Source organism: Liolophura sinensis, chromosome 6, assembly GCF_032854445.1.
Source record: "Liolophura sinensis isolate JHLJ2023 chromosome 6, CUHK_Ljap_v2, whole genome shotgun sequence".
NCBI lineage: Eukaryota > Metazoa > Mollusca > Polyplacophora > Chitonida > Chitonidae > Liolophura > Liolophura sinensis.
Window position 1 is genome coordinate 5687206 of NC_088300.1, and position 247899 is coordinate 5935104.

At 39.0% G+C, this 247899-nt stretch overlaps 9 protein-coding genes across 11 annotated transcripts; 4 read left to right on the forward strand and 5 right to left on the reverse strand.

Moving 5' to 3' along the window:
* Positions 1 to 2849: 2849 nt before the first annotated feature.
* LOC135469247 (serine/threonine-protein phosphatase 2A 56 kDa regulatory subunit epsilon isoform-like) lies at positions 2850 to 54232 on the forward strand. The gene is given in 13 exon segments (XM_064747844.1): positions 2850 to 3345; positions 28885 to 29081; positions 34868 to 34969; positions 35519 to 35611; positions 39055 to 39185; positions 42111 to 42170; positions 44215 to 44291; positions 44294 to 44322; positions 46615 to 46668; positions 47101 to 47151; positions 47629 to 47748; positions 49883 to 50112; positions 50337 to 54232. Coding segments are annotated over 13 exon segments (1374 nt in total). The 5' UTR covers positions 2850 to 3203; the 3' UTR covers positions 50425 to 54232.
* A 4969-nt stretch (positions 54233 to 59201) lies between these two features.
* Positions 59202 to 72569, reverse strand: LOC135467635 (dihydroxyacetone phosphate acyltransferase-like). The gene is made up of 14 exons (XM_064745422.1): positions 72453 to 72569; positions 70854 to 71050; positions 70500 to 70676; positions 69846 to 69975; positions 69318 to 69521; positions 68837 to 68988; positions 68242 to 68372; positions 67716 to 67936; positions 66631 to 66903; positions 62246 to 62325; positions 61890 to 62030; positions 61181 to 61392; positions 60704 to 60765; positions 59202 to 60356 (listed from the first exon to the last, which is right to left on the reverse strand). The coding sequence occupies exons 1-14, from the start codon at positions 72487 to 72489 to the stop codon at positions 60274 to 60276; spliced, it is 2100 nt and encodes a 699-aa protein (XP_064601492.1). The 5' UTR covers positions 72490 to 72569; the 3' UTR covers positions 59202 to 60273.
* An 18168-nt stretch (positions 72570 to 90737) lies between these two features.
* Positions 90738 to 108328, forward strand: LOC135467560 (uncharacterized). Its single transcript, XM_064745333.1, is given in 16 exon segments — positions 90738 to 90856; positions 91497 to 91613; positions 92771 to 94050; positions 94417 to 94547; positions 95412 to 95538; positions 95945 to 96044; positions 96389 to 96537; positions 100662 to 100920; positions 101786 to 101893; positions 102938 to 103019; positions 103297 to 103404; positions 104753 to 104884; positions 106919 to 107008; positions 107263 to 107435; positions 107682 to 107771; positions 107773 to 108328. Coding segments are annotated over 16 exon segments (3075 nt in total). The 5' UTR covers positions 90738 to 90781; the 3' UTR covers positions 107827 to 108328.
* Positions 108329 to 114768: 6440 nt separating this feature from the next.
* On the forward strand, positions 114769 to 140181 carry LOC135466396 (WD repeat-containing protein 26-like). The gene is given in 15 exon segments (XM_064743843.1): positions 114769 to 115160; positions 117052 to 117151; positions 126869 to 126925; positions 127875 to 128011; positions 128573 to 128670; positions 129443 to 129599; positions 130193 to 130331; positions 130825 to 130965; positions 131632 to 131751; positions 132827 to 132854; positions 132857 to 132971; positions 133376 to 133454; positions 134731 to 134860; positions 135240 to 135413; positions 137612 to 140181. Coding segments are annotated over 15 exon segments (1716 nt in total). The 5' UTR covers positions 114769 to 114957; the 3' UTR covers positions 137650 to 140181.
* A 3313-nt stretch (positions 140182 to 143494) lies between these two features.
* LOC135468115 (protein cornichon homolog 4-like) lies at positions 143495 to 151103 on the forward strand. Its single transcript, XM_064746185.1, has 5 exons — positions 143495 to 143572; positions 144738 to 144806; positions 145153 to 145265; positions 146334 to 146474; positions 149175 to 151103. Exons 1-5 carry the CDS (start codon positions 143498 to 143500, stop codon positions 149209 to 149211), a joined length of 435 nt encoding a protein of 144 aa, XP_064602255.1. The 5' UTR covers positions 143495 to 143497; the 3' UTR covers positions 149212 to 151103.
* A 1660-nt stretch (positions 151104 to 152763) lies between these two features.
* LOC135468988 (uncharacterized) lies at positions 152764 to 169166 on the reverse strand. Its single transcript, XM_064747501.1, has 12 exons — positions 168684 to 169166; positions 164514 to 164677; positions 163016 to 163153; positions 161643 to 161665; positions 161194 to 161225; positions 160461 to 160518; positions 159825 to 159921; positions 159169 to 159283; positions 158452 to 158494; positions 158096 to 158166; positions 154936 to 155044; positions 152764 to 154084 (listed from the first exon to the last, which is right to left on the reverse strand). The coding sequence occupies exons 1-12, from the start codon at positions 168851 to 168853 to the stop codon at positions 153884 to 153886; spliced, it is 1221 nt and encodes a 406-aa protein (XP_064603571.1). The 5' UTR covers positions 168854 to 169166; the 3' UTR covers positions 152764 to 153883.
* A 2051-nt stretch (positions 169167 to 171217) lies between these two features.
* On the reverse strand, positions 171218 to 205833 carry LOC135468561 (uncharacterized). Of its 3 annotated transcripts, none has more exons than XM_064746892.1 (12): positions 205547 to 205833; positions 184918 to 185093; positions 182791 to 182928; positions 177997 to 178019; positions 177645 to 177676; positions 176830 to 176887; positions 176196 to 176292; positions 175523 to 175637; positions 175123 to 175165; positions 174288 to 174358; positions 173089 to 173197; positions 171218 to 171788 (listed from the first exon to the last, which is right to left on the reverse strand). In XM_064746892.1, the coding sequence occupies exons 1-12, from the start codon at positions 205690 to 205692 to the stop codon at positions 171567 to 171569; spliced, it is 1230 nt and encodes a 409-aa protein (XP_064602962.1). In that variant the 5' UTR covers positions 205693 to 205833; the 3' UTR covers positions 171218 to 171566. The 3 variants fall into 3 exon arrangements, with proteins under 3 accessions (XP_064602962.1, XP_064602961.1, XP_064602960.1); XM_064746891.1 differs by lacking the exon at positions 205547 to 205833 and adding an exon at positions 198524 to 198847; XM_064746890.1 differs by lacking the exon at positions 205547 to 205833 and adding an exon at positions 195674 to 196183.
* Positions 205834 to 208904: 3071 nt separating this feature from the next.
* Positions 208905 to 218309, reverse strand: LOC135468515 (cyclin-K-like). Its single transcript, XM_064746803.1, has 10 exons — positions 218276 to 218309; positions 216717 to 216875; positions 216272 to 216353; positions 215925 to 216056; positions 214077 to 214182; positions 213484 to 213541; positions 212453 to 212628; positions 211452 to 211564; positions 210734 to 210773; positions 208905 to 210324 (listed from the first exon to the last, which is right to left on the reverse strand). The coding sequence occupies exons 2-10, from the start codon at positions 216851 to 216853 to the stop codon at positions 209432 to 209434; spliced, it is 1737 nt and encodes a 578-aa protein (XP_064602873.1). The 5' UTR covers positions 216854 to 216875; positions 218276 to 218309; the 3' UTR covers positions 208905 to 209431.
* A 3044-nt stretch (positions 218310 to 221353) lies between these two features.
* On the reverse strand, positions 221354 to 228383 carry LOC135466215 (uncharacterized). The gene is made up of 9 exons (XM_064743618.1): positions 228260 to 228383; positions 226404 to 226491; positions 225663 to 225826; positions 225178 to 225305; positions 224709 to 224890; positions 223512 to 223604; positions 223111 to 223253; positions 221877 to 222868; positions 221354 to 221521 (listed from the first exon to the last, which is right to left on the reverse strand). The coding sequence occupies exons 1-9, from the start codon at positions 228381 to 228383 to the stop codon at positions 221354 to 221356; spliced, it is 2082 nt and encodes a 693-aa protein (XP_064599688.1).
* Between the last annotated feature and the right edge of the window lie 19516 nt (positions 228384 to 247899).

The window sequence follows — 247899 nt, forward strand, 5'->3', positions numbered from 1 at the left end:
GTTTTATACAGTTGGTTGACTGATGACAGTTTACATTACAGATGGTAATTATTATTGATGCAATTTGATTAATAATAGTGGGTGGCCATTTCAAGACTGTATGTACATATGGAAAACTGATTAATTGTGCAGTTTTATAAAAGTTTATTTATTTAATAAGTGTTTTGGGTTTTTAAGACCACCCGTTTCCCTATAAATTTTCATTGTTTTGCAGCTTCCACATTCTCATTGGTCGGTTGTCTCTATGCACAATTACTGTTTCATTTTTGAAATTATATGAATATATAACCTGGTGATCTATTATCACTGGTTAATGCGGAATAAGAAACATTACGATGGAGGCATGGAGGATCGACCCATGCACATGCATAAGTGACTCTTTAGCATCACAGCTGGCTGATTTTCAGACATAATGATGGCCTCTATAACTCACCCCCATCATGCAGCCAGTCACACAATCAACACAATTATATGTGAATCCATCCTGTCTATTGGATGTGATGTTATACTTTCATTGCATGTGGTCGTGATTAGCTTTCATATTTCGCATGCGATTTTGTACGTACATTAACTAGAACAAAAACCTCATTACAGGTGGTAACAGAAACCATTAGCTGGGTCCTTTAATTAACTGTAAAAAAATGTCCGTTTGTACACATGGAATCGGGCTACACATTTCATGACATTCCATTTTATTCACCAAATAGATATAACAGGAGTATACAGATACATATATTAGCTTTTGACGGGACTAAAGTTCCGAAGAACTTGTTCCATCCCAAATTCAGTTAACTTTAATACTGACCTGCACTTATACAATGGGAATAATTCTGATATGAAACAATAGAGTAGGGTAAAAAACGTTAACAAGTAAATGTTCTGTCAGTTTAGATTTAAATAGTGGAGTAGGCCTGCAGTATATAGACCTTAGACACAAGGATAATTTGATCCACTCTCGCGGACATTTAATTTTTGATGTGTGAATTGATGATGTGGAGCAATAAATTGGTTCGTGAAGACTGCAGTTTAGGGTTCTAATTTGGCAATTGTGCATATCAGATTGTCGTGTAAAAATGCTTCTAAAATTGACAGGCACTTGTTCCGGATGATGAATAAATTTACGAGCATTGACGATACAACTGAATTGATTTTACTTTAAAATATTCAAAATTTGTTATTTAAGCACTACCAAAAAATACTCAGCCGGTATATAGATCAGTGACTTTTGATTCTGAAAAATTCACTTGTCAAAATACTTTATTATGTTCTCTGAAGTCATACAGTTTATGCAGAATCATGCGTACAGCTTCTACAAGAGATGCGTTTTTCTGGAGATGTGAGCGCTATGTGCAAATTAAGTCGTGGATATGCAACCAATAAACTCAGGTTTCATTTGCCTTCTTATGCCGAAGACACCAGACTTGACACCCAGCCCAATCAAATTATACTGAGACCAGGCCAACCAGTCCTGTTTCCTTGGTCTCATCCATTGGAGATTAGAGCTAAGCGAGGCAGCAGGAAGTACAATTTCTTAAAATCTTTGGTATGACCACCCGATTTATATGTAGGAGGCTGTGAGTTCTGATTAAGTAGACCTATATAGAGGTAGCCCTGTTGATAACAAACATTTTTTTTTGTTCGCCCCCTGTCAGTTTGATTCTGATCATGACATTTTATCAGCACTTCACCCCATGAACGTTCAACGTCGTAAGGCTTACAACTCAAAATAGAGAAAAAAAATGAGCTTCCGATTATGTCAATGAAAGAAATTCGTGTGCAAACGAAATTTTTTTATTGGTAAACCTTAGTAATTCCAATTAAATTATTTGTTAGTTTTAATACTGCTTGATTTCCGCCTAACAAACGAGCCGTGCTAACAATCTTACTAAATCCATCCATAACGATAATGTCTATGCAAATTAAAACATAGTTATCCCCCTTTGTCCGTCAGTAGGCATATTCACAAAAGGCAGAGCGAGTGTTGTAATCAAAGAACAAAATGAAATGTCACAACCATGTTACAGTGATGTCATTGAAAATTATGATTTTTTCCAACCTCTGATTTTATAAATCGTATGCAATTTAATAACATTGCACAATTTGAATGTTGCAGACCCCCCCCCCATCCCAACACACACACAAAATAAATAGGCCCTAAATAAATAAAATAAAAGATGGTAAAGGGTAGGGTATGACCAAATAAAACACAAGCGATGTGTAAAGACGGGTCTCTAGGCCCGTGTGTCGGTATTTTATTTTATTTATTTATTTAACAACTGTTTTACATGTGGCTACGCTTGTGACCAGTTTTGTGGGTGAAAGAAATCGTATCGTGATGTTCGGGGTAAACCAACCACCCACTAACGAACATTTCCACCCCATGGTAGCCGCCTTTCTCTGTAATAAAATAATATAACTTGTACTTGATACTCAGCTGATAGGTATGCAAATAACATAAATAAGGCCGGTAAATGTCGAATATTTAAACACATATGACTGTATATACTAAATTTGAATGAAAACTCCAGGTACATGAATAGTTGCATCGTAGGCTGATAAGCATTGAGTTGATTACATCGGTTGTTATACTTTAATTACTTATCTGTCGTAAGCTGTGTCATTTGTCTAATACTGGTGTAACAATTATTTTGAGTACTCCAGGTTTAACTTCGGATATATATCCTCAATGAAAACGAAAACCTTCTCCACTTAAAGTACGTAATAACTGTTAGATTCCTTAATATACAACATGTTCAGCTGGGCAGCTAAGGCTTTTGTGCAGTAGAGGTCACCGAGGTCAACTTCGTCGTTTCTCGTCAGAAACCACGTGCCGAGAAGTGTGTACTGGAAGAGGGTTAGCAACCTTGGTTTGGAGTCTTGAGAGAGGTACCAAAGGAAATATCGCTCATATTTCGTTGGTTTGGAATAATTCAGCTGTCCAACGTGTTCAGTGGTATTCGCACAGTGTTGAAAAATATATCAGCTGCTAATGGGGACTAGAAATCCCCGACAAACCGACACACGGTGGCTGAGGTTGCAGCGATTACTGAAGTAAAAACGTATCCACGGTCATGAAATTTTACATGGTGATCCTTGATTTTGAATGATATGCTCGTAGATCCACTCGGAGATTTCGGAGAGTTAATAATTACCCTAGGAAGTACATTCAGGCGGGGTGACTGGAATCACAAGCAGACCACAACATGACATCGAAAGTGGTCGACAGAATCGATCCCTTCACTAACAAAGTGTCCATCAAATCGAAAAAGCAGAAGAGATCGCAGGGGTCGTCTCATTATAGAACTAAAAATGCCCCTGAATTAAAGCAGTTACCGCATCTGAAAGGTAAGACTTTCTTGTCCTTCGTGTCTATTCATTAGTCTTGTATTTGTTATTCAATTGATGTTTCCAAAGGCCGACATTATCATTTTAGTGGTTCAATGTTGAGACAGCCGTTATGGAAGCCGGAGGACGACCCCCTGTATAAGTTCAGCTGATACTATTGCCTTTGCCTGGAATTTACCAGCCTTGGAGCTTATGCTGTATGAATACAGTAGTGATCATCCGGTCTTCGTCTGTTTCGTAAGCAGCAGCATCAGAAGCAAAGCTAAAACCAAAATCAGTGTGCGAGGGTGACATTAACTATTCAAACATAAACTGTAGAGAAAAGGATGTAAAATCTATTAAAAGTGAGTACTTTGACTTGTTCTTCTACTAGCTGTAGTAATGAAGAAGAGACTGAAACTTGATGCCGCACCATGTTAAGGCGCATCTCTTTCACATACTTCCCATACCAAGTGTATTCTATTTGTTTATCACCAAAACCCAAGTTTTCTTTTACAAAATGGTTTATGAAGGCAGTTAGAGGGTGTGGACAGACTATAATGCCAAGTGATAGATGAAGTAAGATGATGAATCTGCTGTACCACAACACTGTTGGACCATACTAAAAATACATCTCCTGCTCAACATACAGACACTGGTACTTTTAGTACAGGCACACGATCTAGTTGTAGTGAACCTCTGGCCTATCTAGTTCAAGCCCATCTTCAACTCAAAGCACATGAGTGTGCATGCTACTTTACCTCATCGTTTCAGCTCAGCCTGTCTGCTTTACTGGCTCCCCTTTTTAGGTCAAACTCATACTGGAGAGTTGATATTGTGGTTAGCCTTAGTCATGCGTGGATCATACATTTATGTATTTACCGTTTTAACCTTTTGTATAAAATAAAGAAATGTATAAGACAGGTAATTACACATTTTATTTTATCACACTTCGTACATATTAGGGAGAAGAATTGTGAACACGTTTAGTTAAACATCTTTCATGTAATGGTTGTCAAAATAGCCTTTATAAGCAGAGTGAAGCCACATGAACTTGTCTACAGCATATACATTTATAATTCTCAAACGGCTGTACTGATTGTTGCATGTGTATCTGGAATGCCTGTCTATCACGTTTTGGGCGTGTAAGTGATGTATATTGTAACATTATGTTGGCTCAGGTACTGTATGCAGTAGACATTACACCCACAAGTAAGACACTTCACCAGGATGAGTGACCTAAATATTTCTCTCTCTGGACAGATATAAATAGACAGTGGTAAACACAATCTTGTTCTGGGACTTGACATTTTCATCTGGTACAGGTTAGGCTTTCTCACAGTGTGTCCAGTGTTTGACATGGCTTTGTTCATTGATTTATTTGTACTACATTGAAATTGACACTTACAACATTCATCATTAATATGTAATGTGAAACTCCATGCTATTGAAGCCTAATACCTGAAAGGTCCAGGAAACTGTCTAATTTCTGATGATGTGTTATTTATGAAGCTGACCCAAGTACAATTCATTAAGCATCTTGGAACTTCATATTACAGTGATCAGCATTGAAAGGTTTTGTGTTGTTTCTCTCAATGTACTTTTAAGAATGCTTGCACAGGTAGAGCATCAGTTGTGTAAGCTCATTTCATTGTAGTTAAGTTTAGAATAAAGTAATATGACACATTACATTGTACATATATGTGCATAAAATTATATCTTGCTTCAGTGATCACATTATCTGTGTGCATGCAATTGATGGTACATTTAATCACTTATACTTTTTATGCCATTAATTGGGGATGCAAAGTTCCTCGTTGGATTATTGGTGGAGAAATATGATATGTGGAATATCTGAGCTTTATGGTATTTCTATGTTGTAAGCTTGTGTACTGCAATGGATTTTCCGATCACAACATGTATGTGTATTGGTAGTGACCATCTTGTGAGATAACATTGATCCATTATGATATACATATACATGTAGTTCCTACAATGTCAAAAGTAAAAGTTCTCCAGGCCTCACTGTCACATGTATGTAGAGTAAAGGTAAATATTACAATGGATCATCAACTTTTTATTATACAATGTGTTGTATATTTTTGGAAGGTTAGTCTTTCAGCTCTTGTGGAAAAGTTGAGACATGCTTGGAAAAAAACAGAATTAACAATACTGGGTTGTAAAATTGCATGGAATGTAAAAGCTTGTACATTTACTAATGCAAAGACAGGTATTTATAAATTTTTTTAGAGGCATTAAACTTTACACAATAAAACTTTTGATGATCCGCACCAAAGGTAGCTTGTACTCAGGTAAATGTGTATATCTTACCTGTATTCAGGACCTTGTGTATATACATGTATTTGTACATTACTTCCAATACAGTGTCAGCCAGAGAACACATTCACCAGGTCATGTCAGCATCACGATACCTGTAAGACAAAACGCCTTGTCTTTGGCTTACTGCCAGACCAGGGCTCCACAGTAAATTTCAATGATTTACTCTGGCAATAACAAGCATTTTACAATCTGTGCCATTCTGGTTAATCACATACATGTACTGTACTTAGACTTAGTCTGCATTCTCTTACACATGCTTTTAGCTTCTACTGGAAGCGGGCAAAGGTGTATCGTTCATTCTTTCTGTGTCAGCCAGAGAACACACTAACCAGTCATTATTCTATATTTTGTTTATCATAATGGAGAAGGACAAATTGTGATCCATTAAAGAAATAAAAACATTTTGTGAACGTAAAAGAAGATAAGGTAAATGATCTTAAAAAGTGTAGAGGCAGATAAATGTCATGAAGTATTAGATTTAGGGCTGAAATTTACATATCTGCCAGACTTCCAAAGAAACCGTAACATATGACTTGATATTTGCAAAATGTATTACATGTACACATATTTCAAGATGGTGATAGATTTATAAGCAGTTAGAGAATTTCTTTGACAGGTTTTGCCTGTGACTGACTGCATACTTTGACCATATGTGGTGATGGTGTGTGTGTTCATTACTTCTGGATCTTTTAGTGAGGCAGCATTAAAATATGTCTGATTATCTTGTTGGAATTGCCCTGCCACAGTGAGAAGATGTTGCAAAATGGGCATACATGTAGCATTTTACCTGTGGGGAAGCTAGTAAATATATTTGTACAGTAGTAGTTTAGATTGAATGGTTGTTGTGCTGCTGATATTTCGTTCATTTTTTCATAGCTCTGTGTTTTTTCTTATTTACTTGCTTCATTGATACCTACATGTATGAATATCAGTATGCATTTCTGTGAGAATACAGTGTGCACAGTACAACATAGGCGTGCAACTGACCTGAAATACACTCATCTTGTCCAAATAGAAGTTATAATGTCAAGCCAGGCAGCAGCGTAAAACAAGATCTACATGTACATCACATCATGTTTGGAGACGTGAATTTGGGACTTGCATATTTCCCTGATCACTCTTCATTTATCATTCATCTGTACATGCATACATGTACTCCAGTATTCAGTCTCATTCCTACATTATAATATGTACACAGTCTTTGTAAAGCTTACAAGTGTAATTGTATGTACATGTGCATGTATATTTGAACTGGATATAATGAAATTTGACTTCCTCGCTGGTCGTACAAGGGAGGATCTGCCGGGTATCTGCAAATGGTTTTGGGCTTCCCTAGGCTCTATTTGGTTTCCTCCCACCATAGTGCTGGTTTTCGTCCTATAATTGAAATACATGTATTCTTAAGAATGACGTAAATCACCAATCAAAGAAAAAAAAAAGCAATGGAAACTTGAATAAGTTGCATCAAAGCTAAACTTGGCTCAAGGCAATTTAACCTCAAGAACATTAAAAGGTAATTTAATCTCTTGTAAACATGTATTTTCATGTCATGGAAAGTCATACATGTTGCACCCAATAATTGTCATGTCTGTTATGTTTTAAAATACATGTATGTATATTACACTAAAAAGAATGATTGACAAAATCGCTATTGATAGAATCTGACCCAAACACACAAGTGCTTTGATGATTTCACTTCAAAACTTTACAGGTTTACGTTATCTGGATGGTGGTAGTTCTTGGGCTTGGAAGACTATTGAACACTGTACAAGTGCATGGAATTAAGACATCTGATACGCTCTATCTGCCTAAACATGCATATACATACACAAAACATGCATATCCGATCAGCAGGCTTGAAACCCTCTGTTTTGTTGTGTTACAAACATGTGCAAACACATAGGTGATTTTGTAACCTTTAGGTTCCAAGACAGGCATTAGTCAGCAGAAGTCAAGTATGTTTCGAAGTAATCCATTTTGATTTCATGAATTTCTTTTTGTGCGTAGTAATATATTCTGGGATATAAAAGCATACAGTACATTGGGGTGTGTTTTAAAAGGCTTTCAAACTGCCTCTTGAAATGTATTTACACATACCTGATATGTAATTGCATATATCTTTTTCACTGAGAATTTCACTGAGCTATAGTAAAGCACCGAAACTGGTCCTGAAACTTTGCTGATTATTTTAGAGAATCGAGATTTTATTTTAATATGATATCATAATATCATAAACCCTGCATGTCGAGTGTACTTTGTGTAGTGCAATGCTATTACCACTTACAGAATTCCATTATTTCATCACCACGTATTAAATTTCAAAAATGTTGACAGTGTCTTGGAAGTACATGTAGTCCAAGATGACCTGTATACATGTACATGAAGTGATATTTCTGATCTGGACCATGGATTAGGAATATTGTTATTATGTCTGTCATTTAAAATGGACCCATGAAGCGGCTGATGTTCATGTGTGATACATATCATTGTGTTTTATGTTAGGGATTCATTCATGTCGAGAAAAAAAAAAAAGTACAGGTATGTAAGTGACCTACAGTGTAGCTGTCATGACCCAATTACATGTACATGTAGGCATGTTTCGTTGGTGATAATTGTACTTTGAGATTTGTCTTTAAATGAAGATTATATTAATTTATGTAGAAATTAACATGCAGTACTCAAACTAGTACCATATACCATGTAGTTACTGACTTTAATCGTAGATTAAATTGAAGTATCACAGTCCAGAGCAATGTTCTTCCAACAATGAATTTACCGCTTTGGCAGTGTCAGGAATTCTGTAAAATATTCCCCTGTAAGTTGGTTTCTTTTGCTCTTAGCTCACTTTCTCCTCCAACTTCCCACGACTTCTTAAATGAATGATTACATGTACATAGTGGATCTGCTATATCAGTATATCTGTATCTTAGTTTATTACTTGTGCTAACCATTGCGACTGCTGAACACTGTGAATGCCCACCAGATGCAGAGTGATTGTCCCTTTCACATTTGCATGTGGAAGCTTTGGTAGCATACATGTTTAGTGTTGTGGCTGTGATGATGCATATGTCTTCGTGTACATACAAGTTGAAATACAGTAACCTGTACAGTTTCTGCTGGTGACTAGTCAAAATCAATAGGATTTTGCTCTTGATCTTTTCAGTGGGGGATTTACATGTATGTATTGATTAAAATACAGGAATCCGCAAGAATCCAAAGCATCTGTCGATAGGGAAGTATTTGATTTGTAGAAACATGGAAATGGTTTCTGGGGCAGTGGGATACATGGGATATCTGGAGTAAGCATTTGGTTAAGGGAGGAAGATCAGCCCATTGCTGACTGGGACAGGCTAAAGGTGGCTGGTGAAACCACATTCCACAGCTGGCCACTGGTCAAGGCACACTCAGTAACTGACCAGTCTGATCTGCATCTACAGTGTGGTTTGGTTTGGTTTGGCTCAGCCTGAGACTGGCAGTGTAGTAGCACCACATGGCTGAATGGTGTCTAACTGCCTACCACATGGCCCTGGCGTAAGCTGGCATGGCAAGGTTGAATATTTTATTGATCTGGATTTCAGAACAATTGAGAGTCGACCAGATATACACCTTCTGCTTTGCCTGTTAGCAGTGTGCACGGTCTGAGGGACAGACTGGTAACAGTGGTCTTTATATAATATCTTCCTGTACTATCCGGTGGCCTGGGGGTATTTGGAGACAGATCTCCTACCCACAGCAGTCTTGGGCAATCCTCCAGCTCATCTCCAATCTCTAGTATCTCACAGGCTGGTGATGGATAGTAACAACTAGGGATTAAGACCAGGCGTATTCCTTGGCACACCTTAACACTGCCTGCACATGTAGCCATGGGTATTCGTGCTCATTACTGACAAGTAGTACTAGAGTTACAATATTGTGCCACCTATCGTGCATCCACAACATGCACACAGTGGTATTGTTTAGTGCACCAATTGCGTGTACATTTACACGTAGCTCTGGTATACAGTGATTATGCGCTGCACCTCAGACATGGATGCATCTATACTCTACACTGAACACAACAGTGGCTGCTCAAAAAAAAGATAGAGATGTACTGTTTCGGTGTTGGAAGGAAAGAACATGCAGCTAATTAATGGATACAAGTAAATTTCTGTTTTGATTGGTTCACCTGAATTGTTAATATAAAAAATACTTTGAATGTATGTGAGCATTTGACTGCTTAAAACCACTTTCATAACATGTATAGGTTGTGTTGCATTGCTGCGAATATCAGTTAAATTACATGAAAGTGTATCATATAAACATATAGTCAAATTCATGTGAGTCAGGGTACAACTTTCAACTTGAAAAAGGTTTTAGACTCTCTGCAGTAGGTTGACATACATGTAAATGAGACAGTCACACTCTAGGAAGGAAAACTGTAAGGTGTTGGTAACATGCATACACATGCACATTTCAGAGAGTGGATTACTTATTTCAGTGCAGGCTAGTATAGGGTACAGGTAACATGTAACACTATGAAAAAGACCACAGTGATGAACTTGTTCAGTTGATTTTGAGTTTCTTGACTGTAGCACTTGAACAAACAAAATAGCAAAACTAATAGCAATACAGTTGTTTCTAATCTTCTGTTTTGTGTATTTTCTGTGTAGATGCATTTTGTGCAAATTGTTAGTGTGAAAAAGTAGTGCGGTGGAAAAATACCTGTGTGAACAAACAGAGGGTGAATGACAAGAAAAACGACATGAACTGAACATGAGCTTGTTTATGATCTGACCCAAAAAATATCAAGGATTGTTAAACCTCAAGCAGTCTAAAGAAAGAAATCAGTCCAAACAAATGGTTCACTTTAGGTTCCTCAGAAGGCTTCCTAGCATTTTTACAAGTAAGAATTATCAGTATGTTTTGTATTTTGACTCATTCAAAGAGCAGATAAGTGAAGTATCATGAAACTTTGGCCAGATATGTGATTTAGGATAAATAAAATGGGGAATTCAATATAACCTGCCTAAGAGCCTACAACCAGATCGCTTATGCAGGAAATGTTCTCTGAGTACTGATACAAGCTGTACAATTTATCTAACATGTGTATACAGGTGTGAAGGTTTATTAAGGATAAGGAAACAGATTGTTTTGGGTTTTTTTTTGTTTGGAAGCAATCTGCAGCTTTTGTTCTTCATATACATTAATTGTTTTGGACCAAAACTTGAAGTGAAATGGCCAGCTGCCTTGATATCTGACTTTCATCTAAGTGTATATGTATGGCTGTCAGAGCATGCTAACTGAAAGAAAGCGTTATTGTAGATTGTAGATTTAGCTCAGAATGTGCTTTATTTATTCATAACAGAATTATTTGATTCAATTGGAGTTTAATTATGTTTGGCTTCAAGTAAATTTTTGGCCATAATCAGGGTCACTGAATCTTGACTTCTATAGATACTTTGTGGTTGGACCGTTCTCTGTAGTGTGAGGGCTCTTATATTTTATGTACATGTATGTCATCAAGGACATGTATGATATTTATAACTGTACTGTGCACGTATTGTCACTGATATTAATAGAACCAGACAGAGGCCCAGGTCTTATTGTTGGAGTATAAGAGGCTGTAACTTACATGTAAATACACAGGCATTCAGCATACATCTAGGTCTGATTTCTTACCCTGACCTTTCATAATGAGTGCCATCAAAAGATTTGCTAAAATTATGATCAGCAGTTAATTGACAAGGTGTGGTCTTAAGAGTTTGTGCATATGTGTATATGTGTGTGGATTCAGTAAAGAGTACTTTTTGATGGTTTGAATGGATGTATACATGTAGCATGTGAATCAGTTTAAATGTGTTTGTAATTCTATTAATAATTTGGATGTTATTTCTTGTTTATTTTATGTCACATTTGTAGGCAATGGAGTTGGAACTGTGTGCTTGGAATAAGCTTCTGTATTGAGTTATTCCCCTTTTATTCTGATCCGATTTACCATTTGATTGATATTGATTTAATCACCCCAATAGGGGTTTGTGGGCTTATGCATGGAGGGAAGACAACAGAACGCAGCGGTGGGTATTGATCTGGCCAGTGCCATAGATAGGTCAGGATGTACGCCGCAACCCAGGGAAAACCAGACGCCAATATGTGGCTGACACCTAGCATAATCACCAAACATAGCAGCAGAATTGCTAGTCCAACTAAGCACATCAAGCTGATCAGACATGTAAATACACGCTGTCTGAGAGTAGTCATCTGTACTGTCTTAAGAAGTCTGCAAGTATGTCATCATACATGTACATAGAAGTACAAAAAATGCAAACTTAGCTTTCCTACAGACTGAAGTATTGTTAATGAACCATGCCACTTTAATTTATTAAACAGTAGGCCTTTTCTGACTGCCAGATTTGGAATGTGGTATCAGTGAACATCACCTAGCCTAAAGGGACCTACATGCAGCCTGATGTGACCCAGTTGTGGATGCCTGTACATGTACACTGTGGGTGGGATCTTCTCTCTAGCAAATTCCACGCCTACTAAAGGTCAGGGGTCAAGTATGGTTGTCATTGACACAATCAAGTACATGTACATGTGCATGTAAACATACATGTATGATGACTGCTCTCACCTACAGTGGCCATCCCCACAGAATAGAATTAAGGGGATCAGGTATATGTAAGCCATCTCACATGCATGCGTATAGAACATCCTTTAAATTTACAGCAAAGCTGCATTCTTCTGCTGTTGCGACGTGATATAACTTTATAATACATGTACATGTATATATTAATGTCTTACGTCATTTGATGTCAGTCAGCAGCTGTACATATACAGTCAATCTGTAATCAGCGTCCATCTGCCGTAAGCGGCCACTCTCTGCCGCGACCAAACAATTTTCCATGTTAAACGACCTGTAATATGCGGGCACCTGTCCAACGCGTCCAGCGGCCAATATATTTTGCCACCAAATTCTATATCAGCCTGTCCTGAGCGGCCGAGACTTTCAACAGTAATGATGATTGCAGCATCGGACATTCAAAAATTTCAAAATGGCGACCACCCGACTTCAATAGATTTTGTAAGTTACAACCTGCCACTTTGTGATGAGAAATGAAGTGTGAACATTACTGGTCAATAGCAGTGAATTCTATTGTTCTTTAATCAGGCCTAGCTGGTTATTGTCTGGACATCCCTGCACTGTGGCAGTGGATTTGCTCCATGCTGAGGTCCGCACTGTGAATGTCATAAACAGCGGGCAGATTCGAATATAATCTGACCTCCTGTGGTTCCTTCCATGAATGGTTTCTTTGACAAATTATCTGGCTTACTTGGCCATTATGTTTGCAGGCAAATGGTGCTGTGTTTTCATTTGGCGTGGCCAAAATATTGCCTGTACCGAACACATGGAAAAATTCATCTTCCTTCACTTGTACATGTTGTTGTTGTTGTTTCACCAGTAATGGCAAATATGATTGAAAATCTCAGCAGTCTGCCATTTACAGTCCAAAACTTTCTTAGAATAGTCATTTATAGCTACGTAGGCCAAACTAGCACGTTTAGGGCTTGACAGTGACGGGAAGAAAGTTCTCCTGTCATGCGTGCCCTCACCTCTTTCTGTAATCGGCTGTTAAATGCGTGAAATCCATAGGTCTACCCCACAAAAATTATTGAGTTATTATTTTACTACAATTGTTATATTTCTATAAAATTTATGTAGCTGTCCAAATTAGTGTTTTAACAATTATGTATAAGATTATTATGTAGGCCTACATGTGTAGATTTCCTGAAACTTAATTCAGTTGTGATTTGGCTTGGTCTTCACAACCTGACTTATGTGGCCAACTGTCATATGCAGCCACTTTTTACGTGTCCCTTCACTGGCCGCATACAACACGTTTGACTGTACGTATAAACCTGCGAATGGTCGTGGGTTTCCCCTGGGCCTCAAGTAATTTAAGTCTCTTTGAGTTAGGCATCTGTGCACGTAGATTATCTCTTATCTTTGTCCATGCCATTAAGTATGTTCAATAACAAATATTTGTTCCTTTTATTGTCAGCGACACATTTACTTGTTCAGAAAATTTTTGGTATAATGTGGAAGTCAATGTGGACGAGTTTTGGAATGTACAGTGCAAATGTAGGGCACGGGTAACATTCATGTACACGTAATAACTCCATGCCAAAAATACATGGACATATATTTATGCTGTTTGAATTTCTTTATTTGAATTTCAAGAAATACATAAATGTATGTACATTTAGGTAGGTGAACAGGTCTATTAAACACACTGTGTACATGTAATATGATACACATACTCTTATGTATAAATAAGGTTAATAAGGTTACTATTAAGTTATCTTTCATTCGCTGATGATTTGAGTTGGTGTAGTCATTTTATCATGGTAGTGTGCCACATGTACATGGGACTGCCTTTATGACACACCTGTATTCTTGTCACCTGAAGGTTTACATAGGCCTATGCACAGGTTATGCATGTAACCTGGGTTAGCTGGTAGCTGTACATGTACATGTATGACCCAGTCATGCTTTTAGTCATGCTTTAGTCAAGACGAGTCGCCTAGTCAGGGCTATACTCTTGTGCATGTACAGGTGGGTATATCCAAATTTATCCGCTACCGGTACAAGTACTTAACATTTCAGTCGGTCACTGGCCCACAACAGTAATTATATATACATATATGCAATTTTATGTAAATATGCACAATGATATATTAACCTAATAATTTAAAGGTACAAATAGTTTGCAAGATCAAGCTGTCCAAGGTAATCTAAACTCTAATAGAGCTTCATTTTCTGCACGTTTTGTCTCGTAGAACAAAATTGAAAATATAAAGAAGGTGTAACATGAAAACTTCCTTAGTTTAGTTCATGTACATCAGACTTTCTTAGAGTTTATCTACATGTGAAAAAATATTGACGGCAGTAAGTTAGGCCTTGTGGCCTTTAAAAAAAACACATCACACTGTAGTGTAGATAATTAATGATAAATTATTATCCAGAATTCTTTACATGAATTGAATGATCTCAGTCCTTCCTAGAATCTACACGTGTTTAGAGTAAGAAGGTGTTTTTTGCCTTTTTGTTCTGTGAAAGGACAGGGAAGGAAAGGTAGAGAATTTTGTCAGTGCTTCGCATGGCAATTTACTGCTTCATAAGATAAGCCCTGTGTTACCTTTGCATCATTCAGAATAATACACATATCTTACTTACATGTAACTTAGCGCACAACTTCAATACTGCTGCATAGAAGTGTTGTGTTTGACCTTTGTTAGATGAACGTATACATGTAATTGGAAGTTTCCTCTTGGTTATGCTGCCATAAGCAGTGCACGGACCAGAAGTAATATGCTTGTCATGACATACTGAAAGGACCATATTGAACAGTTTATCGTTAAATTTTTTTTTTCTACATGTACATCTTCACTTCCTTACTTCATACAGAAATACTAGTTTACTAGTTTACTATTGAGAGTTTGATCCAGTATAACATTTAAACCTAGTAAAAACCAAGTACATGTAAAAGTATTTCAAGGGAAATTCTTTATATACTATATAATGTAATAAGATTAGTGATGTATGAGGAACTATATAGTTTGTTGGTTTGTGTTCTTCCAGTAACCAAACTCTGAGTTCTCTTCTATTCTGACCATCTGCTATAGTCTAGTGGATTGTGTCAAAAGATAAGATTGGGGCACGGTCTAAATCCTTCCTGTGCTGCCTGTTTAATCAGCCAGGCAGTGGCAGAAACTGTTCTAATCATAGTCAAATTGTTGGGTGCTATCCCACAGGTTTCCATGACGATACACTGCTCCTGCAGTCGACTCTCTAACTTTCTCTCCTGAGCACATGCAAGCACTATGTACAGGGTGTTATAAATACATATAGCGCTGTGTGCTGGTGCTGAGGGAGTCGGTGCCGGTGTCAGCTCGGTGTAGGCTGGATCGGATATACAACACATGTACCTGAACCAGTGATGAGAAAACCTTTTGTGGATTTTCACCAGTAAATATCTAACATCAACTAGCACTGCTTGGGGCTTCCTTTTAGTACTGTTCCATGTTTTAAAGATCAGTATTTCTTAGTTTAACAACTCAACTGTACATGTAAATAGCCTCAGCAACGTTTAGCGAATCTAGTGTACATGTAGTACTCACTGAAATACAAAGCACCCTCTCAAAACAAACTAGCACTTGTAGGTACATGTATTTGTCGCTTTATTTCCTATTTTTGTCTTACACCTGCATGTTTCTTGAGTTTCCCAGTTAAGAAATGAACAATTATTTAACAGTATGTGTTTCAAACAACTGAGTTTTTCTTTCTCTATGTATCAAAATATTGATCAACTTGTAACTCTGAGGATGACCTGAGGAGTTTTATTTTAGTGGTAATGTTCAGTCCACTATTTGTTGATTCTTGCACCAAAAGCTGTCATTTCAGGAGGTTAAGCAAGCAAATTTGACACTTTTAGTGGTCTTTATAATACTTCAGAATGTACTTGTGATTAATGTGGTAAGACATGCATGCCACAAAGTTCAACAGTTACACCTTACTTGTAGGTAAAAATGTGTTCCAGTGTAATGAACATTTGTACAAACATGCATGAATTGATTTCATGCAATCACGTTGCTACTTCAGATACTACTCCCGCAAGAGCTGATGTGTGACTGCAAACAAATTCTTGAGTTTCACTTGGGGTATTACAATAGGCTGCGATTGATCAGTAGATCGCAGTAAATCATGGAGGTCAGAGGTAGTTGTACAGTAGCTCTGGTGTGACTGGGGCTTGTTATGGTGTATACATTGTTCATGCACATGTACTTTTAGTTACATTTTTGTACATGGTGACTGAGTGACAGGATATGGAAATATATGGTGTCAGGAATCGGCATATTGGGCAAGGCTGAGTACCCATGTAATGAATTGGTCCTGCGCAGAAGACCGATGTATTGGTAAATTGCTTCAGCAATGTGACCATTGTTTTCACAATCGAACAAAGGGAGATAACCTACTCAACAGACACATTTGATGTCGTCTGCAGGATACTGGTATATGCACGTCCTGCACGTGACTCTTGTTGTCCAATGATGCAGAATAAATAGATGTTCAATGCATGTTTGTTTTGGTCCACGCAGGCTATGCCATAAATGTATGTATACATACAAAGGGCATAACTAATCACTAGATCTCCCAAGATTGCCTTGGATAGGAAATTTTCTGGATTCTCCTGCCTTAGCTGTACTTGGGACTTGGTGACCCAAGGCTCTGTTATGTGATCTAACATGAAGCTAGCTGGAGACTGGTGCTTGTTGCAGACTAGGAAAGTTTGTCAGTAACTAGACAAAGGGTCTGAGATTTAGCTCTCCATAGTAATTTGTGTAACTCCAGCTACATGTACAAGGTGCAGTTTCAATCCCAGCCTTGGGCAGAGATCCTCCTGTGCGTTTATAAGCAATCAATAGCGTTTCTTATGGAGTCATTTGCCCAGCATTAAGGTCCTTGAAGATAATTTTTCTTCCACCATATGAAGTGAAAATCTTTGTCATGTGTGGGTAAGTTGATCAGTATATTGTCATTGAATGGCAGTTTTCCCCTGGTAATGGTAATATGTTGCATCAGTCCATGCATGCACACAAATGGTATTTTAGGTACATATAATTGATTATCCACAACATGCCTCCTGTACATGACTGTGGTATAACAGCTTCTATAAAATGTCCAGCCTGTACAAAAACCTCACAAGGATTTTTGTCCTGAGTTGCAATCATTTCTTCTTTGCTCTCAGAAAGTGTTAGTGATCTGTAAGGGTTCAGCGTACAGAGCTGGTATAGGGCCATAAATCTTTACCTAAACGCTGCCATTATTGGCCCAATAGCCTTCGCCCAACTAATAACACATTCTTATTGTGCAGTATGGGGCTTGCTAAGTTTGCATTTCTCTTGCCTGCTCCCTTGCCACTTCAGCCTTGATAAAGGCAGGTCATGCCCTCCTTGGCTGGTAGTGTAAGCCTTAGCCTAATGCAAGGTCACCTATTCATTCATGGACTTCATTTGGAGTCTGCACTGCTGTCACTACTTAACATACATACACAAAGCATAACATTTAATTACATGTTTGTTATCTTAATGTTTCTACGTGTATCTCTTGAAGCATACATGTATATGATGTACGTGTACCTTCACAAATTGGACCTTAAATATTTTTACCCAGTCATGTGGCACAATCAGGAAGAAGGAACTGTAGTTTTGATGGTGACCTCTAATTTTGTTCAAATGTATTGCTGAATGTGTCACAAGTCATGATAGTTGTATTTTTCTAAATCATACATGTTTATACGTGTGTGTTGAGGTGATCGGTGGAGAAGGATATTATTGTACATGTACACATTAAAGAGAGTTACAGCAGTTTACCTTTTGGCCTTTGTTCGTATTTTGCAGAACAGAGCTTAACTTAGTTTAGGGTTTGCCCAACTGGAGAAAAAAAGTAGAAATATATACTTGCATCAATAACAGACTATGTGTAGCTGTGCATGAGTTGTTCTCTATTGTGTGAGTTTCTTACCAGATCAACAAGCTGTAACATGTAGATGTAGTTGATGTAGACGTACATGTATATGTAGTTACAATATGACCACCAGAAATCTCAGACCTACATGTACATACATGTACATTCCATGATTGCAGTTGGTCTAGCATGATTAGTGTGAGTGAAATCTCTGTTAACTTTTAGCTGTTGTTTGTAACATGAACTAACATCTTTTTACATTTTTTTCACATTTTGCTTTTATTTTCTATGATTCATTTATGCAAATGAATAGATGGAAATAAACTCATTAATGTGAATGGTTTGTAACTTCCTCAAAATGCCATGGGTTGTTTCGCTTGTATTTTGGAAAAGCCATGACATCAAAGTGGAAATGGTTTATGTATTCATCTCCATTAACAGCATCACCAAAACTATGACATTTTTTAAAAACATTAATGATAGGACATTTCAAGAACAAAGAGAGCTTTAGAAGTGATGGACATTTGATTTTTCTTTACAGTACTACATTTACAGTTGTAAAGATTTATATTAAAAGTTCTTCCCAGTGACAACTTCCACATTCTTATATAATATCAGAAGCCTGTGGACAACAATTCAAATTGAAAGCTTGCAATTCAACTTTAAACTGCATCATTTGATATATTAAGCAGCATACGTACATGTACTTACCATACATTTGGGGCTTCTTTGGATGAGGTGATTAGCACGTCACTTAGGCGCAATGACCCAGGAGCCTCTCACCAAAGCAGTCGCTGTGAGTTCAAGTCCAGCTTATTCTGGCTTCTTCACCAGCCGTACGTGGGAAGGTCTCTCGGCAACCTGTGGATAGTTGTGGATATCCCCCAGGCTCTGCCCAGTTTCCTCCCATCATTTCCTCCCACCGGCATAAAACACCAATCAAATAAGTAAATAAATAAATATTATACATTTACATGTACATGTTATTGTAAATTTACAAAATGGAAATGTATTGTTGATTCTGCTTTTCTGATTCTCCAAATAATTTGCTGTATGCACTCACACAGTGTACATGTTAGTTTCATTTTATTTTCAAAGTTTTATTATATAGATAAGCAAAGAGATGATAACTGCAGATACACAGTACATATATGAATGTCGGTGCTGAAATGTGAGGTGATCATTACTTTCTACGAAAACTCTACCTCTACTTGTTATGTCAGTTCATTTGGTGCACAGATATTTGATTTTGGAGTCAAAGATGAACAGTTCTAACATATAAGTAAATGCATGTTCATTTAACATCTATAGTGTATGGTTAATAATTTGGCATGAGACCATTTGCTGATTGTGACACAGGAAGAGCACACTACAATTGTGATTACCGGTAATTACTGTAACACCACAAGCCCTCTGTTCGTCATGGGTGTGATGTAGCCATATGTTTAGTGCAGGTCAGTTAGTCATTAGAAGCATTCATGTACACTGTGTGTAAGCAATAGGATCTAAATTTGCTTCATGCTGTAAAACCTTGGTGATTCTTTATATGAGCTTTTCAGTGTTGATTGTGTGTTGTGTTTTGAGACAAATGTATAACATGTTTATAGATCAGTGTTCTGTGTGGGCCATTGTGTTCTTCAATATGATTTAGTAAAATGAAATGGGCAAAGATCAGATGAAAAGCTTATCCAATAAATTACGTTAATGTTTGACTGCATAGCGTCCCAGTTTTCCCTCTTGCAATAGCAATGCTGTCATTGAGTAGAATTTGATTCTACATGTAATGTAAATTATAGCTCCCATTGAATTACCATGTTGCTGTACTATTTGATACATGTATTTTGGTTACAGGTGTACAGTTTGACAGGTTTTGTTTTATTTCGTATTGGCATCATTGCTCATGTCTGTTTACACGTACTTATACGCAGCATATAAACTTACCTTACAGTATTTGTTGTCAAACACCAGTATTAATCAAATGTGGTGTATGCTTATGTATTGATTGGCAATGGTTCATGATGTTCCAGACACTGTACAGTGTTTTATGGATTCAGGGCAGTATTAATCGATTACATACAGGATGATTGTGAGCATTTAAGCTCTACAGCTCATCCAAGTTTTCCTACACTGATTCTGTATATTTGTATACTGATACAAAATAACGGTTCTAAATCAGCTTGTGCATGAATCTACCCACAAAAGTACATGTACATCAGCGAGAGTTGTGGATATTGGTGATCTGATCATTGAGAAGTTGCTCAGTGAATGGTATCACACAGTGTGTTGGGACTAACCTCAACATTTTATCTAGTGAAAGATAATAACAAAATTTATATGAAGAAAGCATAACATGTACTGTACATGTGAGATCCTGGCCAGTTGTGGGAATGTGGTTTGTGAACTTGATGATTCCTGTAGTGTTAACTTAGGCTGATATAGTGGGGTTAATCCATTATCAGACCTGTACATAATCCCTTCTGGTCCGTCTGCTGTCAAGGAGCCTATGGACAGGCAGCCATCATCTTAATGTCTTCATATACCTGACTCTGATCCCTGTCTTACTGCCTGTAATTGACTTCTCTACTACTACAGTGTTTAGCACTAAATCTGTCTGTTCATTTGCAGGTGACTCATGGGTATTGTTTTCAGAGAGCACATTGTAAGAGCTGTAGTTTGTGTGTTAGCATACTTTAGTGCTCTTTCATACTCAGTTATTATAATGTACATGTATATGAATAAGTTACTGTACTTGTGCACCTGTGATTTTCAGATGATAACTTTAAGAAAGAATAACTGAGGGCTTACAGTTTGAATGGTTACACAGTAATGTGTGTCATTGCATGATTATCTGTTGGAATACGTGTACATGTCACAAGTTAAATCTTTTAAAATGATGTGCGTGTAGCATACATATGTACATTTTATTCTGCTTCACCAGTGCACATCTTGATCTGAGCAGGCCTCATGTAGTTCAGAAAGGAATTACTTATACTGAAATACATGGTTGCATTCAAAGGTCCATCTGCGTTTTCGATATGACAAACAATTGGTGGGCCTGAAAGGTGTTTGCTATGGAAGGAAAACAGGTTTGTCAAACCACAGGCGAGAATTGCCCGTACCAGAATTGCCCGTACCAGAATGAATCTTTACAACTCGCAAATGTTACATTTGTTTGAATGCTACAGTTTATTGGCTGGATTATGTATAAAAATACACCGTCGGTTTTGTTTGTCCTTTCAGTGTGTTTCAGTATCACTAAGTGTGCACTGCCTACATGTGTATGCTTGATCATATGCTACTGACATGTACAGGTATATACACATGTAGTTGTGATTCTGAACTAAAGTTGCCAGATTGTCAATTGAGATGCTTGTATTCCCAGTAGGTACCACACTAATAAATACTTTAGTTCAGTAAAGAAACTGATTACAGGAAATTTTTCATGACTACTGATAATACACAAACAGGTATTAAATTTATTAGATTGCTTTATGATTAGTTACAAGCTTTCTTCTGGTGGATGTGATTGTTGGTGACAGTTTCTGGGGAGGACTATCAAGCAACCCACCCCCCAATGTCGTGCAGGTAATCACATGCGTCATGTACAACAGTATCTGTACAGTAGGGCCCTGACCGGCTCATTTGCTGATGCCATGTTCCCATTATATACAGACTTGAATTCAACCCTGGCTGGATTGTCTGAGGCTTTAAAGTAAAAGAAAGCTAAAACGTGGAGCAAGGTTCACTATACAGACAACTGAAAACTATGTGTAAAAATACTTTCATTTATTTTTTCAGATTTTTTAAGAGTATTGAAAGGCATTCAGATATTTGAATAGTAGGGTGGGCTTTATGAGCCATACTGACGATATCTAGGAACTAGCATCACGTTACCTTTTTTCCTAATGTTCACCAGAAGGAAGGAATTTTGGGGAATCTTTTATCAGTAATATTTTGGCTCATGAGTAAAAATAGTTATTTCAACATTCATTGTTGTGATTAGAGTTGGTAAAACTTCCTATGACTTGAGTGGTCCTAACCTCTGACGGTATGGTCCGTAAAGTCCACATTAGACTTCAAACGGCTGAACGTCTTTAACCCTCTTCACAAAAACCTGAAAAAGTAAATGAAAATATATTCATGCATAGTTTTAAGTGGTCTATTTAGTAATGCCTGCTTAGATTTTTAGAGGTCAATATTAGCTCTAGGACAAATTTATGTGTCAAAAATTCAAGTTGCAGTACGAAATACTTAGCATTGTGGCAAGGTTTAAAGTTTTTGACTCAGAATTGTGTTTGTGGAATCAGCCCCAGGTGTTACATGCAGCCACAAGACCAATCAAGTAAATGAATAAACGTATGTATAACACATTCTGTGGCACAAGCACAGTTGTACATCCACCTGCACTGTAGTACATGTACGTCATGTATTGACATAATGGCACATGAAGATGTATATTTTTGATTCCGTGGTGTTCACAAATTGGATATTTTAGGTCTAAGAGATTAGACAGATGTTTTTGCTGGTATTTACTTAATTAATCATATATGACATAGTTGTCAGTGTACATAGTTTAGAGGATGATATTAATACTGAAGATGAATTCCTGGGAAAGGCAGTGGCCATGTTATTGAATAAGTCCACTGATGGACTAGGGTACATGTACAGTACTGTACATGTAGGCTGGCTTGTAATCTTTATTAAAGATGAGCTGATGGGGATAATCCGATATATGTGACATTATTCTACCAGCGTGGCTTCCCACTATTCACTTAGTGTATTAATTCTCCAAAGATCTCTCAATGTTATTAGACTAATAAATACATGTACACAGGGATGGCGTCTGGTGACTGTGACTGGATGATGATTATTAGAAGGTGATTAATACAGCTTCATTAGTCTTCAGTGTATAGTTACACACACCTGGTTGTTGTGAGCTTTGAACCTTTCTCCTCGGAGTTACTCTTTCCTGATGATGTAAGTAGACAGTGGTTGTCAGCATACAGGTATGAAGGGATTTTCATCCAAGACCTTAATTGGTGTTAGGAATTCTTAGAATTTAACTCTAGCTGGACCAAGGCTGGATGTAATTACTAGTCAGTGAATCAGTCACGTATTTATCAATTTTGTGATAGTGTTCATGGAATACATTGATTCAGTATACTTGGGTGTATTTACAATGTGCCGTCCTTAAAGGCTCTTGGAAATGATACGGTATTCTTGCATTTACATGAGAAATATACTATATCAAACTTATACTCTTCTTAAGACATGATGTTGGTTCAGAATTGCATATACAGTAAGTAGATGGTCTCTTATGACTCAATTGTTTTTTGAAGCTATTAATTGTGGCAGCTAACTGTAGATCTTTGACTAGTGAGATCACATGCTTTCCATGCATGCGCACTTAACCTGGCTGTCATCCTATATTGTTAGTGAAATTAATGCTCTTCTGTTCCTGAGTACAGAACAAGATACACTAGTATAAGTTAGTAAATCAAGAATGGAAAATACAAGGAGAGAAACATCATGTACACATGAAACCACCAAGCCAGCTTGTGTAATGCTGATGTACTGCCTGGAGAAATCTTTCATTTGTGTGAGGATACAGTGTGTCTGCTCAGAGATTGCATGTGTGTATGTTTGATCAGCTGATGGGAGGTAGCCTGGGTCTCCGAGACCTAGCCAATCCTTGCCAATGAGAACATCATGCTGTATTACTGTACAGATCACAGCTGGAATTATTACCAGGGTTTAATGCTGGAATGAAAGATGACCATTGTTCTGTTATATATAAGACAAGTGTCTGCACTGAAGTGGCTCTGCAGCTCTATTCGCCAATTATATTTACTCTTACTTGATGACAAGCTAGCATAAGGCAGCACCAGCAATGGACAAGCCTTGGCCAACTGTACGTGTGTATAACTGAGGCTTGTACAATGTATGGTTGGAGAAGGCTGCCCTCACAGCTATATACATGTACACCTAGACGTTGTCAGCTATTAATAGCTGCAGGAAATCATGCACTCAGCATAAAGCCTGAAATATAGGAGTTGCTATGTTATTTTAGTATGGCCTATCTGCTTGGGCATATTGCCTGATGCTGAGACCAGGGCAGAGAAACTTTCTTATGCAGACTCACTGTGATCGCACACATCTCATACTGTACAATCCCTCATAAAACACCATATAACATGGACAGGTTACCAGGGACATTTCCTGTAGCGTTACAGTGTATGTCAGAGTAAGGATCTGGATTTATTTCCTATTGCTGTATCTGGTAAAGCTAACACTGTATTTGACACACTTCAATGGGCATATTGGATATACTGTTGATAAACAATAAAGATAAGTAAAGGGAGGTAACTCTTGATAGTTGTAATTCAGTGGTGTCTCAACAAGTAATCAGAATCCACCTATTTAATACAAGGACTCCTAGTACATGCACTGTATGCACATGTACGGTATACAGGTGTTATTGTGGCTGAACAGTTATTGAGCAGATTCCTTGTGGTATGTGTTGTTGCATGCTTACATATTCAAAGTTGAAGCATATTTTTAGTTGACTAATTTCCAGGAACAGTACATGACATAGACTGATTTATTTTGTAATCAACTCCCATGAAGCTTAGTACAGAGATGTTTGTGTGTTTGAGAGCTCTTTATAGGTTTTAACTTGGTTCCATTTGGAGAAAAAGATTCTTGTTGAAAACTCATGCAAAGTGGCTCGAACTGTTTTATAGATACAATCCAGTTATGTGAATCTCTGGCCATGGAATAGAAGGATGTGTATTAAGAATTTTTTAGAGAATCTGTTTGCCTGAGGCCAAATAAAACTGTAAATGTATTATACATATATGTACATGTGTGTGAGTCATGTCTCTTGTATGAAATACATTGTACATCTAAGTGATTAAAATGGCACCCATGTACATGTAAGCTTGCTTGGGGGTGAGGCAACAGGTTAGCTATCACTAACAATAGGAGATGCTAGGTTGTAGGTAAATAACTGACCCAAACACAAAATCAGAGTGATATATATATACATATCAGTGATACGTATTGCTGCCATCTGGGTGAGCAGCCAGGCTGACTGTCCAAGATGGTGACTAACTCCTCACTCTCACTTCACTTTAGGGCTGGACTTAGGGCAGCCCCAGCGAGGACCTTAGAGAAAGCATTTAATTACCCAGCTGTGGGTGTCTACTCAGCACGTGACTTAACTAAGATTTGTGTATTCAAAACATTGGAAACACTGCATTTAAAGACAGTCTAAAAGGTACATGTAAGAACATTTAACTGCTACTTATTCTACTATTTATACTCTAGAGGTATGCAAAATATGAAAAGCCTACTACCTCTACTTTTATAACTAAACATCATTTAATTGCTATGAAACCACACTCATTTAATTTTACTGTAAATTCTCAATAACTTTTTAAATATCATCCCACCTGCAAGCTAGTAACCATGATGACTAAGTACAACTTAATATGAACAGTCATATGCAAAATCCCTACCTAATATCAATCACTAATGATGAAGGGGCCTCCGTGGCTCAGTTGGTTAGCCCGCTAGCACAGCGCAATGACCCAGGAGCCTCTCACCAAAGCAATGACTGTCAAGTCCAGCTCATGCTGGCTTCCTCTCCGGCCGTACATGGGAAGGTCAGCAGCAACTTGCGGATGGTCATGGGTTTCCCCCGGGCACTGCCCCGTTTCTTCCCACCATAATGCTGGCCGCTGTCGTATAAGTGAAATATTCTTGAGTATGGCATAAAACACCAATCAAATAAATAAATAAATGAATACACTAATGATGAATTTCTTCCCCAAAGTCTTTAAACCTAACACATCAGTGTTGCCAAAAAGGCGGGAAGCCAAATTCTAATTACAGCCTTACTACCTACAGGTACGTGTGTGAGTATGGCAAAGTGTTGAGAGCTGTGCAATGTATATTATGTTACACACAGGTTAGGTAAAAATGCTGTAAAAAGTGTCCCACCCTTAAACCTGACTACTGTTGTACAAGTGCAAACTTCTCGAGTATGCATGACATTTAACACTAATCAGTTAAATAAATAAACAAATAATGGTAAGTATGAAGTGGCACCAACATGTACAGCAGTGAAGGACACCCATGTACAACATACATTTATGTGTTGTAATTGGTTCAGACTTTCTTTGATGGCTTACAAAAGAAACTTGTGTACGGGAGAGCCTGTTACCTGATTCGTACCAGCTCTTTGTCTATCACAATGACACTTATTCTCTATTACTTTTGTATCCTTGGGGACAATTCATCAAATGTACCTGTTATACTTACGCGGATTTTATTACCTGTGTGAGCTTTGATGTCTGGTGCACATGTATACATATACATGCTCATGTAGGAGCGCTCCTATCACATGAAATCATGGATATCTGTCCAAACCGGAGAAAATATTGCCATGTCTTCAAATGCTATTGATTATTCAGATTGTGTGATTCCCTTGATAGGACTTGACTTGGCTCCTCATTGATTACTGCTGACATTACTCCATCAAAACACAACTGTGCACCAGAATGGTTACGTAAATAATGCTTCAATAAAAGAGAGACTGTGATAAGGAGAAGGTCAAAATGTTAGGCTGCTGCAGACCTGGCTGTCCATTAATGAGATCATGCATGAATGCCTGTGATATATGGAGCTGTGTAGGGAAGGAAAAAATCATAAACCATAAAAACATTGATTTGATTTATATTAGTATCACCCTAATTCCTGAACCTTTTCCACTACCTATGCGATCAATATTTTGAAAAATCCTGAGATAACTATAGGGTGCAGAGAAATAATTTGTACATTTTTCTGAAGCTTGCATCTTTAGTGATACAAACATAAAATAATTATATGTATAAATTCCACTGAAAAACCTCTTTAGATGTCGTTAAGGTTGAAGATTTACAGTGTGTGAAAAGGTCATTCCATGACAAATAAATGTAATTTATATCATATGATTCATTTGAAAAAATATTTGAAGTATGAAAAGATGTGATGCAACTACATGTACTGCTTGAAATTGTGAAGCTTAGTCATACGGTAGATGTCCATGAAAAGATTTTTACAACACAGATTTATTAGTAACTACTTTTACAGAAAACATACACCAGTATATAAACCCACTCTAGAGATTTTGTATTGCTAGGAAAGATATTCTGTAGAGTTATGTAATAAAATAATGTACATGTAGATACAGAATGAATGAATGAATGAATTTTTTAATGCAGTGTTAATAATTGATCGGTTAGCCAACAAAATGGCAGCAAGACATGGACAGCTATTTGGTTTGTGTGGAGCTGGAGCAAGAGAAGATTTTTTTTATTGTGACCATCAGTTGAAGATTTGGTCTAGTTTTTGAGGGATGGAGGTGGGGATCGAATGTAAAATCCAGTAGATGCTGTTGTGTCTTTGGCCTGGCTGCTGCTAGTGGCAGTGTTTGCCAGCCTTCACCAGTCTGTGTTTCAAGTGGCAGGCATTCCTAGGATCTGGCGAAGTCATTGGTGGAGAATTATCAGCCTGCTATTTTCTTCTCATTGATAACTTCTCCAGCCTCCTGGACTGTTTCTGTGCCTGCACTAGCCTGGCTTTCAGCTCCTCCCTGCTCACACATCTCTGCCATCGTGTTTGACGCTGCCAGTAAAAATGTGCTGGGTAGGGACCATATACATGTGCATAACGCCAGTTTCCTGTGTAAGGTCAAAGGGATAGTTACACTGCAACTACAGGTACATAATCTGAACTAGAACTGTAACATGTTTGTGGAGTTGTCTCGTGAAGAAATCTTATGGCCATTAAATAAAAAATTGCTTGAATTACTTGCAAATAACTAAAGAGATGATCATACATTGTACATGTACAGTAGATGCCATGGACTTGTATATGAATGTTCAATCATGATTTGTAATACTGGAAGCAGGATGCTCTCACATTGTCAACCAAGAATAAAAGTTTAATGGTATAATTGATATTCATACAAATGTTTAATGAATGTTACAACAAATAACACTGGTAACTTGTTTACAGTGTAACCGTTAAAGAAGTGGTTGGATGCCCAAAAAGAAGGTTTTGTCTAAGAATGAGTCCTTCAAACATTTCAGATAACTTTTTTTTAACTGTAAAGGTGCAACTGTAAGGGTGCTGTCATATATATTTGAAGTACATGTATTTGTGATTTTAACTTGTTTTCTTGCATATCTGAATGTGCATGCATTCTTCTCTAGTATAGAAGTGAAGAGTGGTTTATTTTATATGAGTATGCTCATGTGAAATGTGGGTAGTTATAATATAACTTCCATATAAATGTGTCAATTTTTTCAAGTAACACATTAATGATTTTGCTTGATCCTGATCGATTCATCCACTTAAGAGGGCTACTTTAATAAAAGTTTGTTGAGAAGTTTTATTAATTTCTTGCTGTCATTGGAAGTGTCAGTTTAAGGCCTTTATATTGCTTTCGAAAAAGTACCTTTTTATAGTCCAAATCTTAGGTGAAAGAGTATTTCATGTCACTGTCCAGCTAAAAAGGAGTTTTCAAATGAAGTTCAGTTATGGATGATGTGTAAGTATGACTACATGTGTGTACACTTACGTGTGTAGATAGGTTGTCTTTTAACAGTGTTGACAAGTGTTAAGTGTTGAGCAAAATTTTGATATGCTTATTTGATTTCTTTTTTCAGACACACCAAACACAGAACAGCAAAGTTTGTTTATCAAAAAGCTCCAACAATGTTGTGTTGTGTTCGATTTTATGGACCCAGTGTCAGATCTCAAGAGCAAAGAAATAAAGCGGGCATGTTTGAACGAATTGGTGGACTACATCACAGCCACAAGGGGGGTGTTGACGGAGCCCACATATCCAGAAGTTGTGCGCATGGTAAGTTCATAAGTGGTACACCCTCCACCAGGAAGAAAAATTTGTGAATCAAACACACATGTAATGGGATAATCAAAATCAAAGAACAAGCTAGAAAAACATGCACAGTTTTGTTTAGTTTGAACTGTGATATCTTGGTTATCTTATATGTACATCACAAAAATAAAAAGTAACATTATTTTTGGCTCTTTATTGATACATGCATACATTTGTTTAGTGTTGTTTTTTCTTTTAAAAGTATTTAGTTGAGACCAGTGTACTAACTCTGCCAATAATTTTGTGATTTTATGGCGCTTATTTATATATGTGTAATTGTTTGTAGTTCTATGGCTTCCATGTGACCATGTTGACAAGTTATGATGTGCTAGTTATTAAGTGGTGTATGGTACATGTAGGCGAGACAATTGGGGTGCTTGTGGGTGGGTGGGAGTTTTCTGCAAATAGAACCGTAAACCATAATGTAATCATAGGACAGAACCTCGAAGGCCCATCCAATCAATCAGCCAATCAGCTGTAGGGCATACTCTTGTTTAATGGAGGCTGTGTTAAATGCTGTTCTCACGATGTCCCTACTGTTAATGAGAGGCAGCCATTTGGCCATGCTGACAGGCTAAAGCTTGCTGCGGAGAGCTCTCGTTGCCATTGTGCTGGGCTGAGGAGTAGTGCCGTTGTCATCATAAGTAACCCAGCCCAAGGCTTATAAGGGGCTAGCTGACCCGGCATCCATCATTTACTCCTTATTTCTCCCCCCAGACAACACTACCAGTAAATTACACATTGAGGGCTTCTCAGTGATACAGATTTATGAACAAACTGTAGACATACATGGTACATGTATAAATGTAACAAATACAGATAAGCCTACCATGCTCAACCTTCCTAAATGTATTATGCAAACATAGCTAAACAGATTTTGTTCTAGATGTATGTGGTACAAGAACATGTGCCATTAAGAAATTGTTATCTATCCTTGTTGTCTTACATGTTTTGTTCATGTGGTAATATGACTGCTTTTTCTAGGCAACGGTTATATGTTTACAGCATGTCTGTCAGTCTGTCACTCTAGTTTTCCTATTTTGAGTATGGTTCATCATATTGAATTAAAATGTACTACATGGCTTCACCATAACAAGCTACAAATTGGATTAAAGTTTTGGACCCCAAGACCAATTTTGACAAAATTGTATCCAGTTTGGTACAAATTTGGACAGTTTTCCAGGCTTTTTTCAGATTGGTTCATCATATTGAATTGGAACTTGGCACTTGACTTTTTGCTTCACCATAGCATATTTGAACATGAGCAGTTTTCCAGACCTTGTTTCTCAGTGGCTCATTGCATTGAAATGAACCTTGGTACATGGCTCCGCTATAACAAGTTACAGATCAAGTTGAGTTTCAGACTCCTGTGTCCAATTTGGAAAAAATTACGGCCATTTTGAATGTTTTTTCCCAAATTGTTCATTGTTTGTGAATTTAAACTTGATAGAAGTGACATGACAAGTTGCAGGTTATGTTTTGAGTGTAAATTTTTAATAATGATATGGCCATTTTAGTTCTGTTAGTTCTGGACATGTATTATCACAGTAGTAGGGGACATATTGCTTTTGCAGTTTTTCCTAAATGCTTGTTCAAAAACTTGACACCAGCTTACATATATATGTAGGTCAGCGTGTTAGTATTAAATGGAGCAAGGATACAGAAACCATGCTCTGAAATGTTTGAATCTTGCGGGTACATTTGGATGTGTTGATGGTGTCAGATGTTGCATTGTGCTAGTGACATAACTGAAGGCTTGTATAGATTGTATGTAAATTTATAGCATCGTCTTAGGTACATTTAACTCTACTTTTACATGTTGCTAGTTCGATGAAGAGCCTTCCTTTTCATACCATGTGTTTAGTTGGCTTGATGGTTTGTTTCCAAATGCCAGGTTTGTGATAAAAGACAATGTTGCCAGCAGTACATGATGATTGAGATGTACATATATACATATCATATACATATAAGCTGGATAGATTAAAGGTCTGCAAACTAGGCCTGTTTGATCAGTAGAATCAGTGTGAAGAAAGACTTATTACATGTACAAGTAGCCAGAGTTGGATGGTGCGAGTATTCTGTCTGTGAAGGGTTACATGTGTATGAACCTTAGTTAATGAATCTAGACAACAATCAGCCGTATTAGTGAGCATGGAATCCCAACTAATTATGCACATGGGTATAATTTGTTTAACTTTGTCTTATAATCAGGACACCAGTGACCTATTCTATCGCCAACCTGTAGAGTGCATGAAGTACTAAGCATACCAGTCATGTATGTTGCACTTCAAGTGATGGGTGTGGTATTTTTTCTGATACTTGTACCATGCTCTAAGAAAGGAGTGGACAGGCTGAAAACATAGACAATACTCGTCTTAAAATTAAGTATAGAGAAATGAATGTGTCCTAAGTTGTATGTAAATGCCTGTTCCCCCTCAAAACTACACCTAGTGCACATGTAAATTTACAGCCCTGTCAAAATCAGAAGTAAATGTTCATTGTGGGTCATGTGGCATTCTCCATGATGTGTCAGTCTTCAGATACTGTAGACTATAACAAAAAACTGATGCCTAATATTTGCCATGAAGTAAACACGTGAAGAAGAGAAGAATTGAAAGTGGTCATTCTGGTTACTTCTGCAAGTTCTGCTACTGTGTGCACAAAATTATCCTAGTATAGGAACCAAAATGTCTAGCTTCAAAAATTGTCTACAGTGTATGACTGCCATCCTTTGAAATACTGAAAAATTAGTATTTTTTTATCCAGTCACTTTAAACACTCATCAGATTTTGTACTCAGTACTTTTTTCTTTAGCCCTACTTTCTCAGAGGTCTTGGCTTAATCTTTTATTGTGTTCATCAGCTGATTGAATGGGAACAGTATCCGTATGACTCTTGTTGGTCTCCATCTGTAATTTGTTTTTGTCTGCCTTGGTATAGCTGCTAGAATCAGTTTGGTCTCTTTGAGCTATATCTGGAGTTCATTTCACGCTACATTTAGAACAATTGCCCTTTTTTTAATCAACATGTGTAGGGTCCTAGTGAAATGTAATTTCCTCTAGTTGAAAATTTTGTTACAGAGTAAACTTGTAATTTCAGATCATTTAAATGCAGCATTATGATCAATACATTGGAGTAACACAGTATGGCAGTATAAAACTAGATTTCGTACACATTTCTCTGACAGTACATATTCTGAAGAATTTAATTGACCGTTTGAAATGAAAGTAAATGGATTGTTTTCATCAGAAAAATAACAAAAATCCGCTAAAAACCCCAGAAAACTCTCACGCCTGAAAGGTACTATGAAAACTGCACCATGTAGTTTTTGAATAATGTTTGTACATTTTCTTAAATAAATAAATTTATCGCCGAAAACATTCACATATTTTCGGATTTTATTGCCATTTCAAAAAGTTATAAATTTGTGACAATGTCCAGTGCCAGTGGAAGCCCTGTAAAATATTCTTGAACATTACATCAAAGAAGAATCGAAGTAAATAAATCACACATTCACACGTACGTCCTTTAAGACTCATCACCATTTGAAAGTGACTTTGTTTGCAGTGAAAATTCAGTGAGACGTAAGCATAACTACTGGGAGCTTCGCCACTTGATTTCACCAAGTCCTGTGCATTACGTTCCTATTTTAATGTTTTAGACATGAGGTAAATTCTGCCTGATGAACGATAACAAAGCATTTATAATATGACATGCAGAACTTCGAATTCCCAATTTTTTTGTTTGTTCAGGGCAAATTTATGTAAATTTAGTGTGAGATGACAGAGGTCAGTAGTTGGTTTCCTCCACCCTTAAAACCGACTCCCGTTGTGTAAGTGAAACATTACAACGTCATTTTTTCAAGTCCAACTCTTGCTGGTTTAGCTGCGACTTAAAGTCCAAAAGTTGTCAGATACCTGATGATGGGTGGTGGTTCACTGAGGACACTCCTGTTCCCTCTACCCATCAACCTGACTAACGTCACATACTTGGCTACAGTGCCCAAGTCCATGGAACTGTCAGTTGATAATTTTTACATGGAGCCGACACAGAATGGATTATGCTACTGGTGCCATTGTAGCTTGTCTAAACCAAGTATACTTTAAATTGCATGTTTCTCATGTGCCACTCGACTATTTGAATGTGACTTCAGGGATGCTGTGTTACTGATAGAAAATTACCATTTGTCCACAAACATATGTTTACAAAATGATGTTTTCCTGTTGTGGTGAGATTGAATGACCAATAGTTATACATCAGCCATCAGGTACTTATACAGCTGTGAAGGGAAACATTGCATTGTTTGAAAGAAACCACTGGGCTTTACAACTACATGTATGTGTGTCTGACTTACCTCCAGAGGTCCTGTAAAACTGCAGTTGAATAACCAGGATTTTGGGGTAAACTAGTTGAACAAGTGTCCATCATCTGAAGTGAATTCACACCTTGGACAATTAAACCATAGAGAAACCTTCCCTCCCCATGTCATTTTGAGTTTTGAATACAGAATTCTTTATTGTGTGAATTACATGTGAGTAATTGTACATGTATATATGGAAAGGAAGATAAACATCATTGTACTCAAGATGTATTGTGATAATGTCTGGTTTCCAAACCTACATGCATATCAATTACAGGTGCAGGTTAGCAGATTGGTGTACCGTTTGTTGGACCTCTGAAGGTGAAAGTAATCATTGAGGTCATGCAGTTATCATTCTTGAAGGGGACTATTTTCACTTTATTAGTATAAAGCCATCATGAAATTAGCAACTAGTGGCCTGTGAACAGAAGGTGTATAGTCAGATATAAGAACATGTACATGTAAAGAGTTGGCAATTCAGCCGTGCTGTGAGCACTTGACCAGGCATACAGCAGGCCTGTTAGGTGGTCATGTTATGTCAGTGTGTGTACATGTACATGGATCAGGAAAAGGGTGACTGTGCAATACAACAGCCAGAATACTCCAGAATTATTCACCTCTTCCAGTGGACGAGCGCATGGGTTAAAACTCCAAGTTATTGACAGACTTAACCACATGATGATATGTGACATGTACTGTAGATGTGCAAGCCATATTAAGGTATAAAGAGCCATATTTAAGTCACGTGAAAACAAATCAAATCTGTTGTGGAACTGGTATTTGGATAGTCTGTATGAGAAGGTCCTGGCAGACAGTGATTTGACCATTTGTCATGGTTATGGGAGGCAAATAATGGGCTAGCTGTATTGATGGGATGGTTAATAGCACTTGTACAACATTACCCATTTACTGTGATGGTCAGTTGATCAGATGGTAGGTAGCCATCACTGAGGCTAATCGAACTATCTGCTTTAGTGGAATAAGTGGGTTAACATCATGATTTAAGATCCCACTTCAGACTGACACATATGATCATGACATTGTTACTAAACATGGACATATCATGATTGAGGACAGATCTGAGTATTACCATTTTATCTCATTTTGTTCCCAGTGATCAAATGATTGATGTACATGTATGTATATGTACAATACAGGTTTGTGTACAGTACATTTTTTCAAGTAGTCAATATTAAGCAGTGATGTTTATTAAAGTTAAAAGAATGTTAGCGAGCGATCGTACTCTCTATCAGTTATGCATGAGATGGTGCAAATTAGAAGGAAATTATGCTAAAGGAAATGAAGAGGTTAAAATAGTGGATGCATACCATCGAACCGTTTAACTCCACTGTGTAGCTTCTATGTATGTTGTTTATTTTTTCTTCTTTCAGATTGCATGTAATATATTTCGGTCACTTCCACCTAATGATAACCCTGACTTTGACCCTGAGGAGGATGACCCCACGCTGGAGGCCTCATGGCCACATTTACAGGTCAGTCATGTCATACGTTCACCTTTACAGGTGTCAAGAATGTGAATGGCTCACATTACTTTTATGTCCTCATTCCCTGTATATTCAACCTTGAATTCTTAATTTTTGTCTTTTCATTTTGATGGCTCGGGCTCTATCATCTTGTCTTGAAAACATGTGATAATGCTAGATGTACTTTTTCACCTTGTGCGGCCTCCACTCTCGTGTACTCCCTGCATATGTACATGATCCAATGATTTCTGGACCTTGTCTTAGACAGGCGAAGATCTGCAGCAACCTGCAAATGGTCATGGGTTTCCTCCGGGCTCTGCCTGGTTTCCTCCCATCATAATGCTGGCCGCCGTGGCATAAGTGAAATATTCTGGAGTATGGCATAAAACACCAATCAAATAAATAAATCTTAGACTAGCATTTAAATATATTTGTTATACTTTAAAGGCTCTTGTACCTGCAGAGTGATGCTGGGAGCTTCATGTACATGTACATGTTAGGTTATAAATGTTCACAGTTTCTCCAGTCTTTATGATTAGAGTTTCTCCTTTTTTTCAGCTTGTTTATGAATTTTTCCTGAGGTTTTTAGAGTCGCCTGATTTTCAGCCCAGTCTGTCAAAAAAATACATAGACCAGAAGTTTGTCCTTCAGGTAAGTTTGTGCTAGTTGTACAAGTATCTCCTGACAGTTGGTGTGTTTTTTTTTTCTGTTGATGTCTGTGTTCTTGCTGGTGGAAGGATCTGTCTATCCTCCCCTCTATCACCGTACAGCACCCAGCCTCGCCTCTCACTGCAATCTTGCAGAGAAGTTGCATAAAAAAGAAAAATATACTTGTAGTTCAACAGATGATACATGCTATTTCACCCTGGGCATTCTGTTGGTTATATGCTCGTTATGTTGTTCAGGTTACATCATATATGATAGGGCTTGTTGACCAGCCTGATTATGACAAATTACGTATTCAGGTAACTTTAGTTTTCTTTTCTCAACTGACCAAAGCCACTCTCTGCTTTTCAGTGGTTAATAGTCTGCTGCACCTTCATTTGTATGAGGACGTGAATCAATGCAGTAGAGACAATGTGAAATCAGTGTGAAGATAGTTATCAAGTGTAAGAACACCTGCATGAATAATGGTCTATTGACAGATATTACATGTCAATCTTGATGACCGCTTATGACGTCTGAGGGAAGTGAGTTGAAGGCCCTTACACCAGCTGGCAGAATGACCCAGGTTCACTGGGACACCTATCTTATCGATTCCACAAGCAAGCCCTACATCAGCTCATTGGCTTTCTTTGTATTTTTGTGAAGAATTTCAAGTCTAGGAGGGTTCATTTTATCAGATAGGCTCTTGAGTGGTGGGCCAACTGAACAAATGTAATCAACAGCCTGGGACGTTCTTTCTGGGGCAGCACAACGTCAGTACATCTCAGCACAGGGGATGCATTGAGCAAGAAAACAGATTGTAATTGCCAGTAATTAACTCTTAGGCCCATGACGGAATTAGGCCTACAGGATAACTTATTCCTGGGAGGCATCTAAGCAGGAAATCAGAGTAACAAATGGTTCTGACAGAGTTTGTCTGCTCAGTGAATTAGCCTAGCTGATGGCAGCCTGGATGCCTGTTTTGTTGGCAGAGCTCTTCTACTCCAGCCACAGCAGGAGTGTTATATGGTAGTGCTTTAGCACTGTACACAGTACTCAAGAAGATACATGTAGCATGGTCAACGTTTTCTCAAATGATCCACTTAAAAATACTGCACAAGATTTATTTAAAGCATGGTGTTAGACTAATGTATCTGTTCAAACTGTATTGTCTCTATTCTGTCCACAAGTGTGCTCCTTCTGTACCAGCATTTGGCCACCAACCTATCCATTGTGAAAGCTTTCAGGGGCAATATTGTCATGTAACCAGTGTCAATGTTTCAGCCTTGTTGGGCACTGTTGTTATTAATGCCCATAGATGGGCTCCCTGCAGAAGCAGTTGGGCTATCACCTCCATTCACTACCTATACTTAAGAGGCCTGCGGTGAGCTAACACTGGAGGGCCGCTACGTAGTACCAGTAACTGCATTAGCTTCCTTACAGTCAAGCTTGATCAAGAGACATTCACCCGAAGGCGCGTTACAAAGGCTCCTGACACATATGTCTGCTGGTGATGTATGGCCACATGCACAACACAGGCACATCTGCATCTGTACATGTACAGTACATGTATGTAACATGTTCATTGTCCTCATGTACATGTACATGTATCTTGTATTTTGCTTTGTTGATAAGCAAGTTGCAAATAACATACATCATCAGCTGTGAAGTTGTCCAACTGGGCAGCATTACTAGCCCAGTAAATAAGACACCCACTCACATAAGGGTTTTGTGTAAATTTCTCATATGTTTACATGTATATTTATTTTGAAAACTGATTAAGTTTTCTTTACAGCTTAGCTAATTTCTAAAATACATACCATATGCATGTGTTCAAATGGAATAGAGGTATGTGTCTTTATAATAGGATGCCAGTTCTACCAATTTCTATTTCTTGGTGATGACTATGAGTACAAAAATACACACTGCTATACAATTTCTCCGTTTGATAATTAAGCATTGTATTATGTACATGTAGCTGTTGTGTCGTCTGTTGTTGAGAAGCTCGGTGAAGGTTTTGGTTAGCAGTGTTTCCTGTATGTTGACCTGTGCCAGCATTCACAAACTTAATTGCCATGAACCTCCACAGTGAAGGGGCTTCAGAGCGAGAATCAAGAAAATACAGTTTATTGGAAACCAGATGTTCTCTACCTGCCTTCAGTTTGCTGGCCTCACACTTTATTGAAGTTGTCTGCAGTGGATAATCTTGGATGGTTTCTCCATGATGACGGCCACATGTATGGATTCCACTTTTCCTCAAGCTCTGGTTTTCAAAATGTGTGCCAGTAGCTTGTCTACGCAGTGATGTTTTAAAATCCATGAGTTCAAATCTCACGGCCACAAGATTGATTCTTATCCTGCACTTTGGTAAAAAGCGGGGGATATTAGTTTAGGTCTGTCTGTCATGCTTTGGTTTTCGTGCAGTAATGCTGGCCTCCGGTATACATGGAGTCAGGTTTGGATAAAGTTCAAGGTTGTGTAACCTCGCATCTCAGCCTTTGACTGGAGGAGAACAGTTTACCCTGACTTGCGAAACACCTGACGGATCCCCCGACAATTTCAAATGTCAGCTTAGAACATTTACAGTCCTGTGTGCATTTTTGATGAAGATTAAAGCTCACCAACATGCAATTGTAGTAAACACCTGGTCTGCCCAAGGATGTAGTTTTATACGTTAATGTTAGGCTTTTACAAGGCACTGTGTTGTAAGTAACAGTTCCTTTTGACATTATCCCTGATGTCAGGATTTCCTTCAATAAGTCAGAGTTTTATTTCATATCAAATATCACTTATAGTATTATATTTGAGATATTTCCCGACCAGATGTCATGAAGTTGAAAAAGAAAAATTTAGTTTGATGATGTTTCCAACTGATCTCAGTAGAGTGACTTCATAATACATATGTAGTGAACTTAAAACATTTTAATACATTCCTACCTGCACAACATCATACAATACATCTAGAAATCCTGGTTTGATGGTGTATAAGTAACGTAAGTCATTTATTCTAGAGAGAACAATGTTGTCGAATATGTACCGGTACATGCCATTTGTAAGCGATGTTGAAGAATAATAGTATTTTTATTCATATTGATGAGCCACTTCTCAGCAATGTCTCTTTCACTGGTTAACTATGTTTAGAGCCACATTTACCCTGGTGTAATTTGTCTTTTCATATCATCAAATTTGACTAGTTAAGTGAAAGTGATTAGTTGCATTCACATGATGTGAAAATGGTAACAGTCGTATAATGTAGAATGGCACAAATCATATGAAATAGCATTTGTCCTTGTTTCTGTTGGCTGTTTGAACTCCAGGAGTCATTGCGACAAATTGCACTGTGGGAATGTGTTAACACATATATATGTGGTGGTAAGCACCAGTTATTGATTGACAAAGACTTTCCTTGCCCATTATTGATGTGTGGATTGTTGGTTATTTACTTTCAGCTACTGGATTTGTTCGACAGTGAAGATCCAAGGGAGAGAGATTTTCTAAAGACAGTTCTCCATAGAATCTATGGCAAGTTTTTAGGTCTCAGGGCTTTTATCAGGAAACAAATAAACAATATTTTCCTTAGGTAAGTCAAGTGATTTTCTTACTTGTTTCATTGTTCACTGTTTTAATATTTGTTTTGTATTGCTAGCGTCTGCATGTGTGTTAGTTGAAGATGGACATGTGTGAGTTTGTCCTATCAGTTGTAACCAGTGGTCATATTTGCTGTATCTACTGTGTCATGCCACAGCCCCGTTAGTGTAACCATTGGTCATGTTAACTGTATCTGTTGTCATTCTACTGTTCTGTCAGTGTAATCGTTGGTCATGTTCACTGTATCTACTGTGTCGTGTCACTGACCTGTCAGTGGTCATGTTCACTGTATCTACTGTGTCGTGTCATGGACCTGTCAGTGGTCATGTTCCCTGTATCTACTGTGTTGTGTCATGGACCTGTCCGTGGTCATGTTCACTTTATCTGTATGTCCTGTCACGGACCTGTCAGTGGTCATGTTCACTTTATCTGCATGTCCTGTCACGGACCTGTCAGTGGTCATGTTCACTGTATCTACTGTGTCATGTCAGGGACCTGTCAGTGGTGATGCTCACTGTATCTACTGTGTCGTGTCATGGACCTGTCAGTGGTCATGTTCACTTTATCTGCATGTCCTGTCATGGACCTGTCAGTGGTCATGTTCATTTTATCTGCATGTCCTGTCACGGACCTGTCAGTGGTCATGTTCACTGTATCTACTGTGTCGTGTGACGGACCTGTCAGTGGTGATGCTCACTGTATCTACTGTGTCATGTCATGGACCTGTCAGTGGTCATGTTCACTGTACCGGTATCTATGTGGCATGTCAGGGACTGTCAGTGGTCATGTTCACTGTACTGGTATCTGCGTGTCATGTCACGGACCTGTCAGTGGTCTTGTTCACTGTATCTACTGTGTCATGTTAGGGACCTGTCAGTGATCATGTTCACTGTATCTACTGTGTCGTGTCACGGACCTGTCAGTGGTCATGTTTACTGTATCTACTGTGTCGTGTCATGGACCTGTCAGTGGTCATGTTCTTTGTATTTACTGTGTCATGTCACGGACCTGTCAGTGGTCATGTTCACTGTTCCGGTGTCTATGTGTCATGTCAGGGACCTGTCAGTGATCATGTTCACTGTATCTACTGTGTCGTGTCACGGACCTGTCAGTGGTGATGCTCACTGTATCTACTGTGTCATGTCATGGACCTGTCAGTGGTCATGTTCACTGTATCTACTGTGTCGTGTCACAGACCTGTCAGTGGTCATGTTTACTGTATCTACTGTGTCGTGTCATGGACCTGTCAGTGGTCATGTTCACTGTATCTACTGTGTCGTGTCATGGACCTGTCAGTGGTCATGTTTACTGTATCTACTGTGTCGTGTCATGGACCTGTCAGTGGTCATGTTCACTGTATCTACTGTGTCGTGTCATGGACCTGTCAGTGGTCATGTTCCCTGTATCTACTGTGTTGTGTCATGGACCTGTCCGTGGTCATGTTCACTTTATCTGCATGTCCTGTCACGGACCTGTCAGTGGTCATGTTCACTGTATCTGCTGTGTCGTGTCACAGACCTGTCAGTGGTCATGTTTACTGTATCTGCTGTGTCGTGTCACAGACCTGTCAGTGGTCATGTTCACTGTACTGGTGTCTATGTGTCATGTCAGGGACCTGTCAGTGATCATGTTCACTGTATCTACTGTGTCGTGTCACAGACCTGTCAGTGGTCATGTTCACTGTACCGGTATTTACGTGTCATGTCATGGACCTGTCAGTGGTCATGTTCATTGTATCTACTGTGTCGTGTCACGGACCTATCAGTGGTCAGGGACCTGTCAGTGGTCATGTTCACTGTATCTACTGTGTCGTGTCACAGACCTGTCAGTGATCATGTTCAGTGTACTGGTGTCTAGTGTCCTGTCACGGACCTGTCAGTGGTCATGTTTACTGTATCTACTGTGTCGTGTCACGGACCTGTCAGTGGTCATGTTCACTGTATCTACTGTGTCGTGTCATGGACCTGTCAGTGGTCATGTTTACTGTATCTACTGTGTCGTGTCACGGACCTGTCAGTGGTCATGTTCACTGTATATACTGTGCCATGTCAGGGACCTGTCAGTGGTCCTGTTCACTGTATCTACTGTGTCGTGTCACGGACCTGTCAGTGGTCATGTTCACTGTATCTGCTGTGTCATGTCAGGGACCTGTCAGTGGTCATGTTCACTGTATCTACTGTGTCATGTCACGGACCTGTCAGTGGTCATGTTCACTGTATCTACTGTGTCGTGTCATGGACCTGTCAGTGGTCATGTTCACTGTACCGGTATTTACGTGTCATGTCATGGACCTGTCAGTGGTCATGTTCATTGTATCTACTGTGTCGTGTCACGGACCTATCAGTGGTCAGGGACCTGTCAGTGGTCATGTTCTTTGTATCTACTGTGTCGTGTCACGGACCTGTCAGTGATCATGTTCACTGTACCGGTATTTACGTGTCCTGTCATGGACCTGTCAGTGGTCATGTTCATTGTATCTACCATGTCACTCCAAGTTTCTGTCAGTGTAATTATTGATCATGTTCACTGTATCTACTGTGTCTGTTCTGTTCATTCAGTGTAACCAGTGGTCATGTTGACTGAGCTATTTTATCATGCATTTGTAAACTGTACCAAATAATCTTGTCAGCTGAAACAAGCTGTCTTGTTTGCTGTAACTACTGTGCTGTGCTACATCTTGTCAACTTAAAGCCCAGGTCATGTTAACTGTAGAGACTGTTTTATGCCACTGTTTATTAGATTTGAACTTTATTAACCTTTGCGACACTTGCGCCATTAATTCTTGATACTGTGTCTTTATTCCCAAACCCTGGATTGAGTAAAATGATATGAAATATGTAGCCATGAAAAACCTTGTTGTCCTTACGTTGCTTTTTTTGAACAGCATCATGTGAGTTTTCCTGTATGTCCTTTCCAGGTTCATATATGAAACAGAACAGTTCAATGGGGTTGGGGAATTACTGGAAATTTTAGGCAGGTGGGTATCCTGAAAATAGGTAATGTAAAAAGCAGTGTCAGAATTCTGTCCTTGGACATTTTTAACTGTATTTCAGGGTCAGGATCACTTCAGCTTTCTGCTCTCATGAGCCAACGCTAATGCTGTTCATATGTTTACCACATTGTAGGCTGTAGTTAATTATGGACGTAAGCCAGTGTAACATATACCCCATAATCTCAGTAGTGGACAAAATCCAGAGATTTTGTGTACAGAGCCAAGAAATCTATCAAATCATTAGTGGTGAGGTGCTAGCTTTCATTTCACCTTCTCACACTGTAGTCTCGAAGTGAAGCAGCTTGTGTGGCAGACAGGTCCATGCTATAGTACAATGTAGGTGTATTTTACCTGTATTCTCATTCCTGTCCTATACATGTGCATATAGCCCAAGTGGCTGGATTGATCCTATGGCTGGTGTGGCACTGTTACGTTTTCTTAGCCTGTTGCCATTGATTGGTAATGTTAGTCTGTATTGAAGGCAATATTAGAGTTTTTCTCCGAGAATTTTATTGATTTGAACATGCTCACGCACACTTTATTTTTCTGCATGGTTTCATTGTGAAAATTCTGCTGCATTAAAACCATTCAGATTTATATGAAAAGATGAGGTATATGGACACAATCCAATAATAAACTTCAACCTTACATGCATGTATATTGATTTAGGCTTTCCTACCTGTACATCCTGGTTAAAGTGTCTTGTAACAGGCTGGGTATGATATCCCAAGGTATGCCTCTTGCTTCCTCACATTACTATATATTTCCATGGAAAGGCGTGGTAGTGTTATTCTGAGAGCAATGTGTAATTTCCTAAGCAACACCGGGTTTTAACCTGATGTGGGTTAAGTGAATATATGTAGGTTGTAAATGTGGCCATGTGGAACTCTTGTTAACACCATTCAAAACAGATGTGGAAAAACAACTTCAAACAAGGTCTGATTTGTAGTCCCTCATTTTTCTAAAGAGTTTGAACATCAAAATTATATCAAAGAATTTGCATCTCAACCTGTTGGTAAAAGAAATGCCTGTGCTAGGTTTTCTATTGTACAAGGTTAGATGTGAACATTCTGTTGTCATGTACATTGTACATTGTAAGGTGCATTTAATCAGCGTTATTTTGAATGGCAAATGGAGACCAGAAGCTTGTTTCCTTATGCTGTTTCCTGTCAGTTTCATAAAATGAGGAGTTGAGCAGTACTGTGCACCTCTAGCATTATTTAAGATTATCTTTTTTTACCCTTATTTTCTCATCTCCAGGCTGTGTATGCTTTATCCAGTTATTTTAAGTTGTTTTATAATTGGAACCCACATGGTTTCTGTAACCTTTGGTCTAATAGACCAAAACAAGTGCCGAAGTGCCTGAAACATCAGTTTTGTTGAATTTGAGTCATATTAACATGACTACATTTGATCATTAACATATTTTTCTGAATATTTAAGAAAGCAACACCTATAGGGTTTCCTATTATTTTTGTTGAATATGAATATACAGATTGTGGTTTTTGTTTTCAAAGGATTGTTTTCTCAATAATTCTTTGATGGTATAGATATTCATCAGAAGCTTGCTTGTTTGTTTGTTGCCATAAGTTACTATCCCCTTCTATCAGCATAGATATATCATTTGTGATACAAACATTTGTCAGATGCCAAGGTCAAGCTATTTGATGTGAAATGTTTCTCTTGTGAATATGAACAAATACAAGTGAACACGTACCTCTACATCTTGTAATACCTTAAATGATCATAAATTTTGTCCATGACTAACTTGCCCATTTTTCCTGATTGTGAAAGTTCTACTGAGTTTAGAAAGTTGTTTTGAGGTTTGCTTTGAACATGGGATGATATATTTCTGGAAAATAGTAAGTTTCAGCACCAAAAATAATATTTTGTAACATTAATTTGCCTCTAAAAATGCACTTTTGTGGGCGAAATTTTTAGATAATTTAGAGTGTGTGGAGGTGTATTCATGTGGTGAAAATAACACGTCACCAGTTAAAAACCTTGTTTAACATTTTGTTGTCTTCAGCATCATTAATGGATTTGCTTTACCACTGAAGACTGAACATAAGCAGTTTCTTATCAAAGTTCTAATACCCCTTCACAAGCCCGGAGTCTCAGCCTATACCATGCACAGGTAAGAAAAATCTAGATTTTGTCATTGAGGACGCCAGTATGATGTGAAGTTAGAACTGACATATGGAGGGTAGCACTGTGATGCAAAATTGAATTGATATGTTGAGGACAACATTGTGTGATGAAATTAGAACGAACACATGGAGGGCTGCAATGTGATGCAAAAATGGAATGATATGTTGGGGACAACATTGTGTGATGAAATTAGAATGAACACATGGAGGGCTTGCAATGTGATGCAAAATTGGAATTGATATGTTGAGGACAACATTGTGTGATGAAATTAGAACGAACACATGGAGGGCTGCAATGTGATGCAAAAATGAATTGATATGTTGGGACAACATTGTGTGATGAAATTAGAAATGAACACATGAGGGTAGCACTGTGATGCAAAAATGGAATTGATATGTTGAGGACAACATTGTGTGATGAAATTAGAACGAACACATGGAGGGCTGCAATGTGATGCAAAAATGGAATTGATATGTTGGGGACAACATTGTGTGATGAAATTAGAACGAACACATGGAGGGTAGCACTGTGATGCAAAATTGGAATTGATATGTTGAGGACAGCACTGTGTGATGAAGTTAGAACTGACACATTGAGGGTTGTACTGTGTTATAAAGTGAGAATTGATCCATTGAAGACAGCACTGTTTAAGGAATTTAGAATTAACACATTGAGGACAGCGCTGTGATGTGAAGTCAGTGTGTTTTTTTGTGTCTGATTAACTGTACAAAAAAAAGTCATGAAAACTATATTTGGTCTTACTGCTGATGTAAATTTATTTGAAGGTAGTTTTCTCTTTTAAGAAATGCAAACTAATAGCTTCCTGAGAAAAGATTAACACGTAGACATGCAGCCTGTCATCAGGTATGGAAAGTACATGTAGGTTATTTTGTGTCTGAGACAAAGAACATTACATAGAAGATTATTTAAACAAGGTTATTTTCTAACATGTATAAATAATTCATTACCATGATCACTGACACGAAGTCAGTATCAGAATCATGCCAGTTTGTCACGTGATCTGTGTAATTCTGAACGTGTCATTGCACGAAGAAGGCAGTTTTGTAATTGCTTAGTCAGTAGCCACTACTGTGTTTCTTCAGCTGAGGATGCTTACAGCAGTGCAGTGGAGAATAGTTAAGCTCTTGTACAGTTAAATGGGTTATGGCTTGTCGCATGCAAATTCTTTTAAATGCGTCGGCTGATTAAAAGCTGGTCAATAAGATATTCTTCTCGCTTGTCTGATGCATAGTTGTTCAGTTGTGTATATATCTTGCAAGACTAAATAAATAATACCACAAACAGAGAATGCATTAACTCATATGACTCATTATAATCAGATGCTTGGTTTGGAAGAGTTGTCTCCCCGCAGAGATATTTATTTAAGACTGGAGCTATTGAATGTTATCGATACAGAAGAACTTTGGCTTAAGGATACTAGAAGCTCTCGAGTGAAATTTTGCCATTTTTTGTTTATTTCAGGTTTTGATCCTCTTTTTTTCTTATCATTCCTCTGAATTAAAGGTGAATTTTAAACGCCATAAATTTGCAAACGAGTTAATGACGAATTTTGTCACATATGAGGCTCATCAAGACATTTCAGATGGTAATTTTCTGCCTTTCTGTTTTTGAGATAGTCATGTGGTAGAATACTTCTATTTGGCTTATTTTTCAACATAATTTTTCACTCATCTAGCTGAATACTTAAGCTGAAGAAAAGGTGTTACACATTTTGATATCTTTTCTGGGTTTGAAGATATTAATAAAAGATCAAAATGTCCAAGACTTTGAACATTTTGAAAGTTTTAACTTTAAATGATCACTCAAAAAAATATCATGTGAATGTTGGAAATATTTGGAACTATTTTATAGTTTAAATGCTAAACTATGCTCTTGGATAAATCAAGTTCGAAATTGGCAAAAAAAATAGCATTTTAAAAACTTTTTCTTTACCATTTACTCTTTATTTTTACTAATATGAAAGTTGGATAAATTATGAAAGTATTTTTGAAATCAGCAATTTTCAGCAAAAAACTTACAGTGTGTAAGTATATATGTATGTATATATATACACACACACAGGCACACACACACGCACACATATGACTGTTCTGTCAATATTTTGCTCTATACGAGGCAAAATGCAGAATTTTGCTTGAAGCGCTCTAGTATCCCCAAGGTATTTTTTTTTATTTAAGAAGTAAGGAGTGGTAATGTTGTGAATGTTTGGAATAAAATTTGAATTAGAATTAAAACATGTTCTGTCTTCAATTTTCAGTTGGCCTATTGTGTGGTACAATTCTTAGAGAAGGATGCTACACTTACGGAAGAGGTATGTATCTCCAACTAATGTAGCAGTGGAGTATTTATTTTGCAGCTATGTCACATGACCCCTGTGGTTCATTTTAGACCTACATGTATGAGTGGCCAGACAGGTTATCTTCTGTGCTTACTATTGCCGGTACAGCCCCTTAAAAATGTGTAACTGTTTGATGACTAGATATGGAAACATGTGAAGATCACATTTGTTTGAAGCAGTTATAACTTTAATATGTTGTTGTCGTTGAATCCAAAAGTTTATAAAACAAATATTTGAGAGGTTTTGTCCAGTCTTTAACTGCTTGTCCATCTTGCCATTTTACCGTAAAGAGAATCAGACGTGATATACATCTGTTTCTTGGATAAAGATCACCCAGCATGAATTAATTGGAACATGGGTATTATTGCTACTAACCTTTATGTTTATTCCACGTTATGTTTGTAGGTCATTAAAGGGTTATTAAAGTTTTGGCCAAAGACATGCAGTCAGAAGGAGGTAAGCAAAATTGTGTGTCATCTCTTGGGTATGTATATGGTAATCAGTGCACTTGATGAATTAAATAGGCACAGCTCCGTGTGCTCGGAACCAAAGTGCTCAGAGTGAATATTGAAGCCTATAAGAAAATAGACATGCTCACATGGCTAAGATGAGGTGGTTGATGGACTCAACTTTGCCCATTATTACAGGCCTTATGGTATAAAGTGAATGATTGGCAGTTTACTATATTCAGTAAAATTACTTTGCTTACTTTGACATTGATTTAATTCTGTGTAGTAATGTAGCCAGTTAATTCATTTCTGTTACATTATATGCACCTATTGTTGATCATAACGGACCTATAAATTAACCATATTGTAGGTTATTTTAATAAGTCTGTGTACATATAGGATACATTCATATACATGTACTTAATGCGTGACTGTGTCAATATTATATATATTAGATATATAGACTATATTTTCTGTCTGTCAGGTGATGTTTTTAGGAGAGACAGAGGAGATCCTAGACGTCATAGAACCTCAACAGTTTCAGAAAGTTATGGAAGCCCTTTTCCGTCAGATATCGCGCTGTGTCTCCAGTCCTCATTTTCAGGTGAAATAAAAGTGTCGTGTACTGTAGTTTGCCAAAAATGTAGGCATATAAAGGGAAGAAGGTACTTTTTAAAGCGTAGATTAGAGGAAACCGGAAAAGATTGAAAACAGAAACTTTGATATGTACTGAGGTCAGGGACTCCTAGAAGTTGAGTTTTTTGGATCACCATAACCTGCAATATTTGCTGTTCGCTATAATGTATAATGCCAGTCATTGATATATCATGCTGATTGCGCACCACACACATGTACACTGCTCAAAGTATTCAACATACTGCAGAGATCAAGTCCAGCTCCTGCTGGCTTCCTCTCCTGAGCCGATAGGGGTGTTCCTGTGTCTTATTTACAGCTAGGGATCATGTTAAAAATTATTGAATATAGGTGACATAATAAAAGTGGTAAGTGAAAGACAGCACCTGACTAATGTTCATGTCCATTGAAAGTATCTAAAACAGGCATTTTTTTTTAGATTTTTTTCAACCGAGTAAAAGCTTTGACACAGACAGCTTCAGCATGTCTCCATTATAGAGAGCAAGGTGATTTCACTTTTACTCTAGCTCTCTAACGTCGAAGGTGAAAGCAGCTAAGCAGTAGCCCATGGCAGATAAAAGTTGTTTTTGAAGTTTAGGCATACTGGAAGAATATTTCTTCACTGCTTGAACTGTAGGAACAGTTCCATTTAGAAGGAACTCCAGCGACCGTGTTTAGATAGCCTAGATAGCAGATGCTCAGGTGGGGAAGAGTTGTGCTGGGGATTTTAACCCCTATTAAATGTTTACAAAATTACAATAGGATTGTTGTACAACTAGATTCATGCTCAATTCTGAAACAAATGGAAATAAATATATGTACCACTGATCTAGGCATTTGACTGTCGCTGGATTTTATGCTTCAGTTTTGTATCGGTGGCTTCTAAGATGAAAGCATTGCTGACCTAGTTATCGCGGATGTCACCTCGGCTTGAACACCGCGTTTCAGTAATTTTACTGTATTTTTTAAAGAGAAAAAAAAGTCCCTTGTATGTGAGAAAGACGAAGGAGCAAAATTTAAATTCTTCAGCTGTAATAAATTCCAAAAAAATGTATATATCATAATATTTAATCTGGGATTAATATAACATGAATTTTAAATGTTGTTCGTTGAGATGCTGTCTTCTCATTCCTACAAAGCTTGGACATCAATAATGAGTTTGGCACTGACTCTCATATTTGTTATTTAGAAAATGGTGATTAAATGCTAAAATGAACGACAAAAAATGTAGTTGGTGAGACGAATGCAATTTTGAGCCGAGACGGTATGCTACTGTCTGACATAAATTGTGATACCATTGTTGAATGTTACATGGCTTGTTAATCAACTAATTTTACATCTGTCGTGGGCCATAAATAATACAGACCTACTGCACAACACTTTGTGAAATGGCCCTCGGCTACCCTCTTTCTGTAGGATCTCAAAATGATGTTTTATGCAGTAGCTCTGTGTTATCATATATCACTTCATGGAGTGAATGGGTAAAGGCTACGTCACAGCTTAGGTCAGGCAATCTGATAGCAACGTGTTTGATTGGATAAAATTCTCAAGATGGCTGCCTCGACTCACACCAGCCATTTGTACAGTATTGTCATTTTGTTCTACATGTTATTAGGTGAAGTCTCATTAAAATGATAAAGTATGATACTGTTTAGAAAGTTTGAGTATCCTGCTTTCGATTGAAATATGTTTTAACCATGTGCTATCTTGTCCTTTAATAAATAACATACATATATGTTCTACATATATGTAAAAAAATGTTTGGCAAGGATTACAGTAGTAGGCATCAGCTGAGGTACAATTCTCATAATCAGAGACAAAAATTGTTTACCTTACTCAGCAAAAACCTTCCCTTGGATACATTTGAGTGAAACACCTCTGTGATGAAATGTACATGTACATGTATACATATTTGATAGAAGATACTATGTAATGTACATGGAGAACGTACAGGTAAACACAGTTACACATCTATTACTTGCTTAAAACCAGTTATCAAAATGTTATTTCTGTTGTCTCCATCTTTATTCCCATGTGATATATATTTGAAAGTGTGAACTTTGACAATAAGTGTCATGTTTTAAGTTTTCTGGTTTTGTCTCCAGGTGGCTGAGCGCGCCTTGTACTACTGGAACAACGAGTACATCATGAGTCTGATAGAGGAGAACTCCAATGTGATACTTCCCATCATGTTCCCAGCCCTCTACAAAATCTCCAAGGAACACTGGAACCAAACCATAGTGGCCCTGGTTTACAATGTGCTCAAAACATTCATGGAGATGAACAGCAAACTGTTCGATGAGCTAACAGCCAACTACAAGGCAGAGAGGCAGAAGTAAGTCACTTTGCCTGAAGTAGTACCTCCCAGGTCATTGCTAGTCCATTTCTGTACACATAAATTTGTATTTCAAAGGGTTTCAGTGCTCAGGTACTGGTGTAAAACATCAATCTAATAAATAACTCAATTTTTCTTTCACAGCAGTGAATAGTCACAACATTATGACTTGAACAAAATCGCCAGAAACAAATTGATTATTCTCAATTTTTCATGCTTCACAGGGAAAAGAAGAAAGAAAAGGATCGAGAAGAGCTGTGGAAAAAGTTAGAAAAATTGGAAGTCAACAACAAGACAAAGATCAAGTCCTAACAGAAAGGCCTTGTGAGAAGAAGGGCCATTCTGCTGTGAGTGCATGTGACAAGGGGGGTGCGAGGAATAGGAGGTGGCTGGCCAGGTCTGAGCACACTCTATCCTGGGGCAGAAGACCTGCCATGCCAGTTAACATTGTAACCACACCCTTGTTATGGTAAACTGTTCACTGTTGTCACTCACCTGACGCCTAGCGGACACTCACTCTGCCCTCACCCTCAGAGCCCTCCCAGATAACACAGTTCCTGACACCCACTAGTTTTCATTAAGGACATGTCTCTGGCCTTTTTTACATGCTATTGACAAAGATACAACAGTAAAGACGTGCAGTTCAAACTACTACCTCGGGGTACACTAACAATGTAATGAGACAGTTTTCTGTGTAGAGGGGACAGTCTAACTCTGTGTTACCTGGGATTCTTGAGCTTGCACATGACTGACCAGATATACATAAAAACCACACAAGAGCTGGCCTACACAAAGAAAAAGCAGACACCTTTTCTTTAATTATTTTTTGGAACTCTAATGGTTAAGAATGAAATAAGTATAACTAACTGGGAAAGTTTGCTAACTACTGACAAGGAAAAATTGTTAGCTTAGCGAATGTCCATCTTTCATCGTATTTGTGATATTGGTACTACTAATTAACCTGTTACTGTGGGAACCGGCTGCATGCTGCCCTCTCTGATAACTCACGCTTTGTGTCTGGGTGACTGACAGGCGTCAGTGACATGGAGTGTGAGAGGCAGGTGCTTCGTGATAATCACCTAGAGTTGCCCCCCTCCCCCCCCTTATATGTACATGTGTATAAACAAGTGAATATATGAGTGCCCTGTGAATGTAGGGGCTGGTGAAGGAGATGTGCTACACTTCTGATGATAGTGTAAAGTTGTTTGCTATTTGTACTTATTTATTCGTCTGATGCATAATTCTGTTGTTGCTGCTGGTGCCGTTCCGCCTGCTCCAGGATTATGGGAGATGGAGTGAGCAATCTGTCCTCACAGAATAGCAAAATAACTGTCTTCTTTTTCTCTTCATTTTGTCTGTCCCAAATAAGCATTTTTTTAACCTTTCGTCATTTATCCTGGCTAATTACGATAAACAAGAGTAAATGACTTAAGCTGCGGTCACAGTATGTTGGTGTTGTTTGGATTGAATATTTTCATTGAACACGCTTCCTGATCTATAATGGATGCAGTGAGAAGACAAACTAAACCTGATCTGGTGAAGTGTGACCTGATTCAGCTTAGAAACTAAAGCAAATTGAACTTGAAAAGACAATATTGTGACCATTGCACAAAAGTAGGACGCATTGACATCGGTATTAATTTGTGAATTCACAGCAGCTTTGGTCTTTATTTTTTATCTCGATGGGCAAGATTAAGTATCCTTTGTGGAGGTGTCAGTAAAAAGTAGTCACAAATGCCACAATATGGACACATTTCTGTCCCATCACAGGGATTTACAGTTACCTTATATTTTGAATTTTCCTTGGTGATTATTGAGAGAATACATTGTAAATGAACTTTTTATATTTAATACTGTATGTCTCTATTTTCTTTTTCTTTTTGTCTTTCTCTTCCTCCACCCATCCGCCCCCTCACCTGCGTTGATACTTTCCAGATTTTCTCTCGCAGTTTCTGAGTCATAATGTGTGTAATACTGGTGCCTGGGGTCTGTGGGTGGGAACTGTACATAACAGTGTCTGTCGGGCAGAAGCTTACTTGTCCATAATATACCCATATACTGGTGCATCTCTTCCAAGTGTAACATGGCCGTGTAAATACTTGTACAGCCAGGAAGCCATCTGATCACGTCTCTGATACGAGACAACCCAGTCATAATGTACTTGAGACACGTTGTCGTTGTAAGTGTAGTCTTTCCCACGTTTGCCCGTTACCTGTAGCTGTACGAAATCCCGGCTGTTTTTGCAGCGTCTCCGACACCTGTTGCTTAATCCTCTTGTTTCAACACTAATTGTGCATTTGTCTATACTTGCATTGTCATCTGCACTGCATGTGAAGACTGGCAAGTGTTGATGCAGTATGATGATGAATTTGATAACTATGTACATGTATCAAGCCATAACCACGCTGGTCGTGTTAGTCTGGTTTTTTTTCTTCTGTATTTTATTTGTTTATCTGTTTGTGTGTTGAGCCTGATGACACTGTCTTGTGTGGAGAGGTGAACAGTGTATTTATGACACTTCTGATTTGGCATGGACAAAGTCCAGGGTGGCAGATGGTGTGTTTCAACCACAGGTTCTTCGCGTGTGATTATGTAGGCAACAGTTTAACATTTCTCAGCAAAGGTCAGTGAAGTCTTTGGCATTTTTATTATTACTTTTTTTGTTCTCCTAATTATTATTTTTTTGAACATTTTGTACACATGCGTTACAAAGGTAGCATAATTACCCATGCAAATGGTGGGGAACTGATGGCTTGAACATAGCAGCATTACTGTCTTTATTACCAGAAGTCCTCTCATTCTCCACACTGTACAGTTAGTAATACAAGTCATGGCGGCTTAATAGTGACTAGCATGGACAGAGGACACCTACTGTACCTAGTAAATTTGACTCGGTTCTTCTCTTCTTCTTTTCTCAGTTGTCTTTTGTTTTTAACCGGATGAGAATGTTTTCAGAAATACATGCAAGTTTTGCAAATAAGAAATTTGTGAAATTAAAGGAAACGGCTATTCTGATGTCAGTTGTAAATGATTCATCAGTGCAGTGTACTTCATCGGGAGTAAAATCATTATTTTATCACAGGGACAACATTGTCATGAAGCCTGTAATTTGATGTTTGACTGCAGTTACAGTACACTAGAACAAACCATATTATTTTAACATCACTTTTCAAAGGTGATTCTATTAAGGTAAGCTACTTTAATAGAATAATAGTAAGCTGGTATCTTCTAATGACTTTCTGGATTTAGATGTTATTGTACGTTTGTTACATATTTTTTCTACTGGTGTTATGAGCAGATGTGTGTATGCAGATAAAAGGTGAGAAAGCTGTAACCGGTGTGTTTAAGAGATATATTGTTACCAAGAACACAACACAAGTATGTCACACAGTTCTCTCCCGTCTTAACTTGTTCATGGCCATGATATTTTGTGTAAATTCTTAAGTGTTGATTGGAAGTGGACTTTCTCTGTAACAAGGAAACAAGAAGTTTAACCTATATTGTAAAGTAATAGATCTGTGCTGTCGTCTTTGGGGAATGTCAGAGGATTAACATGAGGGTTTATCTGCAGGCGGTTATACTGGCTAAGCTGTGTCGGTATATATATTACAGGTGAAGCTTGATGTACCAATACCTGTAAACATGTGGTGCTTAATACATGTACTGCCTATAGTGGAAGAGTGGACGTCCCCGTAATAACCTGTGTACTCACTCAGTTGACAAGTCTCTAGGGCTATCTTACAAATGACATATATACAAAACTACTTGTGCAGCTGTGTCAAGCTTCATCTAGCACCAGTTATATAATATTTTTTTTTTCTGTTCTAATTTTTGAAATCTTGGTCATGAAATTTTGTTATGTTAATTATTATTATTAATGTATATATTGTTGTAAGATGCTGTTTTGGTAAGTCTAAAGGTCACCCCCTAGGCTCCAGGCTGTGTGATGACGCCAGACAACCGCTTGAAAAAAAACGTGCATGGTTTTGTATGTAAGCTTGGTTGATCAGACTGTACATACTGTGTGAAGTGCTATAATCATTCAGGCCTGTCTAGTTTTATTTTTTTGGTAGGTAGTCGAGCTTTACTGACCAATAAAGGCTGTTACTGACTAACGTGACCAGCTCTCCGTGTTTATTTCAATCAGAAAATATATAATCATAATATATATATATATATATATATATATATATATATATATATATTCTATGGGAGTTCAGCAGCAGTTTGTTAAAATGATGGTAACTGGAGAAATTTTTGATAAAAGAGCAGCACGATTTAGAATTGCTCGCAGTGAAATTGCTAGAGTTTCGAGCTGATCTGTAAGTGATCAACGATCTACTAGCTTTGTGGCCAGCATAAATGATCGCAGTACTCCCAAGTTAGATTGTTGTGTAACACCATACTCAAGAATTTTTCAGTTTAATAGAGGCGGCCATTTTTATAAGCAACGGAAGCCAGAGTGTCCAGAGTAAACCACCAAAGTTTGGCACATTACTGACAAGCTTCCCAACACGTGATGCACCAGATTTACATGACATATTGGTGGGAAGCATGCAAGTACCGCGGACCGTTTCTTCAATCCTGCCATCACATCCCTTTCACAAACTGTGAGTAGGGGAATCTCCATATTCCCTATTCAAGGCCAGGATTGACCCTATATCTTGTGTACCAGGGCCTGTCTTTCAGAGTGTAATCCATCTAACATAGCTGTCATGATAACATATTCTGTAAAGGTATGTCGCCATGGTAGACATATTTGGGGGAGCATTACACTGCTTCAGCTAACGGGCCCCTGGTTGTGAAAAGTCGCTTTTCATGCTCGGTGAACTACATCCTGCTCGCACTCAAAGGTTACACAACTATAACTGTGCCTGGTGAAAGCATTAGGGATTTTGGGTTGTTAAAAACATAAGATGTAGAGACATACATATATGCATTAACTGCCTTTACATGTTTAATGCAATGCTGATTTCTCACTCAGTCATTCCGCTGTTCACTGTCATCAGTAAGATGATGGTAAGAGACTTGGCTATTTAACAGCTGGGTTCAGACACATTTAAGCATCAGCACCCTAGTGTGGTGATAAGAACAGACAAGTAAAGGCCTGGTGCTGTCAGACTGGTGTACGGATACTGTAGCTTGGTAGTGTGTCCCGCCGGTGATTTCAGGATGCTGAGGTAGCACCATAAACAGATCCGAAATCACACTTGGTTGCTCAAAGGAAACCGATGTCCTAAAATACATGAATCTAGGGCATAGGATCATGGAGATCACAACAGCTTTAATGAAATAATGTATCCTATTATTATTAATATCTTCTCTTCTAAGGGTTAGACATCAGGAGGGGACCTCCGTGGCTAAGGTGGCTAGCATGTCAGCTCGGCGCAATGACCCAGGAGGCTCTCCCCAATGCGGCGGCAGTGAGTTAAAGTCCAGTTCTTGCTGGCTTCTTCGGCAGTACGTGGGAAGGTCTTCCATCAACTGCGGACAGTCGTGGGTTTCCTCTCACTATAATGCTGGCAACCGTCGGATAATAAGTGAAATATTTTTGAGTACAGCATAAAACACCAATCAAATAAATACATAAATGAAATAAATATCGGGATTTCCATGGCTGTGCTCATGAAAGCATGGTGTATGAATGGTGTCTGTGACTAATGCTGCTGGTCGTCGTCCTATAGGTGAAATATTCGAGTACAGCATAGAACACAAATCAAAACAATAAATCAAATATACATGTAATTAAAGCTACTAACTGAAACAAAGTTCATCATATAACAAAATATGAATGTATAGCTAGGTATTCATGTTTTCGCTCACTTCCCTTTTGAACAGGAAAACTCATGGCACTATGTGATGTAAAGACGTTTAAAAGACAGCCAGAATATGTGTTCAACAGGTTTTATTAGTAACAACATACCTCAAAATTTCATTGAGATCACAGTGATAGTAGTTGTGTTAAAGTAAAATAAAGCTAAAATATGAAGTCATGTTCATCATACGAACAACTGAAAACTGTAAATAGACTTTCAACTATTTTCTCAAATTTTTTGAGTAGCATTGGAAGGCGTTCAAATTTTGGAATGCTATGGTGGGTTTTATGAGCCATACTGACTGTATCTAGGATGTCATATTTTTTTTCCATGATTTTCCCCAGAAGAAAGGAATTTTGGAGAACATTATTTCGTTAAGGTTTTATTCAAGAGTATAAAAAATTATTCTAACATTCAGTGTTGTGATTAGAGTTGGAAAAACTTCCCGTGAGGTCAGAGTTTCTGAACTCTGATAATATGGTCCATAAAGCCCACCTTAGAATTCAAATGCTTGAATGCCTTTTTTAACTCTTTTCACAAAAATCTCAACAAATAAATGAAAGTATATTTGTGCATAGATTTAAGTGATCTATTTAGTGCTTTTTTTTATTTTTAGAGGTCTTTTCCTTTAAGTGTGCAAGCTAAACAGAAAATGGAAAGCTTAGAGTAGATGCTGTTGACCAAATGGTAAAAGCTGGAAAAGGAGATTAGTACTTGGTGATGACATACTGCCTTCGTAAAAGATTAATGAATTAATAAAGTTTGGCTTACAGCTCACAGAATATTCTTATTGTATTACGATTTCCACTCTCTGAGAATTAATTATTTTAATATAATCCATATACCCACTGTAAACCAAGAAAGAGTTGCACCTGTTATTGCCCTGTTCTCCTAAAGAACAAAAGGCTAATGGGCATAGACCATACGTAATGAGAATAGAACTTCTATATGTAAATGGAGCAGGCAACTGTTGGCTCCACAAACAGACAACTGCTCAAGCAGACTTTCAGCCAAGTTTTTCTAAACTAACTTTGATTATAAAACTGTTTTTTTTTTTAAAAAAACCTCTTAATACATCTAATTCAACTTCATGTTGTATTTTTTTTTTATATCACGTCATTGGTTTGTTTGGACATGGAAACAAAGAGCAAGTTACTTAGTTCTAATAGACTAGTATTAACTGTATTGTATGGGAATAGCATCCCATATAATAAACCCTGGCATGGTATCAATACAGAAAAGCATACATTCATAATATGGCCACATTTACACAAATTAGTGAACAGGTAGCTTGAGCAAGGCATGAACATCTACAAATATATTTCCTGTAAAATGTTAATAATTTATGAAATATATGATGGCTCTAAAATGAATGCAAACCTGTACATACATGTGTATGTACAATTTGTTAAACTTTTATAATGTTACGCAAAACTACGCTACATAAATTGTTCAAAAGCTTTTGTAAAATAAATAAATGATGGCATGCAAACTTTGTACAGGTGAGATGAGTGTCTGTAACCACTAAGCTGAACAGAATGTCTGTAAATACAAAGCTGAACAAAATGTCAACACTAAGCTGAACAGAATGGTGTAAACACTAAGCTGGACACAATGTCTGTTAAAACAGAAAGTCTGTAAACACTGAACTGAACAGCATTCTGTAAACACTCTGCTGAACATGACTTAGAAAAAACATAGATTATGAGTCAACAAAGTATAACATAATCTGGTACACTCCAGAGTGAACTTACCACCTGAAAATAAATTTGCTTAAGCAACAAAATCAAGCACTTCTCTGGGCATTTTTGCAGCAACAAACCAGGGCATGATGTTAATCATTGATGTCCTACTTCACCAGAAGACACTGTCCTAACACCCACCCACCAATGACCACCCTCTGGATCAGCTTGACAATAAGAATTTTTAGAACAAATGAATGAATATGTATTTACAACACATTGACAGTATTGCAGCTATATTGTTGCGAAGACTTTATAGACAAATACTTGACAAATATACAAATGCAAGTTTGCCAAGAAGAATCTTTGAGTAACAAAAGTCGCTCAGTATGACATAGTGAGGACACATCTGATACAACAGGGAGACAATGTACACTCAGGGCACTGGATGACAGGAAGCCTTCAGCAAATGAAACACATTAATGATTGCCTTCATGAATATGCCGTGCTTGTCAGTAATTACCATGGTAACTCTTTGACATCTTCATGAAATCTGTTAATATTTACACATACAGGTACATGCATGCAGGTATAAAACTATGCTTAAGTAGTACTTAAATAGTACTTGTATCTGAGCCAGTTGTTCAACAGTGTTTATAAGTCAAGTCAGACTTAAATTGGAATACCAGTCTTGTAGACCCTACAACTGAGTTTACAGTTGATTGTAAAAACAGGTTTATACGCTGCTTGCACAAATGAATAGGGGAGTTCTGAGTTCAAACTCTTATCAATAAAGGTAGAAAAAATCAAACTGTATCATGTGACCTGTCAAAAATGTTAGGCAACTATTTTTGATCACGTGTACTATGATGTGGGCATCTGAAAAAAGTTTCATAAACACTAGACGAATGATAGAGAAAACTCACAAGCTGAACGTTTGTGAACTTGAGAATTTCTTAATAAACAGAGGTGTAATTTGTGCTTCAAGAACCGGGTGAGATAGGTGACCTGTAAATAAAGGTCAATAAAGGTTGTGTAATATTTTCACATGGCACAGTAGGAATGTTTTTACCTTTGAGAACCAACCAGTTCCAACTCGAAACTCCCCTATTGTAAGGAGATTGTGAATTTTTGAAGTTACAATCGTGATCGTAAGCCACATTTGATTCGTTCATAAAGGTTGTCTGTGTAAATGGGCAATGTACTGGTCAATGACTTTTCTAGCCTTCTTTTTCAAAAGAGTTCTACATCATAATGATTAATTGAACAACAACATGTGAAAACATGTTGTGACATCTTTTTGAGACAATTACATTGCACATCTTTGCAAACAGAGTCGAAAAGTACTAACAGCATACCTAAGGCAAATATTTGTACTTAAAGGATACATGAAAAGGAAATATAAAACAAAGATTATGTTTCTATGCAAAATGAAGAAAATTATGCCCGAAATTTTTTTTTGGGGGGGGGGGGTATTTTTATACCTGTTAATTACCCCTCTATATTATGCATACTTTCCGATCAGATTTTTTCAGAAACTACATCATTGTTGATCTTACTCGGAATTCTGTCTGTTCCTAACACCCCCCCCCCCCCCCCCCAGTCATTACCCCAGCCCTGTTGGGTCTGTCCCCTACAGAGTTGTTTTCAAACAGGGATCAATTTCCGGAATGACAGCTAGGGCATTAAGAAAACTGTACTTTAAAGCCATTTTCACCCTCCAGAGACAAAGTTGAAAAATTCATTTGAACAGTTATATGTTATTACACATGATAATCTGCACATTAAGAAATAAAGCCAAAGTGTTTCCTGCATATCCTTCAGCATTAATTTTCAGGTGATTGTGAATATTTACAACTGAATCGACCAGATTGTAATTTCACATTGGAAGTTACAACTATTGAACCTCGTGCAAGGGGGTGTTAATTGTTGGCTAAGGCTAGGATCAGGATCCTAGTGATTTACAATCAACTTACGCTTACGATCCCTTTGTGCAAGCGGCCCCTGAACAACTAGGCCCCAGAACAACTAGGCCCCGACATTCAAATATGTGAAGCTGGCTGTTAAATATAAAATCTGACTTCATATATTTCCACACAATTACTCAGCACTTACATTTTCATGCTGAGTAACACATAATCAGAGACCACATATGAAAGGCTTTTGATGGGCATCGATTTGTAAATATTAATGAGACAAAAGATCATGAGATATACTGAGACCAGTATATGGGTCCTGCCATGCCATATTGTAGCATTTGTTCTACCTGCTCAGCATTAAACCTGTCCTCTTCTGACTTGATTTAAATCATGCTCTGGACTGAGTGTTGCAAACATCAGCTGATTGTTTTTCAGACCAATGGGCACTCACCTAAATGTCGTGCAAAGTTACACATATTCATAAATGGAAGAATAATACTACAGACATACACGTACATATAATGCCACCTGTTGCCCAATAAAATATAAAATAAAAGTTACTGCATTTTGTATTCATATTAACGATCCTGTCTCAATATACATGTAATATTTGCAAAAGATGGCCAATTAAATCTGTCGTAACGACATGTTTGGAGGAACTGATCCTCGCTTGATCATGCAATTAGCTGTAATAACACTAGAATGGTTGAACCCCTCTGTGAGGCCTCTGACTGCTGCTCCCTCTCAGAGTTTAGAGTTAATAGTCACAGTCTTTGTCTCCACGTTAATTCTGGCCACTCTCAGCGCTGGCACCTCCATCAGCTTGGCTGTAACAACATATACATCAACACATGAACAGTTACATCAACACATGAAGAGTTACCTCAACACATGAAACGTTACCTCAACACATGAAATGTTAGGTCAACACATGAAAAGTTAGGTCAATGCATGAAACGTTAGGTCAATGCATGAACAGTTACATCCTAGCATGAACAATAACGTAAATATATGAACAGTAACATCACCATATGAAACACCAACATCACGGTATGAACAGTTACATCAACACATAATCAGTAACATCCAAACATGAACATAAGACATGATGTCTTGACAGCACAGACCTACAGACAGGCAGAGAGCGACTTCCAGAATTGGAAAGCACACTCACCTATTTCTTCACTGACTTTGGACAGTGGTAGCATGTTTGGACAAACCAGGCTCTTCCCCTCCCTAAAAATAAACAGATACAATTACAACAAATTAAATGATACCCAGTGTCAATAAAAACCATTCTAGTAGGAATTACTTGGTTTCACTGGAAAAGTCGTAAGCAAATACAGATGTACTAACATTCTGAGGATTAAGGGGAGAAATTTTAACTGTTCTTTCAGGCTAACTGATCATCTCCAGAATAACATTTAATTTATATGTAAACACGGTGTAACAAAACATGCTGTAAAGGACTCAGAATTTCTCCCATAAGTAAGTCACTCATTTCTGAGAGTTTGTTTATCTTAGAATTAGTTCTTTTATGAGGTTTGTTTGACAGTTTCAGCACCATAAATAGTTTTTCATGACCTACATTATTACAGGAAATTGCTATAATTCAGTTTAATAAGAATGTCATCTCTTTAACATTACATACCGTGTCTCCTTGGCCAGTGCCCCGAGCTTAAGGAAAGACTTAATCCCGTTATTCATCATATCAAGGGAGAGAATCTCCTGATGCTTGACAATACCCTCCCGGAGTAGCCTGGCTGACAATGCCTGTGCCTCTTTACACAGTGTCTTGGCCTCTTTTGGGACGGGCTTACCATGGGGATCTCGAGTCATGGATAACAAACACTGACACAGCACCTGAGCATAGAAACAAGATGCACAGTGTTCAAACAAAGTCACACAGGAGAGGAAATGCTATTAAAACAGTAATGACAGCTGCTGAGTGTGACATTAAATAAAAATCCAGGTTTGCCACCTACAAGTTACATGGTTCAGTATAGTTGTTTATGATCCAATTAAGCAAATGATGGAAAATTCAAACTAAAGTAAACAGACTGGAGGTAACTCAGGGGTGTGGTATCGAGCAAAGTTTCCCACTGTAAAACATTAAGCAGCTCATGGTAGCTTCACATGGAACTACATGTATTTTCATACAAATATTTTTTCTGTTGTTGTATAGTATAATCTGTCTACAGAATCAACAACCCTTGTCTACATTTAAGAACTTCTTTGTTTCATATGTATTATTGTTTATAGTCCAGCAAAAAGGAAAAACAAAACTTAAAAGATCAGATGATATAAAACTCTTTACAATACATGCTTCAGTTTCATTATAGATAGGTCAGATTTCTCACCCAGTACCCCAAGAGAAATGGCTCATACATCTGGCTGAAGAATGTTGTGTATTTACTAATGGACTGCTTAATAATGAGATGACCTGTTTCCACAACAACCCCACAGGTGTGCGTCAGTGTAGCCAAGGCATTGTCAAAGTCCTGAAAATCATACCACAAGTTTACAACATTGGCAGCAAGGAGAAATAGAATCTGGCATCATAATGTAGTCATTCAATGCCCCAAATTATTTGATTTGAGAATATAAGATGCACATGTAATAAAACTGATAGGCTCTTTGAAATATTAACAAGATATTGTGTTATTGTAAAAAGCAAAACTGATGATGATACTTCTTCAGAGCAAACTTACATTACCTGTTTTGTGTTTCCAGGGTAAAATATAAAATCTTTTGACAACAGCTTTTCCAGGAAAACATACTTCTCAAATAATTCATCTGAAAAACAGAATTATTCAAATAACTGCTCTATGCTTAATACCAAAAAAGGAAAAGTGAAACTGCTCAATACATTGATGGTTGTGCGCAACCATTCTACATCAGCTCAGTCAGATCCATTCAGTGAGTTATCCTACTGATCGCTCCTCTTCCTCCCTCCTCGTGTTTGGGGCCCATAAAACAGCGGAATATGAATGATTGGCATTTGATCATTGAATGAACAACCCTGTCTCACAAATGAGGATAAAACCCCTGAAGCACGTGTATCCGACTTGTTGATAGACTTCCCTTTCATTACTGACCATGTGTCTACTTTGGTGGGAACATGACATAAATCTGACAGCTGAGTCTCAATGAGGAGGGGAGGGGGATGCACCCTTTTTGGATTCATTTAGAAAAGATGGTTTGTAACATATTACCACAGGTATTTCAAGAAAAAGTTGGTAGTGCATGTCCATTCTTGTATATATGTCATTAGATTAGCTAAAGCGGGCTTTATGCTTGCCAGACGACCTTGAGAGAATATCAATCCCTGAATATATGCCATTGGCTCTGAAAGACATCGCTAATTTGACAGAAAGTATATAAACAATGTTCGCCCAGAAAAAGAAGTTCAAGAAGCTAGATCCAACTGCCAATTTCCTCTGGCACCTGCAGGTCTGGGACATGAAAGGCTCTAGAAAGTCATTTCCAGACACAAGATCACACATATATTTTCTGTGTCCAAATAAATGTCCAAAGTAAAGAGAAGAATTGCCAGATTCTCATGGGTATTTATCTACCAAGCAGTCTACAGCTATGCTCCAAAGTTACGAATGATGCACGGTATGACATGGCCTCAGTACGTACATTGCAAGTACATTTACCTCAACATCCTTCCCTTGGAAACCTCACTCAGTTCATTCCAACTTTAAATAAACTGATGTATCTTGAGAAACTCCTCAGTTGAAAGTTAGCGAGACAAAATATGCAAAGTGCATATTGATTACAGAAATCAAGGCTGCATGCAGAACAATCGCTACAGGTACTGGCTTTAGAAATTATTACCATATAACGAACAACAAAAAGCACCATTAAAATTTTGTGGAAATTCACAGCTTGTATGTATCCCACTGACAAAGTATTTCCCAAATTATCCACAGGCCTTCACGTACATATAATGGTGAATGAACGATTACCTACTGTGATAAACTTTTGAACCAGGTTTTATTTTTAATGTGGCAATAAAAGTTCTTAATTCACGGGAAGTAGGGCTTGAGTATTAGTCTCCAACACAAACACGTGCTTCATCTAGATGGTAAGTTCAAGTTTCAGCCAGTCCATAAAACTATGAGAGGGGTGGCAACTACTCAATGAAAGAATCTCAAAGCACTGTTTATCTAACTTGGATTAGTCAATCACCCCTATGGTGTATGGAAGTCTCCAAGTGTCAGTTGAGGCTCATAGTATCAGTTGAGATCACCAAGTAAAATCACTAGGGGTTACAAATGCTCAGAAACTAACATTGTTATTATCAGATTTCTGTCAAAATTTCTTCTCCTTACTGCATTTGATGTTTGCAAAGTATTCAGTATTTTCTTTGCAGTAAATTGAAAAAACATACACCACATGTACAGTTCTAGTGCTATTTATCAGACTACATGTACGTACTTTTTGGCTGTCAACCCCAACTTTCAGCTGTCAAATGCAGGATCTGTAGACCTTCAATAATGTGGACCGAAATACAGGTGAAGGCAGGATTTCATCTTTCAAAGTACCAGTAATCGTACTCTTTGCTGGGACAGTACCAGTAATTACAAACATGTGCTTTGTCCATCTCGGTCTCGGGCTAGGCAATTTTTTTTTTTCTTTTACATCTTCACATTCATCACAACACTGAGTCTATCCCTGCCTCTTACAACTGTTCAATGGAAAAATGTGAATCTTTCAAAAACCAGCATTATATGTTTTTCGGCCTCTACCCCTCTTGCCAAGATGATGAGGCTCACTGAAGCATGATGGAGGTGTGGGCAGCTGTCACTGATCGACTACCGGTAATCCCCTCCTCCCCACAGAGAGTCTAGGACTTAAGACAACAGCCCTCGCAAGGCACTATGGTATACAGTTTCTGAAAATGTGTCGGTAAATTTTAAGGAGTTACTATAAATCTAATGTTTTACACCCTTTGATGCAAAACTCTCGTCCGATGATGTAAACACAACTGGTGAATCTATTGTAAAACGGAATGTTTTCGCTGACAAAAATGAACAGATATATCACATGCCCGCTGTAACAGTGTTAATTTTTCATTCCATCCTTGGGCAAAGCTATTGTGATGTCATGACATCAAAGAAAGGTTTAATGTGTATTCAGTATATGGTGGACGATTTGTAAATTACAAAATTACAACTTTGTATTTCATTCCTGCTGACGGCAATTACATCACAGAATGAATGAATGTTTGGAGTTTAACATTGCACAGCAATTTTTCAGTCATATGACGATGGGGAGTCATTAGGTGGGTGTTGTTAGATTGTGTCTTCTTGTGACAGGGAGAGTCCATGCCCCCAAAGTGCTGCCAGCACTGAAAGATCATGTAGAAGACACCAAACATGACACACAATGCCCCCAAAGTGCTGCCAACACTGAAGGATCATGTGGAAGACACCAAACATGACACACCATGCCCCCAAAGTGCTGCCAACACTGAAGGATCATGTGGAAGACACCAAACATGACACACCATGCCCCCAAAGTGCTGCCAACACTGAAGGATCATGTGGAAGACACCAAACATGACACACCATGCCCCCAAAGTGCTGCCAGCACTGAAAGATCATGTAGAAGACACCAAACATGATACACCATGCCCCCAAAGTGCTGCCGACACTGAAGGATCATGCAGAAGACACCAGACATGATAAGCCATCAGTGTATTAGTGAACGAGCCATGCAGCTGTGATTTTCAAGGCCAAGATGGCAAAATCACGACCTAATTTCGGGGACACGGCTTAAGTAATTGGACCCCCTCTTCCCACCACCACCGACAGTGTCCACAGATGGACCGAAATTACAGAAGTAACTGTCATTGTCCCTATTTCAGCCCAAGCATCCTTTCAACGGGTAATGCTAATCACGTAACCATCTGTGTCCAGCAAATTTTATGGTCAGTCCAGCAGAATCAGGTTAATGTGGCTGTCTCATTAAATCAAACTGTTAACCTTTAACTTCAAAACCCAGTAAAGAGCCTTGTCCGCTAAGCACATGCAATGCGGTGTGGTTATAACTACAAAAAGCTGGCACATGTTTCCATTTCATACAAGAAGCAGGCAGCTGTTTGAAATCAATTACGTACTATTTATTGTTTACTATTTGTGACTAAAATTAGCTTAGTGACAGACAAGTGTTTATCTCTGTGGGCCCGTTAAGCATCAGGGAGAAACTGAAAACGATTAATTTACACGTAAATTTTGTAGTAACAGACTCAAAACAGAGCACAACCCTGGTATTTCACTTGCATTCCTCGTCTGCCAATTCCTGGCTAGCACACAGCACCCTATCCAGTTCAAAATACTTCACAGATCATTTTCAACAGCCGAATTTGCCATCAATTCAATACTCATTCCAAGTGAAATCAGTGATTGTATAGACTGGTATCCCTTTTGTCTAGAAGCAATGGTTTGTCTGGTGTGAATGATGCTGCAGGTCACGCGCTATTTAGCATAACTTTGTGCGGATTTTCCAATGCTACATCCTATAGGTGTGAAACTGTTTGCATGACTGGAGTTTTCTGTATTTAACTGAAATATTACCAGCATTAAACGTTTCGGGGAGGGATAAAGAATTTAAATAATATTTCCTGCTATGGGTGTTTAGCAGTAATTTTATAGTCAATAAGGTGGAGGAGGTTAAACAAATTTAGGTCTCAGGCTACGCCTTCAATCTACAATAATAACCTGGATCACCTGGTAGAAAATAAAACTGCTGCTAGACACCCATAGCAGGAACATTATTTCTTAAATTTACTTTTTCTGTTTGGCCTATATCAGAGTGTTGTTGTGAATGTAAGTAATAAAGAAATGTTAACCTTTAGTATCTGAAATAAAAATTTTGTCGATAAATGAAGTTTTACTTAACTCTCAGCATCAGGCAATATGGGTTTGAATGTTAGTCCTTGATCTTATAAATGGGCTTGGAGGTTTGTCTAGAAGATATGGTGATATCCTACAACACTTGTACTTACCTACACCACTTTATGACCATTACTTGCCTCTAAAAATGTACTATTTAGGTAATTTTTAGGGTAAATGTAGTATTTGACTTTACCTAATGACATGGAGTCCTGGTTACTGGCATTGATGGGTATTGTTACCATGGCTACCCGAATGAAGACATGGGCCAGCTGATTCCGGTACAAAGATACCATGATCTGCTGAGCAGCAGATTCCATTAGCCGATCCTGTTGTGAAGCTGGCGCAGTTCTCCCCTCTGTTGTTTGTTCTGGCCGTAACAACTCCACAATCTGTTTCTCGTTTATAGTAACAAGATTTTTATGAAACTCAATGTTGGATTTTATCACTGTCTCAGCCACCTCCTGGCCTACAAAAAACAGAACAGTGAAATGTGTTAGTGTTTGCATTGAGAGTACAAAATCTGTTGGAAAACATTGAATAAACTGAATTTAACAGTCAACTTGAGCTTTCCATGACATGACTGCTGACACTAAGGCTGTACCAGAGGTCTGGTCTTATTCCACACAGCATTCTACAAAGGTGCTTACATGTTATAACATTGCAACCACATTGATTTATTTTTCATTCTTTGTGAACCAGGTTACAGAGGCTCACAGGGTCAATCATTCATTTGGCTGTAGGGACAAGGACAGATGGGTGCACAGGCACTAAGAATGTGATCTAATAAAACCATTCTGTGCTAATATTTCTGCTCCAAGTATTGTATAAAAATAAAATTTATCCTGATCAGTTTTGTGCTCAAGTAAACATATGCTGGAGAATTTTTGCAAAAAATCAATCAGCACTAACTGAACCAAATTTTTTGTAATATTTTTAGAATATCCCAAATAATTACTTATCACAAAATATCGGCCTCATTTGTGCAAGTGTTACCATTCAAGCTAAGTAACGTTCCTAAAATTTGTAAAGCCAGCTGCATTTTTATAATTTTAACAGTGATGTATGTACCAGTTTACTATTTACCGCAAGGCAATAATTTGAGCTATTCTTAACAAATAGAGAAACTCTGAATTGATCAACAAATATGGATCTTTTTCCAAAATCTCTGGCAATGCCTCTTTGAAACATGTCCTTATCATAAACTTTCACCATAGATGTATGACTAAATTTTTCTGGACACAATACAACCATCCTATGTCATCACATTTTACATCTTACCTGGCCAGTCAATGTAAGCTCCCAGGTTGGAGGCTTGTCTCTTCAGCCACTCCACTTCCTTCACTAACTGTTTGACCAGGATTCCTTCCTTGTTCTGCAGCAGGACCGCAGAGATGAGAGCCCAAGGGGAGATAACCATGTGCTTCAGCTGTGCCAACACAACATGGTGACCAAACTTGTGCACTAACTCCTGTTCATCTGCGGACAGACTGGCTATGTACCTGAGAAAACACATAAGTGTCATTTAGATATACCAGAGGCTTTCTGGTGGCAATTTTATACTTTATCACATCAAAAGAATCAAGGAATTCGTCAAAATAATATCCATGTAATTTCCATCAATGAAATCAAGATCGGTAAAAATGAATTGAAGATGGACAACAGATTAACTTTAGGCTCACCAGTTTGATTTTAAATAAGAGCCCGACCATTTAGTTATCTATTAATCAAAACAGAAACAGGACATTTGTGATAAGTTTGTCCTGGAGTCATGCACAAGTCATTATCGCCAAAGCGTTTGACAAACCTAGGAGCAAGACTGTGAGAAATTCTGTCAATCTTTCCAGCAGAAAACTGACGTATGGAAATGGGTTCTCCAAAGTGGACATGAATGCTGCCATAATCCTCTGACAACACGCTGCGTGCTTTCAGCAGACCCTGAAATGGAAGTGTTATAGTATGTCACGGGTTGTTAGGATCTTGGTGAATATAATCTCCATAACAATGTTAATACACATTGTAGATAATACTTCAATGTAACAAACATCTAGAGAACCCAGGTCCCCCATCCTTAGGGCAGTTTGGACATGCCAATTGGGTCAGGTAAGTGGGGGGAGAGGGGGTGGACAGTGTTCCAAAGGATGAAGTTGGTGACAATGCTATAGGAGTTGATTACACACAAAAGCACTTCTGCCTTCCACTGAAGTGGAATAATATGCATGTTAGGTGACAACAACTGATCATGCTTAAACTTCATATTCCAACACAACAGTTACTATTTTATACACTGTGTATCTCCACAACTTTCTGTTGGCTCGCAGATTAAAAAACACATGAGGCAAATTGAAAGACGGACTGACAGAATGATTGAATTCCATCATCAGTCTGGCAGTTCGCCTTACCGAGGTAGACTCCTTAGGCTTTGGCACTCCCAGTAACTCATAGGCATAGAGTCTCTCTTCCAAAACGCGGTCATAGCTCATACTGACAGGAATCACCATGATGTCTGGCACCAAGGCTTTGAAGTAAGGCTCCAGCGCTGCAGACAGCATACCTACACAAGCAAAACCCACACTGAGAACATGGCATTTCACCTGTGAGAATTTCTTGGCAGACATATGGTCCTCCATAAGTGTTCTATTTTAAACCATGAACTTAACCAACTGGTTTCCCATTTGCATTAGGTTTACTAATGACGGAAAACATGCACAAATTGAGGTATTATTAAAAGACATATCAAACATACCTCAAACACAAAAACTTATTTTATTTTTTATTTTTGGCATGACTTTCTTCATTTCCATTAAACCCATAGTCTTTGTTTTGAAGTAAAGCTTCTTTTCATGTATTCTTTAAATTACATTTACTTGAAGGAAAGGTTACCCAGTTTTGGTGAGTATGACTTTGATGTCCGACTCCTTGTGCCTTCCACAAAAAATTCCATAGGAAAGTCTCCATTACAGATTTGAGTCTGGACATACTCTGTGAAAACTGCCCAGTACAGCTGATCTCCTCCAAAAGTGCGCCGAATGTAAAATGCACCAGAGTTACGCAAAAGCCACCCGAAGAAGTTCATGCCCATAAAATCTGCTCAGAGAAACAAGGCCAGCACTAAATAACCATTCCCTAATTTCAGGCATGAACTCAAGTTAAAGTACTTGTTTTGTACACACTTTATTGTAAAAGCACCCTTTTTAAAATGAAATCATCATATTCTTACCATTTAAAGTCTACTTTTTATCTACTGCATAATCTAAAAATGTATTCAGTAGTACAGAAGACAACATTAAAGATGTCTTGTGTGAAAATGTGAAGGCTTTAGATAATATTAATATTTAATTCAAGCAGTTCTGCAATATATATCCTATAAAACTTGTTGCAGTGAGTTATCTCCCCTGATGCATAACTTACCCATAGCTGCAGCTATAACCGGTAATGGTAACTCATAGATGTACATTACATACGACATCATCAGGAAGTCCATGTAGCTTCTGTGAGTTGGCATCAACAATACTGGGTACTCCTGCATCAAGTGTCGTAACTGTAATACACAAATCGGCATGCTATTTGGGGAAACATATACTCATCCACTCATAAACTGGTTGTCAGCACCCATACAAGTCAATCATTTCTTAATACAACTTTAAATACCCAAAAAATAATTACCAAACATAATTTACAAAACTACCAAAGCAGTTACAGTGCTTCTAATGTCTGACCAGGACCATGACCACGTCACAACTTCTCAGAAGTCTCCTCATTAGGGCCTAGGACATCTCACACTAGGTTAATATGCTGCTGCTTGGTGTTGCATAAGTCAAAAGTTTTCGAGTAAAAAAAAAAACAAAAAAAAAAACAAACAAAAGACAAACAATCAAACTAATAAAATAAATACTAGGTTTCATGAACTGTCTTATTTTATAACATGAAGATGTAACATAAACTTGTAACGTCTAATTAATCAGCAGGTCTGCAGTTATGAAACAAATAAAATGTTAGAGACACAACAGAGAAGTTAAATTAATAAAAAAAAAAAATCCATGAATAGTTCACTTCAAAACATACCCTATAAATACCTCCCTCGTTGACATACACTCGTCTGTAAAGCTGTTTTAAAGCTTTGGTAAGCCCCAAGGCAAACCCTCTTACTGCACCCATATTTAAACTGTGCGCCATTTCGTCTAAAATTGTCTGCACTTCTGCCTTAACAACTAACTCTTCAACATCACGCTCCTTGGCAACCTGTCAACATAGACATCAACTGACTTCAAACATTTTTTTTAGCTGGTTGTCCAATACTCATTGCTTGTACGCGTACATGTCGTATTACAGGCTTTCGGAGAAGCTAAAAGTGACTTCATTGGTGAAAGACATGGAAAACATCAACTGACAAAGCATAAAACATAAAATGCACTGTACCTGTTCAACAGCATATTTAACTCTGTCACTGTTCAACACCTCTAGCTTTATGGCATCATTGGTTCGCTTCTCATTGTACTTGTAAGCAGGTGTTTCTCGAGTCCGTAATGAGAAGAGAATATCACTCTCTTTCCGCCGCGCCTCTAAAATGTCTTCATAAAAGTCCTTGTGCCGGGACGAGACCATCTTGGGATCATCTGAAAATAATTATTTATCAAGTAAATAGATGGCTTGCTTGTGCCTAATTCAATTAAATTAAAGGTTGAGGTCTATTTTCAACAATTTCTGATACTGCATTTACCTGCCTTGACGTGTAATTGTTCAATCAAAAAACTCGGTAAGTCTATCCCACAAGGTACTTTGTGGAATGAAGTTGGGTGTTAAATCCACTCCACACATTTCTGGTGTGCATTTAATTTGACTTTTATCACCACTCCTGTGAGTCGCAATGTTGTTGAAATCCGCACAAATATTTCCTTCTCCTTTGTCAAAATAACTTTGTGCAGTCATGGCAAGTTGGGTGTACTAAACTCTCGGAATTGTGCATCCAAAAATAAGGAAATCAACCTAACAAGACAAGATCATGCAACCATCTCAAACTTCAGCGATGATGTCATCACTGATCATGGATGTAGAACAAAAAGAACAATGCGCCCAGTCAGTCAAGCAAGAAAAATGAATTCAAATTGCTCTAGTCAAAGCTTGCGGCTATCATGTGTGCATCTTCTTCGCTATCTATGTTTTCTTCCCATGTCCTCCGATACAATCCCGATTGTGAGCACAATGCGATTTTGAAGAGAGAAATGTCCACACTTTTTCAGGTTTTCTGCATATAACTATTCTGAAATTGACAGAAATTTGCAGGATTGATTGAAAAAACCCATTTCTTGTCAATCGACACCAAAAATTGGCATGGAACTGTTTTTGAAGTGAATTTAACGGCCAACGTCGTTCAGCAAAGTGCGTTGTGGAATGGACCGAGCGCGTTTTTTAATTCAACGATTAAATGTTGAGGTAGGTAAGTATCAGAAATTATTGAAAATAGACCTCAACATTTAATTTAATTGAACTAACTTGTGCCATATGTGTTTCATTCTTTAAAGCAATCAATTTTACAAACTTTGGCTTGGTGATGCTCGAAGTCAACAGGTGTTCTGACAGCCTCGACATATTTGACAAGGGCAGGTCAATGCGTCAGCTCTTTGAATGAAGCGTAATCTGACGTTAGCTTGGGGTCAATGTGGCCGGACAAAATTTTGGCAAACCTAAATGTAACGAAAGAGCAATCTCCGACTAACAGCTTTGCAACTGGGTTGTTTCTTTCAACAAGTTATACTAATGACAAAATATATCTCGTGTATATTTGTTCAGGCTCTCAATGTCAATTGTCAGTATATCGCTTTCTTGATGTGGGTAAATCTACCCCTATCTACAATCACGATTTAATAGGTTGTGTACAACGGTGCTGTTAACAGAAACTTAGCAAGGCAAGGGACAGGGCGATGTTCACCAAGTCAGTGTACCTCTTCGGTTAGGGAGTAAGTATGTGCGCAATGTTTTTTTTTTTTTTTTTGGTCAGTATATCATCAGCATTTCTACCTTTCGTTATCCATGATCCCCTTGAACTGTCTGCCATGTTGGTGCAGATCCTGGGAGATTAATTCTTGTCAAACTTCGCTAAATCAGACCTCGACAGTTCAACACCAACAGTCTTGCCACCGGCCAAAGCTGGAATACGATTGGTCAAGCTGCGGTGGGATGAGTGCCGGTTTGCGGTACCGGCTTTGCGACAACCTAAAGATTACTTTTGAAATAAATTTACACACGCCTCTGCAGCCTCTCTTACTAGTTATAGGAGACAGAAAATGAGACATAGTGGTCATTTAATTTGTTCACTTTCTTTGAATGGAAATGGAAAGCAGAAACAATTACAAAAATAATGACTGTTCCCAAATACAGACTCGTACATAGATTTGTAAAACGTGATTAGTCTATAACACAGCCCCGAGACAAACGGACATTACTAAAACGTCAAGTCAGTGGCTGTTTAACACAAACATTTTATTTTTGGCATCAAAAGTGTCTTACGTTTTACAAAACACAGTGATATGTAGCCTAATCTGAATTAAGTTCCATCAAAATACTGCCTCATTTATTCGCAACTTCATCGACCCATCACTCCATATGGCTCTATCGTTTTGCATAATGTTGTTGAAAAAGCGATGGCCCAAGGCTACCAGCATGATATAATATTTTTTTCCTCCATAATACCAGTGTACATTCATATTTTAATGGAGAACCCAACGATTTTGTTTTTACACTAAATGTTTCCTACACACAATATATTAAAGGAGAACCCAACGATTTTGTTTTTACACTAAATGTTCCCTACACACAATATGTTAAAGGAGGAACCCAACGATTTTGTTTTCACACTAAATGTTCCCTACACACAATATGTTAAAGGAGGAACCCAAAGATTTTGTTTTTACACTAAATGTTCCCTACACACAATATGTTAAAGGAGAACCCAACGATTTTGTTTTCACATTAAATGTTCCCTACACACAATATGTTAAAGGAGAAGCCCAACGATTTTGTTTTCACACTAAATATTCCCCACACACAATATGTTAAAGGAGGAACCCAACGATTTTGTTTTCACACTAAATGTTCCCCACACACAATATGTTAAAGGAGGAACCCAAAGATTTTGTTTTCACACTAAATGTTCCCTACACACAATATGTTAAAGGAGGAACCCAAAGATTTTGTTTTTACACTAAATGTTCCCTACACACAATATGTTAAAGGAGGAACCCAACGATTTTGTTTTCACACTAAATGTTCCCTACACACAATATGTTAAAGGAGAACCCAACGATTTTGTTTTTACACTAAATGTTCCCTACACACAATATGTTAAAGGAGGAACCCAACGATTTTGTTTTCACACTAAATGTTCCCTACACACAATATGTTAAAGGAGGAACCCAAAGATTTTGTTTTTACACTAAATGTTCCCTACACACAATATGTTAAAGGAGGAACCCAACGATTTTGTTTTCACACTAAATGTTCCCTACACACAATATGTTAAAGGAGGAACCCAACGATTTTGTTTTTACACTAAATGTTCCCTACACACAGTATGTTAAAGGAGGAACCCGACGATTTTGTTTTCACATTAAATGTCCCCGACAGATAATATGTTAAAGGACAAGTCTGGTTGTTTGACACGAATTTGACATCCTGGAAATTGTGGTAATACCCGTGGCATTGTGGCGCGGTTTCGCAGTCCAAGGATTATAAGTTTTTAATAGCCAAAGTCCAGCGACAGGCCTGCCGACTTGCGACACCATGACCCATGCATTCGGGTAACAATCGAGCTAACATTTTATTTGTTAAACAAGTATCACCGCCAAAAGTAAAAAAGCTCGAATTATATTGAATGGAAACAGCGACTGGTAACACATAGAAATGCCAATTAAAATTTTGTCTGAGTTCTCGTTACGGGTTCCAAGGTACGGCATGCTGCGGGGTATCACCCGCACACAAGCTGTGGCCTGTGGCCAGTTCGTGTCACAGCCTGCCGTTTCAAACAAGCAAATAGCTGAATAACTTCTGCATTCTGGAGTGAAAATTTGGACATCTTTTCTTTTTCGTTTGGCTTTTTTTGGAGGGGAGGGAGGGGGAGAGATATAAGCCTCATCTATCGGCCTTTCATTTTAGTAAGTGGCTAAAATAGCAAGTCTCACACGACTATGATTGAGTCCTCCGTAATCAAACGGTGTTTTTGATGAGATCTGGTCCATATTTTCTCAGCCTGTGGCATTTTTAGTGAAAAAATGTTAATGTAACTTTGCAGTAAGCCTACACTGCGTTGGGGCAATTGCAAAGCCACGCTTGGGCATGGAATAATTTCAAAGTTAGTTGTAAAGGTGTAACAATTGTCTCCTGTGATCTGTGTTGTAGAAATAGAGAAGCCTCGCGTGACGGCAGGGAAATGTACCGCCGTGACGTCACACAGTCAACGGTGGCTCGATCGTAGTGGAGAAGATTTTCTTATGTTTGATCACCAAGTTCGGCAGTATTTCTTCTGTTTTCGATGTTTTAAACGATCGGAATGGGTTCAGGGAACATAAATGCACATATAAGCAGTTTTGAAGGCCCAGCGCTGGGGTTCTACTTTATTGCAGGTTTTTTTTTTCTATTTTTGTTCAAATTTTCAACTGAGGGCATTCTCTGGTTTGGTATATATTTATTTACATGATTGGTGATCCATGCTTAAGACTTTTTCACTTATATAATGGCAGCCAGGTTCTAGTTTTGTGAAGTTCATCTATAAACCTAACTCAAGCCTGGGATTATCTTAATCCCAACTGAAACGCATTTAAACAAGCATGAAACATGTCTTGGATCAGTGTAGATTTTAGTAAGCAGAGAGCTGTAGAGCACATGTGTAGTTCACACTTCTTGTTAACCATGTCATTTTAACCCAAATCGCGCTCTGCTGGACATTGCAGCAGTTATGTGTAATACATCAATGAGAAACTTTTCCCACCTGAAGGATTTCGGCCCTAGGCTATGTAGCATTCTCGTTATTCCTGCTTTTGCTGTCATCGATGTTCCATGGGAAATCGGGTTATGAGGCTAACTTGTACGGTAAGAGAACAATGGTGTGTAGGCCTACAGCTTACACAAGAGTCGCCATTATGCTGGAAACGTTTGCCATTGGCATTAAGCCTCATTTTAAATGTTAATATTAGCGTTTTTTTCCTCTCTCCATATAAGGGCCTATACATTTTCCCTATATGTTTATTTTTTTATTTTATTTTTTTCTTTTCATTTTTTTAAATTTCATTTTAAATACATATGAGTGAAATGTTTTTGAGTACCGGCACGGTGTAAAACTCCAATGAAATTAATAAACAAATCTCTCTGTTTTTTTTTGTTTTTTTTCTATACGTACAAGACCTTATCAACGCGAATAACTAAGTGTGGTGCATATTACCTAGGCTAAGAAAGGGAGGCTTCATAACTCAACAGTACTGTTGCAGCCAGTGCTACTCCGTCCACGACCAACAGTACTCGTCAGCCTACATCCACGAGGGGAACGGAAGTACATCCACCAGGAGAACGGACATTCATCAGGAGGACGTTGTAGTGCGCATGACCACACATATGGCGCGAAATGCAAAGTAGTGGGGTAGAGTTACACATTTGTGTTCAGTAAAAAGACATACGGATTATATCACTGTATATCTCATACCAATAACTTAAATAAACAAATAACTTATTTACTACAGTGCTTCTCCAAATTATCTAACTATCGACAACAGATGATGAGTAAGACAAGGTATGTTATCAATTATCGGTATAAATTATCGAACTATCGACGACAAATGATGAATAAGACAAGGTATTCTATATCATAAGGATACAACAGCCCAAGGCCTCTCCAGATCTGTTTTCCCGACATGGGGCTCATAGACCTATAGGACTATACAATATACAGGTACTTGGTATCGGTGGCAGGACGGTGGTTTTCCTCCGGCATCTAAAATGTGCCTAATTTACCTTCGTATAGGTATAAAGTACAATATCCACGAAGAGGACGGTGGCTAATTTACCTTCCTGCAGGTATAAAGTACAACATCCACGAGGAGGACGGTGGCTAGTTTACCTTCCTGGAGGTGTCAGGTACAACATCCAAGAGGTGGATGGTGACTAATTTACCTTCCTCCAGGTAAAAGGTACAACATCCACGAGGAGGACGGTGGCTAATTTACCTTCATATAGGTATAAAGTACAACATCCACGAGGAGGACGTTGGCTACTTTACCTTCCTATAGCTATAAAGTACAACATCCACGAGAAGGACGGTTGCTAGTTTACCTTCCTATAGGTATCAGGTAGAACCTCCACGAGGAGGACGGTGGCTACTTTACCTTACTGCAGGTATCAGGTACAACATCCATGAGGAGGACGGCGGCTAATTTAACATCCTGCCGGTATAAGGTACAACATACATGAGGAGGACGGTGGCTAATTTACCTTTCTACAGAAGTAAGGTACAACATCCACGAGGAGGACGGTTGCTAATTTAACTTCCTCCAGGTAAAAGGTACAACATCCACGAGGAGGACGTAGGCTACTTTACCTTCCTCCAGGTATTAGGAACATCATCTACGAGGAGGACGGTGGCTAATTTACCTTCCTATAGCTATAAAGTACAACATCCACGAGGCGGACGGTGACTAATTTACGATCCTTTAGGTGTAAAGTACAACATCCACGAAGAGGACGGTGGCTAAATTAACTTCCTGCAGGTGTAACGTTCAACATCCACGAGGAGGACGGTGGCTAGTTTACCTTCCTGGAGGTGTCAGGTACAACATCCAAGAAGCGGACGGTGGCTAATTTACCTTCCTCGAGGTATAAAATACAACATCCATGAGGAGGACGGTGACTAATTTATGTTCCTATAGGTATAAAGTACAAAAATCATGAGGAGGACGGTGGCTACTTTACCCTCCTCCAGGTAAAAGGTACAACATCCACGAGGAGGACGGTGGCTAATTTACCTTCCTCCAGGTATAAGGTACAACATCCACAAGGAGGGCGGTGGCTAATTTACATCCCTATATGTATAAAGTACAACATCCATGAGGAGGACGATGGCTAATTTACCTTCCTGCAGGTATAAAGTACAACATCCACGAGGAGGACGGTGGCTAGTTTACCTTTCTCCAGGTATCAAGAACAACATCCACGAGGAGGACGGTGGTTGCTTTACCTTCCTATAGGTATATAGTACAACATCCACGAGGAGGAAGGTGACTAATTTATGTTCCTATAGGCATAAGGTACAACAACCACGAAGCGGACGGTGACTAATTTATGTTCCTGCAGGTATAAAGTACAACATTCACGAGGAGGACGGTGGCTACTTTGCCTTCCTATAGCCATAAAGTACAACATCCACGAGGAGGACGGTGGCTAATTTATCTTCCTATAGATATAAAGTACAACATCCACGAGGAGGACGGTGGCTAATTTACATCCATATAGGTATAAGGTACAACATCCACGAGAAGGAGGGTGGCTAATTTACATCCATATAGGTTTAAAGTACAACATCCACGAGGAGGACGGTGGCTAACTTACCTTCCTATAGGTATAAGATACAACATCCACGAGGAGGACAGTGACTAGTTTAAGTTCCTATAGGTATCAGGTACAACATCCACGAGGAAGACGGTGACTAATTTGTGTTCCTACTGGTATAAAGTACAACATCCATGAGGAGGACGGTGGCTTATTTACATCCATATAGGTATAAGGTACAACATCCACGAGGAGGACGGTGGCTAGTTTACCTTCCTATAGGTATAAGATACAACATCCACGAGGAGGACGGTGACTAGTTTAAGTTCCTATAGGTATCAGGTACTACCTCCACGAGGCGGACGGTGACTAATTTATGTTCCCGCAGGTACAAAGTACAAAATCCATGAGGAAGACGGTGGATGCTTTACCTTCATATAGTTATAAAGTACAACATCCACGAAGAGGACGGTGGCTAATTTACCTGCCTATAGGTATAAAGTACAACATCCACAAGGAGGACGGTGGTTAATTTACATCCCTATATGTACAAAGTACAACATCCACGAGGAGGACGGTGGCTACTTTACCTTCCTGCAGGTATAAAGTACAAAATCCACGAGGAGGACGGTGGCTAATTTACCTTTCTCCAGGTATCAGGAACAACATCCACGAGGAGGACGGTGGTTGTTTTACCTTCCTATAGGTATATAGTATAACATCCACGAGGAAGACGGTGACTAATTTATGTTCCTATAGGCATAAGGTACAACAACCACGAAGAGGACGGTGACTAATTTATGTTCCTGCAGATATAAAGTACAACATCCACGAGGAGGACGGTGGCTACTTTGCCTTCCTATAGCTATAAAGTGCAACATCCACGAGGAGGACGGTGGCTAATTTATCTTCCTATAGGTATAAAGTACAACATCCACGAGGAGGACGGTGGCTAATTTACATCCATACAGGTATAAGGTACAACATCCACGAGGAGGACGGTGGCTAATTAACATCCCTATAGGTTTAAAGTACAACATCCATGAGGAGGCCGGTGGCTAACTTACCTTCCTATAGGTATAAGATACAACATCCACGAGGAGGACGGTGACTAGTTTAAGTTCCTATAGGTATTAGGTACAACATCCACGAGGCGGACGATGACTAATTTATGTTCCTACTGGTATAAAGTACAACATCCATGGGGAGGACAGTGGCTAATTTACCTCCCTGTAGGTATAAGGTACAACATCCACGAGGAGTACGGTGGCTACTTTGCCTTCTTATAGGTATAAAGTACAACATCCACGAGGAGGACGGTGACTAGTTTAAGTTCCTATAGGTATCAGGTACAACATCCACGAGGCGGACGGTGACTAATTTATGTTCCCGCAGGTATAAAGTACAAAATCCACGAGGAGGACGGTGGCTAATTTACCTTTCTCCAGGTATCAGGAACAACATCCACGAGGAGGACGGTGGTTGCTTTACCTTCCTATAGGTATATAGTATAACATCCACGAGGAGGACGGTGACTAATTTATGTTCCTATAGGCATAAGGTACAATAACCACGAAGCGGACGGTGACTAATTTATTTTCCTGCAGGTATAAAGTACAACTTCCACGAGGAGGACGGTGGCTAATTTACATCCATATAGGTATAAAGTACAACATCCACGAGGAGGACGGTGGCTAATTTACATCCCTATAGGTTTAAAGTACAACATCCATGAGGAGGACGGTGGCTGATTTACCTCTCTGTAGGTATAAGGTACAACATCCACGAGGAGGACGGTGACTAGTTTAAGTTCCTATAGGTATTAGGTGCAACATCCACGAGGCGGACGGTGACTAATTTATGTTCCTACTGGTATAAAGTACAACATCCATGAGGAGGACGGTGGCTAACTTACCTTCCTACAGGTATAAGATACAACATCCACGAGGAGGACGGTGACTAGTTTAAGTTCCTATAGGTAATCAGGTACAACATCCACGAGGCGGACGGTGACTAATTTATGTTCCTGCAGGTATAAAGTACAACATCCACGAGGAGGACGGTGGCTACTTTACCTTCCTATAGTCAAAAAGTACAACATCCACGAGGAGGACAGTGGGTAATTTATCTTCCTATAGGTATAAAGTACAACATTTACGAGGAGGACTGTGGCTAATTTACATCCCTATAGGTATAAGGTACAACATCCACGAGGAGGACGGTGGCTAATTAACATCCCTATAGGTTTAAAGTACAAAATCCATGAGGAGGACGGTGGCTAATTTAGATTCCTGCAGGTATAAAGTACAACATCCATAAGGAGGACGGTGGTTAATTGACGTTACTATAGGTATCAGGTACAAAATCCACGAGGAGGACGGTGACTACTTTACCATCCTTTTTCTCCGCAGATGGGAAAAGCCCAACACGAACGAGGACAAACCGAGTTTGCCTTTCTCTACATGTACGTAGATGAGAAAGTTTTCACAGAGCCTTAGAATATAATCCTCGAATCATCCAATGTGAGAAATCCAGTGACCACCAATTCCGCACAGTTGAATAAAAAAGTCAACAACCACATTCTAGTTTAAATATATGTATTTTAAGGAGCCCTGTCGCAGTGCCATAACCCACCGCCCATGGAGAGTTTGCCAACAGAATCTCTAATTCAACAAGTTCCTTTCCCTAAAAATGGTTACAGCATTGTATTCATCCGGTTTGCAAAAACCTTTACAAAAAAACTATTATAAACTGAAGAACGCTTTACTGAGATGTACGGAGAAAAGTTGTGTTTCATTACATATGCTGCAGTACCCTAGGCAAGTTTATCAGTGTATTAACTCTCTTGTACATTCTAAGATTCTATACATGTGTAAGTGAAGCAATGAATGGTATGGAGGTGGAATGGAAAATACATTATAGGTGTAGGCTATATGTACAAGGCATATAGCCATGATACAATGATAACAATGATATAAAATACACATTGTCAACTCATCAGTCATCTATTATTTACACACACAGCATGCCATTTACGACTCGGTACTGCTGATTAAGCTGTGTGCTCTTAATTGTTCACTTTTTTAAAGTGCCGTGTGTAACGATGAATGTTCAGTTTGACAGCATCTTCGTCTTGCTTCTGGTAAAGATATATGCAGTTTGTTGGATACAAGCAGTGCGACTACATCCCGAACCAAAGCTTCCTTACATCTCCTATTCCTGACTGTCCCTTCGTACCTACAAAGAAAAAAATGTGAACAGAATGCAATCCTGTTAAAGGCTTCCTATTCATTTGTAAAAGACTGAACTCTGGAAATGTATATAGATTGCTACTAATTAAACATATATGCCTGCACACTTTTTAGCAAGTCATGCGCGGAACAAAATTATGAAATTATAATGATAAATAATTAAACACACATCTACATGTAAATGACTACTTGATGGCTGCAATATTCTTAGTTACTTTCCTCCTTTTTTATGGCTTTAGCCTTGTCAAATGTTTATACACATTTGAACTGTCTGTATATAGATAACTTGAAAGCTGGAAAGCCATTCCGATACTACTCCATGCATAACTGAAGCCCAAATAGCCATATCTAATTATACCAAAAAATAAAAACAGACAGATAAAATACAAGGTAAATACAAACCCATCCACATTTAAAATCTTCTGAATTCGCTCGGTTCCTGGTAGCTGGACTAGCTTGTGTACAAATCCAGATGTGGCGGGGCGCCTGAAGCAATGTTTCACACAAGGATATAATCACACAGTGAAAGATAATCATGGCCTATTTCCAATGCACATATACAGACAAGGTATACAAAAGCATATGCAGATTGTTTCGTATAATTTAATCACGCTCCATGTAAGCAGCAATGAATCCGTCACTTTCTTCTTCACTCTTGGACCAAAATAAGTTGTGACAACAAACAAACAGAACATCCCAGATCTGTACTGTAACAAAAAACCCTTATAGGCATGATTATTTGAAACGTGCATGGAGCAGACCGGGATTACTGGCAACCACCCTACCTACATGTACCTATACGTACCGTTTGTCACTAAGCTTCAATTTGAAGAACTTTTTTTCCACATAGTTTTCGAGATATGTATAAGCCTAAAAGAGAAAATCTTATTAAGTACCATACGCATACCCATTCGAAACAACACCCAGAATGGCCATAATTTACTCACAAAACATTTACAAAATTCCAAAGTCCCGCAGCGTTGTTTTTGGTACGTAAAACATATATAAATATAGTAACAGGGCTTTTTCCATACAAAGGGTATTTTCAGTACATATAAATCAAGCTAAGCGAAAAAGTCAATATCAGTTTATAAACAATTTATACACTGAAATCACACTTTTACGTACCAAGTCCAGGACATAACCGAAACCAAAGCCCTTTAGAAATTCCCTTCTCGGATTTGTCAAGAAAATCTCCAGCTCAGAGCTCTCGGGCCTAGATAAACACATAATCATGTATACAGTTGTACGAGGAAGGGGTTAGGAGAAGCTATCAATATAACACAGTGAAACCCTCCAAAACATTCGTTTTAGATACATAATAATATATCCCGGGCGATGAAGTGCATGAGGATCTTTATGAAATCACATGCTACCATCAAGTGTGGCTGTATGATGTGAAACAATACATTAAACTATATGTCATGTAACAAATTAATTATTTGTATCGCAGCAACTATTCTTCAAATAGCAGCGAAATCTTTCGAGTTTGTGTGATATGAATGTACAGTGGTGCTGCACGCCACTATAGAAGAATAGGGAAATACAGAAATGATTATATGTTTAAAACTACTGTATATAGTCAAGTACAAGGGTCAGTTAAATACACTGTCTCTGTAAATTATAATTGCGCAGAAAAATGTGTAGGTATTCCTAAGCTAATTGTTGTTAACACCAGTCACTGTGTGAAACTCCAGAATGCGCCTACACATATGAGGAAATATAGAAAAATATCTAAAAGACAAAGAAAATAAATGAAGTGTACAGATTTAAGCTATACATACCACTTTGAGCCTCTGTCTGTCAACAAGCCTTCCACATACTGGTCTATCACATCAACCTGAAATATCAACATTATGCGGCATATATATACAATCCAAACATTGTGTTTAAGTCGGTTAAAAATCCAAAAATTGTCAGACACAGTTTAATGGTATTTTTCTACTGATGTTGAATACTTGGGGCTCAGACCCACCTGTTATTTCTAAACATTTTGAGTATATGCCTCAATGTCACCTGGGGCCTCCGTGGCTCAGTCGGTTAGCGCGCTAGCGCAGCGTAATGACCTAGGAGTCTCTCACCAATGCGGTCGCTGTGAGTTCAAGTCCAGCTCATGCTGGCTTCCTCTCCGGCCGTACGTGGGAAGGTCTGCCAGCAACCTGCGGATGGTCTTGGGTTTCTCCCGGGCTCTGCCCGGTTTCCTCCCACCATAATGCTGGCCGCCGTCATATAAGTGAAATATTCTTGAGTACGGCGTAAAACACCAATCAAATAAACAAATCAATGTCACCTGCATGACAACTGCTCCCTTATCCATACCTGTGAAATGACATCAGATACACAAATAAACATGTTGGAATCCTGCTCCTCATTGTTGAGTTCCTCGTCCGCAAATGGAATAATCCTGGACACTTGTAAGTCTTCTGACGAAAACCTACAGAAATCAAGACATCACAAAAGTTGTATCTTTCTTGAAAACATACGAGAAATGACTACAACACTCATCAAAATCGACGCCCACATCGTTACACATTCTAAAGCAAAACGTATTGGAAAGAATGTGTTCAAGACAAAGACCTTAACCCTAAGACATGCAACAATGTTCAGTCATGCCCAGCATTTGTCGCCCCAAGCACCACAATGCAGATATACACGAGTATAATATTCAATTCAGATTTGAAATGCATTTCCTTAATTTATTTCAATGGTGTTTTACGCCTCAAAAACAGCTCAATTTACAGCCCATGTGATGGCCGTCAGTTTTATGGACATATGTGCATGGACTGTAATATATAGCGCAGACTTAAAGCCTAATTAGATTGCTCGCACAGTGAAGCCTTTGGAAAGAAGTTTAAACCCGTGCAGAGCTGATCCAATTTCTTGTGTGAATATATACAGTGTAATTTGACAAATAGATTATGAATCTGGCTTTGCTTTTGTTCTAGCTTTGTTCTAGCTTAAAAAGTTTGACCACAATTTACCTACTGTTCATGCATTAGGCATAAAGAGCTAACCACGAATGTGGCTTTGTTTTGGTTCTAAAGAAGTTTTCGCTTTTAGGCACACTTTATTCTGATTTTTGAGACACGATGAGAAAAGCAGTGATGGTGCAATGTTGAAAGTTGGTCAGCAGGACAAATTGTGCTCTTCTCTCGTATCAAATTATTTCAGATGAATAGTTTCCCAGTGATTGGCATTAAAATTTTTGCCACCGTTCATGCATTATGTAAGAAAAACATCTGTTGGCTTTCGAGTTACGGTTAGCGCAACGGGAGCGTTCTTTACATTGTGTGGTATTAAAACATACACGCCAAATGACTAATCTGTTGGTCTAATAGAGAGAATATGTACACAAACACTACACAACTACTATTCACATGAGGCCATTGAGTAGAAGTTCAATTGCAGGCATAGATGATCTGATCTATTTGTGTTAGTTATTTTTTCCCTTGCAAATTAGACACTTGCATTTGCCCGACCGGAAGTTGATGGCATCTTTTTGTTTTACATCCATCGCCGGGGCCAATCACGAAAATAAGATCTGTAAGTTTAGATTTGCTTTGATACCTATTTTACTCTGCCTCATTAGTGGAAGAATATTTTAAATTGGCGTCACCTACAGAGCCGATTAATCTGCATATACGTCTGGATGACCACTAGGAGTATACATTTCGAAAAAAGATGTAGAAAAATAATTTAAGAACACATCATCTCATTGACAGGGAATGTATCTATTTTTTTTAACATGAAAAGTTAATCAAAAAGCTCGCCTATCATATAAAGCCGCAGACGATAACTGTATATGTACACAGTATTTTAGATGAATGAAACGTATTGATGCTTAATTTTACGTACCGTTTTGTCCCTCAACGCGTGCTTTCCAGTGTACAGCTCTCAAATGGTTCTCTACTTTCTTCTTCCTTGTTGGCTTGAACTTTGACGGTGGACATAACGGACAATGGAATGAAATATAGTCTCCTTTACAACAACCCTTGCAACTTTTTACACAACTTAACAATTCATCCACAGACTGAATCACGACAGGTTGGTGTGCTGTCATTGTTACATTGCAGCGTCCAGAAATAAACTCGTCGGAAAAGTGGAAAGCTTTTATAAAAGCTATGTACTACATTAGCCAAACTGCAAAGCTAACAAGTCACCCTGAGATAGTATTACTTCAGCAGACATGCGATGGGAAACTGTGTTTACAAACACACTGCCACCTCGGCTTTCCACGGTCCAGACACACGAAAGCTACCCATAAATTTGTTTTATTTAGACATTGTGGCAAGTGATGCACGGAGGTATAAAAGTGTAGAAAGAGCAGGCCTATATACTGAATGTTCTTAGAAACTCCACGTTTTTAACTTTAACTGAAAATGTTTTATCCTATAATCGAATTAGAAAATCATTTATACCTCTATCAACATCGAGTTTTTCCAAATATTGTATTGCTCTGGCGTCCGAAATCATAAACAAACTCGTACATGATAGAACTCGTTAATTTTTCTGGAAATAACTCTCCGCCGTCGAATTCCAAGTAAATTGGGATAAGGAGACATCAAGATCATTCATGTGAGACAACATGTCCATATGAACAAAATAAAATAGTCCTACTTAATTTCTAAGATAAAGATATTGGTCCGAAGTACATTTTAAATTCTTCAACCATAACAAAAGTTATCACGACACTGCAGATATGACTTTCAAGCACTATAGTAGGCCCAATGTGCTAGGTAGTACAAATGAAATGGTATTTGCTTGACATACTTCCTTTTCAGCCATTTCATGAGGATTTCATTCATTGTATGAATAAAATCAAAGCGCTATTCAAAAAGCCCGACCCCAATTCATATTGTATTATACATGGATCTTCCGCTGCTTGGTTGTCGGGCAGGGAAAGGCAAATTTTAATGCGAATTGAGTTACATAATTACATTGACGGTATATTTACATACACCTGTATTGTTGCATTCTTTTGCCTGTACACATATTTGTTAAGAAATATTTTGTGATGTGTGGATTTTTATGATTCTGATCATTTTATTTTTTAAAACTTAATAATAGTAGTAATAAATGCATCTTGCTTAGGTCAAAGAAAACAATTCTGGGTATGAGAAAGTTATAGCTGACAGATTTCCTTGACAAGGAGATAAGTCTGAATTCCTTTTTAAGTCTGAGGACTATACTGTCTTTCTAAAAATTCCACCGTGGTTTGCTGGGCTAGGATGTTATATACATTAGGTTGTGAATAAACAAACCATGTGTCCTAAAGAGAGTATGGCGTTAAACAATAATCAAATAAATAAATACATAAATAAAGCAAGTAACTTTATGGTAGCGCGACATATGAAAACCCTATAAGATGGAGACGCCTAATTTAGTTTCAAGTTAAATGTTTTCACTTAGAGAATTCCGGAGCAATAAAGCGGGCGATCACTTGTACACCAGTGAAATCTGATATATGTGGATGTAAGCTTCTGCGGTATAACAAAATAAACTCGGTCATGCATGAAAGTCAGAGGTCAGACACACAGAATTTAGACGCTTGAACCTTTCTCTGCCATAAGAGGAAATAATGTGTGGGGTGTGTTAAGAAGTAAACTCTGAAAAACTTACTTCATATCTTTGGCAAAATAAGCTTTCTTAAATATTCAATGTTTTTCGCACTTTACAAATTATGGTCTCAAGCTACATATGTGTATTTTTGGGGTTATAAATAAGGCTATACAACAGCAGCAAAGACCTTGTTTGTCCATATCAAGGAACTGAGGGTAACAATTCGCCAGGCTTTATATCTCTGCAAGTTTTTACCTACTAATTAAATGGCCATTGAACGTTAATTGACAACAAGAGCGCTGTGAACAGCTATGCACAGGCAGAGATCAAAAGGGATTACAACATTAAGCGTCAGAAGTTTACTGTACACAGAATAAAGCAATAATAATCATGTATATAAAACATTTCTAAGCAACAAATAACAACCTATGGTTAATTACCACACAAGTGTGATCAGGATAGCGAAAAGCTATGATATAACTTATAGGGCTTCCATTCAAATCGGGCTAATACTTAGTTTTAAAAAAGTTTCCTCAACACGTAACAAACCCTGGTATCCATCACCTTGCATACATACATTATATGTTATATATATTTCTCAGAAATAAACAAGGCAACAGTCCTCCGCATATAGATTTTAGCTGTACCAAAACGACATATAACTTATCTATTGTCCTCATAAGTGTGTGTCAGTCAATCAGTTAAATCTTTATTAGAAGTTAATTTGGTCATCGTCAATGTTGTACTGCATACCTGAAGGATGGAAAACTTTATACCTATAAAGGTTGAACTTTATACCTATAGGAAGGTAAATCAGCCACCGTCCTCCTCATGGATGCTGAACTTTATACCTATAGGAAGGTAAATTAGCCACCGTCCTTCTCATGGATGTTGTACTCTATAGCTGTAGGAAGGTAAACTGGTCACCGTCCTCCTCGTTTATGTTGAATTTTATACATGTAGGAAGGTTAATTAGCCACTGTCCTTCTCGTGGATGTTGTACTTTATAACTATAGGAAGATAAATTTTCCACCGTCCTCCTTGTGGATGTGGTATCTTATACGTATGGGAAAGCAACTTAACCACCGTCTTCCTCATGGATGTTGTACTTTATACCAGTAGGAATGTAAATTAGCCACCGTCCTCCTCATGGATGTTGTACTTTATACCTATAGGAAGGTAAATTAACTTCCGTCCTCCTCATGGATGTTGTACTTTATACCTATAGGAAGGTAAACTAGCAATCGTCCTCCTCATGGATGTTGCACTGTATAGTTATAAATCGATAAATCAGCCACCGTCCTCCTCGTGGATGTTGAACTTTATACATGTAGGAAGGTAAATTAGCCACTGTCCTTCTCGTGGATGTTGTACTTTATTCCTGTAGGAAGGTAAATTTTCCACCGTCCTCCTCATGGATGTTGTACTTTATACCTATAGGAAGGTAAATCAGCCACCGTCCTCCTCGTGGATGCTGTACTTTATACCTATAGGAAGGTAAATTAGCCACCGTCCTCCTCAAGGATGTTGTACTCTATACCTATAGGAAGGTAAACTGGTCACCGTCCTCCTCGTGGATGTTGAACTTTATACATGTAGGAAGGTAAATTAGCCACTGTCCTTCTCGTAGATGTTGTACTTTATTCCTGTAGGAAGGTAAATTTTCCACCGTCCTCCTCGTGGGTGTGGTACCTTATACCGGTAGGAAGTTAAATTAGCCAACATCCTCTTCGTGGATGTTGTACCTGACACCTCCAGGAAGGTAAACTAGCCAACGTCCACCCCGTGGATGTTGTACTTTACACCTGCAGGAAGGTAATTTAGCCACCGTCCTCCTCGTGGATGTTGTACCTGACACCTGCAGGAAGGTAAACTAGCCACCGTCCTCCTCATGGATGTTGTACCTAATACCTGCAGGAAGGTAAATTAGCCACCGTCCTCCTCGTGGATGTTGTACTTTATACCAGTAGGAAGGTAAACTAGTCACCGTCCTCCTCGTGGATGTTGAACTTTATACCTATAGGAAGGTAAACTAGTCACCGTCCTCCTCAAGGATGTTGTACTCTATAGCTAAAGGAAGGTAAACTGGTCACCGTCCTCCTCGTGGATGTTGAACTTTATACATGTAGGAAGGTAAATTAGCCACCGTCCTCCTCATGGATGTTGTACTTTATACCTATAGGAATGTAAATTACCTACCGCACTCTTCATGGATGTTGTACTCTATAGCTAAAGGAAGGTAAACTGGTCACCGTCCTCCTCGTGGATGTTAAACTTATTACATGTAGGAAGGTAAATTAGCCACCGTCCTCCTCGTGGATGTTGTACCTTATACCGGCAGGAAGTTATATTAGCCACTGTCCTCCTCATGGATGTTGTACCTTATACCGGCAGGAAGATATATTAGCCACCGTCCTCCTCATGGATGTTGTACCTGATACCTGCAGTAAAGTAAAGTAGCCACCATCCTCCTCGTGGAGGTTCTAACTGATACCTATAGGAAGGTAAACTAGCAACCGTCCTCTTCATTGATGTTGTACTTTATAGCTATAGGAAGGTAAATTAGCCACCGTCCTCCTCGTGGATGTTGTACTTTATACCTATATGAAGGTAAATTAGCCACCGTCCTCCTCGTGGATGTTGTACTTTATAAGTATATGAAGGTAAATTAGCCACCGTCCTCCTCGTGGATGTTGTACCTTATACTTATGGGAAAGCAAATTAGCCACCGTCCTCCTCGTGGATGTTGTACCTCATGCCTACATGGAGGTAAGTTAGCCACCGTCCTCCTCGTGGATGTTGTACCTTATACCTACATGGAGGTAAATTAGCCACTGTCCTCCTCATGGATGTTGTACTTTATACCAGTAGGAAGGTAAATTAGGCACAGTCCTCCTCGTGGATGTTGTACCTGACACCTCCAGAAAGGTAAACTAGCCAACGTTCTCCTCGTTTATGTTGTACTTTACACCTGAGGAAAGGTAAATTAGCCACCGTCCTCCTCGTGGATATTGTACCTAATACCTGCAGGAAGGTAAATTGGCCACCGCCCTCCTCATGGATGTTGTATTTTATACCTATAGTAAGGTAAATTAGCCTCCGTCTTCTTTGTAGATGTTGTACCTGATACCTGCAGGAAGGTAAACTGGTCACCGTCCTCCTCGTGGATGTTGTACTTTACACCTGCAGGAAGGTAAATTAGCCACTGTCCTTTTCGTGGATGTTGTACCTGATACCTGCAGTAAGGTAAAGTAGCCACCGTTCTCCTCGTGGAGGTTCTACCTGATACCTATAGGAAGGTAAACCAGCAACCGTCCTCCTCGTGGATGTTGTACTTTATAGCTATAGGAAGGTAAAGTAGCCACCGTCCTCCTCGTGGATGTTGTACTTTATACCTATATGAAGGTAAATTAGCCACCGTCCTCCTCGTGGATGTTGTACCTTTTATATGGAGGAAGGTAAATTAGCCACTGTCCTTCTCGTGGATGTTGTATCTTATACCTGTAGGAAGGTAAATTAGCCACCGTCCTCCTCGTGGATGTTATACTTTATACCTATGGGGAGGTGAACTAGGCAAGGTCCTCCTCGTGGATCTTTAATATTTTTTTTTCCAGTTAGTGATGGAGGATTATTAGGTTACTAATTAACAATGACACATTAGAGAAGGTCTTCAGGGTTACAGTAATGTCTGTGTCATCGGATAATAAGGGGTTTAAAGTGTTGAGAATTTATCTGCTCGGCTATAGGCCTATATAAATATACGGGCCTGTAGTCTCGTACCTTGCCCAATTATTCGTAAACGAACAAGTTACATGTTCCGTTCTGCTCATGGATGTCCGTTCTCCTCGTGGACGTTCTGCTCATGGATGGCGGCTGCCCAGTGCTACTCGTCCACGAGCCAGTGTTACTCTCATAATGTGTAATAACGGGAAAGGTACGAGGTCAACTGTTGCTGGCGTGTGAAGGCAAATATGATCAACTGTAGCAGTCGACAAATTTCACGTGTAAATGATGTGGAAATTGCAACTAAAGTTTGCTGTTTTTCCCCTAGTTTTCTTGTCGATCCTTGGGAAGAGACTAAATGTTAGTTGTTAATGTTAATGTCATCCCATTAAAAAAAAAACTCAAAAAAAAGAATTGTTGTGTATTGAACTATTGGTTTGGCTGCAGTTCTAAACCGGAGCCCCTATGTTGCTTTACACCAATCTTACATATACCTGTGTATTTGTACCTCACGTTGTAGAGATATTGATTACTTGCTGAGTAATTGCTTGTGAACAGCATGTATGCCGTTTTCTCAACGCTTATAGGTGAATAAATAATAAATATAGCCTTAGGATTAACAGGCCAGCACAGCGCAATGACTCTGGAACCTTTCAACAATGTGGTCGCTGTGAGTTCAAGTCCAGCTCCTGCTGGCTTCCTTTCCAATCGTACGTGGGAAGGTCTGGGAAGGTGGGAAATTAATCTTTTGGTCTTTCAGGTCAGAATGAGAAGCACTTTGTGCATGATTGTTTTTCACAAGGTCACATCTGCTTCCTTCATCAGATAATTCAGACGCACACTACTAGCATGATGGCTAATGATCTTGTGAAAACAGTCATGCACAAAGTGCTTTTTCTTGTGTTTATAGCAAACATGAAACAAATGCATAACCATATCCACTACACTTGTGTTACCATTTCTTTGTTAAGTTGATTCATGAAACTGTTTCATATTGCAGAAAGCTGCAACAGAACTACTAGAAAATGAAGACGAAAGATTCAGTAAAGAAAAGTTAGTGTGTCCAGCGAGGAAAGTAACAGAACGGTCAATAGCTAATCTTCGTTTCTTGCAAAAGGTAACTGTGAATATCAGTGTTTGCCCATACTCCTAACTGTACGTTCCGCTCTCTGCGCTCGGTTTACATTACTGCCACCACTAGACAAGCTTGACCTTTGGAGCCTGTGCGACACACCTAGGATTGTTTAGGCCTAGCCTCACCAGTTGTTTCGTCGAGAGGAACTATTTAATCAACATTCATCAATAAAATTGTTTCAGGTTTTGGTTAGAATCATGTTGTACATACTCAAAATAAAGAAATGCACGTGTATAAAATATCATTAAAAACAAAGGTTGAAACTGTTTTCTGAATTCACTCCCTGATTTTGGTGTTGTTCAAAATTTCTGTACAAAATTTGCTAGTGGTGGCAGTGATGTAAAGTGAATGTTGAGAGCGTAAGGAGTATGGTGTTTGCCTTGTGGTTAAAAGTACAATGTATGTCTGAAAATCAAACCCGTGAAACTTTCCGTTTAATCTATGGCTACTTTTCTCTTTTAGATGTTTGTGATGTTGATGCAGGCTGTGACATTTTTGATATTAGGTCATCAGTCATACATGTCAATTTAATGTTTCATTTTTTCTGTGGTTATTGGCCTGTGTGTTGCTGTCTTTTCGGTTATAGCTTGAAGTCAGGAAGTTTTGTCAGGTATCTGTTGATGAAGTTTTATACGGGGGCAATAGATCTAGGGTCAATCCTGGGTCAGGTCACACCTAAAACATTACACGAGGAAGTTGTAACATCCTTGCTTGGGCTTCGGCATGAAGGGGATAGTGCAATGACTAGTTGACACGTATCAGGATAATGGCTCGGGCGGGGCGGCTTACTTGCCTTCGGTAAGGCCTCTCAGTGAAGCAGCACTAGATAAAGTGGTGGAAATCTGTCCTGCAACAAGGAGGCACATTACATGCACTCTGAGGATTCCTTCATCATCATATGACTAAAAAATTGTTGAGAACTACATCACACCCTAAGCACTCACTGAGTCTGATAATTCTGCGTAGGACATGGCATGTGTTATCTTCACTGCCTAAAACTAATTGTTAACAATTAAGATGATATTGGATATACCAATCAGTTGAATGATTATTGTGAGTATTAATTGATAAGGGTAGAGGAAGTAGTAATGTACTGGTACTAGCATTGTGATCATGTTGCACACAGATTTTCTTCTCAGTTCCAGGATGTTCCTAAAGGGGAGATAACCCCTTGTGTCCTGCAGCTCGTGAAGAGTTCTCCATCAGAGGGCTGGCTGTGGTCAGTACTGGGTGATGTGTACTTGGCACAAGGAATGAACAGTCAAGCTAACACATGCTTCAAACAAGCTGTGAAGCTGTCAGGCAAAATAAGCCCCCAGGTAAAAGAATGGCACTTCATTGGCCCATTTGTCATAGGAAAAACAGAACTAGATGGCGATCCTGTTGAGTATTTTGGAGGAATCAGAAATATTTCAAGATTTAGATTGAAAAAAGGTGTTAAGTACTTCTCAGAATTAATCCCAGGTGGGGAAATAACGTGGAAAGTTTTTTCATCATCAGGTCACGAAAACAGTTTATCTGGGATAAAAATATCCTCGGAGGTGAACTGGAATGACTTGGTGAGCTCTCTCGGATCGATGGGTATAACTGAATGGCAAGGCTGGGTTGTTGGAGAATTCGCTGTCAACGAGAAAGATTTGAACATCGTAGTTCAGTGTTTAGGTGTACATACTGTGTACGTTGATGATTTTGTTTTGACTGGCGATGTGTATCACCGTGAGAAATTCTGGTTCAGTACCACACTGGGACGAGGTCTGCACACCCTCTATATCCGTCTCAGGACAAAGGTTCTCCAGAACTTCAAGTGTTCCCTGCGTCTTGCCCCGTCAAGTTTTGCTATGCTGTCGCCGTCATTTCTGCCTGACCTTCTGGATGGATATCTTTTCAGCTCATACCTCAGCCTTCCAGTCGCCAATCATCACCGCTCCAAGTGGCTCAGGGTCACCAAGGTGTCCAGGGAGAGACAATCTAGAGCTGATTCTATTCCACTTACAGCCATTCAGGCTGATGATGGACAGTTTGCTGTGGCTCCAGGTCAAACTCGTCCAGTCATTATCAAGTTGGTGTCAAAGTCAGCAGAGATCACTTCTGGTTGCCATGACATTGACCTTGTGCTAAAGGTGACAACTACAGAAGGTCAGCAAGACCTGCCCATTACTCTCAGGTGTCGCAAGTCCACAGAATCTTTCCTCTTCACATTTCTTGACCATGATGGCTCTGTACAGCACGGTGCTGCGATCCAGCCACTGGAAGAGTGTGACTTTAAAGACAGACAGACAGACAGCCCTTCATGTCCAGTACTTCTGACTCTGCACGGGACAACAGTGCCTCCCCAAAACCAGGCTGACAGTTACAAACACATGGTCAATAATGAGTTTGTGTTTGGGGTGAAGGGGGCATGGCTGCTGGCTCCTACTCGGTATCGGCATTTCCATAATCACAACAAAACTATGGTGCATTGTATACATAGCTGGATAATATAATGGATAATGTAATGAAATGTAAACTTTTTCTATGTTAACTTCTATGTTGACTGTTGTGTAATATTAGTATGTGCTGTTATATATCTGTGCATCAGAATGACAGAATTTTTTCAAAATTTTTATCAGAGCCAATTTAGATGCATGTGAAATCGTGTGTAATTCCATAGACGCTTACTTGTGTAAAATTCTGGAAACCTGTACTTTTATTACGTGTTTCATAAAAATTTGCATATCATAGACATGAAAATGTCTCACATGAGCAGACAGACGTGTGATTGACATGAGGTGTTTGTCATCCTCAGGCACGGCGCTCACAACTGGGAGGGGCCAGGAGCTTTGACAGCTATGACAGCTCTCCAGAGACTTTATGAACTCACCAATCACCATCACTGGATCAAACAGAAGGCATCTGTACACCATGTTATATTTGCTGGTGAGAAGTTTACAGGTGTAATGTATAATCATGTAGGACACCTCTGTGGCTGAGGAGTTAGCACGCCAGCACAATACAGTGGCTCAGGAGCCTCTCACTAGTGCGGTAGCTGTGAGTTCAAGTCCAGCTCAACACCCATTAAATAAATAAATAAATAGAATCACATGTATGACCTTCCCTGGCTCAGATGCTTAAAACGCTGGCTCTTTGCAACTATCAGGTCATTGACCGATACAGTTGCAAGTTAGAATCAGTCTTTCACTCTTTCAGGTGCGGCTTTTTGTGAAAAGGTTTGCTCTGGAAAACAGTGGTTATTTGGAGAGGAGCCTACCACAATCAGGGTTTCCTACGTCATTCATGTGAGTTAGACTTCTGTAAAGACGAACAGATCTCAACAAATTAGTTAAGGTGTTAAAGTCCAGCTGCTGTTGATTTGAGCAAAGCTTAGTGTCATCCATTTAGCTTTGTATAATGAGTCCATGCAGTGACAAACTGCCAGCAGTATGATGGAAGTTAATATATCACTCCACAAGGGGACATCACTCTGGTATTTTCCCTCATGAATTGCGCATTCTAGCTTTGGCTGGTTCTGTGGAAGTGTTAAACACTTTGGACAAATTGGAACATATAACAAGATAAAATGGCTTCTCTGCTGGTCTGTTCACTAATCAAGTAAAAACTTCTATCATCTTCTGACACATGAAGACTAATTACAGGGATGATCGACATATTCTTGAAGATGTAAAGAAAGACATTGAAAGGGATGTTAATCATTCATGCAGATGCTGGTAAACATTTCATCATCACCTTGAAAATCTGGATTTATTACCATTCTAAGGTTTCAGTGTAATTGTCTCCCTTTAGGTCATTCTATGGGGGGTCATGGAGCATGGCATGTGGCCACACATTTCCCTGACCGTGCCCTAGCTCTCATTCCATTGGCTGGTTGGATCAAGAAGGAGGAGTATGGAGACAGTAACCTTTTCTTTAAGTGAGTGCATACATAAACATGCATTAAACTGAGATTGTTTTAATGTACAACTGACAGTACATGAGCACATGATTGGCATCATATACATGCATATACTTGACTGACATATCTTAACTACAGTGATGATCTGCCATGAATAAGTGACTGACCTCTTATCATTTAAGGGAGCTGTTATTGGCCCAGTGGTTAAGGTTCATATCTGTCTGTCACATGTGTGAAAGTACGTCAGTGACTTGCCACAGGTTGGTGGTTTACCCTGGGGACTGCGGTTTCCACCAATTATAAAACTGAATCCCATCATGTAAGTGAAATGTTGCAGCTCTAAACAATGATTAAATAAATCTTTTGGTCTGGAACATTAAATGTATAACTGTTCTGAGTATTATACTGTATCTGTTTTGCTTAGACATGACATATCCACCAGTCACACAGATCCTGCAGTGAAGGCCATAATGGAGGCATGTATAGCGGAGAATGATGTGGATAGGCTTGTGTCTAATCTACAGGTAATAACCTATCTGAGTACACCTGTCTGTGTGCCTGTCTGTGTGTTTGACTCTGTCTAGTCGTCAGCTTGACTCCATTTCATATGGAGGCGTGTATAGCATAGAATAATGTGGACAGACTTTTGCCTGTTTGTCTCTGGGCCTTCAATGTGTTCACTTATTCTGTCCACTGGTCTTCAGCTGACTTATGTCTCTGTCAGAATAATTAAGAGAGAACTATGGTGATTTTGAATCATACACCAAACAATGAATCATTTTGCCGTTATTATTTGCACAAGTAAATATTCACTTGCTGATTGTATCTCATGAGCTAGTCATCTCATGATCTCTTGTTTTCTCATCAGGGGATCCCAGTGTTGACGCGGATAGGTGACCAGGATCGCACGGTGCACCCGTTTTTCTCTCGCAGGATGTTCCGACGACTCATGGAGGAGAAGATTGATGCCAGTTACACAGAGCTGAAAGGGAAGGAGCACTGGTGGTGGGACACCTGGTGAGGTTATCTCCCCTGTTCTGGTGTCTGTAAAACTATTAAATAACATAACTCTGTCAAACAACATCACGGCTAGAATTTAAGCAGGAAGTCTAACTGGCCAGCAGGACCAGTATACTCAGAGTTCTACTGGTCCGACCGTAAGTTTACTGGTCCTGAGAAAATGAAAAGGACACGCTTGATACCGCCATAACAAGCATCTTAATAAAACGGCTCATTTTTCTTTGGAAACGAATCATTGGGTGTTACAAGTGTAGGTCTTACTTGAAACCAAAAAATTCCTAATTTTACATTTACAAATTACCTGAGTACATAAGTACTGTATTTCAGCTTAAGTTTCATCTTTGGTATGTAAAATGGACAAACCTTAAAGTGACACTTTTGGTGCTAATCAAACTTTACCCCAAAACTCTTCAAGTGGCAAAGCAATTGTTTTGCTGTGAGCAATTAAAACAATGAGAAATCCATAACAAGGGCTAATATATTAGCAGTAACTGTAAGCATTATACTTCAATTATGACAGCAGACAGTGAGCTGCTGGTCATTCAGGTTTAACTGGATAACCCTACGGTGACTGGTCAGTCACGAAGTGTCACTTAATGGATGCCTTTATTTTCACTCTAAATATGCACAGTTACTACAAACAACATTTGTGCCACATTAGTCTACTTAAATGATTGTCTGTTAACCTTGCTTTCTTTTCAGGAGGCTTAGCTCTGTCTCTGTCTAAGTATCGCCACATTGCGACCTTGTTGTTGTTGATTTATTGCTGCGGTTAGAGACATACAAATTGATAATTTGTACTGGGTGTATGTACGTGATATGATATTCATGCTATGAGAGAGGCTGTTTTTTATCGACTGTACTTGCCTGCCAGTCAGATCACCTGTCCGACGCACCCGATACATCGCTCGTTTTTTTTTTTTTTTGGGGGGGGGGGGGGGAGGTTCTGCACTTGAAACTTCCGTTTCATAATGATGTCGACCAGAACTCTTCGTACATTGCTCGGGTGTTTCCGTCTACCAAACTATGAGCAGTGTGTAACAGAACCCCGTCATCGCATGACGAGAATGACTGCTGTTTTTCAGCAAGCCGCACTCCATGTATGAGCGACATTTATGCTGCCGATGTATTAAAAAAAAATTTCAGTGGCCTCGGACCACCAGACCAGCACTAATTTCGAGCCCTGAACATATAAACTCAATGTGGCTCTCCCAGATAATACTTCCAATAAAAGCAATTGGAGTTTTAGTCCAGCTACTTCCATTTTCTCTATAAATTGTTATGTTGCAATATCAGGTGTTTGATGAGATGCAATGTGCTTGCCATCTCTTAGCTCAGTGGTTTCTACATGACTTACGATCTGTTCGCTCACATACTCTTGGAGATAATCATGTACAGCATAGCATAACTCATGCAGTGTTCTAGACCAGTCCAGTCTGTCACCTGACTCAAGCTTCACAAGGGATTGGGAGTACCTGTAGATGGAGAATCATGTAAAGAGCGTGGAGTTATGCAATTTTCTAGACCAGTCCGGTCTGTCACCTGACTCAAGCTTCAGAAGGGATTGTAAGTACCTGTAGATGGAGAATGATATAAAGAGCGTGGAGTTATGCAATGTTCTAGACCAGTCCGATCTCTCACCTGACTCAAGCTTCACAAGGGATTGGGAGTACCTGTAGATGGAGAATGATATAAAGAGCATGGACATGCAATGTTCTAGACCAGTCCGGTCTGTCACCTGACTCAAGCTTCAGAAGGGATTGGGAGTACCTGTAGATGGAGAATGATATAAATAGCATGGACATGCAATGTTCTAGACCAGTCCGGTCTGTCACCTGACTCAAGCTTCAGAAGGGATTGGGAGTACCTGTAGATGGAGAATGATGTAAAGGGTGTGGAGTTATGCAATGTTCTAGACCAGTCCGGTCTGTCACCTGACTCAAGCTTCAGAAGGGATTGGGAGTACCTGTAGATGGAGAATGATATAAAGAGCGTGGAGTTATGCAATTTTCTAGACCAGTCCGGTCTGTCACCTGACTCAAACTTCAGAAGGGATTGTAAGTAGCTGTAGAAGGAGAATGATATAAAGAACATGGACATGCAATGTTCTAGACCAGTCCGATCTCTCACCTGACTCAAGCTTCAGAAGGGATTGTAAGTACCTGTAGATGGAGAATCATGTAAAGAGCGTGGAGTTATGCAATGTTCTAGACCAGTCCGATCTGTCACCTGACTCAAGCTTCAGAAGGGATTGAGAGTACCTGTAGATGGAGAATCATATAAAGAACATGGACATGCAATGTTCTAGACCAGTCCGATCTCTCACCTGACTCAAGCTTCAGAAGGGATTGTAAGTAGCTGTAGAAGGAGAATGATATAAAGAACATGGACATGCAATGTTCTAGACCAGTCCGATCTCTCACCTGACTCAAGCTTCAGAAGGGATTGTAAGTAGCTGTAGAAGGAGAATCATATAAAGAACATGGACATGCAATGTTCTAGACCAGTCCGGTCTGTCACCTGACTCAAGCTTCAGAAGGGATTGAGAGTACCTGTAGATGGAGAATCATATAAAGAACATGGACATGCAATGTTCTAGACCAGTCCGGTCTGTCACCTGACTCAAGCTTCAGAAGGGATTGTAAGTACCTGTAGAAGGAGAATCATATAAAGAACATGGACATGCAATGTTCTAGACCAGTCCGATCTGTCACCTGACTCAAGCTTCAGAAGGGATTGTAAGTAACTGTAGATGGAGAATCATATAAAGAACATGGACATGCAATGTTCTAGACCAGTCCGATCTGTCACCTGACTCAAGCTTCAGAAGGGATTGTAAGTACCTGTAGAAGGAGAATCATATAAAGAACATGGACATGCAATGTTCTAGACCAGTCCGATCTCTCACCTGACTCAAGCTTCAGAAGGGATTGTAAGTAGCTGTAGAAGGAGAATCATATAAAGAACATGGACATGCAATGTTCTAGACCACTCCGGTCTGTCACCTGACTCAAGCTTCAGAAGGGATTGAGAGTACCTGTAGATGGAGAATCATATAAAGAACATGGACATGCAATGTTCTAGACCAGTCCGATCTCTCACCTGACTCAAGCTTCAGAAGGGATTGTAAGTAGCTGTAGATGGAGAATGATATAAAGAGCATGGACATGCAATGTTCTAGACCAGTCCGATCTCTCACCTGACTCAAGCTTCAGAAGGGATTGAGAGTACCTGTAGATGGAGAATGATATAAAGAACATGGACATGCAATGTTCTAGACCAGTCCGATCTCTCACCTGACTCAAGCTTCAGAAGGGATTGTAAGTAGCTGTAGAAGGAGAATCATATAAAGAACATGGACATGCAATGTTCTAGACCAGTCCGGTCTGTCACCTGACTCAAGCTTCAGAAGGGATTGAGAGTACCTGTAGATGGAGAATGATATAAAGAACATGGACATGCAGTGTTCTAGACCAGTCCGATCTCTCACCTGACTCAAGCTTCAGAAGGGATTGTAAGTACCTGTAGATGGAGAATCATATAAAGAACATGGACATGCAATGTTCTAGACCAGTCCGGTCTGTCACCTGACTCAAGCTTCAGAAGGGATTGTAAGTACCTGTAGATGGAGAATCATGTAAAGAGCGTGGAGTTATGCAATGTTCTAGACCAGTCCGATCTCTCACCTGACTCAAGCTTCAGAAGGGATTGTAAGTAGCTGTAGAAGGAGAATCATATGAAGAACATGGACATGCAATGTTCTAGACCAGTCCGATCTGTCACCTGACTCAAGCTTCAGAAGGGATTGTAAGTAGCTGTAGAAGGAGAATCATATTAAGAGCGTGGCACTTTTCTCTCTATTTATACACTTCTTGTTACGTCATGGAATTTGTAAGATTCCCAAAGAAGTGTGGAGTTCACATGACAAAGCTCTCTTTGCTCTCCTCCATCTGTAAAGCTGACCACCACCGTCCATATATATATATATATATATATATGCGCGATATATATGGGTGTATCGCATGAAGCAATAGCAAAATAAATAAATGTTGCACAATATATTTCAAGTAAACATTTATAACAAATTGAAATGTTTGTGATAACTTCATTTTTGTCACCAGGGAAACAAATGATGGCGGTGCTGTGAATGATAGACAGCTGAGGGACTTCACTGAAAAACACTGTCGCGTTGGAGGGGCAGGTAACTCTTGTACTGCAGATGAAGGAGACTGTGGTGGAGATGCTGCTAGCCGATATACTGCCACATCAGACAAATTCCTGAACTTTACATATGCCACCTTCAATCCTGCATTTGGAGAAGGTAAAAGGGGTGTCCAGGTGCTTCAACAGGTCACTCCCTTCAGGAAAAGTCAGATAAAGGTGTGGACTTCAACACAGCACTATGATTTGTGGTGTAACAGTGGAAACATGATTTGTATGAAACCAAACTGTATCACTGTTACACATTGCTTTATGATTGGTTTGTGAAAGGATTTTGGCTTACAGGTTTCCTCTTCACCAAATCTGTTTCAAGGGAGCATGGCATGACTCGGTGAGTAAGATCTGGGACTCCTAACCAACAGAAAATTGCAAGTTCAATAACAGCCTTGGGCAGTTAATTGGTAGATTGTCCTGCCCAGGTTGTTCAGTACTCTCAGGGGTCCTGTCCAGGTTGTTCAGTACTCTCTGGTGTCCTGCCCAGGTTCTTCAGTACTCTCAGGGGCTCTGCCCAGGTTCTTCAGTACTTTCAGAGGTCCTGCTCAGGTTGTTCATTACTCTCAGGGGTCCTGCCCAGGTTGTTCAGTGCTCTCAGAGGTCATGTCCAGGTTGTTCATTACTCTCAGGGGTCCTGCCCAGGTTGTTCAGTGCTTTCAGAAGTCATGCCCAGGTTGTTCAGTACTCTCAGGGGTCCTGTCCAGGTTGTTCAGTGCTCTCAGGGGTACTTTTGGTATATATTGCATTCTATTCTTGTTAAAAGTACTGCATTATATCCCTGTTAAAAGTAAACTTACTTTATGGGACAGTTTATGAAAAGTGAATTAGATACATACATCACCCATTTGTACTCAGTGAGATGAAAGTGTGATAAATTGGTAATTCTAATTGGGATAAACTTTACTTAAGTGAATGTAACATTTACTGAATTGAAGAAAATTTGAAAACCTATTGGACAGGCACAAAATCAAGAATAAGACATCTTTTGGATTTTAGGTTTTTGGGTGTTATATTCTCAGTTTTGTTTCAGGTAGAAGTGAAAACTGAAGAGATTTCTGTGAGGACTGTGAATGTGGCGAAGTTTGACATCCGTGAGCCAATCAGTCAGCCTGTGCACTGGAGGCAGAGAACCATCACAGTAAGTTGCATCTTGTTTGACTGTGGAATTTCTCCTTATTCTGTAGAACTTGTCAGTCTTGTAACATGTAACATATCATTTACAACAGAGTTCCATTAGAGCTTTTTCAAAGTGTTCAAAGTGTTTACCCCTAATTCTTTTTTCAGGTTTGAAAGTAACAGCATTAAAACAAACTTAGTACAGGTGAAGTGAAGATACCTTCTCAAGTATACATAAAGGACAGCTGTGGACAATATTAATCCATCATTTATGATTTAGAAGGAAATATTTATGGATGTTAAATATTTGTTGAACTGTCTAACTTGGACATCTGACATAATAGCCTTCTAGTATTTAAATTAACTGGACACAACTACATGTGCTTGGATAACATTGGTTTAAAGGAGGAGCAAACATAAAAATTGCAGTTCAGATGAAAGAATGTAAAAAGTTAGTTGTAAATGTGGCCTTTCATGTTTTTTTTTTTCAAATTTTTCTCTCAGGAGAAAGGGTATTTGAAAATATTATTGTATGGTGAGTATTTGGGATCATGCACCTCTTGGCATATATCATCTTTGCGTGACAATGTTATAAATGGGTATGTAACATATGTTCAGGAAATATATTTGCACTAGGATATGGTTTTTCCAGCTGTGTTCAACAAATGCTTTCAACGTTGATTTTATCGTATTTATATTTTTAATATATTCATAATTATTGTCATAATTCAGATTAAATGCATGTGTTTGTATAAACAACAAATTCACTTTCAAATACATTTTTTTAGAAATTCATCACATCCACATTTAGAACATTATTATGCCAAGACGTTATACACCAAGAGGTGGTCCCAAATACCCACAATACAAAAATATTTTCAAATACCCTTTTCTCCTGAAAGAAAAATTCCAAAAAGAGGAGACCATATCTGCAGATAAGTTCTCAGGTTCCTTTGTCTGATTCTGAATCATTACTGTTTGGCACATGGTCTAACTGGCACAACTGGGTAAACCTATGTGGTAAGTCCAATGTATCATAATTATATTACACGTATCTCTGTATCAGATTGACGACAAGTTCTCTGTATCTGGAAAGGATTTGGTGGATGTCATTGAAGAGTCTGAAATTCATTTCTGCAGATTTGGAGGTGGGCATTAAAGATTTGGAAAAGAAATATCTTTTGTAAGAGTGTAGTAAATGTACCTGTAGCTTTATGTGGAAGGTGAAAACTTTATAAGTTTGCTAATAGTTTCATTTGAGAGTTGGAATACTTTTGTGTAGTCCGGTACATCTTATTATCATGTAGTTTTAAGAATATCACATGCTGCTTTTCAGTGGGCAATGTATTTAAAAATGTCTCAGTTTCTCCAAATTTCTTCTGCGATTATAGAGCAGTTAATGATTTAGTTCTATTCCTGTTTTAGGAAAATGGCAAATCTGTAGAGATTCCTTATTCTCCGCAAAGACACGAGGGCCCCATAACCTGGGACCTGCTAGGCGGATAGCAGAGAACCAGCTGGTCATCATTACAGGTGAGGCTGTGTAAAACTGGATGTCATTACAGGTGATGAGGGGCAAAAACTTGCCATTATTACAGGTGATGAAGTGGAGAGACTTTTTACCATAAAGGTGATGAGGTGCAGACTGGTTAGCATAAGGTGATGAGGTGCAAAAGCTTGTCATCATTATAGGGGATGAGGTGCAAAAGCTTGTCATCATTACAGGTGATAAGGTGCTTAAAGCTTGTCATCATTGCAGGTGATGAGGTGCAAAAACTTGCCATTATTACAGGTGATGAAGTGGAGAGACTTGTTACCATAGAGGTGATGAGGTGCAGACTGGTTACCATAAGGTGATGAGGTGCAAAAGCTTGTCATCATTACAGGTGATAAGGTGCTTAAAGCTTGTCATCATTACAGGTGAGGTGCAGAGACTAGTTACCATACCAGGTGACAAGGTGCAAAAACCATTTACCACACAGGTGATTACAATACAAGTGATGAGGTGCAGGGACTGATTACAATACAAATGATTAGGTGCAGAGAAGGGTTACCATTACAGGTGTTGTGATGTAAAACTAGTTACCATACCGGTAATGAGGTGCAGAGACTGATTACAATGCAAGTGATTAGGTGCAGAGACTTGTTACCAATACAGGTGTTGTGGTGCAAAACTAGTTACATATGAGGTGCAGAGACTGATTACAATACAAGTGATTAGGTGCAGAGACTGGTTACCATTACGGGTGACAAGGTGTAAAAACATGTCATCATAAATACAGGTAAGACTGTAAACTGGCTAACATTCAAGTGATGATGTGCAAAAACTTGTCATCATTACAGGTGATAAGATGCAAAAACTGGTTACCATTACAGGTGAGAAAGTGCAGTGGTGGTCTTCATTACAGGTGAGGGGTGTAAATACTGATCTACATTACAGGTGAGGTGGTATGAAAACTGGTCTTTATTACAGGGAAGGAGGGGCAAACTTGGTCCTCATTTAATATGGGTGAAGAAGTGCAAAAACCATTTAAGCTTACAAATGAGGAAGTCCAAAAGATGTTTTAATCATGTGAATTCATTGATCTCACATTGATTTCGCATTGACCTCAGTGGTCCTGGATCAGTGAGACTGCTTGTTTTTACTACCTGTCCAATAGTATAAAGGCTTAATGATGATGGGCTAATATACAGATATTGAATTTGGAATTGTTTTCAACTTATGTTCACATCAGCTGCATTTCATGTAATCAGAGTTTCCCATGACACTGTGCACACTTTTTCATTAGAGTTATCTGCATTGAGACAAGGGGAATTGTGACTGCAGTACTTCACTGAATCTCCTCATGTAGACTAACACCTGTATTTTACTCACCACCAGGTACCCAGGGCCCTGACATCCACACCACTAGGCTGCTGAATCAGGCTATATACATCGCCAACCTCTTCTACCTCACCTCAGATAGCTATGCACCCATACTGAGGGATGTGGACGCTGATATCACACAACTAGGTGAGATGTACGGCATCATTGTTCTTGTAAAGCATATTCATGTATAGATATACACACATATAGTGGTATAATGATGGCCTTAGGTTGGTGATACATGTGATATTAGACTACCTTAGTTCTTCAACTTTTTCAACCACCTCTGCAATCAATACTTTGAAACATTCTGAAAGAGCTGTGGGCTGTAGAGAAATGATTTTGCACAGTTTTATGAAGATAGCATCTTTAATGGGTCAAACAGATCACTTTTAGCATGATTTTCAAAATAATTCCTTGTGTAAATTCCCCTGAGAAAAAATCTTGAGTGGTTGAATAGGTTGAAGATTTTACAGTATTTCAATCATGTCAAAGGCATCATGTGTGTGTGATCTGAGAGGAAACCAGGTAGAGTCTGTTGGGCAAAACTAAAATAACAGTGGTTGTTAAAAACAGATCTGCTTTATGTTTGATATTGGGCCTTTGCTGGCTCGTAGGGTTAGATCTGGCTTGCTGCGTCTGTCTGGCTTGTTGTGACTGACTGGCTTGTTGTGACCATCTGGCTTTTTGTGACTGACTGGCTTGTTGTGACTGCCTAGCCAGCTGTGACTGTCTGGCTTGTTGTGACTGCCTGGCTAGCTGTGACTGCCTGGTTTGTTGTGACTGCCTTGCTAGCTGTGACTCTCTGGCTTGTTGTGACTGCCTGGCTAGCTGTGACTACCTGGTTTGTTGTGACTGCCTTGCTAGCTGTGACCATCTGGCTTTTTGTGACTGACTGGTTTGTTGTGACTGCCTAGCCAGCTGTGACTGTCTGGCTTGTTGTGTCTGCCTGCCTTGCTGTGACTGCCTGGTTTGTTGTAACTGCCTGGCTAGCTGTGACTGTCTGGCTTGTTGTGACTACCTGGCTAGCTGTGACTGCCTGGTTTGCTCTGACCATCTGGCGTTTTGTGACTGACTGGCTTGTTGCGACTGCCTAGCCAGCTGTGACTGTCTGGCCTGTTGTGACTGCCTGGCCAGCTGTGACTGCCCGACTTTGTGTGACTGCCTGGCTAGCTGTGACTGCCTGACTTGGTGTGACTGTCTGGCTAGCTGTGACTGCCCGACTTTGTGTGACTGCCTGGCTAGCTGTGACTGCCCGACTTGGTGTGACTGTCTGGCTAGCTGTGACTGCCCGACTTGGTGTGACTTATAATATCATGATTTTATAAATATGTTCCAGTCACATACAGTGGACTCTCTCAACACCCACGCCTTAATTAACCATCATCTTGTCAAAACAGACAGCATTTCGTGGTCTGTTTTCTGCTCCATTTGACAGTAATTTTAATTGCCTTCAGTAGACTCTTGTCTATTCTGAACACTGACAGTGGTTTGTAGTACAAACATTTGCAGTGAGTGTTAATCTGTCTTGTCTAATCCGACACAGCGTGTCGCACAACGTCCGATGGAGTCCGAGTTTGGCCTCAACTTGCCTGCTGGCCAGGTGACTGACGATCAGTGGGGATGGAGATAATTTGCTTATGTGAACTCTGGCCTACTTCAGCAGGTGGTGATCACCTGTCTTGATAATGTACCATACCTACTGTGGAGATCACATTTTAGTCATTCTGTGAGTGAAAGATGAGTCTGACACTAAGTAGCTCAGAGACTGAATAAAAATGCCTCAAACCACAGTTGCCGTCACAATTTTCCCCGCTACTGCCCTGACAACATCCGACCATGGCCAGTAGACCAGCAAAGCCTTGCCGTGTGGAAATGAACTTCAGTGATAAAGTACAATTTTTTGTAAAGTGATTATGCGTATGTGCTAAAGTAAAGTACAGATCAGCTTCTTTCCATAGTTTGTTGCTATGCATCATTATGCTGCCTAACAAATTTAAATGAACGTATATGTATGTACAATACACATGTTCTTGTTGTTGTAGTAGGCTACTTGCCCATGTTTAATACAAGGACACCTTGTCTAAACCAACATTTTTGTTCGGTCCTGAGTAAGGTCGGTTTACAGATAGTCTACTGTACATGTAGACTGAATCATGTGTCAAACGTTGTTGATTTCAGAGAGTGTGAATGTGATAGTATTGGGGAGTCCAGATGAGAACAGTCTTACCTCACACTTCCTGAAGACAGTCCCTATCCGGGTAGACACAGGTAAGCATCACATATAGCAGCAGTAATAGTCCAATGCTGTGCAGACAAACATCATTCTAGGGGGGATTTTCTTGGACTACATGTATAGCAATGTACTGCTTAAAAAAAGAGTAAATTGTCCCTTGAGTATTAATTAGATGAAGAACACGCTCAGTCATGCTCAACCAATTTACTTACTTTGTTTTGGTAAGTCATACATGTACGTACCTGGAAGAGTGTGGATTACCTACATGCAGTTTATTTTACTTTGACAGGTCATATGTACCTGGCAGATTGTGTTTTTGACAGCCCAAGGACAGGCTTAATGACCTTGACCTCTCATGGTGACCTTCACCTTGGTATGGTAATCATGGGACTTGATTTACAAGGAATGCAGGATGCTGTATCCTTGGCAACACCGACTATTCCACCAATGACAAGATCTCCGGTAAGATATGAATGCCATTGGCTAATATGAATAAAGTGTTTTGCAACCTCACCACTTTGGATTCCCAAACAAGAATGTAAAATGGTCAACTATAGAAGTTGTACGTGAGAGTGCCTTTGAATTAGTTTACAGTGTCATATTTTAAGTTCAGTGAATATTTAGTGACTTTAACTTCAGTTAAGCGTTAAATGATTGCAGACTTTGTGACCTACATCAGGGTAAACAGTTGTGTTGTATCTTTTCTAGTTTTCTAACCTGTTACCTGACTTTGTGATAACGGGTCCAGAGTTTGGAAGTAAAGGCCCTGGAGGGTTTGAGTGTGCCGGGTTTTGGGGCAAACTCCTGGGAGTATCGAGCTGACCTCGCCTCCTGTGTGTGTCATTCATCATAAGACTGAGATAAACCACCATGCACTCAGCCAGAGACTAACAGCACTAATCATGAGACTGACATCACAGAGACTAACAGCACTGATCATGAGACTGACATCACCAAGACCAGCAACACTCATCATGAGACTGATGTCACAGAGAGGAACAACACCCACCATGAGACTGACGTCACAGACAAAAAGCACACATCATAAACAGGCATCACAGTGACAAACAACACCCATCATGAGACTGACACCACCAAGACCAGCAACACTTATCATGAGACTGACATCACAAAGGCTAGCAAACACCCATCATAAAACTGACATCACAGAGGGCTAACAACACCCATCATAAGACTGACATCACAGAGGTTAACAACATCCATCATATGACTGACATCACAGAGGTTAACAACACCCATCATAAAACTGACATCACAGAGGCTAACAACACCCCATCATAAGACTGACATCACGTAGACGAACCACACCGTCATGAGACTGACATCACATAGACAAACCAACACCCGTCATAAGACTGGACATCACAGAGGTTAACAACATTCATCATATGACTGACATCACAGAGGTTAACAACACCCATCATAAGACTGACATCACAGAGGTTAACAACACCCATCATAAAACTGACATCACAGAGGTTAACAACACCCATCATAAGACTGACATCACAGAGGCTAACAACACCCATCATAAGACTGACATCACATAGACCAACCACACCCATCATATGACTGACATCACAGAGGTTAACAACACCCATCATAAGACTGACATCATATAGACCAACCACACCCGTCATAAGACTGATATCAAAGAGGCTAACAACACTCACCATGTACTATTTGTTCATTTGTAGAAAAATATGAATTTGTTAAATGTTTCAAAACAGCATTTGAAAACTGCATCATGTGACCCATGGAAAAGCCTATTTAATTAAAAGCTCATTTATATTAATCAAAGGTCTTTGGGAATTTTGACTTCGGATATTTTTTTACCGCTTGACAGACAAACGGTGATTTGGATGTTCACTTACTATATAGAAATTTCAAAGTTACATATAAACCTTTTTGTGTTGTATTTAGAAATTGACTTTTGATCAAATACATAAATTGTTCCTGTATGATTGTTTGACTTGATATAAATGGTTTTAGAATCCACATAAAAACATTGTCACCAATAAACAAAGAATTTGTCACTTCTCAAGCAGTTTGCTATGTATTTGCACATATGTGTATGAATAATATATATTTCATTTATTTAGATTCAAAGTTAATTCAGGCATTCTGTACATTTTGAAAGCACAACAGTCCCCCAACATCCAGCTCTGGCTTGTATCAGAACATACACAATGTGTAAGAGCTTAGTGTGCTGTAAATAGTCTAATAATTCATCTACAAATTACCTAGTTCTCCTAATTCTGAGAGTTCTATTCATCTGAGAAAGATGTATATGTATTTTCAAGGTAGGATGACTTACACGCAAAATGCAAGTTTTAGTGCCATATGTAATATTATTTGACCTTTGTCTGCCTCTGAAAGCTTCCGTTTTGGTTGAATATTTAGGTCAAATACATTGTCTATGATATGGATACTTGTAACTTTGATACAAAATTAAATTCTAAATTGCTTATTGTAAATTTTATTCCACAATGGTTGAAGTTCTTTCTGATACATTAATATATACGTAAATTGTGTTGCTTTGGGAGTTTCTGTTTTTACAATCGTGATTTTATCCATTAATCATCTTTACAAACTTGATAAAAATAATATATCTTACATAATTTGTAAATACATTGTAAAGACTTCATATCTATGTGGTATTCACTGACCTGTGTTACTTTTCCAAATACACTGACAGGTTTTCATGTAAAACCATTTTATAAATGATAAAAAATCTTTCTAAAGTGAGACATGCAGTCAGCTCTATGTATGTCCTGTTCACCTCTATCATCAGAAATTTACCTCTCACTATTCTGCAGCTTTGCAGCAATATTTGTATTTGTGTCTTTCATTCATGTGAATCTGTGTTTCATACATATTTGTATGCCTTTCATAGAGCTATCCTAATTCCTCTAAAATTTGGGAAAGATTTTAGAAGTGTTGAAAGTGGAATATTACATTTCTTTACCAGCCTTTTGGAAAAGTAAATACATGAGTATTAGATGTTCTAACCATGTGAAAAAAAAGAAAGGTACTCCTACTAGAATTACATACATATTGGCTAAAATGAGTCGACCAGGTGTCCCAAATATTAGAAGAAATGGGGTACTTTCAAAACTGCAATGCAATACAAATTTGCTGGTCTCTATTTGATGTTCATTCTTGTTTATTATTTTAACTTTCAAAATCACATATATGCATGTATGTATTATGTATACTTCTCTATTTTGGGTTAAACACAATAAATTTAATTTCGAAGCTTCAATTTGGTATAGTTATGTTAGTATTTTCATTGTTTCTGGTGTGTGTTACGAGTTGGCTTTCCTTTTAAATGTCATGTCCAAGTATTATGAAGTCCATTGAATGATCCCTGTCATATCACTAGAATCTCTACTTGGAGTTATCAATAACTTGAACTGTGAAAATTCTTAATCCATTAGAATCTTTTGCGACAAAGGTTTATGTACTTTGGCATTTTTAATGATGAAGATTTTTAATCCATTGCTCATTTACCATAAGGATGGAAACTTTGGAATGACCTTATCATTTGAGTCTCCTTTTAAATTTAGAAGCAGGGGCATTTGTCAGTAGTTGTCTGTCACTCATGGCTCACAGTTGGAAACAAATGACATAGGTCAGTAATTAAATTCTTTGTTTCATAATTTATTTATTTATTTCATTGGTGTTTTATGCCATACATAAGAATATTTCACATATACGACGGCGGCCAGCATTATGGTGGGTCGAAACCGGGCAGAGCCCGGGAAAAACCCATGACCATCCGCAGGTTGCTGGCAGACCTTCCCACGTACGGCCGAAGAGAAAGCCAGCATGAGCTAGACTTGAACTCATAGCGACCGCATTGGTGAGAGACTCCTGGGTCATTACGCTGCGCTAGCAGGCGAACCAACTTGTTCCACAATAGTTTGTTTTACCAACAGTGAAGAAACCTATATCTTTGAATTCGTGATTTGAGCCGAGCGCAATCTACCATAGCTCAGATATAGCTCAGGTCTACTATAATAATAGTTCTGTCTTCTAATTCTTGATGAAGTTTCATGAAATGAAGACATTCCATCCACTATCTTTATTCCAAGTTTTCAGAGACATCACAGATCAAAAGTTTAAGCTTTATAGATTAATGTGGTCTTCGTTCATGTTTGCCATATTTTAAATTGGTGTAAATTATCACTGACAACCCTTTACCAAAGACTGAAACCTGATAAATTCTGTACCTAGAATCCTTTATCATGCCTTAAAGGTTTGAAGTCAGTCCGGGGTTGTCGCCTAACAAACATTTCAAGAGAGACGTTTGTTCTAGGTGCATTTAAGTTCAATGATGGGAAGGTCTGAAAATGCTCCTGATAATGAAAATAATATAAATATGTGAGTCCACTGTTAACTGCCGTCTATATAGACAGAATGGTTAGCACTGGGCCTGTATTCGTGACAATGTAAAATTTGGTTGTTCTTAATATAGAGGACTGCAACACAGAGGATAAAACCAGAATAGCGACGACAGTGTGAAGTTCACAAATGTTCACATTTAATCAGTGAAATAAGGCCTCTTGTAAGTCAGGTTTTTATTCAGGCTTGGTGTAAATGTATAAACAGTAGCAATTTATATGCCGGTCAGTCTACCTTATATGCCAAATATGCACTCGTTGTTGTACATCTGGCATTAAAACGGCGGCGGTTTGAATCTAGCGTAACGGTAGCTAATCTTTCGTCACTGAAGATATTTGTCCTTACACACCAGTTTTGATGGCGCTTGTCCATTGAACAATAGACTCAAGTCCCCTCATACACCTTATGAATGCTTTCCGCCGACGAAGTGAAGGGCCTGTGTGTTTGGAACCATCAGGAATGCACTGGTTCGTTCTTGGTGTTCGGCCGAGTTTCCTCAAGTATATGCTACACACTGCTATTTTGGAGGGTCCGCCAAGTTTTCTCCTGCCCGATTAAATACACGTATACTTCTGACTATTCTGCCCATGGTGAACGTAATTAGATCTTATACTGAATATCGGGGGCTATTTCGGCTCCAAACATGCATATTATATGGGTTAAACAAGCATGCGTGTTGTCGTTGGTCATTGCTACAAACATATGAATACTGGCTATATGGCAGAGTTAAGATTTTTTCTTCATTTTGTTTTCGGGTTATACACCGTAAACCAAATTAGACCTAACAGTCTGAATAAAATTGCCCAGTTTTGATTGACACGAAGTCAGAATTTTTAACTAACACGAAGTCCACATGTAACGGTTCGAGTTTACTACATGGGGCCTACCTGCGTTAACACCTTTCCAGAAAGATCAGTAATGGAATCTGTCGCAATTTCCCTCTTGGAAATTGTTTGAACAAAACTATATAGGCCCTATTTATGTTACTCGATGGACATCCTGTCTGAAAAGCCAAAGCATATAGGCCTACAGGTATAGGTGTAACGTTAATGCATACCACGTTAAGTCCATATCTTCATTCTGATTCTTTTTTCAACATTCACACTGGTGGCGATTAAAAGTGTGATACAGTCATACATGATGTAGCACAAATAATAGCCAAGTCTGAGTTTTTCTCAAATAAAAGCAATGAACTCTGACCGAAGCCTGTCTGCCATATGAGATATATCTGTTGTAACTGTTAACCCTTTTGCGTGATTGCAAGATGTTCATTCAAGCATATTCTGAAGGCATTATTCTGTGTAAACCTATAAAATTATACTGAATTAGCCCTGAAACGGGCCAATACAACCACTGGAGTTTTCTTTCCAATATGGGACCGTCTGCGCAGTCAATCAATTGTACGTTGCTTAAATTTATTCATTTACTTTATTAAAGTTTTACGCCAAACCGGAAAACTCCAGAATAATTAGTAGAAATATAGCTTACGAAGTTTTGTGAAAGTGACCCTGCATTATTGTGCATGGGCGGAAACCGCGGACAAACTCGTTTGGAAACCCAAAACCATCCGTAGGTTGCTGGCAGACCTTCCCCACGTTAGGTCTCTTGAAGACCATATGTTTCTTTTCCACCAGTATAGGAAAATAGGGATTTAAATTTGCCAATAAATTGAACAAATGGGTTTTTTTTGTTTGTCTTTTTCCACTTTTCGTTTCGGTTTCCTCGGACTGCCCACGAAACTGCATGCATGACCGCCATTGTATAAGTGCAAATCATTGAGTGTACGTGGCGTTAAACAATGCAATAAATACATAAATATAAGCTTATACATTTGATGTTTATATAATAAATAATTCAGGGATACATGCAGTGTAAGTGGAATAGGATGCAACAAAAGGATTCGACAACGAAACGGTGATTAATATGTCGAAGTGACATATATAGGGCCTACACTGGCCTATATATGTTTATATGTGCAACTACTGGATACTTTAATCTTGATGAACTTCCATCATGTCCCATGTTCTAATCCAATATTCTGGATGCACGCATACATGCCTTGGTTTGCTGTGGATTTATACGCAAAGGCGATAACCAGATATGTATACCTGTTAATATTGGCTCTGCTCGTTTCTGAAGCTCTGCTCGGTTTCCTCCGTAAACAGTCGTCAAAGTGATCACAAATGTTACACACACACACGGTGCAGTTCCGGTTGGCATATAACCGCCGCTTTTGTCTTACATGTCTAACTGATGACATCTGAATACGTCTCGTATGTATTTTTGTGCCAAATGTGGTCATGGTACAGGACTTGCAGTAAAGCCTATACGGTCTACAATATATCCGTCGATAGCGGCGCTACATGAGGCCGATTCCACGAAGCCATTTCTGTCAAATCTGAAACTTTATTGCAATGCTTATTTTTTGACACGGAACAGCGTGGAAGTTGAAATTTTGACACACTTGTCTGAATATAACATGTATGAGGTGGTCAAACTTTTACCCCGTATTCACTCCAGCCTCCACCTCCCACCACAATCACTCACCTCTAATATCCTATTTTAAGTTGAGACTAAAATCAGAAAAGGCTTGACTGAATTGGCTCTTGGTTATGATAGGTCTTTATAGATATAGTAGCTACATGCAGCGTTGGACTATACACGAAGAAGGGCGGCCCGTATAAATATCGATATAATCTGTGTAGGCCTACAATACAGGCCTACGCTAACTGTTATAATGGTACACAGCTCCTTTTTACAGATTTCATTGAGTGTATCGTGGTTATAAAAGTAGCATATTACAATAAATATATTAAATTTGCAGGTGCAATTTAGAGGCTAATAGGTCGAATCTACACGTAGCTTACCTGCACAGCGTTCCACAATCTTAATTTTTTTTCCGTTTGAGTCATAATGAAAAAATTGGTTTGCACCAAGTAATACAACACAGTTTGGATTTGTTTAGCCGTAGGCCTATGAATTTACACAGGCTTACGCGGTGAAGGGGTGGGAAGAGAGACCAATAATATTTGGCCTAGGCTCTATATGCGTCCATAAAATGTGCGTTCCTCAGGGATCACACTCATAATCATAGGCCTACGCCTAGGTGGCCAACAGGTAGTTTTATGTAACTGCCTATATATATATATATACTCAAGTCGGTGCGGTATTTTTGGAATCTTTAAAAAAAACGGGATTATAACACATTCACCTTGCTTTTTGATAATGACAAGTTCACAGTCGGACAATATGGAGCAATTTTTCGCGTTTACAAAGCCTGACATTTTGACGTCTGCTCGAGGTCTAGGAATTTCCCATAATGCTTCAGCGAAATGACTTGTCGTGTGACGTCAGCTAGCAAAACAAATTGGTGTATCGGGACAAGGCAGCTAAAGCAGGCTGGAGTGTTTTGCATTAAAATTTCGCTGTGGATTTGTATGATTTTGGAAATACAAATCACAGCAAACCTGAAGCAAGCCTGGCCTCGTCGTCCGAATCGGAAGACGGTGGAGTTTCTCCGCCACCGCGTAAAAAGCAACGACTATCAGCTGGTACCATGCAGACTAATGGCTGCCCACAGCACAATGGAGAAGCCAGGCAGAGTCCCACGACTTCCCAGCAAAACGGGGCCTGTTCTGCAGCAGCTAATGGGACGATGAACGGAGAAACAGAAAAATCCACATCAACTAGACCAATGTCAAGAGTTGACCAAGACATAGTCCGGTTGATCGGCCAGCATTTGAGGGGACTGGGCTTGAAGTAAGACGTCAGGATCTGTTGTGAATGTGTTTCTATGCTGCCAGCTTGTCGCCCATTTCTGTTTATACGGCCATAAATAGATGCAACGTCACACTGTCACACACATCTCTCTAGGTTATCAGCTGATTTCACTTGACAGTTCTCTTATCTTCTCTTTTGCAACTCCATTTAACTTGCAGAGAAAATATATGCATGGAAATTTTAATACAGAAACTTAGTCATACAAATAATTCAGCAATCATCATCACAGCGAGTAACACTTTGGTAGAACATGTAGGATATATAGTTTTGTTATAATCTGTTGGATTGCTACCTGTTGTTAGAGAATTGTCAGGTTAACATTAGCGCTACAAAATCAGTGAAGTGAATGCATAACACTGCCATGTCTGCTTCATTTCTTCTGTTGTACCTGCATCTACTTTTAGTTTTGTAGACTCTCATCTTGCAATGCATTTATTTATGCACCGTTATCCATTTAAAGCTACTTTACAGTGTTGTAATGCAGGGACCTATTTAAACTGTATATGGTGCTGAATGCATACATGTCATGAATCGTCCTTGCTGGCTAACCATTTTATATCGCTCTAGTTTAGACCACTAACCCTTTGTGTGTGGATGTGTCTGATGTAATTGTTGGATTTGTTTATTTATTTGATTGGTGTTTAAGCTATACTCAAGAATATTTCACTTACAGCTGCAGCCAGCAATTTGAATTCACAGTGATCGCATTAATGAAATTCTTTTGGATTATTGTACTGCGCTAGCTTGCAAACCACCAAGCCACGGAGGCACCCTGGTGTAAATGGGAGTAATGACTACATTTGGGTTGGCTCATTGTTAAGGCCAGCTTCACTGATAAACAAATTGAACCCATGCCATAATAAAGAATACTTTGAATCATGCAAATATTCATAATTTCAGACACATAATTTTTTGTTTGTTGTTATGTATACAGTGCCATGTTGTGTTACAATGTTTCTAAATGGAATTCAACACATTTCACACCTTTAAGTCATATTGGATGACAGGCCTAAATTTTTGTTAGGGTTATCACTCTGAAGAGAACAAAATATTAAACATTTTAATCGTCACACACCTAAGCAATCAAAAGAATACAGATTATGCAAGAAAATCAGTGATTATGTCCATGATAACAAATGACGGAGATTGACGAGGAAATTCTCTCAATGTAAGTGTTAGTGATTGGCACAACTTTAAACACCAGCATTGCCCGACCACATAAATTCCTGTAGTCAGACTCCAACACAGACTTTCCATTGCAAATAGCACATTGACTGATACTGATTTCTACACTTGAATTGTGAACAGATTACTGTAAAACATAAATCAAACAATTACAAAATGTTGAACACTGGCCGTTTATAAACTTGGTCTCAAACAGATCCAGATTTTTCTGAAAATAAAAGGAAAAAAACAAAAAGAATGGCATGTAATAGGGATGAAAATAGTGCAGTCTATGACACATTTCTGTACACCTGGCTAGTTGAATGAATGAATGATTATGGCACCTGGCTAGTTGAAGTACGTTTCCCCATGCCAGTCTACCTGCAGGTCTTTACTGTGGTTATCTAAGCAAAATATTGGTGTTTGGTGTAAAGTGCATCAGTTGATGTAGGAACTGATAATATACACTTGGCTGGTTCTGTCCTCTTACAAGTCTTACCAAGGCACCTGCCTACAGAGCTGCAGTTAACAGTGCTGCAGTTCACAGAGTCATTGGAACAAGTTGCTAACATGACTCTGACTCAGTGTTTTGGATATGAAAACCTGATTTTTTAAATTGTTACTACCTTTCCAAATGTTCAGTAGTGGTATGTATGATGTTAGAGTTTAAAATTTGCTTTGCATGATGTAAAACTTTTGTTTGCAGCCGCACAGCAGAGCAGCTGATAGCTGAGTCAGGATGTATGCTAGAACACACTGCCGCCGCCAAATTCCGGGTCCACATCTTGGATGGAGACTGGGAAAAGGTAGGACACAAAAAATCACATAAATCTATAGTATCACTTACACCGGGAGAGTGATTAACAGTTGTAGACACAAAAGGTGTTTTAAAATATTCATACTCTTCTCAACTCAACCCAACTCTCTCTTCAAAGGTATTAACAGGAGAAAAAAACAAAACCAAAAAAAAACATATTGATTGGAATAACTTGCATACTTATGGCCCAGTTCACTTTTGTAATAATGAAGTATAATATGTCTGATGATATACATATACATTGTAAATCGGGGGCCTCCGTGGCTCAGTTGGTTAGTGCGCTAGTGCAGCGCCATGACCCAGGAGTCTCTCACCAATGCGGTTGCTGTGAGTTCAAGTCCAGCTCATGTCCACCCACCATAAAGCTGGTCACAGTCGTATAAGTGAAATATTCTTGAATACGGCATAAAACACCAATCAAATAAATAAATAAATACATTGTAAATCGCTGCATTATCACTGAAATAAGTTAAGGAGTGATCTGTGAGCTATGATTAGCACAGGTAATATTGCTCTGTTATGAGTGTAAAAAATATGTGAGTACATGTACTTTCATGTGCAGTCTGCGTTATGTGGCTAGGTTAAACGAAATGTGTAAACTCTGCTCTGATCTCTTGGCGTTTGAAAACCAAATGCATGTGTTGGTTGTACACAGAACATTGCCTTTGCAGCAGGCACATGGCAATTGTGCATCAAGATCACAAATACCCACATGTCTGTTTTCCTCTAGGAACAGTACATGTATATACATTTACAAGGTCTCTGAAGATAAGTACATGTACACAGAGATGTGGAAAAGTATGGGCACTTGTACACACATTATGTATATGTTTATTATATAAATGATGATATAACGAGATGTGTTTTTCTTTGTTACATGTATATGTGCACAGCTATATACCCTCTGTTGTTGAAATTCAGGCCTCATGCTGGTTTCCTCTCCTGCTGTAAGTGGGAAGTCTGCCAGCAACCTGCAGATGGTCGTGGGTTTACCCCAGGCTCTGCCCAGTTTCCTCCCACCATAATGCTGGCTGTCATTGTATATATGAAACATTTTTGAGTACAGCGTAAAACACCAATCAAATGAATAAATGAAATGAAATTTAGGCATATACCTGTTAAATATTTTGTACAGGTGCTCCTAGGGCAAATGTACATGTGCAATTTTATTGTGAATGCGATAAAGGTTGTATGCTTTTAGTTGGCTGCAGCAGTTACATGTGTGTACCTGTGCAGATATGTACCCTGCATCTGTGCTGTATGGGAGCAGTGCACAAGTACATGGCCTTGACACTGCACAGTCAGGCATTTGGGATGCTCTGAAATGTTGGAACACATAAGCAATGTACATGTTCACGCATTGTAATGTGTGTTGTTATTGATGTACTTCTCTTTCCTTTGGATTTGTTGAACTACATATTCATGTACATGTAGCTTTAGTCCCTGTTCGTGTGTATGAGTCATGGGTTAAATCAAAAGATTTCCATGTACATTGTAAGCTTGCATATAACAGACATACATATATGCTTAGGCCAAAATTAAAGTATTATATGTTTGATTTTATGCGACCGACCCTTTAAAAAAGCCCCACCAAAAGTTGTTTTTTTGTGGTTTTACATGTGTCAAATTTTTTATGTTATTTCTGTTTATTAGCTGGGTTTTTTTGCCGATTGTTTTAATTGTCATTCTTTGTCCAGGTGACGGATGCTCTTTCGAGATATGTTACTCATTTTATGAGATAATCATTCTAATATGTTCAAGGAAATTTTGTGAACATTGCAGCTGTCAAAGTCTTATGACAGCAAAAGGTAGATTCTTCCGTGAACCAATTCTTTTTGCCACGCCATACCTTAAAAACCCACCCAGTCTGTAGGAATTGAATATCTGAGAATTGTGTGGCTCTGACACAAAAATGTTTACAAACATTGACGACACGTGGACTCGGGCCTATACAGTGTGCTTCCAAGGGCAAGTTCCTCAAGTTGAGGTTCTATGTGTAACCTACATTCGTAGATCGTCTAGTGTATTTATTGTAAATTAAATTAATTCAGTCATCGACTGATATAACAGCAGTGACAGATTGAGACCTTACACCATAATATCAGCTGTAGCAATTTCAAAACGGAATATTTTTGTTTTAAATGCACATTATCAAAAAATCCCCAACAGATCCCCTTTTATGTGTGCACCCACGATTCTATTACTTTAATTTCACTTGTGTCAGAGGCCCCCACATGAGCCCCTTCTGTGGGTATGGAAAAATACCATTCGAGAGATCCCTAAATTTGAGAAAAGGTTAGTCTCAGCTATGGGGATACCTTTTCTGCTCATTAAAACTCTGTGTTGCAGAGCATGTAGCTGAGAATATGTTGGTATAATTTCCTAAACAGTCATTGACATCATCACAGCCAGATGCCAAGAAAACTTTGGTGGATAGAAAATGTATCTGTTTACTGATACATTGTTGTGAAGTGGATGTAGTAAATGGATGCAAGGAAGTTCACATAGGAAGACAATGATGATATTTTTCAGCCTTCGATCTTCATGTAACACAACATGATTTTGGCTCTCCTCTTCCTCTTAAATAAACTTTTAGACAGTGTAAATTGGGACCAAGCTGGTAATCTTGGCTGAGGCTCACTTGGGTGCTTACAGGCTTCAGACTTTAAGACAAGCATGAACATTGAATGATGTATTGGGTCTAATTGAGGAGGGAATAAATGTCTAATCCTTCACAAAGCTCAGTTAAAATTAGGAAATTTAGAAAAATGGATACAGATTTCTCAGAATAGATTTTATTATACTAGCTCGGAAAATTGTTGGACTGAAAAGAATCTAGTCATGAGGTTTGGCTTCACTCCATTAAAAGTATCAGCTGGACAGGATTTTGGTTATATTTTCACATGCTCGCCCCATCTTTACAGGACTCTCTTTTGTTATAAAGGGCTTGTAACATCAAACCAACAATATTTTAATTTTGGCCTTATATGTACACCTTGTTGATCATTACAAGAAAATGCAAAGACATACTATCAAGGTGAAGTGGAACCTTCTGTTTGTGTTTTTAGTGGAGTAATTTTGTGTGAAATAGAACCCTGACAAATTAGCTACATGAAAATCAGCATGTGCCGCCATTTAAGTAGAGTTTCTATATCATGTGGCTGATCACATGGACAGTGTTTATGATGCAGGTTACTTACACTTATCAGATTGTTAAATTCAAAACTTTGCTATTGAAATGTTTTTGTGAGGTCATATAGTTCTAGTGTTTTTAAAGCTGTTTGAGAAGGGTAACTGTGTAAGAGGAATTAATGGGCTGGAAACTGTTCTTTTGTGAGTGACCCACTTCTCTGGCAGTGCAAGCCAGGTGTTGTAGCTTAACACTTGCTCCCAAAGATAGGTCAGTCACTCTCTTGTCATTTCTCTTTACACCCTTTCTTCATTTTCTCTGCCTGTACATGTATTACTATGTGTACATGTTTCGGTGATTTTGTGAACAAAATATTACTTATAGAAATTTCTGTTGATGTCTACAGTATGTTCAGCAACTTAAACAAAGCCCTGGTTCATACTGAGTGCATGTACATACTAAGTATTGCTTAATAAGACTGCAGAAGTGTTGATAGATACACATGTACATGTATTTGCATGCACTCATGTATATAGGTAATATGGGTCATGGTATGTTTTGCATGTTTCGCAAGTTGAACCAAAGAGATTGTTACATCAAGGTCTACAGAAGATAATATGACAATCATGTATTGACGTGGATTTGAAATGTATAATGTAGCATACCTCACAATAATTTTTGGACCCCTCTTGGGAAGAGTGTTTGTAATGTATTCAGTAGTATTTTGTTTCATGATAACATACTATGTGATTATATATATATATATATATATATATATATATATATGTATATATATACATGCACATGCACATATGCATGTGTGCAATCTCTGAAAGGACATGTGTTCATGCCAGTTTCATTACAACTGATTACAGACTTAATGCTATCAATAAATGCCAGTACAGTTTGTTGATATGATGCACTGCAGTATATTCTACCTGCATAATGCTGATAAATATCACACTGCCCCTATCACACTGCTTGGTTTACCTTTCCATCTTCAAGGTACATTGTAGGTTATAACCTCAGTTTCCACAGCATGGGCTGCTTTTGAAGCTGAGCTCTTTTGGTCTTGATCTTGATCTTGTGTTTAGTGCAGTAGGGGATCTGCCTTATTTTGTCTTTGTGAAACAGCCAATCAAGTGATTTGGTTGTGTGTCAGATAAAGATAAAGTGGCCTAGGCCCTGTTAGTACATTCAATGTTTATTCATCCTCTTTTTTGAGACATACAGCTGTAATATAACTGGGTGTACAGTTACTGCAATACAACAGGAGAGGTTGCATTCAACCAGTTGGCTGTTATAACAAACTTCAGTTATACATGTATTTTGATCATCCTGTCCTTTGTAACATGATCTTTTATATAGCCAATCTAGTGCATTCCGTCACTGGTTTTATTTTGTGTTGCATTGTGTTTTGATAAGACTTGATAATACCTTATTATAAATGACAGCACACACACACTTACATATATGTATATCTATAAAGGAAAGATTATGTATATATTTTTGAAGAAATAGAGAAAGATCCCCTGGTGAGGAATTACATAGGAAAAAACATAATAAAATGCCTTCTCAACTTTCTACATTCTGTTATATTTCAACTGCAGTTTCAAACTTCATGTTATTTTCAAGGAATATATATATATATATATATATATATATATATATATATATATATATATATATATATACACACACAGTATACATGATTTATGGTAAGAGTATGAAATGAAGAATTTCTGATTACGGTACTCATACCAGGGCATTTTCTACCTGTGCACCAGGGAATGATATTTGGTCCCATCCCTAGTGATCTACTACCACAAATATGCAGTTGGGGACTGATGTCCCAAAGTACACACTTTTCAGAAGGGCACATCTCTCTAGTGTTAGATCAATTTAGGTTAAAGGGATGAAATCATAAGTGAACATAAAGTCAGCATATGTACATGCTGTATATACATGTACATAGAAAGAAGAAAAAGAGTGCACAGAAAAATATTTAGAAAGTTCTGTAAAGTTTTGAAAACCGAGAAAATGTAATTCAGCATTAGGGACATGGATATTGAGTAACACCAAAGACTTTAAAAATGGTACTTGTTGATGCCTCGCTTAGGCTCAGCACTGAGAGATTAGAGCAAGGAAACAGGACTGATTGGCGCGGTGTCAGTATAATGTGACTGGGTGGGGTGTCATGTCTGGTGTCTTCAGCATGATACTTCAGTGTCGGCAGCACTCTGGCAGCATGGGCTCGCCCTGACACAAGAAGACACAGTATACATACATTTATACACACATGATGACTGCTTGTCTTTATATGACTAAACATTGGTTAAGTACCATGTTAAACCCTAAGCATTCATTCATTCGTTGCAATAGCGTGTGATTCACTATCCCTGAATCTGTGTTTTGCTCTCAATATTTCGTAACAACATCCCTAAAGCCTGTTACATGCATATGTAGGTAGGTAATACAAGAACCTGAGAAAGACAAAACAAGCACATGACTCAGTCTTTTATGTATAGTTTAGTGCCTGTGCATGCACATGTGTGTGATATACATACATATACATGTCAAGACTATTACAGTGTACGTCCCTGCCTTTCAAGGTTGTCCCTGCCTTTCAAGGTTGCTGTTCCGTGTGAATTGGCAGGATAAAAAAAGTGCTGGACACAGATAGTATAATGTCTACTTAAACTGATCTTTCATGATGTTTCGCATGGCAATGAGGGTATTTTATCCGCGCTCATTTGCCTGTACAAAGTTTTATTATTTCTGTAAGAACATACTGTAACCTGTAGTGTAGCATACATTAACATATATGTATGTGTATTAAGCTCACTTCCTTATCTTTAACACAGCAGAGTGTTATATGATGTAGTAGCCAGTGCTGTACATGGGATTATGTGCATATAGCCCTGAATAGTCCACATTCACCATACATGTACTCGTGTACTTATATACTGTATGTATATAAGGTATATGAAAGTACACAGTATGAACGAAATTTCATCAAAATACATTTTCATGTGAACTATTTTCAGTGGTAACTGAAATATGCTGTTATTTACATTTATGAAAATATATTAGAACTACAATTAAAATGATCATTAATTGAACAAATAACATTAGTCCACCAGACTCAAGAAATGAGTTCATGATGCTGGGGATATAGAAAATTTAATATGCTGTTGATGAATAATTATAAAGCAAACACCAAGTTTGCTTGTGTGTGTATTTATTAAGCATGACATATATGTACATGTATTTTATGCTGTGAACTGCAGAAGATAAAGTAAATGCTAAAGAGGTGGTGTTGAAATTTAGTTGTTTGGTGTGTTTTAGTCATTAAAGCAAGCTATTGCTGTTGATGCTTGCACCACATCAGTCAGAAATGCATCTTAATAATTTGAAAAAATATTTTGTGCATATAATGTATATGCATTTCATTGTTGTAGTTTCAATTATCATCCCATTGTGCGTTGTATCCCTTTCGCATGCAGACAGTGTTGACTATGCAACAAATGGGTTTAGGAAGTATCATGTTGTAAGTGCCTAACTGTACCCAGGAGAATGCTTCGAAAGTTGTTTGGTGGTCACTGAAGATGTTCAAGTATACTTGTACAATACAGGCTTGCAATGAGATGTAGGCCAGCCGTACATTATCATACTGTATATATGTAGATGTGAGTAGTGTCCAGTGGGCAGCTGACCTGATTCCCTACTGACCCACAGCTGACAAAGATAATACCTAAAGAGATGTGTGTAACTTAATGCCATAACCCTTGACTGTTCTGCCTCTGCACTCATTCTAGTCTGTGTGCTTGTCTGACATCTGGGCAGAGCAGGCATCTAGAGTTAACATTGCCCCTTGGGGAATACCTAGCTCCTGCCTGCTGTTTTGACTGGCTACAAACCAGTCCCAAGCATATGTGTAAAACTGCATTGATTTTTTTTTTTTTACAATGCAGTGGCCATCTGGTCAGTTCACTGGTGAACCTACATGCGCTGCAGTTCATAGATATTCAACACATGCCAGAAATGGACATGGTTTATACAGGATGTCTGTGTGCCATATAAAGTACACTCTGTAGTTTGGCCACCAGATGTCACCCAAGTGTATATCTTCAACTAATGTAGAAGCTCATATCATGTTTGATATGCATCATAGTGTATACCTACATTTATATATTTACTTACCTTGGTTTTGGGAAAATAACTTCACATGTATGTGGATCTGCCAATACCCTTAAGAAGTAAAGAAGGAATTGGTAGTATTTTTGTGTGGTTTAAAGAGTTAGGTTTCAAATTGAGATGGATTAAGCCAGATTAAATAAAGCAAAGCCATTATTAAAGTTTTATTTGTCATATTTGTGGTAATAATATACACATATATCATTCATGATGGAAATGATGCTTTTAGTATTACATGGTTTCCAATGTCAATCAATTTGGACAATTAATAAGCATTTGTGTAATATCTTCTTATTAACCTAGATGCACACAGTTGATAACGAATTTGGTTGTTCTTCCATGTAGTACACACATTTAAGAATGAAAACATGATGTTTATCCATGTAAATCAGGTTAGATTTAAGATAGCAGATAACAAAACCTTATGTAATGTGAATATGTATGGGTAAATAAATATACCTGTCTACTCCGAGAAGTGTCTACATATAACTGAGTTTCTTATTCAACCTCTCGTTTTTGTTTTTTTTTTCTTCACAAAAGGGGCTTTTGTTTGTGAATGTTTGGGAACTCACGTATGCAAAATATATTAGTGGAAGACAAGCAAGGACACTGATAGTTTTTCTGTTGTTATTGAATTGTGAATGCTTTACCAAATAAATATGGAAGTGGCTGTATGTGCATGTCAGAAAGGTGTTGCATTACCATGTTTTCATTGTCGTTTTCCCCAATAATGGAACATTCAATATTTATGAAGACATGATCAATTTGCAAGTCCAGCCTTTATGCACTCTAATAAAGTGGTCTTGTAATTTGCAAGTTACCGTGTACTTCATCTGCTTTCCATGCTTATAGGTGAGATTGGCGTATTTTTACGCCAGCTTTCTGTTGGCTTAATTTACAACAGTAGATGTGCATATGAAAGCAAGAGATGGAATGCTACTGGGTTACATCTCTAGATTGAAAAATTAGGCCATCCTTAAGATGGTCTTGAATGGAATTAACCCAGACTACAAAGCAAGGGATGGGAATTTGTTCATTAGAAAATAGGGGAGTGATGAAAGAAATGCGCAAATTGATAAACAGTTGTCCAAATGGTCAATAAGAATTAAAGGGGAGTGTCTCTCTTCTACAGCATGCATGTATAAAGGTAGTGTCTCTCTGCTACAGCATGCATGTATAAAGGTAGTGTCTCTCTGCTACAGCATGCATGTATAAAGGTAGTGTCTCTCTGCTACAGCATGCATGTATAAAGGTAGTGTCTGTCTGCTACAGCATGCATGTATAAAGGTAGTGTCTCTCTGCTACAGCGTGCATGTATAAAGGTAGTGTCTCTCTGCTACAGCATGCATGTATAAAGGTAGTGTCTCTCTGCTACAGCGTGCATGTATAAAGGTAGTGTCTCTCTGCTACAGCGTGCATGTATAAAGGTAGTGTCTCTCTGCTACAGCATGCATGTATAAAGGTAGTGTCTCTCTGCTACAGCGTGCATGTATAAAGGTAGTGTCTCTCTGCTACAGCGTGCATGTATAAAGGTAGTGTCTCTCTGCTACAGCGTGCATGTATCTCCCTTAACTTGTACAGTACATGTACCGTAGATGTAATATTTGTTCTGGCTGGCCTTGGCTAGAGTAAAGTAAGCAAATTTTATAGTTTGCTTCTCCTGCTCCCGTATTTCTTCTTTTGTTAAAAGCCTGCATTACAGGTAAATAGCATTAATACACGGATCGATGGTATCCTGTTTTTTTTTTTTTTTTCCAATCAAATCACTTTTCTTTCTGAGAATTGACCATCCAGGACATCTTGGGATGTTTATAGGGTTCATGTTTTTGTGGTTCCATTTTACATGTACATATACAATTTGTTCTTGATTACTTCTTTCAGGGTGATTCATTTTTATAAATAGACACGGACCTATGAGTGTATTTCCTAGGAATTTTGTCACTCAGTGTTAATAAAAGAACTTTGGCAGGATGATTTAAAATCTTGCAGATGAATTATGTCAAAATTGACTGAAAAACATGTCCTATTTAAGACGTGTACGTTTTTGCCTTTATTGCACTTCCTATTCACAAATGTAATTGATGACATTATTATGCTACATGTTCATGTAGGTCTTGGCTGGATGTGAATAAGTTGTTGTAACCAGTTTAGTCGTTGTTATTACTGTACATGTACCTGTGGAATACATGTATTCAGGTTTATACACTCGTCCACTACACATGAACACAGGAGAGGCTCTGTCAATAATGTACAGTGTAAAACATGTGGAGTGATTTAACTCGTAGCTACCTGAGTTAGAGCCAGGATGGCACTATATTGAATTTATCAAGTTTCATATACCACTTAACTGATGTTTAATGTGTTGGATTCTGTTCACAGGCAGATTCAGATCTGAATGAGCTCAAATCTCTAGTGGAGTGTTCACAGGGCATCTTGGTGAGTTTATTACTTCATTCGTAATGGTAATAATGACTACAGACCTAGCCTACTATTTCGGTTTCTTTTGTATTTAACAAACATGATATGGTTATGTTTTTTGGTGTCTTTTTGTTTGTCATGTAAAATATTAAGTATAGATTATTGTACATATTAACCTTCAAGCAACATTTGCTGCCTGTCCCTAGTAACAGTCAATATTTACAATAAGACTAGGGGAGAAAAAGATAATAGTCTTGACTATTAGCTGCATGTACATTATACAAGGATGTTTCCATGCTGAAGAGCTCCAGATGTCTGTGTTTAAAAGAGATAATTATGAATAACATGGCCCCATGTGTTATGTCTATACAGCACATGATCATGATTATCTTAATGGTGGACAGGATATTCTTAAAATCATGCATGGGATTTCTGAGTAGAGCTGGCAGTTTGCTCATGAAATCATCTACAGTGCACATGTGTGTCAGAATTTTTGTCAGTTGCTGTATTTCACCTAAAATTTGGTAGATAAAAATGCACTTTCTGACGCACATAAAGACCTTAAAATGATTCATGTCAGTGCTTAAATTTTACTGATAGAAGTTAATCAAACTTCACAAAAAATTCTTTTGTGTTTTTGTGTCACTTAAAAATGCTAAACTTTAAGTGAAAGACATATTGTGGTTTTTGTTCCTCATTTGTTTAAACCACCAATCAAGTCAGTTAAATGTGTCATTTAGGACATGTTCTCAGATGCTTTTAAATTGTTTTCTTTGAATCAATAAAATCTCAAGTTACGTTTCATGTCATATTTTCCCTGAGCAGATCTTACACAGTGTTTTATGTTTACAGGTGCTGTTTTGTTCTTGTTTCAGTGTGTATGTATTTTGAATGCTTATGTACATAAATCCAATATGATTTTGGATTTATACTAACCTGTGCGGCTGATATTCTAATCACATTACAGAAAATGCGTTTCTTGCTGCTGGAACAGAAGTATTTAGAACACCTTGAAGATGGGAAGGTGATGGAAGCACTGCACTGTCTACGTCATGAGCTCACACCCCTCAGATACAACACAGAGAGAGTTCATGAACTCAGCTCGTAAGTTCACCTCATGATACAGAAAAAACAACGTGTTAGATGCCTGTGAGGCTTGTGGGTTGTGGCAGAGTGGTTAAGATGTTTGTCTCTCTGTCATAAGGACACACAAGCTACGGTTCAGTCATGACCTTTGACAGGGAATATGTACAGATCCGCTCTCACTGCTTGTAGGACCTTTTTCACAAGAAGCCATTGATGATGCTTGGGTGGCTGTTTATACAGTGTAATGTTGAAGACCACTTGTTATCCATCAATATGGTGTTCATTTTTGACATGTGAAAGTTTGTCAGAGACTTGCCAAACGTTGGTGGTTTATAGTTGACACTTCGGTTTAATCCACCATAAAAATGGACTGTCATTGGACTGTGAAAAATTCTTGAGTTTGTCATTGAATCAACAATCAAATGAATAGATAAATACTAAATAGAAAGAGTACAGGCGACATAACTGTTAGTTTAGATTATATTGCTAATCTGGCATCTTGAATCATCATCTACATCTGTGTTAAAAATAGATTTACATGTACAAACAAACTGTTACATTTGTGTATTTTGTTTTCAGCTATATGATGTGTAGTGACCCTCAGGCTTTAAGGGAGATGGCCAACTGGGAAGGAAAAGGCCTCAATTCTAGACAAGTAGTCATTGAAAAACTTCAAGGTAATAGTAATACATACTAGCAAATAATGTGCAGAACCTTATGCTTGTATCTAGGCCTACTGTTTATCTATTACTGTTACATTCCATTTTCAAGCATGTAATAAATGTTTTAGCATTTGTGAAATCTGCTTTAAAATAGAGCTGAAATTAAGTGTTTGAGCACCAAAATAAAAGACAATGAGATTATGTGTAAGAAATGTAAGTTCCCTTACAAAATGTTCATGTCCATATATCATGGGTGTTGTGTGAGAACTTGTTCCATGGTGCTAAATATGATGACATGATTGGTGCCATTTTGATCACATATTGATCCCAGTTCATGGTTCTTTGAGTACATATGGATTTATAAGCACAGCTCATTGTTTTATTGTTCCTGGTTTACATTTAATGGATGGTATACTCTTTACATCTCTGCTTGGTCTATGAAGTACACATACATGTTACAGGAAGCATAAAGGCTCATTAGTCTCTGAATGCGTTCAGCAAAAAGTTTGGCAACATACATGTATGTATAGATTGGTTGGTTATGTTATGTTATTGATCTTTCATGGCTATTGTTAACAGAGATCATCCATCAATACAGATGTACATGTATGTTTGATCAGTGTTCATTCATATCTGATTTTGATTAAATTGATACATGACTTGCCTTTTGTGGTTCTGCATGTGTCACTTAAACCATCCAAGATGTTCGTGTATCATATCACCGACAGTGCCAATTGCGATGCTATTGTCAGACCTGCCTGTAGCTGTGCTAGTTTATATTTGGCAGCATTCTTACCACCGTCAGTGATGTTGCCCCCACGTCGCCTCCTTACCCTCTTAAACCAGGCTGTAGAGCTGCAGAAGGACAGGTGCCCCTATCACAACACCAAGTGTGACAACAACCTGGACTCAGTCTCCCTCCTCATAGACCATGTCTGTAACAAGTGAGTAACACATTTGTACTCATTTCTCACTCTACTGACAGAATGTACTCATGATACTCTTGATGGTAATATGTTTTGAAACGTGAACAAATTTTCTTCAGTTATGAAACTGATTGCCATGGAACAAGCCTTGAGCATGGCTTGAGTCAAATTTATAATGAAATACATTTTACTTCAAATTTTACGTTCTTGGTATTGGTGGCTGTAAACGGTCATAAATTTTTTAGTATTTGATTGTAACTATGAAATAATTTGGATTGACTTTGCACATAGGCTGATAAGAATGAAAAGTTCCTAGATGCTACTGAACAGTTACTGAAAGGTGATTTAGTACTGTATACACTGTACTAGATTAAAGAAGTAATGCCAGAACAGTTCTCTTATGGAACAGGACTGGCAGAAATCTTAGTAGCTGTGTTAATATGCAAGCAAACTACTCTTTGAAGAATGTTTGCTCAGTGAGTTCTGAGGTATTTTACAAAAGTGTAATCTATGATAGAAATGTGTAATGTATGAAAAAGATCTCCTTGAAGCCATGTGTTGTAGAAGTTGTTGAAATTTTCTCTTTATAGATTTCTTTGTGTTTTATGTAGAGACCAATTTCCATGCAATACCATTAGAGTTTTAAACGACCACTGTGATGAGGTTTGGTTCTGTCGCTTCTCACCAGACGGTAGTAAGTTAGCCACAGGCTCAAAAGATGGCACAGTCATTATCTGGGACATAGACCAAGTAAGTTTTCCATTCCTTATGTCGACAATTGGGTTAATGTTGGATGCTGTATTGACATTACCACACTTTGTGCATACAGTGTTTTTCAGCACATAATGATTGGTGTACCATTATTTTGAAAAAAAAATGTGTCTCAAACAATAATGGATTATACAGTTTGAACACTGGGAGTCATAATAAGCTGTTAAAGAATAACGTAGTTCTGTAAACCAAAGCCATTGTTCACTCAAGCTGAATATTGCTTATCTACGTGTACAACATCATATGTACACAAAGTTTGTATCAAAATAGTTTTCACATTTATGTATTTACTATATGAGGTAATGAGACATTATAATTAGTTATAGGGTGGACTATTTACTATAGTAAAGAGAGCCTCCATATGTCAATTTGTGTATGATTGCCATGGTTATAAACTATAACATTGCTCCTCTACTGTTGTTAAACTGGTGTCTAAGTCTGACTGTTCAGACCAGGAGCTATGTGTTTTCAGGAGACACATGATCTGAGACATAAAAGGACCTGTGAGGGTCATTCCTATGGTGTGTCATATTTAGCCTGGAGTCCAGATAGCACTTTTATCATAGCCTGTGGACCAGACGATTGCTCCGAGCTCTGGCTATGGAATGTAGAGGTAAGATATACCGAAACTCAGTGCACCAGTGTTAATTTCTGTCAGCCTTCATTGGTTTGTCTATTTATTTATTTATTAAATTGATTATTGTTTACCACTGTGCTGAAGAATTTTTCACTTATGTGTACATGACAGCAGCAAGGTTTGTCGGTGGAAGGAACCAGTGCGCCCAGCATAAACCACAAACCTTGGCCAAGAACCTGATAAACAAGCCATGATTATTAAGCAAGGAAATGTATTAAAGCAGAACATATAGGTACATGATATTAAGCTTTACACATTGTTTTGAGTGAATAACTGAAATATTTGGTTTTAAAGTACCAGTGGCAGTATTCCAGGCATATAATGGTAAAGGGTGTTTTTTGTGTTATAGTATACTTGGAAGAAGTGCATTGGTCTTGCTGGTTCTGCTCAGCTTCTGATCATAAATATGTGAATGTCACTCTTGCTGTTAATTGCAGAAATATGGGGAGATATAACTTTACAGTCTGTGATGTACATTCACGGCACAGTCCTTATGCTGTCTTTGTTGATAGATTCACAGAAGCACATTGACACAGAAATTCATCTAGTAGTTTTTGTTGTGAGAAGAGTCTGTAGATATAAAGTTGAGATGCTTTTGGAAAACATTAATTGTGATGTCATTCAGAGTTGATTTACTTGTAGACTGGGGAACTTAAAGTTAAAATGAGTCAGTCTCCGGAAGACAGTCTGACCAGTGCAGCCTGGCATGCAGATGGCAAGAAGTTTGTCACTGGTGGCACGAGAGGACAGTTTTATCAATGTGTAAGTTATCTCCCTTGATGAATGCTCTACCTGTACTGAAAAAAAAAAAAAGAAAAAGTGACAGTCATGAGTCTCGTAGCAAGCCAGTGATAGGCCATTGTGGGTATTGTACTGACATGTACATCCTGTCTACGCTTGTCCTCCAGCTGTGAATTTTGAAGTCATTATGCATCATCAGGACTGAATTCCCCTGCGGACAATCACAAGTTCCTAGTGTAAAATAACTGGCGGACAAAAAATCAAACCTAAGAAGCTATTAACTAACCCTGATCCCAGCCCTCCTCCCATCTGGCATCCTGATTCAAAAATCCAGCGTGGATAATTACGTTTATGGCCAAGTTCTGATGGACAACCCCACACGTTGTCTGGAGTGGACTTCATGATGTTGTCCTCTAGTGACAGGGCTGCAGATTACACACCACATGTACTTTCCAGTGCCAATGTTATGCTGAAACTATTCTTAGCCCAGCCCAAATTGAGTCAACAATAACCAGGGCCCTCTTATAAACTATTATAAATCTCTTCTTGTACATAGAGTTAAATTTACAAAATTTCAGTTCAGAATATTTTGTGCTAGACATAAAATTTTGATGGGCAAATTTAATTTCCTGCAATCATCATGTTATCCTGGTTCACGGCCACCATCACTACATTGTGCTATGTTAGCTGGGAGACATGCCATCTGGAATCAAGCTACCCGAGAATTATATATGTGATTTACACTGGTTTCAAGAGCCATATGCCTAAGAGCTGACCTCTGGTCAGTGAATAAATCCAGCAGGAGGCAACCAGAATGTCTTTAGAAATGAGTTTCTTAGAATGGGTTCACTGACACTGCCATTACAGATTAAACAGTGAGCTCCCTCAGGTGCTGCAATCTTGTCAAAGCTCACGTGGTAAGAAAAGTGTTCACAAGTGGGCAACCTGGAAAAAATCCTTAAAATTGAGCCCAGCATCATAGTGTAAATACAGCGTCTAAATCACCATTCTCCCTGTACTGAAAACACCAAAGACAACCCTCCTCTCTCAAATGTGTATTGTAATTATTTGATTCTGTATTTTCTCTCTGTTTCAGGACTTAGATGGTAATGTTTTAGATAATTGGAAGGTGTGCGAGTCCAGTGCCTGGCTTGTCAGAACGATGGCAAGACAGTGTTAGCTGCTGACACACATCATCGCATTCGGGGATATAACTTCGATGAATTTTCAGACACTAATTTGTAAGTTGTCCCTGTCATATGCATAAGTGTTTCACATTCGCTTTTTACTTTGTCTTTAACTCCAAGTCCAGGTAGTGTAGTACATGAAAATGAGTTTTATTCTGTTGTTTTTTTCTGTACACAGAAATATAGAAATTTGTTACATGATGGGATAATGTGAGTTTGAGTAAAAAGCACTGTTCTAAGTTTGAAATATGTAGATGATTAGTAAAACACCAATGAGATTGTATTTCAAGTGTGGTCTACCATGGTTACCTTTCAGGTGATTTATTAGTTATCTCTTATCTCTAAAGCCAACTATCATTATACAGTAAACATTGTTCAGTACTGATGGAAAACCCAAATGAAATAACTCCTGAATTGTAAGGTGTTTTAGAGGTTTATAATGGTTTCTTCACACTCAGAATACAAGAGGACCATCCTGTCATGTCTTTCACTGTGAATGAAGCGGGCAGACTAGCATTGCTGAATGTAGCAACTCAGGTGGGTATATTTTTTGAATATACATCTGTGTACTTGTATCTTTCATATTATTGAGTTCATTGGTTTACCACTTTCAGCCATTTTCTTTTCTAATTTGTCTTTTTCAGTGAGAAAAGCTTACCAAAGGAAATTCTGTAGTGGAGAATCAACTGTTGCAAGTTGTTGTGTCAACTTAAGCGTTTTTGTAGTAATGTAACAACTATCGATTTTTTTTTCAAGAATTGCGTGGTGTCTTGTCAGACAAATAGTAATAATAATGAATGCTCTTTCGTGAGCCACATTATTTGCGTAGTAGAATATAATACGTAGCATGGTTGATCTTTCGTGACAATGTTGCATGGAGTTTTAGTGCAACAGGATTAGAGCTTTTAGCCACTGGGAGTCCAGTCTATTGTACTCTATATAGATTATTGCTGTGTGTGTAAGATTATGGACAGTGACTTGGTGTATGATTAATTATACGGGAAGGTAAATCTGAATTCTTTGAAGCTTACATGTAATCTAGGGATGTCTGATAATAGATTATACAATCTCTGTCACATTGACACAACCAGGCATTGAGATATCCATGTTCGTAATCAGAATGCCACAAATTAGACCCACCAATTCACCTTGCTGTTCATATTTGTGCCTATGGGAATAGATCATGCTACTCAGCCTTTTCTCACACTGGCAGCATTTGGTGTACTTGAAATGAAGGCAAAGAACAAAACTGTCAGAAAATGAATTTCACATTGATCAGAAACAAATAAACCCTTCATATATAACATTCTTATGATCAGTTTGACAAAGGATTGACGTCACAACAAATGTTTAAATTCGTCTGAAAGGAGAAGGTTGCTTTGTCTTCCCGGATAGCTTAGTGGGATATTGGAATGTTTTAAAGCCTTGTATTCCTGAGTTCAAATCCATCTCTACCTTATACCAGAAGGCGCTTTCAGGTGATACAAGTTATCACCCCTCACCACTCAAACCACAATCTCACAAGTGTGGATTCTTAAAAAATAATCAACTGCGCAGACACTAGGGTGATGGCACTGCGATCATTTAAGTATGGATTTTTCCTTTTGTTGTGTGATCTCTTTATGGGTTGTTGTGCGTTTATTACCTCTTGATACAGTATTCTAGTGAATCACAGTAGGTTTAGCCATAGTGTGACAAACAAAATCCAAATTACACGTTCAATCTATAGTATAGTATAGTATGGAAATTTTAATTTTTTGTATCTGCATGATTGGCAGGCTTGAAGATAATATTTGTTTTATTTATTTGGCAGGGTGTTCATTTGTGGGATATAAAGGATCGATGTTTAGTTCGGAAGTTTCAGGGCGTTACCCAGGGATATTACGCCATTCACTCTTGCTTTGGCGGCCTCAATCAAGACTTCATTGCCAGTGGCAGTGAAGGTCAGTGTTTTACAGTGAAATATATATGTATGGACTCGTGTATACAACATGTACGTGTATCTTACTCTCAAGTAACTGCATGCACCTTTTTTGGGCGTTCACATCATGGAAACAGAGGGTTAAATACAACTGCGTAGATTTTTGAACATCAAAAGTTTGCAATTAAGTGATTTTGTGGTGAATTAAAAAAACTTTGTGATTAGGCCTGAATGTGTAAGTGGACTTATGCAGTGGAGAAGAAATATTTCCAAAGATTTCCTAGCCATGATAAATTACTACACACAGAGGTTTTGTAACTAATATTTGAGCATATTTTAATAATTGATACATATTCAGTGTGCCCAACATTCTATTGCACCTTTATCATTTGCCTCTGCAGATCATAAAGTATATATTTGGCACTTAAGACGTGAAATGCCAATTGCCATTCTGGAGGGTCACACGCGGACAGTTAACAGTGTACACTGGAATCCTCAGATCCCCAGCATGGTGGCCTCTGCCTCAGATGACGGCACTGTGCGGATATGGGGGCCTATAGATAAATCCAGTTTAGGTACAGTATTTGACAATTCTCCTTTCTGTCTTCCCCAGTGTACAGTTGAGATACATATGTATTTATGTGCAAAGTGTCTTGGTTTTACAACAGTTGAAATGGTTGTGCCTGGAGAACATGCATCAGCATTTAATTTCAACAGTGACTTTCATATGGTACAATACCAATAATATGGCTTCAGTATTTCTGAAGTGGCATTAATGGAGATCCCCATCAACTTTATTTTCACTCAAAATGTTCAATAGACACAATATTTATGCTATATTAGTCTGCATTCAAAAATATATTAACTAGTTGCATTAAAAAAAAAAAAAATCAATGTTGGACCTTTTGCCTGTCTTGTTGACCGTCGTCGCCAGGTGATGTCATGCCAGGAAGACCAGCCTGGATTATGTATTGAAAGCCTTGCAAGGCATTGACAAATCCATACAAAACTCACGCTTTTCCAGAAGCCATGGTGTGACTTAATCTGTTACTACCCCTACATGTACACCTTTTAACTAGCACCCTGAAAATCATATAAGTAAAACAGTTTTATAACAAATATTTTGAAAGATAAGAGACTTGCATTAGATACAACCACTTGAAAAGCATGTAGTGGTCCAGCATTGCTGATGAGTGATACCATGGCCGATTTTCACTTAATCACCGACCACCATAGATGTCACAGACGCGCTACCATCTGGTTTGGCTGACACAAATTGGACATCCATGGAATGATGGTAGTACCCGTGGAGAATTTGGCATGGTTTCACAGTAGAACATAAATTTTTATAACAAAGTCAAGCGATACTTGTTATGTCAGGAAGATCCAAGCAGTCTGGCCAATGTATCGTGAGTGGCACGGATGAGAACAGTCTGTTGCTCAACACCATTGAAAATAGCAATCGAGTTAGTATTTCTTGATTTCAAAAAGTAGCACCTGCAAAAACAAATAAGGCTGGGATTGTATTGAATGGTAACAGTGATTGATAACTCGTGGAAATGGCAATTTAAATTTTGTCTGGGTACTCTGTAGTGCTGTAGGTGCATTGCAAGGCTTTCAATACATAATCCAGGCTGGTCTTCCTGGCAAGACGTCACCTGGAGACGGCGTTCAACAAGATAGGCAAAAGGTCCAACATTATTTTTTTTTTTTTTAATAGAACTAGTTAATACATTTTTGAATGCAGTGTACAGACTAACATAGAATAAATACTGTGTCTATGGAACATTTTGAGTGAAAGTAAAGTTAATGAGGATCTCCTTTAATGCTACTTCAGAAATACTGAAGCCATATTATTGCTATTGTACCATTTGAAAGTAGGTGTAGGTGAACTCAGCTGGACGGCCGCCTGGTAGCGTTGTGGTCGCTTTAGGGCAAAGACTAGCAGCTCCCTACAGTTAGTGTGTCATCCTACTGTTTCAAACAAACAAGTAACTAGATAACTTATGCATTCTGGGAGTGAAATCTTATTTTTTTTTTTGTTGTTGGCTTATTTTTGGGATATAAACTCGTTAGTTTTTGTGGAAGGCTTGTCTGAATTAGCAGGTCTCATACAACTGTGATTGAGTCCTTCATAATCGAAGAGTGTTTTTCATGAGATCTTGTCCATATTTTCTCAGTGTTTCTTTTTCAGTCTATGTATTTAACTTTACAATGTCTTCTGTTGTGTTACTGCAGTCATAAGCCACACATAGGCATGAAATAGTTTTGAAATTAGTTGTAAATGTGTAGCGATTGTCTCCTGTGATCTGTGATCTACACATAAAGATGCCTCACATACCTGCAGATCATGTACCACTGTGACGTCACAAGGTTCAAGGTAGATTAGATTTGCTGATGTTTTTCACTAAATTCTCCCCCGTTTTTCCCCCCGTTTTCTATGTTTGAAATAAGCAGAATCATTTCATGGGACATCAAACTATCAATCTGCTGGGGATCTGCTTTAATTCACACTTCATTTGTTTGAATGATACATGATGAGTCACTCTTCAAAAATGTACATGTTTCTTCATAATTATGGAGAAAGCAATGTTAAACTTGGGATAGTAATGCTTTCAGGAATAAAGCTCATGTTACTAGAATTCACATAATTCATTTTAAAAAAAGAGTGTGCAATCTGCACAAAGGAGCTGCTATAAATTGTTGATGCATTACATGTACATAACTGTGCCCAAAATGAATGTTGCCTCTCTTTCTGTTCTTTTAATTTCAGCCAATGAAAATGAGTCCGGTAGGAGCACACCAGTATAGCAGAAGGCTGGAATAGAGACAGAACTTTACATACCAACTATAAATATATTCTATATGTCTTGAGTATATATTGTACATAAAGCAATCCAGGAGTGAAAGCCTCTCTAATGGACTTTGTACTATGAGGATAACAATAAACACAGTTGAGTTTTAAACAACCTTTGAAGGAGACCACCACACTTGATCAAGAAAACAATGCAAACTTCAACAGTAGGCAAATGAAAGAAAACTGTGTGACAGTCAAGAAATGTAGTGATTTAAATGTCTGCATCTGCCAGCTTATCAGATTTTAGTGTAGGCTGAAGTGTTTTTTACTGGGGTTAGAAATTTGGGGATATTACATATAATTACATAAAGATGGATCAAGGAAGAAAAACACGGCATAATTCCAACGTCCTGTTCTTAGATCAATCATGTGACTGCTAGAAGCGTGACCAGTGTTAGTATATCACTGATGTTACAGAAAGCAGACTGAACTGTTTTTGATTACCTGCAATTAATGTTTATCAAGGACAACATGAACAATACATATAGGCCACTACATGGGATGCTTACAGTGAAATCATGAAAAAATACTGCGCACCACTGCCATGCATAAACTGGAGTTTATGAGAGTGCGTATTGAAACAGAATGAAACATATTATTACGGTTTGATAAGTATCGTAATGTTTCTGTTTAAACAATTTCAGCTTGCTCTGAAACCTGGCAGTTATATTTTTTAGTTCCTTACTCTGTCATTTCATTAACATGAAAATCTTAATTGCATTAATTTTTCTGATATGTTCTGCAGCATATAAAGGAGATTGGATTTCTACATTTAGCTGTTCCAGGAAACCTACTCTATATTTGTGAGTGCTGCAAAATGGAAGTCTTGGCATAAGATCCTTCAGTACACTTACATGCTTCACACATGGTCCTTTTACATCAAAAGTTTTGAAAAGATTATTTTCTCATTTTCTTTGTGGAAGCAGATTCTGTCAGCAGAGAGGAGTAATTTTGGCTCACACCAAATGTGTCTGCGTGTATTAAGACAATGTCCTATTTCCATATACATGTATGTATTAGTCAGTGACAGAAATCTTTACTCTAGTGTACTGACTCCGTGCCAAGTGGCCTTTTTGTATTCATTTTCTAATTAATTTGGCAGTTAGTAGAATGGTCTGTATCTTTGGGAGATATGGTGCCGTCTTTGTTTTCATTTGCACTTTATGTTTATTCATCTCGTCATATTTATGTACAACCATTTCTACCAATGTTCACGCGTGAAGTTGACCCAGTGTGATTCATGTCCCACCAGTTCACTCTTGCCCTGAACATAAACAGAACACTATCAACTATTGCCTACTGTTATGCTGCAGTAGCATTGTTACAAAATATGCATTCCGTTATATGCAAAGTGCCAATTTGTCTGTGGAATTAAGAACATCATAGATCGTACATGTCAGTCTACCCATTTTGGATATGTACATGTAATGTATTACTTACCTATGTGACTTAGATGGGCCTACAACATTTTAGGGTAGATTATGTCAAGTGGACAAGTTTATGTGCATATTAATAATTAGATTATTGCTTTTTCACAGCTACAGAGGTCTTGAAAAATGCTTATTCCTTTCAAGGGTGTGCCATGGTTAAAGATTTTACTGGAAAAAGAAATGGCCAGATTTCTTATCTAATATATTCATACACAATAATTCTTTATTCCATTGATGGAAAATTTTACGATACACAGCGAGATAAATAATCACACAAACAAATTTGAAGATCATCATTTTAATGTGTAACATAATTGTCATTTACGGATATTACACTTAACATTTATTGAGATTTGTTTTGATAAGTGTTAAAGGTTAGAGTGCTTGTACATGCAGGCCTACAATCCAAATGTGGTCATGTCCCTAAAGAAGCAGGACCTCAAGTTTAGGGGAATGTACAAATGTGGATGTATTTATGAACCTAGTACAACAAGGGACATATGAAGATACATACATGCCTCATAGCAGATCTAAAAATTAGCTGTGTTGCAGCAGTCTGAAGAGCAAGTGTAAAGTAATAATGCAAGCCTACAGTGTTTTTCAATGAAGTTTCTAATGGTCTAAAGGTTATTATTTAAACTGAGTGTAGAAATAATCCATACCTGATCCAAAGTGAATTAACAGAAGTTTGCATATAGACAAATCTTTCAAATGAAAGCAGTTCTAAAGAACTAAAAATAGCTAGCTTTGACTGAAAAAATGTTCTGATATTTTTTTATGTATTCGTTTAAAAAAGCTGAAAAAGAAAAACCGTACCAGATTTCTTGATTTTCTTCTAGGTCAAGGTAATTGCAGAGTAAGTAAAAACAATAGTGCTAAAAGCTTTATGAGTATCTTAAAATACCTAAAGCTGACAACAGACAGCTAGAGGTATAAGTCCAAGGACAGTGCCTAAGCTATTATCCACCATCGGTACATCAAGTGAATCAAACACACACACCTTAGCCAAACTGAAAGTGCTTTGTCTCCTTCCCTTAGATTCTATCATTTGTTCCTCTGGCCTGTGGATGATTGTTCCCTGTGGACATTGGCCCAGGTTATCCTCAAACAGATTGTATGAGGTTATGTCCAAGCAGTCAGTGTCTTTAGTCTAACACATGAATACATCTTGTTCAGGTAGGCAATAGGATTTTGCATTCAAGTTAACTTGGTACCCTTCACATACTTATGACCTTATCTGCTGTCGTCATGGCTTGGTATAATATTATATATGCATGGTTGAAGTTTTTGTACTGAACTCTCACAAGTCAGTGGTTTGTGCCATTTTGGGCTAAATTTCCATGTTTGTGATACATCATATATATAAATGATCTCTCCTCAGTCATCAAGTTCCAACTATGGTGAACAGTTTGTATACCACTGGTCATGTATTAACTGTGGTGAAAATTTATCTCCCACAAGACTATGGCTAATAAGTTTGCGGTCTGTTGTGAGAGGTAATGCATGCGTGTGTTATTTTCACGATTGAACTTTGTGTCGGCATTTTAATAGTTTTGAAGGGTGTAACTGAGATCCACGTGTCAAAGTGAGACTTTTTATATAAAACTTTGGGAAGCAATGGTGAAAAAAAACAGTTTTAGACTTATACTAACTGATAGTGAGTGATGTGGGCAATGCGCAGCAGCATATTCTGTAACAGCTGTCTGTTGTTTGAAACTATACATGTTTAGACTAGGCTAGTATATAAACGTTTCATACATTGCATGTACATGATTGAATATATGACAGATCTTAAGTTAAAATATGTTCTTTTAACCAATAAATCATTATCAACAAATAATTTGTTTCGTTTCTTGTCAGTGTACTACATATAAGCTTCAGACTGAATTTTTAAGGTTCCCATTAATTCACTGTTCATGGATCTTTGGTGGGTTTACGCCATTGACTGCTTTTAAACTCCTTTTTGCATGGTGGGTTTCCTCGGCGCTGGATATATATTGCCGTATACCATTAGAAGGGCACACACAAGTATTTATTGTTTCCTTTTGCGGGTGGAAATATATGTGTCACTTGTAAAAATGTGCCCGTTACTTGCGAACTGCTGGTGGTATATTCTGAGCTCTCCAATTGCCCCCACCCGTGTAAAAGACCTTTAGGTGAGTAGAGACCTCCGTGGCTCAGTTGGTTAGCGCGCTAGCACAGGGTAATGACCCAGGAGTCTCTCACCAATACGGTCGCTGTGAGTTCAAGTCCAGCTCATACTGGCTTCGTCTCCGGCCGTACGTGGGAAGGTCTGCCAGCAACCTGCGGATGGTCGTGGGTTTCCTCCGGGCTGTGCCCGGTTTCCACCCACCATAATGCTGGCCGCCGTCGTATAAGTGAAATGTTCTTGAGTACGTCGTAAAACACCAATCAAATAAATAAATTTAGGTGAGTATGACTTCAGCACCAATCTTCAGTACGAAGATGCATTTATAAGTACGTAATATAGGATGCGGAATGGTTGCAGGTAGTCACATGCAAGAAGGGCCACTTTTATTCTGAAAGCTTCGTATATCTTTTTCATTAAATCATACCTTACAGTGTTTTAAGGTCATTTCCGAAAATGGGTAGGCCACAAGAAGTTGCATGGTTTATGTTTTGTCACTGTGCCCCCTTAGCATGAAGGCCTGCATGAACAAGTTTGAGCCATATGAATCGGGATCCTTAATTCTGCGATTTGTCACCATTCTAAACACTGAATCTGACGAGGTAGCAATTCCCATCAACAAACAACAGCTGATGAAATGCAGCAGTACGTACATGGGTATTTTGAAAACGGGATATTTCTAGTTCTGCATTCAGTGTTAATTCAATCCTACCTTCCGACAAAATTTTCAAGGTGTCATTGTTTCTGGATCATTTGTAGCTGTATAGGATCGACGGTGTTTTAACCCCGTATTTGGTTGTTTTCATGAAGTTGTTTGGAAATCAATCATGCAACGTAGGGCATATAAATATAAAGTTTGAATGGTATGCTTTGTGAGTAGATCGAAATATGGGCGCCGAATGTGGGGATTTCCATGGATTTTCATGCAATATAGGCCTAAGTCGGGGGTTTTCTGCTGCCGACTTTTGAACTGAGGGAGATGAAATACTGATGAGTAGTCCACGTTAACTTCTAATGATGTGAATGAAACACTGACAAGGTCGCCATTAACAAGTATGGATCTGTGAGGTGCATGCGGTAGTGCACTAAGGTGAAACTCAAACTGGATATTTTCAGAAAATGGCAATGTTATTGATCCCGGTTCTGGTTTCGAAGAGATAGGGCCTACATACGTGTACTGAAACACCAAAATTCAGCAACATTAGGCCTATAGGCCTACAACAGTGACCAAAAGGCAAAGGTGTGTGTCACGGATGCCACATATGATAATGTGTATAAAAAATGCATTCGTAGCAGCGTGTAATCATTATACAGCAAACAGGCCAATAAAAGTCGGTCTCGCGCAGTGTTCGTCGCAGTCGCTTGTTTTTGAAAAGAAAAAAGCCATTAACTATTGTTAATTCCTTGCCAATTTCACACGGAAGATGGCTTACGGCACCGTCCTCTACTTAGTGCAAAATTTTGTTCTGTTTTAGTTTTGATAGATTAGGCCTATGTAACTTTATTAGAATTAGGGAATTAGTCTATACGCTCTATTGTTAACATCACCCTTAGCCCTTTAACATCAGTAAGCTTAGTTTTCAACAGTCATGTGTTAATGCTGCCGTACTGTCGTGCATATGCTTTTTCTGTACTAATACTTCGCACGTATATGTTTATTAACCAATATTCACCAGGTCTTATTCATCTTAAAAGCAAGAAGGATGTTCAAAAGATTTTGCATCAATAATGTTATATTCGCCACACAAAAGCGGTCGCTGTGTACCTGTGACACACCTTTGTGACTTTCTCCCAACCGTGTCTATACAGGCCTAGACCGAGAGGTTAAAAGAACCACAAGTATTGGCCTATAGTATATTTATAGTTTATTTGTTCTACCATGCTATAACATCTACTGGCTTCAGTCATATACTCCTCAAACCCCTGCACATAGGCCCACTTCATCATCAGTTGCATTAATACTTTTCCACAATAGCATTCATGAACGCCACCTGACTGTGAGTGAGAGCGACTTGCTAGGCGTATTTCGCTTGACTGATTCAAGTTTCTCATTCGTGAGGGTATTGACACTGAACCTACAGTGTGCCAACATTTTATGCACCTTCATGCATTCTGTCATTTGTTTTCAGTGTTGTTCAGATGTAAAATCTTGCAAGTTGAGCCACGTCAACAGTGACAAACTGTCAGAGTTGTCTCCCCTTCACTACTTGTGATAAATCCAACATGGGAGTCGACGCGCCGCTTTTCATTTTTGCCCTCCTCGATGGGGCTGCCCTCCTCTTTGTGGTGGTGTATTTTGTATCCTTTTAGTTATTGTTATATTTAATTCCGAATGTGTGTTCTTCGAAGGGTTTTGGTTACTAGAAATAACTGTATTTTTCAGACGCAGTGGTTTGAACTTCCTGCATTTAGAACAACAACAACCCCGTAACTTTCCCGTTTGCGACTGACAGTTAATCTCGGCATTGATTGGGAGTGGATTTTCTTGTACCAGAGAGATTAATGGTGTTAGAACAGCCAACCATCCTCATGGCGGCTATCGAACTGTTAAAGATAAAGATGGCCTTGAGCAGTTACGCACATATCCTGCTTCATCTTGGAGTATTGGGGAGATATCTTCTGTCTATTCTATCCCCTAATGTGACGTAGGTGATGTGGGCCAGTGTAGACAGAAGAGAACAGTGTTTTGTCCAGATAAATCACTAATCTACATGCTGACGTTTTGCTGGATTCTGTTCACATTGTGGATGTTTTCGACAAACCACTGGTTGCGTGAGATTTGCTAGTTGTCTACAACTATGGAAGAAATGGATTATTTCTAAAGTCGATAAAACTTTGTTTGTGACCTTAGCTTTTGTATACACCACATATGTAGTACTATGGCTGAGCCTGAAACATCCATATGAGAGCCTGTCATAGAATTCAGTAATTCAAAATTCAATTCCATAGCCAGTTGTTGCCCTTACTACTGCATGCATTATCATGAGCTGTGTAATAAATTGAATTAAAATTCGTAAATTTGGCTGTTTTTTTTTTTTTGTCATAGGGGAAAACTATGTTGAAAGTTGAGGTCACAGAGTTCAGACTAGCTCTTGTACACGAGAGCCCCGAAACAGTATGATGAATGAAAGCAAATGACGAATGACTATATATAAATGAATGCTTCCTTACAATAAGAAAATGAATGACAATGTCAATCCATATTCCTAGAGTAGCATTGGTTCCTAGATTGTGGTGTGGTGTGGAATGACAGGTGATATCAGTTTCATTCCATCTGAATCGCTGGGATTCATTTTCTTATTCTGAGGGGGCATTTATAATATGAATACTGTGTTGTCATTCGTCATTTGCTTCACAAAGGTGACTTCATCAGGTGCCTGTTATACAGTCATCTTGGGGGACTGAAGTGTTGGGGTTGTTTTTGTGGAAGTATTCCCTTGTTGGTTCCTTAACTATATCCTAGATTATAACGCTGTCTGATCTGGAGTGTGATTATATTAATGCAACCTCCTGCTGTGACAAACTTAATAAGGTATGCATCATGCTGGTTTGCTCTTAAATGTAAATTATTGGCTTTTAATATAAAACAATCCTAGCTGTTACCTGTATGTCTAAATCTGTCAATTTGTACATTCTAACAGTCAATATATTTTCTTTGTGTGACTAAACACTGCTATTTCCACACCATCAATGCATACAGTACAGAAAAATTGAGATATATTTTACTGTACAGTTAAATATAGCAGTCGTCCTGTTTTCAACAGTGCATATGTGTACATATAAGACAAAATTTGTTGCTTGTAATTATAAATCAACATTATGCTATTTATATATTCGGCTTTTTTATTGTACAACTTAGTTTCTTTTTCTAATTTCAGTGGATTTTTCCAGAACTTCTGGCAAATTGTGCAGTCACATTTCTTTTGCTGGTCACAGGCCATTGGCTGATATTTCTTCTCAACTCACCACAAACAGCTTGGGTTGTCTACAAGTAAGCCTCTCAGTGATATGAAGTTTACATTAAAGGATAACGAAAAGGAACTCTAAAACAAAGATTATGTTTCTATGGCAAATGAAGAAAGTTATGCCCCAGAATTTTTGTTAAAAAATTTCATTTTTATGGATATTTTTATACCTGTTAATTTCCCCTCTGTATTATGCATGTTTTCTGTCAACGGTCAGATTTTGTCGGAAATGATGTTATTGTTGATCTTGATCGGAGCCTTGAACCACCCCGAAGTGCCCCAAGCCCGGTGAACCGTTTCTCTACATTGTGGACATGGTGACATGTTCACAGATACTACATGGCTTCTTCGGGCCAGCTAGCACCTCCCCTTCGTCCCTACATATGCCCCAATTCGATCTGTTTCTCACGCCCCTGCCCCATTCGGTCTGTCCTCAACGGAGTTCTTTTTAAACAGGGATCATCGTTGACGTCACTGCTGCAAGCTACTTAATTTCTAGACTGACTGCGGGGGCCTTAAAAAAACTGTACTTTGAAGCCATTTTACCCCCAAAGCAAAGGCTGAAAAATTTGTTTGTACTGTTATATGTTATTACACACCATAATCTGCATATTAAGAAATAAAACCAAAGCGTTTCATGTATCCTTTAAGAACAAAGTTGGAGCTAAGCACCGTCATTGATATAAAGTGTACATTAAGAAAAAAGTTGTATACAGTATATATTAAGAACAAAGTTGTCTGCAGCTAACAAGGTTGTCTACATCTAAGCCCCCTCAACCATACAAAATGTACATTAAGAACAAAGTTGTTTACAGGTAAGCCCCTCAGTGATAGAAAGTGTACTTTTGGAACAAAGTTGTCCACAGCTCAACCCCCTCAGTGATATAAAGTGTACATTGAGAGCAAAGTTGTCTCCAGCTAAGCCCCTCAGTCATATAAACTGTACATTAAGAACAAAGTTGTTTACATATAAGCCCATCAGTGATATAAAGTGTTCATTGATTACACATAATTATTTGATATATTGTAAGTTATGCATAATTTGTTAAAGTATGACCTATTGATTCAGTTCATTCATGTTGTGTTTTTGGCAGATTTTTCACAAAACCATCTGGTAATATAGGAGTGTTTGATCCAACGGAAATTCACAACCGCAACACCTTGAAAAATCACATGAAGGAATGTATGGCCAAACTGGGCTTCCATCTTATTTTCTTTTTTATATATCTTTACTGGTAAGTGACGATTTCTCGTTTTGCATTTCTGAACTGGAACAAAGTAGCCTATAAAGTTTTCTCCAGCTGCAGCTCTCATAATACTAGGCAGCAACCTGCAGTTGGTCGTGGGTTTTTCCCAGGCTCTGCCAGGTTTCCTCCCACCATAATGCTGGCCGCAGTCGTATAATTGAAATATTCTTACCAGTCAAACACCAATCAAATAAATAAATAAATAGATAATGCTTGTGATTTTAAGTCTCTTTTTTTTTTTTGAAGGATTAGTGTTGAGATTGGTTATTTATTCATAATTACCTACCACTGTATATATTGTTAAATTGAGTGCAAAGCAATTTTCAGAAAAGTACATTAATCTGAGTAACATGGCACATAATGAGTCTGAGTTTATGCATTTTTTCCGCCAACTCTCGGTAATCTCAGCTGAATGACATCACCCAGGTCCAACCTTTAAGAGCTGTCAGAGCTTCACCATTTAGTTCTGTGATGAAAAAAGCCACACAAGTGACAAGAAGCATGTCGAATTTCTGCATGAAATGGGTTGCTGAAGGGAAAACGGAAGGGTTTTATACCCACCACAGCCAATTTTTGCCGGGCTGAGAGGAGTTGGGATAAGAAATCCTGGCGGGCAGCCAAATTTTAATAGCAGGGAGGAAAAGTTAGGCTTTAAATATATATATATATAAACTCTTGTGATGCTGCTTGGTGGGTGTAAAACAAAGTAGCAGTTTATTCGTTGATTGTTTGATCAATCTTCGGTATGCCAGTAAAGTGCTAAAAGTAGATACAACCATGTGATGGCGTCCAATGAATGGCGCTTTGATACACGCCATCCCATTAGCTGTGTCTCTCAGGTGGGCCAATGAGTAAGCTTCTAACAAATTGTGAACACTGTACAACAAGGCAATGTCCGTTTGACAGCTACGGCAATGCTGTCGTTTTCTGACCAGCTACAGAGAACGAATAAAAAACCCAAAAACTATCCAAAACCAATTGCGTTGCTTAACTGTGTTAATCGAGAATTAATGACGGATTGAAATACTGGTTGGTGATTAAAATTACTCATCAAAGGTGCGAAAACAGGTGACATCTCTATGAACACTGCTCAGAGTAGGTGCGAAAGCAATCTTACATTGTGATAATCCAGTCCCCATTGTTTTAATCTCTGATCCACATTACAAGGATTAAAGCCACCATTCTTATACCTGTGTGACATGATTGAGTAACTCTGGCTATAATATAACTAGACAAAAAAAAAACAGTTGTAAGAATTTTTTTTCAGTACTGCCTTGATTAATTGCACAAAAATTAATTCTCCTGAAGAGATTTTTGAAGTAAAGTCACTTGGGGAATAGAATAATATTTATTGTGAAGCTGACAGATGGAAAGAACAGTAAATATTAAATCTGATATACACACGAAATGTAGGCCTACAGTCTAACACAGGATAAAGCTACAGCTTACCAGTCCATATTGCTAGTGCGGTTGGAAATGCCTGGACAAAGATCAAATCCACGTTTGAAAACTTGGAATCTGAAGTCTGACTAGAGGTGTCGGTGACATAAATCGGAACTTGAGCATCGTCCACTATGGGTTCAAATTGATATGGTTGTATATTTGCTCCTGTGTATCTAGAATCCATCTTGAAAATGACATCGTTTTGATTTATTTATTTATTTGATTGCTGTTTTACGCCGTACTCAAGAATATTTCACTTATACGACGGCAGCCAGCATTATGGTGGGAGGAAATCGAGCACAGCCTGGGGGAAACCCACTACCATCCGCAGGTTGCTGGCAGACCTACCCACTTAGGATGAGAGGAAGCCAGCATGAGCTGGACTTGAACTCACAGCGATCGCATTGGTGAGAGACTCCTGGGTCATTACGCTGTGCTAGCGCGCTAACCAACTGAGCCACGGTGGCCTCGACGCAGTTTTGATACAAATTCCAAGGTTATATAGGCCAGCTAGACTTGGGTTGGCCATCTATGACGTCGCCTGGCTGGAGATTGGCTAGGCTAGTAAATCTATTGTTTTTAGTGGATTTAAAGTCATAATAACATTTCTCAGAGGCCCTCCTGGTAACATACTGTTAAACTGGTTATAATCTTCATACATAGGACAAGTAGCTAAATCTGGACACTAAACCGTTAAAGATCCTGGCCAAATGTTTTGAATTTGCCATGTAATTGATTGTAAAAAAACTTTAAACTACTCATTTCCTGAAGAAGAGGAATGTTCAGACAAAATTTGTAACTGTGGTATGTAGAAGGGTACTGTATGATATTGGTCATGTTGTATGAGTAAATCTGTTGACTGTACATGGCTGTTTTAGAGTATTAGAATGTGAACAGTAATTTCTTTTTTTTTTTCCCAAAAGTTTTGTTCTTATCCCACCTGAAGTATTTCCTCCCTAAATTTCCTGTCCCCACCCAATGGAATGATTTTTACGCTGTCAAATCCTAAAGATAGTGACCAAGGCCCAATGGATTATCCCTCCACATTCTCCACAACTCCCTGGGGAGACGTCCTGTTATTTACTGAGGTGCATTATGTTGCCCCCATTAGCTCATCCTCTGATTGTAGGTGTGTGCTCTCAATATTTTATTCCTAAAATGAACATTTGCTTTTTACATACATGCAATTAAACTATTGCATTTTGATGTCCATGTAGATAATAAAAAACTAATTTTCTTCTGCAGCATGATAATAGCTCTGATAAAAGGAGAAGTGGGTTGAATGGTGGAAGATTTCATGCGAAGAAGGAAGAGTAACAGTGCATTCAGCCAGATCCTGACAGAAGGCATTGTGATTATTACAGCGGCATTATTGACTAATCAGACTGTAGGTAACACAAGGGAAGAACATGTTCAGAAGGTTGCAGTTAAACACATATGTAGTCATTGGTAGTTTGCAGTCTCAGGTAGAAGGCCGGTCATAGAATGTGGGATTAAGGAACAGGATTGGCCGTTCCTGGGTATTGCAGAGAAATTTTGAAATAATGAATGGATGTAATGAAAGTATTCAGTGCAGTGAAGTGGTAGGTGACTTTATTGTATGCAGCTTAAATACCAATGGCTATTACACACAGTGTGAGTAGTGATTTGGAATTATCTGCCATCCTGTAATAGACATATTACTCACCTTTCCTTCAAGTTTCTAACATGTCAGCTTTTTTTTAACTGTGAATAGTAAAAAAAAAAAATTCTGACGCTTGCAATACATACAGATATGATTTATTTATTTGATTGGATTTTTATGCAGTACTCAAGAATATTTCGTAATAGCATACAAATATGACGGGACTGTCTTTGGGGATAATACAACAGTGTAGGTGTATCTCCTATTATGTACTGAGTCTGTAGAAGGTGCAGCTGATTGTATAGAGCATTGTGTAAACTGTAAGCTGACAAACATGACTAAGTGTTCCCAATTTATTGACTGAGATTAATAGTTTATTAACAGTGTGAATGTGTTCACACACTTTGCATCAAATTAATGACATATATTTTTTCATCTGTCCAATGACATTTTGTACTACATGTAAGTATATTTTTAGTGTTCATGTATTAGATAGTCCGTCCTTTCCTGTTCCATATGTACCAAAGTATGAAAGACAAATCCACCTGTTGGTCTAATCTCGGTGGAAACGTGTTGATAAAAAGAGGACATTTCAGCTCTCACACTAAAGATGTGTGAAATATGGGCTGGCTCTACTCTTGGTAAGGTTGAGTAACTTGAATGTTGTCCATTTCCCCTTTCTTTTAATACTTCAAATGAAGTTGTTTGAAAATCTGTTTCAATTTTCATTATCTGTGCTCTTTGAAATTTTTATATAAATTTTTATTAATCGTACCTTTCCCATGTAATGTAGAATTTTTGAATTTTCTGGTTAACAATGTTGGGCTGTCTCAGAGAGATTCAAAGCAGTGTGTCTCAAGCCAGTTTATTTTCAAGGATGCTCTGGCTCTAGGTTAGTGCTCTACACCAGCTCACAGCCACAGTGCTATAACAGAATAAATCAAAATGTTACAAATTTTTTTTTTGTCCTCACGAAAACCCAGTGTCGGACTTATAACGGTTGATTCGGCAGGCACTGTATAATGTGTGATATGTATTTGGCATTTCTCATCTACTACGTTCTAGCGACCATAAGACGTTAAACTCAAATCATTCATGTTCTCATTCAAACGTTAAGTTATTGTCGAGAGTGGATGTTAGCTCCCAAGGCATTATTAATTGGTTCATTTACCTGCACACTGATTTGAGTCAGATCTACGTGTCTTTTTGAACGAAGCCATAAAGAATGTGAACTGTAAAGCAATGGTTTATAAAAATGAGAGCAAACGTAACCCACATACTGGTGTATTTTTGTCTGTAGCTTTTGATTTTTCTGTGCTTAATTTGGTCGTAAATAAAGAAGAGGAAATATAAATTCCTACAGGGCAGCAGTCGATACAGCCAGTGAAAATAATAATCTAAGTTTGCTTGGCACATCGAATGGTTTGTGCATTACATTATGTACATATGAAGGTGGTATCTCCAACCTATCTCTGAACAGTTCAACACGCACTGTAACAATTGTAACAAAGACATTTCTAGTTTGTCATGTTTTCCAATAAATTTTTTTTCACCGAAGATTCAGTTTCATTTAGTTTTTTTCTGGAAAGGGCGTGAATGTATTATATAATTAAAGAATGAAAGTGTGCAGTTTGTTATATAGCGGTGAACCTAATTCTGTTGTGTGCAGTTCAGTAAATCAGTTATGGCGTTCCTCAGTGAGCCAGGAATACGGTTCCTCGCCGCTGTACACACAGAGTGCGTGAGTTCAATCCAGTCGTTTGCGCAGTATTGCATTTATTTAAGAGAATCGTCCACTAAAGTAGCGTACTCATACGTTACAGATGGTAAAGTTACTCTGTGACTTCATTCGCAGAGATATGTGGTTATCGGGTCACCGGGGTTTCCTTCAACCATGAAACTGATGGCCATCGCGTAAGTTAAAAATTCTTTAGTGTGGCGTCAAATAACAATCAGTCTGGGATATTATAGTAAGCCTTCCATACAGGCATTAATCAGGGACATCGATGCTCTTGTATGCAATTCTTGCCATCTCTCTTACATGTGTGTGTGTAAGTATATTTATATTTATTTATTTGCTTGTTGTTTTACGCCGTACTCAAGAATATTTCACTTATACGACGTCGGCTAGCATTATGGTGGGAGGAAACCGGGCACAACCCGGGGGAAACCCACGACCATCCGCAGGTTGCTGGCAGACCTTCCCACTTACGGCCGGAGAGGAAGCCAGCATGAGCTGGACTTGAACTCACAGTGACCGCATTGGTGAGAGACTCCTAGGTCATTACGCTGTGCTAGCGCGCTAACCAACTTAGCCACGGAGTAACTATATATATAGGAAGGACGACAAAACTTAACAGCTGCAGTTAGAGGACTGTATGCATGTTTATTTTTGTTTTAGTTTATGTACCCAAGTATATCAGTGCCACTCTGACACACAAGGTGTAGGTTCAAATGCAGCTTTTCACTGAGGTTTTCCGAGATTCTCTTGTCTCAGCCGTTCTTGGAGTAATTGTGGAAGTAAGTGGTCCCTATGTTTAGTATTATCGGTGCGTGGGAAGGTCTGTCAGCAACCTGCGGATGTTCATGGGTTTCCCCAGAGGTCTGCCCGGTTTCCTCCCATCACATTACTGGCCGCCGTGGTATAAGTGAAATAGTCTTGAGTACAGCGTAAAGCACCAGTAAAATAAGTAAATAAATCAAATAAATAGAGTGTTACATGGAGCGCTTTGGAGAGTCCGTGTGAAATATTTTTGAGTACCGGTTTATACGACGTTAACACCAATCAATAAATTATTGAATCGAAAACTGTTTTTTTTTATAAAAACGATTTGGTGCACGTGAAGACAAAAATGGAGATACATACCTTACAGTCAGCCATGTTAACCGATCATGTGCAGGTTGCTGGCAGACGCTACCACGTATGACCAGAGAAGAAACGCCCCTTCAAGGCAAGCATTTTATTTTTGTTTGTGCTACACGCTAAGATTATATTTTTTTATAAATGGTGCAAATGTGTTGTAATTTCTTTTACATAGTAAAAGTTGGCGACCAAAACTGATAATGACATTAAGATAATCACACTTGCGTAACTCACTGACTGGTGTTTACATTTTTATTTTATGAAATCAACAATACATTGTCACACACACACCAAGGACACATGTCAGAATAGGCCAGTTTATAAAATCATCACATTTTCAACCTTTGAAAGCAAACTGTTCTGCTCTGTAACTTAGCCCATACTAATCTGGTATTTGGGCTATACTCCTTTATCTCCACGCAGGCGGTATTAGCAACATGAGCGCTGCCATCCGATTGTGCCATACTTAATGCGTTATCACACAAGAATGGCAAGTCTGATACAGTCAGGATAGGCGTAGACCATGTGTTTTTACCTACTTGGCGTTTTTACCAATTTATAGTTTAAGATCTATTCGATTATATGTAAAGCGATACCGATGATCTACCAAACCCATGCCCTTTCATCTGAGAACTAGCTGTTGGGCGCTAACATTTTGCACTGAACCAGTATACATGTATATAACGAAACAACATAAAGTAAACAAGTACTGATCTAGATTCGTATTGCTAATGCACTTAAGGCGCGTTACCGACAGACTGGAGAACTGGGATTAAACATAAGCTAGGTGATGACACAAGTATTATTAGTCGTGTTTCCTTCATAATATCCACTGGCTGTCATGCCTGCTCCCAATGGTTAATAAAATCAGTGATCTCGTAGAGTTCTCCACATGGTTATTCGCACAGTTTAAATTATTTTGCACAAAATATAAGGAAATTGTTTGCATTGACCAGTAACCATGTGATAATGGACAACAAGGCCTGGCAGGCGGAATTACATACATAGAATTCTCCATATAGTTTTATGTGTCAAACACTGACTATACATACATGGCATTGAATAACATATGTCCTCATCATCTATCGTGAGTTACACATTTCCAAAGATATCCGTGCTGGAAACGCTACTGATGTGATTTGTTTGAAAGAAATGTAAATTCTACAAAAACACACACCTTCTCCCCAAATAAGGTATGTGAATCATCTATTAGGCAAATATGTTAACCAGGTGTAGGCGACTATGTCCTCCACAGTATATCTGTCCATATGTATTGTTGAATTGTTACGCTGACCCTTGGACCGACTGAGCAAACTAGCAATGAAATATTTTACTGAGAGATATAATACAATACATATCTGGAAAGTTTTGTAAAATTAGAAATTTATGAATGAATAATTCCCACCATTGTATACAGTGTAATTAATAAATCTTATATTTTAAGGAACATCTTTCATGGCATCTCTGTCACCGAACCAGACGAGCCTGTCCTCGCGAATATGGCCGGGCTGGGTTATAGCAGTGTCCAGTGATCGTATACTGATGATAAAGCGCCCCCCTGTCAGGTACAACCGTGGGCTTTCCCACACACTCGCCCGTCACTATGTACGGCGGTAATTCCAACATGTCCACATTTGTGGTGTACACGCCATAGCTGATATAGTAACTCTGAAAACACAGTGCAGTATATCAACTTTACACTATATGCATAACACTTGCAAAGGATCCAAGAGAACATTTAAAAGAAACTACGTATGCGAGTCCCACAGAGGGCCATAACTGCATACTGAGGTAAGTTGTGCAAATACGAACACGTAATTTGTCCTTCTTGAAGAACACTATCTTGAAAAGATTTTGAAAGTAATCTAAAATTTTATGAAAATGGATTCTTAGGATTTAACGAATTAATATGGCCTGATTATAGCAACCGATTTGAAACCTTTTCTTTACTCTGACTGTTACCCATTGACGAACATTCTGACGAGTTGTTCATATATACATATTTGACCAAAAACAAAATACAGCGTGGATACAGGCCCTGTCAACAGACTTCCCGTATCCGTTAATAATGATCAGGACTCACAAAGCAATATAGGATATTAAGTTGGTTGTAACTGACATGGAGACACATGTTAGAGATACATGTATGTGCGTTAGCCTACATACAACGTAGCCTACGGTCGCTTTCCATTCAGTGTTCAAACCAGCCCTACATCTAAATGAACACATTGGCTGATTAACGTATTATTTTATATCATGCAATCATAAATGACAATAGCGGCCAACATTTTCCAGAGATAATGAAAGGACGTGTATGGTTTCCCATCGGGAGCGTACTCCATATAAAGTTTTGAATGTCTTAACTCGTTAGCTAGATTGAATAAAAGTTACTTCATATAGTCTCGCTTGATTTCTAACTTTCTATATACACGCTAATTCTCATATTTGTGTCTACAGACTCTCTTGTTAACAGGAACAGAGCCTCGAAAAAGAACAATAAAGTATCGAACAATACTTACTTTCATTGCTTTAAAGGAATCAAATAAAGCCTGTTTTACAGGCAACAGCGCGCTGGGTGTAAACTGGAAATTTTCTGGAGTATCTCTACTCAACTGTAGCAGCCCCCATCTGGATAACACAAATTGTATCATTGTTTAAAAATGTTGCATGAAACAGCTTGCAATGAACCCATTTCGAAATTATTTCCACTGAATCTATGCGTATGCTAGCCGTCAACCAATCAGGACGTTCCTGGTCAATAATCGTAGGGCCAATTCCCAAAGCGACGTTTAAAGGATTAGTGTCCAGATTGGTTATATATTCACAATTAGCTACACGTGTATATATATTGTTAAATGGAGTGTGGAAAAATACTGGAAAAACTACAGTAATCTGAGTAATATGGCATTAAAATCATTAGATAATGAGGCTGGGTTTATGCATTTTTTCCGCCAATACACGGTAGTCTCCTGGCAAGAGATGGGATAAGGAATCTTGACGGGCAGTTAAATTTTAACAGCAGGGAGGAAAATTAGACTTTAAATATATGTATGTAAACTCTGGTGATAGGGCTTGGTGGGTATAAAACAAAGCGGGGGCTCATTCATCATGAGTTTGATCAATCTTCTGTATGTAGGTAAAGTGAAAGAAAAGTAGATACAGGCACATTATGGCTTCCAATGAATGGCGCTTTGATACACGCTATCCCATTGGCTGTGTCTCTCCTGTGGACCAGTGGGTGGACTTCTGACAAATTGTAAACTGTGTACAACAAGACAATGGCCGTTTGACAGCTACGACACTGGTAGCGGTATTGCCACCCCAGAAGCAATCCAAGAATAATCATGTTGCTTAACTGCGTTAATCAAGAAGTAATGACTGGGTTTGAAGTACTGGTTGTTGATTAAAGTTAGTCATCAAAAGTGGGAAAACAAGAGATATCTTCTTGAGTAAGGCTCAGAGTAGGTGCGAAAGCAATCTTAAAGTGATAATCCAGCCCTCATTGTTTTAATCTCTGATCCATATTACGAGGCTTAGAGACACCGCAGGTAACAAAAGACGATTAAAGCAACCTTTCACAACCCCTTGAGTAATTCTGACCATAATATAACTAGGAAAATTAAACAGGTGTAAGAATTTTTTTCCAATATTGCCTTGATTAAAGGAGTGAATATTAATTCCTGCGGACCCATTTTCGAACAAAATCCACTCGGGGAATGGAATGATATTTATTATGAAGCGGACAGAAGGAAAGAACAGTAAATATTAAATCTGATATACACACGAAATGTAGACCTACAGTCTAACACAGGATAAAGCTATAGCTTACCACTCCATATTGCTAGTGCAGTTGGAAATGCCTGGACAAAGATCAAATTCACGTTTGAAAACTTGGAATCTGAAGTCTGACCAGAGATGTCAGTGTCATAAATTGGAACTTGAGCATCGTCCACTATGGGTTCAAATTGATATGGCAGTATATTTGCTTCTGTGTAGCTAGAATCCATCTTGAAAATGACATTGTTTTGATGCGAATTCCAAGGTTATATAGGCCAGCTAGACTTGGGTTGGTTACCTGACGGCCGGCTGGAGATTGGCTAGGGTAGTAAACCTACTATTTTTGGTGGACTTTAAGTCATAATTACGTTTCAGAGGCCCTCCTGGTAATATACTGTTAAACAGATTATAATCTTTATACATAGGACAAGTAGCTGAACCTGGGCACTAATCCTTTAACACAAACCACCAATGAATTAAAAAAATATATAAAGTACGAAATTAGGACGGGATCATACAAAGGGAAGCAGTCAACAGTTTTCACTGATGTTGGAAAGGCGTGAGGTATGTTCTAGGCGAATGAGTGAAATCAGTATTCCAATCGCGTACCGTAATATTATATAAGTTGTCGATAATAAAATATTGATTGCAACGGATTCAAATATTCAAATAGTTTTTGTTGTATTATAACTTGTGGCGTTAATTGAGACGTGAGGCGGACACATCAACCGCATTTAATTTTATTCAAATTTTTAGCACCCAAACTAATCATAAACTCAAAAACAAGTGTGGGAATTAAAACTAATTTCTAAAGACGCCATTTCATTACTTCACTTAGTATTGTCGCGCTAAGTAAAGTCAAAACACATATACAGGTTAGGTACTAATTTAATCGTAATAAACATCAGAATCGTAAATTCAGTAAAGGCTAATGATTTCGTCATACTCAATTCAAGTTAGGTAATGGAATTCTGTTCATATTTACATACACGGAAGTATATTTCACTGACGCCATGTTAATCAGTGGATTCAGACTAAGACACAAGCCCTGGACGAGGCCCAACATGATTATCTCGGTGTTCTGCTACGTTTACTTCAACCCTCAAGCAGAAAACACAATACTATCAAAGACCGCTAACACACTCAAGGTGCACGTTCAATTCTGACGTTTGACAGGTAGTTTCTGGATTTCCCGCTGTTCGTGCATGGGACCTTAGTAACGAAAAGCAGTCAACGGCGCTCATGGTGTTATTTGCACAGTGGCCTCATGGATAGAGCGTCCGCCTCGAAGCCGGGAGACCTGCGGATCTAACCTGGGTCGGGTCATACCAAAGACTTTAAAAATGGTACTTGGAGCTGCCTCGCTTGACGCTCACCAGAGAGAGGTGAGAGCAAGGAAACTTGACTGGTTAGCCCGGTGTCCAGTATAATGTGACTGGGTGGAGTATTATGTCTAATGTCTTTGACACGATACTTCAGTGGCGACAACAAAATTAGCGGTGTGGATTCGCCCTGCTACAAGAGAACTCACTAATGAATCCTCGTTAACTGACTGAAAAAATATTGAGTACATGTGCGACGCTAAACCCCAAGCATGTATAAATGCATTTACGTAGTCTTTCTTTCGTTGAAAACCACTTTGTATTCCACCAAAATGGCGTACAAAAACGTGTGTCACAGCTGATCAGTAGTTTACCCTTGACGCCCCGGTTTCTTCTATTCGTAAGGGAAATGACTTGAATGTACCATTAAGTTGCAAATCAAATGATTATTGTTCTTGGTGATATACTAGTATATGAAGCCGTCTTTACCAAAACTACTAATGACATTCACAGAGTACTGCGCGTGTATACCAACAGGCAATCAGATAAGCATTCACAAGGTTTTATTATGACAACCCACCTATCTGGTAAATGTAAACTCACAGCTCCATGTGGTTGCCATGACCACCAATTCGCTTCCTTTGATTCGTCCTGAAGAGAGATATGTAATTATAGGACACCATTGTGCAAGGTAAGGATGTCGGATTCAAGTTTTAATGCATTGCCATAATGATACATGCTTACACGTATATGTATACAATATAATTTTATGATGAGTTAAAACTATGAAAGGAAAGCTACTAGCATGTCTTCATTGAAAATCATTCTACAGAGAGAATTTTTGTTCGTTAAACTCGAAGAAGACATAAGCTAGATTGTAGACTAGTCAGTATAGTATTTGAACCAGGAGCTTTGCATAATCATTGGCTGACTTACCTTAACATATTGTCCGTCTACAATTTTATGGGCCCAATGCGATCTGAAATGGAACGAAGTTGTTAATAGGTCCAAAAATGCCAAACCAAAGATACACCACAATTGTTACAATACTGAACACTCATCAAGTCAAATTTTCAGGTGTATTGCGAATAATTTATTCCTTTATTTGGCTCACCAAGCACAACGTTTTCAGAGTGACGAAGAGCACGTGGCAAATTCAACTGCTTACTACTATGTATTAAGACTTATTCTGACCCTTACTTTCGTCACTCATAGGAATGTAAAATAAAGCAAGGTTTTATGAATGTATAAAGTTGTTCACTTTATTGTTAAAATTTGTTCATGCACCAGGCTGCTGGTGAATTTAGGGAACCGTCCCAGCTGAGCTTTCAGAATGACACAGTGGAAGCCAAGAGGGAAACATTACTATCCGATCGCAGAGCTGTGACACATGAAACCCGTGGATAGCACAGGTCAAATGACACCACGTGCACATTTACAGGAAATGACGATGGATCTGCATCTTTCTCGAATAACGGTCAGCGCATACATGCAGCATGACGATGTCACAGTATACGACCGAGTACATTAACTACATGTACTTCATAATTCTAGCTGTGAAAAAAAGAATCATGACCCGTGATCAAATGAATGACTTAAATAACTGTCATCGAATTATGTCGTGGAATTTTTAAATGTGTCACGTGTACTTACCTGGCCAAAACCATTCTCCACGTCTCCTTGTCTCTGGGAATACTGTTCACGTCACGTGTCGTACCTGAACGTAGTCTGCTCAGAGGAAACTTCATCTCCACTGTCCAAAACTTGTCTACAAACCCACATAGTTTGGTTTGAATCTTAAGACTGGTTTTGAAAATTTACCAGGTCCGAAATGTCGAAGAAAGCACTGGAAGAGTTGTCAGCCTATTCCATTTTTTTGTTTATTTATGTGATTGGTGTTTTACGCCGTACTCAAGAATATTTCACTTATACGACGGCGGCCAGCATAATGGTGTGAAGAAACCGGACAGAGCCCGGGGGAAACCCACAACCATCCGCAGGTTGCTGGGAGACCTTCCCACTTACGGTCGGAGAGGAAGCTATCATGAGCTGGACTTGAACTCACAGCGACCGCAGCCTATTCCAGGATACCATATTATCATCATATGATGACAGCTCAAGTTGACATCTTTATGCATTTTTAGACCCTATAAGATTTGCATCATTTAAATACTTTGGTTATCGGAATGATCTCGAAATAATAATAATAAAAAATAATGCCAGAATGTCATAGATGCATTAAATTCATATTGGACACAACGAGAAGAAAATATTTACTTAAAAATGGAGAAAATGAAGGCCCCTCTTACTTGGGGAATCTGGATCGTTGATATTTCCGTCAACTAGAATAGCCTTTTCCACGTCACTCTCCCAGTTACTGAGAGCCCGGCCTCCGTCAATGTAAGCCTGGAAGAACACAGAGAATATGTCAGCAACACTGAGCTGTAACAGACACTATATTATTTGTGTTTATTGTAGTAAAAAATCACCGATTAAATATTTCAAATTTATGAAGCAGCCTAGTCAAAGAACGGAGTTCATAGGAATTCTGGGGAGGTTGTATCTGTTACAATTCAGTTCGATTGCATTTCCTTTCTTGTTTACAATAAATAAGCATCATTTTTCGAAAGCTGACAGCGTAATAGTGAAGTAAGTAAAACGATCAATTTGGTTGTTGTTAAAACAGTTAACATTTTCTCAGTGTGGTTTTAGGTAAGACCATCGTGATAGGCAAATCAATAAACATCGAAAACCAGACACAGATGTCTATTATTGCACAAATCTATATTGGAATATGAACATTTTCTGTTTATATATATTTATTTATGTATTGACTATATTTATTTGATTGGTATTTAGTAGGACGTTGGCCAAGGCAGGCTTTGTGGGGAAAATTCATTATTAAATACAAACATGTAGGTCAATATGTCTTTGTATTACTCTACCTTTGTTAACATCAAATCCCAGATTGTCCCCAAAGCATTAATCTCGATTTCTTTGTAGCTGCAAATATAAAAATAAAAAAATATTTTTAAAGTAATTTTTACAACTGCGTACTGTGTATATAAAGCAATATGGAGAGAAGATCCACTGTTGTTAATCAGGTAATTTTATTACTCCAGTAAATTGCCTCTCGTTACAAAGGGCATTTGAACACAGTGAATGTCTACAGTTAACACCTGAGCTTTGGTGATGATATACAAGGGCGACATCACCTCCGACAGAACTCTGACCTACAGTTAATACCTGAGATTTGGCGGTGATATACAAGGGCGACACCACCTTCGACAGAACTCTGGCCTACGGTTGACACCTGAGCTTTGGTGATGATATACAAGGGCGGCACCACCTTCGACAGAACTCTGACCTACGGTTAGCACCAGAGCTTTGTTGATGATATACAAGGGTGATGATATACAAGGACAGAATTGTCGTTTACAGTTCATACCCGGGCTTTGGTGATGCTATATAAGGATGATAGATAATCCGTCAGAAATTTGCACCTATGAATCTAAAGATGACATTAATGACACTGGCCTCCGCTGTGCGAAATAGGGCCATCTAATTTACGTCTACTGTCCGCTGTCAGCGACGCAATAAACGACCTGATTCTCTGTTGACAAAACATGTCCTATCCCTCAAACATCCTCCAGAAAAAAGACCAGTTTATTTACTCACTTGTGCGTGCTTCCGTCAACATCCACAAAGATCTAAAATTGAAGTTGAAACTAAAGTTACATAGCAAGAATTGAACAGTAGTAAAATAAATAGGTGTTTCTAAGTATGTTTATGGCAACAATAATGACTGATATCACACCAAGCTGTGTGACTATGTATTAGGCCTATAAACAGTTAGGGGAAGAAAACGAAAACTGTTGACAAAGAATTTTGTGAATCCTAAATCAGTTTACTTCGTACGCAAATATGGTCCATGATAAGTCATTTCTGGACGGTATCATTTATACGGAGCTGTTTAATAGTCGTGATGTCGAACCACGCATGTGCAAATAATTTCCATCTCTTTGTCGAAACCTGATTGATCACTGCGGTAAACTCATAATACTAAAGCGTGTCTCTCAAATGCTGTCAACGATACTCAAAAGCATCACATCTGTGTTAAAACTTACCTCAAAGGCGTTATCGTTGAAAACTGTTGACAGAAAAAAATAAGACATCAGCCGTGATCTTCCAAAGCAGAGTATATGACGAAACATATTTTTACACCAACACTATTTATTTTGAGGAAAATAAGTAACGTGAGTGGGCCTCTAAATTTCGTGATCCCTTTGCACTGCTTTAATGTTATTGTATGTAAAATGTTTTGGCCACGCAGACATTTGAGTAATTCTGGACAAGTGACGTCTAAGAAATTGCAATTAAGATCACTGTATTTTTCGTACCTTTTTTACCTAGAGTCATGGTGCTGAGGAGTGGGTGCCATCTGCTACTATTTCAACCCTGACTGAGGTAAATTGTCAAGAGGCCATATTTCACCGGTTACGTGTGACCACTTGCCAATTATCACACCACCGTCGCTGCTCTGATTTTGCTCATTATGCAGTAAGCCTGTTATTATATTTTCACAAAAATTTTAGGACGAGCTCTATTTTACAATGAGTCAAGTAAAGAATTGCTATGATTATAAAAATAATTCTATATTACAATAAGTAGGCAGGCAAATTCAATAGTATAGGTCTAGTTATAAAATGGAAGACCTCGCTTAGAAGTAAAATGACTTTAATAACTGTAAATGAGATTTACACGTGTCGTTTGGATTGATCTTCGAAATATTTTCATTGACTGGGTGAATCCAAATATGGATGTCTCCACAGAACTCACACCTACATCCGGCCAACATATCAAAAACTTGTGCAATGTTAACCATGTAACATCGATACTTTGTCCACATATTCACCTGATGAACTGTTCTCTACCGGGACCGCGCTCTTATCTGAGATCAAGGAGGGCAGGGAAATCCATGTGACATATCACAGTCAATCCGGCTGACATTATTGTGGTGACGTTAAGACAAACAGGGATGTGAAGCTGAGTCAAGCTCGACTAGACGGTCTCCAGACAACAACAAACAGTTTTTACGCATACTTTGCATCTAATCTATATTTGTCTGAAGAAACGTGGGTGAACTAGCCAAGTGCGTAAAACATCAATCGCTTAGTTCAAATCCCAAAGATCCGTTTCATTGAATAGAACTCCGTTCCTATGGGTATTTCAGTATTTTATTATGACTCAACTGTGCTCTTGATCACAATACATGTAAAAAAGACCTAGAATGTTAAACAGTAGTATTTTTGGATTATAAAATTTCAACTATGTTTTTCTGATAAAACAAACATAGGCCTATCATCTGTTCAAGACAGGCAGGCGGCTCCTGGACAAGCGTATGGGTTACATACGTCTTCAAAAGATGTAGTTTTGAGCACTGCGTTATATGGACTTTACTTCTGCTCATTTGTAACGACAGCCATGTTTATCATCTTACCATGAGAGTCATGTTTTGTTTTGTTAGCCCAGACGTGTTCGTCCTGTAAGTAGGCACCCACATACAGGTGCGTGTCGTCCCACCGAATCTTCACCCGTGTGTCATATAACGGTTTGGGGTAGTCCGTCCCACGCAAGTCTGCCACAACAAACATCACATGGAAACGCTACAAGGTACAGCTATAACAACAAGTGTGTCCTGGTACAAGTATAACAACAAGTGTGTCCTGGAACAAATATAACAACAAGTGTGTTCTGGAACAAATATAACAACAGGTGTGCTCTAGAACAAATATAATAACGGGTGCATTCTGGAACAAATATAACAACGGGTGTATTCTGCATCAAATATAACAACAGATGTGTTTTGGTGACTAATATATTTCCATGGGTTGTTTTGTATCCATTCCAGGTGAAATGAAATCGGCAGTATGAACAAATAAACGTTTTTGATGTCACTGGTGAGAAACACTCTTAATATGGTTTAAACTGTCTATTGTAGAGGTAAACGTTTGATAATTCATTTGTATAATTTGTGGCAAAAATATAATGAAATAAATAATCCATATCTTGTGATATATTTTCAGCACTCTGCCAAGCGATCCTGACTAGTGAATTTACCTCCATTTAAATAATGCTAAACGTGTGTAGACACAAAATCGACGTACAGTTGTTAAAACATTCATTTGGTTATATACAACTGCATTATGAACGAGTTAATTTTACCAACAGGATGTGTTTGAGTATTAGCTGCAAACCTTCTTCGAAGTTACTTTGTGTATGACTGCCTATATCATACTGGATTCAGATCACTGATGCTGTAAACAAATGTATTTCAGCCACAGAACTTATCAGCGTATAGTTTGCCCATTTATTAAGATGTATGAGGCTCTTTGATGAATGATAAGATTTCCTAGATGAATTTAACATGAAGAAGCATTGACATGATCATTATGTTCACCAAATTGTAATTTATGAGGTATCAGCTATATGAGGTATGTTTGTAATATGTAACTGTAACTTTTGATAATCTCTGGTGAACGAATTGGTTGGGTGTAATCTGTTTCTGTTCATTCATTATAAAGTATTTTCACCCAAAGGATGGCTAAACCTGCCTGTGAAAGGAATGTCCAGGCAGGCAGGAAACCGCTACAGTTTATAAAGTGAGCAAAGAGAGATGACTTCAGTTGGTCTCTCGATTTAATGCTGTAATCTTGTTGGGATCACCAAGTACTCATCTCAGAATGAAGTGTGATCTGTGCTGGAAAATCGTAAGTAAAATTATTATAACTCATATTATAATGCGAAGCCGAAGGATTCCAGTTTGTGCACGTGGAGAACGTACTTCACAGTTTTTGTGTGACAGTCACCAAGTTGTCGCCAATGGTTTGGTGAGATTGATTTCGTTTAAGCCATTAATCTCTATAAGAAATTGTGAGCTAGGTTTTTCTGGTTCAGTCCAGTGAGGGCCTTTATTCACCTGTCAGTGACCGACTCACCCACGAACTTTTCCGTCCAAGGTACTTCCTCCCAGGCAGGGTCATTGAGGTCGCCGTCAACGGCTATCGTCTGCTCCTTCAAGTGGTAAGCCACGTAACTTCTGGGTAATGGAATGTCACATGTTTCTGCCCGACACGCCGTCACCTGACAACTTTCTAGGAATCTGAATGACAAGATCATTTCCATATGAAAGTCACATTTAAGTATAGCCTACTGATTACTTCATATAGTCACTGTGATAACGTTTATCTAATTTACATTAAGGTGTCATATCAGTTGTGTCTAGGAAAGTGATATTTAGGAATTTAAGCAATGTTCAGTATAACTAATCTATAATCCCGGTAATTGTCTTGGAATGATTCTGAAGGAGAATCATTTATCCAAGGTCTTTATTAAGACACCAAAGGATCAGAATGCATGCCCCAAACATCACGCTCAGAAATCAATAATCTTTTCGTTTTGACATCAAGGAAACAGCAGAAACCTTAACTTCCTAAAAGATAAGGTACTCCATTCCAACATCACTCAATGCATGTTAAGTCAGTGGCCCGATTAATGTTTTAAAAAGCGATGCGTGTCCACATGTATTTGGACAAGAGCATCTAATGGATGTATAAGTTGATATTTATTTATTTGATTTGTGTTTTACGCCGGACTCAAGAATATTTGACTTATACGATGGCGGACAGCATTATGGTGGGTGGAAAGCAGCCATATAAGTTGATAGTTCTAATGTATGTATAAGTTGACAATTCTAATGGATGTATATGTTGACAGTTCTAATGGATGTATATGTTGACAGTTCTAATGGGTATAAAGGTTAACAGTTCTAATGCATGTCTAAGTTGACAGTTCTAATGGATGTAAAAGTTGAAGTCCTAATGATGTATAAGTTGATAGTTCTAATGAATGTCTAATTTGACAGTTCTAATGAATGTATATGTTGACAGTTCAATGGATGTATGTGTTGACAGTTCTAATGGGTATAAAGGTTAACAGTTCTAATGGATGTATAAGTTGATAGTTCTAATGAATGTCTAAGTTGACAGTTCTAATGGATGTCTAAGTTGACCGTCCTAATGATGTATAAGTTGACAGTTCTAATGTATGTATAAGTTGACAATTCTAATGGATGTATATGTTGACAGTTCTAATGGGTATAAAGGTTAACAGTTTTAATGCCTGTCTAAGTTGACAGTTCTGATGGGTATAAAGGTTAACAGTTCTAATGTATGTATAAGTTGACAATTCTAATGGATGTATATGTTGACAGTTCTCATGGGTATAAGGGTTAACAGTTCTAATGCATGCCTAAGTTGACAGGTCTAATGGGTATAAAGGTTAACACTTCTAATGGATGTATAAGTTGACAGTTCTAATGAATGTCTAAGTTGACAGTTCTAAAGGATGTCTAAGTTGACAGTTCTAAAGAATGTATAGGTTGACAGTTGTAGTGGATGTATAAGTTGACAGTTCTAACGGATAAAAAGTTGACAGTATTAATGGATATATGAGTTAACAGTTCTAATGGATGTATAAGCTGACAGTTCTGATGGTTGTATAAGTTGACAGTTCTAAAGAATGTATAGGTTGACAGTGTAGTGGTTGCATAAGTTAACAGTTCTAATGCCTGTCTAACTTGACAGTTCTAATGGGTATAAAGGTTAACAGTTCTAATGCATGTCTCAGTTGACAGTTCTAATTGATGTAAAGTTGACAGTCCTAATGATGTATAAGTTGACAGTTCTAATGAATGTCTAATTTGACAATTCTAATGAATGTATATGTTGACAGTTCAATGGATGTATATGTTGACAGTTCTAATGGGTATAAAGGTTAACAGTTCTAATGGATGTATAAGTTGACAGTTCTAATGAATGTCTAAGTTGACAGTTCTAATGGATGTCTAAGTTGACAGTACTAATGGATGTATAAGTTGACAGTTCTAATGGATGTATAGGTTGACAGTTCTAATGGTTGCCTAAGTTGCCAGTTCTAGTGGAATGTATAAGTTGACAGTTCTAATGGATAAAATGTTGACAGAAATTCGGGTTCCTTTAGAAACATGGCATATAGTGTAAATTTTGTTATAGAAATAGCAGAATGCATCCGAGTTCATCGAGTGCCCTTTCAGCTTCACTACACTTTCATCTCACTTTTTCTCATATCACATGGATGGTTGTGATTCAAACGTTCATGGCCTACATCAGGGTATTATCAGGCGGTTTTCATGTACCCAACAACAGACTCGGGTAGAAACAGATCACGGTTTTGCCAGTGTAAATCTGCAAATGAGCAGTCTTTGAGTAAGGATTTTATCGCAAGCCAGGAACACTGTGGTTTTGTCACGAATCTCTGTCCCGTGTGTTGTACTGAGCCCGAGCCCGTGTGAGCCTGAATGTTACACTGGAGCTTGTTCATAGCGTCAATGTCTAAGTCTCAATACACCCCGTTGTCGGACCAGTTTCCAGAGGATCAACAGGCGACGTGACATGAGCTTCAGCTAGTTAATTTGAAACTTTCGTAATTTGGTGTAAGCGTTTAAGCTGGCACGACAAGAGCTAGTTTTCTAATCGCCTTAATTTTTAAATGCATATACTGGTCAAGACTTTAAAGCATGGGTTAAAAAGGCAGGCATGTATAGTCCATTTAGTACAGAGCAGATCACACTATCATGAGTTGTTTGTAAGCTATAGCTTTTAATGTCAGTACATGGTTTTTGGCATCGATAAATGGATAAAACATCGAGTTTTGTTGTTTGTTTACACATTAAATCTGATTTAATGGTTACGCTTAAATTTATAGCTTAAGCAATTACTTTTATAATTACTTTTACAAAAATAACTTCGTTTGTTTCTCGTACGTTTATAATAAAATTATCAAATTTAATTATTTAATTTATCAAATAAATTATTGACTTTCGCTTATAAGGACATACATTCAAGTATATATTGCTTTCTATGGTAAGAAATTATTGGAGGGCCTCCGCGGCTGAGTTGGTTAGCGCGTTAGCGCAGCATAATGACCCAGAGGCCTCTCACCAATGCGGTCGCTGTGAGTTCAAGTCCCGCTCATGCTGGCCTCCTCTCCGGCCGTAAGGGGGAAGGTTTACCAGCAACCTGCGGATGGTCGTGGGTTTTCCCCGGGCTCTGCCTGGTTTCCTCTTACCATAATGCTGGCCACCGTCGCACAAGTGAAATATTCTTGAGTACGGCGTAAAACATCAATCAAATAAATAAATAAATTATTGATTTTCGCTAGTTGTTACATCTAAGCATACTGTATGCTGTAAAGAATCAAGGAAAGGAAACATTAATTAAAATAGTTAGAAACAATGAACTGTGAAACTTGAAATTAGCAGCCAAACTTATCAAATCAAACTTATTTTCCAATCTAAAAAATCTATGTACACATATGTTCTCTCCGAGAGAGAAAATTTTAAGAAAATTTTATTTCAGTACTCAACCTAACTATTACATGCGGCTGTATCATGGAAGCGGAGAGAAAGTTTCAGGAAGAGATAAAGAATGCTTTAGCCTGACATGGGTGTGTAAGCGAATGTTTGCCGATCACACCTGTCAACATGTATATTTTCTTCCCTGCTACAGAAGAAGTGCCTTCTACATGTCATTTACGTTAACTACACCTCTGAATTGTGACAGTATCCATTCATATCTGTGTGCTTTAAATTAATGACACATCCATACCGGTAATACTTTAAATACTTTAAAATTTTAAATCTTCTTTTAAATTAGCGTATATTAAAATTATAAGAGTATTTAGATCAGCATACAGAAAAAATAAAGATATTTGGTTTTAGATCCCGGTGGATATACTTTAGATACGGTATAAAAAAAAACATATGGCACAATGCAACCTTTGCGAACACCTGCACAGTTCTAGAATGATGCATTGGTAGTTATTACATTCCCCAAAACATATTTGGGGAAATATATTACCCAAGATATTTTTTAATCACGTTTACTTTATGAATTATCCAAGCTTTCAGTTTTGAGCATTAAAAACTGGATCCTGTATTCAAGCTCGACTTTTGATGGGTTACATGACTGTTGCTAAAACCCATGCTCGTAAGCCAGAGGTACAGTTTACAACAGATCGTTCACACAATTTAGGGAAAACTTAATAAGTGAAGAAATGCTTATTCTCACCTATCTATTTGAGGAATATTGCTGCCAGATCCTGTGCCACAAGCGCGTCTGTCTCGCCTTGGTAGATCCTGACCACCTTCTCGCACGAAATAACCAATAATTACCCCGATGCCTAAAGATATGCAGGTCACAACCAAACATATCACGATCACTATCCTTCCAGTGGCCATTACGGGTTAGTCAACAAACAGAAATAGGTCAACACAGGTTAACTTTGTTACAGCGAAATTCTCGTCACCTGTGCTGAGATACAAACGTGTTGTCCAGCAAAGTCCTGCTATTCGAGCCTTTGCACCTAAAGTGTTGTCTTTTTCTTTAAGCCCTACTCGTTGTGGATTTCTGTCTGTCACTCCAGCTTGTCATATAGGTCCGATAGGAAGACGGATAAAGATGAAGAAAAAACTGCTTTGAATTTCGACAACAGGAGGGGCATCGAATGAGTTAATTCATTGAGATGTCTAGGAGGCTGAATTTCTGACGTAACTAGAGATGGCGTTCTCGTCAGTGGTACAATAGACGACCCTCTCAGCTGTCGATGGTGGCAAAGATGTGTGGAGATAGAACCACTGGGTTTTAACTTTGTACCAGGGCTTTGGGAGGACACACTCAAACGTCTGGTGATGTTACGCGGCTAGTTATTGGCCCATTACCTGTTTGTCCAATGGGTGTCATCTATACATACAGCCCGATGGAATGTTGGCTGCTGTGTTCAAATATCCAGTGAGCAGACGACGGCCAGGGATTGAGCTAGGCTGTAATCTGTGTTTGTTCCCATGCGGTTAACAAACAGCTTCCATGGCCGTTCGTAGGCTGGATAATCGGAAGAGTGAAGAGAAGCCGCCAGGACAGCTCCGGTCAACAGATATTGTCTTAAACCTTTAATTCTGTCGTAAAACTGTGGCGATTAACTCCTTAGTCCTCGGACTGACCATCACCAGCACGAATTATGAGAATCATTTACTTTCTATAAATTGACACGAGTTCGAACGTTGTACTCCGGAGAATAGGCCTATCTTTTCCCCATTGCGCGTACTTCGCTAAGTTCAGCTCATATCTTAAAACTATATACTTTTCTGAGTGAAGGGAACGTAAAAAATAGCACTTGAGGACAGTTTCACTGTCAAAGTGGTTTATTATTATATATATGCGCAATTAGAATGGCAACCAATACTGTACTAATAACACATTAAACACCACGGTTGCTTTCTGAAACCGAACGTTTATATTTAGTGTACGTGCAACTGAAGATGTTCCGATTTATGACGTGTTTGCTTTATGATCGAAAAATGACACAACCTTAAGTTGCGCAAGGAACACAAAACTTCTCATTCACGTGAAGTGTACTTGTATGCCAAGTACAGGCCCAGAACTATTTGTTATTTGTGCCATATAGAAGAGAAACACAGACAAAGAAAAGACATGCTTAATATGTATTGACATATTTGTTGCGAGCGTATGTCTGTACACTACACCTGAACTACATGTAGCTTTGTTATAGGCGTTTATCTTGCAACTGTGGCTCGTTATTGTATGACCGTGTTTTCATCGATCAAAATGCAAAAATTACCAATTTCCAGTCATAACTTTCTATGCATACATTTCACACCGTTCGTACTTTCGCACCATTGGCTATTTAACTATAGTAGTCCACACCAAAGCTCAGATAGTTATAGAAAAGCAAAAATGTCCCAGATGAGGCACTGATGGAAATATTGTAGCTGTGCAACCTGAGACTGCTTGTATGTTAATTTGGTCTGATCAGTTCTGGAAAGACCTTAATGTGGAAAACTTATTATACTTGTTATGTTACCAAAGGTTGCTAAAGCATTGTAGGCCTAACCATCGATTAAATGTCAGTCACTTTCAATGAAAGTTGCAGTTTTGTCTTGTAGTCAGGTACGTTTAACAGAAATTTCCGGTGCACTTTAACCCCTATACCTTCTACATATTAGATGACACAAGTAAGGGAATTTAGTCGATACCATTTCCGGGTCAAACTTGAGATAAGTACATGTACTTCTTCCGGTTTGAGGATATAATCTCACAGGTCATTGGTTAGGACATTAGAACACTAGCGGAAGTCAGCTGGAGTAGTTTGTACTGGATATTAACATTGGTCACGCCCAACACGCTTCGTATAAGTCACTGTACTCCAGATGTACTCGTAATTCTCAATGTGTGACACCTGCGGGTAGGAAATGGCAAAGGCTACTACGATTGATTGAACATCTTTTACACTCTAACGCTCATCTAGATAGTTGAATGGTGGGTTATCCTCAATGTCACGAACTGCGGTCCTTAAGCACTAACTGTGGTTACAAAACTTCCCCAAATTTCGTCTGTTACCTGCAACGAGACATCTGTCACGGCATTGTCTTGAGCTCATTTTACCATCCGCTTGTCGCTATCCATAAATATACCGAGAAGCAGTGCATTTCATGGAGCTTAAAAGCACCTTCGTATTCATGTTCAGCAGTTAAATAGATATCCATAGTGTACTATCAACACAACGCAACCATTTTTATTTAATTCTTTATTTCTGCCCTTGAATTGTCGAGTTAGGAAGTGGAAATACGTCTTACGATTAACACCTTTCAAAGACCTTTTTAGTTTGACACTTTTAAGTTGTTGGTCATCAGCAAATACACATGATGTCCATATACAGCTCCGAGACATGCGTTTTGTTCGTGGACGTGTATAAAAGGTCATGAGGTAAATAGGATTTAAACAAAGGCTGTGGGCTTGAGAAAGATTATGTTTCGAACATGTAAAGCCCAAGATGTTACCCTTTTAAACATTAACCTTTGAAATAATGAGTAATTCGTCTCTATACGACGAAGCTGAAGTGGCCAGTGGACAGATAAGTAAAAGGCAAACGTTTTTTTATACTTTGGCTAGCCCGGTAGCTCTATCCCCGAACCAAAGGTACCGGTCAGCCCGAATATGACCTTGCAAAGCCCTATTTTTTGAACTTATAGATACAACAAATCCTGAATCCAGGAGAGATATTTGTGGAATCTCTACGCAATACCCGGTTAGCAAATACTGCGGTAGGTCCAGCATGCTTTTGTCGTCCGTGTACAACCCGAACACGCCGTGGTATTTCTGAAATTTGAGAGAGATAATTAATCATCTGCAGAAAGATATTTCTAAAAATGTCAACATACGTTACCAAATTTTGGAGAAAGTCATATAAACCTCTCCAATGGAAAAAAACTTTAATGTCTCTAAAATGAGCTTCTTACACTGAACATTGTGTCTACAAGCCCACACTTGTGGTGATATATCTGAAGGAATAATGGACAGATGTATCTGAACGTCTAGGGAATTATATGGGATAGACGACACAGAGGAAAAGTTGACAAATAAATCACAGGTACTAGAATAGATGTCATCTCGACAAGAGGCTAAAACTGTTATTGATGTCTCAACGTACAGAACAGATTTTGAGCCTGCAAAACAGCCGGCCGAACAATGACCTGATGTCATTTTAGGGTGTATGATGCCAAGTCTTCCAACTTTTCAGTTGGTTTTAAAGAACTGATAATAAAGACGGCAGATCGTCGAACGAATTTACTACTATGAGTTTCATCTTGCAATTATAAACATGTCCTTACATAGTTAAAATTTGTCATTGGTGATTTTGAGCAGTTTAATCAATGCACAGACTATTATTAGAGATCGCGATGACGAACAACTCTACAACCTGCTGGTATAGCCACGGAGGCTCACATTCAAGGTGTAACACGATGGGTAAGGATAAGAGCATACTCGAGCATAGGAAGTATAGGTAAGCATTTTTGACATACACTGGAGTTTGATTTGACTTCATGGAAAATCGATTAATAAGAAGGAAAATAATCCATCTTTCCCTTCAGTGAACGGAAGAGAAATGCAAGGTCGTAGTTATGAACAGTACAGATATTACGTGTTATCTGAGGCATGCTGCCCTTCATTTAAGATCTGCTCAATGGGATATGTTCTCTCCATGGATCCCTATGGGAATTATGCATTGCGAGCTGGTCTTCACTTACCAATTTGTAAAACAAATAGGCTTGTGAAGTCGTTCTAAACGAGCGTATACATACATATCAGTTGCATCGATATGTAGAGAAAGAAAAGACGCTCCTATGAGACAGGGCTTTGGTAGGTATGTACGTACACTTGGGGTATAACGTCGTACTTCGGAAGCTCCTTGGGTATCACACTAGGAATAGAAGTCTCTAAGACATAAAACCAAAGACGACTCCGCGAATGATTCGAACCCTTGATGTGATTAGTGAACGCTCGATATATGGCCACCAACGACAAGTATTTTAGTATGTTTGCCCCAGTGCATGAGCCACGCATTAAACTTCTGATATCTATGGCACAAAGGAGTTTTATTATCCGTTTAATTATTTACCTTCATTGCATTGAAAACATCAAATAACGCCTGGGAAATCTTCCACTGTTCATTTGGTGTGAATGACGTTGACTTCACGGCTCCTCGACTGAACTGAAGCAGTCCCCACCTGTAAACAGTGTTCAGAAGAAACGAATCATTTATTTACAAGTGATAATGTTTATCCAAAGTGGCAGATGGGCGGAAGCCTGTTTTAGCAAGACGAAGCACAAAACAGATAGAAAGAAGCAAACATAAACAGTGAGCGCAACAATCTTTCTCTCGTGGGCCCCACTCTTTAAAATCATTGCATATATACCCGATATTTTGCTGTATGAAAGAATATTACAGAAAATATTTTACAAACACGAATGGAGTAGATTTACAAGGCAAGCTGCACAAATACAAATAGCTCCTACTATTGGGGTTTATTTATTTATCTGTTTCTTTATTTAATTGGTGTGATACTCCGTTCTCAAGAATATTTCACTTATACGACGGTGGCCAGCATTATAGTGGGAGAAAACTGAGCAGAGCTCGGGAGAAGCCCACGACCATGCTCATGTTGCTGACAGACCTTCCCACGTACGGCCGATGAGGAAGCCAGCATATGCATGAGCTGGACTCAACTGGTTGTAAATTTAGTCAGAATTAATAGTTGTTTATTTACAGGAAAATACATTGTACTCCAAACTGCCAGTAAATTTTACTGAAAAGAAAAACACGCTGTTCGTTACCAAACCATGTGGTCGCTGTGAGTTCAAGTCCAGCTCATGCTGGCTTCCTCTCCGGCTGTAAGTGGGAAGGTCTGTCAGCAACCTGCGGATGGGGGTGGCTTCCTCCCACCATAATGCTGACCGCCGTCGTATAAGTGAAATATTCTTGAGTACGGCGTAAAACTCCAATCAAATAAATAAATAAATAAATAAATAAATAAATGAGCTATGGTTTTCTTAAATGTTGGCAACCACAAAGGCATGTATTTTTTTGTAATTGTTACATTTCGTTTTCGGAGAACAGTGACTGCAAACGAAGTGTTTTTGCAATTCTGTGCATCTGAGGCAATGGCAAAATCTGTATACTTTAGAACGTGATACTGTCCAATAAGTACTACGCTAGGCAATACCCTGTGTACGCACCGAATGACGCTGTGGGTGTACGTCATAGTAATGTCACTAAACTCGTTATTTCCTCGGTAATTCTAATCGCTGTTTGCTTACCTATCCGGAAGATGTAGACTGACGGCGCCATGCGGTTGCCATGACCACCAGGAAGCCTCCACTGATTCATCCTGTAAAATATTCACAAAGTCGTGAACCATAGGTGTAAGAAACGAAACACATGAAGAAGAAAATGCTTCATTCCTTCATTGTTAAAGGATATATTAATTATCGGCATGCATGGAATATCTATGTTCCTGTATACTTAGTAGATAAGAATCATGTAAACGGTGGAGGTAATATCAGCTACAGTATTAGCTTTAATTCAGGCAAATTAATTGTTGGTTGAGACCATACCGAAGCTGTTACTAGAGAAATACATTCTATTCTGTAAATTTATTTATTTATTTGATTGGTGTTTTACGCCGTACTCAAGAATATTTCACTTATACGACGGCGGCCAGCATTATGGTGGGTGGAAACCGGGCAGAGCCCGGAGGAAACCCACGACCATCCGCAGGTTCCTGGAAGACCTTCCCACATACGGCCGGAGAGGAAGCAAGCATGAGCTGGACTTGAACTCACAGCGACCGCATTGTTGAGAGGCTCCTGGGTCATTACGCTGCGCTAGCGCGCTAACCGACTGAGCCACGGAGGCCCCTCTATTCTGTAAATAACACCTATTGTAAAGTAAATAGGAGCCTAATACAAAGAGCGTTAATCAGACGTATTTGCACGGTCACTGTGTGGTTCTGTCGTGCCTAAGGATGATATGCCTCTCATATTGGTGTTTTTGACACCGTAAGCCTACAGATACAAGTGCCGCATGGTAAACCTGGTCCTTTCTACCAAGCACATGTTACGTTTAATCAGATTCACTACTGTGTATCTTCACCTTCACGTATTGTCCATCAACAATTTGGAAACCCCATTCAGGTCTGAAAGAAATGAAAGAAAAATAATAAAACGACAAAATACAACGAACACAAATGATGTCTATACGCTCGGATGTTTTCTGTCCATAAACATGTTTTCATACGATAGTTTCACGAGTTGTCTCCCCTGAAAAGGAGATTCTTTTACGAAATAGTGAGCGTTAAATAGGGAGATGTGACAATGTTCTAACCTCCCTGTCATCATGGCATTCCAAGGTATAAACCTACAACATGGAAATACTGTGACCTAGTTTTAACATACTAACAGCAAGATATCAGTAGATAGAATGTACTCTTAGAATAAGTTATCATTCAAAGGAAGAAAAAAACGTGTGTTAATAGCATATATAATGTTTGCACCTGGCTAATACAATTTTCCAGATGTCCATATCTTTGGGCGCGCCCTCATTAGCCTGGAGAGTCTTCCATCGTAACTGGGTGAATGGCAGGGCGATTTCCACTGACCAATACTCATCTGCAACATAAACATCATAAGATAGACCAATGCTTACCAGATACACTGAAAACGCATAGCCAACAATAAACGTGCTGATTTAGTTATATTTCTCCTCTAAGATGCGGGTGTGTGGTTATCCATATATATTAATCCACGAAATATACTGAATTGACAGACTGAATGAAAATCTGACGTGCTTGATTTGTCACGGTTTGTGGCATGTTTACAGGCCATATCATCGCACATTGTAAATACATGTAGGGTATTACAGAAGCTATCTTGAGTTTTTTCTTATCTAAGTTTAAACAATTCCTTTGAAGACCAATGAAACCACAAAATATGTACCATGCACAACGTCTAATACATTTTTCATCTGAGATCAATATTTGCACGATGGTGAGCTATGGGAAAGTTATTGTCCTCCAGGCGCATTATACAGGTATCAAATTACAGGGATTCGTCAACGGGATCTATATTAGACGTGTGTAAGGTGGGCGATTAAATCAGAGCACTTAACTTGTAATGATTCAAGCTAATAGGACGCCTAAATATGTAGTAATGTATCACTGAATTTACTGTTAGAGTTGGGATCGTTGACGGCACCATCCGTATACAGGCCAATCTGAGCATTGCTCTCCCACGAACTGTCTGCCTGTCCCCCATCAATGTAAGCCTGGAACGCAAAGGCGCATATTACCTTAAATCGACTTTCACAATAAATCGGACAGTTTTCATATTGACATTGCCGCGAGCTGAGAACTAAATGTATGTTAGAAGAACTTAGATGTAGACGTTTCCCGCCGGATGCATTTTGACACGATCATGCCACAAGGGTTCGAACCAATACTTGTACCCCTCCAATAAAACTTTCGGATGGACCATATAAATGTGCCATTTATTTTAACAGAAGGCTTAATTGTTAATAAACAACATGGCAAAAGTTTTAGTGAAATCGGTGAATTTTATTAAAGCTGGAAAAACTGCTTTGACTATAAAAAAACTAATGGTTTGTGAATGGGCCATTCGGAAAGCGAAGGAAGTATTAAACATTCTGCTCTGAATGCGTGTGCAGGACGGACCTCTGCTGATGGTGGTTCACAGGTAAAACATGAATACAAGAATTTTGTACTCAAGTGTCTAAAACATATAGATCCTAAACTTTCCTTCACGTAATTAAATTAATCCAAAATAAAATCTCTTTAGAACTGACCTTTGTTAGCAACAAGTCCCAAGTGGTTTTTAATGCATTAACCTGGAACTCTTTATAGCTGTAAGAAAAGACACCAAAGAAATGTTTGCATAAATGGAGAAAACTCAATAATCACAAATCCAAGAAAATATAAAAATGTAGAACAATCATTCTTATGACTAGAAGTGGGATCACAATCCGATTGATTTCTATGCTTTTACAGAGTGATTTGATTCTATTCAACTGGGTATTCAATTCTGCACTGAGAATTAAAGATAATTTTTAAAGGCGGATCTCACTGGGCCATCGACTTTCAATCTTGGATACAATTTTATGGAAATATTTATGAGATCGCCGGGTAATTCAATAGCGTTCGGTGGTTCAGAAAAATCAATGGTCGTGAAATGTGGCTGGGATCTGAAGACAAGTAAGCAGGTTCTTTTCAAATTATCGATATGAAGCAGTATCAAGTTGGTATTTCTAGTTACTAAACTCCACCCAATCTGCTTCCACCACTTGTCAAAAGTTTATCAGATAAAGATTTTCTTCAATTTCTGTTTGTTTTTTTTTTGCAAAATTAGGAAATTGGCAGGTTTATGATTTAGTTATTTTTGCTGTTTCATACTTAATACTGCTAGCTAGTACAGCAGATATTGTGGTGCTCACGCATTTGGTGCAATCGGCTGTTTTCAACCGACGCTCATATGATATGTATTAAAGGGGAGATAATTCTGACAAAAGCGCAACAGGATGGTGTATAGCAAAGCGGAACATAACTGATGCCCAGTCGTTCATGAAACATTATATTGTAGTAAGGAAAACCATAATACACATACTTGTGTGTTGACCCGTCAGTATCCACGTAAAGCTGGAAACGAAATAATAACTTAATGCACACTTTATAATGAAATAATGCAGACAACATTATTGCTAGATGAGTATGAAGACCAGTTCCAAACTATGTATAGTACGTTATATACCCGAGAGGTAAGAGAGTTCATACGTGAGATGAAATCAAATTTGAAACTCGTAATCCATGACAAATCCGTGCTTATAATTACTAATGTTACAGATTTTACCTCCATAGCCTACAAATGAAGTGAGATTAACTACAACAAAGGGCGGATCCCTAGTCAAGCTGAACGCACTACATTTATTCATTTTATAGAAATATCAAAATGGACCTACCTCAAAAGCATTGTCTTGCCAGACTGAAGAATAAATAAAAACATATAATTAGGTTTGAACAGTGGGCAAAAGAATAAACTGTCATACTGTGTCATGGATGTTTTAGACAAGGTGTTGAGATGTGACTATGTTATGGATGTTTTAGACAAGGTGTTGAGATGTGACTGGGTTATGGATGTTTTAGACAAGGTGGTGAGATGTGACTGTGTTATGGATGTTTCAGACAAGGTGGTGAGATGTGACTGTGTCATAGATGTTTTAGACAAGGTGTTGAGATGTGACTGTGTTATGGATGTTTTAGACAAGGTGGTGAGATGTGACTGGGCTATGGATGCTTTAGACAAGGTGGCGCCATGTGACTGTGTTATGGGTGTTTTAGACAAGGTGGTGAGATGTGACTGTGTTATGGATGCTTTAGACAAGCTGGGGCCATGTGACTGTGTTATGGATGTTTTAGACAAGGTGTTGAGATGTGACTGGGTTATGGATGCTTTAAACAAGGTGGGCCCACGTGACTGTGTTATGGATGTTTTAGACAAGGTGTTGAGATGTGACTGTGTTATGGATGTTTTAGACAAGGTGGTGAGATGTGACTGTGTTATGGATGTTTTAGACAAGGTGGTGAGATGTGACTGGGTTATGGATGTTTTAGACAAGGTGGGGCCACGTGACTGTGTTATGGATGTTTTAGACAAGGTGGTGAGATGTGACTGTGTTATGGATGTTTTAGACAAGGTGGTGAGATGTGACTGTGTTATGGATGTTTTAGACAAGGTGGTGAGATGTGACTGGGTTATGGATGTTTTAGACAAGGTGTTGAGATGTGACTGTGTTATGGATGTTTTAGACAAGGTGGTGAGCTGTGACTGGGTTATGGATGCTTTAGACAAGGTGGTGAGATGTGACTGTGTTATGGATGTTTTAGACAAGGTGGGGCCACGTGACTGTGTTATGGATGTTTTAGACAAGGTGGTGAGATGTGACTGGGTTATGGATGCTTTAGACAAGGTGGGGCCACGTGACTGTGTTATGGATGTTTTAGACAAGGTGGTGAGATGTGACTGGGTTATGGATGTTTTAGACAAGGTGGTGAGATGTGACTGGGTTATGGATGTTTTAGACAAGGTGTTGGGATGTGACTGTGTTATGGATGTTTTAGACAAGGTGGGGCCACGTGACTGTGTCATGGATGTTTTAGACAAGGTGGGGCCACGTGACTGTGTTATGGATGTTTTTAGACAAGGTGGTGAGATGTGACTGTGTTATGGATGTTTTAGACAAGGTGGGGCCACGTGACTGTGTTATGGATGTTTTAGACAAGGTGTTGAGATGTGACTGTGTTATGGATGTTTTAGACAAGGTGGTGAGATGGGACTGGGTTATGGATGCTTTAGACAAGGTGGTGCCATGTGACTGTGTTATGGATGTTTTAGACAAGGTGTTGAGATGTGACTGTGTTATGGATGTTTTAGACAAGGTGGTGAGATGTGACTGGGTTATGGATGCTTTAGACAAGGTGGTGGCATGTGACTGTGTTATGGGTGTTTTAGACAAGGTGGTGAGATGTGACTGGGTTATGGATGCTTTAGACAAGGTGGGGCCACGTGACTGTGTTATGGATGTTTTAGACAAGGTGTTGAGATGTGACTGTGTTATGGATGTTTTAGACAAGGTGGTGAGATGTGACTGGGTTATGGATGCTTTAGACAAGGTGGGGCCACGTGACTGTGTTATGGATGTTTTAGACAAGGTGTTGAGATGTGACTGTGTTATGGATGTTTTAGACAAGGTGGTGAGATGTGACTGGGTTATGGATGCTTTAGACAAGGTGGTGCCATGTGACTGTGTTATGGGTGTTTTAGACAAGGTGGTGAGATGTGACTGGGTTATGGATGCTTTAGACAAGGTGGTGCCATGTGACTGTGTTATGGGTGTTTTAGACAAGGTGGTGCCATGTGACTGTGTTATGGGTGTTTTAGACAAGGTGTTGAGATGTAACTGTGTTATGGATGTTTTAGACAAGGTGGTGAGATGTGACTGGGTTATGGATGCTTTAGACAAGGTGGTGCCATGTGACTGTGTTATGGGTGTTTTAGACAAGGTGGTGAGATGTGACTGGGTTATGGATGCTTTAGACAAGGTGGTGCCATGTGACTGTGTTATGGGTGTTTTAGACAAGGTGGTGCCATGTGACTGTGTTATGGGTGTTTTAGACAAGGTGTTGAGATGTGACTGTGTTATGGATGTTTTAGACAAGGTGTTGAGATGTGACTGTTATGGATGTTTTAGACAAGGTGGTGCCATGTGACTGTGTTATGGATGTTTTAGACAAAGTGGGGCCACGTGACTGTGTTATGGATGTTTTAGACAAGGTGTTGAGATGTGACTGTGTTATGGATGTTTTAGACAAGGTGGTGAGATGGGACTGGGTTATGGATGCTTTAGACAAGGTGGGGCCACGTGACTGTGTTATGGATGTTTTAGACAAGGTGTTGAGATGTGACTGTGTTATGGATGTTTTAGACAAGGTGGTGAGATGTGACTGTGTTATGGATGTTTTAGACAAGGTGGTGAGATGTGACTGGGTTATGGATGTTTTAGACAAGGTGGGGCCACGTGACTGTGTTATGGATGTTTTAGACAAGGTGTTGAGATGTGACTGGGTTATGGATGTTTTAGACAAGGTGTTGAGATGTGACTGGGTTATGGATGTTTTAGACAAGGTGGTGAGATGTGACTGGGTTATGGATGCTTTAGACAAGGTGGTGAGATGTGACTGTGTTATGGATGTTTTAGACAAGGTGGGGCCACGTGACTGTGTTATGGATGTTTTAGACAAGGTGGTGAGATGTGACTGGGTTATGGATGCTTTAGACAAGGTGGGGCCACGTGACTGTGTTATGGATGTTTTAGACAAGGTGTTGAGATGTGACTGTGTTATGGATGTTTTAAACAAGGTGTTGAGATGTGACTGTGTTATGGATGTTTTAGACAAGGTGTTGAGATGTGACTGTGTTATGGATGTTTTAGACAAGGTGGTGAGATGTGACTGGGTTATGGATGCTTTAGACAAGGTGTTGGGATGTGACTGTGTTATGGATGCTTTAGACAAGGTGGGGCCACGTGACTGTGTCATGGATGCTTTAGACAAGGTGGGGCCACGTGACTGTGTCATGGATGTTTTAGACAAGGTGTTGAGATGTGACTGTGTTATGGATGTTTTAGACAAAGTGGGGCCATGTGACTGTGTTATGGATGTTTTAGACAAAGTGTTGAGATGTGACTGTGTTATGGATGTTTTAGACAAAGTGTTGAGATGTGACTGTGTTATGGATGTTTTAGACAAGGTGGTGAGATGGGACTGGGTTATGGATGCTTTAGACAAGGTGGTGCCACGTGACTGTGTTATGGATGTTTTAGAAAAGGTGTTGAGATGTGACTGTGTTATGGATGTTTTAGACAAGGTGGTGAGATGTGACTGGGTTATGGATGCTTTAGACAAGGTGGTGAGATGGGACTGGGTTATGGATGTTTTAGACAAGGTGGTGCCATGTGACTGTGTTATGGGTGTTTCAGACAAGGTGGGGCCACGTGACTGTGTTATGGATGCTTTAGACAAGGTGGTGCCATGTGACTGTGTTATGGGTGTTTTAGACAAGGTGTTGAGATGTGACTGTGTTATGGATGTTTTAGACAAGGTGGTGCCACGTGACTGTGTTATGGGTGTTTTAGACAAGGTGTTGAGATGTGACTGTGTTATGGATGTTTTAGACAAGGTGGTGAGATGTGACTGGGTTATGGATGTTTTGGACAAGTGGTAAGAAATGAAACTGTCCCGTGGATGTTCTGTTCAAGGGACATATTGCCGACGACAAACAAATTGTGCAGTTATATTGTAGACGTCATTTACATAAAGTTAGGACTTCCAGATGCCTACTGACATGTATCTGACTTCGAATGTTTACTCTTATACGGCGTTTCCTGTCGACCATCAACTCACTCAAGTCGCTATATTTAGAAACAAATACGAAGACTAACTTTTTTGACTGGGTTACCTCCCATACTTATCTAGGCGGCGGGAGATGTTCAACTAACTTCAAATGTTAGTCACTGTATTGTGTTGTAATTATGCGAAGTACGATGTAATTACTATTCCTCCGTACTGGTCGTTGGGAATTACAAATACTTCATAATACATTATCCATACAAAGGACGATTGTATTTGGTTTACTAGACCTATAATTCGCTTTCAATCTGTCATATTGTTTACATGTGCGATCCACGAGCGAACGTTTCATTGTGCGAATCTGCGCTGCCTCATTTGCTCGTCATCTCGTCTAGCGGACAGTTTAGACCAGTGACGGATTTCCCCGAATAATTCTAGGAGATTTAGTTGGGAGTCAAAAGCAACTCATTTTCGTAATTGGCTGAACCAACTAAAAAATTCACGATTTCTTTCGCCGGTATGCCTCTTTAAGATAACATGGTGCTTAATATGGGCGTTTGAACAAATGCAAATTACGTTAAGATTAAGATAGCTCGATGCTCAAAGATGGAAATATGTGAGTGTGTGATTGATGTTCATTGTGTAGTGTCACGATGTGTGTAATAATGTAGGCCTACTCATGGAAGAACATGAGGTGAGTACCAGTGCCCGATAGAACACAAATTATGACATTTGTTCAGGCCTTAATTACAAAGAACAATCAGATGTACACCGATTGGCGGCATCAAACACGTCAAAGGAGTTTAACAGAAATCACACGTCGATTTTAGCTTATCGGAAAGACTTACCCTTTGAATCGTGAAGTGTTTTATTTGCCCAGATGTCATCCTCTTGGAGAAAGGCGGCCACGTAAAGGTTTGTATTATCCCACCTTATTTTTACCCGGGAGTCAAAGCGAGGTTTCGTATATTTTAACCCTCGTAAATCTGTGGAAAAGATAAAGATATTTACATATCGCAGTCGTGGTTGAACCTTTGAAAAGATTAGCATTTTATTACTCATTGTTGAGTACCAACAAGCTCAGGCTCCCATTCAGAGTACCAACATGCTCAGGTTCCCATTCAGAGTACCAACAAGCTCGGGTTCCCATTCAGAGTACCAACAAGCTCAGGTTCCCATTCAGAGTACCAATTAGCTAAAATTCCCATTCAGAGTACCAACAAGCTCAGGTTCCCATTCAGAGTACCAACAAGCTCAGGTTCCCATTCAGAGTACCTATCAGCTCAGGTTCCCATTCAGAGTACCACCAAGCTCAGGTTCCCATTCAGAGTACCAACAAGGTCAGGTTCCCATTCAGAGTACCAACAAGCTCAGGTTCCCATTCAGAGTACCAACAAGCTCAGGTTCCCATTCAGAGTACGAACAAGCTCATGATTCCATTCAGAGTACCAACAAGCTCAGGTTCCCATTCAGAGTACCAACAAGCTCAGGTTCCCATTCAGAGTACCAACAAGCTCAGGTTCCCATTCAGAGTACCAATTAGCTCAGGTTCCCATTCCGAGTACATATTAGCTCAAGTTCCCATTCAGAGTACCAATTAGCTCAGGTTCCCATTCAGAGTACCAATTAGATCAGGTTCCCATTAGCTCATGTTCCCATTCAGAGTACCAATTAGCTCAGGTTCCCATTAGCTCAGGTTCCCATTCAGAGTACCAATTAGCTCAGGTTCCCATTCAGAGTACCACCAAGCTCAGGTTCCCATTCAGAGTACCACCAAGCTCAGGTTCCCATTCAGAGTACCAACTCGCTCATGTTCCCATTTAGAGTACCAACAAGCACAGGTTCCCATTCAGAGTACCAACAAGCTCAGGTTCCCATTCAGAGTACCAACAAGCTCAGGTTCCCATTTAGAGTACCAATTAGCTCAGGTTCCCATTCCGAGTACCTATTAGCTCAAGTTCCCATTTAGAGTACCAATTAGCTCAGGTTCCCATTCCGAGTACCAATTAGCTCAGGTTCCCATTAGCTCAGGTTCCCATTCAGAGTACCTATTAGCTCAGGTTCCCATAAGCTCAGGTTCCCATTCAGAGTACCAATTAGCTCAGGTTCCCATTCAGAGTACCAACAAGCTCAGGTTCCCATTCAGAGTACCAACAAGTTCAGGTTTCCATTCAGAGTACCAAGAAGCTCATGATTCCATTCAGAGTACCAATTAGCTCAGGTTCCCATTCAGAGTACCAACAAGCTCAGGTTCCCATTCAGAGTACCAACATGCTCAGGTTCCCATTCAGAGTACCAACAAGCTCGGGTTCCCATTCAGAGTACCAACAAGCTCAGGTTCCCATTCAGAGTACCAACTTGCTCATGTTCCCATTCAGAGTACCACCAAACTCAGGTTCCCATTCAGAGTACGAACAAGCTTCGATTCCCATTCAGAGTACCAATTAGCTCAGGTTCCCATTCAGAGTACCACCAAGCTCAGGTTCCCATTCAGAGTACCAACAAGCTCAGGTTCCCATTCAGAGTACCAACTAGCTCAGGTTCCCATTAGCTCAGGTTCCCATTCAGAGTACCAATTAGCTCATGTTCCCATTCAGAGTACCAACAAGCTCATGTTCCCATTCAGAGTACCAATTTGCTCAGGTTCCCATTCAGAGTACCAACAAGCTCAGGTTCCCATTCAGAGTACCAACTCGCTCATGTTCCCATTTAGAGTACCACCAAGCTCAGGTTCCCATTCAGAGTACGAACAAGCTCCGATTCCCATTCAGAGCACCAACTATCCCAGAAAACAACCAAAAGATTTAATTTTTTTTACACATGCATTCTCTTTGGTTTATCCAATCATAGGAGTAAGTGACGCCGTTTTTATTATTGTTAGTTATGTAATCTTGAATATCACTTTAACCATAAATTACAAAGAACAAAAAAAAATTGATAAATAAAAATAATCAACATTTTATTAAATGCCATACCAACAAAGTCCTCGGTTTGTGAGACCTCGGACCAGGCTTCCTCATCAATCCGTCCATCTAAATTGATAGTCTTCCCCTGAAGGTGATAAGCGACGTAGGTGCGGGGTAGTGGTATCTCACATGAATCAGCTTGACACGCCCCCTCTCGGCACCCAGCGATACACGTGTCCAGGTGACTGTAATGAAGCAGATAAATGATTGTAGGAAATAAAATTTTATCCAAACTTCTTCCTTTCAGAGAAATATGTGACTAGAAGGCCTGCATGCTATATTAGAGCAAACTGCAAGGAAGGAGAAGAAAACATAAAAATGATGCCAAAATCAGATGAAAGAGCGCCAAAACTTATTTACAAATATGATCTTTAATATATTTTTTGTATTTTTTTTTCAAGAGAAAAGGGTATTTGAAATTTTTTTTTGTATGGTGGGTATATGGGACCAACTTTTGGTATTTATAGTTGTGGATAATAATGTTATAAACAAGGATATGATGCTTGTCTAATAAATTTATTTGAATGTAAATTTGTTGTTTATATAGAAACATATGCATTCAACCTAAATTATGATAATATTTATGAACATATTAAAAATATAAATATCATCCAAATTGAGGTTAAATACATTTGTTAGCTGAAAAGAACAAATTCTAGTGCAAAAATATTTATTAAAATACGTGTTACATCCTCATTTATGACATTATTAAACATTATTAAAGACTATCAATACCAAAAGTTGGTCCAAAATACCCACCATACAAAAATTATTTTCAAGTTTCTTTTTCTCCTTAAGGAAAAATCGGAAGACCATATTTAGGAATAACTTTTCGCACTCATTCATCTGAACTTTGTTATTCTTATGTTTTCTCCACCTTTAAAACTTTAAAGTGTTCATAATACACTACATATAAGACAAACACGTACAGTACAATAAGTATACTACTCCTCAGTATACTGTACACACTGCGATGTCGCCGCATAATTAAAAATAAGTGAAACCGACGAAGGCTTACATACTGTGGGATTGATAGCACTTAGAGCAAACCATAGATCCGTGAGGTGTATAAATAGCCTGACCTCATGCCTATATTAAACATTCACTTAGAAGCGGCAGATCTATAAATAAAACAATTTCTCACATTTTCTCAACTTTCTAGTGTCTGCATTTTGGTAATTATATAAGTAGGCCTATATAATTGATACTTGTATACATACATTTACAAACCTGTGGTATATCCTCATTTTATTATGACAGCCAGGATTGATTGAATTCACAAAGTATGACGTCTTGAAGAATTAATGAAACAAATATATCTTCAGTATTTAATAAAAATTCCAAACATACTCGACCACTTAGGCTACTAGGTTTATTGTCTTCTCCAGGTCATGTATTATGAAAAAAAAAACATGCCCCAGGGAAAAAATGCACGCTATTAGGATGGCTACAGGTAAAAACGCTTTAGAATATTTTGCACACACCATTGTATACGTTTATACTCTATCACGTGATAAGACACAAACTCTTGGTAGAGAACTTTAGAATAAACTATAGCAACGCCACGGTCAATCCTTCTTATCTCGTCTCGCGATCTCATTTCGAGATTAGTGTCAGTCGAGCTCGTTTTGGGTGCGAATGTTTTTACACCATTCTTTTATAATATTAAATTCGATTGAAGTGTTTTGTAATTCACGCGTATAAAGAGCTGAAAATAATAAAAAATAGTGGGCCCTACTGATTAAGCTTGTTAGTCCAGACGCTTGACACGATTGACATTTAAGGTCAAGTACACATCACTGCTTCAGCGACACCATTCTTATTGGCTGTTGGCAAACTTCTCTTCAAATCATGACAGCCTTGTTTTCGCAAACAGCGTGTACAGTTACCAGTATCATCGTTATCAGAATCATCATTATCAGTATCACCGTTAGTAGATTCATCCTCTCCTGACCCAACATTTGTCCCTAAAACGAAAACAAATCTGTCGTACATTATCAAAGTAAGGAACGCAGAATTTAATTTCCTTCGTTCCAAACAGGCGGATTGTTTGAAGATATGTTTAGATAACATTGTTATATTGGCCAACGGGTTACGAAAAATCTTTCATTTTCGATATTATTCCCTATCTGGAGAAGAACAAACAGCTTGAATTACATTTCGTGGAGCTGTCATGGTTGTGCTGCTGGTCCTGTTCACATAGGCCTACACATATTTCAAAGGTGTCAAACCTTGAAGGGATTCCCTCACTTTGTAAACGATGTACTTTCCTAGCGAAGGTGATACATAGTATAGCACAGTAATGATTGCGCTCTCCCTCGCAGTTTCTAATATTGAACTGAACGCCTTAACCCTGAGAAAAGCCCAGCCAATGAAACAGCGGCAAGTTGCTTACTCCCTACAGCGCATGCACCGCTTCCTTCGTGTGCTTTAAATCAGTATCACCACTATGAAATTTTGTACAGAACAACGCCGAAGTCATGTAGGCCTACTTGGTTCATTCTCTTCTGCATGTCGCGTATTGTGAAAGAAAAGTCCAGACGCTTGACCCGCTGGGAAAGGACCTGGTACGATAAGGCAGAGAATCGGCCCCAGAGAGGTACGATAAGAAAGAGAAAATTTCAAAATCCCAGCATAGTTCTGAAAATTTCCAAATGAAAAGTATAAAACTTGATCGAATCAGACATAAAAGTTATATGGCTATAAAACACGTGATGCTCGGTAATAACCCGCCAAAAATAGTCTCTCGATCAAAAACGCCAATGTTTCGTTCAGACGAGGCACTGTGTCTTGAATTTACAGTTTGAAGATCAACGTTAACCTCAGCAATATCTTTACTGAAACTTTTAATACTGTGTTTATTTCTACGTGGTGGTAAAGTTTCGGTCTGGTTAACGTTCATCATCGTATGTAAAACATAAACTTTATAATGTGATCAGTTTAGCCATATTTTGCCAAGTTTAAACTTCGCCTTTTGGACGTACCCGTCAGGTATCCTTCATAGTACAGTGAACTAACGAAGTTAGTGTGGAGAATAGGTTGTATTAAATAAGTGTTATCATGGATTAAAATTGATAAGTTATGGTATTACATAACATGTGGCAACTATAGCGAAATCACACGTGAATTCTGGTTGAGAATACGTGTTCTTGTATCTATCATTAACATGTCATGCGTAGTGGAAGTATAAAGCTGAACATTTGTTTATATATATATATATATATATATATATATATATATATATATATATATATATATTGTGTATATATTCAGAAAGTTTTGTGTTTTGCCCCATTCTACAGTGTCTGATGCAAAAAATTTCAGTGCGACTGGAGCAGACCATTTTTCGATTTTAATTGCTTCAGTGTATTCTTGGAGCTTTATAAGTCACATGCTTGCCATATAATAGGACAAGAAGAGTAAAACAGAACTGAAAACAGAAGAAGCCTGACGAAAATGTGAGTAGTTGTCACTCATAGCTATCATTAGTTTCGCTTCTTGAGGTGCACAGCTTCTTGCACTGGTCCGATTCCCCGCCTTACCATACCAGGTCCTTTTGTACAGAAATCTTGACTAACGCTGAGGTTACGGGAATTATGTACTTAGTTCATTGTCTTCTCCATGTTACGTATCATGAAAAAAACATGCTTTACGAAAAATACATGATATTAAGATCGCTCAGCCAATGAAACATCGGCAAGTTGCTTACTCCCTGCAGCGCATGCGCGCCGCTCACATCTTTCGCTGTACATCACCTCCACCACTAGAAAATTTTGTACAGAAATCTTGAACAACGCTGAAGTCACTGGGATCATGTACGCACACCTAATGACTCCTCGTCGTCAAATGACTGGAAAACTGTTAAGTACGATTAATTAAGTTAAAACCAAACATACATACATACATACATACATGTAGTAGCCTACGAGAGCCTATGTTGTTAGAGAACGGCACGTAACAAGGTCCAGGTTGTGGAAGACGAACTTGAAATAATTTCCGCTGATCTTACAATTTCCAGTTGGTGAGGGTGGGAGTGCTTTGGGATCACATGATGAGATGTCATTATTTAATTTTTTTCCAGTTCAATTTTCTCTCATAAACAGAAGAACCTCTAGGCCACAGATGGTTTCCCAGGGTCCGCACGCGTTTTATTACCTCTGCCTTTAGGGTGACCTGACTTTCTGAACCTCATATCGGATGAGGTGTTTGCCCTTTTCACTGCACAGTAATAACAGACAGAGCATTTGCACGGTAACATTTCCTGAACTATACATTGCATTTTCCAGTAGATAAACAACTTCTTTTTTACTGTAAATTTATAGCCAATTGCCTCTGTACATAGACAAGGTGCTGTAAACGTCAACATTGTTTGACGTTTTTTTTTTCGCCGCCTGTGTTGTAAAAGTACATGTACACACACCAGTCAAATACACAAACACGATGTAAAATTACAGCTAAAATGAGTGCATATTAAAGAGCTACTATGCTCAAAAGCATGATTATTTTAGTGATATTGAGGCATTTCTGTAAACCTGCTTAAATGCAGCGGTGAATAGAGCTTTCTGTAGATCTACTCTTTTCGTCTTTGGGGTGCCTCCGTGAACTATAGTGTTCGGTGTGCAAGCGCAGAGCAATGACACACGAGACTCTCACCACCGCGGTCGCTGTGATTTCAAGTCCAGCTCATGCTGGCTTCCTCTGCGGCCGTAGGTGGGAAAGTCTGCAGCAACCTGCGGTAGGTCGTGGGTTTCCCCCGGGCTCTGCCCAGTTTCATCCCACCATGATGCAGGCCGCTGCCGTTGTATACTCTCGATTATATAAAACGTCTGTGTACAAATTTGCACAATCAACAATGATATGTGTATCACCGGTACCCACATACATACACAAGTCGCTGTGGATATTTTACATGAATTACACAATTTGTGTACTGCTAGTACACACAATAATGTGGATGTGCATTTTTGCCGCAGCACTGTGTACCACTAGTGCACAGTAGTTTTTAGAGAGTAAGTAAAATATTCTTGGGCACGGCGTAAAACACGAATAAAAAATACAAAAAAAACGCATATACATGCATGCAGACATTTTATGCAGTGAATTAAAATCAATTTATGAATGTTCTCCCAACGTATTTGTTCTTCAAGATAACTTTCCGTTGCAATACGGTAGATTAAACAAAAAAAAGCTGCCGTCTAAGTGTAGGCTGTGGTTGTCTGGCTCTGCCACGACTGATTTTTAGGAAAACGTTGTTGTTTCAACCAGTTGATATTGCGAAGACTTACCAGGGGCTGGAGGTTAAAAATAGAATTTCTTGAGTTGCCGTACTCAAGAATTTGTTTATTTATTTATTTAATTTGTGTTTACGCTGTAGACAAGAATATTTCACTTTTAAGGCTGCGGCCAGCATTATTGTGGGAGGAAACCCGGCAGAGCCCGGGGGAAACCCAAGACCATCCGCAGGTTGCTGGTAGAACTTCGCACTTACGGCCAGAGAGAAAGCCAGCATGACATGGACTTGAACAGCGACCGCATTGGTGAGAGGCTCCTGGGTCATTACCCTGCGCTAGCGCGCTAACCAACTGAGCCATACTCAAGAATATGTTACTTATACACCAACAACCTTCATTATGATGGGATGCAACTGGACAGAGCCTGGTGGAAGCACACGACTCAAAGTGAATCTTTCTACTTATTCCTTACCAAATAAGTTTAAAAATTGTGCTAGTGGAAATCACTATTTAGACGGCTTTATATATATGAAGCTGTCGCATATTAGTTTATTCAAAAATAATAATAATCATAATAACAACAACAACAATAATGATAATAATCAAAGCTACGTTAGTTACGTTCCTTACAGAGACAACGGTAGCCAAGCATCAAGGCCCAATTGAATGTCAAGTAAGAAAACACTATGAAAGTGTTGCGCTGAACTAATTTGCCACCATCGGAAAAAATTAAGCTTTGGCAACAGATGCTAACACACATAACAGCGAATAGATAAAAACAAATTGAAACAGTATTTACAAAAATAGACAACATGGAAAAAAGCCTGACAAAAAAGAAAAATAATCAACTGGATTTGAACCCTACACTAACAGATATAGTATACAATGCGTCTAATGCTGAAAACCACTACAGCGTCTTGATCAAGTTATGCCTTGGAGATCACCGCACCTGGTTAAGTATGTACATTTCAGGTTGCTTGACATATGGTGTGCAATCACCCCCATCTAGTGTCCCATCTGGTTTACTTAGGCTCAGTTCAGCTTTGAGAGCGGACGAGGACAGGTTGCATGTACGTGACAAGAAATGTTAGGAGACCATAAAGATATGAAATTGATGGCCAAAAAGTTAGAAAGAATAAGCGGTGTTGTGTGTTGCTTTCTTTACAAAATTCATGGCGTACGGTTTCGTAGTTACTTTTCTGTGCGGCATCCTAATACCCGTCTCTTCCTCACGTTCATGTAAGGTCTTAAACTGGAAACCCTTATATTTCTTTAACTATTGAATTTGTAACATGTTGTGGGCTCGTCATGTCTCAAGGTACATATGTGGGTAGACATTTTTCGTATATTTGGCCATGGCTTTGGAGTTATATTCCTGATAGGGAAATGTCGTCGGTATTATTGAGTATTACCCATCATGCATTGCTTATAGGGCTGGCTTTATATGCAAACATTGAAAATTGTCCGTTGATGGCTGTGGAGAGGACGGGGAGTTGTTCATTTCTCGGTTTGAGTGACAGGCGGCCGACCTATGGGGCGGGTTGCCTGCAGCACATATATAGTAATACACATATACCCCCAAAATTTATGTTAACTGTACAGGCTTACATTTCTATTTCTGAAGTAAGGTGGTGTCATTTAAACATCTAGCGAGAAAACTATAGATCGTAGCTGAAATCCATTGGCATGCTTCAGGAACTACATGTCTTGGGCTACAATTTGATGCAAGTCTCAAATTTTTAGCTTCCGTAGTTCTCGAGTTACAGACAATTGAAATTACTTTAACGAAAAAGTCTTTGGCCATATCTCAAAAAGTTATAAAGATAGGCAAAAACTGAAGTAGATTCGGAATCAGCGTGGCCAAATACACCGAATACATGAAAACATTATCAAACTTAGACACTTTTTATGACGTCATAGCTTCGACGAATGCCGAGCTTCCAAAATTTTCAATGCATGTCCATGATATTTTTAAACTTGTTCTAACTGGGATCACTCCAAAAGTATATCAAATTTCAAAAGAATCCGTTGGTTGGTTCTTGAGAAGAAGTTTTTAAAAAGTTTTGATCAAAATCCAAGACGGCCGCAATGTCACGTGACTAAAGTTAATAAAAAACAGCCAAAATTTGTCTCGTGACCTTGTTCCTAAAATCACCAAATTTCAACAACATCTAATGAAAACTTTTCTTTTTACAGCTAGTAAAGCTTTCAAAAAAAAAAACGGAAGAAAAATTCGAACCGCATATCATTTGTCATTCTGGATTATGTTAAGTAGCAACTGTATTTGATTTGCGAGTTATTTCAACATTGCTAGTAGGTTTTGAACCTAAGGCTGCCAAATATTATGTGCCAAAAAAGGAAGAAAGTAAGAATGGCAAGGAGTAGATTGGATTTGAACTCCAGGCTGTTAGGACTGGTAGTCTGGTGTCTAATAATTTCATGGTATTTGAAGAAAAAAAAAACCAAGACTGGCAGGAATGAACTGGATTTGAACCGGTGACTGTTAGGTTTACCGATGTTCACTGGGACTATGGTGAAAGACAGCGAAAAGAAAAAAAAACATTGCTCTCAAATAGCAGTGCTGGGCTACATGTACAGAGAGATGTGTTCCTTTCATCTAGTGCTCCCGTCGCCCAACAGAATTAGAATACGCGCCCTGTAGCCAGCACTCTACAGTGAACGGGTTTCATGCAGTTGGGACACCTGTTGAAATCATTCGGATTTTTATTATTTTTCTTCCGTTTTCAGGAAAGCTTTTTGAAAGCTTTAAGAGATGTAAAAGTTTTAATTGAATGTTGTTGAGATGTTTGCACGTAAAGCCAGCCTGTTCGCAATGCATCATGGATAATTCATAACAAATCCGACGGCATTCCCCATACCACCGTGCTATCAGAAATATAAGTCCAAAGCCATAGCCAAATGTCTATTCACACATGTACCTTGAGTCATGACGAGCCCAAAACATGTTACTCTTATTAGGTCAAATTCAACCGTTAAGAAATATCTTGGTTACCAGTTTCTATTCAGGTCTTGACCTTTCATGCCCGTACTGAAAAGGCGGGCTTTAGGATGCTTTGGAGTGGGAATCTTTTGTAAAGAAAACAACATACAACAAACTGAACTTAAACCAGGCAAACCAGACAGGACACTAGAGTGGGGTGACTGCACAGCATATGTCGAGCAACCTGAAATGTATATACTTAACCGGGTGCGGTGATCGCCAAGGCATAGCTTGATCAAGACGCAGTAGTGGTTTTCAGCACTAGACGCATTGTATATTATATCTGTGTGTGGGGTTCAAATCCAGTTGATTATTTTTCATCTTTGTCATATTTTTCTCCAACGTAATTTTGTACATGCAGGTTGAATGTGTTGAATTTTCCATTGTCTATGTACTTTGGCAGTTCAATGAAGCTATTCGTTATACTTTCATAGTGTCATCTTATTTGCCATTTAATTGGGCCATGATACTTGGCCACCGGCCAGCGGTTAGGAACGTAACAGCTTTAAATGGACCTTGACGCTTGGCCACCTGTATTTCCATAAGGGACGTAACAGCAGCTTTAATTGTGAACTTAAAATTGAAATGAAATCTTATGGAACACATTTAAAATCCTGAATCATTCTGAAGATTTATTCCTAAGTGTATGATACTGTCCGACAAAACATCCACCTCTGCTTTTTCGTGCTCAAGCATATATACAAGTCCGTGCAAGGTTCTTTGCTGTTTTGCGTCCAAAAAGCCAGATGCCGGCATCTGCCCCGATAGCTCAATCCGTACACACTTACATGTAGTCCGTGTAGTATCCAACAATGCCGAGAGTTTTTGTTTGCCTTAGGTGTAACGGCGACGTCAAAATGATTTTGGCAATAGTTTTGTTCTGGTGGGTAGCTAGTGAATAGCGTTGTGCTGTTTTGGCCAGGTTTTTTTTTTTTTACATTTTTTTTAATCCGTAAAGCTATGTAGGCCGTATTCATCAAAACTTTATAGCCTACACTGCTGAAAGTGATACAGGTAACTAAAAAAATAAAAAGAAAATAATAAAAAAACTTGAAAACTATGGCATCCATTCCACTTGGATAAGCTGTTTCTGACCAGTCAAATACGAGAATGTGCTATAGGTGATTGGGACGTGGCTTGAAGGAATCTCACTGAGTGGGAAAACTTAATGACCATGTATAACAAGATAGGGTCACAATCTCGAAGGGTGTAGAGTCGATTATAATTCAGGATGGGTAGCGAATGTAACTGTGTGACTGAGAGCTACACAGCACTGTGTATGGTATGGTAAACCGTAACTATATACAGTGATAGTTTACTGTAATGCCAAGCAGAAAGTTTTGCTGACTATTTTTGATGTCTTTCAGTTCAGTTCACCTCTGCGAACATAGACGCTTAAGACCTCTGTGAACTGTGTAGCACCTCTTCAGCAGGGTAACATGTTCAGGGAATTCTTATGTATACCCAGAGGGTAGAGAAGATTAAGTCTGACAACATGACCTGCACGACTGAGACGGTCCTACGGCAAACAAAGTAGTACCCGCTGTTTTGCAACGTTGATGACGTGGCCGGTATACTTCAGAAAACAGCACGAGGAACCTAACAGGTAGCTTCAAACTATTCAGTATTGCTTGAGCTCGATGACTGTCTGAATGTCAAGATAATAGTAGATACCTGAAGAACTGCATGGAAAACGTATGTGGTGTCATAAGGATGAAACTTTTCTGCTCAAATATAGGACTGCAGACACAGTGTGATGAAGAACTTTGTAAAACATGTATTGGGCTAATTATACACATTTACTAGGACGAGTCCTGAAAGCCACGAAGCAAAAAATATTAAGGGTATTAGGATGGATCATCAACTGGAGAAGAAGATATGGCCCTGGGATCACGAAGCGATCTTAAACTTAAGCCAAAATTTCAATCATTAAACTTAGTATGTTCCTTTATGTTTAGCTGAAATTTTTTTACAATAACTTACCCAGAGTTTACGTTGTCAAGGAAATATTTTGATCTTGTTACGTTAGAAATAACAATTTTAAAGTGATTTGAAATTTTGGCTTAAGTGTAAGATCGTCTTTTGATCCCATGGCCTGGGCCTGGTTACGCAAGGCGCTCTTAACGTTACGTTCACTTAACTACCACGGCAACCAGTACTGTGGGCATTACGTCGTCAGGGTAGTTGCGATCTCCTAACGTCAAGAGAGCTTCGTGAAACTGAACCCAGCTGGTCTCCAATGATTTATGACAGAATATTGCGGATGAAAAGCCTGGTTTGTCTCACTGTAAGGTACATATACAGCAGACAGACCGGAATGTCCAAGGTTATCTAAGCTTATCACATTGTGCTTCCGGAGTTTTGTATAGCCTTGGTTATACATCTTGAAAAGAGTTGGAACAGTTTCCATCTTATGACGAACTGGCTGTGATGAACTTACCAGCTCAACTCTACACATGACATCACAGACAATTACACCCAGAATGTGAGATTCGGGACTTCAGTTTAAAATGCCCCTTACGGTGTCACTTACCCTTTAACTGCAGCGCTGGTGAAGGTACCTCCCTGGTCACAAGACCTCTTCACTCGGTTCGGGGGAGCCACTGGCGATCTATTCGCCACGAAGTATCCAATGATAACTCCAGAACCAAGGCAAAGCATGGCCAAAACGCTCGCTATGGCAATCACCAGCTTCTGCATTTTGGAAGAATTTGATTAACGAGACTACTTGTATACCTGTCTGGTTGTACTCTGGGGTGGCAGCTTAGTGCTCTGACACCCGAGTCCACCGTTACTCCTTTTGTGCTCGTCACTAGAGGCAGGACTAACATCGTCAGACAATGTTTACCTAAACCTTCCATTTCAGTCTTGAGACATACATGGTACACATGCTGACCTAAGTCAACAGAAAGTCGAAAAAGCCTAATTATATGAAGTAAGGCCTATACGAAACATAGAAATGTCACGTGACCCAGTGAGGGAATTATTGTGAAAAGTATTATTTAAACACGAGACGATGCAATTTATCTGCACACGACACTTATGTGTGAAGACAAGTCTAGCTGTATTTACCCCAGCACGTTCACGGTTGAGTATCAAAGCTGTGCATAGACACTTGTGGAAGTGTTTAATCAAGCCATTTGGCTTACGAACAAGCGTGGAACAAACAGGGATTCAGCCTCTGAGTTCCCAGGTACCTCCCTGAAACACGCAAGTTTACGATATCACAGAACAAGCTGGCACCGGCAATTCAGTTGATGATGTTACAAACCACACAGTGGTTCACGAATCTGGAACACGCAGGTTTACGATATCACAGAACAAGCTGGCACCGGCAATTCGGTTGATGATATTACAAACCACACAGTGGTTCACGAGTCTGGAACACGCAGGTTTACGATATCGTGGAACAGGCATGTAGGGACTAGCCATTGAGTCAACGTTATGGTGGAAGACGCAGGTTTACGATATCGTGGAAGAAACATACAAGCCACTGAGTTCACGATAATCTGAAACACGCAAGTTTACGATATCACAGAACAAGCTGGCACCGGCGATTCGGTTGATGATATTACAAACCACACAGTGGTTCACGAGTCTGGAACACGCAGGTTTACGATATCGTGGAAAAGGCATGTAGGGACCAGCCATTGAGTCAACGTTATGGTGGAAGACGCAGGTTTACGATATCGTGGAAGAAACATACAAGCCACTGAGTTCACGATAATCTGAAACACGACAAGTTTACGATATCACAGAACAAGCTAGCATCGGCGATTCGGTTGACGATAATACAAACCACACAGTGGTTCACGAGTCTGGAACACGCAGGTTTACGATATCACAAAACAAGTTGGCATCGGCGATTCGGTTGACGATATTACAAACCACACAGTGATCAACCATTCGGTTCTCAGTATTATGACAGACACAGGCATATGTCATTGAGTTCGCCATGCTCTGAAATACGGATACATCAGGCATTCTGTTTACGACATCCGGTTTACGATGCCCTATGGGCTGTCGTAAAGAATTATGCTGTATCACGAACAGCAAATCAAAATATTTATGCATCAGCTCTACTTACGTGATGTACACAAAGGAGACGTGGACAACTGGTGGTGTAACGTTTTGACCTATGCCTCCGTCAGCCTTTTGTTTTTCATTGTAGCATGATTAGCTGAAGCATACATTGTATACTCAACCTGTCAAGCCATTAGAGATCTTCGCATATGTGAAAGTGTGGGGTACAGGATCTGGTTCACTTGCAAATTGCGCGACCTTGACGTGCGAGGAAGGGGTTCAACTCCAGCACTGGACATTTTCGAGAAACCCCGGTTCCGTTTTCCAATATTTTAGCTGTTTTCATTCCTCATGTATTGAAGGCTACAAGCTATCATACTGTCTTCGCTGTTTCGTCGTTAATGTGTTAGAGCTACCAATTATCATAGTGTTTTCGCTGTTTCCTCGTTTACGTCTTAGAGATTACTAAATATCATACTCTCTTGGGCGTTTCAACGTTTACACGTTAGAAGCTACCAGTTATCATGGTTGTTTTCGCTGTTGCAGTATTTACATGCGGGAGGCTACCAATTATCATACTGCCTTCGCTGTTTAATGGTTTACTGGTTAGAGATTACCACTGGACATAGTTTCATTGATTACATGTTAAAGATTACCAATTATCATACTGTCTTCGCTGTTTCATTCTTTAGGTGTTATTAATTACCAAATGACATAAAGTCTTCACTGTTTTATTGTTTACGTGTTAGAGATTACTCCTTCATTATTACTGTAATGACAAATCCACGCCATTCAAACAGCATTGACTAAAAGCATCATTTCTTGTTCGAAAATATTAAATACTTTAAACTCCTCGATCTCAAGGGTTGAAGCAAATGGAAAGATTTATTGAATAATTAAAGTGATTCACTGAATATTTTTCACTGAACTCAATTATTCATTAAATTATACTTGTATATTGACAGGGAGAAGGTTACAGTACATCGTAACGTTTGCATTGAATATGCTGCTATATATGCAATAAGACATGCCCAAATAATTGATTCCCATATTACAACATTTGTTTTCGTAATCATTTGGTTATCGGTATGTAGATGTATCAAGTGCACGTGTTCTGTCCGTAGAAATCGAGAAATGGATACTGAAAGAAAGGTTTGTATCCTACTTTAGTTCGTAATATTAATTAATAAATAGTCCAGGACTCAGTGCAACTTTCGTTTACCTGTATATATGGTATTAAAGGTGATCGTCACAAGCACACCCACACATGTACACTGTGTTTGTTGTTCTTCCTCGCGTTGGGTCACTCTACCTTACAGCAAACATTGGGCTGTTAAAACAATAGATGACAATAGCTTACCTGTCTGAAGGTTTGTCGGACACATCACACGGATTTTCCCGAGAGGTATCCGGCGAGCGGTCGATGGCAAAGTAACCAATGAGGATGCCCAATCCAACACAGATGGCTGCCACTATCAACGTGACAAGAATGGTCGATTTGTCCATGGTGCGAAGATAAGTCAAATACGACGTATGTACCCGGGTTCTCTACACAGATTTCACACTGTCGTTTAAACGGGTGACTGAAAACGTGTCTCCGTCGCTGATCTTTCAACCGTGCATATGCTTAATCTATTTATGGCGAGGCAGTTCAAATGCGTCAACACAGGAATACAGACACAACCTACAGCGTACTGTGTGGAGTATAAAATGTAGAACTAGTATAAGATGTGGCGCTAATGAGATAGCCATCTACCCAAACACGAGACTCTGCTGTGTTAGCCTACAGAAGTTGTGTCCCTAGACTGACAAATATTACGTACACGTGCTATATACATTATAGATTTGGGGTTCATTCGACTTACACAGCCGTATGGACATTTCACCGTGTTTTGATAAAAAAAAATATCCATCTTCAAGCTTGTGATGAAGATGGCCTATACTGCACATTTTCGCACACATTTAGTTTTCCCGATCGCTTCCTATACTTTACACTTGTACTTGGTTTCCGTTGAAATACCGATACACGCTATGTGAGTTTTAAGGTTATCATAACCTTAAAAAAAGTATCAAGAACAAAAATAATTCTTACAGATGTTTAATCCTGACGTCAATCAGTACTGGACAGTGTGTTTATTTAATAATTTCGAGCAGTTTTTAGACTTGACCTACTTCTAAGCTAATCCCATTGGTCAGTTACAGCACAACTACCAAACTAAACAAAAAGTACAATATACCTAAAACTTGCAAGTGAAATTTCATTCAAAGATCATTAGCCTATTTTCAGAAAAACATGGTTAAGTTTATCAATAGAATTCAAAATAGCACCCGAATCGCGTGACTGGCCAAACAGCAGAACAACGTCAAAGGCTACTTGGTGTGTTCGCTATTAAAATTGCCAGGTTTGTTTTTCTACCTTTAGCGGTTTTGGAAATATTGCAATTTTACGAGCTGACTATGAATAAAAATAACAAGTTTTTAAACGCATTTTAATGGCTAAACTGTCAGTCGTAGCTCTGTGGTCTTACAGTCAAAAATGAAGATCTGTGGATGATCTATAGACTGACCAATTTTCAGCTTCATAGCTATTACGGTGGCCAATCAGGTGACATTTGAAAAATGACATTAAAATGAGCTATAATTGCAATTATAAACTATACATTGCAGGAAAAAACTAAAACCACGGTTGTTTTCAGCAGACCAAATTACATCTAATTGCTATCCCGTTTCTTCAAAATTCAAGCACAGGTCATCACGCGACTAAATCGACCAATAGTGAGCTTCCACATTTCTCCACCGATTTGCATAAAACTTTCAATCCTGATACCCCCAGTAGTCTTGTACATGCGTATCAATTTTCAATGGAATCGGATCAGCGGTTCTGGAGAAGAAGTTTTCTTCAGATTTCCATACTTCTCCAATATGGCCAAAAAGTGGTCACAGGTGGGTAAAATTTTATACTCCAGCAGGTAGCCCGGCGATTTGGTAATGAACATGTGTAGAAAGTTAACAGCTGTGAGACGCAGTTTTCTCGCAAAACGAGAAAAACAGTTGTGGGAGAAGAAAAATCATGTGAACGAGAACAAAAGTCCTCGCCATTCAAACAGCATTGACTAATTGCATCATTTCCAGTTGATTGATTGATTTGATTGATTTTTTATTATCCATGCAATTATAAATATATGCGTTGGATTTTAAGACATCAACAAAATACAGACACAATGTGATAACAATAAAGTCTAGAAAGATATAATACATGGAGAGAATAAAACTCAGGTTGAGCTTGTTCTATCGTATGTATAATAAATAACAGCATTGGAAGGGTGAGGCTGACATTTTAGTTTGTGTCTAAATAAATTTTTTTCTCTCTAAATATATATGTATTAATTTTACCTCAACTATGCCTTAATTCTTTAACGTAAGAATGAAGATTGCGGCTCAGAAAGTAGAAGAGACTGAATGTGCGATTTCGAAGAAACTGATCTTAATGTTAAAGGAAGCCTGTTCCATTTCCTAGGACCGGAAGTTCTGAATAAATGATATGATAGATGTCTATCTCACGTGTGATAAGGATTTAAAATTTCATGTTTGATTAAACAGGGCTTTAAACTTACAGGATTAGTGTCTATGGAATAAAAGTAAATATGAGTTTGTAGTAGAAAAATATAGATAGTTCGGCAAGAGGTAAGACTTTCAGTTCGCAAAAAAGCGGTTGGGTATATGGCAAAGGCGGCCTGATAAAGTGATTGTTCTAATTGCCCTTTTTTGAACAATGTACAAGGGCTTGAGATGTGTCTGATATACGTTTCCCCATGATATACCGCCGTATAGTAGATATGGATAAATAAGTGAGTAATAATGGATTAGGAGGGTCTTTTTATTTACAGAGTGTTTAATGTGTGAAATAAGGCCTATATTTCTTGACTGTTTGGACCATACGGAGCTTACATGAACAATCAAGGCCAGTTTCTCACGGAAAAATATACCAAGAAATTTGAATTTATCAACTTTTTCAATTTCGTTACCAGAGATAACCAAACTGGGAAATGCAGTTATTTTCTTGTTATTGGGTTCGATTAACATATATTTGGTTTTGCAGGTATTCAGAAATAACCAGTTGGCCAGAAACATCTGACACTAACTTCATGAGTGATGTATGATGCACAGATTGAACAAAATTTGGACAGACATGCGAAAAGTTGAACTCTTATCTAATTGGTTGTCCAAGAAAATCTGTAAATTCTTCATTTGCGGAGTCCATGTTGCTCACTAGTTGGTTTGCTATTGTACTGAAGTACTCATTAAAGTTGTTAGCAATCATGGTCTCATCACAAATGTCACTATCATTTATATGGAAGACTTAACGCTTACTTTTTTATGTCGACACTGTAGTTCATTAATAATTTTCCAGGTCTTTTTTATGTCTTGATTTACTTCGTTGAACTGACGTTCGAAATATTATTTCCTTGTAAAACGGAGACTATTAACTTTAGGTTAATTATGTCCAAGGTTTAATTCTGTTAATTTTTTGGAAGTCATGGTTATTACTGGAAAACACCCGTCATATATAGAAGTAAACTGATCCAGAAAAGTTAGAGAGTGCCGAATTTGTATCTTGATTAGTTAGTATATTATCCCAGTTTGTGGCTCTAATTTGCTGGAAAAAGTGTTCCTTGCTATTGGTGTAAACTTACGATAGCTTACGTTTGCTGTGCTGACATCAATTTATGCTGGTCAGCTTTTATTATATAAAAACTGGAAAGCGATCTGTAATATCCGTTAGTAAAATTTCTGATAGAAGGTCTGATAGAAATTTCTGATTAGAAAAAAAACTGTCAATTAAAGTAGCAGATCGAGATTGGAGCCTTACTGGTTTGGTTACCTGAGGGAAGAAATTACAGGATTTCATTATTTCAAGAAAGGATTTAGTTGGGTGATCATATTAGCTTAAAAAGGTCTATATTATAGTCACCCACGATAATACATTTTCCCCTTTCATTTCCGCTTGTTTTGAGAACAGACAATAAGTGCTCATTAAAAATATTGACATCTGTACCCGAGGCCAGCACATATTTCTAAACAGATAACTAATAGACAATTAAAATAGACATTCAAAATTACCATTTTCATCGATACTGCTCAAGTCTCCTCTGAGACAGCAACTACTTATCCTGTCATTCACATGTAAAACGAGGTCTCCACCCTTGCGTTTAGACCGTGACATAAAACAGGACTTATAACCAGGCAGTTCAAAAAGTGATGAATTCCTATCAGAGACCCAGCTTTCAGAGAACCCAAGGACGGTGAAGGGAAAATTTAGATTATGAATAAAGCTGACTATTTTGTCAGTGCTTGTTAACGCTTCTTGCGTTCATATGTAGGAGAAAAATGTAGCTGGTATCAGGGATTTGTAGAATAGATTCAAATATAAAGGATGAAGGCAAGTAGTAATTACAAGTAGTATTTTGTACTTCCTGGCAATGGGCCAATTCATAATCACTATCGTCAGTGCTGGTGTGGGTGGCATGTGTATCATTTAGGTCTAGTGGATCGAAACACATGTTATCCAGATCGTTAAGATCAAAAGTGTTAGCTGACAGGGATTGTTTGCCTTGATAAGTATTAACACATCCATGTCAATAGAAAGGTGAATGTGAGGCTAGCCCCAGGAATGGATCACTTATTTCATCATCTATCATTCGAGTCCGAGAAGATATTACCATTAGCTGCCTGTACATTCGTGGATAGAATAGTACAACGAAAACACACGCATACATGATATCAGGCAAATCGGCAGGGGCATTACATGGCATGAGAAGTACGTAGTGCTTGAGGCAGCGGAAACCTGGTGGTTATATAATACAGTCTGAGACCTTCCAGCACATACAATAAATAACAAATTAGTGCATAGCTCGGTGCATAACATTGGGGGAAAACAGTTACAAACAGTAACAAGCATGCAATATGTGAAGTGAGCCCCGTGCGTAAGTTGCATAAAAACAAGAAAATACATTTAACACAATTAAGGCTGGATTTACAAATCACGATATATCCACGTGCCGGCCAGCGCATTCCGGTTAGGCATGAGTTAAATATTCGTCACACGTAACAGTACACATTTTGTGTATTCACCACTGAGCCTATGCATAGAACAGTGTCACATGAATGAACTGAACTGTGAATAGGGCATTGGTGTCTGTGAGCATAGGCTTATATACAGGGGGGTGCTGTATTAAGTTTGTGTGCATAAACACATCTGTTCAAAGATCATGTAGCAGAAATACTTTTACGGGTTGCACTGAAAAAATCACACATCACACTGTTTCACTTCCCTATCGTTCACATATAACCTGCCGTTCACAAATCGAACTTTTTACCCCCATGGTAGCATTTATTCATGTAGGCCATTAAGAAGGTCTTGCTTATCCTGTCTTCTTGAATAAGATCTTCCATGACAAACGCTGAGTCATTTAACAGCACTATACGTTCAGGTTTGTGCACAAACTTAAACAAGTAGGCCTATGTGGCGTGTTCGGTCCGGTTTATGAGGGCCAACTCTGTGCTCATTCTGAATAAAGGATCGGGGTAGATTTAACTTTTCCGTGATAATGTTCTGAATAATGTCATTTACATTTTCACCGCCTGTTTCCACGATGCCCCCGAAACGAATATTATGCGATCTACTGTAGCGCTCTTGATGTAAAATCCTATCGTTCAGTAGGCTGTTGTGTTGTTCCAGAAACGACACACGTTCATTAAGTTTTTTTTAGTCTCCAGCTGAATTTCTGCAACTTTCCCTTTTAATTTTGAAATTTCATTGTTAGCTATCTCCATACTATCAATAATGTCAGTTTGTTTTCGCTCAAATGTGGTGAGCCGTGACTCAACTTCCATTTGCGTTTGTTCAAGTGTGTTTAGTGCTTTCTGAATAACTCACCGAGTTCGTCATGAATTCCATAAACTTATCCAGTTTTGAGGACTCACCGCCAGTTTCACTGACAAATTCAGCATCATTACCGACATGTGGATTCTGTACTTTTCTTGTTGCAGCGGAGCGAGGCATTCGAAAATATTGAATACTTTAAACGCCTCGACGTCAAGAGTTGAAGGAAATGGAAAGATTTATTGAATAATTAAAGTGATTCACTGGATATTTTCACTGAACTCAATTATTCATTAAATTATACTTGTATATTGACAGGGAGAAGGTTACAGTATATCGTAACGTTTGCATTGAATATGCTGCTATATATACAATGAGACATGCCCAAACCATTGATTCACATGTAACAACATTTGTTTTCGTAATCATTTGGTTGTCGGAATGTAGATGTATCAAGTGCACGTGTTCTGTCCGTAGAAAGCGAGAATTGAATACTGAAAGAAAGGTTTGTATCCTACCTTAGTTCGTAATATTAATTAATAAATAGTCCAGGACTCAGTGCAACTTTCGTTTACCTGTATGTATGGTATTATTTTTTTATTTATTTGATTGGTGTTTTACGCCGTACTCAAGAATATTTCACTTATACCACCCACGACCATACGCAGGTTGCTGGAAGACCTTCCCACGTGTGGCCGGAGAGGAAGCCAGCATAAGCTGGTCTAAAACTTTCAGCGACCGTATGGCCTCGGACCCCCATTAATTTTCCATAAGCCACAATGTTAACGTCTAGCGCTGTAGCTCAGTCCCAAACATTCCGTGGCCAATAAGCTTTGGTGTATACCTGACCAAGTCTGTGAGAAAGATTTTTTTTTTTTTTTTTTTTTTTTTGATTGGTGTTTTACGCCGTACTCAAGAATATTTCACTTATACGACGGCGGCGAGCATTATGGTGGGTGGAAACCTGTGAGAAAGAAGCCATAAAAATCTTGACATAGGTTAACCGTCAAAATCTGGACCTTTCCATGCCGGCAGCTGGGAGGCGCGCCTAGCAACGCCGAGGGGACGTCACTCGCAGCCTCATCACTACTTCACACCTTGTGTCCTCTCGCCCAGAATTTCAAACTTTCATCAATAAAGCTCATACCTCCTCAAAGTTTAGACAATTTCCAGCATTTTAATACCAAGCATGCACCTGTGCACCAAAAATGGACGCCTGGGAGCAAAAAAAAAAGACTTTATACCCTAAAATTCACAGAACTACAATCGTCCCTTTTGTAATGGGGGTCTGTGTCCGTATTGGTGAGAGGCTTCTGGGTCAGTACGCTGCGCTAGCGCGCTAACCGACAGAGCCACGGAGGCCCCGTTATATGGTATTAAAGGTGATCGTCACAAGCACACCCACACATGCACACTGTGTTTGTTGTTCGTCCTCGCGTTGGGTCACTCTACCTTACAGCAAACACTGGGCTGTTAAAACAATAGATGACAATAGCTTACCTGTCTGAAGGTTTGTCGGACACATCACGCGGATTTCCCCGAGAGGTATCCGGCGAGCGGTCGATGGCAAAGTAACCAATGATGATGCCCAATCCAACACAGATGGCTGCCACTATCAACGTGACAAGAATGGTCGATTTGTCCATGGTGCGAAGATAATTCAAATACGACGTATGTACCCGGGTTCTCTACACAAATTTCACAGTGTCGTTCAAACGGGTGACTGAAAACGTGTCTCCGTCGCTGATCATTCAGCCGTGCATACGATTAACCTGTTTATGGCGAGGCAGTTCAAGTGTGTCAACACAGGAATACAGACACACAACCTACAGCGTACTGTGTGGAGTATAAAATGTAGAGCTAGTATCAGATGTGGCGAGCTAGCCATTTACCCAAACCCGAGACTCTGCTGTGTTAGCCTACAGAAGTTGTGTCCCTAGACTGACAAATATTACGTACACGTGCTATATATATTGTAGATTTGGGGTTCATTCAACTTACACAGCCGTATGTGTGTGAGTATCATGTTCTGACAGAAAAAAATATCCATCCTCAAAATATCCATCCTTTCGCACATATTTATTTTTCCGGATCGCTTCCAATACTTTACACTTGTACTTAGTTTCCCTTGAAATACCGATACACGCTATGTGAATTGTAAGCAGCGTGCGGAAGAGGTGGTGGGATCGTGCATAAAACGACTATCCGCATCAGTTATAGGCGGGACCCCTGAGGCAGCGAGGGACATGTTCTAAATACCTTTCCACTAATTAAAGTAAATACAAACAGATGTACGGAGCTTTTAACTTGAAAATACTGAAAATCTGTGTTCTAAGATGGAGATACGGGGAGCTAGAAGCATCCACACCCATAATGCATGTTTACTCAGTGAGTGAGTGAGTGAGTTAGTGCTTGGGGTTTAACGCCGTACTCAACAATTTTTCAGTCATACGACGACGAAGGAATCCTTAGAGTGCATGTAATATGCCTCCTTGTTGCTGGACGGATTTCCACCGCTCTTTTATCTAGTGCCGCTTCACCGAGACGCCTTACCGATGGCAATTAAGGCGCCCCGCGCGACCCATTATACTGATAGGGGTCAACCAGTCGTTGCACTACCCCCTTCGTGCTGAACACCAAGTGAGGAAGTTACAGCTTCCTCTTTTAGTGTCTTAGGTGTGATTTTTACTCATTGAGGGCCCTGGGGGAGAGCAGTTTCATTGTATGATCCATGTTGCACACATTACTTAATGTCTTCGCTTGAAGTTAGATAATTGCTTATAACCTATGAAAACTGCTACCATATAGTTGGAGAAATAAAATGTCGCTTAGAGCACGTTTACACTGAAGTTTTGTAACTATAACGCCTTCCCTAATTCGTCTAACTTCTGGGATATATGCTTTGCTCTTTTCAGCCAATAGCCATCTAGATGCAGTTGTTTTAGGAATACATATTGTCTCTTTTCTGACATTGTTCGTTTATTAAATGAACAAAACTACATATCTTTACTTTTCGGAACAAAAAACAACATAATCAAGGACAACGACAGACAACTGATAGAACTTGCACCAACATGTGAATGCATGCAGCATATTTCTACAGCAACTGACACGTCGGGTCAATCTGAACACACCAGAAATACGAACTGAACCAATAGATGGCTGCATGCATTATTGCTGAGATGGTGGTAAGCACTAATCATTAATTAATTCATTCATTTTTTCATCATTCGTCATACCATTTTTTTTTATTACTTTTCATCTCTTTTTCGGTTTGTTGTGTTAAACGTCTGCTTTACTTAACATGGCATTTATAAAGATGCACACTATGTTGAGTAGTTGTGGCTTTTTGTTGGGGGTGGGGGTGGGGAGTCGATTCTGCTCATTAGATTTGTTTTAATTATGCCTTCTCTCTAGCTTATTTGTTAGCCCAGTACTCCCTTGATAGCTCCTTATCTGTATTGTTTGCAGTTTGCTCTCCGTAACTTGTTGGTTCATCCTGTTCATTACAACCATTATAGTTTGTCTTCTGTAGCTTGTTGCTTCGTCCTATCCATTACTCCCAATATAGTTCGTCCTCTACAGCTTGTTGCTTCGTCCTGTCCATTACTAACATTATAGTTTGTCCTCTGTAGCTTGCTTGATCGCTTTCCTCGTTACCGTCATTATAGCTTGTCCTCTGTAGCTTGCTGGTTCGTCCTGTCCATTACAACCATTATAGTTTGTCCTCTGTATCTTGCTGGCTCGTCCTCCTCATTACCGTCATTATAGTTTATACTCTGTAGCTTGTTGGTTCGTCCTGTCCATTACTACCATTATAGTTTGTCCTCTGTAGCTTGTTGATTCGTCCTGTCCATTACTACCATTATAGTTTGTCCTCTGTAGCTTGTTGGTTCGTCTTGTCCATTACTAGCAATTATACTGATACGGGTCCACAAGTCGTTGCATTAGCTCCTTAATGCTGAACGCCAAGCGAGGAAGCTACAACTTCCTCTTTTAAGGTCTTAGGTGTGACCCGACCCAGGACTGACCATTGATCTGCCTCCACTCAAGCGGACGATCTACCGAGCCATCGGGGCCGGTTGAAAATAATGGATCAGACGCGCTTGAAACAAGAAAGTTAAAATTCAAAAATCACATTGAATATAGTTCTTGTACCAGCAAAATTAATTCCGCTACATTTATTATTAAATCAAGCTGATTCGCAAATACCGTCCTGTTTTTTCGTTCCTCAACAAGAATCCTAAGGACGTGTGTTTGAGATTATTTGTAGCCAAATTTAGTACTGTATCCCTGTGGATCGCTGAAAAACACGCGCAGGACTATCCGAAGTCACAGTCTTATAGGGCCACGGATGAACTGGAATCGAACAGGAATACAGAGCAGTCGAGTCTCACCTTTTCAACCCATTCCCCTTCGGGAATATCAGTGGCAACTTTGGCCTTTATGTCCACTCGACTACTGATCAGGTCAGCACGAAACCATTAGAATTTATTGATTTGATACTAGTTTAAGGTCATAGAGGTGGAAACTAAAATGCCAGGAACAAACTACTGACCCTTTGGCAAGTAACACACAGTTTCACCTGTAGTGCGAGCTCAAGATGTGTCATATTTGTGAACGACAAGTCCTTCCACCCCCAACCCCCTATAAAGCGGCCCTATGAGCCGTAACGACCAATTGCCGCAAAGAACAGCCTGTTCTGAGATGGGAATGAACGACTACCTCTTGTGTCCTGGTGAATGGAAGACCAGCGTTTTGGCCATACCCACATGATCGGCCCTAAACTAATATTAGGATCATGAGTAAATTGACGTGGACGCAATTTAAGTGAATTATAATTTTGAAAGAATGTTACACAGAGTAGAAAACAGTACATTAAACAAAAAATTATAGAGAGGTCGCATGACATTTATTTTAAACTTTCATTTGACATACAGACTGCATAAAACCACACAAAATATGGATACTACAAAGAAGATTCAGCTAGAATTACAGAGCATGATTAAAATATGATCTACATGTATGTGCATATCACACATACCAAACATCACTTAAATTTAACTGGAAAACAAACAAAACTAAAGCCCAAAAAAATAGAACTTAAAAAGTTTCCAATTTCATATTTTCATGAAAAGCTGTTATAAACTCATATCTGGCCTTAACACACAATTGCTTTACAACACTAAATTTAAGGCCTAAAATAGTAAGAGAAAGAATTTAGTCCACTGTTAGCTAGCAAGTAACTGCATTTACTGTTTGCCAGCGCTTATTATGATACAAGCTGGTTTCATATTCCAGCATTCATTCCATATCAATACATAACAAGGCCTTTCACACCCGTATTCACTCTGTGATATTTACAAAGACAGCTAGATGCTATGATCATCTACCAGTTATCCGTACTGTGGCCAAGCAGGTGGACTTATTAGGTGTGGAGCTATCACTTTTCTTGGGCTTCTTGGGGTGAGGGCCTCTTGGAGGTCCACCTGGGTTGTTGTATTGGGGGAACTGTTGACCCCCTGGGGGAGGCTGGTATGTCTGGTGATGAGGGTAGTTTGCTTGTCCATACTGCTGATTGTAGTTATATTGTTGTTGTTGTGGTTGTGCTGGTGGTGGTGGATGCTGATAGGACTGACTGCCTCCAGGAAAGGGTAACCTGGGATCATAGCCTGGGGCTTGTGGCTGGGTGGAGGTGGGTACAGGGGGAGGGTAGCTCCGAGGGGGAGGTGGGTAGTTAGGATAAGATTGTGTGTGAGGGGGGTAGGGCTGCGCAGGAGGAGGGGGGTTGCTGGTGTAAGGTTGGGGCTGATAGCCTGGGGGTGGCTGGTACACCTGGTTGTAGTCATGAGGTTGTTGGGGTGGTGGTTCTGTGTAATTCGGGTTTGATCCTTCCCCACCTGTGATCAGCGACTGGATGGACTGACTGCCCTCCTGTGACATAAATGATGAGGAATACATCTGTGATGATACATAAGGATTGTACTGGGTGAAACCGTTATCTCCCCCTTGATACGCCTGGTGGCTACCAGGTGGCCCAGCTGGGTGGGTAGCAGGTGCTGTGGATGGGTGTGATGTGGGTACTGACTGGGTGGTGGCAGGTGGGGCTCCAGAGTATGTGCTGGGTGGGCCACTATATGGAGCAGATGGTGCATGGCTAGACTGGGGAGCCTCTACACGTCTCTTCGGTTCTCTTCTTCCCAAATCCTCCTTAGACGTACTACGTGAAGGTCCTCTCTCATTGTCAAGTTTTGGGGCTTTCCCACCACTGGAGTTCTCTACAAATGCAAAAGATCTGATCTGATTTGATCTGATTTGTGTTCTACTACATACTCGAAAATACTTCACTTACATGTACATGAATGTAGTTAGCATTATGGTGGGAGGAAACCAGGCACGGTCCAGGGCAAAACAAATGCAAAAGATTAATACAGTATACTTGAATGTAGCTGAATGCCAGACTCAACAAAAGCTTTACCAATTCACTGAATGGCAGTCAGCCCCAGAAAACTAGAGTGCTAAGAATGATCACTTTGATATTCACATAAACCTATACAGAAAGATGCATTGGGATTTAAAAATACTTTAGATCACCCCACTCACATAAATACTGTTAAATTAACATGACCTTGGGTGTTCTGTTTGAGCATTAACACAGTAGTATATGTACAAGTATGGGTCACTTACTGCCTTGTGAAGACGGCAGACTCTCATCCAGTGGGGAGCTCTGAAATAAGGAATCAATCTGGATTATCTCAAGTATGTTTGTATAAATACAGAGGAAAAGAAACTAGAATTTGTCTTTTAACATGCTGTCTCAAAAACTTGTCAGATGACAGCGAAAGGAAGGAATGATTCTCATTGTCTCACCGGTGATGGTGGCACAGGGAAGATCAAAGTGGCACAGGGAAGAACAAAGTGGCACAGGGAAGATCAAAGTGGCACAGGGAAGATCAAAGTGGCACAGGGAAGATCAAAGTGGCACAGGGAAGATCAAAGAATTATTATAATCTGGATGTCCCAAATACCCCCCTTACATCAACCAACATTTCCCAAAATAAATTTGTGGTGTGCATTGATTGCACTACTAGTACATCCAGTTTGAATGGAGAAATTTGGCAATCAGAAGAGTTGCCAGTGTACATGAAAATCCATTACTGCACCAAGTACAGTTCACTGTACAGTTACACTGATCTATAAATGTCTTATTTTATTAAGGCAGGTCACAGGATTACACTTTTAGATGAACAGACATAAACATCTGACCAACTGCCAAACAACAAACCTACAGAGCCTTCTAAATATTCTGAGGAACAGAGATGATAGTCTATCCCATAAGTTTTACCCCAATTATGTGAAAACTACACCTGACCGTAGTGGAACACGACAGATGGCAGCTACTTACATTACGGGTTCTCTTGGCAGAGGGCTGAGGCCTCTGTGAGGGTGTCATGGGGGGAGACTCCTCCCTCTTCTGGGATTTGGAGGAGTACAGGTCCAATACTTGATGGCAGATATCTGAGGGTGAGTGAACGGAACAGTGGTTGTAAAGAGCTCACTTGTTCTTGAGTCAACTCCATACAGATAGTTACATGTGGAATAATGTGGCAGTGTGTCTGACGGCTGCAAGAAAACACTGTTAAATGACTGAGAGCATTTCAGCATGTGTACATACTAACTGGAAATATTATGTTATTGCAGTGAAATACTTGGCCCACTTAAATTCCATACTGGCTAGGCAAGGCTGACAAAGCGTCCTCTACTGTTACATGTATTGTATGAGTTTTCTACTGTTACATGTATTGTATGAGTTTTTTGTTGTTACATGTATTGTATGAGTTTTTTGTTGTTACATGTATTGTATGAGTTTTTTGCTGTTACATGTATTGTATGAGTTTTTTGCTGTTACATGTATATGTAGCTGTAGTTGAAGCCTTCTGCAGAATTTGCCCAAAGAATATTTTTATCACAGAATTAAGAAACTTCACAAACAGGTGCGAACTTTTATAGCATCAGTATACATTGTACCTACAAATGTGTATCATTCAAGGCTTCAGTATCCACTTTTGTCACCGCTACAATTAGACTTCCACTGACTTCCTCAGGGCAAGAAGGAAACACAGAAAAACTTTTGCTGAAAACTGCTGTTGTGACAGAAGGAAACCCTCTTCTTACTATTTAAAAGTCCTCTCTGCTGGTAATTAACAATGTGTCTTGAGTGAACTAATTGCATACATTCTTTTAAAAGTGCATAAATTAGTGAAGTAAGGTCTTTTTCATGTTCACCTGACAATACTATCTACATTTAATGCTCTCTATATTTCAGGTACTGCTGTGAGCTTATAATAACTGTTCCTCACATACAGAAGGCCTAAAGTCACGGCAGCCTTTCAATAAAGTTCTTACCCTCAATAAGTTCCTGTGATAGATCCTCCACTAAGCCTTCCCACCATTTAAGTTTGGAGCCCTGGGGTTTACCCACCCAGTCCTGGATATCCAGCTTGGAGAGCCGTGTGGCCAGGTAGAGCATGGCTACAGATATAATGTCTGGCTCCCACTGCAGGCTTAGCATAGTGCACATGCTACAATCAGACAAATATACATCTCAAGTACTCTGGTATGGGTAATCTATAACATGGACATACGATATCAAAACAGAAATACATGAATGAATATAAATAATTTTGTAGTTTGAAATAAGATAATTATTTTAACATTTTAAGTTGATGCCACTTAACTGAAAACTGATGAAAATCACCCACCACCATTTACAGCCCATGTTATGGAAAAGCCTTTATACACGCAGGCAACTATGTGTACATGTGTTCTTACACACTGAACAGTGACAAAGGGCCACTAGCACAAAGAGATCACAGGCGTTAACTTGACTGTAAATCACTAAGATTATGTTGGTAGCCCTAAAATAAAATTGACACTCGTAGTGTTAAAATACAATCGAAAGGGCTGTAAGCTATGATAGTCGTAGTTTACAATGAAAAATTACAATCTGCTTGACACTGTTGAATAGACTTAGAATGGTACACCACTTTTATGTACAGGTCATGGTTGGCTTAAGATGGCTATTGTAACTCTGAAAAGTTACTATCACCTTATAACACCCCTTCGCATAATTAGTCAAACTCATTTTTACTACCCATTGTAACGTCAATGCAGGGTTTACAATTGATTGTAACGATATTTTTGTGCAAGTGGGCCCTTGGAAATAAATGTAACACAAAGACTTCATAACCTTTATAGTATACAGAACAGTTTCTCTGTTCAAAGCAACCAGCATTCTCAACATACTGTGAAAAAAGATAATGTGAATTAATTTTCATTATCAAGAAATGAGTCAAAATGATTTCCTTCCAATGTTGAAAATTACAATGTACATAAACTAAATAAGTGTTTTTAGTACATGTGTGAACACTGCTCACCTGTCATTAATGAATGTCCATGCCATTTGTACCACCTTCTGAATCTTCTGCTTGTCACCTAATGTACAAAATACGATTTATACAGCACATTGTTTTTTATATATTTCCAGTAAGTTTACACTGAAAACTAGATTACTTCCCTAATATGATGACAATCCTGTTCATTGTTAGAGAAAGAGCCAGGGAAATACACAGACTAGGATATTTCAGTATGCAACCAAATGTCAGAGACTAACAGTGTTGAGTAAAGCCATGAGCAACTTAACGACTGTCAATACATTTTACAAGTGAATATAATAGAGGCATGTACATCTTTAACACCTGTACTGTATACATGTATTTCCATGACAACACACTCTTACTGCAAATGCCACCAAAGCATATTGCTATTCATTGAGAGTGATTCCTCTTACACAAGAACAAATTTGCAAACGCTTGGACGTCCTGGGGGAAAACAGTTGATGCCATCTTGCATCCAGGTCCCTTGTTACGTAAACAGAGTAGTCAGAGCTAATACCTCATGTTAGTTTATAGCATCATTTTTTTCTTCTAGAACATGATGCCAGTATTGGTACAACACAAGATGAACTGACCTTTGAGCTGCTTGGCATAGTGTAGCAATCTTGTGTAGGGATGTTGGACCTGAAGGTCAAACTTTATTGTTTGGAGAAGGATCCGCTCCAAGGTCATAACCTCCTCCTGCCAAACAAGGAATACGTTCTTATGGTAAGAAACGGGACCTATCTCAGTTATGTTATCTTTTTATCAGGTAGTGTGGTACTACAAGTTCAGTTTTCCTTCCTATCATTTTTGAAAAACTGTGTCCATGTCCTGAGCTTCTGTGGGTTGGAATGACTTCGCTGTTTGATACTGATTGGCTGACGGATACAAACCACATGGTGATAATGGCATGGAAGTATAGTGGGTTACTTTTGGAAATCATATCCAAACCCATGACGCTACCCACAACAGTTGTACAGTGGCATTTCTGAAACCACCTCTTTAAAAACATGGAACAAAGTCATAGTAACAGTACCTCTGAGTTTTATATTCTATGACAGCAAACATTAAGGAATTTAGAGCCATCTGACTTTTGAAAATTGCTACAGCACACTTGACATCAAATTCCACGATATTTCAGGACAAAACCATTAAAATTTTAAATTCACTGATATTCCAGTGTCTGGACGAGGCAGTTGCATTTTCGCTGAATTCCAGATTTTCCCTGATCAGTGCGAATCCTGTGAACCAAACAAGTGAGGTGGGAGCAAGACTCAAACACATCACTTGATTAGTCCAGGTCTTGTCATGTACACGTTCCAAAAAGGTCTCATTAGGCCATCTTGATAAGCGAGGCCTCAGAAAATCAACATTCATAGTTGGTACATGTACACTGTATGTATAAATAATTGCTTGCTATTTGGTGGATTCCAGCTTGGGAAATGAGTTTGGGTGTGATGTGAGAAAGCGTGGATACAGGTGATGAACTGAGAAGATCTGAATACAGGTGATGAACTGAGAAAGTGTGGATACAGGTGCTGAACTGAAAAAGTGTGGATACAGGTGATGAACTGAGAAGTGTGAATACAGGTGATGAACTGAGAAAGTGTGGATACAGGTGCTGAACTGAAAAAGTGTGGATACAGGTGATGAACTGAGAAAGTGTGGATACAGGTGATGAACTGAAAAAGTGTGGATACAGGAGCTGAACTGAGAAAGTGTGGATACAGGTGCTGAACTGAGAAAGTGTGGATACAGGTGATGAACTGAAAAAGTGTGGATACAGGAGCTGAACTGAGAAAGTGTGGATACAGGTGCTGAACTGAGAAAGTGTGGATACAGGTGCTGAACTGAGAAACTGTGAATACAGGTGCTGAACTGAGAAGTGTGGATACAGGTGCTGAACTGAGAAAGTGTGAATACAGGTACTGAACGGAGAAAGTGTGAATACAGGTGCTGAACTGAGAAAGTGTGGATACAGGAGCTGAACTGAGAAAGTGTGGATACAGGTGCTGAACTGAAAAAGTGTGGATACAGGTGATGAACTGAGAAGTGTGAATACAGGTGATGAACTGAGAAAGTGTGAATACAGGTGCTGAACTGAGAAGTGTGGATACAGGAGCTGAACTGAGAAAGTGTGGATACAGGTGATGAACTGAGAAGTGTGAATACAGGTGATGAACTGAGAAGTGTGAATACAGGTGCTGAACTGAGAAAGTGTGAATACAGGTGCTGAACTGAGAAAGTGTGAATACAGGTGCTGAACTGAGAAAGTGTGAATACAGGTGCTGAACTGAGAAAGTGTGGATACAGGTGCTGAACTGAGAAAGTGTGGATACAGGTGCTGAACTGAGAAAGTGTGAATACAGGTGATGAACTGAGAAAGTGTGGATACAGGTGCTGAACTGAGAAAGTGTGGATACAGGTGCTGAACTACTTACTCTTGGGTCTTCCCCAAATACAGAAAATTGTTGTTCTGTAAGAAGACTGCGACATGTTTTGATGATGTCTTTACATTTCTTTGGTGTTTCTTCAACTTTTCCAGCTAGGAACAAACAGCAAGCACCAGTTACCTGAAGTTAAAAAGACAAAGAAAGATGCTTGTAACAAATGAACTTGTAATATAACACTTACATTTAGTACATTTGTCGAAACATTGTAAGCAATTGCTTTGAAATCCTGGCTAATAAGAAAAGCCTGTGCAATGGATTCAGGTGTGCTTGTGCTTACCTGAAGGTATTAAGCACAAAATGTTTGTCTAAACAACTGCAACTGATAAGTTACTTACATAACGATGGAACTCTTTAAATGAATGGAACATGTAGAACCGATGAAAATAGACAACTCCTGTGGCACAGGAATCATAACGTCTGAGAAAGAAGTCAAGGAGAAAACAATGTCTACGATAAACCATTATCATCATGATGATGCCCTCATTTAACCAGTATGCTGGATTTAGATTATACAGTCCCTTAACGAAAATTAAATATTTGGTTAATTGCAAATTTTACATTAACACTAAGAAAAGCTTCTGCGTGGTAGCAATTTTGAGAGAAACCCAAATGACCTGATAGTGCCTTAGTGAGTTATTTAAAACCTCCCTCTATCTTTGAATACCTTTCACACTCAGGCATCAGAAAAGTGTTGCCTATATTGTTGAAGTTGATTCAAAGCAAACCCTTTGGCTTAACACAATCATAACCATCTGCATATTGGACATCTATAAAGGATACAATCCTAATTTTGTTCCGGCATCAAAGATGAACCTTGCCCCCTCTCGTCGGTAGCGTGCCTCTGTGTTAGGGTCAATGTTATCCAAAAATGATGGGGTGTTCCGCAACTCTTTCTTCTCATAATACCAGCAAGGCATACTGGTAACAATTCCTTCAAAACTGCAAAAGACAAATAGAATCAAATCTTGTTCTAAATTCTAGGTTGAAATTCCAGAAACTATTCTTATCGACAGGCCCACATATAACAAAACAGTGTATCTGATGTTTTGATTAGACGAGGTGATGGAGGTTAGGCGACTAGTGGGGTAGACAAGGTGTAGCACATGGTGCCTATTTTAACTCCACTCTTTATACAGGGCTGGCAGAGTATCATAGCCACAGCAGCAGCCAATGGTGAGCAACCATACACCTGGACACAACCGATGTGCCACTGGGACAAAATACCATTAATCTGGAAATACTAATGGTGGATTCAAGCAGATATATAATTCCAGGTAGGGAGACCAGTGGAAAAGTTGAAGGTTCAAGGCTTTATTTCTTGAATTTTGGAGACATTGTGTGGTGTCGGTTGGCAAAGAGTCGTTTCATACCTTTACTTCTTATATATACATGTATGTAGGAGGCTGGTATGTGGCATTTAGAGCCTATGAGAGATATGAGTTCTCGGGAGTTCTGCGTTGGGGCGTTTGCGCTTTTACCAGAAGTTTGGGTCAGAACCCTGGCGGTACACGCCCTTCACACATGCATATTGGACAAATGGAGCGTTTTCTAACCCCACCATCTGGCATATGCGCAAGTGCCCCCATGTGGAGTGTCCAAGAACTCGTATCTCTCATAGGCCTTATAGGGTTCATGGACTTGATTCAAGCGTCTGTTGAGAACAGAATTCTGTAACACAGATCAGAAGCTATAGACCATGTGATGCCCTTAGTAACATAGAAAACGGTTTTCCCAACGTTTTTCTACAGGAAAATGCCTGTTTCTGAATCGCTGTCAGCGATCTCGTATCCGTTGGATTTGTATAATTGTCAGCTTTCCAGAGTATTTGTGAAGTTATTTTGTACAACTAGTCACATGACCTCCAACTTCCGACACGCCTTACAGAATAGGATCTGGACGCAGATTCTATGTTTGGATTTTTATCGGCGGTTCACCAGGGCGCAACAGGCTCACTGGGATTAATGCCTTGTAGGTGAGGGCTACTGTCACATATGATGTTTACATGATTCAAACTTCCGTGTTATTTTGATTTCAAGAAATGCCATTACAACAGCCAAATTTTGCTCTGAAACTGATATAATATCTACTTCATTTGTCACTTTATGTATGGAAATTCAGCTAGTCTTGAGCAGTCATGCGGCATAACCTGTCATCGTGGCCACGAAAACTGGACCATTTTCAACATTCAGAAACGTGAACATATTTATGAATGGAAAATCGCATATAGTCAGTAATATCACTAAAAAACACATGAATTGCAATGTTTAAACATTTATTAATACACTTAAACAACATGAGTACACAACTAACACTGATTCTCACTTAAAATCTAAACTTACCTCTCACCTTTCACAGTGTACAACTCGGCTCCGGCGGACTTTGCGGACGTTTGCGGAAGTCATAGCACGGTTATCTCCCCTCGACCATGTGAGCTCAAACTTTGTTGCCGTTTTTGTTGCGATGTCAGGCGCAGAGTGTGCCACTGTAATTACCTTACATTTCTTAAATTGATCTTTTTCTTCGTCACAGATAAAACTCCTTTTCTTATACTGGCCGTTGGAGTCTCGACGATTCCAGCGTTGATTTCGTAGGCTGATGGTGGCATTCACCGAGGGGCGTATACCTTGGAAGCCTTCATGGCTTTAACAAATCTATTCTAAATTTGAGTACGGACGTGATTTATAATCAGTGGTAGGGCCTTTTTTCAAGTAACATTTTTGAAAAGGTAGCCTACGACTTTTAGACATACTATGTAGGCCTACGTACAGGCTTCGAAGATTTTTGGGAAACCCTCCGTTTAGAGATATCATACCGTTGATAAGAGGATCGAGAGCTCCCCGTTCAGTATCATTCTCCTGATACCATAAAGGTAGGCGAAACCTGTACCATGCATGTTTTCGCATTGTGCTGCTTTCGTTTGGTTACGCGTTGTCATTGGTTTACAAGTTCATTATGTCCCTCGCTGAGTAGGCCTACTGTTTGAACTAGCAAGTGCTACTCATGTAGGCACCTAGTCTTTTGGAGTCCACACTAACGAACTTGGTGTTGATCGACTGCTCTCCCAAGACTTCATGCTATCGTATATACGCCCTTTGCCAATTATGATGCAAAATTGTCATTCAAGTTTGCATGAATTTGATCCGCTCGCATAGGCCTATACTTGCAAAGTGAACATGGCGGACGCTCTCACGATTAGGTCACCAACCACACGTTGTCTTGTATGAATGCACCTGTATCACAACTTAAAAACGTAGCTATAATTTATTTCATATTTTTTTGCTTCAAATCTATATCTGCAACACGAATCACGATTGTACAACACGTGCATGTCGTCATTGATTATCCACGGAATGTCTTTTGCAGCATCAGACTCGACTGTTCTGCTTTACAGCCCATAATTGACCCGTCGTATATTCGCAAGTAATGCAATCAAAATCGAGCCGAATTAAGACGAAGCCTCTCAACCGCTCTGTTAGGTTTCATATTTTTTTTTTATTTTTTAGTGTGCGCTGTTTCTTAGCTGCTAATTAGAATGGCGAAAGTGTTCTTGCTGTTAAGTTGTGGAGGCGTGTCATCTAAAAATAGTAGGATCTGCGAACGTTCATATTGCGATGATTGACTGAATGGTTGGTTAGAGTTTAACCCCGTAATCATGCTTTGTTTTGTTATATATTACTGTAGTTTGTTGGAGTTAGGTTTATGGTTGATGAAGTAAACCAGCCTTATTAGCCAGGTACCTCACTAGGACTGTATTCCAACACGCGACTTGACTGGTTAAGGATGTATGCATGGATGCATCTTGTTAAAACTGGCACCTTTGACGGACTAATTCAGTTCTTCCAAATATCGGGTGTTTGACTCAAAGTATGAACAACTCTCACACAGTTGATAAATAAACCCCGTAATAATTGAACAAGCTGTGAAGTTTATTGGAAGCTTGCATATCGTATATTTTGAAACATCCTAACTAGCCAAACACTTGCCTCCATGCCTTTATATAACACAGAATCGCCCGCTTCCATAGTCCAGGTCACATGTATGTCTGGACCATACTTATGTGTGTAAGAATGAACGCTTGGGCATTTAGGAAAGGAACTATAGTTAAAGATACAACAGATATATAGAATTTCTGGCGAAATTCGGGTGTATATGAATAGAAATAAAATTTATGGTTTTTGGAGAAAATTGTCCGCGGACTCGTTCTCAAACCTTTCAGAGGCGTCTGAACCGCTTTTCAAGAGGTGCAATGAGAACCAGATACGCTTGCCCCTCTCCCCCTTTTTACATGTCAGGAAAAATAAAATAAAAAAAAGCATGTACTGCAGCGCCTCGTTGTAAAATTACAGTTCTTCCACATTTACTGTACTTAAATGAACAACAAAGACTAGATAAAAATCATTTTTTCTTAATCAAACAGATTAAGTGCCTATATATACATATATTATCGATTCTTACTGACCTATAACTGCCTCTGGCTAAATACACAGTTTTGGCTACTGTACAGTTTAGTCCTAGATTATCTTTTCACAATTAACGTGAAGTACGAAAGAGTTCAGACTTATATTATTTTGAAATTCTTTATTTTCTGTCGATCAGAAAAGGTTATTTTACCACGACTTTTACACAGTGAAAAAAATTTCGCCAAATACGATCATCTGTGGCTGTCAGTATAGAAGTCGAGGCCCGGATGTAACACTTCGAACCACGGAGCACTGTCAGTTTTCAACTCCGTACTTTTTTTAGACCCCGCGTCTCGAGGTGCCAATTAACTTTGAATAGCTGAAGACTTGCCTCTTTGACAAACTAAGGTAGCTGAGCGTCGTTATTCTTTAAAAGAATAAAAGTGGAGGGCGGATTGGTGAGAGGGATGGCATTTTAAAGTCTATCCCTGCAGACACTTACAGCTCTATATCGTTCAGACCCCATCTGTGGATGCCCCCAAAATGGGCTTGTTAGGCTTGTTAAAATATAACTACAAGATTCCACCAGTAACGTTCGGATAACAAGATATACCAAAAATTGCTTGGCACAATGTATAAAGACGATAGAAAATAATGTGGTCAGATAGATCAGTGTGTTCTAATGCCCTATAACACGTCTTATCCCGTGCAGCAGCTCGAAATAAACAAAGCAATCCCTAAAACATACAGCTCTTAAAAGAACTTTGACATGTTCTCACCATTCAAATACAAAGTCTTTATCAGGCAGTGTCCCTTGTGAGCTCCGAGCAGTTGCTTCCTACTGTATAGGGATTTAACCTTAGCGATTACGCATGGTAATCTGCTGATGGACTGTAGCGAGGCCTGCCTGGGGACAGGCATTGTATACAGATCAGATCTGTCATGCTCGTGGTTGTCTTCTTGCACTGGTAGCCTACTCCGGTAAGGCAAGCACACACAATCCTGTATAAATAGGGATCACCTTGGATTATCGTAGAGACGGGTGAAGTCTGATGGCCGAGAGAGCACAAAACGGCGAACATGGTGGTGTCCGGATGCTCCGCGTTTGTCTGTGCCCGTGGGCTCGGGACAGGGTGTGGTTCTTATAAGGACACGCCCCCCTGGGGTAGGTGGACGACCCCCATTCTGAGTACAAAAGATAAGATTATATGAAGCATGGGTATCAATGAATGTTTAGCATTCCTTCAGATGTTATAATATCTTACTGATCAAGTTACACTGACAGTTTGCTTGAAACATGTTTTGAGGATAATTCACAGCGGCTGGTAATAATTGAACTGTCTTAAATATTTCAGGAACGAAATGTTTCATTGGTGATTCATAAATGTACTGTTTCTTAATCTGCCTATTTCTATTCATGTCTAAAATTCATATTTTTATTTATCATTTTGGTGGAGTCATTAATCGATATGTCTAGAAACATTTTTAATTAACGAATTCACATCATTTAAATACGAAAGCGGAGACCAAAGATGTTTACCTCCAGTCGAAATCGCTTCAGTTTGTAAGATGAATTAACTGATCGTGTCTTTTCCTTAGCATCAAGTTTCTGAAAAAACGACGCCATTTTGTTTTCTAACTGCTCCAGGGCAGCCTGACTGGTTTCGTCATCAGTGACGTCATCGTGGTTGTCAGGTAGACTGTAATCAGCATGCTTAACGTCTGCGCCCTCTGTACTGACTGCTGTTGAACTTCTGGCGCTTATGTTCACCTTTATTATCTGGAGAGCGTGCAATACTGAGCGATAACTGTCGATTGTTGCACCCACATTAACCTTGGCATTCTTTGGCTGACTAATGGTTTTGAAAGCAACATGTTGCCCGAACGAATTTGCGCTGTGGGGCTGTGGGGACATTTTCTGCCTTGGTCCCGAGGGCGCGGTGTGTGGCCTGTCCGAGGGCGGTTTGAGTGCAGCATCCCGCCACCGTCGGACCATTTCAGGTATATTTCTACCTCTAGCACTTTTACCTCTGTGTGCACTTTTGGGCTTAACGTAACTGTGCAAATCCGAGCCTGCCAAAAGACGTATACTACGAGGGTGACGATGAGGTGCGGTGTGTGGACGTGAAATGCCCCGTGAGGATAGAGATGTTTTCCTGGTTCTGGATAAACCTCCATCACTGTGGATAACAAGACCACAACTAGGGTCTGAGTCTGAAAGTGCTAATGATGTTTGGGAAGAGTCATTGCTGCCAGTAAGACTCAACATTTTTGTCTGCGATCGATTTCTCGCCTTTGGTATAAAAGTCTTCATTTTTGCCGCCAGATGGAGCATGATCGGAATGTTTTGAGTTTCGATTCTTCGTATGATCTTTGTGAAAACTGTGGACCTTAATCTGTCGCCTGATTTGTTTTTCTTTCGTAACACCAGCCTCTCAAAGTTTTTGGTGTCTAATACGTAGATTTGTGTGTGCGCCATGCTGACAACAGTGTAAAGGTATGTCTCCAGACCAAGGATCACCTCGATGTCACCTGCCGAGTATAACCAGACAGATGAAAATCACCTTTGGAGACTACCCGGTAATCTTAAACAATTCAATTCTGTTGATTGTCATACATTAATTAGATACATCTATCTATGAGTCGAGGGGTTCGCGGAGCGGTTCATTATTCCTTAATTTAATCTGCCATAATACCATTCAATGAAAGGAAAAACTTTCGACAAGAAACAGAAGTAAACGCCATTATGTATCGACATTCATTGGCAGTCTTACCGAAGCATTCATTGTCCTGCAGAGAACAGACATGCGCAGTTCGGCTCATGTATCGCTGCTCGGAGGCACTGTAACCCTGTGTACGGCGCAGCCGGATGTGGTCTTGGATGAGGCCCAAAGTAATACCGTCTCTACTCACTGGTCTGGAAATCGATCAGTCAGACATTGGCATTGGTCCAATACTAAATTATCTCAATTTTAAACTTGTTAAAATGTATTATTTACAGCAATGTGTATAATTCATTTCAGTCATACACTCAGTAGCATGGAAAATATTATCTATTTCGAGTGTTACTTGTGTATAAAAATAAAACAGACTGGTTTATAGACCTGTTTTCAGGTAAGCTTTATATTCCTCAACACTTATCTTTATCAGTTACCCGTACACGGGCCCTACTTACTTTGATTTAACTTTTTGATCCGACATATCTCCAAATATTCTAGGATATTGACGGTAATGCTGAGACGTGTTCACATCAAGTTTTACCTGGCCGCTGGGAAAAGAAATGAACATTAATAGTTCATAATGTAATTGCCCTATAACCTTTAAATTTAATCATTTTTCTCGATTACAAGGCTAACCAATAACTTAGCATTTGAAATAAACGTTTTACACAATGATTGATCGTTATATCTGTACTGTGGGTACTGCGTGCATGTGCCAGATATCCGTGTGATCTGTATGGAAACGTATGCGGATTTTCATAGGCGACATCTCCTGTTAAGCAAGGTTTTGCTGCTATAGCCTGGGCGAGTCAGACTTGAAAACAAAGATAAAGTTGTAGGGTTATTGTCATCAGTGGATGATTTGTCATATCTTTGCATGAAATAGATGAGTGTTTCAGAAGCAGCAAATGAAGACTGGATATTGGTTTCAACTGGTGTTCATTGGCTTGAAGTCAGGCCCATACCGATAAAGAGTATGTGGTGGAAACATAACTGCTAGAGGCAATTGTCTTAGAAGAATTCACTCCTTTTGTATTTCTATGGACGGTAGTAGAAGCCATAGTCGTCTTGAGAAGATATAATATCGGTTTCAATTTTTGTGAATCAGTACTTGGACGGATGTAAAGGCTCAACGTCATAATTCTTTGAGATTAATAAGCTGTAAACAATTGGTGGTTTTTCGCATCAGTCCGGATGTACTCATCTTAATACATGGGATAAGGGGATGTTAGTTAATAGGACTGTCCAGCCTGTACATATAGGTAAACATGAACCTGTTTGCTATTGATGTACTGCTCTGCTGAATTCATGTATATGTTATCGCCGAGAAATTCAACTTTTCTGTGATCTCTTCTTCGTCCTAAGAATGGTAATCTTCTTTCAGTTGTTCAGTATAATGTCTTGTTGCTTGAGCTTGACTCTGGACGAAAGCCTAAGTGGTTTTGTATTAGAAACAATATCCTAGAAAACCAGCTTATTAGAAGTTTCACTAGTTAGGTCTTGATGCTGTATAGTAGTGTTAATATGTGGCACAACTTATATAGAGAAACCTAGCACACGATACATGGGTAAAAAAACTGGCCCAAGTAGACATATAGAGCACTTTTATCAGCCAATGAGTGGGTTGTCTCTGGCGTGGTAAGTAATCTTACCTGCTGATGAAGAACAATCCCCTCACAAGGTCACCCTGCTTCGTCACCACGGTATTAAACCTATACGTCTCCTTCCGTAGGCTCATTTCCACCAGTCGCTTAAGCTGTGGAGGCCAACGCCCAAACAATGGACTGTTGTTGATGAAGTCCTTCCGTATGTGATATTCTCTTTCTTCGTTGACCTTGAGGGCAGAAGAGCAATGCCTTCAAAATTGATAATGGCGAGCAGAGCACTTTTGTCTTAATTATAGTGACTGTATGCCCCCACTCCCCTCCCCCATACTGAATGCTCAATTCATAATGTGCATTCTTCAACTATGTTGTTTTGCAGACGTGTTCAGTATGTATAATTGTGGACCATCGCTAATCAGGCAAATACCATCTCTACAATTTAAAATTACCGAGGTCATATAGTAAAGAATACGTGGCTGATAAAGTGATATGGTTCATGTGATACTTAGTGTCTTACCCGAAGAGTTCTGTTGAAGAGATCCTTTCCTATCACGAGGAGATCTGTCATCTGGTCAGCGATGACCGTGGCGTTCCTCACCTCATCTTCCGCCATCAGAGCCATCTCACCAAACCGTTTCCCAGGCTCTGTATGGCAACAAGTTATTATATTTTCATATGACAGACCGAGTAGTTAAGGTAGCTAAACAAGTATTACTAATAAAAAGAAGTAAATTAAAGCCACCTTAATGCATGATCAATAATGTCTACAACTACAACTGACGGATAGAATTTATTACTTAACTCATGAAAATGACAAAGAATGAAGACAGTGTTGAGTATATTGTATTAACCTTGTTTCCATGTCCACTGGTTGCTCAGAAAAGAACATAAAATGAGCCATGAGTAACACTATTTTGACAGCTTTTAATGGACAAGACCTTTAATGGACTACGACCTAAAAAACAAAAACACTTGATGTCACATCTTCTATATCAAACTAACCGAAATTGATGATGAACTTCCCAAACTTTGACCGATCCAGTGATCCCCCTTGTTGTGATTCCAAGCCCACCCTTGCTGCCACCGTCTCCTCGGGATTTGGTAAGTCATCCACTACAAAGTTATCGACGAAGACGGACGCACGTCCGGTCAGTATTATATACATGCTGAAACAATATGATGCCAAATTCAATCTTCATGCTCTTAACGCAGTCATGGCGTTACAATGAAGTGTTCAGCGCGAGACACAGCCATACAATTTGTCACCCGGCAAATCGTGTTTTTCTCTAGCTCTTTGTGTTGTCCGTATGTAGCGATAATGTACACTTGAAAATGGGGATACATGTAATACTGGATTTGTTTAACCAGTCTCTTTCTTGAACGGCAAATTTTCCGAATTTCCTGCTTGTATTGTTTTTCATTGGGTCTTGGTGACAAGAGCTCGCCAGCGCTCTGCTGTGTGGCTTTATATAAAGTGTGCCGAAGACCTCTTGTATGCCACCAATATGGTGGTTGTAATACGTAGGGCTGTTCGCCCGTAATTGGTCAAATATCAGCGCATTGATTTAGGCATTGCGGTTCACTCCAACGATAAAATTGCAATCCTGAGTATTGCATTACACAAAAATCAAATGAAAATCAAACAAAAACACATCTCCCTATGTGCACCTTTTACATTACTGATAATGAATTTGTTTCCGGTGTGGTCGTGTAATTATATTGTGTACTGTGAACTATACTTACAAGAAGCCTTTGTCTCCCTGTTGGACAATCACATCATCGCGCACTGACCGTTGATACTCGCAATGCTTGATTATATCATACAAACAACCTGCAATGCAAGTAGACGTATGTGGTATACGAATATCTGCCTGACACCTATAAATGTGATATATAGGGGTCTTTGGTATCTTTGGTACCTGCTCAGTTGCTTAGTGCGACTGGGGCATCTAGAGAAAAAGACAATCAGACATTAATCGTCAGGAATGAAAAGATGGATGATTACAGGTGAAAAATTCCTGGATTATAAATTCCAAAATCCATGTTTCAGAATTAAAATTCCGAATGGGAAGAGTCTTCACATATGTCTTCGATACCGTGAACTGTGTTTTTGGCTCACATTTTTCAACAGAAACATAGAATTACTAATAGCTGCTGACATACACGTCGTGACAATGTTGCTCACAAATGCGTACATGCAAACTTAACCGTGGGAAATGTGGAATTGTACATAGCAAACACAAACAGCTACTGACACAACACACCAGAAGTCTTGGTGGCTTTGTTCACTGATGCCTGTACAACAAGTTTCGTTACTGCGGTAGTGCTATTGTTTGATCTTAGTTTCTGAACTAATAACTTGTGATACAGAATACAGTCAGCATAGAATATGGAGGATCCAACGATTGCTGGGAAGAGAGATGTGCTCGGGCAATAACCGTTCTGAAATCATTCATTCTGTCTACAAAACGAAATAAGAGAAAACGGCCGTCAACAGGCTTGTACACAAATATAGGTCCCGTTTAAGACGGATTCCGTATAGTCTGTCTTCTTTATATCCAAGGCAGATGGATTTATTTAGGTCTACCACAGACAGTGCACGTTACCAACTGGAGTACTTATGTACTTTTGATAGATGGAACATCCGAATTTCCCATGCTTGACCCTAAATGTCCTGACTCGATTATAAGGTTCCGCCAAGCTCTGATCACAACGCCTCAACGGAGATAGCCGAAAGCATAAAAGTAGACTTGAAAATAAACATGCTATCAAACAAGGTGAGCCATAAGTAATTTAGAATGAACAGAATAGTGTAAATGCTATATAATATAATATAACTGGTGCATTACTGATCACCTCGATTGGCTGACATTTCATTAGCACCCTGAACATGATCGACTGATAGGTAGCTGCCACTTATAACACAATCCTGTTGAAAAGCGCAATCGACGCAAAATGGATTCCTACTCACGGAGTTACTGTTTGAATAGGATCAATCAACGCCAAGACGATAACTTATTTGAGTAGTACATGCTGCCTCAGCTATAACCGTAACCGATATGACAGGTGTTAGATTAGCAACGTTCTATTCACATTCATTTCATATGTAATAATAAATACAAATCCTTCATTCTTCAATCTAGTATATAACTTTTTTTTCGCACAACAGACATTTATGTTTCAACAATATGTTTCAAAAGTGAAAAAAAGGAAATTTCATTTCTGAAAAGCATCGCGCGTTATCTTCACGGCAGAACAAATAGAAATGGGTAAAGACTTGTCGTGGTAAATTTAATCCTGTTCAAAATTTTTGTCCCTGTCGTAAGTTCAAAAAATTAATTCCGAAGCGAATATTAAAACAAATGCCGTATATTGGTATTATATAGTGACTGGAATCACTGCAAATATATGTAATATGATCTTAGTGTTAACTGGTTAAGTAGGAAAGCACCACTTTCATGAAATTTCGTATGTAAGTTTTTTTTGTAACTATAACATGAATCCGATTGCCTTATATTTCTATATCCTGGTCAGATTATATTCCAACCTTAATTGAGACTGGTGGCCTGTGTTTGGCGTTGATACGTAACGGTACATACCTCGGTCCAAATCCCGGAACACTTCGCAATGCCTCTTTAACAAAGGTATGGCCAGTTCTATCTCAATGCCTCTTCTCTGGTCTGAAGGCTTGCAAATCAAACTTGTTATTTTCTCTACAGCCATTTTCACCCGCGGATCCGCGTGAATCTGAATGTGAAGTGAGGATCAGAGAGAGTTGCTCATAGTGTCATTTCTGAGTACCCCACCTACTCGGTATCACTGTTTTTGTTATAACTTTCCTGCGATGATTCAGTTTTCTGAGCACTCACGAATGACATTCAACCCATGTTAACGCTTTGTCAGTGAACTAAATCTGTATAAAGTGCAGACCTATAGTGAGTAGCTCGCTAGAAGCTTATAATCACCTGTTACAAGGTGGAATACAGCGAGTAATTGTCCACACTGTTTGAAATGAAAAAGAAAAACGAAAAAACGAGATTGTCACAGTTCATCTGCTGCTAACTGAAGACTCAGGGTTAAGGTTCATGGTTTTGTATCACCCGGACAAGAAAACAACCAGGGGTGAACTATTTGGTGTATAGTGGTATCAAACGAATACAATCATTAGAGGCCAGTGAGTAGCAAATCACCGAAGCGAATAATTCCTATCCTTTGGGGTTGTGCTTCACTGAAATAAATGTATTGTATCCGTTCAAGGCAGTGCGCACAACTATTCGAGTTTCTTAATGCAACGAACTGTATACATGTGTTATAACTTGTCCAAAACCAAGTATGGCCATTCTGTGATGAAATGGATTTAGCGCTGATATACCCACAGATACCAGGCCAGGTTTTGGTGTTAGCCCTTGAGCGTCAAGTAGGATTGAGAGTACTGAGTGTCTTCTGTTTGTCAGGACACAGCATGCCATCACTGTGTTTCCAATCAAAGCAAATATCAGCTTTCAATCTGCGACCGATCAAATCAGATCTCAAGGGAATCGAATTCTGTCTCCATTGTCAATCTACTACAATGAAGATACAGCCAGGCCTGCAGAAGCTACCAAACTGTGTTTAATATGTTAGACATTCTACATTCTTTCTGGCTTCAGTCAGTTAGTTACGCAATCGATAAATCAAATCAGTGAAATAATCCAGCAAGTAATCTGCCAAACATGTCAAATAATCAGTCAACTTACCAAATGCCATAATCAATCAATCAATCAATCAATCAACGGTCCAGTCACATAATTGTTAAGTCACTTTAACAGTGGAGTATTGATAAGGGCCATTTCAGACCGGATTAATGACGTTCCTAACTAAGTACTGAATTAACAGCGCACTGTAAACAAGATGGAGTGAATTCCTAGGCTGTGGTTATCCTCGGATTCGCGTTATTATCGCAGTAAAGCTCTCCACCTTCCTGACGTCCTCAGTTTACAGCCAGCACGGCCATCATCACGCGCCAGTGAATACATGTAATACACGCTGGCGTTATAAACGGTTTGCGACTTCAGAATGAGAAATTCTTGAGGCTATCTAATAGGGGACACCGACCTTTCCCTGTTGGCGTGATCGTTTGTATTATTGTTGCCGCTGAGATGAAAAGTGCCAAGCCACAGTTTCTCGAGTCAAGTGCTGGGCTGTGCCGTTAATAACCTAGAGTGCCGAGTGGAGATTGGGCATGTTATCTTGAGACGCAACAAAGCGGTTAGATGTAGTTGTCCAACAATAACCAAAAGTAATCTTTACAAACGACAAGTAGTGAAGACGCATCTCTAGACACGCGCACCTCATTAAAAGACTAAGCAAATATAGTCTCCTGCTTATGCACTTCTGAGCTGTTTAACACAGATTTGTTGCTCTAATATCCCAAACACTTAACTCCCCAAGAACAATGTATAGCAACTTTAGGAGCTTGATTTAGCCCCTGACTGTTACATTTATGCTTTTGTGCTAAGATGCATTTAGCACAAAGCGTGATGGCGTGTCCCTTAACTCTGACCCTTCCATTACTTGATTGTGGAAGAAAATCATCCTGTCTTTAAAGTCTAAATGAAATATTTTTTTGTTTTCAGTGTATTAATTGTATGTATCAAATGGAAGTGGATCCTCTAACTCCTGTATTTCTAGCTATAACTTTCAATCGCTGTGATTACGCCTTCCTACAGCAAATGTTGTCACTCGATCGTTGTCTCAGTCGATCTTGGAATATGTATACCGTTGTAACCTTTTGTACCTCGTGCGCCTCCAGGCATGTATTTCATTAAAATTTTTATAGCGAGAGTGTTAATTATTATTTTTTTAATAACAAACTGACTACTGAAAGAAGGCGGCTTCTGTGGTGGTTCTTTAAATTCAGAACCTGATTTAGACGTCGCGCGTGGAATATCACCAAATTCATCATGCAATGAAGGACTATCACCAATTTGTTCCTCGCTTGGCTAAATACCGCCAAGATGTTCCTTACTTCTCTCTGAAGATAACTTATCATGGTGAGCACTCCAGCGGCTTGCCTTGTGACATAACACGCGAATTATTCGTTATAATTCTGTCTGCTCTCCATGGAGTCGGCAGCTGCCCGGAATGGCCTTGGACTGAGGCGTGTACCTGATAAGCCAAACCCAGTGACCAACTGCGAAGATCAGTCGTACGTGTGTGGTAATTATCGCTGATAACCTGAAGTTAAGGCGGTACAGTGATAAGATCCTCACTGTATCGCAGTAAATCGCCATAGATAGTCGTAACAAATCTCAAGGAAGAAAACACCCCGGTCTGGAGCATGAAACAGCCAAAAAAGACGGAAATCACCATAACGTAACAGGAAGCTGAATACGATAAGCAGTAAAGTACCAGAACACGAGAAACAACATATAACTGCAAACTATCACAACAGAAAATAAGATACAAATAGCAATAACTGCAAAGTATTACAAAAAATAAGATACAAACAGCAATAACCGCAAAGTATCACAACAGAAAATAAGATACAAATAGGAATAACTGGATACGACAAACAACAGTGAGTGCAAATAATTACAGCAGATAGCTGGATACGACACACAGCAATGAGTGCAAAGTGTTACACCAGATAGATGGATAGGGCAAACAGCAATGGGTGCAAATTGTTAGACCAGATAGATGGATAGGGCAAATAGCAATAACTACAAAGTGTTACACCAGAAATTAAGCTGTATACGACAGGCAACAATAACTTCCAACTATTACAGCCGATAGCTTAACACGACACAAACAAATAATTCCAAAGTATTACAACAGAAGGAGGGTAGGAAATCTGAAAGCCAGAAAAAGATTATGAAAATATAGTAACACGAACCAGTTATCGGCTAGCATAAACAATATTAGCAATGTGCAGAGTCAAGTAGGGCAAGTCAATAGACAAGAAGGCAAGTCAACAGACAGCAATGCAAATCAACATCCAGCAGATAAGGCGACAAGTCTATAGACAGCAAGGCAAGTCAATAAGCAACAAACTAAGTCAACAGCATGCCAAGTCAACAGACACAAGGCAAATCAACAGATAGCAAGTCAAATCAACAGACACCAGAGAAAACGACAAGTTAACAGACAACAAGGAAAATCGACATTATTATGTTATGCTCACCAGTGATTTGGGCTATGGTGCCTGGCATCGGATAATGACATTTGACGTCAGTCAATAACAGTTCACCTCGAGAAGTATCATTTTACCCCGAGAATCTGAGGCATGGCCGTCGTACTGGAGTTGATAGATGTACAGTTGATGTTACTGCTTCTAACCAGAGATTATCACGCACGTTATAGCTGATATGTTGCCGAGGTGACGTTAAGAAATGATCATTTATTCATTCTAACCAGGGATAAATAGATTGAAGCAGCAACTGCTATGACAAGGACACGGTCATTAACGTATTGTTGTAACAGTTGTAACAGTGACAAGTATACGCGCACCAACGGCGGCAGATTACGGCCTTCATACTGACATACGCAAATAATAATGGGCGTGCTGAGCTCTGGGCTGGTTATCCTCCAGTGACCTCGTGACCTAACGTGACGGTGTAATTACCCTGCCTCATGTCACGAATGACTCCCCAAGAACCGAGACCACGCTGGACGACCAGCCAGGCTTTCCGGTTATCAACATATTGTACATCCGGGCCTCCTCATCATGCCACTGATCCATAACAAGGCAGACGTCAACAGGCTCATCCCTGTTCTCCATGTCACTATACAAGGCCTAGGCGCAGGCAGTATTTACTTTGCTGGGAACGATCTGCCTTTCGGGACTGACATAGACTACCCTGTATATATCACTGAATAGACATTTGGTAAAAATACATGCGCAGTTAATGCACTACCTACTCTGAATAATTGCTTTGACTATGGCGGTTTCACTAACAGCTAGTAGGGGTTACTATGTTGATTTATTAATTATTTGGACTGACTGGGTGTCAGATGTTGAAAGATTCATCGAATGATTGTCGTGTGACATACGGCTGCGCTGAACGGTGATCGATTGTAATTTTGTTACTTGATAGTGTAATTATTGCCAGTAACAACTGCCCATGGGCTCCAGTAACTTAACTGGGTGGGTGGTAAACTCTTAAATCTCTCATTTACTCATTTCCAGGCCAACAACTCCGTCAGATCTTTGTACGAAAGGTGAAAACCATCTCATAAAACAGACCAGGCCACATGCCTTAATTTGCAACAAAATACTAATGTTGCCACTAACTACACGTACCTTATTTGCAACTGTAGGAACGACGGTTGTAGTGGTCAGGTCATTGTGTGTTTATTTCCCTTCAAATCGTGATATACGCTCTCTTTTGTCTCGACTCATCCGACACAGTAAACAAGACTGATAAAATAAAAGAGAAACGTAATGGACAGCTGGTTATCATCAGCTATAGTTGTCGTAAAGCCGCACTGCAATGCTCATATTCGCTGCTGGCTGCCCACTTGTAGTGCAGCTAATCTTGCGGACGTACAGCCAGGTTAATGCACGTGGTTGCTATGGTTGTGTAACGGTACCACTTTGCACAGCTGAAATATCAACATGGCGGTAGGACAGACGTGTGGACGGACGGTACAATACATGTGGTTATGAGAGGGCGGGATAGTGGTGGAAATCTGGTCACACAAAGACGACAAAAAACTTAATGCTCTTGTATAACGCTGGAGGATCCCAGGCATTGGCCTTGATAAACCATCTGACGTAATGAGGGAGCCCGCGAGAATCTCGTTTTGAATACATTGTCATTTGAGTCTTATATAAAAAGACGCGCCATTCTAGCTCATCCAGTAAGTGATTCACCGATTGTTAAAAACTGATTCATACAGAAATAGATGCCATAGTAGAAATGTATGACATATTTGGAAAGATTGAACAAAATGCTTGACAAATAATTGAAAAACACGACTGCTTATTTTCGCGAGATACGAAATGAAATTATATTTGAATATTAGAAAAAAATATTTCTGTGGGCTCCACATTAACATCTATTTACTCTATCATGAGATTTTCCATTCCTGCTTCCCCATTTGTTAGTGTATAGAAGCAGAATAAAAAAGTCTTTTAAATTCGCTGAGTTCGAGTGAAGTCAGAAAAAATCAATGTTTGCTGAGAATTGACCGGAGCTGGTGTCGTAATAAGACACACACATCTCTCATTTTCCCGCCACATGATAAATATCCTTTCCAGACCCTCTGTTGACTTCATCCATTTGCGTTATTTTCTCCATCGTTTTAAGTCACAATTGTAGCGGAGCAAGTACGAGGTAATGGATTTCTGGGCAGCCTAGCAAACTGGGTCGTTAATAGAAAACAGTCAGAGATGCGTATTAACACTGTGCCAAACCGTGGCAGCTATTTATATTTGAAAAGTGGAGTATTGTCCACTATAACCGAATTCACCAGAGTTCTTTCCGTGTCGCAGCAGTTGCGAAAGTAGGAAAGGTAATTGAACAGCTGGATACGGAAGTAGAATATTGTGACCTTGTACCGATAAAGTTACAACAGCTGGCCGTGGGTAACGAGGCATCAGGGGATACTGGGCCCTTGTTACACAAAGCGATCGTAGGCGAAGTTTTTTGGGGTCATTTCTCTGGGTACTTAAAATATCGGTCCTCTTTGTAATTCTTCTTTTATCTGGAAACATTCTATACGACGAATATGTATATGTAGGAATGAAGCTCTCATTGCAGCAGAAAAGGAACACTTTATACAAAACGGTGTGCACGCATTTATATGACGCACAAGTGTCTTATCTTTGTCCACTGTCTTGCAGCAAGTATGAATTCGCGATGATTCTACATCTGGAAAGTCTATCAACACAGACATTTCGCGAATAGCAATAGTTGGCCTAGTATTATTAGTCGTGTCACCGGCGAAAAACAGTAGTTCTTAGCAATGCACCGAGACCAGCTTCAGGCTAAGAAGATAGAGGCGCACTCTTTGATGCATGTTGGCTTCACAGAAATACGGAGACAAATTGGCACTAGAGGGAGTTGAACTCGAGATGTCTTCCGTCAGCGATTGACCGACTTTTCAGGGCTGTAGGTGAGCTTCTTTGTGACGAAATGAGCCTGTCGGTATCCATCCTTTATGGTTTGTGAGAAAGTCAGGTCTAATGGTCCTGGTGGCTTAGTTTCATAACATTGTCTGGAGGTGAGTGTTTCAGCGGTGTGCGTCTGTCCTCGATGATTCCGTAAGTATGTAAGTAGTGAGGATCAGATGCTTTCTGGACAATTAATTATATAAGCCCCTTACCGGCCCCTATGCCTATAATTTATTATATTGGAATCTGGCTTTTGACAAAGACAAAGTGTGTTGAACAGTTGTTCGCCACGACATGGCTGGAGTTAAACCAAAATCATTCAGTCATTCTTGAACATAGGTGGGGTTATTGGCGAAACATTGAATCATTGCATAGAGAGGACTTTTGTTCTGTACCATTGTACTGGGTCAGCCTCTATGGTCCCTTCACTTTCAGATTCCGTGAGAGTGGAAGTGAGGTGTTAGTTTTATGATTGCATATGGTTACGTATTGGACAAGGTATCTTTTAGCTAATTGTGTTCCCCTACAAACTGGTTTGTGTGGGAATCTCCGAAAATCGACCGCAGACATATGCATAGTTTCACAGTCGCTGCAGCTCGTAGATAGTCGCCTGTGTGAGATATTAAAATGTTAAAGTACGGCAGAAGTATATACATATATGTATTTGTGTGATTTCTAATGTTCTCTTACATAATTCTGTATGTGGGTGTAAGAGCGTTTAACTGGTCAGTGTAATCGTTGGATACGAAGGTGCGAGGGTAACTTCGGGTGTCCCCTGTAGTGCGCCCGTTCATGCTGCCACCGTGAAGTCACGTTGACTGTCCAGCTGAACCTCTGTATTTCTCTGACCCACAGGTAAAGTCCTTTGTCACTGTACATGTCAATCATATCATAAGGAGTAAAAGTAACTTTCTGCATGATCATTACCGCAGATGCCACCCTAGTTGACAGTATAATTGTATTACATCAGTACCGGGTACTCCCACTGCGTGTGAGCAGTCGGAAACGCATTGCGTAATTCTTCTTCTAACGGATTTCTACTAAGGATATGATTCGTGACTTTCTCGTGCGCCTGAGATAGCTAACCACTTCATTTATATAACTCAAAGAACTATACAAAGGCAATAGATATCATGTTTATTGTTTAATCACTTTGTTATAATTCGTTCCACGAAAATGGTATTCTGTATACAAATGAGGTGGCCCACAGCCAAGACACGGTTAGTTAGAGCAGATATTTAAACACGGCCAGTTGGCAATCTTCTTGTACAATCCAGGTATGTAAGGAGTACAAACTGAAAGAGTACATATAGTTTTAGATGTCCGCTGTAGTGCGCCTATCCATGCTGACACGTTGACTGTCCAGCTGAACCTCTGCATTTGTCTCACCCACAGGTGTCGTCAATAAAGCATCGGAATCTCAGATCCCGAGTTCTTGCAGTTCCCGCGGCCTTACATGTGCAAGATGAAAGATTCACAGGTATATTCCTGATAGTGTAATTACTGTGTCACAGTCGTATGAAAGCAAATGCGATAGAGCCAATGTTGATTCCAATGATGGTCGGCCACGTGATTTCTTGAGGAGGAATAACCATCACAGAACACACGATATAGCCATACATGAGCCCGCTATATGATCAGCCATCATCACTCCACTCCCCTCATCATCCATCCACTCCCCTCATAATCCATCCACTCCTGCTTCCCACTGCTCTTTTATCTGCATGCAGTGCTGCTTCACTGAGACGATTTATCGAAGGCAAGTAAGCCGTCCAATCCGAGCCATCACACTGACTCGGGTCAACCAGTTGTTGCACTACCCTCTTAATGCTGAACACCATGGGAGAAAGCTTCAACTTCCTCATTTAAGTTCTTAGGTGTGACCCGGCGCAGGATTGACCCTTGATCTACCGCCCCCAACATGCGTGCTCTACCAACTAAGCCATCGGGGCGGATAGGAAGCAGCAAGTTTTGGCCATATTAACATGAAACGAGCAATTAGTCAAGCTACATTGGTACGTTGTCAATACTTCTGTAACCAGGAATATGGAAAACGTATACAGGTAGTTCCTTGAGAGCATATAAAACTTCTTGCCCTGAATATTATGAAATCTAAACTATGTGATGTATCAAATGAGTAAAACAAAATACAAGAAAACTAAATGGAAAAGCTCATTTCAAGAAAAGCCGTGTAAAGCTTGTTTGGTCATACATATCCAACACGTTGCACAACATTCGTACATAGTTGAACATGATAGATGAAGAAATTCTGAGTACAAAATGACAATATAAAAATGAATTTCACCACTAGGAGATTACCATTTGTGATTTTTGAGATTTTTGATTCATTTATACTGTTTATATGAAACTTGTCAGACTTTCTTGAACACTACCGCCTTTCGCCATGTGACAGAGGAAGCCTAACAGGAAATGGATTTCCCGGTGAGGAACTCTTGACCTCACTGGCCAAGTGCTGGTCGAAGAAAATCCTATACACGACTATATCAGCGAGTACCCTGATTTCGTACTGAATTCCCGAAGCCTGTTCCATTGAGGTACATCGTGACATGTATAATTGCAATGTCATGCATTTTGGGGTAAGGATTCCCTCCATCTACACCCCAAAAGCTATGAAGTAGGTTCGTGTCGGGACAGGATAATTATGCTGCCTGGATCTATAGCATAATAATTTACAGTAACAATTAAGGTTTCATTTGATACACTTAATGTAACTCTTTGAAGGAATGAAGAAGTCAATCATCACTCGAGAGAAAAGCCATTTACTGAGTTTAGGTTGCGTGCTTGGGTCATGTGATTGGGGTCACTTGGTCGTGCAGGGTCATACGCCATCGGGTTGGATCAAGGTAAATCCATATTAGAATCCTCAGTCTCGTCTAAAAAAAATCGAATGAGTGGCCAATTCCAGTGACCTTGTGACTCCATCAACCAAATTCAAAACGACATGTTAATTTTGTTTGCATCTTAGGATGACAAAATACGTTGAAAAGCTTAAAGTTGGACACATAAGTTATGACCCGTTCCTTCAAATTTCAGCCAATCAATTAGATTAGCTTAGATACTAGTGATGATGAGGCTGGACAGTACGACTCAAGGAATACATTATGAAAAGCAAGACCTTCCAGTTACATGTTGAAGAAAATAATAAACTCTATGATCGAAAGGGTCATAAATGTGTTACGCTCTCAGCGATTCTAAGGCTTATACATTGTATATTCTGGCAATATGACAATCTGTAAGCTTTTGTTGAGAAACTCAGGAGTAATGCTCAAGGATTGCTTTATTTAACTAAGAAGTCACATCCAATATTCGTCAAAAATTACTAAAACCAAAGGACATATCACTAATAGATGAATATAGAGATTCAGCTATGGTAGCTGTGTCATTCCTTTCATCACGGGAGCAGGCCCAATGTACATTCACAGTAAAATGTTAAGGGTCAACCACCTCCTATGTTTGTGGATGGCCTTTTATCCGAATGCTATAGATCGTGCACTAAGGAAGTTGGGGCCCATTTCACAAAGCGCACGTTACGTTACGGGCATTTAACTTACATGTCGACCAAAATTGTAGGTATAACGCCATCATGGCGGTTACGTGAACGTAGCTCTAAGTGCGCTTTGTGAAACGGCTCCCTGGTTCGTAACGTACCGGTTTTTCTGCAATGGAATCTGTACTATATCCAGAAAGTGTAAATCGCAACTTACTGTTATTGTATGTATTTTTGCCTAACGACTGTCCATGTTGGGGAATATAAGGTACGTTCAGGGCAGAACCTGGTGGCTATCAATTAAATTTCCTCAGAGCAATGTAAAGAAACTTTCTAATGAACTTTTAGATTTGATTACACATCATTTTTGTAACATCAATGCCAAACAAAGTCACTGACAACACCTGTATTGACATAACAACAGTATTTATTCAACGTGGAATGTTTGATTCCCACACAAGAACAATATAAGCTTTCTCAGGAAGAATACTGGTTCATTTATACATTTTTAATACAGATTTATTGACAGATCAAATGGTATGGGTTTATTCTTGGTAGGGTTTGGTATGATTGCTTGGGATAATAATCGACATGAGCATCATTTGGTACTCGATCTGTTCTTGATAACAACTGCCAATAGACTGACCTAGATTTGGTTATAAATTAGGCGAACAGACATATAGCTATCACATATATCATCAATAAATATACATTTTCTGCGAGTCTGCGAGTCCATTAAATCTCTAGTAATAGCAGTGAACACCATCTCATAAAAATCACCAGCCCTCTTGTCTTAAATCACAGAGCCATACATGTTGCTATCAAATAGGTTTTATTCCCAAAGTGGTCGAGTCATTCTGTTTTTATCTTCTGCAAATCACAGGACACGCCATGTTTCCGCCCGCATTTCGTGCCCTAGTTATCAGAAAAGCTACAACAAAACAAAACTACCAAAATACTTATTTCTTTATGTATTTGTGTTTTACGCCGTACTCAAGAATATTTCACTTATACGACGGTGACCAGCATTATGGTGGGAGGAAACGGTACAGAGTCCGGGTGAAACCCACGACCACTACCAAATTAAGCTGACGTTTGACCCATTTTACGTATGACAGTTTCATCATAATTTTTTTTTTGGGGGGGGGGGGCTATACATTTTGTAAGAAGATGTTTGACAACACGCTCATTGCAATTACCAAACTATGGCACTAACATGCGGCTGCAGAGCACATATCCGAGTTCGTTGATAGTCAAGAAATCGATGTCATTTTGTGGATTTTGACATGTTTCTCTATTACTGGTTATTTAAATCTGCGGCTAGGATAATTGTCCTCGAACTGTTTTTTCCCCATCTGTACAGACGATATCAAGGACGAACAAGTCAGGCATCTCAGAAAAGATTTTCAAATTTGTTATACATGTTGTGATCTGCCAGAACTGCATTTCTTTTTAAAATCAGGTTAAATCAAATAAAATTTCTGGTTTGCGTGTCAAGGTAATATTGACAGTGTTGCACAGACTTTGGAAAAGGATAACATCTGTTCTGTCGGTGCCGAAGGCTTTAAAATCATTGCACGGAAACTGCCGTTTTTGTCTGCTTCATACACAATTCTGTCTAGTATAGGAATGGCATAAGACGTACCATGGAGACAAACTGGCATCACCTTAATTAATTGTGTTTCCATTTAATATGGAGCATGTTACATAAAAGACTCAAAGGTATGTATGAGCCGGACGTGGGAAGGTCTGCCAGTAACCTGTGGATGGACGAGGGTTTACCCCGGGCTCTGGCCGGTTTCCACCCACTATAATGCTGGCCGCCGTCGTTTAAGTGAAATATTCTTGAGTACGGCGTAAAACACCAATAAATAAATAAATAAATATGTATAAGCACCAGCCATATGTAAAGCGTCTAAAAAACATTAAAATGTACTGACATTGCGTTTTGCAATAAAAGTGAAAACTGAGCTAATTATCCTATTTGATAGAACTTACTTTTAAGTGCTGTTTACGCGTTGCAATCAAATATAAATTGTAAGTTCCTGTAAAAATAAAGTACTGCCTACTGTTACAAATCGGGACAGGCGTTATTACTCCTGCAGACCAGTTGATGAAAAGTGTTCCTCTTTAAGATAACCGTTCTCTTACACAGAACCTTGCACCCAGACAACTTAAGTATCAGAGCGGTTGAATGGGTGCATCGCTTCCCACTGTTTACTTTCCATGAGCCAGTTCATCTTTTGGGTGGGGGCAACATTACATGAAACGATTTTAATAACATTTCTTTCAGATGGGCTACACAGGAAAAATGTTTTCAAAACTGAAGACTGGTGGAGCGCTAACTGGACACTATTGCCAAAAACACGGTATAGGTCATTGATACACTACAAATTCCTGCAATATAAATTTTGTACCAATTAAAAAATTTGAGAGCTTACTTTATGAAAAACATGACTTCTTTCCACGTCTAATTTGCATGTTCCTCCTGGTTATCACGATGAGAAAATGATTCGATAGGTTCTAGATAAAATAATATTAAAATTGTGATTATGTTCGATTGAATTTTTGGTACGTTGTAAAGAAAAATATAAAGTTTATGACAAGATGATGTTTGGTGACACATTTTATTCGTTGAAGATGACAAATTAAGTACAGGGTACGTATCAAGTAAGCAAAATAAATGTGTAAGCCGTGTAGCCTTCCAGCCAGTCCGGTCGATCACTCTTTCATTAGAAAGATGAAACCTTACTGCCATACAGAATCAATGTTTCAAACCACAGATGTGAAATGAGGTGTGGAGGTGACACATTTGTAGTGTGTGTCACTTCATGCAAGGCAGGGCAAGTCAGTGGAGGCAACTGCAGCTAGGCCCGACTTCTGTGAAATTAAGTGGAATCCCAGCTCTTAGCGATTGATGCACATTTTATATTTGAAACACCGCTGTAGGCGAGTGACATTATTATATTTATCAGTGCCGGCTTCGAGCCAGACCAAAAAGTGACCATAAAAATAGATAACACTGATAGTTTACTGTATGTACATTCAGAGTTAGATATATTGTATCTGGGATCGGTGAAGCCTTTATACGTTAGTTTAACGATGTTTCCGTCGGACAGAAGAGGTGGGATCCAATTAACCTTTCTTGATGAACCCAGCTCACATAGAGGAAGAATATGCCGGGTTAACAGTGAACTACTAATAATGTCGAAATTGACGTGACAGTTGTTATTACAGGACTCCTGTCGTGTGAGGTTTAAGTTATGAACTATAAGTACACCGTGCTGCACGTGTATAGAAATCTTTGAACTGGCTCTGTTACCGGGTTGAATAAAATCACTGAATTGGAAATTTTGCAGTTTTTACGATGGGGGAGATCAACATCCATTAACATAGGTTGTGCAAAGCCGAGGAAATGTATTGAAAAATGACGTAATTTCCAGACACCACTACATGATCGAACGAAGAATTGCGCCACCCCCTGCAATTGTGAAATACTTTGTTCATCAGTGATTTAACATGCCTGCACAAGTTACAACAAGGTTAAAAGTTCAGTCTCCTGATTGTATGTTTTCTCTATATTATTTACAACAAAGAAACTGAATTTGTCGAATGCAGTTTCAAATGCAACATTGTGCTCTCTTTCGTCTGGTTGAAAATATAGTTTGAGATTCCGAAGAATAAAAAACGATTTAATCCAGGCGAGACGTTTATTCTGAATATTGTATGGAAAACTGAAATTTCAGTCAGAGGTAAACATGTACGATTAAGGAGAGGTTAAGTTGATTTTTTCAATAAAAGAAAAATGCTTCTGTAGGTTCTGCCTACGCCACGGAAATAACTTGGTAAACTGTAGGTTGCTATTTACATGATTCCTTCCCAAAAACCTTCCACTCTGTAATTTCTTAGTTCTTTGGTTTGTGTTGAGCATTGTTTTGGAAATTGATCTTGTGATTATTGACCTGTTATGTCGGTAATGGTTGACGATTATACGAATGTTCGTTGTGATGCCTTCTTTTACGTTTGACGTCTACGTCCCACTCTGTTCAGTAAAGTTTGTTCTTTCGTTAACTACTTCTCAATTCTTAATGACAATAAAACATTTTTCTTGAAGAATCCTCTATCGGTTTTATCTGTATCGCATGTTTCCAAGATATTTACCATCGAAATCTAAGACATCCAGTATTTAAGCCTCTTTATTGTGTCGTAACGTTTCACATCAGTGTTCATTGAAGTGGAAATATCCATTAGTAATGTTTAATAGGAGCGTTTTCAAATGTTTTTGTCGTTACTCCGCTATACATGGCTAATAACAGCCTGAAATATAACCCTACGTTTACACCATTTTGGCATGAAGATCTTCGATTATCCCACACCATTTGATTCGATATATTATGGTGAGTTAGGACTACCAGCACATTTAAAACAAACCATAAGGCGTTGATGTATGCCATAGATCGTCTGTGTCATCTCCCTATATAGACAATTTTCTTGTTGATAAATTCACAGCAAAGCTTTTAGATACAGCCATATGCAGTCATCATATGAACTCAATATCAGTACACGATTTCCATTATGAGTTTTGAATTATGCAGTCAGAGAAGGTTAAGACGTGTGATAAAAACCAAGACAACTTTTTTTCAGATTCTCCAGATTTTTTTCTAAGAGAAATAGTTAGGATCAGGAAAAGGATTAACAGTTTTCAGTAATGTTTGGGTGAATGTTTTAATGCATTCAAACAATATTACAGTTTTCAAGGGATCGTGGAAGACTTGTTTTCTGTTCGGCTTTTAACGCCTGGAATCGTCCACCTAAGGCATATGTCTAAGCTGTGTGGTTTTGTGTTATTTTTTCTGTAATAAGTCTCGGTTGCTGTAGAATTTCGTTTGTTAAGTATAAAGGTAGTTCATAAACACTGCGCTAAAACAGCAGAGTATGGCTATTTTTTTTGGCTACACACCTTGGAACCGATTTGTATGAGGTGGAAACGTTATGCAATCATGCACACCTTTCTTAGGGTGCACTTCCATGCTCTCACACTGTGTCCACCTTCAATATTACTGAGGAATGCCAATTTTCTGCAAGAAATTCTGACAAAAGTGTCATGACTCCCATGTCTTTATGCGACCATGGTCTTTCACTCGATCAGATACATGGAAATTTCGAGCTAGGTGCACGATTGCACACATAGTCACGCGAGATGCTTAATAGGGCATAAACTGTAAATGAGAATTTCCGAGCCACGTGGTCTGTCTGGTGGAGAAAAGCCAATAGTGCACATTACTGGAACTTTTCACCTTCCCCTGTTTTCGGGGCCAAGGTGGCAATGAGCACACAGCGCTTGTATTAGGCTATTTAAGTGCTGTTACATGAAGTTTATTGAATATCACATGTACTTTACCGACATTGTAAATACTCTGAGGTCACTTAACCCAATTTTGTCCGTCATCTGCAAAATACACTTTACATCAGGCTTTTCTCCTCAGTTCAGACATGAATATGACGGCCATGGCATTAGTGAAGTATATAGTCTTGAGTACATATTGTATACTTGGTAATTGGTATCCCTAAAGAGGCTGATAACATACATTGTTTGCTTAACCGATTTTAATACGTATGTGGTAGTTTCATTAGAAGTTGTTAGTTGGTTATCAGGAAAAATGACTTGTGCACATTGCATTTAACACAAAATACAGCCGAAGAAACATCCCAGAACATTCGATTTTACAAAGTCGTGACTAGCTGCATGTCACGAATCTATGAATCTATGAGCATATGATGATTTTACGTTGGTTAAGGGACGAATAACGGATAGGTTTAACAGGGATACTCCCACAGCGCGCAGCTGATACCAACATGGTTACCGGTGTCTGCGTGTGGTACAGACACAAACTGAATGTTTGATGCTTTCTGATCTGTCAGGAGTTTGGCGCCATGACCTCTGCGGTTAGCAGCTACACTTGTCAGCTTGAAGCACTTCCAATTTCTTCTTGACGGATGACCCCGAGCTAAGTATAAGTGAGGCCACCAAGTAATCAATCCCTGAGACCACGTAAGGATCTGTCAGTCAAGCCAATATTTTCCTGGTCGGTTAATTTAATAAAATAGCCTGCCTGATGTTTCATTTCGGCTCTCGTATTCTGTTTTGGGTGTTAGTGCAAGGCTGTGCGTGCTAACGATCAGTTTTATTTTGGGAAATGGATGACATCTGTCTCTTCTTCAGCATCACCGCATATTATAATTCAAGGAAACAATTACTGCTAAGCATATTACGAATCTGTGAATAAATGGCTTACCCAAAAAATGTGTAGATTCCCAAATCTTAGTTCCAGATATGTACAATTTGGGAATGAGATATGTTGCAATGTTGTATCATTATCAAACTGAATATTCGTTTCAATATCAATTTTGGACCATGTTATATCGTTACTTCTGTGCAAACAGCTTTTCTTTAGTCAAGTCTTGCAAAGGATCTACTACTCTGTTTGACACATAGATCTGTAAGCTATGTCCCTTTCTTGTCTTTCATATTAACCGTTCTAATGTTAACCATGTTTCTTTTAGCCATGGAACCAGCGAGAAGGCCACATTGTGACAAAAGTAACACGCAAATTCGCTCGGAAAACGTGCATATCTTCAAGGAACACCATTTCGAATCACGTGAAAGGATTTTAGCAAAAGTAATTTATCTTTTTCACGCTAGCGCAGTGTAATGACCCAGTAGTCTGTCACCAATGCGGTCGCTGTGAGTTCAAGTCCAGGTCACGCTGGCTTCCTCTCAGACCGTACGTGGGAAAGTCTCTCAGCAACATGAGGATGGTCGTGGGTTTCCCCCGGGCTCTGCCCGGTTTCCAACCACCATACTGCTGGCCGCCACCGTATAAGTGAAATATCCTTGATTACCGAGTAAAACACCAATCAAAAATCAAAAAATCATTTTCACGCTGTATATCACTGTAGTTACTTCTTCGTAGTCTAGTCCTCAAGTTCCCGGGCTATACATTTTTCTGGAAGAAATGCAGTAGACCAGGGCCTAACAACGGAGTAAGGTGATTCGAGACTTCCGGTTGGCAAAGTTCAGATGTTCTGAATGGGCCGCAAATTCTTGTTTATTATGACGTTATATATATTGCAGGCCCCTCAAAAAACACATTTGTTATCCTTACTGTGGACCATACAAATAGGACGACACACCATAGCATAAAACCGTAAACAAAAGAAGAAACTCCATAGCCGATACGAAATCTTCTGAACATACTAAATCAGTATATAATTCGCCCATGTCACAAAGTAAAGCTTTATACCAGCAAATGTATATATCCATACATAGAAAATCCATCCCTTGAGACATGAATTTTACACCCTAAACCGAATACCAGTAACAGCTTCTTGGGAGACTTGTAACTACATTACAAACCTGTTAAGTCAGTCCTAATGCCAGAATGGAAACATTGACATGCTCTCAGGGTGCTGATGAATAAGACATGGTTATATGCATGTATTCATCAAGTTTCATAATCCACACAGACCAGTCTCGTACCTTGTCCCAGGCTAATCCATCGACCAGCTTCACTTTACTCCTCAGTACTTCCGAGAAACAAGATTTCAAGTCAATGTACACATCTGGCGTCTGAGTACTCGCAGACTGGAAAGTTTGTGCTGAGCGATTAGGCAAACAACTAATCGGTAAATTATTCGGGTAATCAAGCTTGAAAAAGGTAATCTTTGAATTAGCATTTACTTTCTGACTTCTTGCCGTGTAAATAGTACCATCTACGCATGGCAACTGACATCGTTGGTATAAAATTCGTCTGCTAAATGCGTGCACCATACATCTTAACCATTATATGATCTAATGCTGAACCAAGCTCTGAGGATGTTTTTACGTACATGTACTCAGGTATTTCTGTGCTGGTTTCCTATAGATCACTTAAATTCTGGTCTCAAGGTCTGATTGGACTAATCTCATCATTGTTATCGACGCGTCCCCACTGACATTTTTTTTCAAACTCCGCAAGGTATACATACAAACTCAAGGTATACATACAAACTCAAGGTATACATACAAAGTCAAGCAGAACGGTAAAGCTAATCATCCAACAACTAGACCAAAGTCATCTGAATTTGAGATTATGTCCAAAATGTGAGGAAATATTTAATATCTAAGTCCCCAGCTTACAGTAGCTACCACGTACAAAGTTAGATATCCAAACTATTCAATACTTCACACCTCTGGGAATATGTGGGCTCCTCGGAGATGAACGTGGTGGCTCTCAGTAAACTCTCCTTACAATACAGCAAAGGAACTGTGTAATGGACTCGCCAATAAACCCTTGGACATTTGCTTCCTGCTGCTTTGAAGTTCGCTTCAAACCGTATTGATCATGGCTGGATCTGTGGCGATATGGCACGTCGGTTTATTTGCTCTGCTAACTCCAATCCAGAAATTTCACACAGCTTCTAAATCCGAAAGCTATACACGAATGAACCAGTTATGAGGTCCTAAAGTAGCAACGACCCGTTTCACACTCTCAACAAATTAACCTTAAGCGAGATCTTCACCTCTACTGGTACTTGAAGTTTGTAGCTTTAGTGCCGTAGTCACGAATCAGGCGTAAGTGGACTGAATCTTATCGTTTTTGGTCTTCTTTTGTAAAACTGTAACTGGAGTAAATTTTCAGCACAATTAAACATTAGAAGACAACGCCCGCTGCTACAGTTACTGTAACACGATTCAGGTATATCTGAAACACAGAAATGAGTTTAGATTTTAGGGCTCAAACTATACCGGGACAGGGTCCTTAAAAGCCATTTAGTTTTCAGGTTATTCAGAGTTCTATGGTGCTCTTAAAAACTGTTCCTGTGATGGTTAACGTACCACGTCAACTTTGTTGCCAGAGTTTCATCTGGCACTTCCTTGTGTGATGAAAAGCAAATACCACTGACAATCTCAATCAGTACTGCATACATTACTTACATTGTCCTATGTATTGAAAGGAAATTGTTCATATTGTTCAGGGAAAAGTCGTTTTGTGTAAAGAGATTCTTTGATTGTTAATTTTAAGTTCGTGCTAATATGAGTGGGATTTGACCAGTTCGAAGACAATGTTCACCAACTGCTAAGAATTTGAACTTGTGACATTTGTCGGCAAACGCTTTGCCCCTCTATCAACTAAACCTAACCCGTTTGGGTCTGAGAGGGAAAAAAATCTTCATTAAAGTTCATATTGGACCTGTTGCGGCACATCTGCGTGCTGAACTCAGGTCTTTACAGAAACTGATTCCTATTGTCAACATAAAACTGTCACTGTCATTGGTGTCATATTAAATGTGGTGATTGTTTTGCCAGTTACATTGCTAAAGTATACAGGCTCTTATGCGAAAGATCGATGGAACACAAACTGACGAGTAATAAGTACAAATTCTCTGCTGTCGAACTGATCACAACCCGCTCAATCTCACACACGATATGTAAGATCATAGTACCATGAGCGTGAAATTAAAAATCATGGACATAATCAAGCACAAACCAAGCACAATTTCACAAGGTCAGCTCACGGTTATTTTGTACTTGTATGCTCTACTTATTATGGCTTGGGCTAGCCAACCCAGTGTGCACAGTACTGTTTTGTCGG

Excerpts from the sequence above, each read along its gene's own strand:
- LOC135466215 (XM_064743618.1), bottom strand. The coding sequence starts at position 228,383 with ATGGCTGTAGAGAAAATAACAAGTTTGATTTGCAAGCCTTCAGACCAG. Across the intron at positions 226,492-228,259 it reads GTTCCGGGATTTGGACCGAG|GTTGTTTGTATGATATAATC; the intron begins GTATGTACCGTT and ends CTTGCATTGCAG. Across the intron at positions 224,891-225,177 it reads TCTTCAACAGAACTCTTCGG|GTCAACGAAGAAAGAGAATA; the intron begins GTAAGACACTAA and ends TCTGCCCTCAAG.
- LOC135467635 (XM_064745422.1), bottom strand. The coding sequence starts at position 72,489 with ATGGCAGACAGTTCAAGGGGATCATGGATAACGAAAG. Across the intron at positions 70,677-70,853 it reads TTAAATATGCTGTTGAACAG|GTTGCCAAGGAGCGTGATGT; the intron begins GTACAGTGCATT and ends CTATGTTGACAG. Across the intron at positions 66,904-67,715 it reads AGCTTACATTGACTGGCCAG|GCCAGGAGGTGGCTGAGACA; the intron begins GTAAGATGTAAA and ends TGTTTTTTGTAG.
- LOC135468988 (XM_064747501.1), bottom strand. The coding sequence starts at position 168,853 with ATGGCCACTGGAAGGATAGTGATCGTGATATGTTTGGTTGTGACCTGC. Across the intron at positions 161,226-161,642 it reads TCAACGATAACGCCTTTGAG|ATCTTTGTGGATGTTGACGG; the intron begins GTAAGTTTTAAC and ends CTTCAATTTTAG. Across the intron at positions 160,519-161,193 it reads GTTGACGGAAGCACGCACAA|CTACAAAGAAATCGAGATTA; the intron begins GTGAGTAAATAA and ends TTATATTTGCAG.
- LOC135468115 (XM_064746185.1), top strand. The coding sequence starts at position 143,498 with ATGGGAGTCGACGCGCCGCTTTTCATTTTTGCCCTCCTCGATGGGGCT. Across the intron at positions 143,573-144,737 it reads TCTTTGTGGTGGTGTATTTT|ATTATAACGCTGTCTGATCT; the intron begins GTATCCTTTTAG and ends ACTATATCCTAG. Across the intron at positions 145,266-146,333 it reads ACAGCTTGGGTTGTCTACAA|ATTTTTCACAAAACCATCTG; the intron begins GTAAGCCTCTCA and ends TGTTTTTGGCAG.
- LOC135468515 (XM_064746803.1), bottom strand. The coding sequence starts at position 216,853 with ATGCCTTGCTGGTATTATGAGAAGAAAGAGTTGCGGAACACCCCATCA. Across the intron at positions 211,565-212,452 it reads ATCACAGGAACTTATTGAGG|ATATCTGCCATCAAGTATTG; the intron begins GTAAGAACTTTA and ends ACTCACCCTCAG. Across the intron at positions 210,774-211,451 it reads CTGCCAAGAGAACCCGTAAT|AGCTCCCCACTGGATGAGAG; the intron begins GTAAGTAGCTGC and ends TCCTTATTTCAG.
- LOC135468561 (XM_064746890.1), bottom strand. The coding sequence starts at position 195,840 with ATGCAGAAGCTGGTGATTGCCATAGCGAGCGTTTTGGCCATGCTTTGC. Across the intron at positions 178,020-182,790 it reads AACACTTCACGATTCAAAGG|TCTGGCAAGACAATGCTTTT; the intron begins GTAAGTCTTTCC and ends TTTATTCTTCAG. Across the intron at positions 175,638-176,195 it reads CAACGATCCCAACTCTAACA|ATGAGTATTGGTCAGTGGAA; the intron begins GTAAATTCAGTG and ends TTTATGTTGCAG.